The sequence below is a fragment of the Suncus etruscus genome, chromosome 15 (assembly GCF_024139225.1).
Source record: "Suncus etruscus isolate mSunEtr1 chromosome 15, mSunEtr1.pri.cur, whole genome shotgun sequence".
Taxonomy (NCBI): domain Eukaryota; kingdom Metazoa; phylum Chordata; class Mammalia; order Eulipotyphla; family Soricidae; genus Suncus; species Suncus etruscus.
Window position 1 is genome coordinate 32,944,444 of NC_064862.1, and position 271,652 is coordinate 33,216,095.

Here is a 271,652-nt window from a genome sequence, read left to right on the forward strand (position 1 = left end):
TAGCATGGATAAGGTGTTTGCCTAGCATGCAGGTCGGTGATTCGAATCCTGGCATCCCATATGGTCCCCTGAGCCTGGCCAGGAGCAATTTCTGAGCATAGAGCCAGGAGTAACCCCTGAGCGCTGCTGGGTGTGACCCAAAACCAAAAAAAAAAAGGAGGAGGAGGAGGAGGAGGAGGAGGAGGAGGAAGAAGAAGAAGAAGAAGAAGAAGAAGAAGAAGAAGAAGAAGAAGAAGAAGAAGAAGAAGAAGAAGAAGAAGAAGAAGAAGAAGAAGAAGAAGAAAGTGGAAATTACAAATGAGAAAAAAATGTTGGAAATTAAAAATAAAATTTAAAAGATGTTCAGAGTACCAAAAAAAAAACATTAAAAACATTACTGAAAAAATAAAATAAAGATATGAGATAAAGAGGCCAAATAGCCAAAGACAACAGAACTGGAGTTGGTCAACAAAACTGAGCTTACTTGGTTGGAAGTGGGGGTGGGACATGAGGAGTCATTGAGACTTTGGTGGAGGAAAGTGAGCACTGCCATGATGGATGAAGTGTTAGAATCATGTACACATGAAAGTATGATGTATACTGATGTATACTATCTCTAACAGAATTGTAAATAATGCATCTCTACAAAGTCAGGGTGAGGAGAAAAAAGTTAAATAAAAGGGGAAAATTTCATATACATGAATTCAATGTTGTTAAGATACAATAATCCCCAAATTTATTTACCACAATCACAATAATATGAATTCTGACAAATCAATTTGTGAAAACTGTGATAAAGCAAGGGACAGAGTGACTGTAGAGCCAGTAGGGAGCTTACCTTGCATAAGGCCTACCCAGGTTCAGTCCCCAGCACTGTATCTGGTCCCCTGAGTATTCTAGGTGTGTCTCTGAGCACAGAGCCAGGAATAATCTCTGAAGCACAGCAAAGGTGTGACCCAACCAAACCCTCAAAAGAAATTGAAAAGCCAATTAAATATTCATATGGAATTATAAATGACTCAGATCAATTGCAAAAAAGAACAATAAAATAGGAGAACTGGTCTGATTTCAAAACTTACTATTCATCGCTTCTTGGCCTTTTGGCTAAGACCAAGTGTAAAGCTTACTATTAAACAATACAAATTGAGACAATGCAGTGCTCACTTTGGCAGCACATATACTAAAATTGGAATGATACAGAGAAGATTAACATGGCCTCTGAGCAAGGATGACACACAAATTCGTGAAGCATTCCATATTTTTGGTACTGTTTGGTATGAAAGCCTACTAGAAAAAGTCTTGCCTGGGATAAAGCTCAGGTCAAAACCAGGGCACAGAGACTATGTAGCCTATCACTCTTACCCCCAAATGCACCAGCAATATAATTTGGCACCATCCCTTTTGCATAGGCACTCTAAATAAGGGGAAATGTTATGCATAGAAACAAGCTCTTATATACTAGGGATAAGAGCCTTTACATTTTTTAATAGAGGGATACCTCCCTCCCTGAGCATGTGTCATGTGGTCCCAAGACTCCATGTTGGACAGAGACCATCCAACCTAGAACCCCAGACCCCAGTAGCAGAAACAACAAAGATCCCAGCAGCAACATCAGAAAACAAACTCCTCCCTGGGAAATACCTAATACCGCTCTGGCATCAACCTGCACCAGTTTTGATATGGCATCCTGACATGAGGAAATGGCAACAACTTGATATAAGAGAGGGTTACCATATCTCATCACCTAACAGTACGATGAAACCAGAAGGCATGTCAGTCTTTATGCAAAAACCAAAATTGCCAACTACAGAAGACTGGCTTAGACAAACAAGGTCAGCTGCAAGCAAGGCAAGTGCCTTACCTGCTATACCACCTCTCTAGACCCATGTGCACTGTGTTAAGTGAAAGAAGCAAAAGCCTATACAGTGTATAATTAATTTTACAATGATTTTAAGTGTCTTTATTGAGGTATAATTTACAGTGTGCAGTTTATGGTTAGGGAGATGGTTCAGTGGCTATATAGGTACTTGCATGTACCTATCTTGCAGGTGTGAAATCATGAATTCAATTCTTAGTGCTGTTGAATGCATCTACTGTGGTCCTGGCTGTACAATGAGTGTGCAGTTCTTGGTCCACAACAACCAGGTGTATGCAGGCACCACAAATAAAGATGTATGAGCTCCATGGCCAGGATTTTGCAGACGTTTGAACACCACAGTGACCCCAGATGATTGGGGTCATAACTGAGTGAGTGCAAGTAAGCACTACAATTAAAGTGTGCAATTCCTGGGGAAACCATGGCTGATGTACAGTACTGCAGTCAAACATGTATATAACACATCCCCTCCACCATCACAACAAATAGAAAGGACAGGAGAAAAAAATAGAGGTCAGTGGTTCTTAATATGTTTATAATTATGTGAAATCATCATCTGTCTTAGAACATGTTTATCACCTCAGAAAGAATGCTTTAGCTTTCACTACAGATCCTAAGACACTTTCATCTCTTCTCTTTCTCTATGAATTTACCCACTTTGTATATCTCCTATAAAATGAATCATATAGTATTTTTGTCTTTTATAGTTACTTCTTCCACTTAGCATTATGTTTTCAAGGCTCTTCCATGTTGTAATATGAGCTGATTTTATTTCTTTTATTGCTATATAATTATCTACCATATTCATATTCCATGTTTTGTTCCCCCAAGCACCACCAAGTGTAATTCCTACGTATAGAACCAAGAATAACCTCTGAGCATTGCTGGGTGTGACCCAAAAGCTAAAAACAAAAACAAAACCATAATGCATCTGCAATTAATTCATGTTGTATCAGTCAGTTTATTTTTATTGCATTTTACTTTCATTACTTTTTATTATTATTTTTTGGGGGGGCCACACCCGGCAGCACTCAGGGGAATTCCTGGCTCTATGCTCAGAAATCGTTCCTGGCAGGCTCTGGGGACCATAGGGGATGCTGGGATTCGAACCACTATCCTTCTGCATGCCAGGCAAACGCTTTACCTCCATGTTATCTCTCTGGCCCCCTTTTATTACTTTTTGTTACATTTTTATTGCTTTTATTACTATTGCTATTTTGTTTATAAGCCTAACCTAGAGGTGTTTAGGGACTACTACCAGTTCTGTGCTCAGGGGTGTTCCCAGTGGTTCTGGAGATTGAACACAAGCCTCCTGCACACAAAGCATGCTCTCAGCCCATAGAGACATCTCTTTGGGACTGAGACTTATTCTTTTCTCATTTTTGGTTTTTTTATTGTTGTTGTTGTTGTTTTTGTTTGGTTTGGTTTGGTTTTTGAGCCACACCCAACAGAGCTCAGGGGTTACTCCTGGCTCTTGACTCAGAAATTGCTACAGGCAGGCTCAGGGGACCATGTGGGATGCTGGGGATTGAATCTAGGTCCATCCGGGATTGGCTGCATGCAAGGCAAACGCCTTATCTCTGTGCTATTATTCCGGCCCCTTTGTTTTCTTTTTTTTTTTTAACATTTATTCTTTTTTGGTTTGGGGGCATATCCAGCAGTGCTCACGGGTTACTCCTGGCTCTGCACTCAGAAATCGCTACTGGCAGGCTCGGGGGACTGTATGGGATGCCGGGATTTGAATTACCATCCTTCTGCATGCAAGGCAAATGCCTTACCTGCATGCTATCTCTCTGGCCTTTGTTTTTATTTTTTAAAGATGCTCAGGGCTTACTCCTGGCAGAACTCAGGGAACCATAAGTGGTTCTGGGACTGGAATCCAGGTTGGCTATATGCAAGGCAAATTCCTGCCTTAACTATCATACCTATTGCTCTGGGCCCGTTTCTTTTAAGTCTACTCATTCCCCCAACAATTTGGATAGTTTCCAATTTGGAGAAATTATGAATAAAACTACTATAAACATTTGTATACATGTTTTTGTGGAAATAGAGGTTATATCATAGCACCTTAATTGCTTTTAAAAGTCCTGATCAGCCAATTTTATCTTTGTTGACATTTCTGAGCTTGCTTCCTCTGACTAATTTTTCTTGGTTACAGGTTACTTTTCCTGCTGCTTTATGTCAGAAACATTAAATTGGATAAGAATTTTATCTAGTTGAATATTTGAACTTGCTGGTGTTTTTTGTTTGTTTGTTGTTTGTTTTTTGTTTTGTTTTTTTCTTCAAAAAATTATTGAATTTTGTTTGGACAGCAAATAAGCTTGATCTTGTTGAGGCTTATTTATAAAGTTAAATAAAGTTTACAAATCTTCACTAAAGGGTTGGCTTTAATTCTCAGTTGGACTATATCTATTAATACTCAGTTCCTACTCCCAGCATAGTGCTTAGGGTCACTTTCTGACCTTTTGGTGCTTAGGGTACCATACAGTTCTAGGGATTGAACCCAGGTCTCTAGCATGTAAAGCATGGGCATAAACCCTTTGAACTAACTCCCTGTCTACTTAGTTTATTGCCATTATCTAAAGAGCTAGTTTTCTGAATTGTGAGATCCTAATATAAATACTAAAAGGATTCCCCTTGTTAATTGCTAATGTTTTTATTTGCTAAACTCATTTGTTTTACCCAAAGAGTGTCAATTTAGCTTCAAATGAAATCAAAAGCAAATATATTAGAAAGAGTGGCTAATTATCATTCTGAATAATAATTAACATTATCATTACATTTTTCCCAATGTACAACTGACTAATTCTCAAAAAAATTTTATTTAAAAAACACTAGTTTAGGGGGCCAGAGATATAGCATGGAGGTAGGTATTTGCCTTGCATGCAGAAGGACGGTGGTTTAAATCCCAGCATCCCACATGGTCCTCCAAGCCTGCTAGGAGCGATTTCTGAGCATAGAGCCAAGAGTAACCCCTGATGTGACCCAAAAACAAAAATATAAATATATATGTATATATATACATATTTACACTAGTTTAGGACTAGAGAGGTACAGGAGGTAAGGAAGGTCACTTGCATGCAATGACCCCAGATCAAATCTCCAATACTGCATATCACTGCATATGATCACCTGAGCAAAAGCAGGAGTGACCCTGAGCACGGAATTAGGAGTAAGCCTTGATCTGTACTGCATATGGCCCAAAATAAAAATAAAAAACTAAAGAAACTGGTTTAATTATAACATCATACTAGTTTTAGTATAATGACAACATTGTAACATTACAGAATATTACAGACACTTTTATTAAACCAAACAGAACATTCTCAGTCTTATTTCTTTTACTTTTCCTTTGGTTTTTGGCAGTACTTAGGGGATCAGGGCCTAACTCCCAGCTCAGTGCTTTGGGTATATAGGAGCTACTTTGGGCTCAGTGTTCAGAGACTGCTTCCAGCAGTGCTCAGAGACCATGGTCTTAAAACCTGGCATCCTATATACAAAGCACATATTCTAACCTGTTGAGTCATCTCCCCAGTCTAGTCTTATTCCTTTATTTAACACATTTTTCTTTTATTACTAAGATTTAGTAATAGTGGCATTTAAAGTGTTCCTATTTAAGATTACTTACTATTCTACTTCTGCTATATTATGTATTAATACACTCTTTTATCATGTAAATGAAACACACACAGATCATCAGTTTGGCTTTTAACACTTATAATAAGTAAAACATTTCTGATATTTTATGATTCATATTAAAAATAAATGACTTATAAGACTTATCGGAAAATCAACCACCTTTCATTCCTTTCTGTACAGTTAACAGAGGATAACAATTGTATTTTTTTTTTTTGGTTTTTGGGGCCACACCCATTTGACTCTCAGGGGTTACTCCTGGCTAAGCGCTCAGAAATTGCCTCTGGCTGGGGGGGACCATATAGGACACCGGGGGATCGAACCGCGGTCTGTCCTACGCTAGCACTTGCAAGACATCTTACCTCTAGCACCACTTCACCGGCCCCAATAATTGTATTTTTAATACAAAATAGAGAAATTAATTTAATGCTCTTTTGGCTTCAAAATAGAGGAACTAATTGAGTAATCTTAAATACCTTTCTATTTAATAAAAAGGAATTTAGTGAAAGAACTATATCCCCATGATGATGAGAGGATGAAATATGGTTTTAAGGTTAAATATTTTCTGTAAATGATACTCTTCCACAATGATCAATTTTCAATTATCAGTCCCACTTCTAAGTACCTAAGCTATTATTGCCAATACTAAATTGTATCAAACAAGTCAATAAGCTTTATAAGATGTGATGCTAGGAAAACCTTCAGATCATAACTCAAAAATGCAAAGTTTCAATTCAAACTTTAGTGGGACAAGACAGATTCTAAATAAAAAGTCTCTTGGAGATTAGGGACATGAGGACCAATTCATGGTAGTGAAGGAGTGCAGTTAGGACAGAAAATGAACCACTATGGCAATGATGTTGGAAATGATCAGTCTGGACAAAGAACTGAGTGCTGAAAGGAGATAAAGTAATATGCATGATGCTCCTTCGGTAATGAGAATGCAAACCATAGTGTCTTAAAGAGGAAAAAAGTAAGAGAGAGCAAGAGGGAGGGAGGGAGCCAGGGATCCCTGGCTCAGGGATCACTCCTGGCAGGCTCAGAATCCATTTCAGGTGCTGGGGATTGAGCTCAGGTCTGCCATGTGCAAAATCTCTGGCTCCCTAAAATCTAGCTTCCTAAACTATACATTGTCATACCCATATAGGGTCACATAACTTTTTGATATTTGCTTTAAAATATATTTATGATTTATTATCATTTAATATTTTATTTTTACCCCTAGCCTATATCTATTTTATGTTTATATGAATATCTGTTTATGTAAAAATTTCTCAGACCAAAATGGGTCACAAATAAAAAAAGCTTAAGAATCTTTACTTTATTTTTTTAGAAGCTTCACTCTAAAGTATATTTGTGCAACATTAGTCCTTCATCTTTTTATAGTATGTGTTAGTAATAATTAATAGCTCAATTAGTTTGAGTTAAACTATATCAGAAACAAATGCTTTTCCCTCAACATTTAGACTTGCATAAAAGTTATAGGAAAAATTCTACACCTAATTCCAGAATTGTTACCACATATAGCAATGTGTTAATGATTACCATATAGATGAGTTCTTTAAAGAAAGCTGCTCTGTGACCAGAAATGTAACTCAGTGATAGAGCATTTGCCTTGTATGTGCGAGACCCTAGGTTCAATCTCCAGAACAATAATGATGATATAATAGAGAAGCCATATAAAAATTTCTCTTTAGAGTATATGTCTACTGCTAACTGGTTCAATTGACTACAACAGAGAAAACAGGTCCTTTTTCTCAGAGTACTGTAGGCATCAGAGTGTCTAGTAGTCTTACGAGTAAGATCTTAACCAAAACTATGTCTTTTAGAAATGAAGACCTTTTTCAGAGTTAAAACAATTTACAACGACTACATATGTTTTCCAGAGCACCACCAGGAGTGATCCCTGAGCCAGGAGTAAGCCCTGAGTCTTGTTGGTGTGGCCCAAATATCAAACCCTCAGAGTAAAAAAGAATATAAAAAACTAAAATATTTCACACACACAAAAGAAGACCTTCAATTTTGCTGATGAACATGTGAAAAGACTTCATTATTCATCAGGGAAATGAAAATTAAAACCACAAAGACATATCATATTGTACACCCACTATAACAGCTAAAATTTAAAAGGCGAAAAATGCCAGTGGCTGGTGAGGATGTGGAGTAACCGCAACTCTCAGACATTGCTAATGAGTATACAGACTGACACAACCATTTTGGAATATGTTTTGCAGTATTAAAGCTAGATATGCAAATATTCTTTCACCCATAAATTCAGTCCAAGTAACACTAGTTCCTACCAAAAATCTGTACATAGTATTTTTCACAATAATTAGATATAGGGGAGTAAATAAGTATATAAAAATGCTCTCATCACTTATCAGCAGGAAAATGAAAATCATGACAATGAGATATCACCTCATACTAGTGAGACTGGCATACATCACAAAGAACAAAAACAACCAGTATTGGTTGTGGAGGAAAAAGGAAGTCTCATCTACTCAAGACTAAAGTTGCACTCATTCACTCTAAACTAAAACTTTAGTTTCCATATAACCCAGCAATTCCATTTTCAGTTATCTACCCAAAGTGCCTAAAAATTCTGTTCAGAGAAGACATTTGTGCTCCTATGTTTATTGCAGCACTCTCATGATAGCCAAAGTCTAGAAACAAGCCAAGTATCTAAAAACAGATAACTGGGTAAAGAAACTATGATACGTACATACATATATACATACATACATACATACATACACACACACAATGGAATACTTCTCAGATATAAGAAAAATGAAATCATGTAATTTTCCATTATGTAGATGGAATTGAATGTATCATGCTAAACAAAGTTAGACAGAAGAGGGATAGATACATAATGGTCTCTCTCATATGTAAGATACAAAGCATAATAAGAGAATAACAAATGGCCAAAGGCAACATCACCTGAAAATTGGTTTACTTAACTGAGTCTACTGCAGCAAGGAGGGTGGAGGTTAGGAGTGGGTGTGGATCCTGAGTCAATGGTGAAGGGAAGCTGTCACTTTGGTGGAAGGTACCTGGTTGGAAGTCTATGCATGAAACCATATTATTAACAGTATTGTAAGTTATGGTGACTCATGAAATTTTCCTATACATGGATGGACAGTGGAAACTATTATGCTGACCAAAATGATTTTTAAATAGTAAATTTCTCAGATACCCATCAGCAGTTGATTGTATAAATCTATAAACTGTGAAAATGGTTTACAACAATATGCCAAAAGATTATATATCATATATATCTCAAAATAAAGTTGAGCAATATATTTTACATTCTATGATTCCACACCTATAAATTATAACAAGAGAAATTAATCTATGCCTATAAAAGTTAGGATTGAAATATTCTTATTAAGTAGAACATGAACTAAATAGTAATACTGAGCTTTCTGGAGTGTTGGTAGTATTCTGTTTCTTGATATGAGTGCCAATCTCTCTCTCTCTCTCCCTCTCTCTCTCTCTCTCTCTCTCACACACACACACACACACACACATATCTATCACATGCTTGAATTAGAAATGCTCAATAACTAAGTGAGAGTTACAGTACAGTAGATAGGGCACTTGCCTTCCATGCTGCTGACACAGGTTCAATCCCTGGTCCCCTGAGTATGCCAGGAGTGATTCTCAAGTCCAGAACCAAGAATAACCCATGAGCATTGTCAGGTGTGGCCCAAAAACAAACAAAAAAGATTAAGAGATTCTCTTGGGGAGGGAATCTTAAATAAAGATTTTTATTATTATTAAAGGCAATAAACCTGGATAGAAAGTAACATAACTTTAACCAAAAATTATTTGGGAGGGGGCTAGGTATGTAATTTAGTATAGACTTTATGTACATTCAGTCTCTGGCACTTAAAATCAGTTATTAAAGTTTTTAATTTATTTAAGTATTTTTAAATGTATTTAAGATTTTTATAGGGTCTGTTCAGTCTTGAGGACACAGCCAGCGCAATGAGCCTGACAGTTTGATTCACTGTGATTCTGCTGGGACCCTCCAGAGCTAGAGGACAGCATGGTCACACCTGGTAGTTCAGGGGTAGGAATACAATGACTGAGACAGAACTCAGGACTCAGCACATGCCTTATCCAGACCTGATATGTCTGCATATGAATACCAGTTGAAGTGTACTTGAATGGTTATAACAATAAAAAAGACAGTCTAGATAGGATAGAATACTCTACAGAAGTGAAAATGAGGAGCTGGAGTAGTGGTGCTAGAGTTAAGGCGTCTGCCTTGCAAGCGCTAGCCTAGGACAAACCTTGGTTCGATCTCCTGGCGTCTTATATGGTCCCCCAAGCCAGGAGCGATTTCTGAGCACCTAGTCCCTGAGTGGCAAATGGGTGTGCCCCCCACTAGCCCCCCCCCCAAAAAAGAAGTGAAAATGAACAACCATTTGTAAATGGATAAATGTCTTTTAAATTATCAAGTAAATAACATAAGACTATAAAATTTAAAAGTTAGCCAGATATATTCATAGAGCTAAAAAATATAAAGGAAAGAAGGGGATGGGCCAAACAGATAGTATAATGTATAAGACACTTGCCTTGCACTTGGGTTAGATCCCTGGTACCCCATATGCTCCCTGAGACTACCAGGAAGATCTCTGAGTGCAGAGCAGGTGTAAGTCCTGAACACAGCTGATTGTGGCCCAAAAATGAAGAAGAAAAAGGAGAAGGAAGAAGAGAAAAATAATAATGAGGAAGGGGCACATGGTAAATCTGTGGCTGGAACCCACAAGTGTCCTTCCCACTGTACTATTTCTCTTGCCCCAATATATGCATATTTACATTATTCTTTAAACTTTCAACATATTTTATATACTTTTATAGGTGTGATATATAAAATTAATTATTTTAAATAAACAGAATATATACATATAGATACATATTAACATGTCATGAAGAAAAACAACATAATCCTTAGTGAGAAATTGTCAATAAGCATTTCTCTAGACTTAGCAAATTCTGTAATATACTGACCGAGAAAGGAACTTTAATTTACCACATTTACTTCGAAACAGAATCATTCCTAGTGGTGCCTGGGAAATTATATGTGGTGCTAGGAATAGAACATAGGTTGGCCCAATGCAAGACCTTAATTCCTGTGTTATTCTTCAGCTCCCTCATACTTTTGTTTGTTTGTTTGTTTTTTGTTTTGTTTTGTTTTGGGGCCACACCCATTTGATGCTCAGGGGTTACTCCTGGCTATGCACTCAGAAATCGCTCCTGGCTTGGGGGGACCATATGGGATGCCGGGGGATTGAACCGCGGTTCATCCTATGCTAGCGCTTGCAAGGCAGACACCTTACCTCTAGCGCCACCTTCCCGGCCCCTCCCTCATACTTTTTAACTTTAATTTAAAAAAAAAAAAAAAGACAATCTATGTTGGCTATATATTCTTTGAGAGGATGAGAGAAGTTTACAAAAATTTGAAGTCATCATCATGCCTAATATTGTGGAAATACTTAATAAAAATGAAAAAAGTGTTATTTGGTTTTAATATTTACATTAATTTATCAAAATTTCTTTTCAGGCCATTGAACATGACACAAAAAAATGAAAGAACTTTTTTTAAGAAGAAAATTTCAAAATTTATAGCTAACTATGCACATAAATATCTCGATGAGTTGAGTACATGCTTTGCATACAGGAGGATCATACAGGCATGATCCCAAGCACTGTAGAGTATCCTGGAGACAGACAGGAGTGGCCAAAAACACTGAGCCAGGAATACCCCATCAATAATTCTAGGTAAAACTAACTTTGTTTGGTTTGGAAATAAAAATAATATAAAGTTACTATAGTTATTTATCTCTAAGTAGACTAAAAATATCATAAATTATCATCCTAATCTTAAAACTTTTAGATTTTATAGCATTCTTTCCCTAAGCAGTCTGAAAAATCCTTATGCCTAACTAAGAATCAGTTTAAGGGGCCGGAGAGATAGCATGGAGGTAAGACGTTTGCCTTTCATGCAGGAGGTCATTGGTTCGAATCCCGGCGTCCCATATGGTCCCCCCATGCCTGCCAGGAGCAATTTCTGAGCCTGGAGCCAGGAATAACCCCTGAGCACTGCCGGGTGTGACCCAAAAACCAAAAAAAAAAAAAAAAAAAAAGAATCAGTTTAATATCAGGCAGCATAAACTAAAATCATACAACAGCCAGTTAAGGATATAAAACTAGGACACAACAGGGCCATACTAGTACTCAATTCCAAGTCTCCACTAGAGGGAAGTAGCAATATGGGTTGGGTTGGGTTCCAAGTCCACTAGTGCATTTGGTCTTCCCTACGGACCTAGGCCCAAAGGTTGTCTCTTTCTATCTAACCAACAGGTGACTACCATCATTTTGTTTCTACTGATTTACATTTATCTATTTTTTTGGGGGGGGGCCACACCTGGCGGTGCTCAGGGGTTACTTCTGGCCATCTGCTCAGAAATAGCTCCTGGCAGGCACGGGGGACCATATGGGACACTGGGATTCGAACCAACCACCTTTGGTCCTGGATCGGCTGCTTGCAAGGCAAACACCGCTGTGCTATCTCTCCGGGCCCCACATTTATCTATTTTTCTTCCCTAGCTCTTTGTCTGGTTTGGTACCCACATCCAGTAGTGCTCAAGATTTACACTTGAATCTGTGCTCAAGAATCATTCCTGGAGGGGTTGCCAGGTATTGAACCAAGGTTTCCAGCCTGAAACAGAGGTGCCCTCCCTACTCTACTATTTATTATCTCTCTAGACTTACCTAGCATATTTTTTATTTTATTAATCATTTTTATTGTGACCAAAGTGGATTACAAATCTTTCACAAGCCTAGAATTTTTTTTTTTTTTTGGTTTTTGGTTTTTGGTTTTTGGGCCACCCCCAGCAGTGCTCAGGGGTTACTCCTGGCTGTCTGCTCAGAAATAGCTCCTGGCAGGCACAGGGGACCATATGGGACACCGGGATTCAAACCAACCACCTTTGGTCCTGGATCAGCTGCTTGCAAGGCAAACGCCGCTGTGCTATCTCTCCGGGCCCAAGCCTAGAATTTTTCAATCCTTATAATGTTACTTATATTTGAAAGAAAATCCCAAAATGTCTAAATTCACAGATATCTTGCATGAAGAAGAATATTGAAAAGTTTTTTTTTGCTTTTTCTACTTATGCACCATTTCTTCTAATAAAATATGTTTTCTTCTTGAACCTAGTCCTTTTTTTTTTAGAATAAACACTCAAGGTAGGAGCTAGTTAGTGCCACAGTGACGGTACAGTGGGTAGGGCATTTGTCTTGCACATGGCTACCGGAGTTTAAGACCAGGCATCCCATATGATCCCGGGAACCCACCAGAAGTAATTCCTGAATACAGAGCCTGAGCACCTCTGCATGTGGCCCAAAATGAAAACAAACCAGAAAAAAAAAAAGGTAGGAGCTAATTTTGTTTCATTCATTATACCTGTTTTACCTCACTGAGTTTTTACAGTGATATGATTGGTGTAGGAACTAAATAATATCAGCTGAAGTTGAAATTATGAAGACTTAATAAAGATTTTTCTTACATTATTGTTGCATTCCTCTTCTTCCTCATCACATTCTAAACCCTGATGGGCAATCTTTGCAGTGCTGATCTCCTGAAAGCGATGTCTCTTGAAATCACGTACTCTGGTAGCCGTAGTTATGACTTTCACTTTAATGTTATGATAGCCTGTGGAAAACTCTCCCACTTGCAGATGTAAGGGCTGCCCCTCAAATATAAGAATGTGTGAGTTAACCCCTTCTTTAAAACCAGGGGGTTGGTAATCACATGGGGTCACTGCAAAATTAAAAGGAAATTGTGAGTTTTAATAGAACAAGATAGATTACTATTTTATGTATAGCAAGATAACTTTCAGGTGTTTCTAAAACTCTTTTATTTGCATAATATTATTTTAACACTTAAAAGTAATTGGACTAGAAGTCTCTACCTACCTGCATTATAGTAGTGGAGGTTCATGGTAAGTATGACATCATTAGGAAGGGGTCCAAGATTTTGCATCATCATATACAATTTACGGATGAGAAGAATACTGGCTTTCCTAGGACTGTCATTGTGTATTCCACTTTCAAAACTTGTATTACTACTGCAACTTAAAAAATAAAACAACTTATTTTCCATTTATTTATAATTTTGAGAAATTATTCTGAAAGAGCAAGATTTTAAATTTTTTACTATATTGAGTTCAGAGCCATAGTACAGCAGGTAGGACTTTTGTCTTGCACGTGACTGACCTGGGTTTGATCCCTGACATATCATATGGTCCCCTGAGCCCATCAGGAGTGACTCCTGTGGGCAAAGGCAGGAGTTAGCCCCGAGCAATGCTGAGTATGTTCCAAAAAACTAAAAAACATTTTTACTATTATTTTTACAATTGCATCAATATTATTGTTTTATACTCACAGCACTGATACATAATAATTAAAGATATTTTACTATATATTAAATAAAATAAACATCAGAAATTCTTGAGATTAAAATGTAGAGAACTATTTTACAATGTATATACAAAGATTTTAAGTTAAAAGTTCCCTAAAGATTTTATTACTATTATTAATATTATTGTTTGTTTAGGGGCTACACCTGGCAGTGCTCAAGGAGTACCCCTGATTCTTCATTCAGGAATAACTCCTGGTAGACTTGGAGAACCATATAATGTACTGGGGATCGAACGTAGGTCAGCTGCATGCAAGGTAAGTATCTTCCCTGCTGTACTATTTCTCTGGCCCTACCCTTATTGCCTTGATGACCTAAAAATTTTTATCCTTTCTCTTTGTTGTTGAAATGTTTGGTTTACACACTTGTTTATAGTACATGCATATTTGCTGTGGTTCTTCCTCAGGGCTGCACAGTTTAGCTGTGTTTTTGTTTGTTTGTTTGTTTGTTTTGTTTTTTAGCTGTGGTTTTTATGAACACTTTTATTACAAGAATTGCCAGGGATCACACACCTGGTTGCAGTATTTACACACTTGGGCATAGTACTTGCACTACACTTGATTGCAATGTACCAAAGACTGTACAGTCTATTGTCTAAGAAACAAAATGGCAGTGCCACTGGGATTGCATTCATCATATTGGTGTGTCAGAGATTGAACTCATGGCCTTATAACTACAAGGTAGGTACTATACCAACTGAGTTACTCCCAGATCCCCAAGTGAGCTTATATATTTATTGATAACAATATGTTATAATATTGAGAATAATAAATTTGAAATTAGGTTACCTGACATACAATACTGGCTCTGTTACAAATGACCTAAATTAAATTTCATGGATATTCTAGATGATTAAGCTCATTTGTAAAAGAAGCTTACATATATTTCTAAACTTACTAAATCAATTAACACTGAGTCTTTCATTCTTTACTCTTACATGAGTTACACAATGGTTGTCTATCACTATTCCTGCTTTTCTTCTGTTCACACAGAAAACATTTTCCCCTCCACTGTTAAAATAATATTCTTTAGCAATCTCCCCCATTTCATTTTTTTTTATTTTGATCATAATGGCTTACATATCTTTCACAGTAGTATTTTAGGTACATATCAACATTGAATCAGGGGGAATACCCACCACCAAATTTGTCCTCCCCCCATCCCAGTTCCCCTTCTGCAACCCATTTACCCCACCATCACCCCCCAGACTGCTAGAGTAGGTGGTCCCCTCTTTCTCCAGCTCACTATTAGTGATGATATATCTGTTTGGTCCTAGTACCACCCCCCCCGTCTCCCCCTCTATTTAAGAAGCGGAGCTAGATAAATCGAGTTATGTGGCTTTGTTTGAAGGAAAGAAAAGCAATAGATTGGGGTACAAAATAGCTACAGATAGTACAGAGATTCAAACAGTAATCAGAGAGTATTTTGATAAATTCTGTGCTACACAATATGAGAACCTGGAAGAAATGGATAAATTCTTGGACTTTTATAATCTTCCACGGTTGAATTAGGATGATCTAGCATAACTAAAAAGATCCATCACTCTTGAGGAAATTAAAATAGTAATTAAAATTCTTCCTTAAAGCAAAAAACTTCTCAAGAGGAACTACTATTAATTATTTTCAGGCTCTTTCCGGAAATTGAAGAAACAGAAACCTTCCAAATAGTTTTTATGAAGCTAACATCACCCTGATACCAAAACTAGATAGAGATACTGTAAAAAAAGGGGGGGTTGGACACGATATGAAGCTTACCACAAAGAGTGGTGAGTGCAGTTTGAGCATTATTATAATATATTATATATAATAATAATATATAATATATTATATTATATAATATATATTATATATAATATATATTATATAATATAATATATTATATATAATATATATTAATATAATAATTATAAATTATTACAATGGCAGAGAGTGACAGATGTATGCCTGTCTTGAATACAGGCAGGGGTGGGGGAAAATGGTGTTGGAGGACATTGTTGTTGGGAAAGGTTACACTGGTTAAGATTTTTTTTAATAACTGAAACAATTATAAACATGTTTGTAATCATAGTACTTATATAAAGATATTATTTTTTAAAAAAAGATTCAGCCCCCACCAATGGCTCCAGACTGTCTTCAGAAAAGTCATTGGCCATAGATTTCTTATGTCCCCCCTTTCCATTTCCCATTTTCTTTGTGGTCAGTGTCCAGAGATGAGAGGCCAGACAGCTGCTGCCTCCAGACAGTGAGGAACAGGCTCTGGTTAACTGAGATGAGACCTGCTTTTCTTCACTGAACATCAGTTTTGCAGGCATTACATAGATCAGAGGATGAAACAAGAAAAATATTCTGTTTAGTTTTTCTGTGCTAGAAAAGTACATAAAGAAGTTGTGACAATAATGGCCCACATTATTAGCTTTGATTATTCTGCTTCCCCCTGCCCAGCTTTCTGAAATGTCTTTTTTGACCAATTGTTTATTCTGTACGTATACATCAAACTTTCTCTTTTCTTACCCTGTTATTAAGCTCTTTTCCCTGAAATAAAATTTTTGTTTTGTTTTGTTTTTTTGGGCCACACCCGCTGTGCTATCTCTCTGGGCCCCTGAAATAAATTTTTAATCTGCCAAAAAAATAATATTCTTAAGAGGAACATACATTTATGCCTCTTTCTTTCTTTCTTTCTTTCTTTCTTTCTTTCTTTTTCTTTTTCTTTTTCTTTTTCTTTTTCTTTCTTTCTTTCTTTTCTTAAAACCATTACATCTTTCAATCAAATTAGAAAATGATGTATGGCGGAAATAGAGATAGTACAGGGGTTAAGACACGTGCTAAGCAGAGCTGAGTTTAATCTCCAGCACCACAGAATGTCCACTAATCATCACCAGAAGTGATTACTGAATACAGACCCAGGAATCAGGAATTAGCCAAACATATAAAAAATGATGGGTGGGATCTAGAATAAGTATAGGGATGAAGACCTATGCCTTGCATGTAGCCAACCTTAGTTTGGATTCCTGGTAGAACATGCACCCCCACCCCAGTATCCCTGGAAACCTCCAGGTACTCTTGGAATGGCTGTGCAATTTCTAACATCACAAAAGCACCAGATCCTCAGTTCCTCAAACTTAACTGCCCGCATTGTTGGCCACAAATTTCCAGAAAGAGCCCTGAGACCCCGCGTCCTTTTTAGGATCCTCCACTTCAAAAAATAATGCATATATGCCTTCCATGAAAAGCCACAACCTTACATCCATTTTTATCTATAATAACAACCCATTTTCTCCATGCCCGTGTGCATTTTCAAAAGTTGTATTCTTTCTGTTGTGATTTTTCATTATATTTTTATTTGGGTGGGGTAAGGATTGGGCCACATTTTATTGTGCTCAAGGTTTACTTCTGGCTTTGCACTTAGAAATTATTCCTGGTGACGCTTGAGGAACCATCTGTGGTGCTGGGGATTGAACCTGAATCTACTGTGTGCAAGGCAAATGCCTACCAGATAATTTCCAGCTCCTTGGTGAATTTTTATCATATCTTTAGAGATTTTTCTTACAATATTTTACTTAATAATGTAGGCATGTAAGCATTATATATACATAATATTTTCTTTTTAAAATAAAACTTAAACTTTAAACATCATGGCTTACAAAGTGGTTCATTATACAATTGTCTCAGGTATTCAATGTACAACAAAATCTCACCACCAATGTAACCTTCCCTTCACCCATGCCCCACTATTCTATCCATACCTCTGCCTACTCCATTAGCTAGCACAAATTAATGTACTTTATATTGCTTGTTATAACAAATGACAAACGGAATCATTAAAAAAGAGTTCAGTGAAAGAAAACTTGTGAAAATTGTTATATCTCACAATTGTGTTATTAAAATCATTGCCTAGGCTTTATTGAGCTGTTTGGTGCTAATTGAGCCTTCTGTGTTACTGTTTTCATTTATTGACTGAGATTAGTGGTCTTCTATTCAACTTTCCCATCTAATTCTCTGTGATCCTAGTGAGGTCTAAGTATTGTGAAATTTGGTAGCATATATGGTCGTATACTCTAGGGGATATGGAACAGGGATGATTCAATGGCTTGGCATCTTTTTTAATTTTAATTTTAATTTTAATTTATAGTGAGTTCATCAGAATATAGCCCCACTGTAAATCAAGGAGAATCTATATATCATTTATGTAAATTATATTATTATAAAATATATTCAAGACTTCCTATTCTCATTTAAAAGAAACATTAACATTGTTATGTAACAGTCAATAAGGTAATTTTGTACTAATGAGCATTTATTTATTGTTTATCTAGTACTAGGGTCTCACATACATATAAGGTAAGTGTGCTACTGCTGAGCAACATCTCTGGCCTCTGTAAAATGTTTTATTAAAACAAATGCCATTATTAATTCATAGGAATTTACTATTATACATTGTTTTACCTCCTTAGTAACTGAAATATTTTGACATTCTTGTTTTATTACTCAATCTTTTCATGTGTGACATTATAGTAAAAGATCAAGTTAGCTATCAGTAGTACTTCTATTTTAATGAAAATATAAAATGAATGAAAAAATTCATTTTAATGAAAATAAAAGTTTCATATGAGAACAGGTATAAATAATAAGTGAGGAAATCCAGGTTTGATTCCCAGCACCTCATATGATCCCTTGAGCACTTCCAGAAGTAATTCCTGAGTGCAGAGCTAGCCAGAGCCAGAATTAAGCCCTGAGCACATTTGGGTGTGTCCCCAAAACAAAAACAACAACTAAACACAATAAGAACAAAAAGCTCATTTTATGGTAGTTTGGGGAGGACAGAATTAGTAGGACATTTACAAAGCAATGTAAGGCATATCTGTATCTTCAAAAATCTTTTTACAACAGATCCACATTTTTTTTCATAATTATTAAACAAGTAGGTATACCTGCCAAAATCCATAGTGGCTCCTTCTTTCGCATATCTGAATTTGAACTGGTACATCTCCGTTACTTTCTAGAAGCATCAAAGGGAACCGAGAAAGTAATTACTTTAAAAAAGAAATCCAAAGGGCTAGAAAATAGCTCAAAAGGATAGAGGGCATGCTTTGCATGCAGGAGCCTGACATTTTATTCTCAGTTTTACATAATCCCACAAGCACCACAGAAACTGTATCAAATTACTAGGTAAGGAATTTAAGGACTATTTTATTCTTTATTTGATTATTGATTTACAATACTGTATAATATTTAGAAACAAGTTCACATTTTGAACATATATATTATACAATACCTACTACCAAAGTTCTTTCTTTTTTTTAGTTACCAAAGTTCTAATACATTCATTCACTATCAACTTGACTCCTGCTACCCATATTTTCATCTTCCTTCCCCTCATATAGCTACCAATTTTTTCATAGTTTAAGAACTTTCATTGAATACTTGCTATACTTTTACATAACTGTTTGTTTCACAGTATTATATTATTTAGGAGAAATATTTATAGATATAGAGATAATTTCATTTTCTCCTCATGCAACAAAATTAAAAATGAGCTTAAGGATATATTCCTATTCCATTACTAACATTTTTTCTTCACCCTTGCAAGACTGAACTGCAGAATTACATCCCTGTCACTTATATTCTATTTTTAACATTCCAAAAACTGGTGAGACTAAGATATAAAGTCAAGTAAAGTATATTACCTGGGATATATACATATGTACATTCAATGTACACACACCAGGTTCAGCTTCATGCAAGGCAAGCACCTTAATGCCTGTACTATCTTTACAGTCTCTGGACTGGCATAATTAAATGAATGGAAAATATTGTTTCCATTATTGTGAAAACCATTCATGCCACATGCCTTTTGTTTTGCTTTTGCATTTGAGGCCATACCTGGTGATGCTCAGAAGCTACTTTCAGCTCACTGTTCAGGGGTCACTCCAGCCCATGCTCAGAAAACTATGTGGTGCCAGGGATCAAACTTAGACCTATCACATGCAAAACACAAAACTCTAACCCTTTGCACTGTCTTTAGCCTCCACCATATTAAATATCTAATTTGTGTTAGCTACTGAAGCCTAATGCTGACCATGATAAAAAAAAAAGATTGCTGTTTTTCTAAAATATATAACTATTAGAAAAGACAATCGAAAAATAAGTGAACAAGAGAATAATAATAAAAAGAAGAAGAAGAAGAAGAAGAAGAAGAAGAAGAAGAAGAAGAAGAAGAAGAAGAAGAAGAAGAAGAAGAAGAAGAAGAAGAAGAAGAAGAAGAAGAAGAATTCACAAGAGTAAATAAGAAAAATTAAGGTAGTTGGAAGTGTAGTGAACAATATGAAGTAGATGCTGTGACACAGCATAGAAAGGAAGAGGTGCTGGGACCAGAGTGATAGCACAGCAATAAGGTGTTTGCCTTGCATTTGGCTGACCTGAAACGGACCCAGATTTAATCCCTGGCATTTTATATGGTCCCCTCAGCCTGCCAAGAGTGACTTCAGAGCACAGAGCCAGGAGTAACCCCTGAGTGCCACCGGGTGTAGCCAAACAAAAATAAATACATTTCTTCATTAAAAAATAAATAAAATTTTAAAAAGGAAGAAGTGCTAATTTAGTTGGAAGAGTCATTAAGGGCATCTCTAAAGAGGTGATATTTAGGGGGCCAGACGGATAACACAGCAGGTAAGGTATTTGCCAGGTTTGATCCCTGGCTTTCCATATAGTCCCCAAGCTTGCCATAAGAAATTTCTGAGCACAGAAACAGGAGTAACCTCTAAGCACCACTGGGTGTGGCCCAAAACAACAACAAAAAAAGGTGATATTTGATCTGAGTCTCAAAGACAAAAGGTATTTGTCTTGTACAGACTTGGGGAAGGGTGATGAGCCTCAGACAAAGGAAACTGCACTGAAAGATTCTTTTTTTTAAATAATAATTTTTTAATATAATTTTTATTTTGGTCATAGTGGCTTACATATTGTTGTCAATAACATTTTAGGTACACATTTACATAAAATCAGGGGGGATTCCCATCACCAGATTGTCCTCCCTACACCTCTGTATTTGTCCTACCTCCCATTCCCTCTTCCCTCACCCCCAGGCCGGCCATAATATGTGATCCCCTCTGTATCCAACCCTCTACTTAGTAGTCTTGCACCTGTTTGGTCTTGATGCCTCCCGTATCTCCCCCTCTAACTGTAGGCAGGACTATCTAGTTCAAGTTGCGTGGTTTTGCCTGAGAAAGAGAAGATACATAAACTCGGGTAAGAGTCTAATACCCCAAAAATGGGTGGAATCCTTCTAGAGGCTCTCATCATCAATTTGGGAGATGAAGGGGAAAAAGAAGGTGAAACACTCCACCAGTACCAAAAACGGTGTCAAATATCCAGTGAGGACTCCAGCTATATCGATAAGCACCACAAAAAACAGACAAGAAACAAAACAAAACAAACAAAAACAAACAAACAAAAAACACGCCATGTTCTTGCCATGTTTCTTAAATAATAATTTTTTTATTAGCACCATGGTTACAGAAATGTTCATAGTTGGGGTTTAGTTATAGAATGTACACTGCTCTCCCCAATACAACTTTTCCCCAGATCCCTTCCTCCCCCACCCCCAACCCCTGCTTCTTGTCTCTAGGACAGGCATTCTGATTCTCTCTTTCACTATCATTGTCATGGTAGTTGTCAATGCAGTTAGTGCTCTTACTATACTCACCACTCTTTGTGGCAAGCTTCATATCATGGGCTGATCCCCCTGGCCCTCATCTCTATTGTCTCAGGATATTATTACCACACTGTCTCTTTTATATATATATATATATCCCACAAATGAGTGAGAGTATTCTATGTCTATCCCTCTCCCTCAGACTCATTTCGCTCAGCAATAATCTCCTTGTATAGGCAAATCTCATAACTACATTTTCTTAATGGCTGCATAGTGTTCCATTGTGTCCATGTACCACCATTTCTTTAGCCACTCATCTGTTGTCAGGCACCTGAATTGCTTCCAGATTCTGGCGTGTGTGTGTGTGTGTGTGTGTGTGTGTGTGTGTGTTCTAGGGTATATCCGTGTGTGTGTGTGTGTGTGTGTGTGTGTTCTAGGGTATATCCGTGTGTGTGTGTGTGTGTGTGTGTGTGTGTTCTAGGGTATATCCCTGGGAATGGTATTATTAGATCATATGGAGATCAATTTCCAGGGTTTTTGTGTGTGTGTGTGTGTGTGTGTATTTTTTGTTTGTTTGGTTTGGTTTTTGGGGTCACATCCTGTGGTGCTCAGGAGTTACTCCTGGCTCTGTGCTCAGAAATCGCTCCTGGCAGGCTCGGGGGACCAGATGGGATGCTGGGATTCGAACCTGGGACTGTCCCAGGTCGGCTACATATAAGGCAAATGCCTTACCGCTGTGCTATCTCTCCAGCCCCATCCATGCTGTTTTAATATAAAATATAAAGATAATGTCCCAGTGTTGGGTTGAGGCTTTTCTCGGCACAGGGCCTTTACCCCTCCTGCCGGCAGGTCTGGAGAAGGGTAGTAATGACAAAATAATTTCACAGGCAGTCAGTTAAAGTTTCATAGGCATCAGCCACTTTATTTCATGGCCCTAACCACCATGTACATTTCCTCACATGGTTTCTATGCTAAACTTTCAAGCAGCCCCTCTCTGCTGTTTCTCCTTTGGCTATCTGCTGCTTTCACTCAGGAGCTCTCAGTCTCCCTTTCAGTTGCTCTCCATCTTCCTTGTTGCCTCCTTCCTTGCTGCCTCTTCCCTTCCCAGCCAGCATGTCTTATTCTTTATGCTAAACCAGGTGTGGGTGGATCTGACCATCCAGGTGGGAAAAACAGGAAGTTGGAGAGGGGATAATATCCAGAAACTACTTGAAATGTTCTACAACTCTTTTTTATATAGCCAACATCCAAGGAAGATATTTTAATTTTATTTTTATATTATATTATTTGTTATATTATAAAATATTTATATTTATTATATTGTTTTATTATTTATATTATTTTTATCTGGGGGCCACATCAGTAAGTACTGGGACACTATATGGTCAGGAGATGGAATTGAAGTTTTTTGCATGCAAATAAGCACTCCTGCCATTTGATCTGCTAACTTTCCAGTATCTAGAGGCAGATATTATTATCTTGATTATATATGAAGCTATTAAGTAGTAGAACTGGAATTTCACTCTTGTGCCTACTAAATTATGCTATATTCTCTGTCACATGCTGTTGCCTTCCACAATGCAAATGTTGACTCCTTTGACCATTCAATTACAGCTCAATAACTTCTTAGAGAAGTTTACATACTCTCAGGTTACATACCTCTCCAATTGCTGATGTTCCCTATCTGCATCAGTATTCTACAATATACCATTTTTTAAAATTTTCTCTATCATGTTAGGGCTTTATGAAAATAATTTTATAACTTTTGCTTACTTATTATTTATTCGCCCTCATAATAATGTTAGGCATTAAGGAGTCAAAGGCAACAGAACCTGAAATTTGGTCTACAGAATTGAACTTACTATGTAGGGAAATAGGGTAGTGGATGAAGGTTTGAGGGAGGACCATGAAATAATGATGGAAGAAAGTAGACACTCTTCCACTTGAGAGTGTGGTGATGGAACTTTGTATGCATGGATGTGGCCAAATATAACAACAATAAATTTATGGAGTCAGACTTGGTGGTGCTTGCGATACACCAGAATAACACTGGGTGGCTCAGAGAGACATGCAGAACCAGGGATTTAGCATGGAATGTATCACTTGTGTTAGATTTCTAGTTTCTTTTTAGTAGTCATCTTCCTACTCTAAGATTTTTCTGCAGTTAAGCCCAACTCACTTCAAAGTCACTGCTTTCTGACTAGGAGTTTTGTGTGCCTTAAAAAAAGAACCAATAGAGATGATAGCACAATGGGTAGGGCATTTGCCTTGCATGTGGCAGACTCAGGTTCAATTCTCAGTATCCCACATAGTTAGTCTCCCGAGCCTGCAAGGAGTGATTTCTGAGGACAGAGCCAGCAGTAAACCCTCAGCGCCACTAGGTGCGAAGCAAAAAAGAAAAAACAACAACAACAACAACAACAAAAAACTTGATAATTTATTACAAAGATATATCACAGAAGAAAATGAACAAGCAAAAACTTATGGCCCGAGAATAAACTAGATATTAAAAAATAGAACTATAAATAGACAATACTAGATAAAAATCTATGAAAGGGTCAAAGGAAGAGAATTTACTTCTTTTTGTAAGGAAAAAAATCCTTACAATTATACCATATCTTCCAAATCCCAAAATTAGAAATAGGCTCAGAATCAGTTATAATATATAATGTGGGTTTTCTAAGTACCATCAAAAATTCTTAATAAATCTTAACAAATTCTTTTTTTTTTTTTTGGTTTTGGGGTCACACCTGGCAGTGCTCAGGGGTTGCTCCTGGCTCCACGCCCTCGGCAGGCAGGCTCGGGGGACCATATGGGATGCCAGGATTTGAACTACCGTCCTTCTCCATGCAAGGCAAACACCTTACCACTGTGCTATCATCTCCAGCCCTCTTAATTTATTCTTAATTATTATCTAAATGTATTCTTAATATTATGAAATAGGTTAGCTCCACTCAATATTCTTGGTTTTCAGAAGAGATATGGAAAATCTATAATAATTGGTTAAGTTTAGGGAGAGAGATCGATGGCTAAGCTCATACTTTGAGTGCTGGATACCTGAATTAGATATGTGACACTGCATGGTCCCCTGAACACAAAGCCAAGTGTAGAGCCTGGATCCACTGGGTATGGATGGCCCAAAAAAAATCAAACAATGCAATATAAAGATATAGGTCCAGATAAATAAGTACAGGGGTTAAGTTTTTTTGCTTTGGTTATGGCTAGCTGATCCCAGTTCCAACCTTGAAACCACACATGGTTCCCTGAGTACCACCAGCAGTAAACTATAAGTAGTCAGGAGTAACCACTGAACGCTGTCAGTTGTGGTTTAAAATCCAAAACAAACAAGAATTATTAACAATTTAAAATTGTTAATGTTTATAATAAAATATATTGAAAACTGTTTTTCTATTTGTATTAACATAGTATTAAAATATTAACATAATTGATAGCCTCAACTCAGATAAACATATTCAATATTATATATATATATATGCTGCCTATATCTATGTTTCTTACCTCTGCTTCCTTGGGATTGGTGTAAATCTGGTTAGATAAAAATAACATTTAATTTCTGAAGCTTATATATTATTCCTCACAAAATACATTTTCTTTTTTTTTAGAATACATTTTCTATGTGAATAAGTCAGTTTGAATTGTACTGAGCAGTATAAATGCTAGTGTTAACATATTTTTACTTAAAGCTAGCAATAGATAATATTAATTATATACCATAAATATTATCTACATATGTAATTTTTGTTTGTTTTTGTTTTGGGGCCACACCCATTGGTGCTCCGGGGCTACTCCTGGCTACGTGCTCAGAAATTGCTCCTGACTTGGGGGACCACATGGGACACCAGGGGATCGAACTATGGTCCGTCCTAGGCTAGCACTTGCAAGACAGATGCCTTACAGCTTGTGCCACGGCTCTGGCCCCTACATATATAATTTTTAAGCCAGACAGAGAATAATCAGTTATTTTTTTTATCCTGTGAGTTTTGGATATATGAAAATTGATAACTAAGTATTGATCATTACTGTGACTGAGCTACAAAGCTAAATAACTTATGGTTTAAACTTTTTTTATTTATGTGTGGGGGTCACACCATCCAGTTCTCAAGGATTACTCCTGGCTTGCTTTCAGGAATCATTCCTGATGGTGCACAGGGGACCATATGGGATACCAGGTTTCAAACCTGGCTCAGCTATGTACAAGGCAAGCACCATCTTCACTATATTATCTCTATCTCTCCAGCTCTGGTTTAACATTTTAATAAATCATATTTCTAAGAGTCAATGGCATCTTCTCGTCTTCTTTCTATCCTTAACTACATATACTATAAAAGTAGTCAAAAGAAGTTTATATTACTTTTAAAATAAAAATATTTGAGTCTGTAAAGTAATTCAAGAAATTACTTTGTTAATTAATAACCAATTAATTTGGTAAAGTAATTCAAGAAATTAGAGCGGGTTGTGGAGAGATAGCTCAATGAACTGAAGTGTGTGCTTTACATAGAGAAGACGTGGATTGATTCCTGATACCATGTGGTTGAAGGAAGGAAGGAAGGAAGAAGGAAGGAAGGAAGGAAGGAAGGAAGGAAGGAAGGAAGGAAGGAAGGAAGGAAGGAAGGAAGGAAGGAAGGAAGGAAGGAAGGAAGGAAGGAAGGAAGGAAGGAAGGAGGGAAGGAGGGAGGGAGGGAGGGAGGAGGAGGGAGGGAGGGAAGGAGGGAGGGAAGGAAGGAGGGAAGGGAAGGAGGAAAGGGAAGGAGGGAGGGAAGGAAGGAACGAGGGAAGGGAGGGAGGGGAGGACGGAAGGAAGGAAGGAGGGAGGGAGGGAAGGAAGGAGGGAGGGAAGGAAGGAGGGAGGGAAGGAAGAAAGGAGGGAGGGAGGGAAGGAGGGAGGGAAGAAAGGAGGGAGGGAGGGAAGGAAGGAGGGAGGGAAGGAAGGAAGGAGGGAAGGAGGGAGGGAGGGAAGGAAGGAGGGAGGGAAGGAAGGAAGGAGGGAGGGAGGGAGGAAGGAGGGAAGGAGGGAGGGAGGGAAGGAAGGAGGGAGGGAGGGAAGGAAGGAAGGAGGGAGGGAAGGAAGGAAGGAGAGAGGGAAGGAAGGAAGGAGGGAAGGAAGGAAGGAGGGAAGGAAGGAAGGAGGGAGGGAAGTAAGGAAGGAGGGAAGGGAGGGGGGAGGGAGGGAGGAAGGAAGGAAGGGAGGAAGGGAGGGGAGGAGGGAGGGAGGAAGGAAAGGAAGGGAGGAAGGGAGGAAGGGAGGGGAGGAGGGAGGGAGGGAAGAAGGAAGTTCCAGGGTCTGAGAAGAAAACTCAAGGCATGCATAGAAAACTGAGTTCAATACCCATCAATGCATTCCCTCTCTCCCACCCCACCCCACCCCAAATACTGCCAGGTGCAGCCCTTGGCCCCAGAGCAACAAAGATACTGCCCTGGTGCACTCCAGCATCTCTCATCACTAGGCCCAAGGGCTGAATCTTCAAACTCTGTTGGTCAATATTGCCATGTGATGCCCAGGGACCCTGAGCACTACTTAAAGATAGCTCTCCCATATGAAATTATGATAGCTACTTGATTAAATAGAATATTTATATATACTTACCTTTGTGTTGTAGTATATAAAAATCTATAGTTTGTAATCTTTTTTTTTTTTTTGTGGTTTTTGGGTCACACCTGGCAGTGCTCAGGGGTTATTCCTGGCTCCATGCTCAGAAATTGCTCCTGGCAGGCACGGGGGACCATATGGGACGCTGGGATTCGAACAGATGACCTCCTGCATGAAAGGCAAACGCCTTACCTCCATGCTATCTCTCCAGCCCAGTTTGTAATCTTCTAATAAAATCCTTTTTATAGGGGCCAGAGCAATAGTACAACATAGGGTATTTGTCTTGCACACAGCCAGCCTGGGTTTGATCCTTGGCATTCTATATTGTCTCCGAGTAATTCCTGAGCACAGAGCCAGGAGTAACCCCTGAGCACCTCCAGGGATGTCCCCCCAAAAAAGCCTTGATAGATACTATTGCTTTTATCCCCAAAAGTCATAAAGCAAATAAATACAGGGAGGAGATCAAAATATAATCTTTGAACATTTACTTACTTTAAGTACTGCCATGTGTAGCTTCAAGAGAAAAGAAAAACTATTGTTATTATATGCTCATACCAATATATTTTTTCATTGGTAAAATGATTATATAGAGGTTTCAAAGATTTATATAAAAATAGCATTCAGATGGTGAGAAATCATTCATCAGTCTAGTAAGATAACTCAAAGGGTAGATCTACAATGCTTTTGCAGTATACCCCAGGTTCAATCCCCAGGAATGCACTTTCCTCCAAGCAAGGCCAGTTGACACCTGAGCAATAGTAGCTCCTCAGTCACACTAACATAACACAAAACTAAAACCAAAACAAAATTTCATTAACTGAGTGACTATTACATATTCAGACTTAAAATAGGAAAATGTGGGGCATAAAAACAGAAGACAAATAGCCTCTCTCTCTCTCTCTCTCTCTCTCTCTCTCTCTCTCTCTCTCTCTCTCTCTCTCTCTCTCTCTCTCTCTCTCTTTTTAGTGGAGGTGGGGTAGGAGTACATCTGGCAATGTTCAGGGCTTATTCTTGGCTCTGCACTCAGAAATTACTCCTGGAGAACTTGGCTACGTGGGATGCTGGGCCTGGAGTCTGGGTAAGGCAAGAGCCCTACCCTCTGTACTATTGCTCCAGCCCCAAGCCTTATTCTTTAAAAGTTACATTCTGTTTGAGGGACAAACAATACACAAAACAATTCATTAGTAGTAGTAGTAGTAGTCGTAGTAGTAGTAGTAGTAGTAGTAGTAGTAGTAGTAGTAGTAAAAGTTGAATTTCTACATAGCCTCAAAAATTGTCTTTGTAAATTAATCTATTAAAATTAAAAATTTAAGTCTGATATAAGTCAATAACCCCTGCTCTCAATATATATACATATATAAGTACATTATTTTTTATTAAGCAAGTAATTTTATTTATTTATTTATTTATTGGTTTTTGGGTCACACCCGGCAGTGCTCAGGGGTTACTCTGGCTCTATGCTCAGAAATCGCCCCTGGCAGGCACAGGGGACCATATGGGATGCCGAGATTTGAACCACTGTCCTTCTACATGAAAGGCAAATGCCTTACCTCCATGCTATCTCTCTGGCCCTGTAAGTTTATATTTAAGCAAGTTCTATGATATATTTTTAGAAAGAATACGAATAAGAAAATTCTAATTAATTCAATTACTCACCTTTTTCAACTAAAGGAATAAACCTGTAGTGACACTGTGTGGTTATTTTTGTTACTGCATACAATTGATTTTAAGTCTACACAGTGAAACTCAAATTTATAGCTGGTCACCCAGCATTCAAAAATAAAAATGACACCCCCCTCGAGAAAACATACAGACTATCAGGAGAAAGTACTGAATTTTTTTAAATCCCATGTTACAATTGGGTTAATTGTTATGAATAAACAGCATGAGACTATTAACCGCAGGAATAATCTAGGTTGGGGGAGGGGAGATTCAGGGAAAGCCTCACTGAGGAATTAAATATTTGATCTTAGTTCTGAAGAATAAATTGGAGTTATACAGGTAAGGTCACAAATTAGGCCAAAAAAGAATTTTTTCAGGCAAACAATAATAAATACAAAGTTAAAAGGCATTCAGCATATTCTAGAATCCTGTTTTTCTTGACATTGTTAGAGTGATTCCTTTGAAAGGAAACTAGAGACTAGATCAAATAATATATAACTTGAATATGAAGGACTCTGAATTTTATTATTAGTTTTGGGGCCACCCTTCAGAATGTAGCCTATGTTCAGGATTTACACCTGGGTTTGCACTGAGGAAACTTATTCATGTTGTGCTTGGGGGACCATACAGAATATCAGAGAATATCAGGGATCAAACCAGGCTCAGCTGTGTGTAAGGCAAGTGCCTTACCCAGTGTACTATCTTTCCATCCCTGAACTTTATTTTTTAAAGCCAGGGAAGATTTTGGGGGGACTGTGGAGGGCACACCTGGTTGTGTTCAGGGCTTACTCCTGCCTCTATGTTCAAGAATGATTCCTGGCAGGGCTGAAGAAATGTTGAGGATTGAACCTAGGTCAGCTGTATGCATGGCAAACATTCTAAGTGCTGTACCCTTCCCAGGGAAGATTTTTAAGTAAACTAATGACATAATGAAATATAGTCCCTGAAAGAATATGATGTGGTAATGGGTTAGAATTGTTGGAGAATAGGAATGGGGATAAGAAGTCAAATTAGGATGTTATCCATAACATAGTCTTTCTTATAGTGACGATAGATAGATAGATAGATAGATAGATAGATAGATAGATAGATAGATAGATAGATAGATAGATAGATAGATAGATGATTAAAGAATTCAGACAAAATACAAATTACTAAGAATATAGTGTAAAAAACACCCAAAATTTGACAACTAGAATAGAACTATCTTCAATAGAAAATACCATTAAAGGGCCTGGAGAGATAGCACAGCGGCGTTTGCCTTGCAAGCAGCCGATCCAGGACCAAAGGTGGTTGGTTCGAATCCCGGTGTCCCATATGGTCCCCTGTGCCTGCCAGGAGCTATTTCTGAGCAGACAGCCAGGAGTAACCCCTGAGCACCGCCGGGTGTGATCCAAAAACCAAAAAAAAAAAAAAAAAAAAAGAAAGAAAGAAAGAAAGAAAGAAAATACCATTAAAGATCTCTGGATATTTAAACAACTTTCCTCAAATTTTAAAACATTACTATTCCCTACAGAACACCCTCAAAAAAAGTTATATTAAGAACTGAAAACAATATAAATACTATTCAGAATCTAAATCATCAGAGTAAGATATTGTCTTTCAACTTTCTAAAATAGCACATTGATTCAACCATACATATGGTCATTTAAATAACGTAAGTTCATGAAACTCAGTAAATATCCTTTTAATATTGCACTTCTATTTTAGTAATGCAATATTATAATTACTTAAGAATTGACTCTATTAGACCTTCTTGAGTAGCATTCTTTAATAAACTTCAGGTCTTTAGCTTATTTTTATCTAATCTAGTATCCAGACATGTCTGTCAAAAATTAAACATGAAAGAAAGGAAGGCAAGAATGAAAGAGGGAAAGAATGAAAGAGGGAGGGAAAGAAAGAAAGAAAGAAAGAAAGAAAGAAAGAAAGAAAGAAAGAAAGAAAGAAAGAAAGAAAGAAAGAAAGAAAGAAAGAAAGAAAGAAAGAAAGACAGAGAGAGAGAGAGAGAGAGAGAGAGAGAGAAAGAAAGAAGAGAAAGAAAGAAAGAAAGAAAGAAAGAAAGAAAGAAAGAAAGAAATAAAGAAAGAAAGAAAGAAAGAAAGAAAGAAAGAAAGAAAGAAAGAAAGAAAGAAAGAAAGAGAGAGAGAGAAAGAGAAAGAGAGAAAGAGAGAAAGAAAGAAAGAGAAAGAAAGAGAGAGAGAAAGAGAGAGAGAAAGAGAGAAAGAAAGAGAGAAAGAAAGAGAGAAAGAAAGAAAGAGAGAGAAAGAAAGAAAGAAAGAAATAAAGAAAGAAAGAAAGAAAGAAAGAAAGAAAGAAAGAAAGAAAGAAAGAAAGAAAGAAAGAAAGAAAGAAAGAAAGAAAGAAAGAAAGAAAGAAAGAAAGAAAGAAAGAAAGAAAGAAAGAAAGAAGAAAAATTAACACTTAGATAATGCTTATTAAGTACTGGTGTTGTTACAAATGTTTTACATAAATGGTTCTCAAAGTATGGTGCTTAAACAAGAAATCTTTCAACATTACCTGGAATTTGTCCAAAATGTAAATTGTCACATAAAAATTTTAGATGAATGTGTTTTAACAAGTCAGTTCCCCAATTTCTAATACAAATTAATGTTAAAAATCACTGTTTTACATGTTTTTTTTGTTTTTTTTGTTTGTTTTTTAAATATGGAACGCTTCACGAATTTGCGTGTCATCCTTGCGCAGGGGCCATGCTAATCATCTCTGTATCGTTCCAATTTTAGTATATGTGCTGCCGAAGCGAGCACTGTTTTACATGTTAAGCTCATTTAACTCTCAAATAATATATTATTATTGTTATTTCATTTGTAAGAAATCTAAAGTATCAAGAGGAAATTATTTTTGAAAGTTCTTATGGGTATAAAAAGGTAGAACTGGGGGCCTGAGTGATAATACAGCTATCATGGATAGGGCATTTGTTTTGCATGTGGCTGACCTAGGTTTGACCATGGCATCCCAGATTGTCCTCTATGCCCCACCAGAAGTAATTCTCAAGTGCAGAACCATGAGTAACCCTGAGCATCACTGAGTGTGGCCCCAAAACAAAAACAACTGAAAACACACACACACACACACACACACACACACACACTCACACACACACGGTAGAAATGGAATTTACTTTAGTCTGATTCCATAAGTTATGTTTTCAGTAATAAAGTGTCAGTATATTAAAGTGTCCCTCAAAGAGTCAATCATAAAATGTTGGGGACTGGGGATTTAATGCAATGGATTGAAGCACAGGCTTTGCATGCCAGAGGCCTCAATTCAATTCTAGGTACAACTTGGCACCTTTAGGAATGGCCCCAAGAAGTAGGACACAGCTGGCTGTGATCCCAAAATAAAAGTACTAACAATAATAACAACAAATGGATGGAGAATGAGTGGACACAGAATGTTTAGAACACTTTCCCTTTTAATTAGTCTTAAATATTAAGGACCTTTAAAGCTCAAAAGTCAGTTTCTCTCAAACCTTTCCCTCATGCTCCTCACTGTATATAAATTCTTCTTTTCCACATTTTACATTGCATTACTATTTGACATATCAGACTTTAAAATGGATATTTATTTAGACGCTTAGGGGTTACTCCTGGTTATGCACTCAGAAATCACTCCTGGCTTGGGGAACCATATAGGATGCCGGGGATCAAACTGAGGCAAATGCCCTACTGCTGTGCCTTTGCTCCGACCCCACAATAAACTAATTTTTAAGTAATAGTCGAAATACCTTTTTATATATACACCTAACAAAACTGATGCAGTATAGATATTAAGTAGAAATGATGTCAACTTAGTTCTGAAGTAAGTTCGTGAAAGTTTCCCCTGGGCCAATTGTAAATTTAGTTGTTTGATTACAGAGAGGGCTTAGGAAATACCTTGAGACATATTGGTGGCTTGAGATAGAACACTGGGGAGGGATCAATGAAAGTCTCACAGAAGCAGCTATTCATTATCCTATACAGAGAACTTGTTTATTTGGCCATACCTCATAATGCTCAGGGCTTACTCTTAGCACTCAAGGATTACTCCTGGTGAGAATGGGGGACCATATGTAATACCAGGGATCAAAACTGGGTTGGCTATGTGCAAGGCAATCACCCTGCTGCTGTACTATCACTCTGGCCCATTAAAATTTTGACAACAGATACAGCTCATCAGCTAGCATATAAATATCATTTATCTTCTGCCATGGTCTATAAACTCCTTGTGTGCACTATCCCATTTGTTTTCGTTTTGTGTTTTTCAGTTTCCCATTTCAAAATTGCATAAATCATAGGCAAAAACAAGTTTAATGAGAAAAGGAATGTGTGAACACACTAAATAATCTAGTGTGAGACTATGTACCTCAAAATTCCTCTAAGGAATAGAAATTGGGAGAAATTAAAAAAACTTAGATACAAATTATGGGGAAAGCAGTAATAGAAATTTCACTTATATACATCTTGTCTTTTCAATTACAACTAGAATATTTTTCATGTCCTTCATAAATGTCTTGAATAGTTAGAAAGGTCAGAATAAGTTAAAACCTAAATTGCATTTTTTCAATTCCAACTATAACACCAACTATTAGGAAATAAGTCATAGACTAAAAGCAATTTTAAAATAAGATAAAATAAAAACCATCAAGTCCATTTTTCCCCTTCATATCTACAACTTGAATCATAACTATTTTGGAAATGTTCAAAATGCTAAGTGCTTGGTTCTTAGCACTTAGTACATCACATCCTGTGATCTCTTCCAGTGACTTCAGAGGAAATGCTGTGGTCAAAAAGATATGAGTATGTATAAGAAAAATGAAGACTTCATTTCTTACTGATGTAAATGAGACATCAACAAAACAACAAATAAAATAAAAGGATCATGAATACAAACATAGGCCACTAGTAAGTATGCTGATAAAATATAGCAACAAAGATAGAGTTAAACTTTTTTTAAATGGATAAAAGATACTAGTTTAAATTTTAAAACATTCTTACATATTTCTTCTCCAAAGCATCAAAACAGCCTTTAATCCTGTTGAGAATTAAAAGGAAATGTCAATCAATGTTGGACTAAACACAGGCAAAAAAAAAAATTCAAATACAAGACTGATTTACTCTTTTTTATTTGAAAATTGACATTTTCCTTTTAATTATATTTTCTTTTTTGGGGATGCACAATTGCCAGTGCTCAGGATTTACTCCTGGCTCTGCTCTCAGAAATCGCTCCTGGCAGGTTCAGGGAAACATGGGATGCCAGGAATTAAACCCAAGTCCATCCAAGGTCGGTCGCATGCAAAGTAAACGCCTTACTGCTGTGTTATCTCTCCAGCCCATCCTTTAACTATCTCTTTTAAATTCCCAGAATTATTTTGATAGAACTTCAAAGTAATATGATAGCAACTTTTAGATAGCAAAGTATATTTTAGTTTTCTTTCTGGCTTCTCTAGTGCACAGGACATTGTCATGTCTATGAAAAGTATTCAGATTTTCAAGTTGATTGACATGTTTATTTATAAAAGTCTATTTTGCTCTAAATAGAAAACTAAGATCCAGAGAGATAGCTCAATTGGCTGAGAACATGCTTTGCACATAGGAAGTACGGGTTCAATTCTGGGCACTGAATGATCACAGTGAACCTGGGCATAGAGCTGGGAGCAACCCCTGTGTACTTTACAATATGGCCCCAAACAAGAAAATGAAAATATAAATAAAATTTAATGAATACAGGGTATCTTAAAAATAATACAGAATATTTTTTTATAATTCTCTAGGGAAACTGTCCTCTCCTTTTTTAAAGACAATAAGTGTGGAGATGACTTTAAGGAAATAATCATGTCAAAGTGTTAGAAGTAATTTCAATCACGATAAAATAAAGTTTGTTTTTTAGGTCATACCTAGCTGTGCTTAGAGATTACTCTTTGCTCTGTTCAGGGATTACTCCTGGTAGTACTCAGGGGATAGAACCAGATTAGCTGTATACAGGTAAGCACCTTACCTTATGCCACAGTGTACTATCTAGCCAGGCCAGTATTATCCAACTTTGTGAAGTTTCAGTTACTTACCATTTGATAACATATTGGGAACCAGGGCATGTTTGATCTTTTTGCAAGATTTTTATGTTGAAGCCTACAAAAATAAAAACAGCTTAATTTTACTTATACCAAAATTATCCATGCTAGTTAAAAGTATTTCTTTACCTATTTTATTTATATAACTTACTTAGTTATAATATATAAATTACAATCTCTAAGTATTTAAAAATAAATCACATGTTATTAGACTATAATTTTGATTAAAGCATATAGTTTCTTCTTATAATATAGCACAACTATTAAATATAGCAGTCTTATGTAGTAACTTTTATAATATAGCACAACTGATAAATATATATCATTTATTTGTGTCTACTAAATTCTTAGTAATAGAAAGATTACTGAGGTCAATATCAGTTTAAAACAGACACTTCAATCTCAAATTCATTTTCTATTATTTCCCCCTCTCTTTGAAAAAAAGTGAAAACTTTTCCATAAATTTTACAAATATTAATTTCCATATGAGATTTAAGTATCTTGGTATTCTCAGGGAAGAATGTTAAGATTTTTTTATTTAGGCCCGGAGAGATAGCACAGCGGCGTTTGCCTTGCAAGTAGCCGATCCAGGACCAAAGGTGGTTGGTTCGAATCCCGGTGTCCCATATGGTCCCCCGTGCCTGCCAGGAGCTATTTCTGAGCAGACAGCCAGGAGTAACCCCTGAGCCGACGGGTGTGGCCCGAAAACCAAAAAAAAAAAAAAAAAAAAGAAAAGATTTTTTTATTTAGATCAGTATAAAGGTTATCACTAATTGATACATGTATGACTTTGCCAACCTCACTTCATTTTTTCCAATATTGTTTTCCTATCCTAAAATTGATTTCATCTTTCTATCTACTGAATGACAGAAATTATTTTCTATCTTGAGATTACATTTTAACTTTACCAAAAGGGGTGTTAAGCAAATAGGAATATTGAGCTTTTTTGAATAAGAGTAATGAGTACATGACATAGTGATATGAACACTTTATGTACAAATAAATCTAACTACAGAAGTTAAAAGTGTGATTACAAATTAAAGTCAGGATCTGGGATGATAGCTCAAATGGCCAGAGTACATACTTTAAATATATGTGCCTCCAAGTTCAATACTTGTCACTACAGAGTCCCAATTCTGTCACTCTGCCCATTGCCAGGACAGAGCCTGGAGTAGCCCAGAAAACCCAAGTTCTGCTTTGTGTGGTCCTGATGTCCCCCACAGGAGCTACAGAGGTAGACCTAGTGCCCCCTAGCATTGCTGAGCCAAAGCAACATTGCACAGAATAAGGCTCAATCATCTTGTCTCTAGATTGACCCTGTTAAGTGGCAGTGGAACTAGACCTTTGCAGTTATATAAACATAGAGAGAGAGAGAAAGAGAGAGAGAGAGAGAGAGAAAGAGAGAGAGAGAGAAACAACTTCCATTAAAACTGTCACAACAAATGAAGCCAGAGGGGCTGGAGTGATAGCACAGCAGGTAGGGCATTTGTCTTGCATGTAGTCAACCCAGGTTCAATCCCTGGCATCCCATATGGTCCCCTAAGCCTGTCAAATGTGATTTCTGAGCACAGAGCTGGAATAATCCATGAGCACTGCTAGGTGTATCCCACCCCAAAGAAGAAGCTAGAAGAAATATATCTCCTGTGTCTAAGGTAAATATAATGGTACACAAGTGCCATTAAACATATTAAACAGGGCCCGGAGAGATAGCACAGCAGTGTTTGCCTTGCAAGCAGCTAATCCAGGACCAAAGGTGGTTGGTTCGAATCCCGGTGTCCCATATGGTCCCTGTGCCTGCCAGGAGCTATTTCTGAGCAGACAGCCAGGAGTGACCCCTGAGTACTGCCAGGTGTGGCCCCAAAACCAAAACAAAACAACAAAAAAAACATATTAAACATTGGCCACAAGTGCCCTAAATATATCTATTATCTGTTTGTTTTGGAGGGGAGGTCATATATGTGGAGTAATCTTTGTTTAGTCCTGACTCTGATACAGGAGTTACTCCCAGAGATTATGGCTACACTGGCCCACAAAGCACAAAGCTGGACATCTCAGGAGGAGAGGGTGAGCCAATCCCCCACCCTGCCAAAGCCACACTTGCTGCCTCCATCACCCAGAATCAGACCTTCCAGGAGGCCCCGCAGCTGAGTATATGCCCCTAAAATTTGTAGTATCATAGCTTTGAACTTCTGGACAACTTTATTTGTTTGATGCTGTCATTTCTAAAGGAAACACCCAGTTACACTAGCATTCTGGGGAGGTAAAAGGAGGGAGATATGGGATGCATGCCAGGAACAGGGGTGGAGGGAGGACAACACTGGTGGTGGGAATGCCCCTCATTCATTGTTACTATGTACCTTAAATACTACTTTGAAAGATTTGTAATTCATTTTGGCCACAATAAAAATTAAAAAAAAAGATTTGTCCTACTAAAAATAGAAATGTACTATAATAGTTAATGCAACCAGTTAAACTTTACCATCCAAACAGCGTTCCCTATAAGAGCTCTCTGGAAACAATCCCCTTAGATATGTTATACAGGAGATAGATGTAGCAAAAAGTTTCTTCACCATAATCAATGATTCTTGAACATTTGTAATTTGAGATGAAAAAACTGTTTCCTAGCAGGAGAGGGAAAATAAATAAAATTAGAATTCTTTAACATATTTCATCCTCCATATAGTCAGCCTTATTCCACAGATGTGTGAATCGTTTTCAAGACCTAAAATCTAAAATCTTCACAAGCAATCAAAATCAGATAAATGAGTCAACATCTATTCTGATCATCCAGTCTAGAAGCTGAATCATCTATGACTTCTCCCCTCCTTAATATCCCATATTCAATATTTAAATCTACTAATTCTAAAAGAATTCTCAAATATATTTTCCCCATTCTCTTCTCACTCTCACATACCTGACTCAAGAAAAATTCATTTTTTCCTTTGTAACCCTGACTTCATTGCCAAAAGTTCTTTTCATTCAATCTATTCTTTGTATTCATTTTAAAGAATATAAATCCTGGGGCCGGAGAGATAGCATGGAGGTAAGGTGTTTGCCTTGCATGCAGAAGGTCAGTGGTTGGAATCCTGGCATCCCATATGGTCCCCCGAGCCTTCCAGGAGTGATTTCTGAGCCTGGAGCCAGAAGTGACTCCTGAGCACTGCCAGGTGTGACCCCAAAACAAACAAACAAAAAAGAATTACCTACCCATAAAACCCTACCAGTAAGAGTATTGTAATAAATTGCAACTAAAAAATCAAATAAACAAGACATTAAAAATATTGAATCCTGATACTTATATTTTAAATAAAAAAGAATATAAATCCTATTGGGAGAATCCTCACATTATTAGAGTCCTAATAATTTTGTGTGGAATTTGAGGACTGTCAAAATATTATTATCCTTGCTTAGTTCATCTGCCTCATCTCCCACTCTTTCCTCTCTAAATCTAGTTTTATATCCTCTTCTGCATTTTATTTGCTAGGCATGTGGCACTATTGTTCATTTGCTATTTTACTACTATATGCATTTCCACACATTTGTTCTTTACTTTAACTAGAATTATGGGGCCTGGATATATAGTAAAGCAGTTAAGGCACTTACCTGGCCTGTGTCTGACCCTGTCACTACACCTGGCCCTCTGAGCACTTCCTGTGATCCCTAAGTACAGAACAAGGAGGAAGATTAAGCTCTACTCAATATGACCCAAAAACCAACCTCCCCCCAAAAAACACTCAAGCTAGGATTTGACTAATACTAAGGTTTTGTTAGATTATATTAATACTGAGAGTGATTTTCTTCTGAATTTACATATGTGCATATGTATATGATTTCTAAATTAATCTGCCTTGAATGATGTGCTATATGAGAGTGACAGATGTATTAATTTTAATTCATATATTAGAAGTGTCTACTGGAGTCCAAGTGATAATACAACAGATAGAGCACTTGCCTTGCAGGGGCAAACTCTGGGTTTGATCCCCAGCAGCCCATTTGTCCCCTGAGCCCTCTAGTATAATCTCTGAGTACAGAATCAGGAGTAAGTACAAGAGCACTACTGGGTGTGTCCCCTCCCCAAAAGTGTCTACCAAGAATCATTTTACATATAGAATATTTACTAGCCTGGGAGATGGTTCAATGGTTTAAAGTGCATGTTTAACTTGCTAAAGTTCCAATTTTGAGCACCACCAGGTGTGGACCAAAACCAAAATCAAATATAGAATATTTGTTGATGAGTAGTTTAAACTGGGTATCTTGAGTTAGAATTTCAACATATTTGTCATAGCATTCAATGTCTTAATTATATCTGTAAATACGAAGATAATCATCTGGTCATGCTTCCAAAATTAACTACTTTATCAAATTATTTTTGTTTTGTTGCGGGGGGGGGGGGGGCTGGTGATACTCAGGAATTACTCCTGGCATTACTTAGGAAATCAAATGAGAAGTTGGAGAATTGAATTTGGGTTATGGGTGCAAGGAAAGCACCCTACCTGCTATACTATCTCTCTGACCCCAAGATTGCTTTTTTAATGTCTCCATTTTTCTGAGTTTTGGATCACATCCAGTTATGCTCAGGGCTTAATCCTGGCTCTGCACTCCTGGTGGTACTCAGGGTCTATGTGAGATGTCCAGATCACCCTTCTCACTGTATTCTCTCTCCATTCCATTGATGACTTTTTTTAATCCAAGCACAAAATATGTCTCATAAACTCTAGCTGTGTTATGTTGATATATAATACAACTGTTTATTTTCATTTATTTTTGAGCCTTCCAAGAGATAGTAGTTCAATGCTTTGTACCTGAGAATATAATGCTACTTGAGCCCTGTGGTGCCAGAGACTACACAAGTCATAGTGTCAAGTACTCGGAAGCCTTAACAATGGTACCCAAAGGTCTTCAGGGCTTTACCTAGTGATGTTAAGGGGACCATGTGGTGCTGGAGATTAACTGGGGCTGTCTTCATGCTAATTTCTACATTATCTGTCTGGTCCTAATACATTATAATCTTAAGGAATTTTCCAAATATTGCTGAAATTGAGTATTTTAATCTTATTATTCTTTATTAATACACTCTTCAGAACAATGAGAGAACTCAATCATAGAAATAATTTGCAATTCATGTTAATAAAGAACTCATCAGACTGAATAAAGAGTTTGTAAAATTCATGGAGTCAGTAAATGATAGACAACTGAGAAGAAAATGGACAAATGAATTGAAAAGACTTATCCCAACAAGATATCAAAATGTACAAAAAGCAGATGAGAAAGTGCTTGAACTTCAATAAGAAAACACATTAAAACCATAATGTGGAATACTGTATATACATCAACATTGATAACATATTTTATATTATAAAATACCAATGTTGGGTAGAGCAATAGTACAGCAGATAGGATGTTTGCCTTGCACATAACCAAAGTACCCCGTATGGTTTCCTAGAACTGTCAGGAGTAATTCTTAAATGCAGAGCTAGAAGTAATCTCTGAGTACTGTCGGGCACAGCCCCAAAACAAACAAAATACTTATATTGACAGGGATGGAAATCAATCAAAACCCTTAAACACTGAATGGGAATTAAAAATACATATAACAACTTTGAAAAATTACTTCATGTTATTTTTTAAATCAATTATCTGTATAACCCAAGACCCAAATGATACTCTCAAGTATATAGTTAACAGATATATGTAAGTATGTTCATGTATTAACATGTTTCTAGTGGTAATTGTTCATGGAAACTATTCAAATGAATATGAAGAAGGTAATAAAAAACTTAACTATGATATATTCACACAGTAGGATACTACACAACAATGAATATTGTGACTATACTTAACAATATAGTTGGTTCTCATACATAATGCTGAGTGCAAGAAAGTAGGAAAAATGAGTACTGACTGCGGCATTCATTTATGTAAAGTGAAAAATAGGTTAAACTAATCTATGCTGTTAAAAATTGGGACTGTAAGTTTCTGGTTTTCTTACTTATGTTGGTGGTCTTTTTATTGTGCTACACAATTTTAACTGTTGAAGTTTTAAGAACTGTTACTTTAAATTAAGCACTCCCGGGGCCGGGCGGTGGCGCTAGAGGTAAGGTGCCTGCCTTGCCTGCGCTAGCCTTGGACGGACCGTGGTTCGATCCCCCCGTGTCCCATATGGTCCCCCAAGCCAGGAGCAACTTCTGAGCGCATAGCCAGGAGTAACCCCTGAGCGTTACTAGGTGTGGCCCAAAAACCAAAAAAAAAAAAAACAAAAAACAAAAATAAAAATAATAAAAATAAATAAATTAAGCACTCCCCTGTAAACAAGTCTATAGATGAAAAAAAAAAAACTCCCAAACAACTTTCCAATATATGTGTGAACCCCAGGTTTGAATCAAACCTCAGGTTTGATTCTTGGCACCCTGAGAATCAAGCTGGGACTGACCCCCAAACAGAGCCCAGAATAAAGTTAAAGAAATAAAAATCAAAACATAGGGGCATGGAAAAAGAACCAGACTACAGAGGGCTTAAAGTTCTTGCCTGATAGCTTCAAGACTCTGAGTTCAAATCCTGATGCTATTTACATTAGCAAATACTACAACTTTGCTATTTGGAATCCCCGGTGAACAAGATAAATTAAAAAAGAAAAAGAAGTCCATAGAATTTTGTTACTTCTCTATATTCCTGGAGTTTTGTTTTTTCAGCTTAATCTGATTCTTTTAGAGTTACCCTTTATGTTTTTATAAATGTCCAGTTCATACAAATATCATAATATTTAATAGAAAATAATGTAGTAAATTTTTAATAGGATTGCTAATGATAAAAGATTTTTGACAGCTTAACAGTCAAGTTGCATGAACACAGGCAAATTACTTCTGTGATTCAATTTATTCCTTATTATGAAGTATAATAACATAAAGTCTTGGTACAGTGCCAAGTACATAACAAATTTACTTACTTTGCTTCTAATTTATTATCACTGTCTTTTAAAGTATTAAATAGCATTAAATACTTTAAAATGTTAAATGAAAAATCATATAGTCACTTAAGTTTTTCTGGGAGAAGTATCTCATGCAGTCCAACTACAAAGATTTGTTGATATCTAAAGGTCAGTTTGTTCATTCATAGTGATAAAAAGAACCAACAAGTTACTGGCTACCCAGCTCAACATTTCCACTCCCCCTCCCCCCCAGGAAGGAAAAATTTAGGAAACCAAATGAGATCCAGGAGCCTGCTTGGTGAATATATTAAATTCAAGCCAGAAAGATGACTGCTTTCTCTCTGCCCTAATAATTCTCTTTCAACTTTAATCTTTCTGATTTCAGCTACATCTTCATATTCCTAAAACAATTATCTGACTTACTTTCCTGATCAAATTTACTTTCTATTGACTTCATAATAAAGCATAAATTCCTTATCATGACTTTTAAGATCCAAATTAATTTGTTTCTAAAGTTCCTATTTAATTTTATTTCCTACCCTGTCCAACTCCCCAATAGAATAGGCTCTTCACTATTCTCTAAAACATGCCATACTCATTTCTTATTTCATGCCATGGTATATGCTATATTTTTCTCATAAGATTCTCTCTTTTAACCAACTCATTTTCATTATTCAGTGTCCACACTGAATCTCATCTTAATAAGAAATAAACAAATCATTCTAGTTTGCAAAATCTCTAAATTCTTATTTGCATTGTCTAAATTTTGTCACAAGTTTACAATGCATATATTGCTTTGTTTATAACTTAACTACCATAAATCTTATTTATTTTAGACAAACTAACTTATTTGTCTAACTTCTTTACCTTTTAAACTTCTTTTTCTCTCTCAGTTAATAACAAAGCATAATATAGTTATATACTAATATATAATTAAGTTCAATTTATAAAATAGTAATATATTAAACAATGTCATGAACAAGATAAATTTGTCTAGGAGAGTCCAACAAGGTTGGTTGGCCCCATTTTACTCTTCCAGGAGCCCAGCCTCTATGTTTCTCTCAGAGTTCCTTTCTTCAGTTCTGATAATTATATCATGGTGTGCATCAGAAGTTACTTAATTGCTTTTGGAAGTAAACATTCTCATTAAACATCCTTTTCTCTTATTTTCTTCTGTTTTTTTAATTCCAGAAAATACAAGTATAAAATTGTAAAATAAACATGTTTCCAGTAAATTTTCTTGTAGAAATACGCTTTTTTAATTTCCTTTACATACTCAGTCCATTAGATGGTAAAAATGTTGACATACTCTGACAGACCATTATGTACCAATTAACTAATCAAATTGCCTTTTTTTTTTTTTTTAAGAAAGATTAAAGTCGGGGCCGGAGAGATAGCATGGAGGTAAGGCGTTTGCCTTTCATGCAGAAGGTCATCGGTTCGAATCCCGGCGTCCCATATGGTCCCCCGTGCCTGCCAGGAGCAATTTCTGAGCATGGAGCCAGGAGTAACCCCTGAGCACTGCCGGATGTGACCCAAAAGCCAAAAAAAAAAAATCGAAAAGAAAGATTAAAGTCGTTCTCAATACACTAGTCATTGATTTTCTTTTAACTCTTAAGTAAATACCTTAACTGCTTTGGGAATGATAGATTGAGAAAGCTGAGCTATGGCCATTATAGGACTATCAATATTCTTCTAACAAGCCAAACCTGCAAAATAAAAAAAAAAAAGATACAAATTAGACATTGGGCCAGAGAGATAGCATGAAGGTAAGGCGTTTGCCTTGCATGCAGAAGGATGGTGGTTCGAATCCTGGAGTCCGAAATGATCCCCAAGCCTGCTAAAAGCGATTTCTTAGTGTAGAGCCAGGAGTAACCCCTGAGCGCTGCCGGGTGTGACCTAACCCCCCTCCAAAATTAGACATCATGTTTATTATAACATTTTGATATCTCCTATATTATTTTCAAATATTGTATTAAGAAATTCTAAAAAACAAAAAAACTAAAATTAAGTACCAGAAAGATATCACAGAAGGTAAAGCACTTGCTTTCTATGCAGCTGACCCTGATTCAAATCCCTGGTATTACATATGGTCCCCTCTAGTACTGCAGTGTCACTCCTGAGCAGAGAGAGGAATAACCCCTGAGCATTGCCAGGTGTGGTTCAACTACATTTCCCCCCAAAATAACCCCGCAAATTGTCAGTTAAATATAAGCTATTCTCCCGGAGAACAATGATTAGAGTACTGTATTCTCTTTGCATGGCCCTTCAAGCATTAGCTCTGGTGGCACTGTAGCCCCATTACACCCAAATATCACTGCATCACCAATGCTAAGTGCCAATCCCTTGGGCTAGTAATACTAAAAGTGGTCTCAGCCCCTGAGCACCACTATATTCACCAATTATTCTTTAAAGACTAAAAAATGTTTGAGTGTTATGTACAATAGAATATTACTCAATCTCAAGAAAATGAGTGAAATTCTAGTACATGTTCTAACATAAATGAAACTTGAAAACATTATGCTTACATTTAGCTGAGGTAGTGACCCCTAAAGTAGTGAAACTCAAATAGAAAGTAAAATTGAAGATTTCAGGGACTGGAGATTGGGAGACATGGACATTTAATTGAATAAAGAATTTTTTTCAAGAGACACTTTCTAGAAACAGGTAACAATAATAACTGCCCAACACTGAATGTTCTATTGAGTTCTATCCACAAGAATGGTAGAAGTGACAAATTCTGTTTTGTATATTACACTAGAATAATAGCTAATTTAATAAATCTAGGCTTTACTTCTATTGTTTCACTAACATTAAGAAGAAAGTGGGGGGCCGGAGAGATAGCATGGAGGTAAGGCGTTTGCCTTTCATGCAGGAGTTCATCGGTTCAAATCCCGGCGCCCCATATGGTCCCCTGTGCCTGCCAGGAGCAATTTCTGAGCCTGGAGCCAGGAATAACCCCTGAGCACTGCCAGGTGTGACCCAAAAACCAAAAAAAAAAAAAAAGAAGAAGAAGAAAGTGGGGACCGGAGAGATAGCATGGAGGTAAGGCATTTGCCTTGCATACAGAAGGTCATTGGTTCAAATCCCGGCATCCCATATGGTCCCCCATGCCTGCCAGGAGCGATTTCTGAGCTTGGAGCCAGGAGTAACCCCTGAATACTGCTGGGTGTGACCCAAAAACCAAAAATAAAAATAGAAGAAGAAGAAGAAGAAGAAGAAGAAGAAGAAGAAGAAGAAGAAGAAGAAGAAGAAGAAGAAGAAGAAGAAGAAAGTGAATTTACTCTAATTCTCCTTTCACATGGGGCTCCTTTCTTCACTTGGGGTTTTATGTAGTTCTGAAAAAAATATTTGTAAAATACTTTATTAAGAAAAATGCTTTTCTGAATTACCAGAATAACTAGTAACCTGTTTCTGAATATAGATGAATACAAGATTCTGAAATATTTTGCAAATATGACAGCAGAATTATTTGAAGATGTTGCCACAAGGTGGTGATAGAGATTATAAACAGGTAATATTTAATTTCTCTCAAATTACTGCTCAAGAGCAGCACTAGGGGCCACTCTTTTACAATATTTATGAGACTGAAAACCACCTAAAAGTTATTTGGTCTTTAAATATCCCAAGACATTTTACTTAAGAGTATTTGTTTGGGGTTGTTGTTGCCCTTTTTTAGGGGGGCGGTCACATTCAGCATTATTAAGGGACTACTCCCTACTCATTGCTCACTCTTGACAGTTTTCAGAGGATCATGCATGCTGAAGATCAAACTCGAGTTATGATATGTAAAGCATACACCTAGTCTGTCAAGCTATTTCTTTGGCCCAAACTTATTTATGAATATAACCTTCAAATATAACTCAACACATCATCTCTTACAACTTCAAGAAAAAAAAAGGAGCAGGAGCGGTGGCACAAGCGGTAAGGTATCTATCTACCTTGTATGCATAGCCTAGGACAGACCGTGGTGTTCCATATGGTCCCCCAAGCCAGGATGGATTTCTGAGCACTTAGCCAGGAGTGACCCCTAAGCGTCACTGAGTGTGGCCAAAAAAAAACAAAACAAACAAACAAACAAAAAAACAAAAGAAATAAAACAAGAATAATAGATAATTATAAAAATTATCTTTTAATTCTAGGGACCCGGAGTTGTGGCTCATGTGGTAAGGTATCTGCCTTGCACACACTAGCCTAGGACAGACCGCAGTTAGATCCCCCGGCATCCCATATGATTCCCCAAGCCAGGAGTAATTTCTGAGCGCATAGCCAGGAGTAACCCCTGAGCATCATCATGTGTGGCCCCCCCCAAAAAAAGAACAAATAAATAAATAAATAAGAATTATCTTTAATTCTGACTAATTAAGCCATGGTAAACTACCATCTACTGGGGTAGATATTAGTCTTAGAGAGAACAAATAAGAGTAATAATGATTTTTAAATAGTTTTCTATATTGGTGGATGTTTTAAAGGAATAATTTCTTCATTATCATAAAACATTATCTTGGCATTTCTAGGGAATCAAGCACTTAAAATAGTATCAGTCAATTAAAACACAATTTATTACTACATTCATATTTTGGGAATATACAAATGGCCTAAGTTGATATTATCATTGAGATCCTGAAATATTCTTGGCACTTGCTTTTGAGAAACAATTCAAAGTTAGTCATTATTAGCATTGTTAAATATTTGAGGATTTAACCTTTATTAAATAAAATTAAATTTCATACATACATATGTGTATACAGGAAAAAATAACAGCAGTATAATTTAGCATATCTCTCTCCTTGTCTCCCAAATATGCTTCAGAATTATTACACTCTAATTGTTTCAATTATTATTTCTAGTCTAATGATTCTTATATGTATTGCCCCAACCCAACATGTGTAAGATGTTTCCAAATGCAATTTGGAATTTTGCAATTTCCAAAATGCAAATTCTTTCTCTGGGTATGGGACATACCCTGAATTACTCAGGGCTTATTCCTGGCAGACTCAGTGGGGGAAAATTAAACCCTGGGCAAGCCACATGCAAGGCAAGGCAAATGCATTACCCACTGAACTATCTCTCCGACCATTATTTTCCAATAATGAGAATTTTTTAACTTTATTTTGATTGATTGATTGATTGGTTTTGGGGGCACACCCAGAGGTGCTCAGAAGTTACTCCTGACTCTGCACTCAAAAATCGCCCCTGGCAGGCTGGGGGACCATATAAGATGTCAGGAATCGAACCCAGTTCCCTCCCAAGACGGCCACATGCAAGGCAAATGTCATACCGCTGTGCTATCTCTCCAGCCCCAATAATGAGAGTTCTTATCCGCCACTCTAAAAACCACTTTTGTTCCCCAGCTCAGTGAACAGTGCTCAAGCTCAAAATATGACTCAGGCCAGGTCCGTCTGGCCCCTTTAATAGTGATTTTCAATTATCACTAAATAAGTCTTTAAACTCCTTTATCAAGGATTCCTAGATAGTTAAATGTTTTATTTTTTCTAGATAGTTTATTTGTTTTTGTTTTTGTTTTTGGGTCACATCCGGCAGCGCTCAGGGGTTACTCCTGGCTCTACCCTCAGAAATCACTCCTGGCAGGCTCAGGGGACCATATGCCGGGATTCAAACCACCATCCTTCTGCATGAAAGGCAAACGCCTTACCTCCATGCTATCTCTACGGCCCCTAGATAGTTAATTTTTAAAACATAACTGTAGGGGCCGGGCGGTGGCGCTGGAGGTAAGGTGCCTGCCTTGCCTGCGCTAGCCTAGGACGGACCGCGGTTCGATCCCCCGGCGTCCCATATGGTCCCCCAAGAAGCCAGGAGCAACTTCTGAGCGCATAGCCAGGAGTAACCCCTGAGCGTCACAGGGTGTGGCCCAAAAACCAAAAAAAAAAAAAAAAAAAATAAAACATAACTGTAAATGGGAATAAAAATATATCCTTTCTCTTCTGCATCACTGTTTGCATATAAAATGGAACCAATTATTCTGCATTAATTTTGTAGCCTGCTACAGTAAGTGATTTCTTGCCCTGTGTATATCAATGAATTTATCTGGGCTTTAGTTTCTAATTTCTCATTTAGAATATCAGATGTTTGGATCAGACATTTGAAGTTCCTTCTACCCCTGAAATTTTGTAATTCTTTTCTAGAACAGAGCTTCTTAAACTTTTTTTTTTATTTAGGAGGGCTGGAGAGATTACAGTACAGAGGTTAAGGAACATGCATCATTTGATCCCTGTTTGATCCATAGCACCAAAAGCACCACTGATGTGACCTCTGAACACTGTGCCAGAAGTAGCAGCCACTGAGCACTACTGGGTGTGACCCAAAGCTGCTACCCATACCGACCAAAAAGAAAGAAAAAAAAAAACTTTTCCACCTGAAATCCCTTTTTGCCTAAATAAAAATAAAAATGTAACCTAAGTGAACACTGTTAGAAACTCTTTTAATTTAATATGCTATTGAATTAACCTTTAGTCTTTGCACACTCAGAAACCTTTTACTACCAAACATTTTTATAACACCCCCATTCAGTCGATTCACAACCTCCAATTTAAGAAGCTATGCTCTAGACTCTTACTTTTTCCTTATTCCTATCATGTTTCTCTGTTGACTCTGCAAACATTTATTGAACACTTTCCTTGTTCCTACTTGTAATGATGCTGACAAAGAATAGGCTAACCCAAACCAAAAAGTCATATATAAGGTAATTAAAGGTCATAACATTATTATTATATGTTACATATAATAATGTAAAGCATTTGATATATCCAGAATAGACCAATTCATGGAGTTAACAAGTAAATTACTGAGTGAAAGGAGTTGGGGGGAATAATGAATGGAAAGTAATAGCTAACGCGGGTTTTCTTGATGGGATAACAACAATTTCTGAAATTAGATAATAGTGATGATTGCAAAACTGTTTGAAGTAGAACCAGAGTGATAGTATAGTGGGTAAGGTGCTTGCCTTGCCTGTGGCCAACCTAGGTTTGATCCCTTGTATACCACTTTGTCCCCCAAGCACCTCCAGAGTCAGGAGTAACCTCTTGGTATCATCAGATGTGGCCCAAAAACAAAATAAAAATAAAGAGGTCAATGAGATAGTACAGTGGATAAGGACATAGAAAAATTACTGCTAACATTTAGATGGAACCATAAAACTCCCAGAATAATTAAAACAAGGGCCAGAGCAGTGGTGAAGTGGTAAGGTGTTTGCCTTGCACATGTCTGACCTAGGATGGACCACAGTTCAATCCCCCGGCATCCCATATGGCCCCCCTACCCGGGAGCAATTTCTGAGCACATAGCCAGGAGTAACCCCTGAGCATCACCAGGTGTGGCCCAAAAATAAAAAAAATCAAAACAATGCTTATTTTTATAATATTACTATAAACTAATTTATAAAGACATAATAATAAAAAAATATGTGGTACTTAAATAAATGCAAACTCTCATACCAATATAATGGACTTGAGAGCCCAGAGGAAAGCCTATAGATATACCCATAGTTAATTTACAACAAAAGAGTTAGTTGCTGAAAGAGGAACAAAGAAAGGCTTTCAACAGAGTATTGCATCAAGAAAGATAACAGACTAAGGACATACTTTACATGTAGGTCACCTGAGTTTGATCTGTGGGATCATGGTTCCCCAGGAATCACTGAGAGCTTGGGAGTAGCTCACCAAGCACCACAGGTGTGGCCCAAAGACAAAGCAAAAGAGTGGTGTTATGAAAATTGATTAGATATATGCCAAAAAATAACAAAACTGGACCCTATCTCATACTGTACACAAAAGTTAATTCAAATGGATTAAAGACCTCAATATCAGATCCAAATGAATTTCATCAAGGAAAACAGGCAGAGCTTTCTATGATATTTACCTCACAGAAATCTTTAATGATTCCATCCCCTTGGCAAAGAAAACAAAGGCAAAAATAGAGGAATGAAAATATATTAAACTAAAATATTTCTATATTGAAAGAAACAATGGCTGGATTTTAAAGATACTCTAATTACTAAATGGAAGGAAAGTATTCACACATCATACAGTAACAAACATTTTTTAAAATGGGGAAAGAAACTGAATACGTATTTTTGTTTGTCTTTGGGTCACACTGGGCAGCGCTAAGGGGTTACTCCTGACTGCACTCAGGAATCACTCCTGGCAGGTTCAGGGGACCATATTGGGATGCCGGGGAATGAATCTTGGTTGGTCACATGCAAGGCAAACCCACTGTACTATTGCTCTGGCACTGAACACACAATTTTGCAAAGAAGCAATGTGGTCAGCTAGTATCCAAAAAAAAGTGTTCATCATCTCTGAGTTTCAGAAAATGCAATAAAAATGACAATACGATATCACCTCATGCCCATGAGAATTACCTATATCCAAAAGTGAAAAGAAAAAAAAAAAGCTGTAAAGGCTATGGTGAAAAAGGAACTTTCATTTTGTGTTGATGGAACTATAGTCTGTCTCAGCCTCTAAGGAAAAGTCTGAAGATGTCTCCAAAATTAAAATTAGAACTTCCATTTGACCCAGTGATTCCATTCCTTGGCTTCTATTCCAAGACTACAAAAACTATAATTGATATGTACACCTATATTTATTATAGCACCGTTTACAATAAATAGCCACAATCTAGAAACAAACCAAGTGTCCAACAACAGATGAATGTATAGAAAAAGTTGTAATGGTGTATGTAATGAAAACTTACTCACTTATAAGAAAAGATAATATCTTGCACTTTATTATAACTTGGATGGAACTAAAGTGTGTCATGCTAGGAGAAAGACAATTAGAGAATCATCTCATTCATATACAGAGTATAAAGAAATAAAGCATAGGAATAGATAATGGTGAAGGAAAAACCCTGAGATATTAGCAACAAAATTGAGTCTGCCAATTGGGAATAAGGGGGCAAAAATTAATCTGGGGAGAGTGGTAGAAAGATACTGATACTTTAAGGGTGGGTGTTAAATAGTATTAAAAAAAACATTCAAATTAATATTATAAATAATAATACCTAAAATTGTTTTCATTAAAAAATAAAATCAACCAGAGATATAATTAAAATAATATATAATTAAAATAAAAACTCAAGAAATTTTGATCTACAATTGAGGGGTTTTTTGGTTTGTTTTTGGGCCACACCCGGTGACATTCAGGTGTTACTCCTGGCTATATGCTCAGAAATTGCTCCTGACTTGGGGAACCATATGGGATACTGGGGGATCGAACCGTGGTTCATCCTAGGCTAGTGCAGGCAAAGCAGACGCCTTACCTCTTGTGCCACCACTCCAGCCCTGAGATTTTTCTATAATGACTATCCAAAATAAAATTCCCCTTTGCTTTTATTTCAACTAAAACTATGTACTGTAAGCACCATCCTAATCGTTGGGGTTATGTAATTTTTCTCCCTTTTTTTTGATTTATTTTGTTTTGTTGGTTTTTTTATTAGGGAGGGTAGACATCTCCCTGCACTTTGCTAGGTTGCTTCCTGTTAGGGAATATTTGGTAAAGGAGAAATAAAACTGGCCTTCTCCAGTAAATGTAATGCATTTTATTGGTATTTCAGATAGATCTTGTGCTTCCAGAAAGCAAAAAATATTTAAATAATTTTTTTAAATAACCAGTTTTCTTTCAAGCTCTAACTGTTCTACTGCTATTGTTGTTTTCATGTTGAGCAGGTAATTTGTGGAGGTCCTATTCAAGTACAAATCCTGCTTAATTTTGAAAGCTCAGAAACTGACAGCCCCAGGAGGTCTGACTCTAAAGATCATGTACTCTCAGAAAATAGCTCTGATGGCTTTTTGTCACCTTCATTATCAAAAACTTAGGAGAAATTTCATAACCAGGAGATTTTAAAAACAACTCTAACTTTCAAATGTCTTTCACATATATTTGCTTGCAAAAGGCATTCACAAGCATCTAAAACTTTACAGAGCATCAACACCACTTCCACTTATGCTTGCTATACGCAGCTACACGCAGCCGACCTAGGACTGACAGTGGTTCGACTCCTGGCACCCCATAAGGTCCCCTGAGCATGCCAGGAATGATTTCTGAGCGCAGAGACAAGAGTTAACACCTGAGCGCCAGGTGTGACCTTCCCCTCCCCCCAAAAGAAAAAGGTCTATTGTCTATTTTCTCAGTATGCTTTGTGCATACCTCTACTTAATACCTTTTTCTTTTTCCTTTTTTTTTTGGTTTTTTGGGCCACACCAGTTTGATGCTAAGGGGTTACTCCTGGCTAAGATTTCCCCCACCACCACCCCTGGGGATCAAACCGCGGTCCTTCCTTGGCTAGCACTTGCAAGGCAGACACCTTACCTCTAGCGCCACCTCACTGGCCCCTAATATCTTTTTTCTAATTGCTTTATTTAAGCACTGTGATTACAAAATTCTTCATTGGGTTTCAATCATACAATGTACATCATCCTTCACCAGTGCATCCTTCCCATCACCATTGTCTCATGTTTCATTCCCTCTCCCCTCTCTGCTCTATGGTAGGCAAAATGTCTCTCTCTCCATATTTCTCTCTCTCTCCCACTCCTTTTTGACACTGTGGTTTGCACTATTGTTAATGGAGGGGTGCCTTGTATGTTAGTTTCTCCACTTTCAGTGCTAAGTTTTTGTTCAGAGTGATCAGTTCCATCTATCATTGTCCTAGAAACCCTTCTCTAACTACACTCACAGCTCTTTATGGCAAACTTCCTACCCTATGTTAGCCTTCCTGTCCCATGCCTCTATTGTCTCAGGATATTATTACCATACTATCTCTTGTTTGATCAATATCTTTTTTTTTTTTTGGTTTTTCGGGCCACACCTGTTTGATGCTCAGGGGTTACTCCTGGCTAAGCGCTCAGAAATAATTGCCCCTGGCTTGGGGGGACCATATGGGACGCTGGGGGATCGAACTGCTGTCCTTCCTAGGCTAGTGCTTGCAAGGCAGACACCTTACCTCTAGCGCCACCTCACTGGCCCCTTGATCAATATCTTAACTACCCTATTTAAAATGTTGGCACCTCGGAGAGATAGCACAGCAGCCTTACAAGCAGCCGATCCAGGACCAAAGGTGGTTGGTTCGAATCCCGGTGTCCCATATGGTCCCCCGTGCCTGCCAGGAGCTATTTCTGAGCAGACAGCCAGGAGTAACTCTTGAGCACCGCCGGGTGTGACCCAAAAAAAAAAATGTTGGCACCTAATTCTCATTCACCACTGGTGAGAATGCTGTGTAGCCCAGCCTTTTTGGAAAACAACATGGAAATTCCTCACAAAAACTGGAAGTTAAACTCCCACAAGATCCAGCTATACTACTCCTAGGAATGTACCCTAGGAACACAAAAACACAGTACAAAAATGCCTTATGCACACCTATATTCATAGTAGTGCTACAATAGCCAGAATTTGGAAACAACCCAGATGCCCAACAACGGATGAGTAGCTAAAGAAACTGTGGCACATATACACAATGAAATAGTATGAAGCTGTCAGGAAAAATGAAGTCATGAAATTTTCTTATACATGGATGGACATGGAAATTATTATGCTGAATTAAGCCAGAAAAAGAGAGAGAGAGTCACAGAATAGTCTCACTTATCTGTGAGATTTAAGAAAAATAAAGGACAGAATGTTAATAATACCCAGAGACCATAGAGATAAGGGCTGAATGGACTGGCCTACGATACGAAGCTTACCACAAAGAGTGGTGAGTGCATTTAGATAAATAACTACACTAACAACTATTATGACAATGGTAGTGAGAGAAATAGATTGCTTGTCTCGAATACAGGCAGGGGTGGGGGAGGAGGGAGATGGGGGCCATTGGTGGTGGGAAGGTTGAGCTGGCGGAGGGGGGTGTTCTTTTTTTATAACTGAAACCCAACTACAAACATGTTTGTAATCATTGTACTTAAAGATATTATTTTTTTAAATGTTGGCACCCATTGTCTGAAAGCTGGCTCAAAGTGCTGAGAACTTGCTTTGCTTGTGGAGACACCCTGGTTCCAGTGCAGGTGCTATAAAGCCCCAAACACCTCTAGGAGTGATTTTTGAGCAGTGAGCCTGAATAGCCCCAAGTACTACCCCGCATGGAAACTCCTTCCCCAACAAATAAAATGGTGGCAAATTACTTAGTATTTTGCCCTCTTATGTGTGAATCTTCTAGTCAATTAAAGATTAACCAACCAGCTGTTGCATCCTTAAAATCAAAGTCACATTTTCCTTTTAGCCATTCAGAGAGAAGCAAAAATCATTTTGTTACATTTTCCCAAAGATGATAATAGTTGGTTTCCTAATGTTCTCAACCCATTTTCCCCAATCTTACAAATTCAATCTTTGCAAGATAAAAAAAAAAAATCCTTCTTTTATCAAATCAATATCTAGTAGTTGGATTCTGAAGTGCAACTAGATTACCTTCCTTACAAATGCATAATGAGATTCCATTTGCTTTACTCAAAAAGAGTACATGTAAACAGGCATGGGTTCAACAGACCAATAGAGCTGGAAAGGAGAAGAGCTATTCCAATTCTACAGCTATTCCAATTCCTTAAGGAAAAGGAAAATCAATTCAGTGCAGGAAGGATAGTCTTTTCAACCAAGTGTGCTGGAATAACAATAGCACATCCATAGAGCAAAAGAAAAGGGAAGAAGGTTGGGAGGCCTTGTCAGAGATATAGCTCAGTGGTAGAGTATGTCTTAGATGCCTATAACTCAGGACTCTGGACACCCTCCCACCCCACCCCACCTACACTTTTTTTTTTCTAAACAGGGATTTTTTTTTTAAAGAATTGAACCTGGGGGCCTGAGTGATAGCACAGCCGTAGAGTGTTTGCCAAGCTTGCGCCTGACCCAGGATGGACCTGGGATTCGATCCTGGGCATCCCATATAGTCCCCTGAGCCTGCCAGGAGTGATTTATGAATGCAGAGCCAGGAGTAACCTATGAACGCCACCAAATGTGGCCCCAAAACAAAAACAAAAACAAAAAATTATTGAAGCTTTTATACTCAAGGTGAAAAGGAAAATTATGTAACAAGGTGGAGACCATTTTTAAGAATTCAGTCTCAGGACAGTTTAAGGAAAACTAAATAACTTGACATCAGATCTAATTTACAAAAAAAAAAAAAAAAAACCCTCTTTCTTAGTGAAAACCTGGAGGAAATGACTTTCCTAACTGTATAGGGCCACAACAGCAGCATTTGGAAAAAAGGTTATGGTCAGTTTTTTTTAATGCTTTTTTTTTTTTTTTTTCTGGGCCACACCCAGCGGTGCTCAGGGGTTACTCCTGGCTGTGTGCTCAGAAATAGCTCCTGGCAGGCACGGGGACCAGATGGGACACTGGGATTCGAACCAACCACCTTTGGTCCTGGATTGGCTGCTTGCAAGGCAAATGCCACTGTGCTATCTCTCTGGGAATGCTCCATCTTTTTACAAGAAATTTTTTTTTTTGCCTTTTTTGGGAGAGCCACACTCATTGACACTCAGGGGTCACTTCTGGCTATGCACTCAGAAATAGCTCCTGGTTTGGGGGACCATATGGGACACTAGGGGATCAAACTGCAGTCCATCCTAGGCTAGCGCGTGCAAGGCAAACACCCTACTGCTTGTGCCACCGCTCTGTCCCCTTTACAAGAAATCTTAAATCTTGCACCATCTATCAGCAATCGTGCAAACAGATAATGAATTTAAATATGAAAAGGGAAGTGAGAACCAGAGAGAAAACAGGGTTAGCCAAAAGCTGCCCTATTACTGGAGCTATCATGGAATTTGCTTCCATGAATTATTCACCATTTTAGTAAATTCCCTTTGGCCCTGATAATTCCCCTACTCCATGCTCAGTGGAAGCAAATGGTTTCTACTTTATTAACTGTGTATTTGTTCATGCTTATTTGATTTTTGAAGATCTTTTCCCTGCTACTTAAATGATCCATTCCTTCACGGTTTATGAAGAGCTCCAATGTGGGAGTTCACATATAGGGAGCTCCAATATACCAGGCATCATGTAGGATTAGAAAGACAGAAAATTCTCTTCAGGACACTTCCTGTCCAATGGGGGAAGAAATGAGATTTCATACTAATTAGATTAAAGGCTCCTTTAGGGACGAGGATCGTCTTTTAGATTTTCACCAGCTGAACTCAAACTGTGTCTCAGGGCACATTTCGGAAGTTGCCTCCTGTTGAGTTATCAGACCCACCTGTCTGTCCTCCTCTCCCCACACACTTTGGTCTCGGGTGGGGACAGCAAATTTTGGACACATTGAAAGAGGTGTTGGGGGGGGATCATGTTGTGGGGATGCTCCCAGACCTTCGCTTCACCTTGTGTGAATGAAATAATACATAATTTGACACTTCTTTTTGTACTGGTGGAGTGTTTCACCTTCTTTTTCTCCTTAGTCTCTCAAACCGATGATGAGAGCCTCTAGAAGGATTCCACCCATTTTCGGCGTATTAGACTTTTACCCCAGTTTATTACTTTTCTCTTCTTCAAACAAACCACGTAACTTGAACTAGCTAGTCCTGCCTCCCAGTTAGAGGGGGAAATAAAGGAGGCACCAAGACTAAGTAGTAGGCTAGGTACAGAGGGGACCACATATTCTAGCAGCCCTGGGGGTGAGGGAAGAGAATATGGGAGGTAGGACAAAAACGGAGGTGTAGGGAGGATAAATTGGCAATGGGAATCCCCCCTGATTTTATGTAAATATGTACCTAAAATATTATTGTCAACAATATGTAAGCCACTATGATCAAAATAAAAATTATATTAAAAAATTTATAAAACAACATTGGACCATTAAAATCGATAACTCTGTTTGTTTTGCATGCGACCAACCCGGGTTCGATCCCATTTGGCCCCCCAGCCTGCCAGGAGTTATTTCTGAGAGCAGAGCCAGGAGTGACCCCCCCTTGAGTGCTCTGGGTGTGACCCCCCAAAAATTGGTATTGTGATAGTATTATTTTAATAATAAATAATAATAGTGATAGTATTGTTTAAAGATATGGGTCTGGCACAATACTTAGGATGGAGAATAGCTGACATAGGGAAGCCAGAGCCTCAATGCTACCCCACGACATCTCCCGCCTGCCCCCCAAACGTTGTCTGCTAGACTCCTTATAATTCTCCTCGCAACAAATCCCCTCCCCTCCAAAATCTGATTTTAAATTGGGCCTAAAAAAAAATCAGGATACTCTGCTCCCCCACCCCAAATGGGTGACAAAACTCATCCAACAATACACGGACAAATGGTAGCCACTCGCTCTCCTCAGTCTCCCCTTTCTCTTGTCCCCCCTTTCTCGTCTCCCTTTTCTCTTGTTCCCTTTCTCTTCACCCCCTTTCTCTAGCCCCCTTTTATCTTGCCCCCTTTCTCTTGTCCCTCTTTTCTCTTGTCCCACTTTCTCTTGTCCCCCTTTTCTCTTGTCCCCCTTTTCTCTTGTCCCTCCTTTCTCTTGTCCCCCTTTCTCTTGTCCCCCTTTTCTCTTGTCTCCCTTTTCTCTTGTTCCCTTTCTCTTCACCCCCTTTCTCTAGCCCCCTTTTATCTTGCCCCCTTTCTCTTGTCCCTCTTTTCTCTTGTCCCACTTTCTCTTGTCCCCCTTCTCTTGCCCCCTTTCTCTTGCCCCCTTTCTCTTGTCCCCCTTTTCTCTTGTCCCTCCTTTCTCTTGTTCCCCCTTTCTCTTGTCCCCCTTTTCTCTTGTCTCCCTTTTCTCTTGTCCCCCTTTCTCTTGTCCCCCTTTTCTCTTGCCCCCCTTTCTCTTGCCCCCCTTTTCTCTTGTTCCTCCTTTCTCTTGTCCCCCTTTTCTCTTGTCCCCCTTTTCTCTTGTCTCCCTTTTCTCTTGCCCCCCATTCTCTTGTCCCCTTTTTCTCTGGTCCCTCAGCTCTTCCCTCTAGGGCTTCTCCTCTGCCCTTAGGGTCTCAGAAACAAATCAGTCAAACAAAGATAAAATTGGAGAATTAAAAGAGCAGAGAACGAAAGGGCTCTCTCGAGGGGCCCCCTCTGGCCGAACCCTGAACCGTCGTGTCACCTCAGGGCCGCCCTCACCTCAGCGCTTCCTTCAAGCGCAGCCTCAGCCTGAGGCCTAGAGACTTTTCAACGGCTGTTTTCCAGCCTAACCCCACATCCGGGCCTTATGAATAATCAAGGTGCCCGCCCGAGGGCGGGGCGATAGTTTTTTAATGAATAATTCATGACATCCCCACCCCTTCGTAGCCCTCGCCATGGTGCCTCCCTCGGCCTCATGAATATGTAAATAAACCAGGGGGCAAGACCCAGCCCACTAGGCTCCACCTCGCCCTTTTTTCCCTCACCTCGAAGAAACCACCTTTTCCCGCCTTTCTGTGATGGATCCCTGGCACTGCTTTGTTCCCCCGCATCCGGGCCCTTGGCATGGCGGGAGTGGGAGGAACTCGCCCACGCACGTTCCCCGCACTCCATGGGGGAACTGACTCGCGCGCCCCACAAATGCTCCCCTAGAATCCTGACAGAAACGCCAACCCGCGAGCCTGTCTTGTCTCCCTGAGGGGATGGATGTCTTTCCCTCAGAGTAAGATGGCAGACCAGGATGACTCCTCTGGCCCTGAAAGCCCTGAAAAAATCCCACATGGTGTCCCCCAACACCCCGTGCTTGCCAGGAGCGACTTCTGAGCTCAAGAGTCCTGAGCTGCTGTTGGGTGTGACCCCAAAATAAAAAAAAAAATTAGAACAATGTGAATGAATGAGGGAAGTAGAAAGCCTATCTAGAGTGCAGGCCAAGGTGGGATGGAGAGGATGGAGATTTGGGACATTGGTGATGGGAATGTTGCACTGGTGAAGGGGGGTGTCCTTTACATGACTGAACCCCAACTACAATCATGTTTGTAATCAAGGTGTTTAAATAAAGATATTAATAAAAAAAAAAGAAGAAGAAAAAGAAAACCAAGAATTATTTGTGTTTATATTAACCTATGGTGGCCTAGTTGGTCTTCAGCCAGTCACTGTAGGTTTGGGATTAAAAATATCCTAGGTCTTGGAACAAAATATTCTTTTCTATTAAGATTATTTTTATTGGAGAAAAAAATTAGAAAAAGAATCGTATTCCCTTGGCGGATCCTGGTTGTGGGGGGCTAAGGAGGACTGGAGGTCCCAGAAGGGCCAAGAGTCGGGGTTCCTGACTCACTTGATGCCGCCCTGAGGGGGAGCAAAGGCGAGGGCCTGGGAAGTGCCAGGGCCCTTGAGGGCTCTGCTGCTCTGTTGAGCTGGAAGTTTCTGTCCTTGAGGCCATCTCGGCCGCTTTCTGTGAAAGGACTCGGCTTGGCATCATTTCTGAGGGTCCATTGTCCAGATTTCTATTCTTTCTGCGAGGTGGTCTGGGCTCTGGGCCTACCCTTCACTTTCCCATTGACATACCAACTCCTGCAAGAAAAATGGAAACTATCTATCCATCGCATATTATTAAGTCTATTGAAGAAATTCAAAGAGTTAAGTGAAATGATCTGTAATTTAAGGAACAACATTAGGCATTTACTTTGTTGTTGTTGCTGCTGTTGTTTTGGGGTCACGCCGGTTACTCAGAAATCCCTCCTGGTAGGCTCGGGGGACCACAAGGGATGCCTAGATTCGAACCACCGACTGTCCTGGTTCAACTGCGTTCAAGGCAAACGCCCCACCACTGTGCTATCTCTCTAGGCCCCCATTTATTTATTTTTAAATAACATTTGACATTTAAAATCGATAGTGTTCGTTGGAAATCTTCCAAGTCTATTTCATACTTTTCAGATGAGAGTTGAAGTGAATCTACTCAAGTAAATCTACCTTATACTAAATACCTGGTCCTAAAATACCAGGTATTTTTAGTTCCTGGTGAGGCCTTCCTGAGGTACTCTCAGCTCCCTCAAACTTCTGCGACGTGATCACCTAAGTGCCTGGATGGAAATCCTGAGATCTGTTTGTATTTCTGCAGTCAAGAGGGAGAAAGGTGCAAGGTATGGGGGAATGATATGAAAGCATGACTGAACCCCCACTTGGATTAGAATATTGCTGCGTTCTCGAACTCTGCAATATCCCCCTATCACCTCAACTGTGACCACCCCAAATATCTCCAACATTGCCAACTAACTTGCTTCCTGGTGTGAACTTGAGAAGTTTTAGGCTTGAGAACAGCCAAAAGGAAACAGAAACGTGGCTTGGTTAGATATAAAAAGTCCAAAAGGCAGAGAAGTGATGCATGTAAACAGTTGTGTCTGCAACACCCTAACTCACCATTTAGACTCTCTCTTGGATATAAGCCCAATCACCTACCACCATCTCTATTAAGTCTTCTCCCTCTGCCCCATGCAAATCAACATTCTACATACACACAGATGTATATGTACATACATTCAGTTATGTTTTCCTCTTGTTAATATTCCTTCATCAAATGTACCCAATTGGATGACATCACCTAGAATGTATGTTATCTTCATTAAGATCTGATCTGTCTAGATTTCCCTCGGGTTTTCGACGTACAATGCGTGGTACACAGTGATTGCTCAATCACCATTGGTGGACTAAATGACTCTTTTTTTGTTTTGTTTTGTTTGTTTTTGTTTTGGGGCCACACCCGGTGGTGCTCAGGGGTTACTCCTGGCTGTCTGCTCAGAAATAGCTCCTGGCAGGCACGGGGGACCATATGGGACACTGGGATTCGAACCAAGCACCTTTGGTCCTGGATCGGCTGCTTGCAAGGCAAACGCCGCCGCTGTGCTATCTCTCCAGGCCCCTAAATGACTCTTAAAAATTTGAAGTTTCTCCTTTTTTCACTCTTTATTTCCTCTAGGCTCTGTGACTTGTTTGTTTTGTTTTGAGGCCACATCCAGCAGTGCTCAGGGGTTATTCCTGACTCTGTGCTCAGAAATTACTCCTGGCAAGCTGAGAGACTATATGGGATGCCTGGTTCGAACCCGGGTCGGTTGTGTGCAAGACAAATGCCCTACATGCTGCACTATCGTTCCAACCCCAGTTCTGTGACTTTTGTTTATAATTTGAATGAGTTAATAAAATTGAATGACTTACAAAAGGAGTTACTATGTTCAAAGTTATGGGTAAAGTCTTCATTTTCCCATTGTGTTATCAATTCCTTAAAAGTGGAAACTATCACTTATTATTAAGTTTGTTGAAGAGATTCAAATAGTTGAATGAAATCATCCATAACTTGTGAAACAACATTAGACAATTAAAAATTGATAGTGTTACAGGAGAGTTCAGAAATCTTCCAAGTCTGTTTCATCACTTTTCAGATGAGAGTTGAAACAATTTACTCAAGGTCCCCAAAGCTATATAACAGATCAAGTCACAGGTGCAACCTTTGGTCTCACACCTCTTATTTCAAGGCTTTTATCTCCAGCTAATCGAGTTTCTGATTACTTTTCTGTGAATATGACTTGCAACTCAAACACAGAAATCCCAAGTCAAAGACTTGCTTTTTGTCAACTAAAAGCTTTTGAATTTGTTATTTTTCATCTTTTAATTAAATTCTGCCTGGAGATAATGGCTAAATAAACTTAAAAGTCCTATATGACAGTCAAACAATTTCCCACCTTGTTTTATACTTTTCAGAGGTCAGAAATTATTCCTGTTAAAATGTGTTGTTTGTTTTGGAAGAAAAAAATTCTGGTGGAAATTAGTCATTGTTTAGATTAATTTTCCATATAACCAGCTCAAGTTTTTCCAAATCCTGTATTTAGTAGGAAACTAACACATGACTTATAAAAATTGGGGAGATCTTATTTGACATGTCTTTCATTGTCTAAAGTTAATTTTTTTTCTTTTAGACACATATTTTATTTTATCTGGTAACTGAAATAATTGTCACCACTCATTAATCAGTCACTATTCAGATCCCTATTCTCTCCAGACCCTAAGGCCAATTTTCTGTTGAAAGAAGTTTGGGGCTTTTATTTTTTGTTAATTCCCCCCCCTTTTATTTTATCATGTTATATAGGCAACATCTGATTAGTGGAGTCCTTTTGCATCATGCTCTCAGTTTTTAGAATATTGGACACTCTTTGGTGGCTCTGATAGTGCAGTCCTACACAAGTAGTAGAGATAACTTTTATCTGACTTTTTTTAACTTTTCCCCATCAGGTTCAGTATAACCTTGAAAATCTGTGAAAGATAAGGGTTAAAGGTCATTAAAATAGTTAAGGCTTTATCAAAATTGAATATAATATTATTTTCAAAGAAATTTCTAGATGCTTCTCTCTTTAATATACACAGCAAGATGCCAAATACAGACAAAAAGATATTAGGGTGGAGGGAGCAGCTAATTAAGAAAGATGATTTCTTTTTTTTTGTCCCCCAATTCACAACAGACCAGGCAAAGGGCCTGGGTTGAGATGTATATGGGGTGCATTTACTGTACCTCCTCTTTCATTACAGTCAGTGTAAAGAACACAGCCTGTGGTAAGAATTGGGAGGCCTTATCTTTTCTTTTTTTTTTGATTTATATATATATATATATATATATATAATCCTTCACCAGTGCAACATTCCCATGACCAATATCCCAAGTGTCCTTCCTCCCCACCCCACACCGACCTGTACTCTAGACAGAAAGATGATTTCTTTATTTTATTTTCAACTTTTATTAAATTTCTAAAATCATTATTTTTAGTCATCATGAACCTAGAATAAGTTTATTTATTTATCAAGTATTTATATGCACCTGCTGTGTATAAAACACTCTAATATGGAAAGTTACAATTTAGTAAGAGGAAGAGTTATAAAAACATCACTGTGTAAAAATAGATTATTTTTTATAGAGAGAATAAAACATGGATATCGTGATGAAGGGATGCTAACACTGGTATGCTTCTGGAGTTGAAACAGTATGTTTGAAGCTCTGTTTTCATCAGCTTTGTACATTGTGGTGCCATCTTCATCATCATTATCTTAATGATAACTGGCCAGGAGATAGTTTAAGAGTTGGATTGCATGCTTTGCATGGGGAGGCTTGTATTTAACTCCCCAGCTCCATCAAATGGTTTTCTAAACAGCCAGGAGTCATCCCCAAACACTGAACCAGGTGAAGCCCCTCATCACTACTGGGTGTGGTCTAAGAAGAATTTTAAAATATTAATGGAAACAGAAATTATATAATATAACATAGAGAAGGAAGCAATACAATATGAATAAAGAATCAAGGCAGTTTCATAGAAGAAATGGCATTTTAGGCGAGAGAATAGTTTCTTTTCCTCATCCTTTAGCAAAGGTTAGACTACTTCAAACCTCAAAACAGAAAAATAGGCATTTTGCTCACTGTTTTAGAACTAGAAAAGGATATGTAAAATTCTTTCTACTCCTGGCAGTAATAAGCTTCTGAAAGCTAAATGTCTTTGCAATCCCAAATGCCTCCCTCATGGTTAAGGTGTAAATTGAATAATCTTTCATTTCTGTCTCCTTCTTCATTAAGATTAATTCAAATGCATCTCTATAAACCAACTACATTATTTCAAGCCCTCCTGTTTATACATTATGGTGTTATTTTATCCTAGTCTCTATGTGATATTCAGTAACTATGTGATTTTATTATGGAGGTGGTGGTCAGTGGTGTTTAAATATGTGTTTCTGAGGCTGGAGAAATAATGGTACAGACATGTGCTTTGCTCATGGTCAACCCAAGTTCAATCCTTGGCATCCCATATGTTTCCCCCAAGTACCCCAGGAGTGACTCCTGAGCAAGAAATAACCCCTGAGCATCACAGATATAACCTAAATACTAAACAAATGTTAACATGTGTTTTAAATGTAACTTTGGAATGTAATAATGTTAAATATCATTGAAAAGAAAAGGGAAGCAAAATGAGTAGAGACCTAAAGTTTTAAATCAAGTCTCTAGTTACATTGCATGATAAAGTGGTTATATTGCCTAGTCTATTTAGGGAATGGGGTTGGGGAATGGTTATGCGGTCAGGAGTGACCAGTAGCTGTGCTCAGGGTATTGTATATGGTAGGGGATTTGAACCTGGGTCATTTAAGTGTAAGGTAAGTGCGATTACCCCTATTCACATTTTTCCAACCCAGTGTTTGTGTTTTATTTGTTTTTAAGAGAGAATGAAAGGTAAAAGATTGCCAACTTGATAGCTTATGAATCCTGTCGACTCTGGCAGCCAAAGAAAGTCCATATGACATCAGTCCCAAATATAAGGTATAAACATAAGCTTCTCCTGCTTTTGTCCACACACTGCCAATCTACAAAATATAATTTCATGTGTAGGTAGCAATTTATTATGGCCTTCATGCCCACTCAGAATTGCATACCAATTTTTGCATCTTTGGAATTGATATTTTCTGAGTGGCAGAAGAATCTCTATGTGGACTCTATGTTGCTGGGGAAACCCTAACAGTTTAATGAGTTGGAACAGGAAATGACAGGGGCTGTAAGTGACAAACTGCTTGCCCGCTTGAGTACCCCAAGTAAGAAATAATGTCAAGGAAGTTATTAAATTCTCAAAACCATAGAAATATTTTATATGAAGACTTGGATCTGTTTTCTGCTGACTTTGAGGTTTTGGTGATATGAAAAAAGATATTATTCCTTTTAATCTTTATTATTTAATAGAAAATATTGTCACAAGAAATACATTCGAAACTGGCTTCCCCTAATTGTTTCTTGTATGTCTACACAAAGAAAATAAAGCAATGTTCAGAATTTACCACATTTTTGAAAGCTGATATTTTGAGTCCTTTACTTTCTGCACTTTCAGTACAAGATTCAGTCCTATTCAGTCCTATTCAGGATTATCCAGATCCAGAACTATACAGAACTATTTATTATTATTCAGATAGTTCAAGGTTCAGTACTATTGAACATTTTAGGTTTCTACTAAGGCTCTTTGAATGTATCTTCATGGATATGGGGGCTTACTATAACATACAGTATCTGAGCTATTTAATGTTTCTCCTTATTTAAATAAATGGAATAAAGTTTCTCCCTGCCAGTAAAATAATGAAATAACCAAGTAAAGCCTGGTAATAAACTTGCATAACTTTAAAATTGGAAAGGAGAAAAAATATGAGAGGACATTCTTTATATTGGCTATATAATATACCAAAATTAACTCTCAGAAAGCCAGATATCTGAAAGCCATATTTTATATTTGCCAAGACATATGTTAACCTCAGTTCACATCAATTTGCAACTTAAAAATATATGCTATAGTATTTAGCACTGGGAGAATTCCAAGAATTGCTCAGCAAGCCAATTTGAAGAAAGCTGAAGTGTGTGCGATCAGCAAGGGTGGCTGTTGGAAGTAATCAGAGAGTTTGGACTTAAAAAGTGTCAGTTTGAACAGTGATGGAACAGAACTACTAGAACCGTAAAGAAAGACTCCATTCTAGGCTCCATCCTTTGACCTGTGCAAATACCAAGATCTCTAGCTACAGAGGCCTGATTTAATCATCCACGATGGAGCAAAGTTTCCAGACACCACAAAAGGACCTAGGGAAGAGAGCAAAAGAACATGTACTGAGCCTGTAGTTATTACCATGACAGTATACTTCAAAGGTAGAGAAACACTGTTTCTCTTAGGCCAAGAGACTTCCCTTTCTAATCTCCCCAATATTTACTGTGCCTATGCAAAAAAGCACAAATTAATTTTTTGTTTTGTTGTTGTTGTTTCTTTTTCTTTTGTGTGTGTGCTTTGTTTTGTTTTTATTTCAGGACTGTGATTATTGTGTGGTCATTGTCTTTATTGCTGTGGTGCTTTTTGGGTATTTTGTTTGATATTTTTGTATTGTTGTTATGTTTTTCTTCTTTCCCTTTCTTCTCTTAAATTTATATGTGTGTGTGTGTGTGTGTGTGTGTGTGTGTGTGTATTGGTTTTTGGGTCACACCTGGCAGCACTCAGGGGTTAGAGCCAGGAGTAACCCCTGAGTGCTGCTGGGTGTGACCCAAAAACCAAAAATAAAAATCACTCCTGACAGGCTCGAGGGACCATATGGGATGCCAGGATTCGAACCAATGACCTCTGCAAGAAAGGCAAACACCTTACCTTCATGCTATCTCTCCGGCCCCAAATTGATATTTATAGCCTCTAGGAGGACTCCTCCCATTTTTTGTTTGTTTGCTTTTTGCCCCATTTTATTTTTTTTTCTCTCCTTCAAATAGAACAATATAACTTGAACCATCTTGTTTTGCCTCACAAATTGAAGGGGAAATAATGGAGGGTACCAAGACCAAACAGTCGTATGAACATTGAGTAGAAATAAAAAATGATCAGACTTAAACACCAAAGCCAAAGCCAATGACAACAGAATCGATACCCAATCTACAACAAGCTAGGCACAGAGGGGACCACTTATACTAGCAACGCAAGGGGGGGGTAAAGAAGGGGGTTATGGGATGCATGCTGGGACCAGGAGTGGAGGGAGGACATTGGTGGTGGGAATGCCCTTCATTCAATGTCGCTATGTACCTAAAATATTACTGTGAAAGATTTGTAATCCACATTGGTCAAAATAAAAATTATTATTAAAATAAGCGTCAGTTTGATTTTGAGATACTTGAACCCAACCACAGCAGCCTGTTGGGTGTGGGTGGAGAGTGAGTCTAAAAAGTGCCAGTTTGAATCAAGTTGAGGTGTGTGAGATTAGCTGGAGCACAGCCCTCTGCTTCACTCCAAGGCTGCACATTATTTTCAGTCAAGGAGCTGCAACGCAATATATAATAACAGTACCACAAAATAAAAGTTGCAATGAGAAAACTATGCAGCACCCCACACACCTTTTGAGTAAAGATGCTACTTCTGAAGACCCAACCATGTTGCCTGCCATCTACATAAGCTCTTTGATAAGGATTTTGGAAGGAAATTTAAAGATGTTCAAATAACTTAAAGAAACCATGGAACAGACAGCCCATTAGACTTGAGAGTAGAAATGAGAAAACTTCAAACCGAAATATCAGGTCTGAAAACATGGTAGGTGAATGAAAACCTTACTGGAAAGCCTCATCAATAGAATAACAGCCACTGAGGACTGAATCAGCAAACTAGAAGATAAGCTACATTAACACTTTCAAACAACAGAAGAGGCTGGAAAAAAATCCCAATGAAAGTGAACTCTGGGATAAACTTGATAGAAACAACGTAAGAATCATTGGGGTTTCAGAGATCCAGGAAGAAATCCCCATGTAGAATCAACAATCAAGGTCATCATTGCTGAGAAATTCCCAGAACTAAACTTAAATCAAGTACCTTGGAGATAACTAAAGAGGTGAAAGGCCTATACAAAGAAAACTATAAAACACTGCTTCAAAAAATAAAAGAGGACACAAGGAAATGGAAACAGATACCCTGCTCATGAATTGGGAGGATTAACATAACTAAAATGGCAATACTTACCAAAGTATTGTACAGATTTAATGCAATCCCTCTAAAGATACCCATGACATTTTTCAAAGAAGTTGATAAAACACTCCTGAAATTCATTTGGAACAACAAATGCCCAAGAATAGCTAAAGCAATCCTAGGAAAAATAAGATAGGAGGCATCATGTTCCATAACTTTAAATTGTTCTATAAAACAATAGTTATTAAAATAGCATGGTATTAGAAGAAAGACAGACCCTCAGATTAATTAAATAGATTTGAGCATTCTGAGATTGACCCCCAGATATACAACCAATTAATATTTTATAAAGATGCAAGAAATACAAAGTGGAGCAAGGAAAGTCTCTTCAATAAGTGGGGTTGGGACAACTGGTCAACTACATGTAAAAATTGAACTCAGAACTCTCTTTAACACCATGTACAAAGGTCAAATCAAAATGGATTAAAGACCTTGATATCAGAACTGAAACAATAAGGTACATAGATGAAAACATAGGTAAAACAATCCATGACATTGAGCCAAAAAGCATCTTTAAGAAGAAGATGCTGTCCAAGCATCTTCCAAGCACTTGGAAGATGGACACTTCCAAGTGTCCAAGCACTCACTGTCCAAGCAAGTAGAAACAAAGATAAACAAATGGGACTACATTAAACTGAGAAGCTTCTACACTTCAAAGGAAACAGTGACTAGGATACAAAGGCTATCCATGGAATGGGAGAAACAATTCACCCAATACTCATCTGATAAAGGTTAATATCTAAGATAAATAAGGCGCAGGCAGAACTCAATAAGAAAAAAAAATCTATCCCATCAAAAATGGGGAGAAAAAATGAACAGACATTTTTTCAAAGAAAAATTAAAGATTGGGCCGGCGAGGTGGCGCTAGAGGTAAGGTGTCTGCCTTGCAAGCGCTAGCCAAGGAAGGACTAAGGTTCGATCCCCCGGCATCCCATATGGTCCCCCCAAGCCAGGGGCAATTTCTGAGCGCATAGCCAGGAGTAACCCCTGAGCATCAAACGGGTGTGGCTCGAAAAAAAGGGGGGGGCCGGAGAGATAGCACAGCGGTGTTTGCCTTGCAAGCAGCCAATCCAGGACCTAAGGTGGTTGGTTCCAATCCCGGTGTCCCATATGGTCCCCCGTGCCTGCCAGGAGCTATTTCTGAGCAGACAGCCAGGAGTAACCCCTGAGCAACACCAGGTGTGGCCAAAAACCAAAAAAAAAAAGAAAAAGAAAAGAAAAATTAAAGATGGCCAAAAGACACATGAAAAAAGGCTCCCCATCACTAATCATCAGTGAGGTGCAAATCAAAACATCATCTCACATCACAGAGATTAACACACATCACAAAGAAAAAGAACAATCAGTGTTGGCAGAGATGTGGAGAGAAAGGAACTTACATTCACTGCTGGTGAGAATGCCAGCTAGTCCAGCCTTTCTGGAAAACAATATGGATAATCTTCAAAAAACTGGAAATTGGAGAAGGGTGCAGAAGCCATCTTGGGCCACGAGATTTCCAGATGCTGGAGACTGGATTTCATCAGTGTTCCTGCCAGTGATCCTGCTTACTTCAGAGCTGCCTGAGACTGGATTTCATCAGTGTTCCTGCTGGTGATCCTGCCTGCTTCAGAGCTGCTTGAGACTGGATTTCATCTGCGTTCCTGCCGGCAATCCTGCCTCCTTCAGACAATGAACCAGATCTTTCTCAGTGGTCACCAAGGATCCATACCACAAGGATCTGCTGCAATCGAGTAAGGAATGGCTGGCTGTGGAGGTTGCCAGGTGGAGTGCTGATTGCTCTACCTGCCGTCGGACATCATCAAAGAGATACTCCTAGAGTTAAAGACTTCATGCAATCAAATCCTGCATGCCCGAAGAGTACCCAAAGAAAAACACCCCAAGACACATCCTCATTACAATGACAAATCCCACAGATAGAGTTAGAATACTGAAAGCAGCAAGATCAAAAAGGTAAATTACATTCAAAGGAGCATCCCTAAGACTTACAGCAGACATGTCACCAAAAATTTTCAAGGCCAGTAGACAGTGGTGAGATATTGTGACAAGACTGAATGAAATGAACGCCTCACCGAGAATACTGCACCCAGCCCGACTCACGTTCAGGTTTGAAGGAAGAATACATAGCTTCATGGATAAACAACAGCTCAGAAACTTCACAGATGAAAAACCAGCCTTAAAGAAAAACTGGCAGGTCTACTTTAAGACAAGAGAGATCAACAAACACAGCAAACTTATCTACAAAGATGACATTAAATCCTATGACAATCATCTCCCTCAATGTCAATGGACTAAATTCACCAATTAAAAGACACAGAGTGGCAAAATGGGTCAAAAAGATGAATCCAACCTTCTGCTGCCTACAAGAAACACATCTAAAAAAATGTAAAGGGCCCAGAGAGACAGCACAGCGGTGTTTGCCTTGCAAGCAGCCGATCCAAGACCTAAGGTGGTTGGTTCGAATTCCAATGTCCCATATGGTCTCCTGTGCCTGCCAGAAGCTATTTCTGAGCAGACAGCCAGGGGTAATCCCACTGCCGGGTATGGCTCAAAAACCAAAAAAAAAAAAGAAACACATCTGAATAGTTAGAACAAACATAGACTCAAAATCAAAGGCTGTAGGAAAATCATCCAAGCAAACAACACCCTCAAAAAAGCTGGGGTGGCCATATTAATATCTGATGATACCAACTTTATACTCAGAAAAGTGGTAAGGGACAAAGATGGACACTATGTACTAATCAAGGGATATGTGCAACAGGAAGAAATCAGACTATTAAACATATATGCACCCAATGAGAGACCAGCAAACTATCTAAAACAATTACTGACGAATCTGAAAGAAGAAATCAATAATAACACAATAATTGTGAGAGACCTCAACACGGCCCTATCAACACTTGACATGTCAACCAGACTGAAACCCCACAAAAACCTACTAGCCCTGAAAAGAGTAATGGAAGAAAGAGGACTAGTAGATATATGTAGGACACTCCATCTCAAAAAACCTGGATACACATTCTTCTCCAATGTACATGGGTCATTCTCCAGGATAGACTACATGCTGACACATAAAACATACCTCCATAAAATCAAGAGGATAGAAATCTTGCAGGCTACCTTTGCTGATCACAAGGCTCTGAAATTAGATGTGAACTACAAAGCCACACAGAAGAAAAACTTTAACAATTGGAAATTAAACACCCTGCTACTGAACAACCAGTGGGTCCGAGATGAAATCACAAAGGAAATCAAAACTTTCCTGGAAACAAATAATAATGAAGACACAAACTGCCAGAATCTATGGGACACAGTAAAAGCGGTCCTGAGAGGAAAATTTATAGCTCTACAAGCACACATCAGGAAGGAAGAAGGGGCATACCTGACTAACTTAATGATGCAGCTCAAAAACTTAGAAAATGACCAACAGTGGCGCTAAAGGTAAGGTGCCTGCTTTGCCTGCGCTAGCCTTGGACGGACCACGGTTTGATCCCCCGGTGTCCCATATGGTCCCCCAAGCCAGGAGCAACTTCTGAGCACATAGCCAGGAGTAACCCCTGAGCATTACCGGGTGTGGCCCAAAAACCAAAAACCAAAAAAAAAAAAAGAAAAGAAAATGACCAACAAAAGGAACCAAAAATAGGTAGACAGAAGGAAATAACAAAGCTGAAAGCAGAACTCAATGAAGTGGAAAACCGAAAAACAATCCGAAAGATCAACGAAAGCAGAAGTTGGTTCTTTGAAAAAATAAACAAGATTGATAGACCATTGGCAAAACTCATAAAGAAAGAGAGAGAGAGAAATCTGATAACCTGTATTAGAAATGAAAAGGGGGAGATCACGACAAATATTGCAGAGATCCAAAAGGTAATCAGAGACTACTTTGAGAAACTTTATGCTACTAAACATGAGAACCTAGAAGAAATGAAAAAATTCTTGGACTCTTATAACCTTCCACATTTAAGTAAGGATGATACAGCATATCTAAACACTCCCATCACTACTGAAGAAATTGAAACTGTAATCAAACATCTGCCCAAAAAGAAAAGCCCAGGCCCAGATGGATTTCCTAATGAATTTTTTCTTTTTCTTTTTTTTTTTTTTTGTGGTTTTTGGGTCACACCCGGCAGTGCTCAGGGGTTACTCCTGGCTCCATGCTCAGAAATTGCTCCTGGCAGGCACAGGGGACCATATGGGACGCTGGGATTCGAACCGATGACCTCCTGCATGAAAGGCAAACGCCTTACCTCCATGCTATCTCTCCAGCCCCCTAATGAATTTTTTCAAATCTTTCAAGAGGAGCTACTACCAATCCTATCCAGGCTCTTTCATGAAATTGAAAAAACAGGAACACTCCCAAACAGCTTTTATGAAGCCAACATCACCTTGATACCAAAATCAGACAGAGATGCTGCCAAAAAAGAAAATTACAGAACAATATCGCTGATGAATACTGATGCAAAGATCTTCAACAAAATTCTGGCAAATAGGATCCAATGCATCATCAAGAAGATCATACACTACGACCAAGTAGGTTTCATCCCAGGAATGCAAGGATGGTTTAACATCTGTAAATCTAGCAACATCATACACAACATCAGCAAGAAGAAAAATAAAAATCACGTGATCATATCAATAGACACAGAGAAAGCATTTGATAATGTCCAACACCCATTCTTGAGCAAAACTCTCAGCAAGATGGGAATGGAAGGAACCTTTCTCAATCTAGTTGAAGCCATCTACCACAAGCCAATGGCAAATATTATCCTCAATGGAGAAAAACTAAAAGCCTTTCCTCTAAATTCTGGTACAAGACAAGGCTGTCCACTCTCACCACTCCTCTTCAACATAGTACTGAAAGTTCTTGCTATAGCGATCAGGCAAGAAAAAGATATCAAGGGAATTCAGATAGGAAAGGAAGAAGTCAAGCTCTCATTGTTTGCAGACGACATGGTACTCTATTTAGAAAACCCTAAAGACTCTACCAAAAAGCTTTTAGAAACAATAGACTCATATAGCAAGGTGGCAAACTACAAAATTAACACACAGAAATTAATGGCCTTTTTATACACCAATAATGATAGGGAAGAGATGGACGTCAAGAAGGCAATCCCATTCACATTAGTGCCACACAAACTCAAATACCTTGGAGTCAACTTGACCAAAGACGTGAAGGACCTATACAAAGAAAACTACAAAGCCCTGCTCCAAGAAATAAGAGAGGACACACAGAAATGGAAGCACATACCCTGCTCATGGATTGGCAGGATTAATATCATTAAAATGGCAATACTCCCCAAAGCATTATACAGATTTAATGCGATCCCCTTAAAAATTCCCATGACATTCTTCAAAGAAGTGGATCAAACACTTATGAAGTTCATCTGGAACAATAAACACCCTCGAATAGCTAAAGCACTCCTAGGGAAAAGGAAAATGGGAGGTATTATTTTCCCCAACTTTAAACTGTACTACAAAGCAATAGTTTTCAAAACAGCATGGTATTGGAATAAAAACAGACCCTCAGATCAGTGGAATAGGCCTGAGTTCTCAGACATTGTCCCCCAGACATACAATTACCTAATTTTTGACAAAAGAGCAAGAAATCCTAAGTGGAGCAAGGAAAACCTCTTCAACAAGTGGTGCTGGCAGAACTGGTTAGCCACTTGCAAAAAAGCTAACATAGACCCCCAGTTAACATCATGTACAAAGGTAAAATCCAAATGGATTAAAGACCTTGATATCAGACCTGATACCATAAGGTATATAGAACAACACGTCGGTAAAATACTCCATGACATTGAGACTAAAGGCATCTTCAAGGAGGAAACTGCACTTTACAAACAAGTGGAATCAGAGATCAACAGAAGGGAATACATTAATCTGAGAAGCTTCTGCACCTCAAAAGAAATAGTGCCCAGGGTACAAGAGTCACCCACCGAGTGGGAGAAACTATTCACCAAACACCCATCAGATAAGGGGCTAATATCCAAAATATACAGGGCACTGACAGAACTTTACAAGAAAAAACATCTAATCCCATCAAAAAATGGGGAGAAGAAATGAACAGACACTTTGATAAAAAAGAAATACAAATGGCCAAGAGGCACATGAAAAAATGCTCCACATCACTAATCATCAGGGAGATGCAAATCAAAATAACGATGAGATACCACCTCACACTACAGAGATTGGCGCACATCAGAAACAATAAGAACAATCAGTGCTGGTGGGGATGTGGAGAGAAAGGAACTCTTATCCACTGCTGGTGGGAATGCTGTCTAGTCCAACCTCTATGGAAAGCGATATCGAGATTCCTCCAAAATCTGGAAATTGAGCTCCCATTCGACCCAGCTATTCCACTCCTAGGGATATACCCTAAGAACACAAGAACACAATACAAAAACCCCTTCCTCACACCTATATTTATTGCAGCACTATTCACAATAGTCAGGCTCTGGAAACAACCAAGATGCCCTTCAACAGACGAATGGCTAAAGAAACTGTGGTACATATACACAATGGAATATTATACAGCCATCAGGAGAGATGAAGTCATGACATTTTCCTATATATAGATGTACATGGAATCTATTATGCTGAGTGAAATAAGTCAGAGGGATAAAGATGCAGAATAGTCTCACTCATGTATGTGTTTTAAGAAAAATAAAAGTCATTTTTGCAACAATCCTCAGAGACAATGAGAAGAGGGCTGAAACTTCCAGCTCACTTCATGAAGCTCACCACAAAGAGTGGTGAGTGCAGTTATAGAAATAACTACACAGAGAACTACCATAATCATGTGAATGAATGAGGGAACTGGAAAGCCTGTCTAGAGTGGGGGTGGGGTGGGATGGAGGGAGATTTAGGACATTGGTGGTGGGAATGTTGCACTGGTGAAGGGGGTGTTCTTTACATGAGTGAAACCTAATCACAATCATATATGCAATCAAGATGTTTAAATAAAAAGATAAAAAGAAAAAAAGAAAAACAAAAACAAAAAAACCCTGTAAATTGAGTTTTCTTATGATTCAGCAATAACACTTCTGGTATATACTCTAGGAACACAAAAACACAATACAAAAATCCCCTCTGCACTCCTACTTCATCACAGCATTATTTACAATAGCCAAAATCTGGAAGTAACCCAGGTGTCCAACAACAAATCAGTAGCTAAAGAAATGGTGGTACATCTATATAATGGAATACTATGCAGCAATTAGGAAAATATATTCATGAATTTGCTTATATGTGGATGGACTTGGAGATTATTATGCCAAGTGAAATGAGTCAGAGGAAGAGGGATAAACATCAAATAATCTCACTTATCTTTGGGATATAAGGAAAATAAAAGACAATGTGGGGATGATATCCAGAGACAATAGAGATGAATATTAGGAGGACCAGTCCATGGTAGGAAGCTTACCAGAAAGAGTGGAGAGTGCATTTAGAGTAAAGAAGGATCTACTTTGAAAGTGATAGTTGAAACTGATCATTCTGGACAAAACTGGATGCTGAAAAGTGATAAAGTGACATGCATGGCACCCCTTCTTTAAAGGTAGGGCAAACCGCAGTGTCAAAAAGAAAAGAGAGAGAGATGAAAGAGGGCATCAGGAAGGGTGAGAGAAGAAACTGGGGACATTGGTGGTGGAAAATGTGCACTGGTGAAGGTTGTTATACATTGTATGACTGTAACTCAATCATGAACAACTTTATCTGTGAGGAAAAAGTGTATTAGAACAGCCTTGTATCCACAGTGTTAAATTAAAAAAAAATTTTTTTTAAGACTTGCTCATCAAATCTTCCCCCTCCTTTTTTTTGAAGAGTGCTGAGATATGAGTTATGATTCATATCTTAGCTTAAAACCATTACCTTTTGTGCTAACATTTTGTTCAAGTCTAATATATGCACAGAAAAGTTTTAAAAATTTATTTCTATTTGCATATACATAAAATCCACTCCTTTATAGTGTGCAAATCAGGGATCCTGGAGAAAATTCAATGGGCTCAGCACAAGCTTTGCATGCAGACATATAGGAGTCCCGAGTTCAATCTCCAGCATGCAGCGCCAGGAATGATCCCTGAATACTGAGCCTCAAGTAGCCTGAAGCAGCACTGGGTGTGACCCAAAAAGAAAAGATAAACATATATAGTGTACAAAAAGTGGTTTTAAATATATTTATTCATAAAGTAATTTCAGAACATTTTTATTAACACAAAAAAAACCCCAATACTTAGTAACTATCATTCTCTTTTCTCCCTCCCCAGGCCTCTCAGCAATGAATCTTTATTGTCTATGGATTTTATTATAGATGTTTTATATAAATAGAATCACAGAACAGATGGCTTTTTTTTTTTTTTTACATAAAACCTTTTTAAACAAAATTGGTTTCTAGGTCAAATTCAGCATTGAGCATTCTTCACTCTTTATTAGGCCTTACTACAAGGTATACTTTCCATTTGCATTATTAATGATTTTAATTATCCCTAAAGCTTATTTTAATGTTTGAAATTTGAGTATAGTTTTATGAATTTTGACAAATATTTCCCACCTTGTCAAAATTACATGCAAATATTTTCATCACCCTGAAAAGTCTTCAAAATCCTTCAGGGTCACATCTTTTTTTCTTTACTCTCCACATCCCAATATCCTAGCAACCACCAATCTATGTTACATCCTTATAAATTCTTTTTTTTTTTTTAATTATGAGAACAAGGGTGCAAAGAAAGAGGACAAGGTAAAGTTACAGTGGAAGGACAATCACCCATAACATAATTCTCAGAAGTCCCCTTGCTGATATCTTAACTTTGAAATTTCAGCCAAAGAACATTAAGATAAATAAGACAGAATCCATGTACAATTACTTTGTCCCTCAAGTCCCCAGATTGTAACACATTATAATATTTCTTAACAGTACACAAAGCAATCTAAAGCCATAAAACTTACGTAACTCCTTAAACATTACAGGCATAGTATTTTCTTACATTTCCATATACATGCATATTAGCTTACGTTAACCTCAAATTTTAAGTGAGTTCTTTTTAAGGATTAGAGTCAAAGGAGCACAGTAAAAATGGTGTTAGAGTGGCAATCGTTGTTTGCATAGGCCCACCAAAATATGAGGGACATGGAAAGAAATAACCTTGGCCTAAGTACAAAGAGACCCGACCCCTGAAGTTTCCTGGCACAAGACCAAGTCTAGGCTTCAGGCAAGCTAGATCGTCCAATCCAATACATTGTCTGTAGTGCCAACACACTTTTATTTTTCACACAGTCTCTGTTGTTGGTATCATGTTTCTGTATTAAAGATCCTGGAATCTGCATATCTTACATTGAAGTCAGGATGTGGAGCATCCTCTCCTTTCACCTCACAATCAAAGGGCAATGCAGGGAGCCCTGTCCTGTAAGCAGGTCGTTGTTATTAAGTCTTCTCAGTGTTAAGGGAAGTCTCTTTTGAGCAGGTCAAAGTCTGAGCAGTGTAGGTCTTCCGTGGTAGAGGATTGCTTCCAGGTGATGTTATAGACCAGCCTGGATGTTTCGTGGATGGCTTCCCTGGTTCAGGGGAGAATGGATTATGCCCTTTCTTCTGAGGTCTGTGCCAGGTCATTATGTCAATGTTCAGGGTGTAAGGTCCCTCTGCACTACAAGATTTGTGTGTTCCAATCTCTATTAAATAGGATCTTATTTGTATGTATAGCATTTTCCCATTTTAATGTGCCTATGCAAATAAGAAGCAATGCCACGTGGTATTATTGGCGCATATTCCAATGATTCCCATGACATGGTTCAATCATAAGCATTAAACTGGGGACTCTTCCACCAAAATTCCTTGTTAAACAGCTCAAAAAGAGAAGATAAAAAGTGGTTAGAATCATCACTGTATAAGACAAAATTTAGTAAGAATTATAGCTGTCCGAAAAAAAACACAAAATATTCTAAAGAAATACGTGTCCATTTTATGTATCTTGAAACAGTTTGGGGTTGTCACACACAATGCTCAGCTTTGGACTGTGATTAGGATTGTACACTACTGAAGTTAAAAAGAGTAATGTAGGTTAGTGATGTTTGAAAGGGGGTTAGAGAGTTAAGGAGTAAAAAAGAGATAAATTCTGCACTTTTTAGAATGTCATACAAGTGGAATTATATGGTATATATTTTCTTTTGTGTCTGATTTTTGAGCGAAGGGGTTGGGCCACACTCCATAGAATTTAGGACTTACTCTTGACTCCATTCTTAGGTGTCACTTCTGGAGGTGCTCAGAGGACAACAATGGAGCCAGGTACCATGCCAGGGTTGGCTGCAGGTAAGGAAGTACCACCAATCACTTCCATCTTATTTGCTTTTTCAAAAACTCCAATTAAAGTAATTTATCTACATTATTGCCTATTCAGCGGTTTGTTTTATTACTGAGTTATATTTTATTTTGAGGATGTATCACTCTTTCTCTGTTTACTTAACACTGTTGGGGCTGGAGCCATAGCACTGCATATAGGGCATTTGCTTTGCACTGACCAACCTACTTTGGCATTTCATACAGTCCTCCAAGCCTGCCAGGAGCAATTTCTAAGCACAGAGTCTAACTTGGATGGGCATGTGCAAGGCAAGTGCCCTACCAACTATACTGTTCTTTCAGCTTTCAATGATTAGTTTTCCCTTCCCTTTGTTGTTATGGTAGTGATGGTGGTAGTCTCCAGGAGTTGCATACTTGATTCAATACACTTGATTCAATATAAGTATAGAGTCCTATACTTGGTAGATTGCAAATTTTACAGATTACTAATAAAGTTGCTTTAAAATATCCCTATGCAGGTTTTTGTGCAGACATACATTTTCAATTTATCTGGGTGAACTACAGATACATTTTATTTGACCCTGTAAACAGGGTCAGAGAAATAGCTCAGAAGGCTGAATACATGCTTTGCACTCTGGAGGCTTAAATTCGATTCTTTTGTTTTGGAGCCACATCTGGCAATGCTCATGGCTTACTCCTTACTTATGTTCAGAGATCAATCCTGGTGGTGCTCAGGTTACTATGTAAAGTGCCAGGGATTAAGGCTGGCTGACCACATGAAAGGCAAGAACCCTATCTACTGTACTATCTCTCTGAACCCTAAGTTTGATTCTTAGCACTTATAGGAGCAGCACCAGAGCAACAAAGCACTAGCATTCTCTGAACAGTACGAGGCCCTTTCGACACCATGGGGAGTGACCCCTGAGCACTGGAATGGGAGTGTATCCCTTGAATATCACTGAGTGTATCCCAAAACAACAAGAAGGAAAAAAAAAAAGGTATGCCCCCAGCATCAACACAGCTGAAAGATGTATAAATACCATGACCAAAAAGTGTTCTGCCTGGTGAAAAGTAATTGGTGAATACCACAGAAACCTCTGGTGAAAACTACAATCAATGTAACGAGAACCAGTGTCTAGCGAGTATCTCAGTTGAATGGCAAACATAGCAACCCTTTGTGCGATTCCCAGTGAGCAGCACAAGTAAAATGTGCAAACACCAAAACCATGCGTGTGTGCAACCCTCAGTCATCACTATGACATCAACAATGAAGGGAAGATGAAACTAAAATTAATACATGCATGATTGCACACACAACTGAAGTATTTACATGCCAACATTTTGGAATGAATTATACTTATGTATGCAAGTTACTTTGCAATTTGTCAAAAATAATATGACTATGAATGGATAGAAAAGTGGATAGGCAGGTAGATAGTGTGATAACTATATTAAAAATAAATGGTAAATTATGGGTGGATTATTACATATTTCTTTTGATCTTTCTATCCTTGCAGGATATGTAAGGAATAGATTTAAGGATATAGAATAAAGACAATAAGACATTATAGTACCTTTTTATTTATAGAAGCTGTCATTTCTCCTAGGTTCACAAGGAGTAAACTCTGAGCACAGAGCTGGGAGTAGTTCTCTTAGAAAAGCTAGCAGATCTGACTGAAGGTGTTATTTTCTTTTTTGAGGGTTTGGCCCCCTCAAAAAAAAAACCCCAAAATTCAGTGAAATAAAGAAAAACGATACATAACAAGATGAGAGTTTTAAAGAAGAAAGAAAACTCATTTTTTAAAAATTAAAAGAATCAAAGTTCTAGACTAAAAAATATAATGAATGAAGTAAAAACTGTAACAATATCTATCATAAAAAGAATCAAATCAAGAATAGGCCTGAAACAAAAATCAGAGACTTTTTAAGTTATATAGTCAGAAGAGAATAAAGTAAAAAGAGCGATGAAAACTTCAGTATGGTTTATGAGATGCCATCTTAAAATTTAAGAGAGGGAGAGGAGGGGATAAAACTCTAAAATTATTAAGAACTTCCCAAATCAGGAGAGAAATCTAGATACCTAAATTCACAAAGCTTATATATGACCAAATAAAATCAATTTTAAAGAGACCATCTCTAAAATAAATGTAATGAAACTGCCAAAACTTAAAGAGAGAGGACCAGACATGTGGTTCTGTAACAGAGCACAAACATATGCTTCACAATATGAGGCCCTGAAATTGCAGAAACAAAAACGAAACTAAGGATTCTTAAAAGCAAGATAAAAGAAACTTGTCACTGATGAGAAAACCCCCATATATAAATTTCTCAGCAGGAACTTCGAAAGAACAGCAAAACATTTAATTATTTATATGTTTAAAAAATTTAGGGGCCAGAGACATAGCGCAGCAGTAGGGCTTTTGTCTTGCATGTGGCTGACCCAGGACGGACCGTGGTTTGATCCTCTGGTATCCTATATGGTCCCCCAAGAAAGGAGCAATGATTTCTGAGCGCATAGCTGGGAGTAACCCCTAAGCGTCACTGGGTGTGGCCCAAAAACCAAACCCCCCAAAAAAATATATATATCAATGGCCTGACCTCATTAATCAAAAGGCATATTACAGACTCTGAAAACAACCAAGATGCTCTTCAAATATGAATGGCTAAAGAAACTGTGGTGCACAATGGAATATTATGCAGCCGTCAGGAGAGATGATGTCATGAAATTTTTCTATACATAGATGTACGTGGAATCTATCATGCTGAGTGAGAGAGAGGGAGAGAGATAGACGCAGAATAGTCTCACTCATCTATGGGTTTTAAGAAAAATAAAAGATACTTTTGTGTAGTATCAAATAATTAATGATGGTGCTGGATGGAAGTGGATGCCATCCCAGGCCACGTGGCTCTGCAACCCCCATTCAGCCGGCAGGTCCCAGGTTTAGGTGAACGGCGGAATCAGACTCATCCAGAGACAGCTTTATTTGTGCCCTATTCACCACATGTGTGTGGCCTATCTCATAACCTTTCAAGCATTCAGTCATTCTTAGCTAGCCCTGCGTCTTAACTCCTTTCAGCCATCTCCCTTTGACCTCCATGCTGGTCAAAGACCAAAAGAGGCAAAGGCCCAAAAGCCCGAGAGCCCAGCAGGGCAGACGCCCTAATCCCCTGGCTCAAAGGCTTATCTACCTCTTCCAAGACCCCTCCCAGGAATGGGCGGGGTCTTGCAGGTAAGGTCACACATAATATCTGGTTCCCAAGACCCCTCGAGTACAGGCGGGGGTGGGGTGGGGAGGAGGGAGATTTGGGACATTGGTGGTGGGAATGTTGCATTGGTGAAGGGGGATGTTCTTTACATGACCGAAATCATATAACTACAATCATGTTTGTAATCATGGTTTTTAAATAAAGATATAAAAGGCATATTAAAATAGTGAGGATAAACATCGTCTCAAAGACAAAGATTGGAAAGCAGTTTCATAAGTAAACAGTTTTCTTTAAAATGTGGCATTATTATATCAGACAACATAGACTTAAAATTTAAAAAGGTGGTAAGATCATGGTCATTTTTTAATAATCGAGTATTTGTATCATGAAAAAGTCACACTGCTACACATCTAATGATGGACCTGCAAAATATTTAAAAGAAGTCCTAACAGACCTGAAGGAAGATATTGGCAGCAATAAATAGTAAACAAAGACTTTAACACCACTTTATTGTCTATATAGAGATCAACTAGATTATTTTTTTGATTTTAGGGTCACACTCGGTGGCACTCAGGGGTTACTCCTGGCTCTATGCTCAAAAATCGCTCCTGGCAGGCTCGGGGACCATATGGGATGCTGGGATTCAAATCACTGTCCTTCTGCATGCAAGGCATACACCCTACCTCCATGTTATCTCTCTGGCCCCGAAATAAACTAGATTTAAATTCAACAAGGAAACCATGATTTTGGAGTGAGAAATGGAAGAGATGGGCTTAGCAGACACATATAGTCCTTTTCATTTCTAAAATATTGAAAACAATCTCATCTCCAGTATACATAGGTATTCTCCAAATTCAGCCAGATGTTGTTACAAAACTTACTTCATTAAAATTAAAAAAAAATAGTTGTTTCAACTATCCTTTCAGACAATGATATATTGAAATGTATCACAACAAAAATGAAAAAAAAAATCTAAACACCTGGAAATTAACTCACTACTGTTGAGCAACCAATGGGTAAAAGGAAATCAGCAAAGAAATAAAAAGATTTCTGAAAACAAAGAAGAATGACCAGATGAGCTACCAAAACATACTGGACACAGCAAAAGCAATATTAAGATATTCATTGCAGCACTATTCACAATAGCCAGACTCTGGAAACAACCAAGATTCTCTTCTACAGATGAATGGCTAAAGAAACTGTGGTACATATACACAATGGAATATTATGCAGCCGTCAGGAGAGATGAAGTCATGAAATTTTCCTATACATGGATGGACATGGAATCTATCATGCTGAGTGAAAGAGGGAGAGAGAGATAGACGCAGAATAGTTTCACTCATGTACGGGTTTTAAGAAATAAAAGTCATTTTTGCAACAATCCTCAGAGACAATGAGAGTTAAGGGCTGGAACTTCCAGCTCACTTCATGAAGCTCACCACAAAGAGTGGTGAGTGCAGTTATAGAAATAACTACACAGAGAACTACCATAATCATGTGAATGAATAAGGGAACTGGAAAGCCTGTCTAGACTACAGGTGGGGGTGGGGAGGAGGGAGATTTGAGACATTGGTGGTGGGAATATTGCACTGGTGAAGGGGGGTGTTCTTTACATGACTGAAATCTAACCACAATCATGTTTGTAATTAAGGTGTTTAAATAAAGATATTATTTAAAAAAAATGGGCCCGGAGAGATAGCACAGCGGCATTTGCCTTGCAAGCAGCTGATCCAGGACCAAAGGTGGTTGGTTCAAATCCTGGTGTCCCATATGGTTCCCCCATGCCTGCCAGGAGCTATTTCTGAGCAGACAGTCAGGAGTAACCCCTGAGCACCGCCGGGTGTGGCCCAAAAAACAAAAAAAAAAAAAGAGAAGAAAGGAAGGAAGGAAGGAAGGAAGGAAGGAAGGAAGGAAGGAAGGAAGGAAGGAAGGAAGGAAGGAAGGAAGGAAGGAAGGAAGGAAGGAAGGAAGGAAGGAGGAAGGAAGGAAGGAAGGAAGGAAGGAAAGAAAGAAGGAAGAAAAGAAGGAAAGAAGGAAGAAAAGAAAGAAAGATATTATTAAAAATAAATAAAATAAATAAAAATGGGTGAAAAAAAGAAATCCATACCAATGCCAAGCATTCATTAGGAAGCAAGAGTCCACTTAGACCATCTAACTGTACAGTTTAAGCACCTAGAAAAGAAACTCAAAGCATGCAGGAGGAAAAAAAAAATAAAACTTGAAGCAGAAATTAATGGAATAAAATATAAAAAATCCAAAAGATCAATGAACGAGTTCTTTTGAAAATTAAAGATTGATACTTGTATCAAGACTCACAAAGCGTGAAAACTCTATCAAAATTGTCTTCAAAAGAAAGCTCTATTCTAGTGATAGACTAATGGGTTTTGTTTTTTGTTTTTGTTTGTTTGTTTGTTTGTTTTTGGGTCACACCCAGCAGCCCTCAGGGATTTCTTCTGGCTCTATGCTCAGAAATTGCTCCTGGCAGGCTCGGGGGACCATATGGGATGCTGGGATTCAAACTACCGTTCTTCTGCATGCAAGGCAAACGCCTCACCTCCACACTATCTTTCTGGCCTCAGACTAATTGTTTTTAGTTAAAAAAATTAATATTAACATTAATCTCAGGACTGGATAGATAGGATAGGGATTAAGGTGCTTTTACCTCATGCATTCAGCTCTGGTTCAGCATTGCATGAGGTATGAGGTTCCCCCAAACAAACAAACAAAAATAAGAATAATTCTAATAATACTAATTTTTTGTTTTTTGGGCCACACCAGTGATACTTGGAGTTTACTCCTGGCTATGCGCTCAGAAATTGCTCTTGGCTTGGGGAACCATATGGGATGCCGGGAGATCAAACTGTGGTCCATCCTAGCCTAGTGCATGCAAGCCAGATGCCTTACTGTTTACACCACCACTCCGGCCCTAATACTAATCTTTTTTTTTTTTAAGGCTAGTCAAGTGAAGCAGTGTGAGTGGAAAAGGAACAAAGAAATTTGTAATTGGCTGTGATCAATTAATTGTAAACACCACTGCACTCGGACCAGCCCCCAATACTAATTTTGAACCAAAGAGATAGCATAGGAGGTAATACCAGAATTAAGGTATTTGCCTTACATGCTGGAGACTCTGGTGCTGGGGACCCCAATACCACATAGGGTCATCATTATGGGTCATTCTTGAACAAAGAGCTTATGAGTTATATAAGTAGAAAAGTAAAAATGTTATTCTCACACAACTTTTTTCAGAGAATGGAAAATTAGATGGCATTTTGGGAACTCATTTAATGATGATGATCATTTACATTTTGTCTTAAAATGTATCTCAAAAATCCCATAACTATTTAGAGAACTAGTTAGGGAACTAAAATTTTAAAAAAAATATGTACAATATCATGGGACTATTAAAAGAGACAGTTGTGGGGCTGGAGAGATAGCATGGAGGTAAGGCATTTGCCTTGCATACAGAAGTTCAGTGGTTCGATTCCCGGCATCCCATGTGATCCCCTGAGCCTGCCAGGAGCGATTTCTGAGCATAGAGCCAGAAGTAACCTCTAAGTGTGCTGGGTGTGACCCAAAAACAAACAAACAAAATGATCTATTAGTGTAGAAGCCTACCAGTACTCAAGCATGTAAATAAATGCAAAGTATTGTTACCCAAAGTGTAAATTGTCCACATATCAATATTTATATTAATCAGTGGCATAAGTAGGGTAAAATATAATCTTCCTTTTCAGAAAAATCCACATAATTTATCTTTTGCTCTTATTGAGGTAGAACAGAGCAGGACTTCTGCTCTGTTGCCATGAAAAGTATGGAAATGTAAGTTTGCAGTGCAGAAACCAACAATCATGCAATTTGCAGCAACATAGATGGAACTAGCAGGTATTCTATTAAATGAAGCCAGAGGAAGGATACATACAGTATATCATTCATATGTGTTATTTAGAATAACTGCACAAAGAACAAATGGCAGGTGTCACGAATACTGTAGGCTCTGTAGTATAGCGAGAAGGAAACACACGGGATGAAAGAGAAATACAAAAGCCTATATTCTCCTCTATACTTCAGAGACCTATACCAACAGATACAGCTGTTGTTCATCAACTGCTCTTTATAGAGGTCTATAATAATATTCTAATGCGTTTTTGTTTGGGGGCCACTCCCAGCAGCACTCAGGGTTTACTCATGGCTTTGAGCTCAGAAATTGCTACTGGCAGGCTTGTCGTCCGTGTGCGAGGCAAACACCCTACTGCTGTGCTATTGCTCCAGTCTCAATTCTGCTTTATTCACAGAAACAGATGCAGAAAGCATTTGGAAGCCATGAAAGCTACCAATGTTTTAATGTCTTAAATTTTTTTTCGGTCACACCCGTTTGATGCTCAGGGGTTACTCCTGGCTAAGCGCTCAGAAATTGCCCCTGGCTTGGGGGGACCATATGGGACGCCGGGGGAGCCGGGGGATCGAATCATGGTCCTTCCTTGGCTAGCGCTTGCAAGGCAGACACCTTACCTCTAGTGCCACCTCGCCAGCCCCTTAATGTCTTAAATTTAATATATCTATAATAGCTCTTTAACATTTTGTTTACATTGGTTCTTGGAGATACGGGTTGGTTGTCCTAGTTTTGCATTACAATGCTATATCAGACTGCCAATAGTGCCCATTATGGTAATGTCTTGACAAAATAATCTATTCATCTTCCACCTGATTACGCTTGCTAATGTGATCCAATGTTTATGTCTACAGATATCATTGGAATAGGTAACTGCACACCATAGACAGTGATCATTCATTGAGTATGTTTTTGCATATTTTTTCTCAATTCAAGCTAGTTTACTATTGTATCACAATGCCCATGTTTTCAGTTTCCCTTCAGGAAAGGAACCAGGATGCTTGAGACCTGGTAAATGATACTTCATGGGGTAGACTCCTACAGTGCTCATTACCATACTGCATACTACTTGATGTGAAAATTATGATTGTTCTAAGAAAACTCCATGCACAATCTAACCCTAGAAGTCTTTCTTCAGCAAAGTTTACCCTCAACAATGATTTGCCTAGAAACTGGAAAACCTTTTCCCCCTGATCTGCCAGGCATTCCACATGGGTCAGTTCTTCAACTGTAACCTCTGGATCGACCTTCAGTATTAATGTACTTTTGTGTGTGTGTACATCTGTCTAATCTGTATTGTACACAGTGAATGTCTATGTTGTATATAGTCCTGGTTATATATAACCCTTCCTTTCCCCCTCCTCTGCCTACTTTACAGATCCTCTTCTGCTGGGGACGTGCTGCGTCCCTAAGCAAGACCTTAGTGGGGTCCATAAATCCTCACTGGGAGAAGCGGGTACACGAAGTGAACAAATATGAAATATGAAATACTGAGACCACACGCAGTATGTGTGGGGTCAACACATTTCTGGCAAGAGTGCGACAAATTTAATCTTCAGGCAAGGAGGTATATAAAGGGAAAAAGAGGCAGTCATAACATGAAAGGAATGCAATGTACATTGTTTGATTTCAGAACAAATACACATAGCTTTAGGTGGTTTGTAACCTTAGAATAGGTTTCAGTTAGGAGTTGTAGGATAAAAGACTAAATTCTTACATATCAAAGAAGTTCCTGGCCCTAAGTGTCATTACTGATGTAAACTAAGGGACAGCAGGAATCTTGGTTTACTCCTGATAACAAATATTAACCTGAGGGAAATAGTATTCTAGCTACGGGCTAAGACCCACTTCCTATGATCTGGTAATAGAAAGAGAATAACACTTAAGAAAGGGGTACAGAATTATACCTAGTAATATAGCCTAATTCTACACTGACCAAACCTATTTGTAAGCAGGTATTCAAAGTGACAGGGAAAGTCCTTGGGCCAGAACTCATTCTGCTGTTGTGCTCACAGGCAGGGAGAGAAGACCATTGTCTTGAAGACGCTATGTTTTGACTTGGCCTTCGGAAGTAAAAAGGCTGACAGAGTGGTAGCTGGCTGGACTTTGAGTTGCAAATATACTAAGCCAGCAGGGAACTTCTAGCAGCTTGCTTTGGTATTGAAATTCTTTTAATGACTGCAGGATAGCCAAGGCCGAATTTCTGTAGTATAGCAGAAATGAATTAAAGGGAAAATGATAAGTCACTACCATGTAAGAAGTATGACAGAAATATCGCCAGTGATCCACACAAGGGGCAATGATTGAGTTCTCCAAACGGGTCTCCTGACAGGTATTTCTTGGGAGGAAAATAAGGCACTGCACCAGGAAAGCTAAAAGTCACATCTGGTGCGTGCTTCCTTAATAAATGGAGACATACCATTGCGGGTAGTGACACTCTTCTATCCTCTCACCCTCGCACCCCTGATCAGTTACTTCTCCCTATCTAACCCTTTTTGTCCTCAGTTCTTACTCCTCAGGATCCAGAGCCTTCCCCCGCCACAGCCAGCTGCCAGCCAGCTCCCAAAGTGAAAGGACAGCCTCCAAGCCTTCCTAGCCTTGTCCACCCCACGAAGACGCACCAACACTGCTCCTGTTGATTTACATTCTGTGGCCCCTTTTCTCCCACCTCCTTTCACTGGGAACTGTTGCTTGCTACTGGATTTAGCTTTTGAGAGATCCTCAACTCAAGCAACATTACCTGATCCTGACTTCTGTGAACCATTTTTTTGACTCCATAAGACCGCGTCAGGTTGAAACTGTGCTTTAGATTTTACCCTCCCTCCCTCCCTCCACTATTTCAAAAGACTTAAAGGGGATATGTATGTTTCCTTGGTATATTTCTTTAGATGTAGTTCCTTAATAATTATAATTCTTAGAGTGTATTTCCATATGTAGAGGTAGCTTCGCCCATTCCTCTTTTGGATATGCTTAGGAGGAAACCTAGTAGATAAGTTTATCTTGAGATCTGAGTTCAGGTTAGAGCCAGGCTATAGTGGAGTCAGTGATAGCACAGCAGTAGGGCATTTGCCTTCCATGTGACTTAGCCGAAACAGACCTGGGTTTTCTCCCAAATGGTCCCGAGACTGCCAGGAGCAATTTCTGAGCACAGAGCCAGGAGTACCTGAGCACCACCGAGTGTGGCCCAAAAACCAAAGACCAGAGATAGCATGGAGATAGGACGTTTGCCCTTGCATGCAGGACGGTGGTTCGAATCCTGGCATCCCATATGGTCCCCGAGCCTGCCAGGAGCGATTTCTGAGCATACAGCCAGGAGGAATCCCTGAGCACTGCCAGATATGACCCAAAAACAAAAAACAAAAAACCAGGTTATAGGGATTGCTGAGCTTGTTATATGCTCATATTACACCAGTAGTATCATGTGTGGCATTTTCCTTTCTGCACAGGCACATAAAAAATGGGGAAATCTTAAGTATAGGAAGTTCTTATCTATTAAGGATAGGAACTCAAATTTTATAGTACAGGGCCACCCTAAACACTTGTCATAGTGACTTGACTTAGGCCCCAGCTGATCAAACACTGTCCAACCCCAAAGCTTGGATCTCATCTTAGGAACCGGCAATTTTCTGCACCAGTACCAGGAATCAAACTCTGATCTGGGAGGCCCTAATGTCCCCCCCCTCCCTTTTTACTGACTTGCTCCAGGGTGGGTTCATATGACATCCTGCAACTAGGAAACTACTTGCTTTCAGGGCAGGTTTCCCTGCCTCACCACCTGTGAGACGAAATCAGAAGACACTTCACAGAACCTCAGCTTCTACATAGAATCTGTGCAAATACCAAGATCTCTTAGAGAAGCCTGATTGTGACAACCGCAATCGAGAAAAACTTTTCCTGGGAACACAAACAAAGACCTTAGGGGTTGGACTATGAGTATGCCCAGAGCCTGTAGTTGGTTTTATGACAGGATGCTTCATGGGTAGACACCTTGGGGGGGGGGGGGCAGGTGTATTTCTTTTCTAATTTCCCCAACATTTGCTGTGCTTATGCCAAAAAATAAATCCACTAAAATAACCTGGCACATGCCCTTTTTTAAATTTTAATTTGTATCTTCTAGTGGCACCAGCCTTTCTCATAGAAACTTAGGACATAAATCACTTTGTTTTACCTCACATTTCTGTATTTTTCTAAAAAAATTGAGAGAAAGAGGATGAGGCCAGAGGCCAAGTGATCTCAGGTGCATTGGTGGCGATAAAAGAGGACAGAATAGGGGCCGGGCAGTGGCGCTAAAGGTAAGGTGTGCCTGCCTTGCCTGCGCTAGCCTTGGACGGACCGCGGTTCAATCCCCCGGTGTCCCATATAGTCCCCCAAGCCAGGAGCAACTTCTGAGCGCATAGCCAGGAGTAACCCCTGAGCGTTATCGGGTGTGGCCCAAAAACCAAAAAAAAAAAAAAAAAAAAAAAAAAAAAGAGGACAGAATACCCAAGACAAAGTAAAAAAATAATATAACAAAGAGATCCAAACTGTAACAAACTATACTTAAAATGGGCCTGTTACACTGCTAGGTCAGGGAGCTAAGGATGGAGGTATAAAATGCATGCTGGAAACTATGGTGGAGGGAGGTCAACAATGGTGGTGGGTGGCTCTAGTTCACTGTCACTGTATGCCTGAAACCCAACTTTGAAGAACTTACAATTTCTGAGCGCATGTGGCCCCCCAAAAAAAAATCAGTGGGGAGGGAAGCACGGCCTAAACACCCTCTTTTCATTCCCTCCATCTTCATGAGAAAAGCTCTCCTGTTCCTCACCCACCAAAGAGCAGCTCTGATGACACTAAGAATTTCAGATTCCAACCCTGATCTGTAAGCTCAAGAAATCCAGGGACTTTTCTTCAAACAAACAAAACCAACCAACAAAACCCTATAAAACCTAGTGAATCAAAATTGCTTGTTTTTATACTACTTCCAGCAGTGCTCAGGAATCACTCAGCAGTGATTGGGGGACCATACATAATTTCAGGGTTGGCTGCATGCAAGACAAGCATCTTAATCCATTTACTATCTCTCTTGCCTCTCAAATTCGCTTTTATGGCAGTGGCTCAAGAGTTCTTTGTATACACTGATTTCAAATGTCACTTAAAATTAAAGACCATCTTTAACATGTACATTAAGTATAAAAAGCCTAAGGCAATTTGCAATCTCACAGTGAAGATCTTCAATGCACAGGGTTTGGTATTCGAAGGGCACGAGATCAATGTTGATCACCAACTTCAGCAGGAACATTCAGCTAGCGGCTCTTACCACAGAATAATTTGAGTGCGGGCTATGACTTTAATGTTACTTACCTGGTAAGTGAAGGATTGAAAGGTGGAGTCTTTTAATTCTGTCCCACTCCAAGTTTATCAGTAATAATCAGTGATTTTAGGTGAATCTGATTACCATTTGGAACCACTTATTAACATAGGATCCAAATTCCCCCCCACCCCAATACTCCAGAAACAAGAGAATCAGGCTCCCACCTCTTTCATAGAACCTTGGGACATTAATTACTGCTCTGCCTTATATTCCGGGATTTTTCTACAAATTGAGAAGAAAGAAGATGGGGTGGGGCCAGAGAGGTGGCACAAGCGGTAAACGGACCGAGGTTTGATCCCTGGAGCATCACCGGGTGTGGCCCAAAAGCCACACACACACACACACACACACACGCACGCACGCGAGTGGAGACAAGACACACATGCACGCGCGAATGGAGCCAAGTAGTCTCACAGATCTGGGGCAGGAGTGATAGCTCCAGTGTGTTTTAGGAAGTTAAGGTGAGGGATGGGACATAACTGAGCAGATCATTCTTTATATCCACATGCGGGGCTCTGTTGTAATGTTGTAAAGCTGATGATCCCTGGATAGAGTGGAGAGGCCAGGGCACAACTGGAATACCAAAGCAGCAGTAAAAAGCCCAGAGGTAGTTTTAATGACTACTGATACTCAATTCTTCCGAAAAGGAAGACCTGCTAATTTTTTCAATGACTGCTTTTTGTTTTTCAGCCTGAAGATGTCAGGGGTAATATCATCAAGAAAATGTTATTAGTGTGTTTACCAGTTGGGCAGCTCCTTAACAAGGTCCCGAGTTTGAAAGAAATCTGTAGTTTTCCCTTTAATTTCCAACAGAACTTCAAACTGCTTCATTTAAGAGGCGAAAGGGATGAAGACAGAGAAATCATAAGGAAAAGAATTAAAACATGTTAGCAAATGCTACCATGCGGAACACTAAACTTTATTCATTTTATTTATATATTTAACAGTTCTAAAGTATTTACTTCTTGCTTTTGACAAAAAATGAAAAATATAGGAGTACTGACGGACTCCTCTTTAGGAGAAAAGGGTTATATATACAGCTACAGAGAGTTATGGTTCCTCCTTTACATACAAAGAAAATATTAATAAAAAAGTGCTTCATTGATCAAAAAGGGCTAAAAGCTGCAAGCATTTATTCACACTGTACATCAGACCCAAGAAACCCGTATCATAACCTCTTGGCACCTGTCACTAGAACTGCACAATCTTCCATTGGACTGACTTCTCCAGACCTGTATGGCCAAACCACACAGAGTGTGGAGAACTACATACACCCTGTTTCATTAAATTCAAATTCTAAGCAACTTGCTACCACTGGGAAGTCAGAGAAGCACTCTCATGCTCTGGCTTTCTGGACTGACAGCTCCAGGGAAGGTTTCTAGGTCACATCTTAGCCACTTGTAGGCATGCACACACAGAAGCCATGTTCCTGAGTCACAACTAGTTCTTGGCCAGGAAACTACTTCCAGAAAACCAGAGTTCCCTGGCCTTACTCCAGCTCTTACCACCATCTGCCCTGTTACCAGTTAGCAGCTTTTAGCAGAGCCAAGCATGGCCCATTCCCCAAGAGGGAGGGCAGGCATAAAACATGGATGTCAAGATTAGAAACAACAAACCTAAACTTCTCTCCATTCTTCCCCATATCCACCATGACCATAAATATTCTTGATTTAAGGCTCTTTTTTGGACCACACCAAAGCTTACTGAGGAAAGGTGCCTCGAATCTCCTAAAGGCTGTGTCATTTCTCTAAGGAACCCTGCAAAGTCACTGTGGCCCCTCACTGCTGACCCTCAGCCAGACATGTCCTCACTGAGGCAGCATGAAAGCAGGGCATGGGGTGCGGGGGGGTGCTGCACCATAGCTGCTGCCCCAAGAAGGGAAGGAGAAGGCTGATTGTAAGGGGACATGTTCCCTTTTCCAGAGGCTTATACTCCAGAAAGTTGATTCGACCCCTTCAGTGTGTGATCCATGATTGGTTTGGTTTGGGAATAGGGAATTTTTGGAACCCTGAGTCTGGATTTCCTGTGCTGGCCTAGAACAGAAATTAGGAGACCAAGCAAGACCTGGAAGAAGCTTCCAGATAAGACTGGGCTCAGGACAGGCTTTGGCCTTGGTCCCAGGAACAGAACACGTGCTCAGCATTCCAAGCTCATGCCCTGAGGGTGAGAAGCACTACACAGCATGGCCAAAGGGGCAGACTACTGACAGTGAAGGCAGCCCTAATTTAGCTGGGCTGGGACAGGAACTGGTTGGCTACCCATGCCCAAATTCTCACTTGGTCAGGAGCCCACACTTTCCTTGCCTAACAGGTGGTTGCTGAGGACGCCTAAGAATAACACTAACCATGTGCCCTTGCCATCAAATGCTAATTCCTTTTACCTGTCTGAAATAGGCCCGACCAAGCCCTTCTCAAGTATAGGGTACTGTGGTATTAGGGAAGATACTTCTACCTTCCCCTTCAAGCCTGCCAACTAACTCCTCTGTGGCGGTGGAAACAGCCAAACATTAGCACTGGTTTTCTCTCACTTTCACTATCACAGTCCTTCACTCTAGATTTGACCAACTTTCTCCTATCCAGAGGAACCAGCCAACCCTCAGCATTGCCTGACAGCTTGGCATTATAAGAGTCTGGCCATCTCTGGTCTCCCATATAATAATTTTTCTAAAAAAGATAACTGGGTGCTTTTCTCATTTTTTAGAAACAGAGTACTGAAGTATGGAAATGAGGGTGGGGATGGAGGGGATACTCCAGGGGGCAATGAAACAGGAAAGAAAAACCAATCTACAATCCAGTGGTACGCCCCAAATTTCTGTCACTCTGCCCAGGTGGTTTCTTGCCCCATTCCAAAGTGCACGGGCCTCTTAGTCTGCCCAGGCTGTGTGAGCCTGTCAGAGGAACAGCAACTTGGCTTCTGCCCACCCCAGGTCACTGAGCTTCAGTTTGAAGTGGCAGCAATGGGTTTATCCAGTTCAAGGTCAATGCTGGAGCTTGCGGGATGTAGGCTACTATAGCAAGACTTGCACACTCGACTGGGTTCAAAGAGCTGCTGGCTAGGAACTGGAACCTTCTGGTTACAGCAACTGGAGCAGAATACATTCCCACAGTTCCTTGAGATAAGAGAAAGAAAGAAAACAGGTTAGATTCAGTAATGCCCAGAGTGGATAACCCAACTTTAAGAGACAGAACTTGACTGCATGAAATTCAGATGTGCTGGAGACTCCTCTAAAATGTTTCCATGTGTGTAGCCTAGGAACTAGTCAGGCATGGAGGAATCCTTGCCTAGCAGAGCTGTATATCATTCTCACTCAGGGTCAGCACACTTGCCTGTTCTTCCATTAAAGCAGGTGTCAGGAAGACATTGACCAAGAGAAATCTATGAGAACAAAGAGTCAAGGCAGAAGCAGCTTACAGCTCAATGGACAATCAAGTGACCATACCCACCAGGGAAGTAGACTCTGTAGCTTGTGACCAGAGTCCACAGTTAAAAAAAACTGTTCTCCAGCCCTTCAGGTCAGAGAGACAACTAGGGAGCTGAGCTGAGCTGGGGTGTGAAGAGCCTCTTCCAAGAGGTGTGGAGGGAGCAGCACAAACAGACTGCTGCCATCCAGAAATGCTCTGCTGACAGCATGCACAGCCAGGAGACAGGCAACCAGTGACACATGCTCAAGGTGAAAGGACAAGGACACAGATGAAATCACGTGCACACACCCCCTGATTAGACAGGTGTCAGTTAATTATGGCTCACTTCCTATCCAACCCTCCATGCTTCTCCAGAGAATACTAGGTCTATTTGAAGGACTGACAGCATCCAGGTCTCCCTTTACCTCATTTGAAAGCTTAGCCTGAGGTGTCTGTGCAGCACAGGCCCATATACTCCAAACAAATACCCTTCACAGCTAACACAAAACAAAAGCAAGTGGCAGACGATGGATTCTGCCTGTGTTAGAATCTCACTGCTGTCAGGTTGTATAGTACAAAATCAATCCCAAGAGTAAGAGTCCAAGGAAGCTGAAAAAGCCATCAGACTAGAGGAAAGCCTAGGAACTGAAACCTTAAAGAGAAAGCCTCCTTAGCCTGCATCACTCATTATCTTTTCGATTCCACTCCTCCTAACTGGAACCCACTGCTACAACAATATCACCTAGGCACGAGAAGAGAATGGAAGATTACCACATATCACAAAAGGAAAAGGTTAGACATAGGTGATGAAAAAATGTCAGAAGAATCTGTGTTCACACAGAAAAATTACCTACTCCCAAATGTCTACAATTACTTCATACCTGATGGGAAGGTTCAATGCAAGTTTTACAAAATTGTGATCAGCTAAATTTTTCCTTACAACATTTTCCAGGGATCCTGCTTTCCTTTCAGAGTCCTTTAGAATCTTCCAGGCCCAAACTGGTCTTTGGAAAGAACACCCTCTTAACAATAACAGAAAAATAACTTGGAAATCACTGGCAACATCCTGCCATATCAATGAATGGCTAATCCTAAAGAAACAGTTGTGAAATCTTGCTGGCTACTCAGTCCCTTGCAGATGCACCAAGACCCAACCAAGATGGCTAAGCTGACCTGATATCAGGAAGGGGTACAGAGGTACAGACTGACTCAATTCCACTGTTTTCTGTTTTGGTTTCCCCACAAGTCCACCTAACTGCCTTTATGTCCTGCTTCAAGCTTTATCCCACTGACTGCAGAGAGGGAGATGGCAGCATTAGTGTGGAGAAGTTATTGCAAATGTGCAGACACCACAGACAGGCTGTTGCAAATGCTCACCACGTTTGATCAACACGGTCAGTGTCCCTGCAAGGAGGGGAGAAAAAGCTCAGAGGAGACGCCAACCAAAGACACTGGGCTGGGGTACACGGTGGGAGATATAAACAGTCCTACAAGTATCAATACTAGACACAGTTATTTCCATTTTCAACCCAGGTGTACTCCTGTGGGCGAGCTGTCACAATTCAAACTTCCTGTTCCAAGAACACTGAACATCTTCCAGACTGACACAGCATCAGCTGGAGCCAAGCATCTCTAGCAATTCACAACCCAAGAGATGGAAGGAAAGTCAGGATCCTTAGGACTGAAGACTCTGCCCTCAAATGTTGCTGGTACACACACCAGCTGCATTTGTTCAGCACTGGAACAAGGAAAATAAGTTTGGAGACAGAGCAGGGTAAGGTACAAAAAAATGGTGCCCCCTGCCCATAACTGAAAGTTTGATTTTGCTCATAAAAGCCGTATTGAATAGAAATAAATTTTATTTTTGTAATTATAAATAGTGGTTTGGGTGATAACTGTTCCATCAGGTATGGGAAGCAAAAATTAAAAAAAAAAAAAAACATACGTTGAACATTTCAAAATCTAGTCAGGATCACTGAATGGGCAGAAAAAGACCAAATGTAGTTCAGCAAACACCAATTTTAGAGGCAAAAAAGATGAGCTGGGATCCCAAGGATCCCCATCATCTGCCCCAGAACACTGCCAATCCAATCTTTTCATCCTTCCAATTTGTAGACTCTAGGGGGCCAAGTCTCAGCATTCACATCCCAGTGGACCCCACCACACCCTGAATTGCACCTGCAGTGGTGTTTCCTGCTGGCGAGCCAGAAGGCGCTGTCACAAGCATAACAGTGGGCAGCCAGATGATCAGGAAGCCAACGGGTCATCTGTAAAACAGATGGAACCAGATTAGTGGTGGGAGAGGCACATCTAGCTGGAGCAACAGAGCCTTGATGGGGTAGGGGATGGGGCAGCAAATCACAAGGACTGCTCTGGCTTCAATGGCACTAGCCCAGCAGGTCTGAAGTCAGCAGTACAAGAAAGGTGTCCAAATCGTTTCCTTGGAAGGGACTCAAGGTTCCTGTGAGATAAAGTGGCAGACGGCAGCATCCTGGATTGCTATGAGAGCTAAAGGCCAATTTACTGAGACTCCCTGGCTCAGAAAGTCTGGGTTTGGTGGGTTTTCACAGGCAAGGAGATTCACAGGCTCAAGGCTAGGTGAATTACAAGGTCATTCCTTGGCCAGGGGCGTGGGAAGGGACAGGGGGGCCAAGAACTGCCAGAGTTGCATGATGGCACTAAGAACAGGGGCTGAGCCTGTACCTCTGTGTCCTGTTTATCCACCTGCTCCCAGCTGGCTTCAGAGAAAATCTCTGTGCTGCAGCGAGACAAACAGTTCTGATCCAGATTGCTTTCCAAGTCAGGGATTGAAGTCTGTTGGCAAACAAACACAGCTGAACAAAATGAACCTGGTCTCCTCTCAGAAGAAAAAAAAGTAGAAATAGAACAAAGGACTTGGTTTGTTCCACTGGGTGGACCTATAGGATGCTGAATCTGTAGGTGCATTAGCTGAATTTTAGGTGTATTAACCTTGGAGAAGGCAAGTCTCTCCAAGAACAGAGAAAGAGTCAGGCTCAGCTGGAAGAGAGATAGATACACAGGGCTAAGGCTGTGTACAATGACTCTGACATGAAACACAGAATTTTAAATTTCAGGAACGAAATGAGGCAAAGTGATTGGGAAGAAGTGAGAACTGCCTGTCCATCCAATCCAAATCTAGAAAAATTTAACATGGAGTTCTTTGGACATCCCTACTTTTCTTTTAAGGACTCTTTGGGAAAGTGAGAAACCATCATTAGTAGGAAAGAAAAAGGAGAAGTTAGTGTGAAAGTCATTGGATGAAGTCACCTTTAATGTATGCTGACTACTTCAGAGACCAGGCTTGTGCTTGTACTTTTACTTAAGTACCTTAGAATCACCCAGTAAGGAAAGTATGTTACATCTAGCCAACCTTCCCTCAGGTACCCCCATTTCTGGCCTTAGGATCTGAAAGGTTAAATTAACAATACTAGAAACCAATCTCACCCTTCCTCCATAATTTCTACTGCCATCACTTGCTACAGAGTGAGAAGAATCATCTATTTACAAATATCAAAACCTTTAATATATAGTCTCTGTTTGGGGACACTAATGGTGTACTAGCCACTATCTATAGGCATCATAATTTGACAGGAATAATGGACACTACCCTGTTAATGTCATTCTGCTTAGGAGGAGTTCAGTGTAAGACACTGAATCCTCTTCGGATTAGATCAACTCTGTAGCTAGTACTCCTTTCCTTATTCAAACGGTCTGAAGACTGTTTGTCTCAGGACACCTGAGAAAGGTAAGCAAGGCAGAGAAGACACCTGCCAGCAACACAACTGAGACTGACCTTCGTCCCTCTCAACAGTGTATCTTAACCTTTCCGTTCTTTTCAGAAACCTGCGCCAATCACCACTGGGCTCAATGGAAACCCAGCCTCAGTGTGCCTTGTCTTGTTGGCAATAAGGAGGCAGCATGGTGCACTCACCACTTCATCCCCAAAGTCCCCGTTGAAACGTAAGGAGCTGGTCAGGTATTGGCTCTCCAAGCGACTCCTCAGTTCCTGGACTTGTTTCTTCAAGGTCTCAACCTCCTGCTGGTGGCCCGACTCAATCTGACGCAGGCGCTGTTGGATGGTGTCTGTATACACAGGCATGCCATCATCATCCAGGTGGCTGCGGGAAGGTTGGTCAGGGCTGCCAGCTGCAGATGGCCTCCCCGAGTGGCTATGTAGCCACTTGTGGTGCAAGTTCCTCGAATGTAAGTGAGTAGAGCTGCAGCTTGTGCCAGACAGCTGGCGGCTAAGCAAGTCCTTGCTCCTCTCTGTATCCCCATTGGCACAGTGTCCATTGGGGGTTGGGTATTTCTGAAGGGTGCTAAGCCCTGGGGGCAGTTCTGAGGCCTTATTTTCCATTTCTGGGGCACCATTGCATACAAGCTCCTCTTTACATTCAGCTAAAGGCAAGGCACAAGGAAAATGTGTCGGGCTCTGGATGCCACTAGGGGAAGTCCTATGTACCACAGATCCTAGTTGGGGCCTTTCAGCCAGGTTCCTCTCTGAAGGCTTGGGGTCCATGGTTTCGGGAAGCATATCCTTGCTACTGAGCCTGCTACTATTCATCAGGCAAGGTCCATGATGGCCCTGGAGCCCACTTTCTGACTTTATCTTGTCTTCCAATAACATTTCCATAGAACTGTCTGCATTTGGTCCTCTGGTCTCAAGTGGGACTTGGAAGGGCACCAGAGAACTTGACGATGAGCTACTATAGCCAACTTTTGTATCTACCAGCACTGGAACAACTGCTTCCTCTCTGTCTTCTGGGATGGCTCCTACTCGAGACTGCTCCTCAGGGACTTCCTGGACATTTTCTCCCCAGTGGGGCTTCTGGAAAGAATTGGAAAGCATACAGTGCCCACCCTGCTGCTCAGGAATAACCTGTGAGAATGGAGGCAGACTAGTGCCTGGATGGCTCCTAAGAGCAGCATCGTCCAGTTCCATTCCTTGATGCAAGCTAATAGTTGGCCCCTCAGAGCTCTTCCCCTTGCTTTCCTTTTCAAAGTGAGTCTCCACTTTGCCCTCCTGGGCCTCAACATTCCCCTTCAGAGTTGAATCCTCTATCGCACTCTCCTCTTTGGTGGCCTCTTGCAAAATGTTCTCCATCTGCCCCTCGGCCACTCCAGCTGCAACGGACAGCTCAGCACCACTCAGCACCTTGGTTGGCTTTCCTAGAGTGTCAGGATCGAAAGGTTCTTCCCCAGAACAAGCCAAACTACTCAATTCTAGAGAGCGCCGGTGCTCCTGCCATTTCTCATTTAGGCTTGGGTCACTGCTGCGCCGGCTGGTTAGAGGCACCGTGTTGTCGCAGACTGTGGTCAGATTGTCAAATGATCTAGTCTTTGGTAGCCTATAAGAAAGGAGTTTGGGTGAAAAGGAGAATAATTGAGGCTATTAAGAGGCAAGGAGGAGAAAGCAGGTTTTACTAGATGTTTTGTAATTGGGCCCCTATTGGCTACTTAAAAGCCATAGCATCTCTAGAGTCTAGCTCAGGTTGACAGAAAGGAAGGCGAGTTCTTCAAAACTCTGAAGCTCTAACCCTTGCTCCTGAATCACTCTGCCCCATACTCAATACACATGAAACAAGCTAATAGCAAACGGGTCATTTGGGTAGGACAGGGGAGACAAGCCTGGCAGTGCTGAGAGCTTACTCTTGCCTCTGTGCTCAGGGATCACTCCTGGTAAGGTTCAAGAAACTATGATCAACTCCTTCAGTTGCATTCAAGGCAAGTAGTGCTTTACTAGCTCTCCAGCCCCACAGATCATATTTTTAAAAAGATGTTCTTCGTGATAGTGCTATTTCTCAACCAGCAGCAAAAGAAATGTAACAATGCTGATTTTTCTTATATTAAAATGTTTTAAATGTATTACCTTTATGAACTTAATACAGATAATTCACAAGTGGCAAAGTTAAACTTTATCATCTGATAGAATTTGTTTTTAAGATCAAAATGACAAATCATGACAAAGGTAGCACAGAGCAATGGCTGAACCCTAAGCTAGACTACAAAGTACTCTGAGGATTTGTTTGTTCTCTGAGAAAATGGTTTGGTGCATGCGCAGAGCCATTTATCAGTGAGGACCTTCATTTCTTGACCACTTCAAAAACTGAGGCACATATACAACCCAAAGACCCTTTTACCTTCCCTGAGAAACATAAGACTGATGTGATTGCTGGTCACCCCTGAGCAGCTCCCAGCATGGTAATATTCCTGGAGGACTTGAGGCATTGGCATCAACCATGGACTCACCGGCTGAGGGGTGGGTCATCAGAGCTGCTGCCAGGGGCTGGGTATGGTGCACAGCTGTCATCCACAGGAGTAGATGGGGATGGGCAGGGCAGGTACACTGCACTCCATAGCATCAGGTTACGCACATGGCATACAGGGTATAGCACCTGATAAGAGAGAGGACATAAATTCCCAACAAGTCCCAACAAGTATTTTAGAAAAGCTAATAAATGAATGGAAAATAAGTACCAAATAAGAGAGATAGATTGAAAAGTTAGAGAGCATGCTTTGCAAGCACAAGTACTCTGGGTTGACCCTTGGTACTGGCTGGCCCTCTGGGCAACATCAAGTAGCTTTTTAGCACCAAACAACCAGGTTCATATAATGAGAGTCTTCTATTAAGGGGAATAGGAGTTGGGGGATAGGTGAGAAACAAATACTATGAACACAACTGGTTAAGTGTGCATTACAAAGGAAGTTATCACTGAATACAAACATATCTCTCCAAAGAGGGCCAATTTACAGGATGGGTGAGTTTTGTATGGCAACAATTTTTACCTAAGAGCCTCTCTGTAGGAATTAAAATCTGGGATTTTTAAAAATTCAGGCCTAATTATTTCTTAGACCACATTTACTGAATGAATGAGTTTCATAAGCTTAATTTTTTTTTTTTTTTTGCTTTTGCTGCATTATGAAAGTGAGTCATTCATCTAGATCCTGGCTTCTTAAAACTGTGGGGGTTAGAAAATGAGGGTTATGAAAAATCTGCAACAGTGGAAGCTTTCTTATATACAACCAAAAAGCAATTCAAAATTGACCCTTTCACAAATTCAAAGGTATTTCTGGCATCACTTGTCCATGTTCCCCTTGAGTGAAGGGTTTGTGAGTGGAAAAAGTTAATGTTCTGATCTAAGGCCAGAGACAGTTCAATGAGTATAGCATATACTCATATAGCAGACCCAGTTTTAACTGAGGATACTAGGAGGGATCCCTGAGTACAGAGCCAGGTGTAAACTCTAAGCACAGTTGGGGTCCAAAAGAAAAAAGATATTTTTGTCTAAAGACAGAATTGTTCTTTGATATAAAAACTAGGCAAAGTCAAATTTGTTTCATAATTAATCATGTGAAAATAATTTTTCCATGTATTATTTCTCTAGTTGGCAAAGCAGAGAGAAAGAAGCAGTTAAATTCACTCTTCCCTTAGATTACTTCCTTGTAGTTAAGAAGCATATGAATAGTCCAGCAAAGCAATACAACCATTCTCAGGCAGCCTTTTGACATCATTAGAATTTAAGATACATTCTGACAAAAGGAGCATTAGCACAAATTAACACACAGATTTTAAGTGCTTCCTTCTCTCTGCTTAACAGGTGTTCCTCTGAGAAAGTCTTGAGGGGCCCACCAGTTCTCTGTGTGAGAAGAATCACACAGAGACAAGTGCTAATGCCACACATTTTTTTTCTGTCTTTGAAATAGAATCTACAGTGGATGTCATTTCCTTGACATTAGAAGGGTGCTGGGTCCCTGGTGGCAGCTCCTTCTGAAACAGTTTAAGTGCTTCTGCAATTCATCAAGTAGAACAAGGTAGGAATAAATTAAGCTCTGGAAGAAGTACCAGAAAAAGAGGTGGTCTAAAGCAGCAAAACAGAGAAGATCAATAAACCAAACCATGTTGAACAGAGAGACCTAAGCATTACCAGGAAACAAGCCTTCCTTAGGACAGAGAAGGAAGGAAAAAATAAAACCAGTTCTGAGAAAAAAATAAATAAAAGCTCTGAGAAAATAGTAATTCCTCCAAAATGTACCCATGTTACCATCCCAATTTTTTTTTTATTGACCAGAATAGAAAGGCTGAAGGATACATACGGCTTCTGATTGAGAGGAATACAGTAGGTTTTTGAAGGCCTTATTCCCTGCCCGAAGCAGTGACCACACAGAACATGTCCGTTCCTGAGTATGCTTTTCGCCTCTCTCCTTGGCATTGTTGCACAGGAATGTTCCAAAGAGGCAGGAATAAGTATGTTGCACCAGTTTCACCTATGGGAATCCAATAAAGCAAAATCAAACAACAGGTAGATATTAAGGAAAAATGAGACAAGTCGTCTTACTCCACTTCCCTCAAAGATCTTTATCTACTCAGAAGGATGGGGAAGCCAAAAAACATGGGTCAGCAGTCTCATTGCAACACCAATTCCAGAGCACTAATCTCAACCCATGAACCCGAGTCAAGGGTAAAGACAGAACCTTGGCACCCCACTCCTATTGGCTTCCTAAATACCCTGAGTCAATTAAGAGCTAACTTCATGAAAAAGAACATATATGACTTAGTTCGTGAAGAAGTCAATATGCAATTCAAGTCTGAGCCAAGAACACATTTCTACTTTTCATTCAACAAATATTAAGGAGCATCTAATATGTCCCAGATATCTTTCTGAGTACTGAATTTGCACCATTATCAGAGAGCTATCCTGCCCTGATAAGAGTTTTGGGCTAGTCACAAGAGAAGGGGTGATGAGCATGTAAACAATAATGCAGGAAAAAGAGGGACAAGGAACACATGGGGTAGTATGGGAAGTAGGTAACAGAAGTTGAAAGCAAGTCATGTGAGAATGAGGATAGGTTGGGGTGGGCAGAAGAAATGCTGAAGCAAGTCTTATGGTCAAAGCATATTTACAATTTCTGAAAAATACACTGCAACAGGACTAAAGAACATTTTACAAGGAGAATGGCAGAAAATAAGGCTTGTAGGGGACACCCGGGAGATCTCAGAAAGCCATTTTAAGAGCTGTAGTTTTTGGGTGCAGATAGTTCAGTGTGCATGGTGCCCTAAACACCACAAGGAGTGATATCTGAGCCAGAGGTAAGCCCCAAGCAGTCCAGGTCTGTGGAGTCGGTAGAGAAATTCTCCAACTCCTCAGTTTTGTACTTCTGACTCCAACAATACAGGTACCTAAAATTTCCTCTGACTACAACTCAGCAGCCCTGCCAAGCACTGCTAGATGCAGCCCAAAACTTTAAAAAAAAAAAAAAAAAAAAAAGGCTGCTGTGGATTTGTATGAAGTTAAAATTTTATAGTTTTGGTGGTCTTGAGAGGTTTGAAGAGAAGGGCATGCTGTCTCCCTGGGGCCACGCAGTGATGGAAGGTAAGCATAAAGCCTCAAAGAATATGTACAAAGACTATACAACCTCCTTAGCCTTTCTTTGAAGGTTTTTGTTTAGCAAAAAGTGATATGGTCTGGGTTATTTTAAAGAAGATTCCTCTGGGCAATAAACTACCTGAAATGCACACAACCTTTTTTTTTTTTTTTTTGGTCACACCCAGGGGTTACTGGCTCTGCGTTCAGAATTCCCTCCTGGCGAGGTGTAGAGGACTGTAAGGGATGCTAGGGAAGTGAACCAGGGTCAGCAGTGCACAAGACAAGCACCCCACCCACTGTACTATTGCTCCAACCCTGATGCACACTTTCTTACTCTACAGCACATTTCCCTATTCTAGGGAAATAGCCTGCATAGTTTGCTTAGGATGTGTCCTCTGGCTTGAAACAACCATGTTCTCTCTTGAAATCTCTATAAGATCCTTCTTTGGGAGGCCAGAGCGATAGCACAGCAGATAGGACATTTGCCTTGCACACAGCCACCCCAGGTTCGATTCCTGACATCCCATATAGTCCCCGAAATTGACAGGAGGAATTTCTCAGTGCAGTGCCAAGAGTAACCAACCCCTGAACACTGCTGGGTGTAGCCCCAAAACAGACCAAAATAATGATTTTGTCTCTACCCACTCCTTCTTTCTCTTCCCTTCCCTCCTAAACTTGTTTACTTAAAAAAAAAATAAAAACAATGAATTGAGGCTTTGAAACTAGGTAAAAGCAATGGTGCATATCTGTATGGCAATAAAAGAGATAGCAGTAAGTAATCCTATCTTTTATTTTTTGTTTTGGGTTCACACCTGGTGGTGCTCAGGGCTTACAACTGGCTCTACACTCTAAGATCACTCCTGGAGGACTGGGGGACCATATGAGACACCCAGGATCAAACCTGTTTCAGCAGCATTCAAGGCAAGTGCTCTATCCACTGTGCTATTGCTCGAGTCCTAATCTTATATATCTATATATAATTATTAATTTTAAAGTAATAAGAAATTCAATGTACTCTAAAAGCCAAGAGGCAGAATCTTCTGACTTAATGAGTAGGAGGAAGAAAACTAAGGAGGCTCCCCCCTCACCCTAGCCTGGCCTTGAGGATGACATGTAAGCTTTTGCCCTAAATAAACCTAAGAATTAAGTCGATAATTTAATGAGATGGGAATTTCTGAAAGATCAAATTTTGGGGTTGAGGAAAGGAAGAATCAACAATAAAATTTGATGGGGCCAAAGAGATACTACAGTGGGTGAAGCACAAGCCTTGCATGCCGCCAAGCCTAGTTCAATTTCCAACATCCCATATGGCCTCCCCCTAAGTAATAATAGGAGGTGATGCCTGAGTGCAGTCAAGAATAACCCCTAAGCACTGCTGGGTATGACACATACACACAACTGAAAGAACTAAAATTTGATCATGTTGTTTGAAATACCTCAAATACCTCTGAGTGAAGACACTCAGTAGTCACAATTGTCTATGTGTGTATGAAGATACATGAAAAAGACTAACTGATGATATATGAATGTGGAAGTCTTAGATAACAATTCAAAAACACTGAACTAGAGATCCCTAGAAAGAAAATATAGTCAGTAAATTGAATCCTGAATCGTACATAAACTGTTATGGTATTCCACTATAGAGATGAGGAAACCAGTGAGGAAGACAGGAATGTTCAGCTGTTGAAGTAAAGCAGAGTAGGCGTGGTACATACTAGATGCTAGAAAAACTATAAAAAATTGAAAGATGAATCAGAGAACAAAATTGAGAGCTCGGGGCCAGAGCAGTGCCACAAGGGGTAAGGCATCGCCTTACCCAGCTAGCCTAGGACAGACCGTGGTTCGATCCCCCGGTGTCCTACATGGTCCCCCCCAAGCTAGGATCGATTTCTAAGGCATAGCCAGGGGTAACTCCTGAGCAACACAGGGTGTGGGCCAAAAACAAAAACAAAAAAACAAAAAAACCTGAGAGGTCATAATTTCATTAGCAACAAGAAGGTCACCAGTCACCTTAACCAAAGTGGTTGTGGCAAGAGGAGTGAATAATACCGACTGAAGTAGATTTAAAATAGAATGGGGAGAGGAATTTGAGTTAGTAAATGCATAAAACTTGAAGCTGCTATGAAGGGAAACTGAGAAATGAGGTAACAAAAGCAGGCTGTACATGAGAAATGGTTTTAATGAGATAGGAGGCACTATATTTCTGACTACATACATTCATATTTGTACACTGACAGTTGTAAAGAAGAAAATGTCAACATAAAAAGGCAGAAGATAAATACCGAAGCCATGGCATAAAGTAGCAAAGCAGTAGGTGCATAAGTAGAGGGAGGAGCTAGCAGAGGGCAACAATACAACATCCTTCATCAAAGGAGAGAAGCAGAGGAACTTGAACAGATGCAGTATTAATGGGTGAAATGGATGGAAGTGAAGACATTCTAGTCTATCTCTGCAGGTTAGCATTTGTATCATGTCTTTTAAAAACTAACTCTAAAACAACTACAAGACTTTATGTTAAATTAGTATACCTGGTTTCACTTGACAGTTCATGGGGCTGAGTGCATGTTTTGCATATAGAAGGCCTGAGTTTGATCCCCAGCAACAAATATGATCCCACAGAAAAATCACCAAGAGCAGCTCCTAAATAGAGAGCTGCAAGTGCATCACTAGGTATGGTCCAAAACAAAAGAGGGAAAAAAAACATATGTTCAGGGCCGGAGAGATAGTATAGAGGTAAGGCGTTTGCCTTTCATGCAGAAGAACGGTGGTTCAAATCCCAGCATCCCAGATGGTCCCCTGTGCCTGCCAGGGATGATTTCTGAGCATAGAGCTAGTAGTGACCCCTGAGAGCTGCTGGGTATGAACCAAACACCAAAAAAACAAAAACATATATTCACTGTTTTTAAATTTAAAAAAGGGGAGAACAATTCCTAACTAACAAACATGGGGGGGGGGGTGTTGGGCCAGACTGAGAGGTGCTCAGGGAGCCATTCGGGATGCTGAGGTTTGAACCCAGGTAGGCTGCGTGCAAAGTAAGCACCTTACTATTTCCCCACCTCCAAACTCTTAAAAGATTATAATTTTATGTGAAAAATGACTCAGCAAAAGAAACTGACACTCTTAGGAATCTGCAAGATTCCCCCCAAACGAAGAATCGTAAGCCCAGACTCACAAGGAATGCTTCATTGAATTCAAAAGAGCAAGGAAACTGCCTCTGAAGCTGATGAACACAGTCAAGCCACTGCAGGAACACTGGACAACGCTCGTTGAGATCGTCTGAGTTCTCTCCATGACCACAGCGGTCAGCAAACTTGTGGCCAAAGTCTAGCCACTCCATCTCTACGAGGACTTGGAAACCCTGTGGGAATGTACACTTATTTCTAATTTTTTTCTCACTTTTTTTTATAATTAACTTCAATGTTATAGTTTCACATTTATAAAACTCTTATTTGCAAAATCATCCCAGACTCATGTATATTTTAGAATACACTGATGGTTTCTCATACATCATTTACCAAGCAGGAAATTACTTTAAAGTAGGGCTCTTTCCCACAGAACATTCTAAGGTAACAGCTTGGTCAGGGGTGGCAAACACACGGCTCTAGAGTCACATGCAGCTTCCAGCCAAAATGAATGCGGCTCTTTGCTTTTTATCATTATTTTGTATACTGTGGCTCTTTGCTAAGTTTGGATTTTGTTCTGCTGCTTCTGAGGAGGGACCTCTCAGGAGGGATCTCCGAGCGTGGAGTCCTGCCCCCAGGCTGCGTCAATCCATCTCCCATCCCTCGAAAACAACTGCACAGGCCAGTGAGCGGAGGACCCGTGTGTCACATGTTGTGTCACATCTGTCCGCTAGTTCTTAGTGTGGAGGACGCAACACAGCCTCACCATCACTGCAGGATTTTGACCCTCACTCAAAATGTCAAAATGCAGTATGTGTTTAATATATTATTGTTAAAATTATATGCTTTTGTGTGAGTGTCTGTTTTGGCAGGTCACTGCGTGGTGTGGCTCTCTGGCTCTCACAGTTTAAAATTTTGGCTCTTTGTGTCAAACTTGTTCGCCACCCCTGAGCTAGGTCATTTCCCTAATAAACATGCCAAAATCCCATTATCCAAGCTTCATTTTCCTGAAATTGTCAAAATTCTTCCAAACAGACTGCAAAGGAAAACCTATCAGTATTCTCAATATTCTGAAGGAAAAAAAAAAGAAAAGAAAAACAACCAACAAGAATTGTGGTACTTATCTTCTTCCCCCAACCCTCCAAATTAAGCTTAAGGTAAACATACAATCACTTTAGAACATAGTTCACCTCCTATAGTCTTAATCATCAGAAATAAAACTGATAGTTAAAACTCTCTGAAGTTTTCTCTCCTCATCTTCTCACCTCTATCGTTCGGTAATAAGGGTCCAGCAAGAGTTTAGCCAATGCCACAATCTGAGGGGTGCGGTCCCAGCCATCTGAGCAGTGTGCTAGAACTGGTCGCTGGTCACGATCCACCGCATGTACTACCAAAAGGGCTGATTTCAGAAGTACAGAGAGATGATGAAGCCATTTTGTACTTTCAAGAGCTGAGAGCCAACTATAAAAAGAAAAACATAATTAGTAAGAAAATATGAATTTTTCTTATAGTTTATTGTATCATGCCAAACACCTGTCAAATTAAGAAAGCAATTCCCAAAGGTTTCTCCTCCCAAGTAAATACTGCCAAAACAGAAAAATTCTGTCTTTATAAATCAGGTGCTAGGATAAGATGCAAGTTTTACTATGCAATAAAGGAGTTTTAAGAAACAGGATCCTAATAGGATCTCCCTGAGGCAAAAGCCTTATGACTAATATCTCAGAGATAATTCCTATTTAATAGTTTTCATTCCACATAGGTATGTAACCAGTTTAAGTAGCTCTTAAAAAAAAAGGTAGCTCTTTCTGGACTCTTCTCCTGCAGGAAATGCTGCCGTTTCTGATATGTAAAAACAGAAGTTATATATGTTTAATGATGTGCAACTTTGTCCAAACTTTTCTGCCTTTTTTTTTGGGGGGGGTCACTACCAGAGGTACTCAGAGGTTACTCCTACCTCTGCACTCCTAGTAGGTTTGGGGGACCATATGAATGATAGGATAGAACCCATGTTGGCTACATGAAAGGAAAGCACCTCACTTACTGAACTACTGCTCTGGCCCCACTCCAAAAACATTTAACTACACTCATAAATACAATGGTAACAAGATACCACAAGCAAAAGGTGCACACAAAATGACCTCTTGCCCACCACCATCACTGCTCCAATCTTAAATATCTATTGACTAAATTGACTAATTAGGATCATATAAATTAGTACATCAACAGTCACACAGTATTATAGGGTATTATTAGTATTATCAGGGTACACTAATGGTTTCTCATACATCATTTACAAAGCTGGAAATTACTTAAAAGTAGGGCTCTTGGGCCCGGAGAGATAGCACAGCGGCGTTTGCCTTGCAAGCAGCCGATCCAGGACCAAAGGTGGTTGGTTCGAATCCCGGTGTCCCATCTGGTCCCCCGTGCCTGCCAGGAGCTATTTCTGAGCAGACAGCCAGGAGTGACCCCTGAGCACCACTGGGTGTGACCCAAAAACCAAAAAAAAAAAAAAAAGTAGATATGGGGCCAGAGAGATAGCATGGAGGCAAGATGCTTGCTGGCAGAAGGACGGTGGTTCTAATCCCTGTATCCCATATGGTCCCCCGAGCTTGCCAGGAGCTATTTCTGAGCAGACAGCCAGGAGTAACCCCTGAGCAACGCCGGGTGTGGCCCAAAAACAAAAAAAAAGAAAAAAAGAAAAAAGAAAAAAGTAGGGCTCTTTCCCACAGAACATTCTAAAGTAACTAGCTAGGTCATTTCCCTAATAAGCATGCCAAAATTAATAGACCATTAATAGAGGCTGGATTCAGCAAGGATCTAGAAAAAAACAATTATGTTCATTTTAGAAGTCTTTCAGGAGGTGCTAGATCCCATCTTACCTCTCAGACACAATCAAAAGCTAATCAAACTTTTCTTTTTTTAAACTTTGTGGACATTTAGTTTCTTGAGCATGCTCACAGATTTCATTCCTCAGCCCCCACAAAGAGCTACTTTCTCCAAAAATTCATCAGGTGTGTAATTAAGACCATCACCTACTCTTTCAAATTGAGTCAAAGACGGAAATAAATATTTTTTAAGGTTCTGAGATGTTGTTCAGAAGACAAGTCTAATTATTATAGATCTATTAATCTTTGAAGACGAGTGTGCACTTTGGAATAGTCTAAGGTTTTTCCAGGAAGGTAGACAACAAAATGCAATACATGAGCACTGATTTTATAAGGATTATCTCAAAACAAATTCTCTTTAACAGATTCTCTCTGAACAGATTCTCAAAGGACAAACACTGTTCTCAGGTACATCTAAAGCATCAGCACAGGGCCAGAGCAATAGTACAGCAGGTAGGCATTTGCTTTTGATGCAGCTGGCCCAAGTTCAATCCTTGGCATCCCCTGAACCCACCAAGAGTGAATTCTGAGTGCAGAGCCAGGAGTTATCCCTGAGCAGAGCTGGGTGTGGCCCAAAAGTTTCAAAAAGAGCAAAAAGAGAGAAATCTATTCATACATACATTCACTGCAGTGCTCAGTACAATGGTAATGAAACATGAAAACAACTCAAATGTCCAAGAACAGATAAAGAAATGGTGGTATATATACACAATGGAATACTACACTACTGTAAGAAATCTTAAAGTTTATTACAATTTGAAAGGAATTAGTAGGCATTATATTATGGGAACTGGTTAAGTGAATGAGTCAAAGAGAAGGACATATATACATATATACTGTAGTATATACAGGCAACAAGAAAGAAAACAGTGTCAAGTGATGACAAACCTTTGGCCATAGATGACAAAACTGAAATTGCCAAGTAAAGGGGGAAAGAAAGAAGTGGACTTGAAGTGATATAAGAATGGTAGAAGATCTTGAGAAATTCTGCAGTGGTGAAAGTGCAATAACTTTGTACATTAAAACCATGATCATCAATACTATTGTAACCATATTACCTGAAGTACAATAAAGAATTAAATGTGAAAGACAAATTTTTCTAGTGGTCAGTTTATGAGCTGTTGCTAATATTACTGTAAATGGAACTATTCAAATTTTAATATCCAAGTGTTTGCTGTCAAATTTTGAGAGAAGGAGCTTTGGCCCATACCAGAGGCACTCAGAGGTTGCCCCGGCAAAACCATATAGGATGTCAAGGATTGAACCCGGGTCAGCCACATGCAAGGCAAACACCCTACCTGCTGTGCTATTATTCTCATCCCCAAATTTTTATCTCAGTGAATATTTCATATCAACCTGTTGTCTCATGTCTTTGTTAAACCCACTTCCTAGTATTAGCTGCTTTATACATTCCATAGGATTTTCTACAAGACAATTATTTCATTTGAAAATATCAATTTTGAGCCGGAGTGCATTTGCCTTGTCCACGACTGACCTAGGACGAACGCTGGTTGATTCCCCCAGTGTCCCAAATGCCCCCCCCCCCTAAGTGAGGAGTGATTTCTGAGCGTTGAGCCAGGAGTAACCCCTAAGCGTCACCGGGTGTGGCCCAAAAACCAAAAGAAAAAAAATGTCAATTTTATACCTCCTAATTTGTGGGGTTTCTTTGGGGGAATCACACCTGGCTGTGCTCAAGGTTTACTCCTCTCTGATCAGGAATCACTCCTAGTAGGTTCGAGGGGATCCTATGGAATGCCAGGGACCCAGGGTCAGATGTGTGCAAGGGGAGTGAAAGACAAAAGAATAGACTCTAGTTAAGGTTCTCTTAAGGCTGCCTGAACTATTCTTACCTATTAACTGGCCATCCATTGAAGAGGCCACCCACTACAGAAGTTGCAGTGAAATATCTGTTAGGCAAAATGAAGGTGGGAAACTCCCAGTTTACCTGTATTTTTCTCAAACTGGTGCAGAAATTCACCACTGTCCTAAGCCTCCACAGCCTTGAACAAGAGATTTGAGGTTTACTTATAGCTGGTTCCATTACTGTCATAGTTGCTTTTTATCTTAAGGGAGGGCTCAGTACTGCATTATGACTTGCTGCCAAATATGAGTAATGTATTACTTCTTTACATGTACAGATACTCATTTGGGCCAAGAGAGAACTAATTACATTTTTTGGAGTTTTTATTAAAAATACCTTATGGAAATATTTTTAATAAATTGAAGATATTAGAGATCAGGTAGTTTCTCCCACTTTTTATTTTATTGACATAACATCAAATCCATAGTAATTAGGCCAACTGATTAAAGTCACAATGACATAAACATGAGATCTACCAGTAATTATGTTACTTTAGCCAAATGACTTATTCTCCTAACCCTCATCTAAACTTTTTATGCCCCACATCTATAGAAAAGAAGAGTGCTATTCACAGAGTTCTGGAAATGTGTAGCCATGCATGTAGTTAATTCCCCAAAGCAAAAACATTTCTCAAAAAGACAATAGCTTCTGCCTCTGAGCTGATTTCCAATTTGATAAATTAAAAAATTTGTTATCAGGAGTTAATAGAAGTGGTTTAGGCAGCCATCTGATTTAGCAAATCAAAGGAAAAACATTAAAATCATGAGATCTGTTCCTTATGGACTCTTGCACATCAACCAGAAAAGAGAATTGTCTTCTTTAGCATTATTTCTGGCTTCCTAAAGTTATAAAATGGGAGCTTCCCCTCCCTTCAGTTTTTGGGACACTCCTGGCAGCACACAGGGGTACTCCTGGCTCTATGCTCAGAAATTGTCCCCTGCAGGCTTGGGGGACCATATGGGATGCCGGGATTCGAACCACCATCCTTCTGCATGCAAGACAAACGCCCTACCTACCTATGTTATCTCTCCAGCTCCAAATGGGAGCTTTTGTTGTTGTTTTCTTGTTTTTCAGCCACACCGGTGACTCTCAGGGGTTACTCCTGGCTATGTGCTCAGAACTCACTCCTGGCTTGGGGGACCATATGGGACATCGGGAGATCGAACCGTGGTCCGTCCTGGGCTGGCATGCTTGCACAATCACTCTGGCCCCAAAATGGGAGTTTTTAAGCTTATAAATTTTTGCCTGCCTGTATTTGACTGTGCTTCCCTCTTAATTTACCTTGTAAATTACCAGGGGAATGGTATGATGTGTGGTCGGTGTGTGTGTGTGTGTGTGGGGCGTGTGTTTTTCAGATGTACAATGTTCAAGCACCCATCCCATCACAGTGTCTACTTCTTTCCACCAATGTTCGCATTTCCTCCAGCATACCTCCATGGTACACTTTTCTTTTTTCTTTTTAGACACTATATTTTGCAATACTGTTAATAAAAGGGTATCATGAATATTCCTTCATCTCCTTTCAGTACCCCGTTCTTGTCCTGCTTGACCCCTTCTCTGACCTAACACCCTCCTCTCTTTTGGGACAAGCTTTTCCAATAAAGACCAATCCTCCTGGTCTTCATTTATATTGTCTTTGAGTATTCTCCTGCAAACAAGTGTAACAATTCTATGTCTGTTTCTACCCCTGACTCATTTCACACAGCATGACATTCTCTGCAACTATCCACATATCAGCATTTCATGACTTCATTTTTTTCTAATAGCTGTGTTGTATTCCATTGTGTAAATGTACCATAGCATCTTTATTTTCTCTTTTGTTCTTGGGCACTTGGGATGTTCCCAGATTCTGGCTACTGTGAACAGTACTATAATGAACATATTGAGTGCAGATGCCTTTACTGCACTATTTTTTGCAGCCCTTTCATATTCCCAAGAGCAGTATTGCTGGGTAGCTATTCATTTTTAATAAGCAATAAAGATCATACCAATGTTCTTAGTAAATCAGAGGGGTCAGTTAAAAATCAGAGGAAAAGGGAACTGACTTAATAGTAAATTTAAAGAACATTTTTAAAACACGACAAATAAATATTGACTGTTCATAGTAAAACATCCTAGTTCTAGCAGACAAGTATCACTATAGGACATTAAAAAAACAAAGAATTATATTGCTATGCATTTTATTTTGAGGATAAAAGGAGGGCTGTTTCCAACAATGTTGAGGAATCCAACCCAGAATCTCACATATGTCAGACAAGTGTTCTACCATGAAGCTACTGCTCTGGCACCAAAGAATTAAATTACTTTAGACGAAAAACAATATAAAAGAGAAGGGAGAAGTCTCAGGAAATAAACGAAAAGACAGTGCTTCTCAGGGTTCAGAACTGCTCTATGCTACAAATTTTTTAATTTTCAGAAGGTAAATGGGAGATTTTTCTCCCAATGTCCAGTTTCTACTGCCAGGCTCCTAATGCAGAAAGGATAATACAGAGACTAAAAGCAAATCTGAAAATTAAAAAGAAATAAAATAAAAGACACTGCTCTAACATTTTGGGGTGAATTATTTTTTAAGCAGTGCAAATTAAATCAAGGCCATTGGTCTTACTTTCCCGGATCTGGCATCTGTGTGCACAATAATCGCAGAGATTGGAAACTCCTTCGAATTGAATGAATATTTGCCATCCCCATAAATACGACTTCACAGTTCGGGTAATACTCTAGAGAGAACAACAATAAAAAGAACACAAGTATGTTGAATTTAAAGCCCACTTGGTCAAATTTTTAAAAAGGCAAACTGGCTATAAAACAAGCCCAATGCAGCTACCGACTAATGAAACTATAATGTTGGCCTATTATCCCATTCCTTTATTCTAAGAGAAAAACAATACTTGAAATTAAGCTGCTTTCAAAAAGGTCATATTTGTGACGAAGATACTGACATAAAATATAAACTACTACTTTAAGATCATACTATACATTCCATCTTATTCCAGGTTTACTTCTTGGGTCTTACCTAACTTGCATCACTGTTATGCTTTTTGAAAGAACCTGGCAAAACAATGCACTTATTAATTCATTCAAATTTCACATTACTACCATTGCTTTTAAATTTCCAAATTGCATCTGAATAAGAAGTTTTTATAGTGTCTCTGGCTGGCTCACCAGCACACAACAGGCACCAAAAGGTTCCTAGTTCCTCTTCGGGAGAGAGTGAACATTCAAATAATTGGGGTGTTATTGGTCATAACAGAAATGTTTAACTAGAGTTTTGTATTCACTACTTCAATTTTTCTTAACACTAATGTAGCTTAATTCCCAACCTGAATATTTGAAATTATTAAAAAAAAAAAAAAAAAAAAAAAAAAAAAAACAAAACTATCTCTTGTTTTGAGCCATGCCCAGGTGCTCAGGGCTCACTTCTGGCAGTGCTCAGGTGACCAAATGCAGTGCCAGAGATCAATCCGGGGTTAGTCACATAAAAGGTAAGAGCTTTATACCGGTATTTCAGCTCACCTCAGTGATTTTGACTAGAAACCTTCTGTTTCTTTATGAAGCAAGTGATGAGATAATCAATAAATGGCATTTAGAAGGTTAAGAAATTGAGTTACTAAGGCAGACATTTTCAAACAAGAACAGGCCTTCTGGCATTTACTTTCAGAATAGACTAGGGAAGAAATAGTACAGATTTCACTGTACCTCCTCCTCCTTTTCTCCCCTGAAAATAACATTCTGTGTTAATTTGCAAAGAAAAGCTCTGATTCTCGCAAGATGCCTTGAAGAACATAATTTGCCCTTCATTTCTAATTGAGAATTTAGTCCCAGTGAGCCTGTGCTGGATTCAGGAGGCTCACAAGGACAGAATGTTGAGTCACAAAACACTGTAGCACCTCACCTGGGCATTCACAGCCCCCTCCTTTGGCTCGATTTGCCACAGCTGCTGCATAGGAACGTGCATCCAAGATCAAAAGCTTCTGTGGTTGGATGCTTAAAGTCTCTGTTCCTGAAGCATTTGACAGAGAAGAATCTAGGGACATCAGAAAGTTATTTATGGTTGAGTTTTAGCATATGTTAAATATTTCAGCACCAATCCCATCACCAGTATCCACTTCCCTCTACCAATGTGTCCCCCCAGTTTCCCTCACAGGGAGGAAATTTTTTAAATAAACCCGCCTCTACAAGAATTGTGCAAAATAAGCACCATAAACATATTACACTTAAAACATAAAACTTTAGGGCCGGAGAGATAGCATGGAGGTAAGGCGTTTGCCTTTCATGCAGAAGGTCATCAGTTCAAATCCCGGAGTCCCATATGGTCCCCCGGGCCTGCCAGGAGCAATTTCTGAGCATGGAGCCAGGAGTTTCCCCTGAGCACTGCTGGGTGTGGCCCAAAAACCACAAAAAAAAAAAAAAAAAAAAAAAAAAACCATAAAACTTTAAAGCAAGCAAACAACAAAAATTCTTATGGAAGCAAAAAGTGACATTCACTTCACTATAGCTTTTGCTCATAGGATTTCTCTGTTCAGTTTATAGTTAGCCCCCATTTAGAAAATTGATTAAAAATTTTTTTCCAGGGGCCAGAGCACAGCGGTAGGGCTGACCCAGGAAGGAACCTTAGTTCGATCCCCGGCGTCCCATATGGTCCCCCCAAACAGGAGTGATTTCTGAGTGCATAGACAGGAGTAACCCCTGAGCATCACCAGGTGTGGCCCACCCAAAAAAAACCCCCCCAAAAAATCTTTTTTCAAAACCAACTCCCAGAGCATATACAAGCAGTTATTGCCCATTTTTGATACCTCATATTCTGTTAACTGTTTTTTCTCTTATTGGAGGGCCATACCCTGCTGTGCTTAGGACTCTGTACTTGAGGAATCATTCCTGATGGTACTCGGGGCCATAGCACAGTGCTGTGGACTAAACCCAGGTCAGCCACCTTATTCACTGCACTTTCTCTCTACCCCCTGCCCATAATGAAGCCTGATATTTTCCCCATACTAGATATCATGTCCTGTATCACATCATGTCCTGTATCACATATATCACAAATTTTATCATTACAATAAAGGCAACACTCTGAATTCTCTTAAAACATGTTTAAAACAAGACTTTGCTAAGAAGACCCATGACTCCTAAAACAATCCCATCCACTACAGCTTTGTTCTCTCTCTTAGAACAAATTGTTTTATAAAGAAAAGATCATTTCAAGATTCTCAGAAGCTATTCAATATCTACAAGTAAGAAGAACACCTTACCAAACTCCACATCAGAAAGGTCTCCTGAATTGGGAAAGTTTCGAGAACTGTTCCTAGTTGAGGGCTTGTTACCACATGATCTGGAGTCAGAGGCACAAGCTTTGGCTACTGACTGTACCAGGTGTTCATCGTCGGCATTTCGCCAACCCCACCAGCTGACTTCTGGTTGTCCACAGCGAGCAATGACAGCGCCATTGCTCTGGTGCCTATGTGGGTAACAAAAAAACTGTACTCTTAGAGAAAATAAATAAACATGAAGTAATTAAAGTACATTTTTAAATTTTGGGGAAATTTGTGAAAATCAACAAATACAATTTTGCTATTTACTAATGACGTGTAAGGCTCCTTTTGATACAACTGAATAGCCTGTAATAGCAGATGCTGAAAACCAGAAAACCTGTTTCCTCACTGACTTCTGAGAGTCCAGTACAACAACTACCCATATGACCCTTGTGACTTGGGGGCTTTTTTTCAAAACAAGACTTTTACTTTTGGGCTAGAAATCCTTATCTGGGGCCCGGAGATATAGCACGGTGGCGTTTGCCTTGCAAGCAGCCGATCCAGGACCAAAAGTCGTTGGTTCGAATCCCGGCGTCCCATATGGTCCCCCGTGCCTGCTAGGAGCTATTTCTGAGCAGACAGCCAGGAGTAACCCCTGAGCACCACTGGGTGTGGCCCAAAAAAAAGAAAGAAAAAAAAGAAAAAAAGAAAAACCACTTTGCTTATACCATCTACTTAACTACCATCACTGACAGAGTGAACTACTGGAAAGTACTTGCATAATACCAAAACAGCATTCAATTGGCTCTCTTCTGAATAAAAATAAACTAGAAAAAAAAAAATAGCTGTTTCTGCCAGAAATTAACAGTAGATGGCACTCTTTAGCCTAGTCTTGGATTTTAGGGCAGATGGAATCTTTTTTTTTTTTTTTTGGTTTTCGGGCCACACCCGGTAACGCTCAGGGGTTACTCCTGGCTATGCGCTCAGAAGTTGCTCCTGGCTTGGGGGACCATATGGGACGCCGGGGGATCGAACCGCGGTCCGTCCAAGGCTAGCGCAGGCAAGGCAGGCACCTTACCTCTAGCGCCACCGCCCAGCCCCAAGATGGAATCTTAAGATTCCAACAAAGCAGTTAAATTATCAAGTCTTCCTTTAAATGCTATACACTATATAAAAGAAAATCAAACACCATAGCTATAAGGTATCTATCATGCTTTTAATAAACAAAGAAAAAAATGAAACAATTAAAACATACAATGAAAGAGTCCTCCCCTACTAAAAATACCAAGTGATTCATTTTTATGGAGACACAGTCCTCCAAACTACCTAAGTTAGCATTAGGCAAGTTCCATAAATACTAGAAATACTAAAAGCACTCAACACACAAAGGGAGGAACTGTGAACTGCACTACAGATGGGCACCCTTGGCACCATCTTGTTGTATTAAACCAGTATATGTCTTCAATAACAAATCCAATTAAGCATACTCTCACCACAGTAGGAAAAAGCATTAATCAAGCACTGATTCAGCATGGTGCTATCAAATAACTGCTGCTCACTGCCTCAAGATCAAAAAAAACTTGCCAACTGCCCTGGCAAAACAGAAAATCCAAAAACATCGTGTATTGCCTAGAAAGGCAGGGGTACTCAGGAACCATGTGATGCTGGGGATCATACGCAAGGCTCCTGCATGCAAAGCATAAGCTTCATCCCTTTGAGCATCTTCCCAAGCCCCAATCAGAAAACATTTCCATGCTCCTTACAAAGTTCTTAAATTACATGCCAACAGTTCGGAACTCAGATGTAAGACCAATGCTCTGGATCAGAGGTCAATTTCTAGGGGTCTTTCTCATTTAATGTGGACTACATGAAGAATTTTCATTTGTAATAGAGGCAGGTCCTATGAAAACTTTGAATTAAAAATTTATTTACATTTTTTCTATGATCTCAAAGAAAGAGACTTGAAAATTTCTATTAATTCATGCCCCAGAATAATTTTCAGAAGGAAAATAATTTTCATATTTTAAGAAAGTTTTAACATGCATTTTGAGGCTTCTCTACCAACAGGGAAAATACATCTAGAGCCCTTTATTTGAAAATGACGTCGTAAGACAGTGAACCCTACAAATGTCTTCATTTGCATGATTTCAGTCAGCAAATCCTGAAAAATGCTGTGGCTATTGATCTAATACAGCTGCTGACCAGAGGCAGCAGCTAGCTGCTGTACTGTTGAGTTGGCCCAGTCATTGATAAGATTCATAAATCCTTTCAGTTTTCACTGCTTTCTAATTTCTATGCTATCTTTATGCTAAATCTGGTGACCTACTTTTTCAAGGAAGTCTGAAACAATAGTGATGAAAACTTAAGACTGGAAACTGGGTTCTACTGGGTCAAAAGCAAATACTTTTCGATCTCTATTCAGGGTGGACTCTGGCATTTGCCTTTAGTGCACTAAGTGAATAAGATGATGACTTCAGTGAGAATTCTACAACTCTCAATATTTCCATGAATATATTTATGGCATAAGTTTCTAACTAAACTACAGACTTGTATCAAATTCAAGTCGAGAGAGTCCTTACAGTCTACAAACTGAAGGGAAACTGGAGAATGTGATTACAAGGAGAACACATTTGAAACTGTTCCAGAATAAATGGAACTATTTGGGGGGCTGACAGATGACTCAAAGGGCAGAAATACAAATTTTGCATTAGGGAAACCCAGGTACAATACCAGAACCACAGTGTTCCTCCCCCAAGCACCCTTGGGTATAATTGTCCCCCTCAAATAAAAAGTATTATGATACAGTGAGAAGTGAACTATTTTCTGAATTATAAAAAAATAGGAAATAAAATCAATTCTAGATATTGCTAAAGAAAATCAAGTATTTATAAATTTATATTTAGATGCCACAGCATACCTGCAAGTAAGAACATCATTCCCATTTTACTAATAACAAACAGACTAACATTTATTAAAAAGCTTAGTGCAGAGTGGGGTGTTAGAAAAAATAAACTTCAAAATCTGTCCTTACCTGGGTTCAATTGACAGCATCAACAAAACCAAAACCAAAAATCATGTTCCTCACCATATCATAATCTTTTAGAATGTGCCTTCCTTGGCTCTCCTGCCTTTGACTTCTGAGACTTTCTACTCAGTAAGCTTCTTCTCTATCTGCCTCCTCAAAGGAGAACTCTTCCAAATGTCAAAGTTTCAATCACAAAGACAATATATGACTCAACTCTGTACTGAAAATTCTCACTTTCTAAAACTTGTCTTTCTTAATCCAAAGGTCAACATCTGAAGCTAAGTGCAATAAAACACATTTTTTTCCTACAAAATGTCAGAATATTCTTAAAATATCAAGACTTTTCTATTAAATTTTTCTAATCAGTGTCAATCAACTAGCATTCTACATGCAATAAATACTTGTGACTGAAGCACATGTTTTGCATCTATGAATCAATATGCAAACACAAGCTGGCAGTAGCCCATGAGCACCATCAAGTATATCCCAATTAAACAATACGTATTTCTATTTGTTCAGGAAACATGGAGGAGGAGGCGCCCACACCTGGCAGTGTTTGGGGTAACTCATGGCTCTGCACTCAGGAATCACTCCTGTTGGTGCTCGGGGAACCATATGGGATAGCAGGTATCAAATACGGGTTGGCCAGGTGCAAGGCAAGCACTGTACTGTCACTCCAGCCCCCAGAGAACTTTTATTAGAAAAGCTCCCTGAATGATCCTTTCACTTCCCAGTAGCATCATTGGGGCAGCAGACCACAATGGATGGCAAACCAAAATGGGTGTGGCAAACCAAGTAGAGTCTGGCCAAATTTACTTACCTATAGACAACAGCAGGGATCCGCTTCCAAGATCTGAAGCTTGCTACACTTTCTAGCTCTTTGTCGGTGATCCAGGCAGGCACTATGAGCTCCTGTGGATAGCTACCACATAGTCTAGCAACATTAAAAGGCAAGAGAGAGCAAAAAAAGAGAAGAGACAGACATAAGATGAGCCAGCATAAGGATGTTGGATCAAGTTACTTCCAATCTGGTTAAAAGGCAATAAGAGCTTACTTGTCTCTTAGCCTGCTAAACAGAACAGGTTGCCTAAAGAATATTTACATATATGTCAAGTGGTATTTTTTCAGGATTCCAAATTGATGCTGACTTTGGGGAATCTGGCAGTATTGACTCCTAATGAAATAGGGAGAGTTGAAAGGCACATTCCCTAGTTTCAACTAGAATATGTAGTGACTTCTAACTATGCAAATGCACAGATCACATACTGTGTCACATTTACCAAACCTTTCAGTCTACTTAAGGGGAATAGGGGAGCAATGTGAAGAAGGCATAGAATACACAATCTCAAGACTCCCATAGAATATAACTCTTGTACTTTTTTGTACCAAAAAAATTATATATATAATATATATATATATAGTTATAGGTAATAAGTATAGCCCATGGGTATGTAGACAAGCCTGCCCAACTGCCCACATAATTATATTGGGCTAAGCTAGCAATGTGAGTAAGTATTAATTGTATTTTCTATAAAACAAACTATAGAACTAATTATACACAGAAAAAGCAAGGTTGTTTCCACAGAAAAAATGCTAACAGGCGTGTTCTAGTCAAACTAATGTCTTAGCAGTGTTTTGGACATGTTTTTATATAGAGGACAATGTTCTCAATGAATAATCCAATATTCCTTTTAAATAGTAAAGGCAATAACTCAAATCCTAAGACACACAAACACCCAAGCATCCTATGAATTAGGGCAGTGTGTCCCAAAGTAGGAGCATCCTGTGTGTTCACTAATAGAAAGTACATTTCTGGGAACACCAAGTGAAGTCAATTAATTTTAGGAACCTTTGCACTGGGGGAAGAAGCAATAAAAACAAAGTGGCTTGTGCTGGGAGTTTCTCTCTCATTTTCAATTTCCTTAAGAATGTCAGTAATTTAACAGATACAGAACCAGAGAATGGCTATTAACAAGATACCACTACATGCTTCCTAACATCTACTCACAAACTCCTAAAATTAACTTAAGACATAGTGATCATAGTTAATATTCTAACAAAGCCAGGCTCGTTCCTCTTATCATTTCTAAACTTGAAAAGTTATTTGGTGTTCATTCTTCCTCAGTAGTTAAGAAAAAAGTTTTCCAAATCCCAAAGACTTGGTCTCAAGGTAGGAATAGTAGGCTCAAAGAAAATAGTTTATAAAATACTTTATTACAGAGTTTTGAAAAACGAATGGTCCTTATAAATTCTTTCTTCCAGCAAGGCTAGCTAAATTCATTATTTGGTTTTGCTTCTGTTTAATCGATTTTCTGATCATTTTATTTGTTGTCCTATAAACTTAAGAGTCTAGTAGTCAACTCCGTACTAAGTACTAGCTGTACACTAGTAGATAAGCAGTTTTCACGATAGGAAAAGTGGCTTTCCCATGAATAAAGACAATGGTGGTTTCAGGTTCTCTAATGCCCTTCTTCCAATTCTCTGTACCTCCATTCTGACTTGTCATTGAGAATAAACAGAAGTATGATAAATCTAAAGTTTTTGATTCTTCATAACCTGGATACTGAAATTCTTGGCCAACAGCCATGTTACGAGTTGTGTAATTAGCTATAGTCTTTCCAGTGAAAAATAAAATGCTTTGATGGTTAGCCGAAAATAGACCAGGTAAACAGTTATCATTTAAGGCAGCTCAAAGGACAACAGAATGATTAGTGATTCATGTACTTCCAGCTGCTAGAGGGAAACTTAAAAAGGAGGCAGGTATATTAATTTAAATCTTCTAGAAATCTTGTAGAATTTTATAGAAACTTGGATCCCCAAAATTCCACAAGCTAACTGCCCACCCAGTATCTTGTCTAGGGGGAGGCTCTTAGAGGTTGTGGGGGTAGGGGGGCACTCATGGCAATTCTCAGCCAACTGGGCTGGCAGTTCAATGTTTAGGTCCAAGAATGGTGTGCTGCTTGGGCCCTGCAGTATCACCAGTTCCATGCCCAGAGATCCTTCAGAAGCCATGTAGTGCCTGAATCAGAGTTGGGTGCATGCAAGATACTTGCCCTAAGCCCTGTACTATCTTCCTTTCCCTAAATTATTTATCTTCTAAGGAAATAGGTAATGATAAGTAAGGGTGACATTCTTTTAGGTGGGGCGAGGAAAGAGTAGGATCAAAAAGGATCAGGGAAGAGTAGTGCTCACAGGATAATTCTAACTCTGTGCTCAGAGAACCATATATAGTACTAGGGATCAATCTGAGTGACAACTGCATGCAAAATCTTACCTCTTATACTATCTCTCTGGCCCAGTATTTGGATGGTTCAGGGGTAGGACAACACTTGAATACACCCAGCAGTGCTTAAGGGCTATTCCTGGCTCTGTGCTCAGCAGTGGCCCCTGGAAGTGCTCAAAAACTATTTGTGGTGTTCAAGTCAAATCAGGATTAGCGGAGACAAGACAACTGCCTTATTCCCTGTATTATCTTTCCACATCCCTATCCTATCCCAATACTGAAGAGGAGTTACACTTTTAATGGTTAAATGATCACAACCATAAATTTATTTTTGTTACTGTTATCATTATTATTTTGTAGGCCATACCAGGCAGTGCTCAGGGTTATTCCCTGGCTCTGAGCTCAGTAATCACTCCTGTTAGGGCTTGGGAGATTATCCTGAATGCCAGGTTCAAGCCCAGATTAGCAGCTTGCAAGGCAAACACTTTATCTGCTATAATATCACTCTGGCTCCACAAAGTTGGTTTTAGATCAATATATTATATAAAACAGTTATACCTATTTTATAAGACTTAAAATGAAAGTCATAAATAAACATAAACAGTAATAATTATTCCCTAAGTTTTTTTTATCAAAGCTTATGAGGTCACTCCTATCTTAGAGTTGATGTGAAATGATGAGAACAAAGGAGACTGCTTACAAGTGAACAAAATTTATTTAAACACGCATGTGCTAGGAAGAGAGACCTGGACAGGCTAGAAAGGAAGTCTCAGGAGCCTATTAAATAAAGATCACTTTCCACTCAAGTGAGAACAAATAGAACAAACAGTACTCTGAAGACTGTACATGCACTTAGATTTAATAAATAAAACTCCATTTGAAAGGAAATGTCTAAGTTCAAATGGTCCACCACATGAGAATTGGGGTTTCTGCAACTGGGTTTTTTGCAAAGTGCAACACAGTCCACAGGGACCCATACAACTCACTTGTATTTCTCATTGATGTTGGAAATTCTCCAAGCGTTGTTCATATCAAAACCCATTCGCTCCACTTCATTTTTGAACCTTGATGTTACATGCTCCCCTAAAGGCCAAAGACAGCAGAAGAAAGAAATATGTATCACTCTAAGAAGAGGTGAAATGATATCATCATTGTCCTGGTTCATTTTTTTAAGGTGATACATTAAATGCACAATAAAACATATTTCATTTTAGTTAAAAATAATCCTGTCAGATTAAAACTATAGAAAGGAATGTGGAAATTAATTTTAATCAAGAATTATGTTGTCTCACTTAAGTGCTATTATTAATTCAAGGGAAGTTTCACTGTGCTCATATTGCGAAGACTACAAAAAATTGCGGCCCTGACCCAGGTTTAATCCTGGGTACCCCATATACTAATCACTATCTACTAGCACAGAAACAGGAGTAAGCTCTAAGCACTGCTGGAATGGCTTTAAAACAAAAAAAAAAAAAAAAAAACTCCTAAGAATTAAGGCAGGTCTGCCTACTCCAAAAATTTATATTTATACAGACCACTTTTGTATTTCCACACTTTGGCCAATAATTATTTATGAATTAAAATTGGCTCTTAAGACTTGACCTGAGAACCATCTCCTCCTCAAACAAGTGGGGCACAGTATTCAAACATGTGGTTCTGTCCTGCTCCCACTCATGTTTCCAAGCAGATCCCCCCACAAGATATAGGAAACTGCCTCCTTCTCACCTCCCTACCCCTACCAGGGCACACATGCTTATAGAACTGTGCACCAATAAGGGTACTCATCCTCTATCAGGATGCTCAGGGAGTTAGGGATCAAAAAAGGAGTGGCAATGGGGAGAACGAGCAAGAAGGGACACCAAGGTAAGGAGAAACATTTAGGGGCCGGAGAGATAGCATGGAGGTAAGGCGCTTGCCTTGCATGCAGAAGGACAGTGGTTCAAATCCCGGCATCTCATCCCGAGCCTGCCAGGATCGCCAGGAGTAACCCCTGAGCGCTGCCGGGTGTTAACCAAAAATATCAAAAACAAACAAACAAAAAAAACATTTAAATCAAGATATCAAGGGGCCGGAGTGATAGCACAGTGGTAGGCATTTCCCTTGCATACGGCTGGCCCAGACAGTCCTGGGTTGGATCCCCAGCATCTCATATGGTCCCTCAGGCCAGGAGTGACCCCTGAGTGTCAGCAGGTATAGCCAAAAATAGAAAAGGGGAGGAAAGGGAGTGGGGGGGGGGGAGAAGGAAGAGAAAGGGAAGAAGGATGAGGAGGAGGAGGAGGAGAGGAGGAGGTCGAAGAGGGGAGGAGGGGGAAGCGGAGGAAGGAGTGGGAGAGGGAAGAAGGGGGAGAGGAGGGGAAGAGGAGGGGGAGGAGGGAGAGAGAAGGAGGGGCGGAAGAGAGGGAGGTGGAAGGGGGAGGAAGAGGGGAGGGGTCGGGGTCAGGCAGAGGTGGGGAGGGGTGGAGAAGGAGGAGGAAAAGAAAAATACCTGAACCATAGCCCATATTTTGTACTACTTCCTGCTGGACATTGTCATCCTCTAAATACCTGTAGACCAGCTTCTTCCAAGTCTCAAGACAGGTGCCAGTTCATTAGCTGGAGAGTGAAAACCTCTATCTCCACAAATTTAAAAAAAATAATGAGGGGGCCAAGAGATAGCACAGCGGTGAGGCATTTTGCACGTGGCTGATCCAGGACAGACCTCCTATCAATATCCAGCGTCCCATATGGTCCCCCAAGCCAGGAACGATTTCTGAGCGTATAGCCAGGAGTAACCTTAAAGCACCACTGGGTGTGGCACAAAAAATGATATCAATACTAATATCCACCTAGAACTTTTGAGGGAGAGGATGTGTAATACCTGGCAGGGCTCAGGGCTTATTACTCCCTGCTCTCTAATTCAGGAATCACCCCTAGGGTGCTTAGGCATCCTTTTGGGATGCCAGCAGTAGAACTCAGGCCAGTAATATGCAAAGCAAGTGTCCTCTCTACTGTGCTATTACTCTGGTGTCTCAATCTAGAATTCTTTATTTCTATACAGAAATGCATGAATAATTCACACTAAATAAAGCCACAAACAATTTCATGTCAATCTGAACAAGGTGATAAAACAATAAGAAAAACATTTCAATTATGAGACTTACAGATTTCAGAATAAACACCATAACTTTAAATAAAGTGGCGAGTATCTGAGAACGCCAACTCAAGCACTACAAACTGCCTACATTTGGCCTAATGAATTTGGGTTTTTCTTCTCTACCTTAATAAAGCAACAAAAGATGAATAACCTACCATAAATATAAATCTTCCTTGGAAAGATAGTCCTAGGACAATAACATTATACAAAACAAAAAGTGGGATGGAGACACAGTACAATGGACAGGGCAGTGCCTTGCAACCAGGAGTCCAATCCTCATGTGGTTCTGTAGGAATAACTCCCTGAGCTCATAGCCAGCTACCACCCAACCCTGCTCTTACCTGTAAAAAAATTAAATAGTAACTCTAATATAGAAGTTAAAAAAATAAACACTGTGGGGGACCATGGAAATCCATAATAACAAATGAAAACAGAAAATAAACTACTATTGTGATCCAAGTATTAAAAGTATTGCAGTCCCTTGGAGAAGAACTTCAGAACAGGAAACAGTAATTACTTGGAGAACAACTTTATAAAACTACTTTCCATTTAAACTCCTTTTCTTGAGCTTAAACTAGGTATTATGATTCTTGAAAAAGCTATAAAAAAGATGAGCTTCGGGGGCCGGGTAGGTGGCGCTGGAGGTAAGGTGTCTGCCTTGCAAGCGATAGCCAAGGATCAGGACCGCGGTTCGATCCCCCCGGCGTCCCATATGGTCCCCCCAAGCCAGGGGCGATTTCTGAGCACATAGCCAGGAGTAACCCCTGAGCGTCAAACGGGTGTGGCCCAAAAACCAAAAAAAAAAAAAAAAAAAAAGATGAGCTTCAGAAAAGCAGGAAAAATAATCAACCTGGGTCTATCCTGTTTTGGAAAAATTGTAGAAATGATAAAGACTTTCAAACAGGAAATGGGCTCTCTTAATTGGGGTGCCATCTGTTAATAAAATGCAAAGATTAGTGACCATAAGAAATGTTAAACAGTTGGTAAGGTGTTTGCCTTGAATATGCATCACAGAGGGAGAACCCTGAACACTACTGGGTCTGGTTCCAGGAGGGAAAATAGCCTACTTCCCTTTCCCCACTCCCTGAAAAATGTAACCCCCTTGCTGATTCTAAATAGAGAAGTTCAAAATCACACCAGTTTAAAGTTCTGGGATAGAAAAGATCCAGACAATTACTGAGGATGAGAGGAAGAACAACATTATCAGAGTAAGAGAAGGGAAAACTAATCTTCCCAGACTTTCAAATATGGAGGGAGGCACCTCATCCTTTTCTATAAACAGAGATTTAGTTAGTACTAGATGTGGATTTAGTGAGCTATAAGCAACTGCAGAAAACAGATTCTATTAGCAAAGGCTTTTAATTTATATTAAACATCTGCACAGAACAGATAACCAGAATCCCATGTTTGAGGTAAAAGGATGTGTTTAATAGGCATTTCACAGTAGAGTTCAGAGAGTTGGCACTAATGCTAAAACTCTTTCTGAATTACCCAATAATCTGTCAGGACTCCAAAATAATTACTCAAGTGGCAAAGTGATAATACAGTAGGTAGAGTGCTTGCCTTGCACGCAGCTGACCCAGCATTCTATATGGTTCCCAAGCCCACCAGAAATAATTCCTGGGTACAGAGCCAGAAGTAACCCCTAACCATCACCAAGTGCAGCAAAACAAAATAAAAACAGAGTAATTATTCAAATATGGAATATACCACAAATGGAGCTATAACAAAACAAAGTTGAGGACTGCAAGCAAATATCAGTTTTTAATTCATTTTTAAGAGATTGGTCTCCTGGATGAGAAAATGTAATTATTTAAGGGGGGATGTCTAAATATTTATTGACCCAGAGTATAGGAAGAAAAGAAATTTGGGGTAGAAGGTTGGGGGAGATAGATGAGAAGACAAGGGTCAAGGGATTCAGATACATCATTGGTGTTAAAGAATTAGAGAGCTAAATATTCAAACCACAGAATCAACAACACTGAAATCATTAAACCCAAATTTTAACAATAAAGGTGTCTGTCGAGATAACAATTTAGGGGTGGGAGGGTAGGAGAAAGGGAACCTGGAAACACTGGTGGAGGGAAATTGTCACTATGGAAAGACTGATACTGGAGCACTGAAAATCTAAACCCCAACGATGAATAACTTTATAAATCATGGTGATTTGATAAAAAAAAAATTTTTAGAGTTTAGTCCCTCTGTAACCCCTTATCAAATTGTCCAAGGCTTTTCTGAGTTGCAAAGACAAGGCTTCTTTCAAAGCACATTAAGACCTTGCCCTGTGGTTACAGTGCTGCTGGCTTAAGTATGACAGGTTCAATCATCAGAAATTATATGAAATGCTTAATACTTCTCTTTTGCCACACCTTTGTCACATTCTACACTTAATAAGGTAGGCAGAGAGGAATGCATAAAAGGATCCATTAACTGCTGAAATATTAGTTTCCACCCTTCAGAGTCCGCATTCGTGATTACATGTGTTGAGGTAGATAATTCAAAGCATCACTTTGTTTTTCGGGCCATACTGGCAATGCTCAGAGTAGGCCTGGGTCTGCACTCAGGAATTACTCCTGCAGTGCTCACGGGACTATACGGGAAGCTGGGGACCAAACCCAGGTCAGCTGCATGCAAAGCAAATGCCCTAGCTTCTATACTATCTTGCCGAACCCATCAAGACATCACTTTTGAAATATCTGATGCTGGATAACCCTAAAGATGACTTTCAAGAATATGGTTTCTGTGATGCTAATATATGCTGAGTAATGCCTCAGCCATCACCAACACTCACTATTATTGGATGGATACAGAAAAATAAGGTTGACTGGCTTTAATTATGTCACTATTTTGCCCATAATAGAATTAACTGTAGATATATTCAGTTCAAACCAAGACCTTAAGTACAAAGGTCAAGAGTGAGGGCAGGTGCAGTCTACATCATTATAGAGAAATGGTAAAATGTACTATTACAGATGAAGTTGCAACCAACCAAATATGAAGGCATTACTTATCCCATACATAATTCCCAAAAGATTTTACTTATTTGAGTACACACTGTTGTATACAAATTGAACTCTCCAACATTAACTGATTTGATTTTCTGAAAATCTAGGTTAACTTCAGCAAGAATAACAGTTTGATAACAAAGAAAATTGACTGGGGCAGGATTTTCAGCCGTCACGGGCTGGCTCCTGGCAGACCTCCGTATGTGCCAGGGGCCATTTGGCCCGGCCTAGGGTAGGGGGGCCCGGACCTGGGTCACCCGACCCCCCTCTCCCCCTTTCCTCCGGATCTCCAGGTGGGTTTCTGGGTGGACCTGATGGGGCACCCTGGGTTTTCCCCACCCCCAGGCCAGCTGCGGAGATTGGCCTAGGGTAGGGCTTGAGCTCCTGTGATTGGCTTGGGGGGTGGTGTTTGATCTGTGGGGTGGCAGATAACTGGTCAGTTATACTCAGGCTGTCACTGGCAATTTCATACTAGTCTACATGATGCAAACCGCGCGGGGGCGCTAGTTTAGAACGTATACTCCTCCCAACCATCAGTACCCCCGATTTACCCTTCTTAACTTCAATAATACACATTTCTAATCTCAGACCAAAGACATACATTGGATCTAACAATCCCAGAACTATTTAGAAGGACATAAATTGAACACATATATCTTTTGAATATTTTATGTATATTTTCTTTAACGGCTGTAACTCTCTCTATATTCTTCTACCATGATGTTTCTATCCACTTTTCATCTAGTCTTTTCTTTGTAAGCTGTTCAATAAGGATTGTTGGTGGAACTGTCCCTCAGTTTAATGCCTATGATTGAACTATGTCATGGAAATTGCTGGTCTTTTCCTATTGCCTCCAGATGCACCAATAACGCTTCATGGCATTGATCCTTCTTTGCATAGACACATTAAAATAGGAAAACACTATACCTACAGATAAGTTCTTATCTAATAAATCTCAGTACAATGTACCTTACACCCTGAACATTGATATAATGACCTGGCACAGGCCTCAGAAGAATGGGCATCCTCCATTCACGCCAGAACCAGGCAAGCTATCTACGAAACATCCAAGGTCTTTTATAGCAACAGCTGGAAGCAGTCCTCTACCAGGAAAGACACTACCAAGGGTCTGACATCGACCTCCTAAAAAGAGACTTCCGTTTACACTGAGAAGACTTGACAACAACAATGACCTGCTCTACAGGACATGGTTCTCTCTAGTGCCCCTTAAGTGTGAGGTGAAACGAGAGGATGCTCTGCACCATCCTGACTGCAATATGGGATATGCAGACTCCAGGACCTTTAATACAGAAGCATGATACCAACAACAGAGACTATGTGAGGAATGGAGGTGTACTGCCACTACAGACGATGACTTGAATTGGACAAACTAGTTTGCCTGGAGCCTAGAGTCAGTCCTGTGCCAGGAAACTTCAGGGGTAGGGTCTCCGTGTATTTAGACCATAATTTTTCTTTCCAAGTCCCTTATATTTTGGTGGGCCTATGCAAACAAATGCCACTCTAACACCATTTTTTACTATTTTCCCTTGACTCCAAACCTTAAGAAAAACAACCCACTAAAACTTTTGAGGTTAACTTAAACTAGTAAGCATGTGCATGGAACTAGATAAATGTACTTTGCCCTCAATGTTTAAGGAGTTACATAAGTCTAATCTCTTTGGATTATATTGTGTGCTGCTAAGAAATAGTATGTAATACAACTGGGGATTTGAGGGACAAATTAATTGTATTGTACATGGGTTCAGTTTTGTTTTTCTTAATTTTCTTTGGTTGAAAGATCAAGGCTGGGATATCATCGATGGGTCTACCGAGAATTCTGCTTATGGGTGATTGGGCTTCCACTTTAACTTTACCCTGTCCTCTTTCTTAAATAAAAGTAATTAAAAAAAAAAACCAAAAAAAAAAAAAAAACCACCACCAACAGTGAACCCTAAGCACAGAGCCAGAAGTGGCCCCAAAGCCTGAAAACAAGCAAATAAAAAACAAATAAATAAAAAAAAAAAAAAGAAAAAAAGAAAGAAGAAAGAAAATTGAAACATGGAGAGAATATATAGCTTACCCAGTAATTTTTTAAAATAGGTTTGAATTCACGTTTTATAGTTTCTAAATCAGTACTCTTTCCTCCTATGAATGTTTCCATTCATTATAAACCTATGAAAAAGCACTAGATAGGGCGGAGAGATAGTACAATAGGTAAGATGCTTGCACAGTTCAGTCCCCAGCACTGCTTTGTCCCTTGAGCATCTCAGAAGTGATTTCTCTCCTATCAGGAGAGGCCCCTGGATCTCTTGAGCTTTGCTTGAAAAGATGATAATGATGACAATGATGTTAAAACAGGAGACTTGTATATTTTGTTCTTTGTAAACTTACCTTTCAGAAAAAACTGACTGGGGTGTGTCAGAAAGGGAGGGAGGGAGAGAGGGAGAGTGGGAAGGATAGATGGATGATACCCTTACATGTGAAAGACCTGGGGATCTAATTTTGGCACTACCAAAAGAAAAGAAAGCTCAAAAAGCTGGATCATCGAACACCTGGCATACTTCAGTACCGCAGGCTTATGCCATATAAGTCATGGGTTCCCATACACTGCTGAGGTGGCCCTGGTAACTCCCAGCAAGGGAATGCTAGCCCATGAGACCATATGGGATGCCAAGATATGAACCACTGTTGTTCTGCATTCAAGGCAAGTGTCCTACCTCCATGCTATCTCTCCAACCCAAGAGAAAAATATTTTAAGCGAAATAAAAAATATTACTTCTTAACAACCAAAAAAGAGCTACCCTAGTTATGGGACTGAAGTAAGAGATTGCTAGTTAAAAGCAATCTCTCATAATATTCCGAAGTTATCTCATGGACAACTCTGGGTTATGAGCCTGAGAAGATGGTGAGAAGCTTAGATTCCTAAGGCTCTACAAGGAGAAGTGGGTTTGTTTTCCAGCTCTGTATATAAAGAACTACACAATCAGCTTTAAATAGCTGAGACCAGGTTTAAGCTCTAGTTATATCACTACCTAGCATTGAGACTTGACAACAGACTTTTATATATACATCAGTACTTCTTTTGATGCCTAAAACAAACTCTTTGCTCCCCAAAAATAGCTCACTATGAGAGAACTAGACTAATCCAGAGGAGTAGCAAAAGCCTTGGGTGAAAATAATAGATTACGGCCCCTGCTATGAGTTTAGTAACTGGGAGAGACTGAGGGGACCTGTCGCCTTTGTGTGTTTCTCCTCTTCTCTTCTGTCTCCTGAAACTCTCCTGAGAGGGCCAAGAAAGGCGCAGCAAGAATTGTCTCCTAGAGGTGCCCAAGCTGAACAGCCAAGAAAGACAAGAGTGAAAACCGGCTACCAGAGCATCCAAGCAGCAGAAAGGTAACTCCTTTGTCTGTGAAGGCAGGTAGGTGGGAAGGGTCTGCCCTTGCTGTGAGCTTAGTAACTGGGAGAGACTGAAGGGACCTGTCGCCTTTGCATGTTGTTCTTCTCATGGTCACGTGCTCTTTTTAACTAATGAACCCCACCATAACACGCAGAAAAAAAAAATCACACTTATAAGTGTGACAATGGGGAAACCTCGCTGGCAAACACCATGCACAGACAATGAAGAGATGATAGCTCTGATGACCCAAAAAAAATATAACCATCTGATTAATCTCTCAGATAAGGAGTTTAGAATATAAATATGGAGGATCCTCATAGAAATCAAAGAAAACATAGCTCTAGCTGAACAGAACACAAAGATAGAAATCAGAAAACTCCAAACTGAAATAACAGATCTGAAAAACATGGTAGCAGAACAGAAAACCTAAATGAAAAGCCTCTCCAACAGGGTAACAGCAGCCAAGGACAGAATCAGCAAACTGGAAGATGAAATGCAGAACAACTCCATACAGAAGAGATTGGAAAAGAACCTTAAGCCAAAGGATCAAACAATGAAAAAAGTACTCAAAGAATGTGAACAGATGAAAATAGAAATCTTTGATAAACTCAACAGAAACAACATAAGAATCATTGGAGTCCCAGAGGCTCAGGAAGGGAATCCCCAGGAAGAATCAACAGTCAAAGACATCATCACAGAGAAACTCCCAGAGCTAAAGACTGCATGCACTCAAATCCTGCATGCCCGAAGAGTATCAGCTAAAAGAGACCGGAAGAAAAACACCCCAAGATACATTCTAATCACAATGACAAATCCCACAGATAGAGATAGAATACTGAAAGTAGCAAGACCAAAAATGGAAATTACATTCAAAAGAGCATCCTTAAGATTTACAGGGGCCTGAGAGATAGCATGGAGGTAAGGCATTTGTCTTGCATGCAGAAGGATGGTGATTCAAACCCCAGCATCCCATATGGTCTCCTGAGCCTGCCAGGAGCGATTTCTGAGCATAGAGCCAGGAGTAATCCATGAGCACTGCCGAGTGTGACACCCCCCCCCAAAAAAAAAGATTTACAGCAGACATGTCACAAGAAACTCTCAAGGACAGAAGACAGTGATGGGATATTGTGACAAGACTGAATGAAAGGGGCCGGAGAGATAGCATGGAGGTAAGGCATTTGTCTTGCATCCAGAAGGACAGTGGTTTGAATCCTGGCATCCCATGTGGTCCCCCGTGGCTGCCAGGGGCGATTTCTGAGTGTAGAGCCAGGAGTGACCCCTGAGCACTGCTGGGTGTGACCCAAAAATAAAAAAAATAATAAAAAAGACTGAATGAAATGGATGCTTCACCTAGAATACTGCACCCAGCCCAACTCACATTCAGGTTTAAAGGAAGGATACATAGCTTCACGGATAAGCAACAGCTCAGAAACTTTACAGATGCAAAACTAGCCTTAAAGGAAGAACTGAAAGGTCTACTTTAAGACAAGACAGAACACAGACACACCAAACATAGAGACAAAGATGACATTAAATCCCATGACAATCATCTCCCTCAATGTCAATGGACTAAATGCACCAATTAGACACAGAGTGGCAAAATGGATAACAAGATGAACCTAACCTTCTGCTGATTACAATAAACACACTTGAATAGTTAGAACAAACAGACTCAAAATCAAAGGCTGGAGGAAAATCATCCAAGCAAACACCACCCTTAAAAAAGCTGGGGTGGCCATATTATTATCAGACGACAAAAACTTTAGACTCAGAAAAGTTGTAAGGGACAAAGATGAACACTTAGTACTAATCAAGGGATATGGGCAACAGGAAGATATCGCAATAATAGGGCCGGAGAGATAGCGTGGAGGTAAGGCGTTTGCCTTGCGTGCAGAAGGACAGTGATTCGAATCCTGGCATCTCATATGGTCCCCCGAGCCTGCCAGGGGCGATTTCTGAGTATAGAGCCAGGAGTAACCCCTGAACGCTGCCGGTATGAACCAAAAACCAAAACCAAAACAAAACAAAACAAAAAATCGCACTACTAAACCCAAAAAAATCGCATACTAAACCCAATGAGAGATCAGCAAAATATCTAATATAATTATTGACAAATTTGAAAGAGATCTCAATAATAACACAATAATTGTGGGAGAGCTCAACACTGCCTTATCAACACTTGATAGGTCAACTAGACTGAAACCAAACAGAAATATACTAGAAAGAGACCTAGCAGACATATATAGGACATTCCATCCACAGAAACCTGGATACACATTCTTCTCCAATTGTACATGAGTCATTCTCCAGGATAGACCATATGCTGGCACATAAAACATACCTCCATAAAATCAAGAGGATAGAAATTTTGCAGGCTACCTTCACTGACCACAAGGCTCTGAAATTAGATGTGGACTACAAAGGGACACAGAAAAAACCTTCAACAACTGGAAAAAGCCTACTACTGAACAACCAGTGAGTTCGAAATCAAAGAGGAAATCAAAAATTTCCTGTAAACAAATGACAATGAAGACACAAACTATCAGAATCTATGGGACACAGCAAAAGAGGAAAATTTATAGCTTTGCAAGTACACATCAGAAGGAAGAAGGGGCATACCTGAATAGCTTTATAACACAGCTTATAAAATTAGAAAATGATCAAAAAAAAAAAAAGGAACCAAAAATAGGGAGACAGAAGGAAATAACAAAGCTTAGAGCAGAAATCAATGAAATGGAAACCCAAAAAACAATACGAGAGATCAGCAAAAGCAGAAGTTGGTTCCTTGAAAAAATAAACAAGATTGAAAGACCATTGGCAAAACTCAAAAAGAAAAAGAAACTTGATAACCCATATCAGAAATGAGAAAGGGGAGATTACTACAGATATTGCAGAGATTCAAAGGATAATCAGAGTCTACTTTGAGAAACTCTATGCCACTAAACATGAGAACCTGGAAGAAATGGATAAATTCTTAAGACACTTAAAACCTTCCACGGATGAATACAGAAGATGTAGCATATCTAAACACCTCCATAACTATTGAGGAAATTAAAACAGTAATAAAATGTCTGCCCAAAAACAAAAACCAAGGCCCATATAGATTCACTAATGAATTCTTTCAAACCTTTCAAGAAGAACTATTACCAATCCTAGCCAGGCTCTTTCATGAAATTGAAAAAAAACGGGAACACTTCCAAATAGCTTTTATGAAGCCAACATCACCTTGATACCAAAACCAGATAGAGATACTGTCAAAAAAGAAAATTACAGATCAATATCCCTGATGAACACAGATGCTAAGATCCTCAACAAAATCCTGGCAAATAGGATCCAATGCCTCATCAAAAAGATTATTCACCACGATCACGTAGGTTTCAACCCAGGAATGCAAGGATGATTTAACATCCATAAATCTATCAACATAATACACAACATCAACAACAAGAAAAATAAAAATCACATGATCATATCAATAGACTCAAGAGAAAGCATTTGATAAGGTCCAACACCCATTCTTAAAAAAAAAAACTCTCAGCAAGATGGGAATGAAAGAAACCTTTCTCAATATAGGTTAGGCCATCTACCACAAGCCAATGGCAAATATTATCCTCAATGGAGAAAAACTAAAAGCCTTCCCTCTAAATTCTGGTACAAGACAAGGCTGTCCTCTCACCACTCCTATTTAACATAGTACTAGAAGTACTTGCTATAGCAATTAGGCAAGAAAAAGATATCAAGGGAATCCACATAGGAAAGAAAGAAGTCAAGCTCTCACTGTTTGCAGACGACATGATACTCTACTTAGAAAACCCTAAGACTCTACCAAAAAGCTTCTAGAAACAATAGATTCATATAGCAATGTGGCAGGCTACAAAATTAACACACTAAAATCAATGGCCTTTTTATACACCAATAATGATAGGGAAGATATGGATTAAGAAAACAACCCGCTTCACATTAGTGTCACACAACTCAAATATCTTGAGAGTCAACTTGACTAAAGACGTGAAGGACCTATACAAAGAAAACTATAAAACCCTGCTTCAAGAAATAAGAGGACACGTGAAAATGGAAACACATACCCTGCTCATAAATTGGCAGGATTAACATCATTAAGATGGCAATACTCTCCATAGCATTGTACAGATTTAATGCAATCCCTCTACAGATACCCATGACATTCTTCAAAGAAGTGGATCAAACTCTTCTGAAATTCATTTGGAACAAAAAATACACCCTAAAATAGCTAAATCAATCCTTGGGGAAAGGAATATGGGAGGCATTACTTTCCCCAATTTTAAACTGTATTACAAAGCAATAGTTATTAAATCAGCCTGATATTGGAATAAAGACAGACCCTCAGATCAGTGAAATAGGCTTGAGTACTCAGAGAAAGTTCCCCAGGCAAACAATCACCTAATTTTTGATAAAGGCACAAGAAATGCAAAATGGAGCAAGAAAAGCCTTTTCAACAAGTGGTGTAGGCACAACTGGATGGCCACTTGCAAAAAAGTGAACTCAGACCCCCAGTTAACACCATGTACGAAGATAAAAATCTAAATGGCTAAAAAACCTTGATATCAGACCTGAAACCATAAGGTATATAGAACAACATGTAGGTAAAACACTCCATGACATTGAGACTAAAGGTATCTTTAAGGAGGAAACAGCACTCTCCAAACAAGTGGAAGCAGAGATAAACAGATGGGAATATATTAAGATGAGAAGCTTCTGCACCTCAAAAGAAATAGTGCCCAGGATACTAACCACTGAGTGGGAGAAATTATTCACCAAAACCCATCAGATAAGGGGCTAATATCCAAAATATACAAGGCACAGACAGAACTTTACAAGAAAAAAATCTAATTCCATCAAAACATGTGGGAAAAAAATGAACAGACACTTTGTCAAAGAAGAAATACAAATGGCCAAAAGATACACGAAAAAAATGCTCCACATCACTAATCATCAGGGAGCTGCAAATCAAAACAACTCTGAGGTGCCATCTCACGCCAGAGATTGACATCACAAAGAATGAGAACAAGCAGTACTGGAGGGGATGTGGAGAGAAAGGAACTCTTATTCACTGCTGGTGGGAATGCCATCTAGTCCAACCTTTATGGAAAGCGATGTGGAGATTCCTCCAAAACCTGGAAATTGAGCTCCTATATAATCAGCTATACCACTCCTAGGGATATGCCCTAGGAACACAAAAATACAATATAAAAATCCCTTCCTCACACCTATATTCATTGTGGCGCTATTTACAATAGCCAGACTCTGGAAACAACCTAGATGCCCTTCAACAGATGAATGGCTAAAGAAATTGTGGTACAGATACACAATGAAATATTATGCAGCCATCAGGAGAGATGAAGTCATGAAATTTTCCTATACATGGATATGCATGCAATCTATTATGCTGTATGAATAAGTGAGAGGGAGAGAGATAGATGCAGAAAAATCTCACTCATCTATGGGTTTTAAGAAAAATAAGACATTTTCGCAATAATTTTCTGAGACAATGGAGATGAGGGCTGGAAGGTCCAGCTCACGACATGAAGCTCACCACAAAGAGTGGTGAGTAAAGTCAGAGAAATAACTACACTGACAACTATCATAACAATATGAGTGAATGAGGGAAGTAGAAAGCCTGTCTCAAGTACAAGTGGAGGGGGGGTAGGGAGGAGGAAGATTTGGGACATTGGTGATGGGAATGTTGCACTGGTGAAGGGGGGTGTTCTTTACATGGCTGAAGCCCAACTACAACTATATTTGTAATAAATAGTGTTTAAATAAAGATATTAATTTATAAAAAGAAAATAAGGGATTACTTTCCACTTGTTGGCATAAAGATAGTATATCCAGTGAGAGGAAACTCATAGATTTTAAGGACTTACAACTTAGGGAGCTGGGGTCATAGTAGAGTAGGAGTCTCAAACTCACGGTCTGCAAACCGTCTGCAGCCCTCTGTACAACATTTTGTGGCCCACAGCTGGCCTTCAAATATCACAGTATTTGCGATTAAAAATCGCATTAGTAAGAAAAAAATCGCATTAAACATTTTCATACCCTGAGCATTTCCGTTCAGGGTATGCAAATGTTTAATGTGAATTTTTGCGATTTTTTTTCTTACTAACGTAATTTTTTATTGCCATTATTCAGTAAGCAAAATCCCTTATGCTGCCCTGCCTCACCCCGACTTTGCCTCCTGAGGCCCCCAGGTAAATTGAGTTTGAGACCCCTGTAAAGGTTCTCAGGTTCTGTGGCATTTTGAGGTTCTCAGGTTCTGTGGCATTTTGCCATTTGTTACTCCCTCACTGTGTCTCTTTCGATCCCATATGAGAGATAGCATTCTGTATCTACCCTTCTCTTTCTGACTGGCTCCAAAATAACTAGTATATACATTCTAGTTCCATGTCCTTAAGGGAGACACTTGGCCTCTGTTTCATAATCTATGAAATAAAGGGTTACAATATATAGGACACTTTGAAGGAAGAATAAGGCCACTTTACCACTCTCTTTTGCACCTCTGTACCTTTTTGTTAAGGAAATTGACTCTGTCCAAAGTTTTATTCCCATTCTCTAATCAATGAACTCTTGGGCGTTACAATATTCATTTCTTCCTTTGAACTTCCTTTAACATGCATCAAACCTTTATACTAGATTTTAAAATCAAACAGATTATGCTAGTTTTTAAACTAAGCAAATTATGATAATACTAGATTACTACTGAAAGGCAAGAAATAAATGCTACTTATTAGACTTAGAGACAAAGACATAGGTGGCTGATAGACAACAAGTTAGGTACTCCATAAAAATACATGAATTGAATACATGAATGCTTTGTTGCTTCACTTCATTTTAAGGATACATCAAGCAGTAGTTCAGTAAGATTCTTATGTGCACATTTTACTTAGAAAGGCCTACCTGGTCTACACAGATCTCCATGTTGCTCTTTCTCGCTGGCATAGACCTCCATACACCAAGCATGGTATGCAAATGAGAAGAGATCTTCTATTTTAGCAGGTGGTCGGATTGCATTGTTCAATCTCTTAAGCCACTCTTGACATTGCTCAAAGGTTGAAAACTGACACCTTAGTAAAATCAGACCAGTATGAATTTAATCAGAAGACAATTGACAAAGAAAACTAAGAAAATCAACCATTTAATGCGTGTCTATCCACAGTGAGATTCAACTACAGTCAAGAAAGCATTTGAGGGTCCCAAGAGATAGCACAGCGGCGTTTGCCTTGCAAGCAGCCGATCCAGGATCAAAGGTGGTTGGTTCGAATCCCGTTGTCCCATATGGTCCCCCGTGCCTGCCAGGAGCTATTTCTGAGCAGACAGCCAGGAGTAACCCCTGAGCACTGCCGGGTGTGGCACAAAAAAAAAAAAAAAAAAAAAAAAAAAAAAAAAGCCAAAAAAAAAAAAAGAAAGCATTTGAGATGAGTCTTCAAACATGTATAAGAAATACATGTCTAAAAAGTCTTAACTAATAGTGCAAATAATTTTTTAAAAAACAAATATATAGAAAAAAGTGGGCTGGAGAGATAGCACAGTGGTAGGGCATTTGCCTGGCAAGCAGATATCCAAGAAATGACAGTGGTTTGAATCCAGGCATCCCATATGGTCCCCATGCCTGCCAGGAGCTATTTCTGAGTGCAGAGACAGGAGTAACCTGAGTGTGACTGGGTGTAACCCCAAAACAAACAAATATATATATATATATATATACATATAAAGTTTAGACTAAAGAAATCTTAAATTCTTGTCTATATAGTTTCATTCTACTACCAAAGTTTTATTGTTGTCTTTCTAAAAAATCAGATTTAAATTATATTAAACCATATTAACTTAGTCATTTTTAAAGATTAAAATATTTTAAATATATAGAATTGTGTTTTGTTTTTGTTATGATGTACTACATTAAGCAAAAATAAAGTCTAATTTTTTGACCAGTTATGAAATAATTTAAAAATATGTCTACTTATTAGAATAAAATTTTTTTTGTTTTGTTTTGTTTTGGTTTTGGTTTTGGTTTTGGTTTTTGGTTTCTGGGTCATACCTGGCAGCGCTCAGGGGTTACTCCTGGCTCTACGCTCAGAAATCGCTCCTGGCAGACTTAGGGGACCATATGGGATGCCAGGATTCGAACCACCGTCCTTCTGCATGCAACAAATGCCTTGCCTCCATGCTATCTCTCCAGCCCCAAGAATAAATTCTTAACTTTAGATTCAACGTAAGATGTTTGGAGAATGAGAATGTATCTGAGTGGCAGAATACATGCTTTGAACGTATAAAACCCTGGGTTCAATACCTAAAACCACCCGTACCCAAATTTCTTGGCATATCACATATTCACATGTACAATCATTTCAAGGAAATGCCACCTATGATCAAGTAGAACATCAATCTGCTCTATAATTTTGAGTTAAAATGATTAGTAAAAAACAAAAAAAAAACCTTTCAATTGCAATGTCTACAACTGAGTAATTAATAACAATAAGCTTTTAAAACTCTAATATATTGCCATTATATATCAAAAGTAAGCCAAATCTCAACAGCTAAGAATCAACTTTTTGCCTTAAAACAAAAGAGGTGACTTAAACCTCTTTCCTGTCCCCAATCAATGTGCTTATCAAATATCAACACAGGGGCCAGAGAGATAGCATGGAGGTAGGGTGTTTGCCTTGCACGCAGAAAGATAGTGGTTCGACTCCAGTATCCCATTTGGTCCCCCGAGCCTACCAGGAGTGATTTCTGAGAGTAGAGCCAGGAGTAACCCCTAAACACTGCTGGGTGTGACCCAAAAACAAACAAACAAAAAATATCAACACAGAAGGCTGTTTATTGGCATTTCAGAATAGATCAGAGGTGAAATAAAAATAAAGGTGGGGAACTTACAATTTGTAAAACTGCGAGCTTTAAACATACATAGTTCACAAACATTAAAATAGAAATTATATCAGAAAATTTACCTTGCCTGTGCCCAACACAGGTTAGATCCCCTGACATCCCATATAGTACTCCAGACCCTGCCAGGAGTGAATTGTGAGTGCAGAGGCAGAAGTAACCCCTGAGCATTGGCAAGTGTGGTCCAAAACCAATTTAAAAAAAAAAAAAACAAAACAAAACAGAAATAATGTGGTATCTTGATAAGAATGATAAATTTATATGATCAATTAGAGAGTTTCTCCTAAGAATAGCCTAAAGGGAATTTAATTTCATATACAGCTGATAATGCATGATTTCAGTTTAGTCATATATGGTCAGGAGAATATCACCAGACACAACCCCTGAAAAGAGTCAGGAGTAAACCAGAGCCTGAGCACCACCAGATACAGCCCAAAAACAACAATGCCCCCCCCCAACAATCACCCCTCCCCTGCCAAAATGTTCTAGATCTAAAGAGAGCCAGAGAATTATCACAACTGTATGAATTGTTTTAAAAAGTTTTTGTTGTTTTATTTTGGAGTCACAGCTGGCAGTGCTCAGGGCTTATTCCTGACGCTGCACTCAGGAATCACTACTAAAAGGACTTGAGGTGCCAGATGGGATGCCAGGAACTCAAACTAAGTCAATTTCATGTAAAGTAACTGTCCTACCTGCTGTACTATCATTCCAACCCCTATATGAAATATTTTGCTTTTAAGATCTTATTCTAAATAACCGGTAAGTGGATTGTTATGGTCATTTTATCAGGATAAGAACCATGCTTGTGTAATTTAACTTCAATTGTTCTATTACCAAGCCATATTCATTCTTTAAAAATACTTTGCATGTTAAATAGCATCAAAAACATGCCACGTACCTGATAACTTTACAATCTTTGCAAGTCAGATGAAGCTGGAATATATCTCGGCATTCAACACTTTCTATAAGCTGCAATGGAACCTGCAATTTAAAAGATGAAGTCTTTTCATCAAAGCAGCAATGACCCTGCAGTTCCTCAATGTGTCCCACAAAAGCTATCAGTTGCTCTATAGGGGAAGAAGTACCAAGAGCCAGAGATTTACCTGGCTGAATCGATCATTCTCAAATAATTAACCTAATTAGTTTCCCTTTATCAATCTTTAAATCAATGGCTAAAGTCAAGTCATGGCAAAAAAAAAAAAAAAAAAAAACAAGAGGGAGTAACACCTCTGAAAGAATAGAAAAATTTATTATATTTTAAATCTATTATCTATTATTAAACTCACAAGTTCTGTGCATTTCAAGTGTATAGTTGTGATTTGCAATGACAGACTGAGGGAATCAGGATAGCAATCTATTCTTAAAGAAAATTGTTACTAGTCAAATTATTTGTTGTTTGCCCCAAATTATAGAGGGTGTGTGGCTTTGTGTCAGCACCAGAGCATCCTATAAATGGCTGAAAGGTTGCACAAAAAAGACTATAGGTTAATTGCTGCAGATCAGGCTCTCTTTGGTCAATATAAGAATTGAGGACAACACAAACTACACATGTAGCCAAAGATTTTTAAACTAGCTATGTTTGATATATTTCAAAATAGTTGGGGAGCTATGACAGTCAAGTGGGGTTTGCAGTATGGGCAAGCTTGACTGAATCACTCTGTCATTCTGGTAAATAACTGTGTGTAGGGATCAGAGAAAAGAATGAGATAGGAAGAAAAACATCCAAATTCTCGATTTGACATGAGAATCCTCACATCCCTAAATTTGTCCTGACTCATCGCAGTTTCAAGAAGCATTTTCTAAAACTTCCAAATAATAGTGGGTAGTCTCACTCCTCTCAGAAGTGACAGACTAATGTCTCTATGGCACATCTTACCCAGGCAAAATGTTACTCTACTGTGAATTTAAGTAGCATTCCAGCAATTCAAAGTTGGCGTGAGAGAGGGGAGGCGTGGGAGAGCCTCCCAAAAAGTAACAAGAGTGCTATATGCACAGTATGGCCCTCGTTTTAGCTAAGCTAGCTGCAGAAAAGTCTTTCTACAAACCTTGTGACAGACTGAAGACAATCTCAAAACAAGGACATGAGGATCAAAAAGAAATCCAATAGTGGATGTTTAGAACAGGGGGGAAAAAAAGATACTGGAACAGTAAGAGAAGAAAGCAAATGATTACGCAGATAAATTTCTCAAAGTTTCTGCAGGAAACTAAACTCTTACTGGTTTCATATCTATAATCACAAAATCATCTTACAGTTGTCACTGGACTGAGAATAAAAGAAAGACTAAGTCCTGCTTGTGTGCTATGAAGGAGGGAGGGCAATATGAAATAGAAAGGAGTTTTTGCTCTCATTTTTAAGTTATTAAACCTAAGGTGCTGAAAGAAATTGCAACTGATGCAGCTAAAATTTCCCTAAAACCTATACCTCTAAGAAGGAAAAAAAAAATCATAGGATCAGGGGACTAATTTAAGGGAAGGAATAGAAGATTAAAATAAAAAAAAACATACCTTCTAAAATTAAACCTCCTGTGACTTTTTATTTTGTTTTTGGGCCACAACTGGCAGCATGGGGTGCTGGAAATTGAACCCAGGTCTTCAGTGTGCAAAGCAAGCAACCTACCCATTTGTACTATCTATCTCTCTGTGACAGATTTAACAGATTCTCTTATTATTGTTTTTATTTTTTCATTTACCTTTCCCACCTCTCACCTTACTCAACACCACCACCCTCTGAACCCCCAAACTAACAAGAGGCCTGATTTTTAACTCAAAATCTCAGAGAGGGTAGGAACCTTAGTATATTTGCCTTGCACATGGCTGAGCCGAATTCTATCCCTAACATCCTATGGTCCTCAGGGCACTGCCAAAATTAATTCCTCAGTGCAGGTCCAGTAGCAACCCCTGAGCATTGCTGGTTAATACCAAAAACAAAAATAAGAAGATAGAAAATCTCAGAAATTAAAAAAAAAAAACAAAAAACAAAACACCTCCATTTCTAAAATCCTGGTTTCTGCCCTCTCTGGATAAACTTTCAATTTTCCTAGATATTACTGCCAGTCTCTGCTTTCTGAGCCTTCAATCATTTCAATTTAGCCAGTTATAATAGGAGAGTCAAAAATTCAGGGAATGGAAAGAATCTGCAGGAGAGTGGAGTGAGAGCGAGTTTTATAAATCTACATTAAAAACTCTCGGCAGTATCTGTATCCCAGGTCTCCTTGAATTACAATTCCTTACAACTAGAAAACTAGGGAGCGTCTGTGTGTGCTACTTTGTTGTTTAAAAGAAATAAAAAGGTTAAATTTTACATCCTTATTATTGGATCAAGAGTATGTGTCAACACTTTCAGAAGAATAATGAAACATCTCAGAGCACACAAAAACTGTTTTTGTGAATTTTAACATGGCAAATTTAAGAATTTAAATGCTGGTTCCAAGTAATCAAATAACCAAAGCTACCATTTATACTCTTAATATATAATAATATATAGTAAAAGCTAAATTTATTGTAATTAAAATATACAATTACTATATTGTAAGAACAAAAGACTTTAATATACTTGTAGATTGCAACATGCAGACAAGTTTAAAATCCAGCAAGAACTAGGGCATAGATATAATTACTTTATATCAATGGAACACCTATCTCCCTTTTTTCTTCATTTCTCCCCTTATATTTCCTAAAAAGCAGAACTATGGGCTATAGAGACAGTACAACCAGTAAGGCAATTGCCTTGTACATGCCCAGCCTGAGTTCAAACTCCAGCACCACATTGGGGGCCCCACGTCCCACCAAGAGTGTTCCTGACCATAGTCAGGAATAAGTCCTGAGCACTGTTGGGTGTGGCCCCAAAGCACAAAAACTTTTTTTTTTTTTTTTTTTTTTTACTTTTTGGGTCACACCCAGCAGTGCTCAGGGGTTACTACTGGCTGTCTGCTCAGAAATAACTCCTGGCAGGCACGAGGGACCATATGGGACACCGGGATTCGAACCAACCACCTTTGGTCCTGGATGGGCTGCTTGCAAGGCAAACACCGCTGTGCCATCTCTCCGGGCCCATGCACAAAAACTTTTTAATAATTAAGGAAATATATAAAACAAAATGGGGTGGGCCAATGACATTACACAAAAAGTTATAGTTGATTATTTTAAAAGTGATGGCCCAGGTTTTATAGTAACACTGCATGGTCTCCCAAACACCACCAAGAGCACAAGAGTGATAGTATAGTGGTAGATATAGTGGTAGGGTGCTTGCCTTGAATGCAGCCAACCTGGTTCTATCCCTGGCATCCCAAGGATGCCATTGCTGGTTCCCCAAGCAATGCCAGGAGTAATTCTTGAGTGCAGAGCCAGGACTAACCCTTGAACATAGCCATTGTGTGTAATCCAAAAGTCACACACAGAAAAATGTCCCAAAGTACTCCAAGCACTCCCAGAAACAAACATAAAGAACAGAGAACTAACCTCTTCCTTATCATACACCCAACCAAATGAAAGTTTCTCCAAGGCAGTGTTCTTCAGCCTTTCAATACTAGCAGGCTGGCACCTGTCCTGCATAATGGTCTACAACCCAATCAACAGTTATAGCCAAAGAAACAGTTCAGGTATAAAACAGTTTGTTTTTGTTTTTTTTTTGTTTGTTTATTTTTTTGGTTTTTCGGGCCACACCCGTTTGATGCTCAGGGGTTACTCCTGGCTAAGTGCTCAAAAATCACCCCTGGCTAGGGGGGACCATATGGGACGCTGGGGGATCAAACCGAGGTCCTTCCTTGGCTAGCATTTGCAAGGCAGACACACCTTACCTCTAGCGCCACCTCACCGGCCCCATAAAAGTTTTTATACCTGTGGACTGGCACTTGTTAAAGAATGATGCTCTAAGATCCACACCATTATTTTAGACTTCTCAACTACCCTCACATATAAAGGGGATCTCTACAAATAAACATATCCAATATTTAACCCTATTAGCAAATAATTGTTTATCGATTTATAGGCTCGCAAGCAAAATCATTTTATAGTCCATGAAGGTTAAGTCATAGACAAATTAGAAGCAGAATCCATGTCTGCCCAACCACTTTCTATGGTGTGGCTTTCTCTTTAATCCTAAGAGTGCCCTTCTGTATGAAGAATACTTTAGTTTTTCATTCAAAATTAAGAGGCCTCACCACCATGATCTTAAAAGAAAACAGAGTATCTCCCAAGAACACAAAAACAATCTTTCAAAAGGACACACTATTTTATTCACTGCAGCACAATAACTTAGCACAATAACCAGGATATGAAATTAATCCAGGTGTTCAAGGACATCTCCGTTAAGAAGATGGCACACGGGCCCGGAGAGATAGCACAGCGGTGTTTGCCTTGCAAGCAGCCGATCCAGGACCAAAGGTGGTTGGTTCGAATCCTGGTGTCCCATATGGTCCCTCGTGCCTGCCAGGAGCTATTTCTGAGCAGACAGCCAGGAGTAACCCCTGAGCATCGACGGGTGTGGCCCAAAAACCAAAAAAAAAAAAGAAGAAGAAGATGGCACACGCGTGCACGCACACACAATGGGATACTATGTAATTGCAAGAAATAATAAAACTCATGTAATTCACTTCAACTTGAAGAGGGGACATTATGTTAAATAAATGAAAAGAGGGCCAGAGAGATAGCATGGAGGTTAAGTGTTTGCCTTTTGACCCAAAAAACCAAAAAAATAAAAAATATATGAAAAGGAAGACAAACACTAGATAATCTCACTTATCTGTGTGCAAAATAATAAGACAAGGGAATGCAATGCAAGGGAATCAATGGGTGGAATATCTTGACCCTAGATGAGAGAAATGACAAAAAAAAAAATGGGGGGCGGGGTGAAGGAGAGAGAGGGAGGAAGGGGAGAAAGACAGAGACTGACAGGAGGCAAAGGGCAAAAGTTAGGGGCCTCGGCACACTGGTGGTGTAAATGTATGGTAAAGGTAGATATCTAGGGCCCAGAGAGATAGCACAGTAGCATTTGCCTTGCAAGCAAGCAGCCGATCCAGGATCAAAGGTCGTTGGTTCGAATCCCGGTGTCTCTTATGGTCCCCCGTACCTGCCAGGAGCTATTTCTGAGCAGACAGCCAGGAGTAACCCCTGAGCACCGCCGGGTGTGGCCCCCCCAAAAAAAAAAAAAAGTAGATATCTAAACCACAGAACCAACAACACTGCAAGCATGAGACCCAAACTACAACAGTCAAACTTAAAAATGTATCTATGAGGAAAGAAGGTTAGGGGTTGTGAGAAAATCAGGGGACATTGGTGGAGGGAAGGTGACAACTGGGGGTGGGGTGGGAGAAAGCCTGATGTTAGAACATTATGTTCTAAAAACTTTACTATAAATAACTATGGAAATTATGGGCCTCAATTAAAAAAAAGAAAATAGAGTTTAATTCCTTAAAGACATTTCTTTTTCTTTTTTTTTTTTTTTTTTTGGTTTTTGGGCCACACCCGTTTGATGCTCAGGGGTTACTCCTGGCTATGTGCTCAGAAATCGCCCCTGGCTTGGGGGGACCATATGGGACGCCGGGGGATCGAACCGAGGTCCTTCCTTGGCTAGCGCTTGCAAGGCAGACACCTTACCTCCAGCGCCACCTACCCGGCCCTTAAAGACATTTCAATCCATGGAAGAATAGTAAGAAATCTAAAATAACATTCAAATCCTTTTAAATCTACTAATTCTATTTTGTAAAACTCATTCTCTGTTTGCTGGTTTCTCCAATACCTTATCCTGCTAGGTAAATTTCCTTTCTTTACCACCCCAAAGACATGCTAGAAGCCATTCATCAAAAACACACAAGTGCGGTTAATCAATTTTTCAAAAGACCAGAAGTTACACCACAGGCAGCAAAACACTTTCAGAGGGCAATCCAAAAGGGCAGAGTATCAGTGAAACAACTTAATACACATGCAGAGGTCCTAAGATATTTAGGATCAGGTACTGAGATCCACAGCTCTAATGTATTCCAAAGAATTTTATAACTTCGCATCTTATTATAGTTATTCAGAATAAATGTACATGTGTGCATGGAACATGTATTCCTTTTAAGGGAAAATATTTAAAGTGGGATTTCTGTCTCTGAAAAAAAAAATGCCTTTTTATAGCCTAAATGGAAATTCTTAAGAATTTTATACACATTGAAAATCAAAATGATAAAAACAGGCCAGAGCGACAGTACAGTGGGTAAGGCACTTGCCTTGTACATGCTGACTCAGATCCAATCACCATCCCATATATAGTTCCCAAGCCCTGCCAGAAGAAATCCCTGAGGGCAGAGCCAGAAGACCTAAGCATCACCAAGTGTGGCACGCCCCCCCCCAAAAAAAAGAGCAATAATAGTGAAATTAAACAAGTAATGAATTTAAATCTAAAATCTGTAACAAACGATAGAATATGTGTACACTAAATAATAACACTTAAAAAAGGTCAGAAGATTGGGCTGGAGAGAGACAGTAGTGAAGGGACACTTCTCGCACCTACTGTATGGACAACATGACTTGATACGATCACAGATATATGGTGTTCTGACTACTGCCAGGAGTGACCCTTCAGTACAGTAACTAGTTAGAAGTAGCCACCAAGCACTGGCAATTGTAGTCCCAAAAATCCTACCACCTTCCCCTAAAAAGTGAGGAGGAACCCAAGAGAGCTCAGTGGTAGAACTTATACCTTGCAAACATGAGGTTGCAAAGTTAATCACCAGCACCACCACATATGCCATGTTCCAGTAGCCATTTTTTTAGGGATGCACAGCCAAGTGTGTGCAACTAAAATATGACTTGTTTTTGTTTTGGGGTCTTACCCAGTAGCGCTCAGGGGTTACTCCTGGCTCTACACTCACAAATCGCTCCTGGCAGGGTTGGGTGACCATAGGGGATGCCAGGATTTGAATCACTGTCCTTCTGCATGCAAGGCAAAACACCCTGCCTCCATGCTATCTCTCCAGCCCCAAATATGACTTTTTTTTTTTTTTTTTGGTTTTTGGTTTTTGGGTCACACTCGGCAGCACTCAGGGATTACTCCTGGCTCTATGCTCAGAAATCACTCCTGGCAGGCTCAGGGTACCATATGGTATACCGGAATTCGAACCACCAACCTTCTGCATGTGAGGCAAACGCCTTACCTCCATGCTATCTCCCCGGCCCCAAATATGACTTCTTAACCAAAGTTAAGAACACAAATGTCTGGGCCCGGAGAAATAGCACAGCGGCGTTTGCCTTGCAAGCAGCCGATCCAGGACCAAAGGTGGTTGGTTCGAATCCCAGTGTCCCATATGGTCCCCCGTGCCTGCCAGGAGCTATTTCTGAGCAGACAGCCAGGAGTAACCCGAGCACTGCCGGGTGTGGCCCAACCACCCCCCAAAAAAAATTATGGGTCAAAAGTAACAGTAGAGCTGGTAAGGCATTTGCCTTATATGCAGCTGACTGGGACTCAATCCCTGGCACCCTATATGGCACCCTAAACCCTGCCAGGAGTGAGCCCTGAAATAATCCCTGAGTAACACCAGGTGTAACTCCAACAAAAACTAACACCTTAAACAATTCTGCATGAAATTCTATCACTAAATGTATTTAAATCATGGCGCCTCAAATCAAATTATAAAAATGTTAATAAAAATTAAAATTATGGTGCTCGCTTCAGCAGCACATATACTAAAAGTGGAACGATACAGAGATTAGTATGGCCCCTGCACACGGATGACACGCAAATCCGTGAAGCGTTCCATATTTTAAAAAAAATTAAAATTGGGGCCCGAAGAGATAGCACAGCGGTGTTTGCCTTGCAAGCAGCCGATCCAAGACCAAAGGTGGTTGGTTCGAATCCCGGTGTCCCATATGGTCCCCCGTGCCTGCCAGGAGCTATTTCTGAGCAGACAGCCAGGAGTAACCCCTGAGCACTGCCGGGTGTGGCCCAAAAACCACAAAAAAAAAAAGAAAGTGGCAAGAACAAAAAGAAATTACATACAAAGCAGCATCCTTAAGATTTACAGTAGGGGGCCGGAGAGATAGCACAGCAGCATTTGCCTTGCAAATGGTCGATCCAGGACCAAAGGTGGTTGGTTCGAATCCCGGTGTCCCATATGGTCCCCCGTGCCTGCCAGGAGCTATTTCTGAGCAGACAGCCAGGAGTAACCCCTGAGCACCGCTGGGTGTGGCCCAAAAACCAAAAAAAAAAAAAATTAGAATTATGGTGTATACATATATAAAATATTGTATTTCATTATTACTCCATTTTGGAATTAAAATTTGTTTCATTATCCCACACACCTCCGTTCAGTGTTGCAGTTGCAGGGGTCACAACACTTGGCAGTGGTACGCACTAGGAGCCATGCACCTGGCAGGAGTACTAATACTCATTTGGCTGTGGTACACCAGAGATTTCAAATTTGGTTGCAGCATCAAGGGTATCACATTCTGTATCAGGCAGTGCCAAGGATCATACAGACTACTCTTCCAGCTCTGGTTTCTGAGGCCTCCAGTACAGGAATGCCAATAAGGCCAAGTTTCTTTAGTGTTTTATTAATCTCCTTGTGATGCTAGGGAATAATTTGCAGATAGATTATGAGGTGAAAAAATTCTAAGAAAGGTATTTTCACCAATGGAAGTTAATTCCTTCATTAATTCTAATATTAAAGGCCAGGTGCATGCCTTGCATACACAAAAACCGCTAGTTTAATCCCAGCTCTGCATGCCCTCTCCCACCAAGCACTACAGGATGTAGCCATGGTGACAACAAGCACCATTGGGCATGGTCTTGATGGTTTCTGATACTACTAGATTCAAGCCCAGCATCACTTGAACCTTCTGGCCCACTTGGCAGAATATCACCAGAAATGGCCATCAAATCTTTAAGGGCTGCTTGGGAGGCCCACAAAAGAAAAGGGGAAGGGCCAGAACAATTGTACAGCAGATAGGACAATTGTTTTGCACATAGTGACATGGGTTCGATTCCCAGTGTCCCAACTGGTCTCCTGAGCCTGCCATGAGTGACTCCAGAGTACAGAGCCAGGAATAATACCCAGTAGCCCAAATAAACAGAAAAGGGGGCCCACAAAAAATCCCCATTCATTTTTTAAGTAAGTTTCTGGTTAAAATTCAGTTTATATTTTCTAAAGGTCACAATTTCATCTGGTAACATATAATTATAATTCTAGCCACGTGAATTATTCTCATTATAGAGTATCACTAGAAATTGTCTAATAAAAGAAAAGGAAATTCATGCAGAGGACATATTTTGCTTATTTACAGTAAGTATTTGATATTCAGAACCAATTTATTCCAAGCACAGGTGCAGCAACCACCTAAGAATTTCATGCTACTTACTGGGATTTCAGAAGCAGCAGACTGAGAAGAAGTCTATTGAATTACACAACAAAAATATTTTTAAGTTCTCATGCATTCAACTTGAACACATTTATAAATTGCCTAAGAAACATCAAAGAAACATACCTGGATAGAGTAAAAGTATAATTTGAAAAGAGCACAGAACAAAAGCAACTTAAATCTTAAATTCAACTAATCAACTACTACAGAGGTTCATTACCCCCAGGAACTGGAAAAAATATATCTATTGAATATGTGTAGATTAAAATAATAATGGTTATAGTATCTAAATATGCTACATTTTACTCAATTTTACTCAATGTGCTGTGAAATTAAAAGTGAATACATGGCATCAGGTAGTTATTTAAAACTTGATGGTAAATCTTTCCCTAACATGCTTACATGATGATTTGAAAGCAGGTAAGATGATGCAAACTGGGGCATGTCTCAAAATATACTAGCACAAATTGTCTTTAAAGTACATTTGATTTAGATACAAAAATAACCTTTAAAGGATGCTTCTTTTTTTTTTTTTTTTTTTTTTTTTTTTTTTTTTTTTTTTTTTTTTGGTTTTTGGGTCACACCAGGCAGTGCTCAGGGGTTATTCCTGGCTCCAGGCTCAGAAATTGCTCCTGGCAGGCACAGGGGACCATATGGGACGCCGGGATTCGAACCGATGACCTCCTGCATGAAAGGCAAACGCTTTACCTCCATGCTATCTCTCCGGCCCCTAAAGGATGCTTCTTGTAATTTCTTGCAATATTTATTTGCTGTAGGAGGGGGAAAAGGGGGCAGGAAAAATGAAGGGGCAAATCAGTGACTCTGGTCTCCCCCCTACAAAACCTTGTGAAGGAAGAGCCATTATTTCTTACAATAACCACAGATTTTCGGAACTTAAGTACAGAGGTACAATTTATTTATATGGAGAAATCCCAATCTCTCTCAATCTGAAATGTTTGTAAAGTCATTACAATGTCAAAATACTTTCACACCATCATTTTTCTGTGCAAAACCTTTACCTTTTTTTTTTTTTTTTTTTTTTTTGGTTTTTGGGCCACACCCATTTGACGCTCAGGAGTTACTCCTGACTATGCGCTCAGAAATCGCCCCTGGCTTGGGGGGACCATATGGGACGCCAGGGGATCGATCCATCCTACACTAGGCTAGCACTTGCAAGGCAGACATCTTCATTCAAATTCTGTGCCTTAGGGGATTACAATGCAGAGAAACACTTTTAGGCAAGAACATGAATTCAAAATAAGGATGGAGATTAAAGTGTTCAGAAACACCACATCTTAATCACCATGGCTAACCAACTGTTACTGGAAACATACTTAGAAACCATGACCAAAGGCCTTTTCACGTAAAAATTATTTTAAAATAAATATTATAACCAAAAGTAAAAATAGTCTAAATTAAATCCAATTCACTTCATATTTACTAATGACCATGGTACCAGAAGATTGTCTAGATTATGAGCATACAGTGGGGGAAAAAATTACAACATATTTACTAAATGTAAAAGTGTTCAAGATAGAGAAGCCTGGACCAGAACTATAGTGCAGCAGTAAGGTGTATTCCTTGCACGCAAATGACCCAGGATGGACCCTGGTTCAAACCATCCCTGGTATCCCAATGGTCCCCCAAGCCTGCCAGGAGTGACTTCTGAGCACAACGCCAGGAGTAACCTCTGAGCGCTGCCAGCTGTGGCCCCAAAACAAAACAAAAAGACATAGAAGCCAAAGAAAAGTTTAATAAACTACTATTAAAGGAAAAAACTGGGACAACCCCCCACAAAAAAAAGAGCTTCACAGAAGTTATTCATTTAGATGAGGAGAAATTCCCTGAGAAAGAGAAACGAAAAATAACCCAGAAGTAAGACAATATGACTGTACAGTCCAAGGAAGGTAGATTAACTAATACTATGGTGAAAAGGGAAAAGGAGGAAAAACAGGCAGAAATTCTGGCAGAAACCAAAGATCACACAAGTTAGCCTGTTATTAATCTAAGTAATTAATTTCATCTTAAAAGTAGAAAAGAGGGCCGGAGCGGTGGTGCAAGCGGTAGGGCATTTGCCTTGCAAGCTGCTGACCTAGGATACCATGGCTCGATCCCCTAGTGTCCCATATGGTCCCCCAAGCCAGGAGCGATTTGTGAGTGCATAGCCAGGAGTAAGCCCTGAGCGTCACAAGGTGTGGCCCAAAATCCAATAAAATTTAAAAAATTAAAAAATATTAAAAGTAGAAAAGAAATGCTGAAGGGCTTTGGTGAAAGTATGATCAAATTCAAGCCCTTTCCAATAGGCTTTATTTTCAAACAGACCTAAAAGATAAGTTTATGAAACACTTGGCCACAGATCAGTAAACTCAGAAGAGAGAAGTATAAGGAAAATACAATGATTTAAGAAGCTTTATTACACTTACATGATTTAATTACAATTCTGATTCTAATTAGACTTTTGTTTTTGGGTCACACACAATTACGCTCAGAAATCACTCCTGGCAGGCTTGGGGGACCATATGGAATCAAACAAATCAGAGATCAAACCTAGATCAGCCGTATGCAAGGCAAACAAACGCCCTACCCACAGTGCTATCACTCTGGCTCCTAAATACAATTTTTAACTGGGAATTTCTAATTATTAGTTATTTATTTCATAGCAACTGGTGGAGAATTTATAAAATTTTTATAAGAGGTTTCAACCTGTAATCTATCCAATTACAAAGAGGATCTTCTGAAAAGTTATGTATAATATAAAAATATAGCATGCCACTTTCCTTGATGGGTTCTGGTATTTTTTCCTGATTTTTTTTTTATTGATGGATATAAAACAAAGTTATGTTTGTTGGGCAAATCTAACACCTAGATAAAAATCTAAATAGGGGCCAGAGATAGCACAGCGGTAAGGCGTTTTGCCTTGCACACAGCTGACCCAGGGCAACCTGGGTTCTATTCCCAGCATTCCATATGGTCCCCCAAGCCTGCCAGGAGTGATTTCTGAGCGTGGAGCCAGGAGTAACCCCTGATGCCACTGGGTGTGCCACCCCCAAATCTAAATTAGGCATAAAGAAAATGGCAGCCATCTTTTGACAAAGAACAGAATGTTCTTCAGTAACTTTGGACTACTAAGTAAAATGAACTTGACAGATTTCAAAGAACTCTAAAATGAATCCAAAAATGTAAAATCTGGTGCTAGACAGAAATAACAGAGGAACTAAGGGGTTTGCCTGACATGAAGCCAGCCCTGCTTCAATCCCCAGCACCAAATAATCTATACAACACTAACAGGGTTAGGCTCCAAGAATGTCCAGTTATGGTCCAAACCTGATCCTTCCCAAATGTAACATGAAATTTGAAAGGCTAGTTATTTTACATGATCTCTTAAAAATATCATTAATAGGGCCCGGAGAGATAGCACAGCGGCATTTGCCTTGCAAGCAGCCGATCCAGGACCAAAGGTGGTTGGTTCAAATCCCGGTGTCCCATATGGTCCCCCATGCCTGCCAGGAGCTATTTCTGAGCAGACAGCCAGGAGTAACCCCTGAGCACCGCTGGGTGTGGCCCAAAAACCAAAAAAAAAAAAAAAAAAACATTAATGCACTTCTACATGGTAGAACCAATGTGCAAAAAAAAGTCACAATAATGACAAGTGTAAAAGGCATTTATTAGGTGAAGTACATGAACTTTTGAGCTTTTGTCATTTCAATAAAAATTATCAACAGTAGCTATGCATTGAAGAAACCCATACTGAGAGAACCTTCATAATTGAAAGGATATATGAACCTTTTAGAACTAAAGAGCCTTTCTTTTCTTCAGTAATATATACTCCATTATGTAAATAAATATTGCACTTAACATCTATACTTAAAAATGAAAAGTCTCCACTGAGTTCAAAGAAAATTCATGATTTGAAATTATGGTTCTGGGGGCCAGAGAGATATAAAGGAGGCAAGGCATTTGCCTTTCATGTAGAAGGTCATCGGTTCGCCCCCGTGCCTGCCAGGAGCAATTTCTGAGCATGAAGCCAGGAGTAACCCCTGAGCACTGCCGGGTGTGACCCAAAAACCACAAAAAAAAAAAAAAAAAATTATGGTTCTGGAAATTATTTCAAGGAAGGTAGCTGATAATGACTAAAAGATTGAGGAATAAAAATACACAAAACTGGGCCCGAAGAGATAGCACGGTGGTGTTTGCCTTGCAAGCAGCTGATCCAGGACCAAAGGTAGTTGGTTCAAATCCCGGTGTCCCATATGGTCCCCAGTGCCTGCCAAGAGCTATTTCTGAGTAGACAACCAGGAGTAACCCCTGAGCACCGCCGGATGTGGCCCAAAAACCAAAAAACAAAACAAAACAAAACAAAAAAAACACACAAAACCTTGGGGCCGGAGAGATAGCATGGAGGTAAGGTGTTTGCCTTTCATGCAGAAGGTCCGTGGTTCAAATCCCGGCGTCCCATATGGTCCCCCGTGCCTGCCAGGAGCGATTTCTGAGCATAGAGCCAGGAGTAACCCCTGAGCACTGCCGGGTGTGACCCAAAAAAAAACAAAAAAAAAAAAAAAAAAAAACACACACAAAACCTCTACACCCTTAAATCTTAACGATACAACTTTACCTAGAGCAAATCAATGTTACTAAAAGACACTTCCACTGACAACTACATGTTATCACTTTAAATCAGGCATAAGAGGTATTGCCTAGCCTAGTATCTTCTGCATGTTAAATTAAGAAGTGTGTACAATATTTTCACTCAACTCTGTATAATATCCCTTTACTCAGAAACATTAACAAGCTTTTCAACTACCTCTCTCAATTCACTTACATTAACAAGAGACTCCTTGAACTTGATGTGAAGTCTGTAATTAGAAAGGGCAATGATGGCATCCTCAGCACGGCCCACATACTCTGTGCTTTCTCCATGGAGCTCAGGGAAAGGAACCTTCAAAATGGAAGAAGAAACCCTTTAGAGCTCTAAAGCAGTTAAACAAAATCTTCATATGCTTCTAATTCAAGTAAAACATCATACATAAATGGATAACAGACCTAACGAAGAAGGATTCAAAATATCTACTTATTCTATACTATTTTAGTGCCGACAAAAATATGATAATATGAAACAGTCTGACTTCAGTACATAAATCTTTATAAAAGAAGAGATTTTCCATCTTGCACTCCCAATAAGCATATGGTTTGAAATCCATTAGCTCTACTACACTGTCATTCTGAAGTCAAATATTGATTTTATATTCAAAACTGGCTTGTAATTACCTGAAGATTATCATCCTCTCGAATCAGCTGCTTTCTGGGAAAGATCTGATTAGCCTGAATGCATTCCAGGCTGTGTCGAGTCTCTTCATCCTGGAAAAACCCAAAAACTTAAAATAATTTCAAAAACTTCAAGTCATTTTTAACTGACTTTTACACCATGTCTAGCAGAATAACCAGAATGAGGTTCTAAATATCAAAGTGAATAAACAGAAAATAAAAAATCATATGGTTGTGGGCCAGTACTCAGAGGACTATGTATCAGCAGGAATTAAACCTGGGTCTGCCATAGGCAAAGCACAGACACTAATCCTGTGAGCTATCTCACTCACTGCTCCCATAAAATACTGACTCCCCAAGGTGTTTTTCTGCTTAGAATCCAAATGATTAGGCCTCTCTAGTCAAGTAACATACAGATTGGTCCTCATTCACTAAAAAGCACTAATAAAAGTATTAGTGAATTACTTGCAAGAAAAAAAACTTATAGTAGTGTTTTTGTCTTTAATTTATCATATTAATTTTTTATGAATAATTACTTAGGAATGAAATGAAATTCTAATTGAAATTTGTTTCAAAAGTGGATTTTAAAAGTGTTTCAAAAGTGTACAGTGGTTGGGGCCAGAGAGATAAGCAAAGCGGTATGGTGTTTGTCTTAGACATAGAAGGACAGTGGTTCGAATCCCGGCGTCCCATATGGTCCCCCGAGCCCGCCAGGAGCAATTTCTGAGCATAGAGCCAGGAGTAACCCCTGAGCGCTGCTGGGTGTGACCCAAAAACCAAAACAAAACAAACCAAAACAAAAAAAAATAGTGTACAATGGTTAAGGTGCTTGCTTACAATGTAACCAACTCTAGTTCCATCCCTGGAGTCACATGGTCTCCCAAACACCACTGTACACGAAGTACAAAGCTTAGAGAAGCCCTGATCACCACCAACTGTGACTCCAAAACAAAAATATATTCAGGGCCATAGTAATAATACACCAGGTAGGGCACTTGCCTTGCATGATCCCCCGTATACCAAATAGTCCTGAGTCCCACCTGGAGTGATCCCAGCACAGAGCCAGGAGTAAGCCCTGAGCACTACTGACTATAGCCCCAAAACTATATTTTTAATTGAAATTCTCAAAGTGACATGTGAGCCACAATCACTGGTTTATTCTACATCATATGACAAAATATTTACTATCAAAGCACTCAAAAGCAGCAGCAACCACCTGAGGATATAGTTCAACAATAGTGCCAAGCATGTGTGAGACCCAAGATCTGATCCTGAGCACTAGGAAAAAAATAATAAAAAAAGAGGAAGAGGAGGAAGAGGGGTTAAAAGTAAAGTACAGGGGCCGGAGAGATAGCATGGAGGTAAGGCGTTTGCCTTTCATGCAGGAGGTGATCGGTTCGGATCCCGGCGCCCCATATGGTCCCCCGTGCCTGCCAGGAGCAATTTCTGAGTCTGGAGCCAGGAATAACCCCTGAGCACTGCCGGGTGTGACCCACAAAAAAAAAAAAAGAGAGAAAAAGTAAAGTACAATAGTTAAGCCACATGCAATTTACTGAACCAGCCACTTTTATTCATTGAGCACTTATTTTTTTCTTCACTGAAAGAACAAAGGACAAATTATGACAATTCAGGTGAATTTCCCTCTAAATGACATCAGTTGCCAAAAAGAAGGCTTTTATGTAAAATTAGAATTTTTTTGAAAACCTACGTTCAACATAGACTTCACAACTCCCAGGTATTAATACACCCATGATGAGATCAGTGGTCATACTACCAAATGTAATCTCTTTTCCAGCGGTGAATTTTTGGGCCACATCTGGCAGTGTCCAGTGAACCATATATGATTCTGGAATAGTACTAGGTTCAGCTACATGCACGGTAAACATCATAACATCTGCACATCACAGGCAAGCATAACATCTCTCCAACACCTCTAAGTACAAATTGTAAAAGACATTAGTAAAAAGGTTGGAAAAATAGTTTAATGGGAAAGACACTTGCGTTGTACACTGTCAACCTGGGTATGATCCAAGAACTGTCAGCAATGATCTCAGAGCATAGCCCAAAAACAAAAAGAGAAAAGGGATCGGACTGATAGCATGTGGGTAAGACACTTGTAAGAGGCTGACCCAAGTTCAATTCGTGGCATCCCATATGGTCCTCCCTCAATCTGACCAGGAGTGGTCCTGAGCCAAGAATAACCCCTGAGCATTGCTGAGTATGGCACAAGTCCTCCCCCCATCAAAAGGAAGGAAAAAGAAACAATTTAGTAAGGTATGCCAGTATTTGGAATATCGGCATTACTGAAATAACCACTATTTGTGACTAATGCTGTGATGTTTAAAAAAAAAAAAAAAGCATACACAGTTAAAAGAGCCATATAAAATGTAGATCTATGCTTTAGTTTTGGAGTCATGATTGGTGATGCTTCAAATTTACTCCTGAATCTCATCAGAAACCACTCACTCCTGGCGGGCTCTCAGGATTATAGTATTGGGGATTGAACCCAGCCTGAAAATTTGCAAGGAAATGTCCTACCCACTGTACTATCTCTGACCCCCAGACCAATGGTGTTTAATAATCCCAAGAGTCCACTGATAAGGTTTTTAAATCCACATTGCAACTAAATCTCGGGGAAGGCGATAATTCCCAGTGTTTTTTGGTCAACCTAGCTGGTGGTTTAGTGCAATAATCCAAAAATGCTTTGCAGCAATCCAAAGAGGCTTTGCAGCTCGAGTGCTACAGTGTGGAAGGCCATCAGGGCCACCTGGTGGTGCTAGAGAGCCTCGAAGGCTACACCTGGCTTATGCTCACATGGTGGCAGGAAATCAAACCTGGGTGAAGCACATGCACCCTAACTCCTGGACTATCTCCCAGCCCTTGCAATTAATCTTTAAAAAAAAAAATTACGGTACTAAATTATTGAGTTTTAGTTTAGTATAAAGGAAGACTAGAATTGTCTTTAAAATATATATGTATATATATTAATTATAATACTCTTCCCTGGGCCTGCTCAGTATTAAAGGTCTTATATGTGTGAGGCTCTAGGTTTGATCTATGTCAGTACATTAATAATAAAATAAAGCCTATTTTAATATTAATAATAAAGTATGTGTCTTGCATGTAGTCAAGGATTCAATCCACAGTATTTTAAAAAAATCAATAAATGTTTAACATCTATGTACATACATATAAAATCTTCAACATAAATTTCCTATAAAACTTCAGAGATGGGGCCAAAGTGGTGGTGCGAAGCTAAGGTGTTTGCCTTGCAGCACTAGCCTAGGATAGACTGTGGTTTGCTCTCCCGGCATCCCGTATGGTCCCCCAAGCCAGGAACCATTTCTGAGCACATAGCCAGGAGTAACCCGAGCATCACCAGGTATGAACACACCCCCCCCAAATAAAATAAAAAAAAAAACTTCAGAGAGGTTTTTCTCACAAGTTCTGGCATTTAAGGGCAGAAGCAATAAGTTAAAGCAACTAAGGCACTTGCCTTATATTTGACTGACTCAGGTTTATCTTCAGCATACCACCATATGAACACAGACAAAAGTGATCACTGAGCAGTAATGAGTAAACCATGAGTACCATTAGGTATGGCCCAAGAAACAAAAAATTAAAAGCACCAAAACAAAACATATGATCGCATTTAATCCCTGAGGGTCCTAAGACAAACTGCTCATTACATTCTAGCAAAATGACGAATTAAAAATATTATTACTACTACAAAATGAAGGTAACTATAAAATATTACAGATTCTAACTAAGTATTACATTATGTATTAGGTACAAAAAGAAACCAATGTTGAGATGGCTATAGGAGTTAGAAGGAAACAAAAAGGAAAGGACAAATACATAGATGTCTTAGCCTGCTGAGTTTTGTAAACAAATTTCTCTGAAGCTATAAGCAGTTTATTACTACAAACATTATGGAATTTGGTGTTTCTTTACCTCCATCAGTTCAAAGTCGGTGCAGTTAGCTATAAAATCTTGAAAAGGAATCAGTCACCAAAGTTCTACACTAGTTTCTGACACTGGTTAAACTATTCAACTGAGAGAGGTGAGTTTATACCAGAGGGAAAATCAACACCAGGGATAAATATTTAAAGACCACATGGAAGTTAACAGACAGCTCCCCAGTCAAAATATTTATTAACTAAATTCATGTAGAGTGCTCCAGGATGAAAAAAAAAAAAAAGAAAAAACCTGGCCGGCGAGGTGGCACTAGAGGTAATGTGTCTGCCTTGCAATCGTTAGCCAAGGAAGGACCAAGGTTTGATCCCCTGGCGTCCCATATGGTCCCCCCAAGCCAGGGGCAATTTCTGAGCCTTAGCCAGGAGTAACCCCTGAGCATCAAATGGATGTGGCCCAAAAAAACGAAAAAAAAAAAAAGAAAAAAAAAGAAAAAAACCTGATCAACTACTAATTGTAAATAGTGTGTAAAAACAGTTTGCAAAATTAAACAATAAAAGTAACACTCCCACAATCAATTCTAAAAAAAAATCTCATTCTGAAGACTGAAAACTTCAAAAATACAATTCCACTTGGTATATAATTGGGATCTGTTTCTAAAACATGTTAAAAGAGGAGGGTGAGGAAATCAGAAATAAGAGTGGCCATAAATTATTGCTGCAGCTAAGTGATACATATAAGAGGGTTCATTACATATGTATTTGGGTGGGTAGATGTTAGGCCACAGCCAGCAGTGTTCAGGGATCACTCCTTGAAGGGTTCAGGAGACTCTGGAGTGCTGGGGATCAAATCCAGGTAAGCCTATGGCAAGACAAGCATTTAAATCCACTGTACTATCTCTCTGGCCCTATATAATTCTTTTTTGAGACTCCATATGGAAATAGTTTCCCAATTTTTGACCTTCCAAAAATGACAATTTTCAATCTCATGTACAATCCTATAGGTTTACAATACATAGAAGTTTGGGCTCGGGAGAGATAGCACAGCGGTGTTTGCCTTGCAAGCAGCCAATCCAGGACCAAAGGTGGTTGGTTCAAATCCCGGTGTCCCATATGGTCCCCCATGCCTGCCAGGAGCTATTTCTGAGCAGACAGCCAGGAGTTACCCCTGAGCAATGCCGGGTGTGGCCCAAAAACCAAAAAAAAAAAAAAAAAAAGAAGTTTACAATACAGGGGCCGGAGAGATAGTACAGCGATAGGGTGTTTGCCTTAGATACAGAAGAACGGTGGTTCGAATCCCGGCATCCCATATGGTCCCCCGAGGCTGCGTAGAGCCAGGAGGAACCCTCGCTGCCGGGTGTGACCCTCACCCCCCAAAAAAGTTTACAAAACATAAAATCCTATAGATTACCAATACATAAAAGTACTCCAATTAGAGTACATACATTGAAAAAAATATATAAAACATAGATATAAAATGGAAAGAAATACAGTAATGAATTTTGGTGGTGGAAATAAATATTGGTAAAAACATATTTAGGCTTCCCTATAAAAAATAAAAAAGCATGATTTCTGCTTCCCAACAACTGCATACAGAAGCATCGGGAGTGTACAAGGATTTTGGAGATCTCCCAGTCATACTAGAAGAGGGCCATGTTATTGCTATGTGGTATACCAGTGGTATACCAGTGGTCGGCAACCTTTTTTTTTTTTTTCAACTGAGCCAAATCTCGCCAAAACTACGATTGAAATTTATTTTGAGAGCCACACAAGGCGCGCACTGACAGAGGCTAGGAGCAGAGTCCTGACTCCTGGAGCGGCTGCCCGGCACACAGAAGAGCCAAATTAAAAGTGTAAAGAGCTGCATGTGGCTCAAGAGCCACGGCTTGCCAACCACTGCTTAGAACAAAACATGTGCTCCAGTTTACTGAACCATCTCAAAGGCCCCTGAAAATACTTTTTCATTCATTAAAACTCTGTGAGAAAACCAAAATATAGATTCTACAAATAATATTAAAATTTCACTAGTGCATGGATACATCAGAGAGCTGTAGCGTCCAAACAAAAATTGGCCCAGCTTTAAAATATAAGCGTTACCTTTCTACTACTTTTCAATATCATGTTTCTGCACAAGTAGCTTTCCTGTTTTGTTTAACTTTACTTTTATAATGAATTTTCCACCCATGTTCTTAATGAAGCTTGAAATTAACATGGCCTTTTCAATACCTTCTTCAAGCACCAGCATAAAATAGTCTAAATCAAAAAAAAAAAAAAAAAAAATTAAAAGGGGCCGGCGAGGTGGCGCTAGAGGTAAGGTGTCTGCCTTGCAAGTGCTAGCCAAGGGAGGACTGGGGCGTCCCATAAGGTCCCAAGCCAGAGGCGATTTCTGAGCGCTTAGCCAGGAGTAACCCTTGAGCATCAAATGGGTGTGGCCCGAAAAACCAATAATAATAATAATAATAATAATAATAATAATAATAATAATAATAATAAAATAGGGGCCGGAGAGGTGGCGCTAAAGGTAAGGTGCCTGCCTTGCAAGGCTAGCATAGGACAGACCGAGCTTCGATCCCCCGGCGTTCCATATGGTTCCCCCCAAGCCAGGAGCGATTCCTGAGTGCATAGCCAGGAGTAACCAACCCCTGAGCATCAAATGGGTGTGGCCCAAAAACCAAAAAATTAAATAAATAAATAAATAAATAAATAAATAAAATAAATAAATAAATAAATAGTCTGATTCTAAGAAACATCACAAGGAAAAGCAGGACAATTATCACAGGGGACCATTTATTTTTTAAGTCTTCAACAAGCACTATTTACATACTCTCAGGAATTTTCCCTACCTAAATTAGACCCCAAAAGGCTCACTGGTCACTTAAATGTCTTTTTGTCAAAATGTAAATTTAAGGCTGCCTTCCCTTCATTTGGACAGAAATACTGCCTAAAAGAAAATGAGGACAACAGATTGTGCTTCTATTAAGAAAAGTAATTCATAAATGTGAAGAGAGACAGAAGAGAGTAAGATAAATAAAAGATAGAAAAAAATAATAAATAGGGGCCGGAGAGATAGCATGGAGTTATGAAGTTAGGACATTTGCCTTGCATGCAGAAGGTGGTTCGAATCCCAGCATCCCATATGGTCCCCTGAGCCTGCCAGGAGCGATTTCTGAGCATAGTGCCAGCAGTGCTGGGTGTGACACACACCCCCCCAAAAGAAATAAGGATCCTGGGGCCGGAGTGGTGCACAAGTGGCAGGGCGTTTGCCTTGCACGCACTGACCTAGGACAGACTGCGTGAGGTTCGATCCCCTGGCATCCCATATGGTCCCCCAAGCCAGGAGCTATTTCTGAGCGCAGGTGTAACCTCTAAGCATCACTGAGTGTGGCCCAAAAACCAAAAAAGAACAAAACAAAACAAAACAAAAAAGAAAACAATAATAAGGATCCAAAATCATTGTTTTGAATCTTGATTCCATTTACTATATCTCTAAAAAAAATTAGAAACAGCTAACATAAGGTTAAAGCTAACAGAAAGCAAATATGCTATTATTACAAGGCCAATAGAAAGATAAAATTTCAGAAAAAAAAATTATTTCTTTAAAAAAGACACTGTATTCACTAAAGTTCATGTAACTGTAATTTTCATGTAAATTTCATGTGATTTTCAAAACAAAATTTTCTTGTAACATCCTATACTTACCATGACAGAGGCCCAGATTCGGAGGAAAGATCCCCGTTCCTTCTTCAGTGTCTAGCAAAATTTTTCTTTGATGCCTGGATCTTTTAAGAGAAAAAAAGGGGGAAGGAAAATGGGAGATTACTAACAATAGTAGCAATCGTGTTCCCTCTATTTGGCCATACACTTATTGAAGAAAAAGCATACACATGAACTTGAAGACCTGACCAATGTTAGTTTAAAACTCTCACTCTCTTCTCTTCTCTTGTCTTCTCTTCTCTCTCTCCACTCTCTCCCTTCTCTTTCCTCTCTCCCTTCTCTCTTTCCTCTATCCCTTCTCTCCCCTCTCTCCTCTCCCTTCTCTCTTTCTTCTATCTCCCTTCTTTGTTCTCTTTCTCTCTCTCTCTCTCCTTCCTTCCCTTCCTCCCTCCCTCCCCATAAAGTCCTGAGTTTAATTCTGCAATCCCAAGTGGTTATCCTCCTTCCACTATACAATGTAATGTTTTGGGATAGACAGACAAAGATGTGTTAATTTAGATGAGGTGGCAAGATTCAGTAAATGGCTATTAGAATTTAAAAAAGAATAAAGGAGGGCTTAGAGACAGCATATAGGTAGGGTCTTTGCCTTGCATGCAGAAGAAGATGGTTCGAATCCAGGCATCCCATATGGTCCCACGAGCCTGCCAGGAGGAATTTCTGAGCTTAGAGCCAGGAATAACCCCTGAGCGCTGCCGGGTATGACCCAAAAACCAAAAATCAAAAAAAAAAAGGAGGAGGAAGAGGAGGAGGAGGGGCTGGATCAATAGTGGTAGGATGTTTGCCTTGAATGCGGCTGACTCAGAACAGACCACGGTTCAATCCCCGTTTCTCATATGCAAAATGTAAAGAAATTATTCTAAATAATATAAACTTACTAGAAGGAGTATTTTTAAGATAATTTTTAAAATTAATTATCTACTGGGTGAATGTTTTCTTATTCTGTGCTAATATTCAGAGAAAAGTATGTTTTAGAGTTAAATTTCTAATAACATTATCATAGGTAACTCAAAATACAGTCTCTTAAAGATTATTTAATCTTTAGAAAACATCAAAATGGCAAATCATAATGCAATTCCAATGATGAGACTAATAATTTTTTAAAAATGCAGGTGGTAGGCCAGAGAGATAGCACAGAGGTAGAGTGTTTGCCTGAACGCAGCCGATCCGGTACATACAGTGGTTCAAATCCCAGCATCCCATATGGTCCCCCATGGCTGCCAGGAGCAATTTCTGAGCACAGCCAGGAGTAACCCAATCGCTGCTGGATGTGACCGCCCCTCCAAATGTAGGTGGTAGGGCCAGAGAGATGGTTCAAAATGCTGGAGTTCGTGTTTTGCTTGGGAAACCCTAGGTTCAATCCCAGCACCATATGGTCTGCCAAGTACCAATGAAATCCCCCAACCACTCAAGCACTACACCAAGAGCAGCCCAAATACCACACATATGGGCCCAATTTTTTTAAAATAAATTAGAATGCAAATAGAATGTGAGAAATTTGAAGCTCATACATAGCAAGGATATAAAATAAGTATGATCTGTGTAGAAAAAATTAATAGTTGGTCAAATGGAATCGCCATACAAGTTAGTAATTCCACACTCCAAAATATACTCAATGCACAAAAACTGAAAATATGTTAACACAAAAATTTACACACAAATATTCAATGAAACTACAATGACAGGGCCGGAGAGATAGCATGGAGGTAAGGCGTTTGCCTTGCGTGCAGAAGGTTGGTGGTTCAAATCCCGGCATCCCATATGTCCCCCAAGCCAACTAGGAGCGATTTCTGATAGAGCCAGGAGGAACTCCTGAGTGCTGCCAAGGGTGACCCAAAAACTATAAAAAAAAAAAAAGACTACAATGACTCCTGAACACATAGCCAGGAGTAAGCCTTGAATGCTGCCAAGTCAGGTATGCACACCTTGGTCCCCACACCACCAAATATTTTTTAAATGATTAAAAACTGACTCAGAGAGGGCTGGGAAGGTGGCGCTAGGTAAGGTGTCTGCCTTGCAAGCACTAGCGTAGGACGGACCTCGGTTCGATCCCCTGGTGTCCCATATGGTCCCCCCAAGCCAGGGGCGATTTCTGAGTGCATAGCCAGGAGTAACCCCTGAGTGTCAAACGGGTGTGGCCCAAAAACCAAAACCAAAACCAAAAACAAAAAAACTGACTCAGAGATGAAGTCATGAAATTTTCCTGCACATGGGTGTACATGGAATCTATTATGCTGAGTGAAATAAGTGAGAGAGAGAGAGAGAGAGAGAGAGAGAGAGAGAGAGAGAGAGAGAGAGAGAGAGAGAGAGAGAGAGATGCAGAATGGTCTCACTCATCTATGGGTTTCAAGAAAAATAAAAGACATTCTTGTAATAATTTTCAGACACAAAAGAGAGGAGGGCTAGAAGTTACAGCCCACTTCATGACCCTCACAACAAAGAGTGATGAGTTTAGTTAGAGAAATAACTACATTGCAAACTATCCTAACAATGAGAATGTATGAGGGAAATAGAAAGCCTGTCTAGAGTACAGGTGGGGGCAGGGTGGGGAGGATAGATATTTGGGACATTGGTGGTGGGAATGTTGCACTGGTGATGAGGGGTGTCCTCTTCTATGACTGAAACCCAACCACAATCATGTTTGTAACCAAGGTGTTTAAATAAAATATTATTTAAAAAATGAAGACTGACTCAAAAAAACAGTTCTGGTTATCTACATACAAAAAAAGAAAAAGAATCCGAACCTTTCCTAACACCATGCACAAACATCAAAGTGGATTAAAGGTCTTGATATCAGACTTGAATCCATAAGGTATATAGAAGAAAACACAGGAGGAACTCTTCATGATATGAAGCTAAAGGAATCCTCAAGGATAAAATACCACTGAGCAAGCATGTGGAAGCAAAGATAAGTAGATAGGGCTACAGTGAAATTAAAAACTTCTGCACCTCAAAGAAAACAATGACCAAAATACCAAGACTATACAAAGAAAGGGAGTTTATTTACCCAACATCCATCTGACATGGTGTTAATATCCAAGATATACAAGGCACTGGTAGAACTTAAAAAAAAATAACATCCAATCCTCATTTAAATATTGGTAAGAGATGAACAGAAATTTCCTCAAAGCAGAAATACAAATGAGCAGAAGGAACATGAAAAATGCTCCACTAAAGTGTGTTTGTCATAGAGACAGGCAGGGGATGAGGAATTGGACAGTAACTTGGGAATTTAGTGGCAGGAAATGAACATTGATGAAGGGAAGACTGCTAGAACATTGTTATGACTGAAGTTCAACCATCAACAACTTTGTAACTGTGTATCTCACAGCAATTCAATTTTTTTCTCATGGTGGTGCCCTTAGTTCATCTACAGATAAGTCACAACCAGTTAAATATTTGATCCAGGGGCTGGAGATAATACAGAGTACAGGACGCTTTTTTTTTGCACAATGCAGATGTGGGTTCAATCCCCAGCATCCCATATGGTCCTCTGAACGCTGCCAGGAGTGATTCCTAAGTATATGTATAGCCATGAGTAATTCTAAACATGGCTGTGGCCCAAGCAACAAAAATTAAAAAAACAAATATTTTACCCAGGTAATTCTTTACATAGTTTTAGACAGATAATACATACAGCGATACATATAACCTATACAGATACAACCCCACCCTTAACCCACCTTAAAAAAAAAAAGTAGTCGATTTAGACTGTGCTGTCCTGAAACCTTTTTCTTCTATCAGGATATCACCAGTGTACTTTCATATATTCCATCTCAGGCCAAAGAGACATATCATATAGACAGTTACAGCAGCTGACCCCAGCAACAGGTCTCCTGAGCACAGCCAGAGGTCACTCTTGAGCAGAGACAAGACCAGTCCCTGAGCACTAGTGGTGTGGCCTAAAAAACCCCATAGGAAAAGATACTTCATCTCCAAATTCTACTATACGCTAAAATGACCTTAATTTAACCTTTCATAAATTATGCTGAGATATTTAGGCTATCTGCCATGTTCCAACTAAAACTAAATATATGTATTATATATTTAATGTGTATTACATACACACATACACACACACACACACACACACACACACACACACACACACCATCCCTGCCTCTATCTCTACACAAGCTACAATTTTTACAGTCCTTGTTCTCAAAAATGAATATGCTAGTTAAAGTCTTTTGTGGGACTGGAGCAGTAATACAACATGTAAGGTGCTTGCCTTGTACGGCAGAGGCATATCTAATCTTTGGTATTCCTGGAAAGAAATAGGAGTAAACCCTGAGTGCAGCCAGATTGTGGCCCAAACCACCACAACCTCAAAATAAAAATAAATAAATAAATAAATAAATAAATAAATAAATAAATAAATAAATAAATAAATTGTAGGGGAGAAAGAAGGATCATTTTTACTAAAGTCTATACAGAATTTTACTCTTATGTCTACAAAATTCACTAACAGTTACCAAGTTGATACAAATTTTAATACACATTTTAAATGTTTATTGTATAACTGAACTCAATTACCAACAACTTTTTCTTTTTTTTTTTTTTTTTTTTTGGTTTTTGGTTTTTGGATCATACCTGGCAGTGCTTAGGGGTTACTGGTTACTCCTGGCTCTATGCTCAGATATCGCTCCTGGCAGGCTAGGGGGACCACATGGGATGCTGGGATTCGAACCACTGTCCTTCTGCATGCAAGGCAAACACCCTACCTTCAAGCTATCTCTCCGGCCCCTACCAACAACTTTTTAACTCTATCTCATGGTGATTTAATTAAAAAATAAATTAAATATTAATAAGCGTTCTTGGGAGACACACATGATGATGCAAGCTTTGCGCATAGCTTACTCAGGTTAGATCTCTGGCATCCTCTGTGGTCCCCCAAGCACCACCAGGAGTGAATACTGAGTGTAGAGCCAGGAGTAACCTCTTGAGCATCACCATTTGTGGCCCAAACCCTCCTCCCAAAAAAATTACTTGTAAAATAATTATTAGAATTAATTTTAAAATATGCTTTTATGTTAACAATGTTTACCCACTAAGAAAGTGAGACTGGAAACCTTTAGAATTATTTTGTATTTGTAATTCAGAAAATAAACTCTTCTACCAAAAAAGTTTTGTAAGGAATCTCAAAACATTCCAAAGACGTTTTCAACTATATGACATAATATAAAACATTTCTCTCACGTCTAAGAATCTGAGCACAAATCCCAGCACAAAGAATAATAAAATAAATCATTTTAAGTTTTCAAATTAAGAGTGTAAAAGATGGGCCAAAAGATAGCACAGCGGCGTTTGCCTTGCAAGCAGCCGATCCAGGACCAAAGGTTGTTAGTTTGAATCCTGGTGTCCCATATGGTCCCCCGTGCCTGCCAGGAGCTATTTCTGAGCAGACAGCCAGGAGTAACCCCTGAGCACCACTGGGTGTGGCCCAAAAACCAAAAAAAAAAAAAAAAAAGAGTGTAAAAGATAATGAACTCAAAAAAATTTTGACTGCATATGAGCAATGTATCTCAGGACAGTTACAAATTCGCTACTATACTACATTCTAAATTCATAATACCTTCCTGAGTTTCTTCATCTATAAAATTTGTATAGTTACAAAAAAAGGGTAAATGCTACATGAAAGACTAAAAAGATACAGAGTGTATATAGTCACTCCATAAACACTTTCATTTTCTTCAGTGGTACTGGGGATCATACCTACATCTCAAAACAAAGCATGCAAGATTGTCACTGAACTATATCATTGTCCAAATACTTTTTAAATCATTAAAATAATTCATTACAAATAATTGGGGGGGCTGGGCCATTTCCGGTGACACTCAGGGCTCAGAAATCGCTCCTGGCTTATAGGGACCATATGGGACACCAGGGGATCAAATCACGGTCCGTCCTAGGTTGGGCGTGCAAGGAAAACACCCTACGGCTGCGCTACCGCTCTGGCCCACAAATAATTTTTATAAGGCAACTCAAATCACTGCCCTCCTTTTAATTTATATATATGGAGACTACACTTAGTTTTTCTTTTTTGTTTGTTTGTTTTGGAGCCACATGCGTTGATGCTTAGGGGTTACTCCTGGCTATGCGCTAGAAATTGCTCCTGACTTGGGGGACCATATGGGATGCTGGGGGGGTCGAACTGCAATTGTCCTAGGTTAGCTGTGTGCCAAGCAAATGACCTACAGCTAAGCCACCACTCCGGCCCCTACACTTATTTTTTTCTAGATGAACTGAGAAAGTACTATGTACATCATGCCTTTTTACTTATTATTAAACTATTTTATTCATATGTTTCAAAAAGACAAAAATAATTTTTCATATAACCAATCACTAGTTCCCAATTCAGGGATTTGACCTTCTATATCCAATTTGTTTGAATCAATTAGAACCTTTAGAGCAATTTCTCTGCTTTATAAATAATTCATTGTAGGTCACATATTAACTCTATACAGCATCCCATAACAGTCCCAGTCTTCCAGGAGTAATTTCTTAGAGTAGAATCAAGAGTAACCCCTGAGCGGTAGGTGAGGCAGGGGAGGGGAAGGGAATGTAGGGTATGGAACACGTCCCGTTTGTGGGTTGGGTGAACAAATTCAATGTAGTCCTCATGAAAATTTCCCTAGTACTTTTTAAAAGACATGGAATAAACACCATTAAAATGTATATGAAGTACAGAGCTAGAGTGTAATTAAGCAGGTAGTGCATCTGCCTTGCATGCAGTCAAACCAGGTTCTATCCCTAGCACCCCATATGATTCCCTAAATATGCTAGGAGTGATCACTGAGCCTTGAGCACTGTCAAATGTGGCCCAAAACAAAAATGTATACAAAAAATAAAACTCACCAAAGAGACCAAACAATGGGGGGGGGGGGGTAGTGGTAGGTTGTTTTCCCCCAACTATACAATGTAACAGTATTCAATACTGTTACTGGAATAAAAGCTCTAAAACAAATGAATAGGATTGAGAGCCTAGAGACAGACCTTCATCTAAACCAGGGGTCTCAAACTCAATTTACCTGGGGGCCGCAGGAGGCAAAGTCGGGGTGATCCTTGAGTGCAAAGTCAGTAGTAAGCCTTGAACATTGGGGGGTGTGACCCAAACAACTAAAACAAAACAAAAAAAGATTCCTTTAGGGCAGGGTTACAAAATGTTGTATGAAGGGCCACAAACGGCCCATAGGCCGGGAGTTTGAGACCCCTGATAAACGACAGCTAATCTTTGACAAAGAATCTAAATGTATGAAAGGAATCAACGAAAGCCTCTTTAACGTATAGTGATGGGAAAACTGGCTAGCCACATGCAAAAAAATACATAACTTGGATCTATATCTCACATCCTACACAAAAGAAAATTCAAAATGGATTAGATATCATTACTACATCTAAAGCCTTAAGTTACAGAGAGGAAAAATTATGCAGAATTCTAAAACCATACACATACTATATCAAAAATTGGGAGATGGGGTCAGCGCATTAGTACAGCAGGTAGGGTGTTTGCTTTATATGTAGGTCAATCCAGGACACTTATATAGTCCACCAAGCACCGCCAAGGAGTGATTCTGAACACAGAGCCATGAGTAAGCCCTAAACAACACCTGGTGTGCCCCCCCCCAAAATAAGAACAAAAGCTAGAGAGACAGCTCAATGGGTTAGAGTCCTGGGTTCAATTCCCAGCAAAGCATGGTACCAAACATGATCCCAACCACCATTGCGCAACCTCTGAGCACTGAGCCATGAGTAACCCTGAAACACCAGGGATAGCCCCAAAACAAAATAAAATTCAGACATAAATATATAGAACAGAATAGATAACCCAAAAGCAAACCTATATATATACATATATATATTCACAGATAGAATTTCTAACTGACTGTATGAGAGAATATATGATAAGGAAAAGACCATCTCTTCAACAAATGGTGCTCACTGCAAGCTGTTCACCCACCAGCCAGTCACTCCACCACATGGAACCACAGCATAGATGGCAGCTCCCAGAGCTAAGGCCTCTAGACTAACATTCAATGTGATTTAAAAAAAAAAGCCCCAACCCCAAGATGAGGAGAAAAAGCAATGGAGAAAAAAGACCAACGGAAACCCATTAAGATACATACGAGGACTAATTCAAAGGCAACCAATTGAGATACAAATAAGGACTAATTCAAAGGCCTCTATTTACATGATACCATATACAAAAATCAAATGAAATCGATTTTTTTAATGTAAATTTAAACTACAAAACTAGAAGAGTCGACACAACAAAAGAAGCTAACAAAATCTACCATAGGGGAGAAAATATTTGTATATGATAAGGAATATAAATATACAAAATATATGACAGACTCATACAATTCAGAGCCAGGAATATGGTTCAATGGTGGACCACATACCTTATATATGTGAGAGGTCCTAGATTCAATCCCTGGCACAGCAAAACATCAAGGAAAAAATAAACACTAACAGAGGCTGGGAAAATAGTTCAAAGGGCTAGAATTCATGCTTTAAATGCATAGGCCTGACGTTTGATCTCTGGTGTTCCAACCCTGTTTAGAGCCGTTCTGAGTTAAGGGAGTATTCCTCGAACATCACAGTACATGGTCCCAAAATGACAAAAGAAGCAAACTAGGGGCCCATTAATAAATGGAGCCAAGCATACATTGCAAGAGATGGAGCATAGGCCTAACATATCGAAGTTCCTGGCACCACCTGGCCCTTCAACAGTCACAAGTTGTGGAATCCATAATAGTGACTATGCCTACATCTATATGTAAAAATATAAATGATGCGAGATACTCAGAGCAATATGAATAAGGAAAATGGGGGAGGCTGTATATGTATTTAGCCACAAAAAAAAATGTCTTGCCTTTTGCAATAACACAAATATTAAGTGACATGAGACAAAGACAAATAGCAAATAATCTCACTTATTAGTAGAATCTAAAGAAAAGTAAAATGGGTGCCAGAGGAGCCGGAGCAGTGGTGCAACTGGTAAGATGTCTGCCTTGCTGGGGCTAGCCTAGGACGAACCATGGTTCGAGAACCCCGGCACCCCATATGGTCCCGCCAAGCCAGGAGTGATTTCTGAGCACATAACCAGGAGTAACCCCTGAGCATCACCGGATATGACCCAAAAACAAACAAAAAAAAAAAGGTGCCAGAGTGATAGCACAATGAGAAGGCATTTGCCTTGCACGTGGCCACCACTTTCGATTCCTAGCATTCCATACAGGATGAGCCTAACAGAATTAATTCCTGAGCACAAAGCTAGGAATAATCTCTGAAACCCTCAGGTTGTGTCCTTAAAAAAAAAAAAAAAAAGGCAACAAAAAAAGAATAGGTAGGGCAAATAAAGCACTTACCAAATGAAGTCTGTCTTCAAAACTTTCTACAACACAGGTTTCACAAGAAAATCTGCAAAAGAAAAATCCAGCTGTTTTATAATGACAAATACCCAATTAAACTTATATTACCCCATAAGACTTTTTCTCTACAAAGTTTAATGCCATGACCATTCACTATTTAAAAGTTTCTCTCAGTAAAGCACCATTTCTGAAAGCTTCTTTGTTAAACCTGTCACGAAAGGAAAATGTAGTGATCTTTTTAAGATGATCACAGACTAGGAGGTTAATATAGCAGGTAAAATGCTTGCCTTGCACACAGCCCACCAGTTTTCAATTCCCCGTATCCAGAGCACTTGTAGGAGTAATTCCTGAGTGCAGTCAGTAACCCCTGAATATCATGGGAGTGCAGCCAAAAACAAAAAAGAAGCAAAAAAGAAGGGGCAGAGCAATAGTTCAGCTGTAGGTTATTTGTCTTGCACAGTCAACTCAATCTCCATTCTCAGTATCCATATTGTTCCCTGACAATCACCAGTGTAATCCCTTAATGATGATCCAGTATTAACCTCAGAATTCCACTAAAGTGTCCCAATAAACAACTGTTTTTATTAAAAATAATAAACAGGGCCGGAGAGATAGCATGGAGGTAAGACATTTATTTGCGGCCGGAGAGATAGCATGGAGGTAAGACATTTATTTGCCTTTCATGCAGAAGGTCGGTGGTTCGAATCCCGGCATCCCATATGGTCCCCCGAGCCTGCCAGGAATGATTTCTGAGCATAGAGCCAGGAGTAACCCCTGAGCGCCACCGGATGTGACCCAAAAAAACAAAAATAAATAAACAAAAAAAGGCAAAGCAACACAAAGAACCATTTATATACCAATAGAATCCAGAAATATAAAAACTAATTTGACAGACCAATTCATGAGGAAAAACAGACTTGAAGAGACCTGGTCCCCTAAAATGTTTAAGTCCTAAAGCAGCATTATTTTTTGTTTGTTTTGGGGTCATACCCGGTGAAGCTCAGAAGTCACTCCTGGCTTGGGAGACCATCTGGGACACCAGGGGATCGAACCGTGGTCTGTCCTAGGCTAGCGCTGGCAAGGTAGACATCTTACCTCTAGCGCCACCGCACCGGCCCCAGCATTTTTTTTTTTACTTCAAAACAGCAATGGATTGGGGAAGGAGTTGTCAAAGGTATTTTTTTAACTTAAAAATAAAAATTTACGGGCCCGAAGAGATAGCACAGTGGTGTTTGCCTTGCAAGCAGCCAATCCAGGACCAAAGGTGGTTGGTTCGAATCCCGGTGTCCCATATGGTCCCCCGTACCTGCCAGGAGCTATTTCTGAGCAGACAGCCAGGAGTAACCCCTGAGCACCGCCAGGTGTGGCCCAAAAACCAAAAAAAATAATAATAATAATAATAAAATACAAATAAAAATAAAAATTTAAAAATAAAAACTTAACTGTTTGAGTTTTTTAATTAACTTCAAGTAGAATTTTGTCTTGTGGCAAGGAGGATATATTCATATACACTTCATATTGAGAAAAATTCCTGACAAGCAGCAGCAGCTGCTTAGAGGCATAGATCCCCAGTCCAGAACCCCATGAACATCCAGATCCCTGTGGAACATTTAGCTTCACCCTGCCCACAAGCAGATAGAGGTCACACCCAAGTGTGTGGCCTCCCAAGCAGGTAGCCACTTAGGTAGCCACAGAATAATCACTTGCTCACATAAACTCCAAGAAAGCTTCTTGGCAGTGGGTAAACTGACAGTGACTTATTAAAGAAGCACCCTGGGGTCGTAGCAGCAGTGCAGTGGTACAGTGTTTGCCTTGCACACAGCTAGTACAAACTGGACGAACCTAGGTTCAATCTCCCAGCATCCCATATGGTCGGTCCCCCATGCCAGGAGCAATTTCTGAAGGCATAGCCAGGAATAACTCCTGAGCATCACCAGGTGTGACCCAAAAACAAAAAGAAAAAAGAAAGAAGCACCTTGAGGTTACAAAAAGAACCATGATAAAGCAACATAAAACTCCACCATACCCAGTCAGTGAAAACTGAAATGAGTTCAAAGTGGAACTGCTTAAGACATTCAATGATTTCAAAGGAACAACAGAATAGACCTCCAATTAAACACAGGAAGATATGAGAGCAGAAATGAGAGAAGTACAAGTAGAAATGTCACAACTAAAACGTTTGGGAAGCAAAATGAAAAATTCATTGGAAGGCCTCACCAGTAATGTAATAGCTGCTGAGGAAAGAATCAGTGGGTTCAAAAATGAAGTGTAGAAAACCTGTAGACAACAAGGCAGATGGGGAAAAAACCTCAAAACAAACAGAAGATGGAAAAAAAAAAAACTTCAGAGTCAAAGAACAGATGACAACCGAACTTTGGAATAATGTCAACAGAAGTAATTTAAGAAACACTGGGGTCCTAGAGTGTCAGGAAGAAAACTCCTATAAAGAAGCAATAATCAAAGATATCTGCTGAGAAGTTCCCAGAGCTGGAGAATGAATGTACCCACATCTTTGGTACCCAAAAAAATGTGAGCTAAAAGAGACCCAAAGAACAATAACCAAGGCATATTCCTAGTCACAGTGATGAAAATCATAGAGAGGGGATAGTGAAAGCAGCAAGAGAAAAAAGAAAATTACATGCCTTGACAAAATACTCTAATTTATCCATATTCCATTTGATTGTTTATATCCACAGAGACCACTGAAATAGGCAACTGCACACCAGACTTTTGTTAAAAGTCCCATTCATTGAGTATGTTTTTGCAATTCATTTTTTCAATATAATCTACTATTATATCATAATGCCACATTATCAGTTTGTTTTCAGTAAAGAAACCTGGACGCTCAAGACATGGTCTACTATACTCCATGGGGTAGACTCCTCTTACAGTGCTCACTACCATAGTGCCTATTATTCTAGATGTGAAAATTATGTTTGTTCTAAGAATACTTCAGGTACAATCTAACCCAGAAGCTTTTATATAGCAAAGTTTATCTTCATCATTGATAATTTGCCTAGAAACTAAAAAACTTTTGCCCCTGATGTTGTGCCGGAATCCTTTTTAAAGTGCTCTGACCAATTTCATAAGAATTAGTTCTTCTTCTGAGACAGACAGGGTCATTTCCTAATAATCAAAGGATACGTATATTAAGAAGAAATTACGGGGGCTGGAGATAGCATGGAGATAGGGTCCCGGCATCCCTTATGGTCCCTTGAGCCTGCCAGAAGCGATTTCTGAGTGTAGAGCCAGGAGTAACCCCTGAGCACAATGGGTGTGACCGGAAAAAAAAGAAATTATGTGTACCCAACAAAGGGCCAGCAAAATATTTATAATTGCTAAAAAAACTTAAAGCAAGACATAAATAGTAAACAATAGTAGATGAGAGACTTCAATACTGCTGTCATCTCCTGAAAGATCAACCAGGCTAAACCTTAACAGATTAAGGATATAGTGGCTTTGAAGAAAGAGGGAATTAATCGATATATTTAGGGCTTTTCAACCCCAAAAACGCAAACAGCATTCTGCTCCACTGTGCATGGGACATTCTCCAAGAGACCACATGCTGGGCCACAAAACATCCCTCCAGGGGTTGGAGAGATAGCACAGTGGCAGGGTGTTTGCCTGGCACGAAGCTGATCCAGGAAAGACAGTGATTTGATTCCCAGAATCCCATATGGTCCCCCCTCCAAGCCTGTCAGGGGCGATTTTTGACTGCAGGATCAGAAATAACCCCTGAGCGCTGCTGGATCTAACCCATAAAACAAAAACAAAAACAAAACCTCTCCATAAAATCCAGACGATAGAAATTGTATCAACTATCTTCTCAAACCTTGATGGATTGAGTTATAGATAGAAATGGAGAAACCTTAACACTTAGAAATTAAACAGCTCACTACTACAACCAGTGGGTCAGAGAGGATAACAAGATTCCTGGACACAGAAATGGGGATACAAACTATAAGAATGTATGGGACACAGCAAAAGTGGTATGAAGGGGCCGGAGGGGTAACGCAGAAGTAGGGTGTTTGCCTTGCACACAGCTGACCCAATACAGACCAGGGTTTGATCTCCAGTGTCCCATATGGTCCCCCAAGCCAGGAGCGATTTCTGAGAACACAGCCAGGAGTAACTTCTGGGCATCACCAGGTGTGGCCCAAAATAAACAAACAAAAAGTGGTATGAAGAAAATGTATAGCTATACAAGCATTCATCAGGAAGGAAGATAGGGCTTACATTAATAACTTAACCTCACAGCTTAAGAAATTGAAAAACAGGCTAGAGAGATGGCACAATAGTAGGGCATTTGCCTTGCATGTGGCTGACCCAGAATGGACCAGATTCAATTCCCAGCATCCCAGATGGTTCCCCAGCCTGCCAGGGTTGATTTCTGAGTGCAAAGTCAGGAGTAACCCCTGAGCACTGCTGGGTGTGGCCCAAATACTAATAAATCAATAAATATAAATTTTTTTTTTAATTTTTAAAAAAGAAATTGGGAAATGAGCAAAATATGAGCTGAAAACAGGCAGAGGAAAGGAAATAATAAAACAGAGCAAAAATTAATGAACTAGAAACCCAAAAAACAATCCAAAAGATCAATAAATGCAAGAATTGGTTCTTGGGGGGGGGGGGGAATCCATGATCAATAAACCAACAGCAAGACTCACAAAGAGAAAGGGAACCCTTATAAACCAAATCAGAAATTAGGAGTTGGAGAGATAGCATGGAAGTAAGGTGTTTGTTTGCCTTTCATGCAGAAGGTCATTGGTTCGAATCCCGGCATCCCATATCGTCCCCGAGCCTGCCAGGAGCAATATCTGAGCGTGAAGCCAGGAGTAACCCCTGAGCGTTGCCAGGTGTGACCCAAAACCAACAAAAAGAAAAAAAAAAAAAAGAGGGCCGGGAAGGTGGCGCTAGAGATAAGGTGTCTGCCTTGTAAGCGCTAGCCAAGGAACGGACCGTGGTTTGATCCCCCGGCGTCCCATATGGTTCCCCCAAGCCAGGGGCAATTTCTGAGCGCTTAGCCAGGAGTATCCCCTGAGCGTCAAACGGGTGTGGCCCAAAAACCAAAAAAAAAAGAAATTAAAGGGGGGATGCCATAACAGACACTACAGAAATTCAAAGGGTAATCAGAGATTACTTTGAGAAAAAGCCTAGAAAATATAAAATCTTGGATTCCTATAGCCTCCTATGGTTGAACAAGGATGGTTTGCAATGCCTACACAGGCCTACACAATTTAGGAAATTGAAAGTGTAGTCAAAAGGTTTTCCCAAAAACAAAACCCAGGCCCAAATGAATTAATTCACTAGTGAATTCCCCTTGATTGGTCAATGGTGCCTCAAGGGCCAGGAGGACTGGACCATGGTAGGAAGCTTACCACAAAGAACATAGGAGTGCAGTTAGAGAAGAGACCACCAACTACTATAATGAGAGTTGAAAATGAACATTCTGAACAAGAACTGAATGCTGATAGGAGGTAAAGTAATATACATGATACCCCATCGGTAACAATAAAGAAATGTCCACTATAAAGGTATAAAGGTAGGCGGGAAACTCAGGACATTGGCACTGGAATGTACACTGGTGAAGGGATGGGTGTTGGACATTGTATGACTTAAACTCAACATGACTTACGCTTGGGGAGAAGAAATGAACATTTCCCTCAAAGAAAAAATGCAGATGGTCAAAAGGCACATGAAAAAATGTTCCACATCACTAATCAGGGAGATGCAAACCAAAACAACAATGAGGTACCATCTCACATCACAGAGACTGGCACACATCGCAAAGAACAAAAGCAACATGCAGGGAAAAAAGGAACTTTCGTTCACTGCTGGCAGGAATGCAGTCTAATCCAACCTTTCTGGAAAACAATATGGAGATTCCTCAAAAACTGGAAATTGGGGCCAGAGAAAGAGCACAGCGGTAGGGTGTTTGCCTTAGATTCAGAAGGAAGGTGGTTCGAATCCCGGCCATCCCATATGGTCCCCCAAGCTGCCAGGAGCGATTTCTGAGTGTGGAGCCAGAAGTAACCCCGGAGCGCTGCTGGGTGTGACCAAAAAAAAAAAAACTAGAAATTGAGTTCCCATATGATCCAGCTATGCCACTCCTAGGGGTATACCCAAGGAACACAAAAAACACAATATAAAAATGCCCTCTGCACTCCTGTTTATTGCAGCACTATTTACAATAGCTAGAATATGGAAACAGCCCAGGTGCTCAACAACAGATGAGTAGCTAAAGAAACTGTGGTACATTTACACAATGGAATACTGTGTAGCCATTAGGAAAAATTAAGTTATAAAATGTGCCGATAATCGATGAACATGGAGATTATTATGCTGAGTGAAATGAGCCAGAGGGAGAGGAATAGACATAAAATAGTCTCATTCATCTGCAGGATATAAGAAAAATAGTATGGCAATAGTATTACTTTATATTGAACAATTGAGCTGAAAGTCAGGAGGACCAGCTCAATACATGAAGCTTGCCACAAAGAGTGGTAAGTGCAGCTAGAGCACTAACCACAAAGCTAACTACCATGACAATGATAGTGAGGGAGAGAAGCAGAATACCTGCTTAAGAGACAAGTAGGAGATTGGGTTGGGGAAGTTAACAGAGGGACATTGGTGGTGGAACGATCAAACTGGTGTAGTATGGTGTACATTTCATGACGGAAACCCCAGTACAAAAAATTTTTGTGGGGCCGGAGAGAGCATGGAGGTAGAGTGTATGCCTTGCATACAGAAGGACGGTGGTTCGAATCCTGGCATCCCATATAGTCCCCCGAGCCTGTCAGGAGCGATTTCTGAATGTAGAGTCAGGAGGAATCCCTGAGCACAGCCGGGTGTAACCCAAAAACAAAAAGACAAAAAAAGAAAGAAAAATTTTGTAAACATGATGATTAAATTTAAAAAAAAATGACTTAGACTTAACTATTTCAGAAATTCAATTTTAAAAATTTGTTTAAAAAAAGAAAAAAATGGGGGCTGGAGAGATAGCATGGAGGTAAGGTGTTTGCCTTTCATGCAGAAGGACGGTGGTTCAAATCCCGGCATCCCATATGGTCCCCTGTGCCTGCCAGGGACGATTTCTGAGCATAGAGCCAGGAGTAACCCCTGAGCACTGCCGGGGGAGACCCAAAACCAAAAAAAGTAAAGAAAAAAAAATGGATTAAAAAACTTCCCAGTGAGACTTGAATGATAATAGAGTGCATTGGGCACTTGCCTTGCATAAAAAACAACCTGGGTTCCAGACTCCTCATATGGACCCCAGCCCACCAGAAGTGATCATAGAGTTCAGAGTCAAGAGTACGCCTTGAGCACTGCCAAGAATGGCCCCAAAAAGAATAAAGACAATTGAGTGTAATGACAAAATAAAGTAATTCAAGCACTAGATATTAAGAAGGGACTTTAATTATCACTAGTCTGGGTTAGTTGGTTGGGGTTTTTGTTTTGTTAGTTTTTTTTTTTTTTTCCAGCTTCTTAATGGTTCTTCATTCAAACAACTTCTCAGGACTCAAATGGATGGGTATGATCTTCCCAAACTAGAATTCTGTGTGGCAATTTATGTAAGATTATCTCAATGTGGGAAGATGATTTAATCACAAGAACTAATAGAAATCCAAAATTTATTGAGTAAAGCTGATGTGACTTGGTTTTTATACCATGAACAGAAGTCCAAACCTTAGCTTTTCTAAAACCTGTTTCTGAAGTCAACTGTAAATCATGAAACTACATACAAGAGTTTCTAAAATATTATTGTATTTAGGGGTTGGAACAATAGCACAGCAGGTAGGACATTTTACCTGGCACACAGCCGACCCAGGTTCGATTCCCAGCATCCTATGTGGTCCCCTGAGCCTGCCAAAAGTGATTTCTGAGCGCAGAGCCAGGAGTAACTCCCTGGTGCCAGCAGGTGTGGCCCAAAAACAAATACAAAGAATTGTTAGGTTTATCTTTAATAAATACATGGTGAGGGAGACTTATTTGTTAAACTTTGGGATTTTCAGTTCTGTTCTAGCTACTAGAGATGAGGCATAAATCTTCCTTTATAAAGCTGAAATTTGAGTGTAAACTGTCATATTCTAACAGGGCTAATCATCCTCAGTTTAAATTTTTTTTCCTTACTTATTAGGATCATGCTGTAAAAAGGATAAAAAGAAACAGTAAATATAAACTTGAATCAGTGTTTTAGCTTAATATGATTTCCAAACCAAAAAGAAATAAAATAATGTTAGATGTCTACCTATTCTGTAAGCACTAAGTATACAAGTTCTAGGAGACCTAAACACAAATTCATGATCAAAAGTACTGTCTTGCTCTGCCAGCTGCAAGACATAGATAAGGAACTAAAATTTTATCATTTCTTAAGCAAAACCTATCTTCTCCTTGAAAAACAAAATTTCAGCACGTTGTCAGAGAGCATTAGCTAAACTTCCATGTTGTGTACCAAAGTGCCTTTCACTAGTCTCTAGAACCAACAGGATAATGCTCACTAAAACAAGCAAAAGCTGTTTCAGTAGATAATGAGAAACAGACCCACATAATTTTAACATTTCTTTAAATGGTACCTTCTTTGATACACACACAGTTGAAAAGTGGGGAAATGGGAGAGGTATGTGAGGCAGGAGAGAAACCGAGTGTGTGCCCAGTGTTCATTTGCTCAGTATAGTCCCCAGGACTGCTACTTGAGGCTGGCAGCTATACTGTCTGTAATCCACCAAACCACAAACCATTTCTGTTCCCAGTGCAGCTAGGTGTGTGTGAATACACAAAAAAGGATATTATCCCTGGTGAGCAACACAACTAAAAAGGTATTACCACTATACCAGGAAATAAGCCTCCAGCAAGCACATATGTGAGCACAGCGGCAAGCACACTCAACTAAGAGGGGAGCTATGGCGAGCACATGTACAAACACAAATCTCAGAGAGAGAGAGGGTGTGTGTGTGGGTGTGTGTGGGTGTCCGGGGTGTGAGGGTGTGTGTGAGGGTGTGTGTGTGTGTGTGTGTGTGTGTGTGTAGTGTGAGGGGTGTGTGTGTGTGTGTAGTGTGTCTGGGGTGTGTGAGGGTGTGTGTGTGTGTGGTGTGTCTGGGGTGTGTGAGAGGGTGTGTGTGTGTGTGCGTATGTGTGTCCAGGGTGTGTGGGGGGGGTTGTGTTCGGGGTGTGTGTGTGTGTCCCTCCCCCCAAAAAATCTGGCCTAGCTCACCAGAATAGGCAGATCAACTCACTTCTGGGAGGGAACTATGGTTGCTAATAAAGGGGGTTGCCTCAGGGGTAAAAAGAGAGATTCAGGGAAATTCAGCAGGGAGCCTCAGGAGAAAGAGGGAGGATGGAGGGATCAGAGATGGATGCAGAGAGGCTGTTTAGCTTAGAAGCCACACATGATGTCTAGGGCATTTAATAAAGCTGCTTGTCTCTTGACTTCTACTGACTGCTTGTGGGTCATTTTCTCGCTGCTACCCTGAACACTCAGACCCACCAGCTGGAAGGGGATGCAGGCGCCTGGCCCGGCCAAGAAAGGATCCACCATCATTCATCACCATCAAGGACTCATTAATTTAATTCTACATATGTGACCTAATGTGCGATACCTGGTTTGAATAATACTTGCAACATTTACTAAAACTTATCCCTCAGTTATAGAGTTGCTATGACACTGTCTTTCCCGAGCTATTTTTTTTAGTCTCTTTACTTTTTCTATCTGAAGTGGTTCAAAGGCAGGTCAGTCTGACCAGGGCCACATTCAATGGTATTCAATACTTTCCTCACACAAAAGATAAATCTCTCTTTTCAAGGTTGTAGTAACTCTAAAGACTACCCAATTCTAACTTACTTTTGCTAGCCCAGACTATACAAAGTGCCAGCTCTCTGTGTACCAATGCAGCACCTCCTATACACCCCAGACAGACTATCATCAGCCTACTCCCCTACCCTACCTCCAATGTATCTTCTTTCTTAACATTATACTGTAAACTCCAGAAGACTGAGGTCTCCAAAGCTAAAATAACCACTTGACTCTACCAATTATAAAAACAGACACAAATCTCCAAGTTTCTTCAAAATGTTCAGTTTCCATCTTTCTATTCTAGATATTACCACTATTTAGTCTAATAGATTGGTTCTCAAACATTTGTTGTTTTTAACTTGTTCAAAACTTAGTATATAAGAGAATTACAAAGTGAACTTAAAATCTATTTATGAGACCCTAAATTTGATCCATGTCATGACGGGTGGAGGAGAGGAATATTTCTGGTCGATTCCTTTATCTCCATCCCCTGCAATATCATTGTTTCACTGCGATGATGTTCCTGAAATGTTCCTTGAAATGATGTTCCTTGAAAATGTATATACAACAGTCACATCCATATTGAGATGTCTTTTAAATTTTCATATATGAGCTTCTGTCACTATTATTATTACCTTTGCCTACTTTCTCTTACCATTTGGATGGACCTCCTATAGCCTTTTAATGTAGGGGTATTTTTTGTTTAGTTTTGTTGGTTTTGGTTTTGGAGTCACACCCAGCAGTGCCAAGGGGTTACTCCTGGCTCTCTCAGAAATCGCTCCTGGCAGGCAAAGGGGATCATCTGGGATGCTGGGATTCAAACCACCATTGTTCCTGGGTCAGCAAGGCAAATGCCCTACAGCTGTGCTCTCTCCGGCCCCTTAATGTAGGTTTAAAAACATTTTACTACAAAAGTTTCTCTACAGAATTCATTGCGCACTTTTATTATAGCTCTGCTTCATTATGTATGTGCTATTATACTTACATTTCTTTTGTTTGTTTTTGGGTCACACCCAGCAGCGCTCAGGGGTTCCTCCTGGCTCTATGCTCAAAAATGGCTCCTTGCAGGCTCGGCGGACCATGTGGGATGCCGAAATTTGAACCACTGTCCTTCTGCATGCAAGGCAAATGCCCTCCCTCTGGCCCCTATCTTACATTCTATCTACCCTACCTCCCCTATAAATGCTATCTCTCCAGCCCCTATACTTACATTCCTATCTACCCATTAGACTCATCATTTCCTATATAGTTATTTTTCTATTTAATATCTGGATCCAAGTGCCTTAAAATATCTGTTAGGGAAACATTACAATACAGCTTACTAGGAGAGACCACAGTTCTGCAATGACTGTTTTGGATATAATTTGTGGATCCAAAAAACTTACTTTTAACACTTTGAGAAGTTAACACTCATCTTAAAAATGGAGATATCAGAACATAACATTAATTCACTGATTATATACACAAATCAACATTCACTAGTTCAATAAGCTAATGAAAATAAGGAATATGCTAAGTAGTTACTGAGAAAGAAAAATTAGAAACAAAATAAATCAGGGCCTTCTATTACCTATTCACTGAATAAGTGTTTTAGCACATCCATGTACATTTAAAATCTCAAATTCCTAGTTATCATAAATACAACATTTCTACCTGTCTTTCTTCATATTGAATAAATCTTTAGAGATGAAAAGTTTGTAACTTTCTAGTATTCACTTTAAATTTTCAAAATCCACAATAAAAAAATTATTTTGATCAAACAAAAAGTTTAGCCACAAATACTTGAAACTAAAAGAATCAATTATTTAACTAGTAGCCAAGCAACATTAACCATTATTAGCTTATTTTCAAGGTACCATCATAGTGCTTGTCAAGATGAAGTACATCCATAATACTCTTCCCTTTAAGACATTCTATCTTCTACATTCCATCGTACAACTGTGTATGTTATTTTCTATAACTAAATTGGCCCTTTCTCTACTAGCCAGATCCCCAGAGTTCTTCTGGCATTCCAAGTATTCTAAATACCGCAATTTTTGTTTCCTTTGGTGGGAAGGGTTTCACACGCAGCAGTACTCAGAGCTTGTTTCTGGTCCTCAGGCCCCAATACACCACTGGGACAAAAATAAAAAAAAAAAGACACCAAGGAGAGAGGGGTGGGGGTAGAGAGGGTCAAATCACTGCCTGTCTCTGTTCCAAAGACCTGTTAGCACATCTTAAGAGCCAGGAGTAACCCCTGAGCACTGTCGGGTATGACCCCAAAACCAAAAAGAAACAAACAAAAAAGCAAAACAAAAAAAATTCTATGATTCAGAGAGGTTACTAACCACATATTCCCTCAATGCTTTAATTCACTACCATAAATAAAGTGAACCACTGATTGCAGAAGTTAGCTTTTATTATCATAGAAAGCAGCAATTTCAACAGAAGCTCATTCACTGCAACTGATAACTGAAATTAAATTCTGTAAGATATACAAATAAACATTCCCAAATAATAAATATACCAATTGAAAACTGGCAATTACAATTTTTATGTTTAGCAATAGTTTCTAAACACCTATAAATAAAACAACAAAGAAAAGTTGGGGCTAGAACGATAACACAGTAGATAGGGCATTTGCCTTGCACACAGCTAACCTAGATTCAACCACCCGGCATCCCATATAGTCCCCAGAGCACCACCAGTAATGACCCCAAAGCACAAAGCCAGGAGAACCAGCAGATGGGGGTGGGGAGACGAAATGGGAGAGGGGAGGGGAAGGGGGACAGGGGGCCAGAGAGACAGCACAGCAGTAGGGCTTTTGCCTTGCATGAAGCCACCAGAACATACCCTAGTTCAGTGCTTCTCAGATAGTGGGGCGCGCCCCTCAGTGGGGGCTTGAGGCTCCGTAAGGGGGGTGCGTTTGACCTTGGCAAAAACTGTTATAATAAGCTAAGTCCCATGTTTATGTCTCTGTCTCTTTGAAGCTGTGTCCTGCTTCAAACCCCACTTCGAAAAGCTATGCATTGCAAAACATGCTCATTGTAGCCATTCATCCAGACATCACATCTGATGAAAAATCAAATTATTTTATATATTTTTGTTTTGCAGGTTATAGTTTTTTTTAATAAAGATACTATTTACAGTCACATGGGGGGGTGCGAGAAATGTTTTCTTCTTCCTAGGGGACATGACAGAAAATAATTGAGAAGCACTGTCCTAGTTCAATCCCCAGCATCCCACATGGTCCCCCGAGCCTACCAGAAGTGATTTCTGAGCACAGAGCCAGGAGTAACCCCTGAGCACCACCAGGTATGGCCCAAATTTAAAATAAAATAAAAAGTAATTAAAGAGTTGTCTAATAAACAATTTAAGTACTAATCAAGTATGCTTTCAGTCACATCAGATACAAATTCAAATAAACTTTATACATCACTGTATGTCACTTCACTACTTCCTAAAAAAAAAAAGTACAATCTTGTTTCTCTAGATATTCATATTCATTTTCATCTATGGTGTTACTTTCTCTTTTATATATAAAAATCTGAATTTGGGGGACCAGAGTGGTGGCGCAAGCAGTAGGGTGTTTGCCTTGCACGTGCTAAACTGCTATGGACCTCGGTTTGATCCCCCAGCGTCCCATTTGGTCCCCCAAGCCTGGAGCGATTTCTGAGCACATCGCCAGGAGGTAACCCCTGAGTATCACTGGGTGTAGCCCAAAAACAAACAAAATTGAATTTGGGGCTGGAGACATAATACAAAAGGCAGAGCACTTGCCTTGCACACTGCCCACCCATGTTCAATTTCCAGCATTCCATATGGTGGCCCCAATATGGCCACTAGTCATTCCTGAGAGCAGAGCCAGGAGTAAATCCTGTTTTTGATCCAAAAGCCAAAAATAAAGTAAATAGAAATCTGGTATAACACCATAATATGTCATTGAATTTTAAAGCCCAATCTTTTTTTTAATATAATTTTTATTTTGACCATATTAGCTTACATATCTTTCACAGTAATATTTTAGGTACATACTGACATTGAATCAGGGGAATTCCCATCACCAAATATGTCCTCTCTACATCCCCGTTCCCATCTTGCATTCCATATCCCCCACTCTCACCCCCTGAAGCCCAATCTTTTTATGTAATTTACTGAGTTGCCCACTAGGAGTGATCTGAGTACAGAGCCAGGAATAAGCCCGGAACACAGCTGGGTGTAGGCCCAAAACAAGAATCAAAATCAAAATAAAAGACAAGTAACACTGATAAATTGTTGGAGAGAATAATCAAGAAGTACCAATAAAAAGACTTAACTACCAATTCTGTAGAAAGCAAAAGGAAACTTATATTTGACAATACATTTTAATATCTGAGCTAATTAAAAAACCTAAACAATGAATTTAAGTTCAAATATAAGAGTCCTACAGCCTTTCTCTAAAAGTGATTCAGTGATCAAGTTTTCACAGCTCATGCCAACCCTACCTCCAGAACCAACTATCTTTTCAGATATGTTTTACCAATTAGTCAAAATAGATATATGGAACTTTTTTAAACAAAAAAAAATACATCTCATTTTAAGAGTAGAGCATTACTTTGATATCAGAATAAAGGATTCACTAGAAAAATAACAGTTTTGGTGCTAGAGAGACAGTACATTGACTAAGGTACTGGCTGGCCTTGCATGTGGCCAGCTCGGGTTTGATCCCTGGCATTGGGTATGGTTCCACAAGCCCTGCTATAATCACACCTGGGCACAGAGCTAGGAATAAACTTTGAGCATGGTCCAGTGTGGACAGAAAGCATAAGGAGAGAGAAGGGAGGACATATGAGGGAAGGAGAGAGGACAGGTGAGGAGAGGGGAGGGGAGGAAAGAAGAGTATAGAGAGGAAAGGGGAAGGACGAGAAGAGATGGTAAGGACCTTTGCCTTGCACACAGAAACCCAGATTCAGTCCCCAGCATCCTATATGGCCCCCTTGCACACTGCCAGGAGTGATTCCTGAACCCTAACCCTGAGCATCATCAGTGTGACTAAAAAACAGAAACAAAATTTATAAAAAAAAAAAAATTTTAATTTATTACAAAAAAAATTTATTACAAAAATTGTAAAGAAAGCTGTTAAAAATAAATAAATAAAAAGGCAAGTTGAGAGCCAGAGAGATAGATAATACACCAAGTTGGACATTTGCCTTGCATGCAGACAGCCCAGGTTCAATCCCTGGTACATTATGGTTCCCTGAATTCCACCAGTTGATCCCTGAGCACAGAGCCCCAAATAAGCCCTCAGCATAGTCAGGCATGAACAAAAATAAAAGGGAGGTGGAGACAAGTTGAGTGGAATATAAAAAAAACAGATAATTTCACCAGGCAAATGAAAGTTTAATATGTTGAAAATTAACATCACTACTGTTCTACTACTAATGGAGACATTAAAGCCAATATTTTGAGGTATTAAAAGTTTCAGAACTGAACATTTATATCTTCAACAGAATATTACTTTCTCTTTTTTTTTAAACAAACCTTCAATTTCAGGGGCCAGAGCAATACTGCAGCAGGTAGAGCATTTACCTTGCATGTGCCAACCTGAGCTTAAACCCCATCACCCCAGATGGTCTCCCATACCCACCAGAAATAAGCCCTGAGCATCTCTCTAGGTATGGCCTAAAAACTTTTAAAAAAAATTTAAGCCTCATAATTTCAGTACTGAAATAATATAATCAACATGGAGAAAGTCAGGAAATCAGACTTTCCATTAAACTCCCAGGCTCAACATTCTCAAAGCTGGCACCTATTATAGAAAGAAAGATCCAGGCAGGAAGGAAATCTACTCGTCCTGCATTACTGGGCTCTAAGTCTGTGTTGTTATGGGCACCAGTACAATCAAACAAATGTAAGTTCAAGGAGGCAAAAGGCTGACTGGCTAAGACAATCTGGTCTATCTGATCAGTATATTAATGAGAAAAGTGACTACAACTACCTAGAAGTTCCCAAGAATAGTCAAATAATTTGATTTTTTTTTTGGGGGGGTCCACACCAGTGATGCTCAGGGGTTACTCCTGGCTATGCACTCAGAAGTTGCTCCTGGCTTGGTGGACTATATGGGACACCGGGGTATTAAACCACGGTCCGTCCTAGGCTAGCACTGGCAAGGCAGACACCTTACCTCTAACGCCACCGCGCCGGCCCCAAATAATTTGATTTTCAAAAAGATCTGTGTGATTGGGATCACAAAAGTAGCAAAAAGGTTTTTTTTTTAATTCTTAACTATAATCTTCATTCAAATAAATTATAAAAAAATACAACAGACAACAACAACTTGGTTCAACTTATATAACAGAAAGAGATGGTATACAATAAAGGATTTCAGAATGAACAAGTTTGTCTCCAATTTCTCAGCTTTTCTTCAGGATTACTAAAGAATAAACTAATAGCCTTTTTTTTTTTTTTTGGTTTTTGGTTTTTGGTTTTTGGGCCACACTGATGATGCTCAGGGGTTACTCCTGGCTATGCGATTAGAAATCACTCCTGGTTTGGGGGACCATATGGGATGTCAGGGATCAAACCCAGTCCATCCTGGGTAAGCTGCACACAAGGCAAATGCCTCAACATTGTGCTATTGCTCCGGCCCTAACTTAAACATTCTAAAGTTCTTTCTTAGGGCAGGAGACAGAAAACAAAGTAGGGTATTTGCCTTATATGCGGCAGACCAAAATTGAATTCTCAGCAACCTAGACAGCACCTTCCAAGGAACGCCAGGAATGATCTCTGAGTGCAGATGTAAGCCCTAAGAACTGTCAGGTATGAAACCAATACAAAAACAAAAAAAAAGACTATTTCTCAGTTCACAAAAAACTTATGATTTAAATAATGCATCTAGAGTTCTGAATACTATAATACAGACTTAATAAAACATGATCAATGGACTATGTAAAGCCTTATTAAACAAAGACTACTAAATACCATTATTTTAATGGGGTTTTTTTGGGGGGTGGGTTCACTATTCTTGTGAATAGCAGTAATTGCTCTTGTTCTCCACCAAAGCCACAATCACAAGTGTTGAAGTTAGCAGAAAGAGGCATGGGGCACAAAGGATTGAAATCCAGGGCATATGCTATAACCATTTGAACAATATCCCAATATATTTTCTTACTTAAAAGCTAGTATTTCCCTACTTTTCATGCATTATCTCATTAAATCCTCAAAGGATTACTGAGATAGGTACTACAGATTCCCATTTCAAAAGTGAGGAATTCATCCCAAAGCACCATATATAAAAATAAAAGGAAAAGTAATAATAAAATTGCAGAATTCACACAGAGCGAAAATTACAGAATAACTAGACAAGTGTGAGGAAGTCCAACACTGCTTTTAAGTTACTCCAATATAGTTAGTAAATGCTCACTTGGTTAGATAACACAATTAGTTCTCTAAATTTACTTTTCCACAGCAAATGTTTTTGTTGTTGCTATTGTTGTTTTAAAAAATAAAAATTTTTTTTGGTTTTTGGGTCACACCTGGCAGTGCTCAGGGGTTCCTCCTGGCTCTATGCTCAAAAATCGCTCCTAGCAGGCTCAGGGGACCATATGGGATGCCGGGATTCGAACCACCACGATCCTTCTGTGTCTAAGGCAAACGCCTTACCGCTGTGCTATCTCTCCGGCCCCATGTTGTTTAAATTTTAAAAAATCTTTTCACTGTAAGATACGCAGTTACAAAGTGGTCAATGACCGACTGTCAGTCATACAATATTTCTACATCCTTCCCTCCACCAGTGTCCACTTCCTGCCACCAGTGTCCTCAGTTTCCCCCATCCTCTTCTGTGTCCAGAAATGGCCTCCCCAGTTTGGTTTAGGCCCAATTACAAACCCCTTTCACAGCAAGGATGTGTGACGAACAAGTATCAGAGCAGAACAGCAGCAATTTCTGCCATTTATTGACCAACTCCTCACAGCAGGGGGACCCCTTGCTCAGTTCTCATGGCTGGAATTCAATCCCCCAGATCCCCCAGTCTGGTCTCCTTCCCAGTAGGCCTCTTGCAGGGGGCCATTCCCCCAAAACAATCCTGTTCAACTTTTTTTTTTCTTTTCTTTCTTTTTTTTTTGGTTTTTCGGCCACACCAGGTGACACTCAGGGGTTACTCCTGGCTATGCGCTTAGAAATCGTTCCTGGCTTGGAGGACCATATGGGACGCCAGGGAATCAAACCAAGGTTTGTCCTAGGTTAGCACGTGCAAGGCAGACGCCTTACGGCCTGCGCCACCACTCCCAGCCCCCTATTCCTCTTTTCTTAGGACCTTGCACTCTGGGGATGATGCTTGGGAGTGTTGAGGCATTTGGGCTAAGTGGGACCCTACTATGCAGAATCAAATCTCAGTTTCTACAGGCTGTGTTCAATTATGAGGCTTCTCCAAGTATAGGGCGGGCCATGTTCATTCTGTATTTTGGACCTGAGTTCCCCCAAATGCAAGCCAAGGAGCACCATTCTGCATCCCCAGACCTGTTTCTATCAGTCCTTTGGAATCTCCAAACTTTGCTGTTCTAGAGCAAGCAAGGCGCAGTCGCAAGTGATCCCTGAATCTAACTACATAAGGAGCCAGTAAGCTCAGAGCAGAAAGAGAAAGAATCCCTAAGCAAGTCTGTGTCAGGGATCAAAAAGGAAAAACACCTAAGAATCAAGTCATTACTAAATGTTTCACTTTCATAGATATAGATATAGATATATACATAGATAGATAGATAGATAGATGATAGATAGATAGATAGATAGATAGATAGATAGATAGATAGATAGATAGATAGATAGATAGATAGATATAGATATTGGTTTTTGGGTCACACCCGGCAGCATTCAAGGCTTACTCCTGGCTCTACGCTCAGAAATCACCCCTGGTGGGCACAGGGGACCATATGGGACGCCAGGATTTGAACCACTGTCCTCCTGCATAAAAGGCAAATGCCTTACATCCATGCTATTTCTCTGCCGCACATAGATATATTTTATTCACAAAATGCCCCCATAAATGTATCCTATTACAGGGAAAACAGCAGTAAAATCAATAACTTAGTTACTTAGGGGCCAGAACAATAATAGTTCAGTGAGTAGAGCATTTGCCTAACATGCAGCCGGTCCAGGTTTGATCTCTGACATCCCATATAGTTCCCCAAGCCCACTAGGAGTGATCCCTAAGCAAAAGAACCAGGCGTAAGCCCTGAGCACCACTTGGTATGGTCCCCCCCCCCAAAAAAAAAAAACCCACAAATATAAGAGATTACAGAAACACTCCTGAACAGCTTCTAGGAAGTAAATCCTGATACCAAAAACAGGCAGAGACATCTACAAAAAAGAGAATTACAAGCCTGTATCCTTGATGAACACAGATGCAAAGACTCTCAGCACAGAGTGTAGAGCCCAACACCTCATCAAAAAGATCTTACACCATAACCAGGGACATAAGGATGCTTTAACATATGCAAATTAATACAGCATTCCATTAAAGAAAAATAAAAATCATATGATCATACCAATAGATGCAGAGAAAGCATGACAAGATCCAGCAACCATTCGTGATAAAAATTCTCAACAAAATGGAAACTAAACTTCCCTCAGTCATAAGAAAATATAAAATAAAAAAAAAAGAAAATATAAAATTTGGGGCCACAGAGACAATACAGTGGGTGAGGAACTTGCCTTGCACGTGGTCGACCAGGATTTGATCCTTGACACCCCATATGATCCCCCAAGCTCATGAGAAATGATTCCTGAGCAGAGTCAAGTGTAACCCCTGGGCAAGACTGAGAATGGCCCAAAAACAAACAAACAAACAAAAAAAAATCAATTTTCTGCTACAAGGATAGATCTGGATAAAAACCATGAGTGAAGTCAGTCAGAAAGACAAACACAATATCACCTCGCTCATATGAGAACTATAAAGAAACATAATAGTGGAATAACAAACATCAAAAACAAAGGAAACAACATGAGAACTGGTATTCAGGTCAGAGCAGTAGTATGGTACGTAGAGTGCTTGCTTGCCTTTCATGTGGCTGACCTCAGTTCAATCCCTAGTACCACATATAGCCCACAGAGCACTCTAGAAATGATCCCTGGGCAATGAGCCAAGAATAAGCCCTGTACAGGGATTATACAGATCAAAAACCAAAGAGCTAAAAGGCTTGATGCACAGTCTGGGTTTCGATCCAAAGTACCGAGCCGGCAGTAGCTTTGGATGTGGTCCAAAAATAATAAAGAAAGAAAACTAATTTTTAAGAAGTTTTGGCAACTTCCTAACTCTAGCAAACTGCATTATTTAGGATGCTGCTCTTAATTCAAAACAATGTCAGCATATACAAGACAATATAAATCAATATAATTGCATGTAATGGTAAACAGCACCATGAAATTAACATTTAAGAGGCAAGTATGGAAACAGATAGGAGTAGATCAGCTACTGCTATCTTCCTTCCACTGGGTTGTATCTCATTTCAGAGATTGAAGTACTGTTAACCTTCTTGTGTCAGTATTTCCACTGCAGAATTTAAAACATTTTTTAATTACACTTAAGTACATCTGCCAAGTTGTACTTTTGTACAAATCACAAACCACTTTGAACTCTTAAGAAAATTCAGGATTTTTTAGCCAAGTATTGTTTTTTGTTTTTTTTTTTTGTTTGTTTTTTTTGGTTTTTGGGCCACACCCGTTTGACGCTCAGGGGTTACTCCTGGCTATGTGCTCAGAAATCGCCCCTGGCTTAGGGGGACCATATGGGACGCCGGGGGATCGAACCACAGTCCGTTCCTTGGTAGCGCTTACAAGGCAGACACCTTATCTCCAGCGCCACCTTCCCGGCCCCATTTTTTGTTTTTTTTAGCCAAGTATTGTAAGGTAATCATTTTTTTCCATTTACTTTATAAATAACAAACTAAATAACATTACTATCTCATAAATCCACATAGAATATCTGAAAAACAATCATTTATATTAAATTTTACAATAAGCAAAATTCATCTGTAGTTAAAATCAGGTTTGCAGGGGAGAACAAGCAAGCAAGCAAGCATGTCTTTAAAGGAGGATTAGGGAGTGTCTGACCATGCATAAGGCTTAGAACTTGAATCCCACCTCACACACATACAGTGTACAGTTCTGACAGTACTGCAATTTGTTTGGAACCCAGTTCAACAACAAAGTGTGTGGGAACCAGAGTGCTTCCCCACAACCAAGCACCACAACTAAACAAGACAACAAAACCAAAGATGTTTTGAGTAAACTTAACTAAGCTTCTAAGATAAAAATTACAAACACAAATTAATCACAAAAGGGGCAACACTGGCAACCTTTATTCCATAAATTGATGGGGTTATAATTTTTTTTTGGGCCACACCCGGTGACGCTCAGGGGTTACTCCTAGCTATGCGCTCAGAAGTCGCTCCTGGCTTGGGGGACCATATGGGACGCCGGGGGATCGAACCGCGGTCCGTCTCCTAGGCTAGTGCAGGTAAGGCAGGCACCTTACCTCCAGCGCCACCGCCCGGCCCCGGGGGTTATAATTTTTTTTTTTTTTTTTTGGTTTTTGGGCCACACCCGTTTGACGCTCAGGGGTTACTCCTGGCTATGTGCTCAGAAATCGCCCCTGGCTTGGGAGGACCATATGGGACGCCGGGGGATCGAACCGCGGTCCGTTCCTTGGTAGCGCTTGCAAGGCAGACACCTTATCTCCAGCGCCACCTTCCCGGCCCCGGGGGTTATAATTTTTAAACAGAGATATATATCTGTCAAATTACACAACATGGAAAAATGCACTAGAATTGTTAAGTATTTTTTTTCCTTTTTGGGCCACAGGTGGTGGTGCTGAGGACAATAATCCTGGCTCTGACTTCAGGGATCATTTCTTTTTTTTTTTTTTTTTTTGGTTTTTTTTTTTTTTTTGGTTTTTGGGCCACATCCGGTGACGCTCAGGGGTTACTCCTGGCTATGCGCTCAGAAGTCGCTCCTGGCTTGGGGGACCATATGGGACGCCGGGGGATCGAACCGCGGTCCGTCCGAGGCTAGCGCAGTCAAGGCAGGCACCTTACCTTTAGCGCCACCGCCCGGCCCCAGGGATCATTTCTGGCAAGTTCAGAAAACCATATGGGGTGTTGTGGTTTGACCTAGTCAGCTACACAGCAAATATTCTACTGGCTATACTATCACTCCAACCCCACAAATTTTATCTTGACTTTAAAAATACACATTTGGGGCCAGAGAGATAGCATGGAGGTAGGGCATTTGCCTTGAATGCAGAAGGATGGTGGCTCGAATTCCGGCATCCCATATGGTCCCCCGATCCTACCAGGAGCGACTTCTGAACGTAGAACCAGAGTGTCCCCTGAGTGTTGTCGGGTATGACCCAAAAACAAAAAACTAAAATAAATATACACATTTTAGGCTTTGGAAAGTTACTGGGAATCCACAGTAAAACAAAACAAAACAAAAAAAAAAAAAAAAAGAAAAGTTGATGTATCACCACGCACACATCCCCTCAAGATGTGGACCTTCATATTTGAACTATAGGACATATACCAGACTTCTCTCCACTTTTGGAGATGCCTTTCTCTTAAGCGCATTACTCTTTTATCCTCTCCCTCCCTTTCCTCAGTATCTTCAAATAAAATCTGGTTTTACTTCAAAAAAAAAAAAAAAAAAAGAAAGCAATTAAAAGGCTATTTATATGAAGCCTATCTAGGCACCTATCTATCAGAGTCACTTAGTCCTTGCTCTACATACCAATACCACCTTTAAACACTTACAATGAAAACATTTTCATCAAAATAAAGATCTTTCTGGGCCAGAGTTGGTAAAAGTGGGTAAGGTGCTTACCTGGCATATGCCCAACGTGGGTTCTCCTCAGTACTATATTTATTCTCCCAAGCCCCATAGAGTGGCCCTTCAGAACAAAACCAGAAGGAAATTCTGAGCACAGCCAGGTATAGCACAAAGAAAAGAAAAATAAAAAATAAAAAAATACAATAAAAGTAAAGACCCGGGGCTGTCGAGGTGGCGCTAGAGGTAAGGTGTCTGTCTTGCAAGAGCTAGCCAAGGAAGGACCATGGTTCGATCCCCTGATGTCCCATATGGTCCCCCCCAAGCCAGGGGCAATTTCTGAGCGTTTAGCCAGGAGTAACCCCTGAGCATCAAATGGGTGTGGCAAAAAAAAAAAAAAGTAAAAATCCTCCCTTTTAAGTAGAAGTACCTTAAAGAGGAAAGGCTCAGGGGCCGAAGTGATGGCGCAGAGGTAGGGCGTTTGCCTTTCAAGTGGCTGACCTAGGATGGACCACAGTTCAATCCCCCTGCAACCCATATGGTTCCCCAAGTCAGGAGCAATTTCTGAGTGCATAGCCTGCAGTAACCCCGAGTGTCATGGTTGGGGCCCAATGAATGAATGAATGAATGATAAAAAAAAAGGGAAGGCTGAGTGAGGCCAGTGAGATAGCTCAAAGGGCTATCTTTATAAGACTGGCAAAAAATATAGCACTTCGACCAGGAAATCACTCGATTGACTAAAGCACATGCTTTTTATGCAGAGGCACAAGTTCAGGGGTGGCGAACAAGTTCGACACAAAGAGCCAAAATTTTAAACTGTGAGTCAGAGAGCCACACCACACAGTGACATGCCAAAGCAGACAAACACTCACACAATAGCATCTAATTTTAACAATAATATATTAAACACATATTGCATTTTGCCATTTTGAGTGAGGGTAAAAATCCTGTTCACCACCCCCTGCACAAGTTCAACCCCTACCATGTGCCACAAAAGCACTACCAAGAGAAGCTCAAAAGGAGGAAGTAACTCACACATACAAAACATATAATTATATGTATAAATATATAATTTTACAACAGGTAATTTTACAATACATAATTAAGAATAAAATATTGAAAAATGGAGCCAGAGAGATAGCATGGAGGTAAGGTGTTTTTTTGCCTTGCATGTAGAAGGATGGTGGTTTGAATCCCAGCATCCCATATGGTCCCCCATGCCTGCCAGGAGCGATTTCTGAGCATAGAGCCAGGAGTAAACCCTGAGCGCTACCAGGTGTGACCAAAAACCAAAATAAAAAAAGGGAAATTGTATATCAACAGAGGAAAAACTAAATTAATGAAAACAATACTTAGGCCCTCAGTGTTAAGAGCTTGCCTTGCCTAACCCCCATTTCAATTCCGGTCACAATATACTGTGTCCCCTGAGGATGACCAATGTGTGATCTTTGAGCACAGAGCCTAGAGTAACCATGAGCATTGCTGGGAGTGACTCAAAAACAAAAACAAAACTATAACAATAAATGAAATCTATGAGTCAAAGAAAAAATATGAGATATTTTACCAAATAATGTGTATTTTGTGCTTCAAAGTACATAATCAAGAAAGAAAACAATCTCTAAGGTTTTACCCAATAATAATTTTTAAAATAGTAACATTCTAAGGGCCGGAGTGATGGTGCAGCAGAGGGCAATTGCCTTGCACAAGGCTCACCCAGGACGGACCGTGGTTCAATCCCTAGCGTCCCAGGTGGTCCTCCAAGCCAGAAGTGATTTCTAAGTGCAGAGTCAGGAGTAACCCCTGAGCGTCACCGGGAGTGGCCCAAAATCCAAAGAAATTAATAAGAACAACAACATTCTAATGAACAAAGATAAAAAGATTTAAAGAGGTGGAGTAAAAGGTTTAACTTACTGGTATACAAACTGTCCAAAAGAAGTTCATAACCATTAACTATTAGGAAATGTAAGTCAAAACCAAAATAGACCACTTTAAATCCATCTAGGATGGCTAGAAATCAAAAAGATTGAAAATAATAAGTATTGTTGAGGGTATTGGGAAAGTAAAAACATTATAGTCCTGCTGAGGATATGAAACAATAGGGAGATTTTATCTCTGGCATGGCAAAAAGTAATACTAATAACTGTGTTTTTGTTTTTGAGCTACACCCAGTGGTGCTCAGGCCTTACTCCTGGCTGTGCTCAAGGATCTTTCTTGGTGGGCTTGGGGTACCATATCAGTGCTAGAGAAAGAGCCAAGGATGATCTCATGCAAGGCAAGCACACTATAGCTGTTAAATCACCCCATGAATCTCCAATACTAATTTTTTGGGGGGAGAACCACACCCAGTTAATATTTACTCCTGGCTCTGCACTCAAGAATTACTCCCGGCAGTGCTCAGGGATCCAGATGGGTTGCTGGAAATCAAACCCGGGTAGACCGACCCCATTTTAGAGCTTGGGAAATAGGTCAAAGAATTGGAACCTATGCCTTGCATGTTCGAAGTCCCAGATTCAATCATCAGCCACCACTTGGCCCTAAAGCACTGCCAGCTGTAGCCCTGGTAACCCCTAAGTGCTCCTAGAATGGCCCAGGCACATCCAGCACTGCTGTAACACTGAACTTCCTGGCATGACTGGGCAAATATCAGTTCATTAAATAGTGCCAGAGGATGGCCCCTGGCCTTCCCTGAACAATGCTTGGGACAACCCCCCACCCCAATGCATTCATCTGAAAAAATTCACTTAGTATTGATTCAAAAACTTTTTTTCAAAGGAAAAAAAATTAGAAGCAAACTCACAAGGTTTAGCTCTTATATTATTAGGTCAGCACAATCTTCAGGCCAAGTGAGATTCAAAACATGAACAATTTCTACTCTGAAGAATTATTTATACATAAGGTTTTTAAAAAGCTTTATCCATAACAAGTATGTGGCACTGGACTTAAGATTTCATTTGTCTCTAAGATTATTTTCCTATCATTCTAAAAATTTAAACATCAACCATATCTTTTGTATATAAATTAAATAATTTAATTTAAATAAATATAACACAATATTCAAGTATGCTAATAAACAGCAGTAGGCACCAAAACTACACACACACAAATTTAGCACAATTTGTTTAAACCAAACAAAGAGTTTGGTATAAAGGGCCTTTAGGGGCCAGAGAGATAGCATGAAGGTAAGGTGTTTGCCTTGTATGCAGAAGGATGGTGGTTTGAATCCCGGCATCCCATATGGTCCCCCGTGCCTGGCAGGGGCGATTTCTGAGCATAGAGCCAGGAGGAACCCCTGAGCGCTGCCGGGTGGGACCCAAAAATTAAAAAACAATAAAATAAAATAAAAAAAAGAATAACTAAGGAGCTCATAAATTAAAATTACCTGACTACAATTTTAAAATCACTGATAATGTATACATAGAATCATGAATTAGTACCATAAAAAATTAGATACACAAAATAAATGTTATATAATTACAAGTAAATGAGCAAAATCTAGAGAAATATTTTCCAGATTAAAACCAAGATAGAGAGGTCAGAGTGACAGCACAGTGGGGCGGGAGGGGAGGGGATTGCTTGTCTTGAACATGGCTGACAGAGTTTGCCAGGCAACCCTTAAGGTCCTAGCACCACCACCTAGCTTGAGATAGCTCGAGAGGAAGCCCTAAGCATAACTGGTGTGGCACAAAATAAAAAATAAATAATAATAAGGATAAAGGGGGCTGGAGAGATAGCATGGAGATAGGGCGTTTGCCTTTCATGCAGAAGGTCGGTGGTTTGAATCCTGGCATGCCATAAGGTCTCTAGAGCCTGCCAGGAGTGCTGCCCTGAGTGCTGCTGGGTGTGACCCAAAAAATAAATAAATAAAAAATAAAATAAAGATAGAGTATGCAGGGTAGGGCACTTGCCTTGCATGTAGCTAAACCATGTTCAATCCCCAACACCCCAGTTGGTCCTCAGAGTCCCACCAGGAGTGATCACTGAGCACAGAGCCAGGAATAAGCCCTGAAGCACCACCTGGTGTGGTATGTATGTATGTATGTATGTATGTATGTATGTATGTATGTATGTATCATGTATACATGTCAAAAAGAATCAGGGCTAGAACTGTGGCGCAGTGGTAGGGCGTATGCCTTGCACATGGCTGACCTAGGACAGACCACGGTTCGATCCCCCTATGTCCCATATGGTCCCCCAAGCCAGGAGCAATTTCTGAGCTCATAGCCAGGAGAACCCCTGAGCAATCCCAGCTGTGGCCCAAAAACTCAAAAGAAAAAAAAAAGTAAAATAGTCAAGAAATGTCTTACTAGGGTTTACAATTTAACTTTTTATACTGTTTATGACAATTTTACTAATATCTTAATAAGAATATCTTTCCCAGCTAGCTTTTGTTTATAATGCATATAAAATTGGCCAGTTTAATTAAACCTTAACTTCTTAAAAGTATGAGTTGCAACCTTGTAACTGAATGTGGGAGTCAATGGGATATCATCGAAAAATTCTTTTAAAAAATGTTTTGCACGCGTGGGGGCACCGCGTGGTTTTTGAAATGGAGGCCAAGGAGAAAAAATTTCCAGTGACTGTCCCAACATAAACCAGTGCTGCATGCAAGGCAAATGCTCTACCTCCATGCTATTTCTCTGGCCCTTCTATGGATTCTTTTTTTTTTTTTTTTTTTTTTTTTTTGGTTTTTTTTGGGCCACACCCTGTGACGCTCAGGGGTTACTCCTGGCTATGTGCTCAGAAGTTGCTCCTGGCTTCTTGGGGGACCATATGGGACGCCGGGGGATCGAACCGCGGTCCGTCCTAGGCTAGCGCATCTATGGATTCTTAAAGGCAAATAATATTGCATGTGTCTATGCTAAAATCCATAATCAGTATCCCCCTTTATTTTTGCTCAGGGGCTACTCCTGAGTCCATGTTCGTTCCTGGTGTTGCTCTGGGATCAGGTGGTACAAGGGATCAAACCAGAACCTCCTGAATACAAAGCATACCCTGCAGTCCACTGAGCTATCTCTCCAGAGATTGTTATAAACTGAGTTTACTAAGGCGTATTAACTGTTTAGTCTTAAAGTCCAAACTATTTAACTTAATAAATCATCATAAAAGTAGTATTAGGCTAATATTAGATATATGTCAGAATTCAATTATAAAATGAAAGACACCCAGTCAAGCTACTTAAATCAGAACTAAATGGCTCACAGAACATTGAGGTAGTACACAAAAGAAAGAATGAACTTCAGGCAGTAGGTTCAAAGGCTTGATGCCACCAGATCTATCTGATGCTTGTCTGTACCAATGTGACCTCATTCACTCACTGCAGACAGACTTCCCACTATAAAAGAAGTAATAGCTTCACACATAAAGTACCTCTGCTAAAAAGTCACATAGAAAATTGACAGGTTGCGGCTGTTATCTGTAGTAGAACAATGTCTACTAATCCTCTGTGTCAAAGATCATTCAGTACAAGTGAGCTATTTATACAACTGGTCAGGGCTAGTACATATATTATATATATTCAATTCTTGGGCCACCAAAAAGTGAGGAATAAGAACTGAGGAGAATGGGGCCGGAGAGACAGCATGGAGGTAGGGTGTTTGCCTTCCATGCAGAAGATCAGTGGTTCAAATCCCGGCATCCCATATGGTCCCTTGAGCCTGCCAGGAGAGATTTCTGAGCATAGAACCAGGAGTAACCCCTGAGTGCTGCCAGGTGTGACCAAAAAATAACAAACAAACAAACAAACAAAAAAGAATGCTTGCTGAGATAGGGCCGGCCGTAGAGACAGCACAGCCAGTAGGGCATTTGCCTTGCACGCAGCTGACACAGGACAAATGGTGGTTTGAATCCCAGCACTCCATATGGTCCCCTGAGCCTGCCAGGAGTGATTTCTGAGCACAGAGCCAGGAGTAACCCCTGAGCGCTGCCAAGTGTCACCCAAAAACCAAAGGGAAAAAAAAAAAAAAAGAAAGCTTGCTGAGGGGTGAAAGAGACAGTACTGTGGTTAAGGTCAATCCTGATTCAATCCCAAGCATCCCATAGTTCCCCATGCACCACAGGAGTGACCCGAGCACAGATCCAGAGTTGTCCCAGAGTAAGTATCACCAGGTCTCTCTCCCCCCCTTTCTCTCTCCCCTCTCTTCTCTCTCTTGGCCTCTCTTCCCTCTCTCCTCTCCCCGCCTCCCTCCACTTTCTCTCCCCCACCTTTATCACACACATACCACCTAATATCTTGCTTTAAAAATCATTTAACAGGCTGAAGAGATGGCACAGTGATAGGGCATTTACCTTAGACACAGGACGGCGGTTCAAATCCCGGCATCCCATATGGTTCCCCAAGCCTGCCAGGAGCAACTTCTGAGCATAGAGCCAGGAGTAAACCCTGAGTGGTGCCCAATATGACCCAAAAACCAAAAATAATGATAATAATAATAATAAATAAAATAAAAATTATTTATCACCCAACACATCAAAAAAGGGGTCACAAAGGATTACCTCGCAAAACCTAAAAACCCCATAAAAAGGAGAAAAGGAGAAAAGTAATGAACAGTTATCTCTCTGAGGAAGACCAACAGATGGCCAACAGATATATAAAAAATGTCGTCATCACTTACCACTTGGGAAACCCAAATAAAGATGACAATAAGGTATCATCTTATACCAGTGAGGATGGCACATATCAAAAAATACTGGGAATAGGGACCAGAATGATAGATAACACAGTGCTAAGGGTGTTTGCTTTGCATGCAGCTAACCTGGGTTAGATCCCCAGCATTCCACATGGCACCCCAAATCTGCCAGGAGTAATATCTCAGCTCAGAGCCAAGAGTAAGGTATGGTTCAAAAACTGGATGGATGGATGGATGGATGGATGGATGGATGGATGGATGGATGGATGGATGGATGGATGGATGAATGGATGGATGGATGGATGGATGGATGGATGGACGGACGGACGGACGGACGGACGGACGGACGGACGGACGGACGGACGGACGGACGGACGGACGGACGGACAGACGGACAAGACACACAGATAGACAAATGGAATAATTTGTGTTGGTGGGCATGTGATGAAAAAGGAACTCTCACTCACTACTGGCGGGAATGCTGTCTGGTTCAACCCCAGTGGAAAAAACAGTGCAGAGGGTTCTCAGTAAACTCAGAATCAGCTGCCAGATGACCCAGTAATCCCACTTTTAGGTATCTATCCCCAGAACAGAAAAACTTTCATCCAAAAGGACATATGCACACCGCATAAGAGCCACAGAGATAGTACAGAGGGTAGAGTACATGCTTTGCATACAGTTGACCTGGGTTCAATCTTGGCACCCAACATGGTCCCTCAAATCTGTCAGAGATAAGCCCAAGCACAGCCAGGTGTGACCCCAACAACCACGAGGGGAATAAAAAACAATATTCTCCAGAAGTGAAAAATAAAGGAAATTTAATCCCTGGCAAACAATCAACAACCTGTAAGTAATAAAATGTCCTATTATAGAAAAATAAGGATAAGGTTATTTATCCTTATAAATAAGGGGTTTATAAGGATAAATATGTGGTTGAAGCCACACCTGGTGGCACTCGGGTTACTCCTGGCTCTGCCCTCAGAAATTTCTCCTGGCAGGCTCAGGAGGACCATATAGGATGCTGGGGATCAAACTTGTGTAGGCCAGGTACAGGCAAACACCCTACCCACTGTGCTATAGCTCCTGCTCTAGATAAAGTCAACTTAATGAATTTGTATACTTATATGATAATTGAGCAAAAAGCAAACTCATTTCAAAAATTTACTTTAGGTGGCACAAATCTAAAAACTAAAACATATCATGAGATTCATAATGTTGATGATCATATAATCACTACGGCAATGGCAAAACTTCATACAACCTTTAGAGAACTAAATAGCTGAAAAAATACTCCCTTCCATAAAAGACTATTTTTTTGGGGGGGATGACCCGGCAGCACTCTGGGATTGCTCCTGGCAGGCTCGGGGAACCATATGGGATGCCAGGAATCAAACCAGAGTCTGTCTGGGCTGGCCGCATGCAAAGCAAATGCCCTACCACTATGCTATCGCTCTGGCCCCAAAAGATATTTTTCAAGTGGAAATGAATCTGAAATATCCTAGCATATATGTCTTAAATTACTGTTTCGGGGCTAATCATTTTAAAGCAACTGAATTTATAAATAAAACCAAGCAACCCCAAATTCTTTTTTTGATCCATCACTCAATTTAACAGTTGCTACAATGCAACTAACCAGATTTTCTCTTTCAGTACTTCTAGTTCCACACAAAATAATTCTTCCATGACTGTATAGAGAACACTCAACATTCAATTCCAACAATAATCTACATTTTGTGACACCTGGATTACCTATAAGACCTAAAAAAAAAAAAAAGGTTCACTTGTAATAACAGACCTGCATGGCCTCGCCAATGGACTTTTCACTCTCAATAGCACAACCAGCTGATCCTCCACAGTTGCAGGGCCACTATGCCAATCTTTCCTAGTCCAGAAGTCCTCCCACTCCCTCAAGGCCAAATTACATCAAACTACTACAGCAAACCACACACACACACATACACATATACACACACACACATACTCACACTTCACTTTCTACATGTGTATCATCTTTCAAGTTTAAACCGAAGGAATAATCATAGTTTTTAACAAAGAATTAAATATATGATGTTTATTACTCCTAAATACAAAGTTTTGTTAATTGAGGCACATTTTTTTTTTAATAGTGAGGGGAAGGTCTGAGGAGATGGCTCCTCAAACTACACTCACAGGTAGCCTCTCGGGCCCCACTGGATGTTTGTGCAGTCACTGCCAGTCCAGTCCAGCTTTAGCAGCCCAGCAGACTCCTCCTGTCCTGCAGTGCGCATGTGTAGGATGTGTGCAGCACTTTGTGTGACTCCCTCCTTCCAAGTCTCTGGGCTCCTCCTCCCAGTCTGGGGCAGGGATTCTCAACTACAGCCCGCCAAAACCAGTTCCCATTGAAACACTGGTAAGTTTCTTGACTTAACTTTACTTGTTCTTCATTTTATTTTTTTCCTTTATTTTTTTTTGGGGGGGGGCCACACCTGGTGACTCTCAAGGGTTACTCCTAGCTATGCGCTCAAAAATAGCTCCTGACTTGGGGGACCATCTGGGACGCCAGAGGATTGAACCACAGTTCTAGGTCAGTGTATAGAAGGCAAACACCCTACCACTTGCACCACATCTCCCCAGCCCCTTGTTCTTCATTTTAAAATATTGTATTTATTCCCGTTTATTTTTGTTTCTTGTTTTTTTACTTCAAAATAAGATATGTGCTGTGTGCATAGGAATTTTTTTAAAAAGACTGTTGTCACTCCAACCATCTGAGGGACAGTGTTTAGTTAGTCTGAGGACCCCTGGACTAGAGCACATTGTGTTGCATGCAGGAGTCCCGAGGTATGCCCACACTACACACTGCCAAATAAAAAATTACAAAGTTTTACCCAGAGAAATAGCCAGTGGTGTCAAATGCCTGCTTTAAATGTTTAAGGCCCCAAGTTCTGCTCTGGCACATTCATCATGCTGACCCTGGCAAGTCTGCTGTCTTATGATCCCAGTTCCATAAGCAATTTCTTACTGTGCCACAGCAAAGTATGTACAAATACCCCCATGGCAGCCCTCAATCAATATCACAAATAAAAGATGTGTGAGCAACATGGCCAGGAAGTAAAACTCCAAACACCTGAGTACCATCCAGAAATCATCTAGCAAACACAATGGAAGAGAGTGATCTCTGACAAGCACATGTAAAACAATCTGAATGTGTGTGACCTCTGGCAAGCACAAAAGCTGTGATGAGCACAGCAGTCAGGTGTACAACCCTTGGTCATCACAACAGCAGCAAAAATAATGAAGGGAAGGAAAATAATTTAATTTTTAACTACAGAAAATGAAGATCTTCTTACATTAGAGGGGAAAAGTCAGTAACCAACATGTCTACAGCACTGTTGTAAATGATTCATCATTATCTCTCTTCACAAGGGGAATACTAAGGGCACAAAGAAATATAACTTGTCCAAATCAAACTAAATAATATACAACCTACAGATATAAATGCAAATCATTAGGAAATTGGTCCTGGGGGCCGACGAGATAGCATGAAGGTAAGGCATTTATTTGCCTTGCATGCAGAAGGACGGTGGTTCAAATCCCAGCATCCCATATGGTCCAAAAGAGCTCCTGCCAGGGACGATTTCTGAGCGCAGAGCCAGGAGAACCCCTGAGTACGGCCGGGTATGACCCAAAAACCAAAAACCAAAAAAAAAAAAAAAAATGGCTCTGGAACAACACAGGTTTAGTCTAAGCAGGTCCAAATGCTCATACTAGAGCATGTTTTATTTCTCAATAAAAATTGTTCATCGAGGAGCCTGCGAGGTGGTGCTAGAGGTAAGGTGTCTGCCTTGCAAGCGCTAGCCAAGGAACAGACCATGGTTCGATCCCCCGGCATCCCATATGGTCCCCCCAAGCCCAGGGCAATTTCTGAGTGCGTAGCCAGGAATAACCCCTGAGCATCAAACGGGTGTGGCCCAAAAAAAAAATGGTTCATCGTGATAGAACTTTCCTATCAAGTATTATGAAGACTTAGCTGTTTGCCATGTCTTTTCAAGGCTGTTATTAGGAGTAAAGATTTTCCTTTTTTCTTTGTGGACTTGGGGAGAAAGAAGACAGGAGGAAGAAACCACACCTGGCAGTGATCAGGACCTGGACCTGTGTTCAGGGATCACTCCTGATAAGGCTTGAGGAAAGGAATGATGCAAGGGATCAAAACTGGATTAGCTGCAGAATTCCCACCCACTGTAGTATCACTTGGGCCCATAAAAGAATTTTTTGGCTTTGGTTTTTTTTTTTTTTTTGGTTGTTTTTTTTTTTTTTGGGGGGGGGGGAACCACACCTGAGGATGTTCAGAGGTTACTCCTGGATCTGTACCCAGGAATATGCCTGTGATGCTCAGGGGACCATATGGGATGCCAGAGATTGAATCCAGGTTGGGCATACGCAAGGCAATCACTCTACCCACTGTACTATCTCTCCAATCCCTATGAAGGACTTGTTTTCTTGGATTTTTTTTTTTGGGGGGGGGTTGGGCCACAAGAGAAGACGCTCAGGGGTTACCCTGGCTCTGCACTCAGAAATTAACCCTGGCAGGGTCGGGGGGACCATATGGGATGCAGGGAATCGAACCTGGGTCCATCCTGGGTTGACCTTGTGCAAGGCAAACACCCTATAACTGTGCTATCACTCCAACCCATATAAATTACTTTTTTTTTTCAGGCCACACCCGTTTGATGCTCAGGGGTTACTCCTGGCTAAGCGCTCAGAAATTGTATCTAGCTGGGGGGACCATACGGGACACCGGGGGAATCGAACCGCGATCCTTCCTTGGCTAGTGCTTGCAAGGCAGACACCTTACCTCTAGAGCCACATCACCAGCCCCATAAATTACTTTTTTAATGCTGCATTTAATATGTGTTCAATACACTTTCTTTTTTTTTGGGGGGGGGGGTTGGTTTTTGGGTCACACCCAACAGCGCTCAGAGGTTACTCCTGGCTCTATGCTCAGAAATCGCTCCTGGCAGACCCGGGGAACTATGGGATGCCAGGATTTGATCCACCGTCCTGCATGCAAGGTAAACACCCTACCTCCATGCTATCTCTCCGGCCCCAGAATACATTTCTAAAAGGTAAAAGTGCCTATGGGGAGGGGGGGTCACAGCCAACAATCTCAGGCATTAAACCTGGCTCTGCACTCAAGGGATCAATCATATAGAATGCCAGAGATCGAAACTGGGTCAGCAACGTGCACAATAACTGCCTTACCCACTGTATATCACTCTGGCCCCTAAGATCATTTTAATAAATATTTTGCTTAATTCTGCATAATTTGAGATTATATTTCCCCCAGCTGATCTTAGTTTTACGACACCGAGATGAAAAAAAAGTGAGAAAAGACTTTCAGGAAAAAAAGACCTTCAGAAAAGGCCCAAGGACTGAATCTCTGACATTCCAAACTTGAGAGATTAAGAAGCAAAAGAGCCTACAAAGCAAATTGATCCATTTACTCTAGACACTCCTGACTCTATGAGTGATCATATAAATTCTGTTAGAAAGGAATCTGAGCTATATTTGGCACATCATCTTTAAGAGTTGTAAATGCATTTTTAAGTACTATTGCTTCCATCAATGGGTTTCCATTTTAATTTCTTTTGCTTTCTTGAGATAGAGTACTTTGTTTGACACTGACACTTAAAATGTTTAGATCTTTCTGATTCATTTTTATTTATGTATTTTTGTTTGTAATCATGAACTTATTTAGGAGCCGGGCCACATCCAGTCTCACTCAGTCTGTTCCTGGCTCTGGACTCAGGAATGACACTTGGTAATGCTTAGGAGACCATATACCATCCCAGAGATGGAACTGGGGTCATCCACAATGAGTAAAGCAAACACCGTAATTAAGGTATTATATCTTGAGCCTGATACTTTTTTTTTTGGTTTTGGTTTTTGTTTTTTGGGCCACACTTGGAAGTGCTCAGGGTTACTCCTGGCAGACTCAAGGGGCCATATGGGATGCCAAGTCAGCTGCATGCAAGACAAACGCCTTACTTGTTGTACTATCGCTCAGGTTATGCCTGATACTTTTTTGTTGCTCTAGTTTTTGGGCCACATCCTGCAGTGCTCCGGGGTTACTCCTGGCTCTGGGCTAAGGAATCATGCCTGGCAGGTACAGGAGACCACATATGAATGACAAGGATTGAACCCAGGTCAGCCGGATGCAAGACAGACACCCTACCTGCTGAGGTGACCCTGAACAGTTGACCTTTGAATAATGCAGAGGTGGACATACTGATTCACTGCAGAGTCAAGTCGGCTATCGGTTGCTCACTATGCAGGTTCACATGCAGCCATTCCAAATTGGTTGACTCCTTGAATGTGGAACCTGCAGGGAACTGCCATGCATGAGGAGCACAAAACCAGCTGTAGTCCCTAAACACCAGAGTGTAGCCCAAAAACCAAAATAAATAAACCACATACTTGCATGCAGACACTTGGGTTTGATCCCTGGCATAGTATACATACAATAGTAAAAAAAAAAATCAATGTGGCATATTCACTAAGCTTTATGTCTGAAAAGTATTTCTAGATTATTTAGCTGTTTTGTCTCTCAGACAACCTTCAACACCATGAAAATGCATACAATTTGTCACAAAGGTACAATGTTAAGTGGTCTTTGGTAATGATGCCATCTAGAAGAGCTTAATGTTACAAAATTGTTTTTAGAAAGCACACAAACAGTAATTATTTCTTAGTTCTGAAAAATTCACCTTCATATTACTTTTACTCTCCAAAGAGGCGATGCTATTAGGCAAGGGGTCTGTACCTTGGCAAGAACTGATTCTGGTCTTGCTTGGTTTCTTCTGTTCTGCTCATGTAGGAAACAGTAGCTACAGTGTCTGACAAGAACATGATACTTTGGCTTACTACTGAGCTAAGTATACTCCCGGAGCTCTAGAAAACTGATACTGTCTTTGCTTCTTGAGTTAACCCTTCATCACTACAAGACTATTCTCATACAGGCCCAGAAAAGGAAATGTCATTGCAAACATCATCATTCCTACCTCAACAGCTAACCCAGCCCTGAATTTTAAATGATTATTAAGAAAAAAATCTACTTGCATCCGACTGTGAAGACCTTCCTACCATTATTCACAGGAGTATAAGCAAGATCTCATCTTGATTTCTTGGCTGCCATTCATTGATGTAATCATAGCATGTGGCTTTGAAATATAACCTTGGGATAGGCCAGCTATTCCCTTCAAAAGTGTCTATCATTACTCCTTAGTGAGTCAGCTTCTGAACTGCTGCCAGTGTGCTTCTTTTTGAGTTTATCATAAAACCGTATTTCTGTAGATAAAATGGTGGCTGGAACACAGCTTCAGAGAAGTCTCCCTAGAAGTGTTTAATCAAAGAAATGACACAGATACACAAACAAGAAAGGCACTCACATCTTTTAGGAAAAGAAACACAAGGGGCCTGCTGCTATACTAAAAGGTTCGCTCAGGCTGGAGCAATAGCACAGAGGGTAAGACATTTGCCTTGCATGCAGCTGAGGCCAACCTGGGTTTGATCTCTGGCATTCCATATGGGCCCCCAAGCACCACCAGAAATGACCCCTGAGCACAGAACCAGGAGTAACCACTAAGAACTGTAAGGTGTAGGTTCTCTGATGTGAAAATTTCCCAAAATGTCCTGTAAAATGTTCTGATAAAGTTTAAGTACATTTTAAACAAATGGCTACTTTAGATGTATGTCCTTGAGAAAATAAAACTTCTTTTAGAGAACCACTAGGAAGAAAAAAATCTTTTACAGAAAAGTTAAATGAACTGAAGAATTCTGAGGTTGATAAAGAGTTTTGATACCCAAGGGGCCAGAGCAATAGCACAGCAGGAAGGGCATTTGTCTTGCACATGGCTAACTTAGGTTTGATCCCTGGTATCCACTTGCTCCACCAAGCCTGCTGAGAGGAATGATTCCTGAACACAGAGCCAGGAGTAATGCCTGAGTGCACTTAGGTGTGCCAAAAAAAAAAGTTTGAGATGTACAAAAAATCTTTAAGTTTACTAAGTATCTGAAAAAAGATCTATTCTACCACACCTTTTCAAAAAAATTGACTAAAGAAGCTGGACCAGTGGCAGAGCAGTAGGGCATTTGCCTTGCACATGCTGATCTAGGGCAGACAGCAGTTCAATCCCCTGGTGTCCCATATGGTCTCCCAAGCCAGGAGTAATTTCTAAGTACATAGCCAGGAGTAATCCCTGAGCATCACACCAGGTGTGGCCCAAAAACACCAAAAAAAAAAAAAAAAAAAAAGAAAAGAAGATAAGAAAAACTGACTAAAAGTTTCCTTTTAGTTCTGACAAGAACTAAAACACTATTGGAAATCGAGGGAAGGGTGAGGTGTTCTGCAACTGAAGTCATTTTAATGAGTAAGAAAAGGAAATACCTCCTAGCACTGAATAAATTAACAGGCAAGAAATACTGTGTTCAAATATATAAAGTATGAAAAGTATTCATGTATAGTACTGGTCTCTTTAGACTATAAACTCTTTAGAAAATACCTATAAGCCTTTCCTATAAACTTTAAAACTTATTAGAGAAAATGTTCAGGATAAAAGAGGATTTTGAATGGTCTGTTATAGTTTTGTTAGAAAAGGATATATCTTTGAGAAAAGAAACAAACTGATACGAAGGCCAAAGAAATATTTCAATAGGTAGGCTGGCAACTGGTTCAACCCCAGTACCTCATAAATCCCCCAAGCACCTCCAGTAGTGATCCCTAAGTGGAGAGTCAGGAGTAAGCCCAGAGTACCACTTGGCAAAAAAAAAAATATATAGAATGAGAAACAACTTAAAATATGCTTATACAGGTGCTGGAGAGATAATACAGTTGGTTGAACACTTGCCTTGCAGACAGCCCACCTAGAATTCAATCTTCAGCATCAAAAGCTCCCCATGAGTATTTCCTGAATGCAAAGCCAGAAGTAACCCCTAAGCATTGCTGGACTGGTGAAAATGTTTAATTCAGTCTTTATGGAAAGCAATAGAGATCTTTCATAAAATAGGAATATGGGCCAGAGCAAGATAGCACAGTGAATAGGACATTTGCCTTGCACACGGCTGACCCAGGTTCAATCCTCAGCATCCCATATGGTCCTCCAAGCCTGCCAGGAGCAATTTTTGAGCACAGAACCAGGAATAACTCTGAGCACTGCCGGGTGTGACCCAAAAACAAAAATAAAAAAAATTACAGTTATACAACTTTTTTTTTGGGGGGGGGGGGTCATATCCGACAGGATTCAGGTTACTGCTGGCTCTATGCTCAGAAATCGCTCCTGGCAGGCTCAGGGACCATATGGGATGCCAGGATTCGAACCACCATCCTTCTGCATGCAAGGCAAACGCTCTACCTTCTATGCTATCTCTCTGGCCCCATAGGCAATTTCTTGATATCTTTCCCAAAGATAAACAAAATAAATGTAAAAGTATATATGCACATCTTGGTTAGTTTTCACACTTAATATAACAGCTAAATATGAAATCATCCAATATCCGACTCTGGGTGAATGGATCAAGAATTTGCTGGGCCCGGAGAGATAGCACAGCGGTGTTTGCCTTGCAAGCAGCCGATCCAGAACCTAAGGTGGTTGGTTCGAATCCTGGTGTCCCATATGGTCCCCTGTGCCTGCCAGGAGCTATTTCTGAGCAGACAGCCAGGAGGAACCCCTGAGCACCGGCGGGTGTGACCCAAAAACCAAAAAAAAAAAAAGAATCTGCAGTGGGCAGCAGTAAGGCATTTGCCTTAGACGCAAAAGGACGGTGGTTCGAATCCCAGCATCCCATATGGTCCCCCATGCCTGCCAGGAGTGATTTCTGAGCGTCGATCCAGGAGTAACCCCTGAGCGCTGCCGGGTGTGACCCAAAAACCAAAAACCAAAAACCAAAAAAAAAAAAAAAAAAGAATTTGCAGTGGGACCAGAACGGTGGCATGGTTCGATCCCCAGCGTCCCAGGTAGTCCCCCCAAACCAGAAGCAATATCTGAGCTCATAGCCAGGAGTAACCTGAGTGTCACCAGGTGTGGCCCAAATAATTAAAAAAAAAAAAATTGAGAGAGACAGTGTGTGAGTGTGTGTGTGTGTGTGTGTGCGCGCACGCGCGCACGCATGAACGCAATAGAATACTATGCAGCTCTAAAACAGAAGAAAATAGTGCAATTTACAGCAACATAAATGCAACAGAATATCACGCTGAGTGAAGCCAAAGGAAAAAGAGACATATACAGAATGATCACTCTCATATGTGGGACTTAAAGATACACAGCAAGGTAGCAACAAAGGGACAAAGGCAACATATAATGGGGGCAGGAACAACAGTAAAACTGATGAGAACCGGAACCTTTGAAATTGAGCCAGAACAGTAACACAGTGGATAGAGCGTTTGCCTTGCACTCAGTCACACAGATTTGGACCCTGGTACCTATTATGATCCACCAGTAGGGAGAGATCCCACAGCACATAACCAAGGGTAAACCCTGTGCACTGCCAGGTGTGACCCAAAAAAAACCAAAACAAAGGCAATATAGTGGGAGAACTGATCCATGAAACTGAATTGGGGCAGGGAAGGAAGGACACAAAGTTGAGAGGGAAAGGTGTTGGGGTCCTTGGTAGAGGTAGGCAGATACACTGGTGATGGGTTGAAATTGTGTGCATGAAATCTGGGCCCGGAGAGATAGCACAGCGGCGTTTGCCTTGCAAACAGCCGATCCAGGACCAAAGGTGGTTGGTTCGAATCCCCGTGTCCCATATGGTCCCCCGTGCCTGCCAGGAGCTATTTCTGAGCAGTAAGGAGTAACCCCTGAGCACCGCCGGGTGTGGCCCAAAAACCAAAAAAAAAAAAAAAAAAAAGAAATTGTTTGCATGAAAAAACATTATTCTATTTTTTATTGTATTTAGTCACAGTGGATTATAAAGTTATTCATGGCTTGGTTCCAGGCATATAATGGTCCAACACCAATCCCTTTGCCAGTGTCCACTTCCCTCCACCAATATCCCCAGGAGAAACCATTAGTAGCATTGGAAACCATAGAATCTCAATCAGAAAAATAAAAAAATAGATATGTATATATATGTATATATGTGTATATGTATATATACATATATGTGTATAAGTATACATATATATAGGGCTGGAGAGCACAGCGGTAGGGCGTTTGCCTTGCACACAGTGTACATTGACGAACCTGGGTTCAATCCCCGGCATCCCGTATGGTTCCCTGAGCTTGCCAGGAGCGATTTCTAAATGCAGAGCCAGAAGTAAACCGTGTGCTGCCGGGTGTGCCCAAAAACCAAAAACAAACAAAAAAACCAACACAATGTGCTTTAATATACAAAAAAAGGAAAATAGTAAATAATGTAACAAATTCAGAAACACTAGTGTGAAAACTGTACATAGTAATTAACAAATACAGGCAATATATACCCTAATGAATAAATTCAAACAACTTGAATTAAGTTTAGAGTAATTGAAGTCAGGGATAAAGAGTATCTTGTTCTCATGTTTGTTTCGTTTGGGGGCTACACTCAATGATACACAGGGGCTACTCCTGGCTCTACTCTCAGGAATCACTCCTAGAGGCCCATGAGGTCCTCGAGATCCAACCTGGTTTAGTCACATGCAAGACAAAACTACCAGCTGTTCTATCATTCTAGATCCAATGAAGCATATCTTGCATGTACAAGGCCCAATGTTCAATCCCCAGTGCCACAGGCCCTCCAAGTACTGCCAAGTACAACCCTGAAGATTCCTGAGCACTACTGGGTATGACCCCAGAGGCCCCCAACAACAATGGGTTCAAGCAATATCACAGGTCCCAGTATTAAAACATCTAGTCCAATGAAAGAAGATTACTAGGAATGACCCCAAGCACTGGTTAGGTGCCCCCACCAAGGTAATTTAATTAGAATTTTTTTTGTTGTTGGTTTTTGGGTCACACCTGGAAGTGCTCAGGGGTTACTCCTGTCTCTACACTCAGAAATCACTCCTGGCAGGCTCAGGGGACCATATGGGATGCTGGGATTCAAGCCACCATCCTTCTGCATGCAAGGCAAATGACCTACCTCCATGCTATCTCTCCGGCCCTAATTAGAATATTTTAAAGAACATTTACCCTATGTCATATAATCAATTTATCCAAAGAACTCAAGCATACGTAATAGGATGACCAACTCCCTAACCTTTAATAGTTATATACATGGTAAAAAAAAAAAAAGTATTGGTATAGAAATTTTGTCTACAGAACTGAATTTACAGTGAGGTGGTGAGGCTCTAGGTTTGGAGATAGACTTTTTATTGCAATAATATCTGAATGAAAAGTATAATTAACACATCCTAAATCCTAGCACCTCAAAAAAAAATTTAAAAATAAGGATGACTAGGGCCCGGAGAGATAGCGCAGCGGAGTTTGCCTTGCAATCAGCCAATCCAGGACCTAAGGTGGTTGGTTCGAATCCCAGTGTCCCATATGGTCCCCCGTGCCTGCCAGGAGCTATTTCTGAGCAGACAGCCAGGAGGAACCCCTGAGCACCACTGGGTGTGGCCCAAAAAAAAAAAAAAGATGACTAAACTATGAAATAACAGATAGCTTTCTTTTTTGTTTTGTTTATCAGCCATACCCATCAATGCTCAGATGTTTCTTCTAGCTTTGTTTTCAGAGCTTTGTTGCTTTTTTCTTTTTTTGGAATCAGGAGAGTACATCTAATGTGACTGGTGAACTATATGAGATGCTGGGAGGATCCAATCAGGGTCAGTAGCAGGCAAGGGAAGTGCTCTATCTGCTGTATCTCTAGCCCCAGACAACTCTTCCTTTTATATTCGAATGCGTATACACTCTGTATAACCACTATATGGATATGTTTGAACTTACTACTATTTTATGTAATAAAAAATATCTAAGAAAAAAATGAAAAAAAAAAAATCTAAGAAACATGTTAGAAGGAACAACTTGGGGGCCAGAAAGATGACTCAATATGCTAAGGGCTTTGCTTGCCGGGTACCCAAGTCAATTCTCAGTACTGCATGGTTTCCTGCTAGGAAGCAGCACCCTAGCACTGCCAAGTAGGGCACAAAGAAAGAACAAAATGGGGGCAGAAGACAGTACAACAGGTACAGTACCTGTCTTGCATACAGTTGGCCTAGATTCTAACCTGAACTACATAAGGAACTACATAAGGTCCCAAGTACCATGAGAAGCAAACATTGAGCACAGAGCTAGGAATAAACCATTAGCGTTGCTGGGTATGGCATAAAAACAATAAAAATAATTAAATTAAATTAAATTAAATTAAATTAAAAAGGTAATGACTTGTACTATTTCAAATCATGGTACAAAGTAAATTCCCCATATCTGTAATTAAAAATTAACCTCCAGTGGGCCAAAGCATTAGTACAGTAAGTAGGGTATTCGTCTTGCAAGCAGCCAACCTGGGTTCAATCCCTGGCATCCCATTTGGTTCCCCAAGCCTGTCAAGAGTGATTCCTAAGTGCAGAGTTAAGAGTAATCTCTAGGCCCGGAGAGCACAGCGGCATTTGCCTTCCAAGCATGGACCAATGGTGGTTGTTTCGAATCCCGGTGTCCCATATGGTCCCCTGTGCCTGCCAGGAGCTATTTCTGAGCAGACAGCCAGGAGTAACCCCTGAGCACCGCCGGGTGTGACCCAAAAAAAAAAAAGAGTAATCTCTAAGCAATGCTAAGTGTGGGCCCAGTCCAAAAAGAAAGTTTACCTCCAAAACTGGTCCTCTTCAGCAGTGTGACATTCCAATTGCAGAATATATTTTATATTTAAGTATCCAACTGATTTTATGTTTAAAAGGCTCAAAGCTAAGAATATAGCTCAAATGCTATATAGCTCAAATGACTTGAATCTGCAGAAGCTCACAGCTCCCAATCACTACCAGATGTGATCCTGGTGGCCCCAGATCCAACTATTATTGGGAGCTGTTGCCAACAATTTTTTTTTAAATAAAAGCAACTCAAAATCAACTTCCATACTACATATATATTCTCATAATCATATAATCTTTGAATATTTGTATGTTTACCTTTTTTTTTTTTTTTCAGTTCTTAGTAGTCACCCTACCCACCCACCCACCCAGCAAGGCTCACATCAGGGTCACATCCAGAAGTGGTAGGTCAAGGAGAGGGCATGTGGAACTATGTATACCCAGGACATCATTCATATGCTCTCTCCTGTTTGAACTATTTCCCCAGCCTATTTACCTTCTTTCAGAACAACAATTCCTGGATAGTACAGGGATTATGGCACTTGCCTTGCATGCAGCTAACTCCAATCGGATCCTCAATACTGCATATGCTCCCCCACTAGATGAGATGAGAAAAATCCCTGAGCCTGTGGTAAGAGACAATGCGTTACACTGTGCTCACCACTGTAGTAACAGTTCTAACAACCACAACTAGCACGTTTGGACTTCTTATTACTACTTTACAAGTACTTACTGATGCCTGACCACCCCCCAAATCACAATGATAACACTATTCCCCATCTTAAAACTGAGAAATCTAATACATAGGGAAGTGATGGGGCTTGTCTGGCCATCACAAAGGAATACAGATGATGGAGCCATGATTCAAACCCAAAACCAAAGCTCTTATTCACTTTAAGCTACAATAGCAGACTTTCCGGTCCCAAGAAATAGCACAGCGGTAGGGCATTTGCATTGCATGCAGATGATTCTCAAGCAGGCAGTGGTTAAAATCCCAGCATCCCATATAGTAGTCCCCTATGCCTGCCAGGAGCGACTTCTGAGTACAGAACCAGGAGTAACCCTGAGCGCCACCAGGTGTGGACCTCCCCCACCCCCCCAAAAAAAAAGGCTACAATAGCAAACTTTCCAATCTGATGTCAAAAGATCTGGGTTCATACTATTAACCACTAGCAGTCAGCTTCATGTTCTTATGAAACACATTTTATTCACTTTTGTGTGTGTGTGTGTGTGTGGTTTTTGGGTCACACCAGGCAGTGCTCAGGGGTTACTCCTGGCTCCTTGCTCAGAAATTGCTCCTGGGGTCCAAAGAGATAGCACAGGGTGGTGTTTGCCTTGCAAGTAGCCGATCCAGGACCAAAGGTGGTTGGTTCGAATCCCAGTGTCCCATATGGTTCCCCCATGCCTGCCAGGAGCTATTTCTGAGCAGACAGCCAGGAGTAACCCCTGAGCAACGTCGGGTGTGGCCAAGAAAGAAAGAAAGAAAAGAAAGAAAGAAAAGAAAGAAAAGAAAGAAAGAGAGAAAGAGAGAAAGAGAGAAAGAGAGAAAGAGGGAGGGAGGGAGGGAGGGAGGGAGGGAGGGAGGGAGGGGAGGGGAGGGGAGGGGAGGGGAGGGAGGGAGGGAGGGAGGGAGGGAGGGAAGGAAGGAAGGAAGGAAGGAAGGAAGGAAGGAAGGAAGGAAGGAAGGAAGGAAGGAAGGAAGGAAGGAAGGAAGGAAGGAAGGAAGGAAAGAAGGAAAGAAAGAAAGAAAGAAAGAAAGGAAGGAAGGAAGGAAGGAAGGAAGGAAGGAAGGAAGGAAGGAAGGAAGGAAGGAAGGAAGGAAGGAAGGAAGGAAGGAAGGAAGGAAGGAAGGAAGGAAGGAAGGAAGGAAGGAAGGAAGGAAGGAAGGAAGGAAGGAAGGAAGGAAGGAAGGAAAGAAAGAAAGAAAGAAAGAAAGAAAGAAAGAAAGAAAGAAAGAAAGAAAGAAAGAAAGAAAGAAAGAAAGAAAGAAAGAAAGAAAGAAAGAAAGAAAGAAAGAAAGAAAGAAAGAAAGAAAGAAAGAAAGAAAGAAAGAAAGAAAGAAAGAAAGAAATTGCTCCTGGCAGGCACAGGGAACCATATGGGCCTCCAGGATTTGAACCGATGACCTTCTGCATGAAAGGCAAACACCTTACCTCCATGCTATCTCTCTGGCCCCTTTATTCACCTTTTATAAAGTAAAACTAATATTATAGACGGCCAGCCCTGCTTATTTTACAAAATGAAAATTAATGTTTTATTAAATTAAAGCAGCGAAAATTAATTATCAAACTAACAATAGAAATGTTATTTAAATACAAGTGCCATAATTATAATTTCCATATCCTCATTTTTTTCTTTTTTTTTTCTTTTCTTTTTTCTCATTTTTTGGAAACTTTATCCTATAAATTCTAAACTTGTATCACCAACACACAATATCATTTCTGGGAAAATAAAAGTATCTACAACGTTCTTTGTTTTGGTTTGGTTTTGGCTGGTTTCTGTCCACACCCAGTGGTGCTCAGTTGCTACTCTTGAAACTGCTCATAGAGTACTGGGAAAACAATGCAACGCTGAAGATCAAACCCAGGTCTTCCACATGGAAAGTACAGACATTATTTGTTTGAGTTATCTCCCTGGTTCAAAAGCTTAAGCCTTAACTATATCAAGTAAGCAATCCCTAATGCTGTTAAAATGAGGCATCTTCAGGTAGATACTTCCATGTAACAAGATAACAGAGACAAGATAGTTTAAAAGTGAGATCCAATTACCAAATGATAACATTTGAAGTGAAAATCATTTGGTTTTAAATGGAATACTGCTTTCTAAATATTTAACACAGAAGAAATGTATATTGTTGGGAGCTCTGTAGCTCTGGACAGCAGAGCTCTATATCATGTACATTTAAATCTGAAGAGCTTCAGAAAAATTCTATACTAAGCAAAAGAAAAATGTGTACGTGCTATTCCCAAACTGTCAAACCAAATATATTCTCATGTTCATCTTTTGTTCAGAATTGAACTTCAAAACACTAACTTTCAAAAAATTGCTTGCAATCTTTTTTCTAAGACAAAAAGATCCCATGCTCTTAGGTCCTGTACATATTGTTCAGCAATAGTTTATACACTGCATATATGTGTGTTCTTGGCTTTGATCTCCAATACCCATACACAAATATTAAGTCCCATCTCTTTCCTGGCCTCATCTTGCTAGGAAAAAAAATAAATTCACTATTATCAGAATGAGAAGATAATTTATTCAAGAAGCTATTAAACCACAAAACACAAGTTTTATGTCTTGTTCATATGAAACTCTAATTATCACCATTTATATATCCAGTCATCTTGAGTGGGGAAAAGATGAAATTCGAGAGCCAAAAATTTAGAGCAAATTATATAATCATTCTACAATTTTTAAGGAATAAAAGTATTTAAGTCAAGCTACTAACATATGAAAGATTTTTGTAACTGAATTTATCCATTGTGGGGATCAGGTCTGACTTTCAGTAACAGAATACCTGCTTACACATGTGACTGAGGGCCACATTGGTAAGTGTGGGCCCTGACACACAACAGCAAAACTACTAAAAAATGTAAAAAATGTAAGTACAGGGCCAAAGAGATAGCACAGCAGCAGGCATTTGCCTTGCATGCAGCCGATCCAGGATGGACAAATGGTGGTTCGAATCCTGGCATCCCGTATGGTCCCCCATGCCTGAGCGATTTCTGAGTGCAGAGCCAGGAGTAACCCCTAAGCGCCACAAGGTACTACTCAAAAACCAAAATATATATAGACCCACCAAGAATAATCCCTCAGCACAGAGCTAGAAATCCCTAATCACTTCCAGGATTCGCCCAAAAGATAAGTGAACTCAAAAAATATACTGTTAATTAAAATAAGCCAATCTCAAAATGCTACAGTCTGCATTATTTATATGAAATTCTAAAAAGGACAGAGTTATATATATCCATTACTAGAAACTAGAAATGAGGAAAGTTCTGTCTACAAAGGGCCAGTACAAAGTATTTTAGGTGGGGCCAGAGAGAGAGCACAGCCGGTAGGGTGTTTGCCTTGCAAGCGGCAGACCCAGGACCAAGGACCAATGGTGGTTGGAATCCCGGCATCCCATAAGGTTGCTCGTGCCTGCCAGGAGCAATTTCTGAGCAGAGTAACCCCTGAATGTCGCCGGGTGTGGGCCTCCCCCCACAGAAAGTATTTGAGGTGACAACTATTCTGTATCTTAATTACATTGATGATTGTGTGTTTCTGAAACTCACAAAACTCAAAACGGCTGAGCTTAAACTTTGTTAATTATATGTTAGTTTAAAAAAAATCGTTAATCCATGGTTATGGCAGATCTTAATTACTGCTCTGAATAAAAGAACCGCATGCTGCTTAAACAAAAGGAGGATAGGGTCAGAGAGATAGTACAATGGGTAAGGTACTGGCCTTGCACATGGCCAAACCAGGTTCAATCCCCAGCATCGGAAATGGTTCCCAGAGCCTGCCAAAAGTAATTCCTTAGTGCAGAGCCAGGAGTAACCCCTGAGCATCTTGGGGAGTAGCCCAAAAGCAAAAGATTATATTAAAAAAATAATTTTTAAGTTTTAAACAGGAAATATATTAAATTATCTTCAAGTTGGAAACTCCTGAGCTAGAGATGGATAAGGAGCTTGCACAAGGCCTACCTGGGTTTGATCCCTGGTACCATACAAACCCAAGCTTACTAAGAGTGATCCCTGAGTACAGACAGGAGGAGTAAGGCCTGAGCACTGCCAGGTGTGCCCAGCTCCACCCCAAAAAAAGCCAAGTAAGTTTGGAAAATCCCCTTCTATTAGCATTCAGCCTAGAAATCTAAATAATTGTAGTTATAAACTACCTTCTTTCAGAACTATCTGTATTTCTAAGAGTCTATTTTCTAAAAGAAAACTAATGTTTACAGCCTAATAAATTTAGAAAAAAAAATAAGCTTAGAACTAAAAAAATAAAGCCCAAGCAAGAAATGTTTTTTTAGAATAATGGTTACAACAAATGGGGTTCCTAGCCAACTCTAGTTTAAAATATCAATAAACCTCTGAGGGATCATTTTAAGATCTAAATATTTGTCTAAAAATCTCTTAAATGTAAGTGCTGTCACTTAACTAGTGAGTATAATTAAGAGTTCAGGGTCAAACATTCAAGCACTCGAGTAAATTATTTAACCTCATTTTACTTCAACTTCATTAGTAAAATTGAAATAATTCTATCTACCTCTGGGAATAATTTGAGACAAGTAAATTAATGCATATAAATCACTTAAAATTAAGTGTCTGGCATATATAAATAAGCCTGAGACAGTTTTAAACGCATATAATGAATATTAATAATTACCCGCTGTGCTGAACTAAACAATCATCTCACCTTTGTATATTGTAATTCTGCTCAGTTAGGCAAGTAACCTAAATTGAATGACCCAACAGTCTATTATTATTATTAATTATTATTAATATATTATTATTATAATTATTATTAATATATAATTATTAATTATTATTAATATATATTACTATTATAACAGTAATATTATTCTGTATTCCTTTACCTAAATTATATCAAATCACACTACATAAAGAAAGGGTAAGTGTTATCCCATTGTACAGAAAAAAATCTGAGGTCCAATGTCCAAGTTAAATTAAATGTCTTGCCCAAAGAGGCAGTGAAATGAAAGCAGAGCCAAAAAAAAAAAAACAACTTGATATCCCTAAAATTCACTAAAATGTATTCTCAAAAACTGTAAACCCTTCATTAACTCATTCCTTCTGACAGACAACCCAAAGAAAACCTAAGTGGAAGAACACAGACCTTACCTATGTGAAGTCACAGGCTTAATCTTGACACTGCAATGGCCCCCAAAAAACCAATGAGCTTCAAGCAACCCCAAGCCCAGTAATTTGGGAAGGGATCCTAATTCAGTGGTGTGTTAACTCAACAACTGGAAAAAAGTAAAGAACCAAAGGAAAACTCTATTCACTTTAAAAGTTAAGCACCAGAACCTGAGAGATAATACAAGAGTAAGGTGCATGCCTTGCATGCGATCACCCAGTCTGATTGACAAGACAGGAGAGACCCCTACACAGAGCCAAGAATAGTTCCTGAAAACCACTAGTTGTGGCCAAAAAACTCAGCACCCTGCTAGAAATAAACCTTATTTTAAGTGAATCAACAAAAAATGGCCCAATTACCACCCACCACCACCACTACACACACACTCCACCCAGTGTTAAGATTGCACCATCGATAGTACACACATCCTGCCCTACCAACCCCCAACCCCAGCCCCAAGGAATGGTATCATCAACTCAGGGAAACAACTTAAGCCAAAATCTACCAACTTCAAATATTTATTTGCCCCTCACCTTCTCCCATTCAGTTCACAATTTTTGCATACTGCATTGAAGGTACCGAATAGCGACCTTCTCTAACCATCTTAAGTTAAGGTCCTTAATACCCAATTCTGAGTACAGTAAGGTCTGCACTGTTTACCAACCTATACCTAATCCCAGGTATGCTCACTGCCACCAGCACCTTTCTCAAATTGCCTCTGACTTCAAGAATGAGAGTAAAAATAAAAATCCCTTCATTTTTTTTGTTTGTTTTTGGGTCACACCCAAGATGCTCAGAAATCGCCTGTCATGCTCAAGGGACCATATGGGATGCCAGGAATCGAACCACCATCCATCCTGGGTTGGCTTTGTGCAAGGCAAGCCCCCTATTGCTGTTCTATCTCTCCAGCCCAATCCCTTCATTTTTCATTTCAATAATTCATAGCAAAAAAAAAAAAACGGAATTGTTTTGGTGCCTTTACCATCTACTCTCTGCTAAAACTATTCTACAAAGACAGCCTTATATGACATATATAAAGCTAGGACTCCTACTTTCTAATGTGTAAATTTAATGCTTTAGATGTATATAATGAAAATATCCAACTTAGCACCTCCTACATATCACTCATTTAAATAGACCTAACTAACAAGATCATGAATAAGAAAGTTAGAAACATACTAGCAGTTTAGTTTTAAAAACATCACTATTTATTGCATGCAATTCTATTCCCCAGGATTTTATTTATTTTGGATTTGGGGCCATATCTGGCAATGCTAAGTCTTACTTTTGGCTCTATGCTGAGGGATCACTCTTGGTGGATCTCAGGAGACCACATATGGACTCAAACCTTGGTCAGCCATGTGCAAAACAAGTGCCTTCCTGATATGCTCTCTCCCATCCCTACTGAACAATATTTTTGTTTTCTTTTTGTTTTTGTCCCTCAGAGGACAATCTAAGGTACCTTGAATAGAAATGGGGATCAAACACAAGTAAAGCTAGGACTCTGACCCCTGTACTTTCCTAAAATTTATTTGGCAAAATTATTTCTGCAAAAATAACCCTCCAATTGTTTGAAAATATAAAGTGCAGAATATCAAGTCATGGAGGGAGCTCACTGTCAAAGCATCAGCATCAAATATCATACACTGGGGCCAGAGTGATAATATAGCGATAGAGCGTTTGCCTTGCATTCGGCCAACCCGGAACAGACCTGGGTTTGATTCCCGGCATCCATATGGTCCCTCGACCAGGCAGGAGCAATTTCTGAGCACAGAACCAGGAGTAACTCCCTGAGCACAGCAGGTGTGGCCCAAAAACAAACAAAAAAAAAAAATAAAATTATCATACATTATCTTCTTGTGTGAAGCAAAATATGGTGTTTATGTGAGTGTGAGAGTGTGTGTTTGGCCCACACCCAACTGTACTCAAGACTTAATTTTGGTTTTTCAGTCAGGAATCACTCCTAGCAAGCTCAGAGGACTACATGGGTGCCAAGGATAGAACCTGGGCCAGCCATGTGGAAGGTAAGCACCCTATCCCACTGTACTCTGGCCCATCAAGCATGTTTTCATTGAACAAAAATTACTTATAAAGACATGAGGGGAGAGAAAGAGAAGAATACATGTTCAAATCATGTTCAAAAAGAGCAAGACCTTCTGGAAAAAAGCAGAAAGAGATAGACAGATATGTGTTCAACAGAAAACACGTGCTTGAGAGAGCAATCCAACACAGCTTTTTGATAGAAACAAAAGATATTCCAGGCCAAAAGAGTACAGGGATTTAGGACCTTGCACATAGGGATCCCAGTTTAATCTCCTGGCAAGGCATATGGTTCCCTCAGCACCACAAGGGGTGATCTCTGGGCACGGAGCCAAAAATTAGCCCTAAACACTGCCAGGTGTGGACAAAACAAGAAAATAAGAAAAAAACTATTCTCAAAAAAAAAAAAAAACACTCTACATGTCCCATCAATAAGAGGCTAGACAACTCTAGTGTCTTAAATTGCAATATTCAAAATTAGTAAATCTGGAGCCAGAGTGATAGCACATCAAGTAGGGAGTTTGCCTTGCACGGGTGACCCATGTTCCCTGTCATCCCATATGGTCCCCCAAGCCTGACAATAGTGATTTCGGAAGGCAGAGACAGAAGTAATCCCTTAGCACCACCAAGTGTGACCCAAAAGCAAAAACAAGTAAACAAAAAAAGCAGTAAATCAACATTTTATGATAAGGTAAAAAAAAAAAAAAAAAAAGTCTGTTATCAGGGGCCAGAATATAATAGAGTAAGGTTCATCTTGCATGCATGCAGTCAACCCCAATACCACATATGGTGTCCCCCCCCCCAGAGTGACTCCTGAGTATAGAGCCAGAAGTAACCTGAACATTGCCAGGTATGGCCCAAAAACAAATTATTGATCATCTCTGTATACGGCACTTAATTGCACAATAAGCTAAAAGCTTGAAGTTGACAAGTTATATCTAATCATTTAGCTCTAAAAGATATACTATACAGCTGTTCCTAAAGTGTCACCAGATTTTAATATAAAGTGGTGTCTCAATCTTTAGCCGTAAATTAACACCAAAACTGGAAATGAGACTGTACTGACACAACAAAAGCCATTTATCGAAATATCTTCCAGTTCACATTACACTACAAAATCCTCATCACATCTGAATTGTTATAATCCCAATTGGTAATTAAGATATATATACACAAAATGACAAACTTGCTGAGATCTACATGGCAAGTTAGCAGAAAAAAGAGGGAATTCAGATTAAATCCTATATACAAAGGCTATATATCTATATTGGTTTTTGGGCCACACCCGGTGACGCTCGGAGGTTACTCCTGACTATGCGCTCAGAAGTCACTCCTGGCTTGAGGGACCATATGGGATGCCGGGGGACTGAACCGCAGTCCGTCCTAAGCTAGTGCTGGCAAGGCAGACACACCTTACCTCTAGCGCCAACCCACCAGCCCCAATCCTATATTTAGAACTCTACAGAATCTGTATCTTTTCAAGACACCGTCATATTAACTCATTAGGAGAAAAAGACTAGATGGAGGTGTCTTGTGTTCTGTTGTGATCAAAGCCCAAACCATCTAAAATAGATAAGTGTACAATGAGAAAGTTCAAAACAACTCACCTGTGACATTCCTTCCATCCCACTTACAGCTGCCACTCTACTAAAGCCAGTTAACCAACTACCTCACTGGTGGCTTTGACTTAAACAATGAAAACCAAAGTCATGACATTTTACCTTTTGTCCTTAGGTAACATATAGCAATGTTCAAGGACTAGTCTGTGTCAGGGATTGAACGTAGGAATTTGTTTTTGTTTTAGGGTCATACCCAGCAGCGCTCAGGGGTTACTCCTGGCTCTACACTCAGTAAAAGGAACACTTTAGGGCCCGGAGAGATAGCACAGCGGCGTTTGCCTTGCAAGCAGCCAACCCAGGACCAAAGGTGGTTGGTTCGAATCCCGGTGTTCCCTATGGTCCCCCGTGCCTGCCAGGAGCTATTTCTGAGCAGACAGCCAGGAGTAACACCTGAGCAACACCGGGTGTGGCCCAAAAACCAAAAACCCAAAAAAAAAAAAAAAAAAAAAAAGGAACACTATAACCACAAAAAATGCTCGTCACTTTAACACGTGTAAATAAATATGTAAACAACTACAGAGTCCATAAGTATTGATAGTTTATTCTGTACAGGCATTTACTAGATATGGAAAATGAAAGAATATTATTAACATTCACTATTTAGACATGTCAAACAGGAGGCATGTGGCCTCAAAGGAGTTCCATCTCTGCTCTCAAATAGCTCTTAGGAATCTAAGATGTATGAAAAGCACCTTCAGAATCAATGCTACCAAAGGCCTCTTTTCCAAAGCACTGCAAACAGTAATTATTTACATTACAAATTTCATTACAAATTCTCATATACTTTTTTGTTTTTGTTTTTCGGGCCACACCCATTTGATGCTCAGGGGTTACTCCTGGCTAAGCACTCAGAAATTGCCCCTGGCTTGGGGGGACCATGTGGGACTCCAGGGGATCGAACCAGTCCTTCCTTGGCTAGCACTTGCAAGGCAAACACCTTACCTCTAGCGCCTCCTCGCCGGCCCCAAATTCTCATATACTTAACAGTCAAAAATAATTCTTTGGTGGGGCTGGAGAGATAGCATAGAGACAGGGCATTTGCCTTGCATCCCATATGGTCCCCCGAGCCTGCCAGGAGCAATTTCTGAGCCTACACAGAGCAAGGAGTACCCCTGAACACTGCCAGGTATGACCCAAAAACCAAAAAAATAATAATAATAATTCCTTGGGGCCATGACAATATCTGGGTGTTTATTTTGTATAAGGCTGACCCTGGGGGCCAGAGAGATAGCATGGAGGTAAGGTGTTTGCCTTTCATGCAGGATGTCATCGTTTCGAATCCCGGCGTCCCATATGGTCCCCTGTGCCTGCCAGGAGCAATTTCTGAGCCTGGAGCCAGGAATAACCCCTGAGCACTGCCGGGTGTGACCCAAAAAAAAAAAAAAAAAAAAAAAAGGCTGACCCTGGTTCAATCACTGGCACTCTATATGGTGTCCTCCCAACCATCAGGAGTAAGTCCTGAGTGCAGAGCCAGGAGTAACTCCTGAGCACTTCTGAGTGTGACCTAAAAACAAAAATAGTTACTTGAATTGGTCTTTTCATAAATTCAGTACTTCAATATTATCTTTCTGACAATGGTACATGTGAAATAACTGACACTAAGTTCCCCATGATGAAAACAAGAAATACAAAACCGTTTCCTGATTTCTTAACTTTATTGGGGGGAGGGGAGTCAAAGCAACTTAAGAAAAATTTTACTTATTAATCCAAGATTTAGAATGAAAAGTTTGAAATGAATAAAGGTTTCTTTTTTTTTTTTTTTGGTTTTTGGGCCACACCCTGTGATGCTCAGGGGTTACTCCTGGCTATGCGCTCAGAAGTTGCTCCTGGCTTCTTGGGGGACCATATGGGACGCCGGGGGATCGAACCGTGGTCCGTCCTAGGCTAGCGCAGGCACCTTACCTCCAGCGCCACCGCCCGGCCCTCTTTTAATGTTAACAATTCAGGCTCTTAGTCTAAATGGAATTAAAGTGACAGGTTAATTGTGGTACTTTACAAGTAAAGGAAAACAAGTAGCAATTACTCACCCTTCAGTCTCTGAAATCTAAGCTCTTAGAAAATAGGAATAAGTTATAACTAAAGTGTTTTCCATAAATCATAGGTTTTATTTAAATACCCTACATAATATCAGTTCTTCAAATCTAAGAAGTAGACTATTTAGACAGTTTCCTATACTATGAACTGACCTTTTTCAAATACAGTCATCTCAACAATGACAAAAAGCATCAAACTAATAATATTAACAAGAGCTATGTCTATTTTTCTTGCAAACATGATTCTCAAGAACATAAAACTATGAAATGTCTCAAAGTAATCATCCATAAAAGCAGAACATTAGAAGCCGGAGCGATAGTGCAGCAGTAGGGCATTTGCCTTGCATGCAGCTGACCCAGGACGGACCTGGGTTTGATCCCCGGCATCCCATATGGTCCCCTGAGCCAGGAGCGATTTCTGAGCACATAGCCTACACATAACCCAAGTGTCACTGGGTGTGACCCAAAACAACAACAACAAAAAAAAAAAAAAAAAAAAAAGAACAAACACACACAAAAAAGAAATGGGTATTAAGAGCCACTGAAAAAGGAGGAGGAGGAAGAGAAGGAGGGAGGAAAAGGCAGCAGTGGCGGCAGGGACAGAGAAAATTTAACCATAGCCTATATTTTGTACTACTTCATGATGGACATTGTGAACCTTCTAAACACCTGTAGACAGGAATAACCCCTGAGCGCCGCCTGGTGTGGTCCAAAAACCAAAAACCAAAAAAAAAAAAAGCGCAACATTAAATCTTAAGAGTTCAAATGTGCTTTCCTCCCTTCCTGTGGCAGGATTTTCAGCCAGCACGGGCTGGCTCCTGGCAGACCTCCGTATGTGCCAGGGGCCTCTTGGCCCGGCCTAGGGTAGGGGGGCCCGGACTTGGGTCACCCGACCCCCCTCTCCCCCTTTCCTCCGGATCTCCAGGTGGGTTTCTGGGAGGACCTGATGGGGCACCCTGGGTTTTCCCCACCCCCAGGCCAGCTGCGGAGATTGGCCTAGGGTGGGTCTTGAGCTCTGGTCCTTTGGGCCTGGGAGGGCTTTCCTCCCTTCCTGGGGCAGGATTTTCAGCCGGCACGGGCTGGCTCCTGGCAGACCTCCGTATGTGCCAGGGGCCTCTTGGCCCGGCCTAGGGTAGGGGGGCCTGGACTTGGGTCACCCGACCCCCCTCTCCCCCTTTCCTCCGGATCTCCAGGTGGGTTTCTGGGAGGACCTGATGGGGCACCCTGGGTTTTCCCCACCCCCAGGCCAGCTGCGGAGATTGGCCTAGGGTTGCGCTTGAGCTCGTGAGATTGGCTTGGGGGGTGGTGTTTGATCTGTGGGGTGGCAGATAGTTTGTCAGTTATACTCATGCTGTCACTGGCAATTTCATACCAGTCTACATGATGCAAACCGCGCGGGGGCTAGCGCCCCCGCGCGAACGTATACTCCTCCCAACCATCACTACCCCCGATTTACCCCTCTTAAGTTCTATAATACACAGTTTTAATCTCAGACCAAAGACATACAGTGGATCTAACAATCCCAGAACTATTTAGAAGGATATAAATTAAACACATATATCTTTTGAATATTTCATGTATATTTTCTTTAATGGTGTAACTCTCTCTATATTCTTCTACCATGATGTTTCTATCCACTTTCATCTTGTCTTTTCTTTGTAAGCTGTTCAATAAGGATTGTTGGTGGAACTGTCCCTCAGTTTGATGCCTATGATTGAACTATGTCATGGAAATTGCTGGTCTTGTTCCTATGGCCTCCAGATGCACCAATAACGCTTCATGGCATTGATCCTTCTTTGCATAGACACATTAAAATAGGAATACACTATACCTACAGATAAGTTCTTATCTAATAAATCTCAGTACAATGTACCTTACACCCTGAACATTGATAGAATGACCTGGCACAGGCCTCAGAGGAATGGGCATCCTCCATTCACGCCAGAACCAGGCAAGCTATCTACGAAACATCCAAGGTCTTTTATAGCAACAGCTGGAAGCAGTCCTCTACCAGGAAAGACACTACCAAGGGTCTGACATCGACCTCCTAAAAAGAGACTTCCGATTACACTGAGAAGACTTGACAACAACAATGACCTGCTCTACAGGACATGGTTCTCTCTAGTGCCCCTTAAGTGTGAGATGAAACGAGAGGATGCTCTGCACCATCCTGACTGCAATATGGGATATGCAGACTCCAGGACCTTTAATACAGAAGCATGATACCAACAACAGAGACTATGTGAGGAATGAAGGTGTATTGCCACTACAGACGATGACTTGAATTGGACAAATTAGTTTGCCTGGAGCCTAGAGTCAGTCCTGTGCCAGGAAACTTCAGGGGTAGGGTCTCCTTGTATTTAGACCATAATTTTTCTTTCCATGTCTCTTATATTTTGGTGGGCCTATGCAAACAAATGCCACTCTAACACCATTTATTACTACTTTCCCTTGACTCCAATCCTTAAGAAAAACAACCCACTAAAACTTTTGAGGTTAACTTAAACTAGTAAGCATGTGCATGGAACAAGATAAATGTACTTTGCCCTCAATGTTTAAGGAGTTACATAAGTCTAATCTCTTTGGATTATATTGTGTGCTGCTAAGAAATAGTATGTAATACAACTGGGGATTTGAGGGACAAATTAATTGTATTGTACATGGGTTCAGTTTTGTTTTTCTTAATTTTCTTTGGTTGAAAGATCAAGGCTGGGATATCATCGATGGGACTACCGAGAATTCTGCTTATGGGTGATTGGGCTTCCACTGTAACTTTACCCTGTCCTCTCTCTTTGCATCTTTGTTGTCATAATTAATAAAAAAAGAGAAAGAAAAAATTTAAAAAAAAAAAAAGAAAAAAAAAAAGAAAAAAAGAGTTCAAATGTGATCTTCAAAGTAAAGTCTATTAGAGGCTGAACAGAGTATAGCAAGTAGTACACCTTGCATACAGTCAAGCAGAATATGAATATCCAGTACCCCATATGGTGCCCCAGCCCATCCAGAAGTAAGCTCTGAACATTGCTGTGTGGTCAAAAAAAAAATTAAAGCATAATATATTTTGACTGAGTACAAGATCCTCTACTAAGATAAAGGAGAAAACATCTGAAATATTATATTTACACACACATGGGGCATATCAAACCCAGGAGCTCAAAGCATGTGGGTGCCACTGAGTCTTATCTCTGGCTTTCTGGTCCTTGGACTTTGGGTAGTGGAGGTTGGGCCACAGAAAGTGGTGCTCAGGGCTTACTACTAATCTGGTTCTGCACACAAGATCACTCTAGAGAGGGCTGAAGGGTATATGGCAGGGGTCTCAAACTCAATTTATCTGGGGGCCGCAGGAGGCAAAGTCGGGGTGAGGCAGGGCCACATAAGAGATTTCACACACACAAAAAAAAAAGTCCTCAAACGTCATTATTAATAGTTTTAATTATTTCTTCTGAACATGAATAGAACATTGAGTGAAAATCATGAACAGTTCCTTCTGATCATGGCATCTTTTGCCTATTCCTTGCTGCCAGAGACTTGACAGCGCTTCTTCTCATAAATCTGAATCACATTTGGCTTTAGAGAGGAAACAGTTGAGACCCTCAGTATGGCTTGAAGATGATCATCATTAAGTCTAGACCTGTACTTTGATTTATTGAAGTTCAATGTGGAGAATAACTTTTCACACAAATAATGTGCTCCCAAAAAGGAACATTGTGCGCTTGAACGTTCAGGAAAGCTCAGGGAAGCTGGGGGGCAATTCTCTCAAAAATTGCCCATGCATGTCCGCTTTTCCTAATCTCCCTGAACTTGGCTTTGAGATCAGAGTTGCACTGCAGGTCAATGAGCTCCATTTGAAGCACAGGAGGGACATCTTGCACATCAAAGGAAAAGGGGTCCACAAAAATTTGGAAAGTGGCTCTGTGCTTTTTGAAGTCTGCAAATTTGTGATCAAATTCCTTCTCTAGCTTAAAAATAGCATCAACATATTTCTCAACACTGAATGTGGTATGCCTGCATCCACAAGTTCCTTGCATGCTGGGAAATGGCAAAGGTTTGTCTAAGAGAGCTGGGATTTCCATGACACAAGTTTTGTGGAGAATGCTCTCACACTGTCATAGGCAGCACTGATAAGCTGCCCCAGGCCTTGTAACATCTTGTTTAGTACATTCAGCTTATGTGTGCTGTCAACAAGAAAAGCTAAGTCCACGAGCCATTTGTGATCACTCAACTCAGAAACAGCATTCCCATCCTTCTCCATGAAGGCTTTCACTTCTTCTCTCAACTCAAAAAATCTTTTCTGGACATTTCCGCTGCTGAGCCAATGTACCTCGGTGAAATAGAGCACATCTCCACATTCTGACTCCATTTCCTCCAAAAAAGCACGGAACCTCCTGTGCTTTAAGCCCCTGAATCTGATTTGGTTGATGCATTTCACAACAGACATCACATTGTCACATGGCAGGCATTTACTGCAAAGGGCCTGCCGATGGATAATGCAGTGAAGAGCAATGGCCTTCTCTATACCCTCCTCTTCAAGTTTTTTTTTTGAACAAGTGCCACCAGTCCATTTTCCCTCCCTGTCATCGATGGCGCTCCATCGGTTATTATTCGAACAAACCTCTTCCATGGCAAACCTGCATTCTCAATGGCATCACACAGATGCCAAAATATCTCATTAGCGGTGGTCTGGCCATGCATTGAAATTATTGTGAGCAGCTCCTCAACACCACGGACATTGCAATCAACACCACGGACATAAATTGTGAACTGGGCAGTGTCTGTTATATCTGTGCCCTCGTCAAGAGCAACTGAGTATGCATCAAAACATTTGGCTTTCTCACAGTTGATGATAAACATCACTAGACATGTCAGAAATGCGCTCTGCCACAGTGTTGGCAGAAAGGCTGATTTTGCTAAACTGACCTTTCTTTTCCAGACAGATAATACTTGCAGCCTGTAACATGCATTTTTTAACAAACTCTCCTTCTGTGAATGGTTTCCCTGCCTTAGCAATCATCTCACTAACCATATAACTAGCTTCGACTGATGCAACATTGTCTTTGGTTGCTTTCTTGAAGAAATTTTGTTGCCTCGTTAGACATGCTTTAAGACTGACAACCCACTTGGCTCTCTCATTTCCTTGATATTTTGCACATTCCTCAGCCTGTTTAGTTGAATAATGGTGTTTCAAGTTGTATTCCTTGTGCACTGCAACTTTCTCTGAGCAAGTAAGATATGTGAGGATGCCCCTGTGCTCAACAAAAAAATACTGCGTCTCCCACTTTTTCTGAAATTGTCCCTGCTCGTCATCAATCTTTCTCTTCACTGCAGAATTTGAAGTCATGATGAAGGTATGACAAAATCTAATTCTGTAATAAACTTCTCTCCCTTAGGCCTCCGATAATGCAAGGGACAGCGAGCAGGAGCAGCAGAAATAATGCCTGCGCTAGGCGCAAAGTATTCGCTATTATTCGCTTACCAAATATTTGCAATAAAAAATTGCATTAGTAAGGAAAAAAAATCACAAAAAATCGCATTAAACATTTGCATACCACAAGCGGAACTGCTCGGGGTTTAATACGATTTATTTCTTAATAATGCGATTTTTATTGCAATTATTCAACTGTGATATTTGAAGGCCGGCAGCGGGCCACAAAATGTACGGAGGGGTCCCGGAGAGAGAGCACAGCGGTGTTTGCCTTGCAAGCAGCGGATCCAGGACCCAAGGTGGTTGGTTGGAATCCCGGTGTCCCATATGGTCCCCCGTGCCTGCCAGAAGCTATTTCTGAGCAGACAGCCAGGAGTCACCCCTGAGCACCGCCGGGTGTGGCCCAAAAAAAAAAAAAAAATGTACGGAGGGTCGGAAACGGCCGCAAGTTTGAGACCCCTGGTATATGGGGTTCTGGGGATAGAACCCAGGTTGGCCAAACACTAGACAAGCACCCTACCTGCCACTCTATGGCTCTAGACCACCTTTTTTTTTTTTCTTAATTGGGGCAAGACAGTACTGAGGATAAGACACTTGCCTTGATACAGCTGAACCCAATTCCATCCTCATGGTCCCTTGTACCACCAGAAACAACAGAAACAACCACTGAGGAGAGAATAGCCCTAAGCATCTGGTGAGGCGTGACCCAAAATACAAAATGTAAAGCCACACTGATTAAACTGCCCAGTAATACTGTCACCTGTTACTTAGAAAACACAGCCCCAAACCTGGGCTAAATTCCTTGGCCAGCCGTCACCTTCCATCACCACTCCAACATAACAAAATGGATGAAATCTAATAAATCCATTCTAAGTACAAATCTTGGCATACATAAGATATCCCAGATCCCTAAGTCATAATACTATGACAATTCCTATTGACAGAGGGGATGAAAGTGATAAAAGTTTCCTTTATGCAGAGTTCAGAAACAAATCACCTTTGTTGTCAAATCCATGACTCTGGTAACTTATTCAACTTATTCTAAGTTGGCCGAAGTGATAGCAGTCAGTAGGGTCTTTGCCTTGCACATGGGCTGAACTGGTTTCAATCCCCGGCATCCCATATGGTCTCCCGAGTCTACGAGGAATGATTTCTGATAGCAAAGCCAGGAGTAACCCCTGAGTTCTGCGGGGTATAGCCCAAAAACCAAAAATAAAATAAAAAATAAAAACTATGTTTATAACTGACTGCTTCAGAAGTCAACTAACTTCCAAGGAAATACAGTAGGAATCTAATTCAATAAAATTCTAGTGTTATTCCCTTACATTTTTACATTCCCTCTGGTCCTCCCTGACAAAATATGAGACAGAGAAGCTGTTCTTCTGATTAATAAGGAAACTCAAGTTTAGAGGAGCTGGTTTTGTGGCTTCAAAAAACATGGCTAATGAAGAACATAACCCAAGTTTGAACCTACATCTTTGAGGTCTAGCCAGTAACTTTCATTTTGAAAATGTTACAAAGATGAACGCAAATATATTTTAAATTTTTAGATACAAGTGAAAGTGATTAATATTAAAAATCACAGTGCACTGTTAGGGTTGGTTGGAGAAAGACAGTAAAATGAGTAGAACATTTTTCTTGCATGCAGCTAATCTAGGTTGGATTCCTAGCATCCCATAAAATCCCCAAGTTCTTCCAGGAGTATGGCTCCAAAACCAAAATATAAAAAAAGTTTATAAGTGGGCCAGAGCTGGTAGGGCATTTGCCTTACACATGGCCAACCCAAGTTCAATCTCCAGCACCCCATAATGGTCCCAAGTCCACCATGAGTGATTCCTGAAAGCAAAGCCAGGAGTAAAACTCTGAGCACCGGTTGGGTATAGTCCAAAATCCCAAAAATGTAATAAGATTAAAATTAAAATTATGGGGCCAGAGCCAACCAGTAGGGTGTTTGCCCTGCACGTGTTAAACTAGGACGAACCTTGGTTCGATTCCCTAGCATCCCTTATGGTCCCCCAAGCCAAGGCCAATTTCTGAGCGCATAGCCAGGAGTAACCCCTGAGCGTCACCGAGTGTGGCCCAAAAACCAAAAAAAAGGGTGGGGGATTAAAATTGTAAATATTGTAAGTTTTAATATAAGTTAGACCAAAGAGACAGCTCAAGAGGCTGAAATGTATGTTTTGCATGCAGGAGTCCCAGGTTTGATGCCTGGAACTTTCTGGACCTCTAAAATCTTCAAAGAGCGATTCCCTAGAACAGAACTGAGAGTTCTGGGTATTTCCATTAAAAAAAATTTATTTTAAATAAAGGTTTTGTAAGTCTCTCAAATTACTGGCAATCTTATTTCAATATGGATTTGATTTCATATTTAGTTTTAACATTTCAGGCACCATAAAATTACATAAATTTACCAGGAGTCCTGGGTAATGCTTTTCTCAGTGGCAAAGCATTTAAGAGCTCAAATATGGCCGTCAGTGCACAAATTTAAACTTTAAGAGGAAACTTTAAAAAGTGTGAGGCTTTGGGCCAGAGTGATAGTACAGTGGGGTAGGGCATTTGCCTTGCACATGGCTGACCTGAGTTTGATCCATGACATCCCCTAAGATTCCTAGAGCCTGCCAGAAGTAATTTCTGAGCACAGTCAGGAGTAACCCTAACCTCTGAGCACGGCCAGGTGTGGCCTTAAAACAAACAAAAAAAAAAAGTGTGAAGCCAAGTAGCCATCCAATTCCTCAGGAACTGAAAGCATGATCCTGACAGTACTATCATTTGGGATCCCTGGTGCCACAACAATGTATTACTGCAAATGCACAACTAAAGTGTGGGACCCTAATGAACAATGCAACCAAAATGTAGGTAAGCATCCACACTAAAGAATACAACACTAGCAAAATGCTGTGCCTGTCACAAGGCCCTGCATTTCAGCTAAGTTTTCTGCCTTTATAAGGGCTCCCAGCACAACACCCAGAAAATACATGTGCAAATGCCACAACCAAATGTGTAACCTCTAAATGCACCACAGCCAAACATGTGACAGCTCTAGTCCCTTAAAAAAAAAAAATGTGAGCCAGAACAGCCAGCGGATAGGGTGTTTGCCTTACACGGGGCCGACTGGGTTGGGTCCCTGGCATCCCGTATGATCCCCCAAGCATCACCAGGAGTAATTCCTGAGCACAGAGTCAGGAGTAAACCAGAGCACCAAGGGTGTGGCCCAAAAAACAAAAAACCATTAAAAAAATGAAGGGCTGGGGCCGGAGAGATAGTATGGAGGTAAGGCGTTTGCCTTTCATGCAGGAGGTCATCGGTTCGAATCCCGGCGTCCCATATGGTCCCCCTTGCCTGCCAGGAGCAATTTCTGAGCATGGAGCCAGGAATAACCCCTGAGCACCACCGGGTGTGACCCAAAAACCACCAAAAAAAAAAAAAAAAAAATGAAGGGCTGTGAGATAGTACAGTAGGGCGCTTGCCTTGCAGTCATCCAATCCCTAGCACTGCATATGATCCTTCAGGCCCCACCGGTAGTGATGTCTAAGTACAGAGCCAGGAATAAACTCTGGACACTGGTGGGTAAGCCCCAAAGCAAAAACAGAAACAAAAGAAAAGGAAAATAAATATAAATACATAAGCCACAGAAAATTACAGAATTGGGTGGTCTGTTAAGATACAAATGACCTCATAAATTGCACAAACTTTTTCAAACCATTCTTAATCCTGTGGCTTCACACTATATTAAGAAGTTCCCTATGTGAAATCGTTTTGATTTCAACACTAAGTGAATTACAACAGCATAAGCATGTTATTTCTGCATAATATTTGCAACATGTACTCAATTCCCAGAGCAGTTTCGAACAATGTCTAAATTCTTAAACTGGAAGTGGGAGATAGTACAGGGATTAAGGCACATGCCTTACATGACTGAACCCTGCTTCAATCACCAGCACCACATGGACCCCAAACTATTACCAGATGCGGTTCTGGAGGTCCTCTTCCCCCAACCCCCCACCAAGCACTGCCAGGCTGGTCTGGGTAATTCCCCGGTACTACAGGGCCAGAGCAGTATCACTTCCTTGGGTCTTCTCATTAAACAATTAGTACTGAAGTCCAAATCAAGAGTATGGAATACAGGGTGTCTACCTTGCATATGGCTGATGCAGATTAAAATCTGGCAACTTTTATGGTCCCCCAAACATCACCAGGCATAATTTCTGGGTGCAGAGCCTGGAGTAACATCTAAGTATTACTGACTGTGTTCCAAAAACCAAAGAAAAAATCAAGGAAATAATAATAAATTCAAAAGCTAAAAAGCCGGAGACAGAGCATAAAGGTAGAGCATTTGCCTTGCAGGCAGAAGGTTAGTGGTTCAAATCCCGGCATCCCATATGGTCCCCCGAGCCTACCAGGAGCGATTCCTGAGCATAGAGCCAGGAGTAACCTCTGAGCGCTGCTGGGTGTGACACAAAAATAAAAAAATAAAATCCTAAACAGAAATTTGGGGTTTTTTTCTTTAGAAATAGGTTAATTTGGGGCCGGAGAGATGGCATGGAGGTAAGGCATTTGTCTTGCATGCAGAAGGTAGGTGGTTCAAATTCCGGCATCCCATATGGTCCCCCAAGCCTGCCAGAAGCAATTTCTGAGCATAGAACCAGGAGTAACCCCTGAGCGCTGCCAGGTATTTTGCAAAAACCAAAATAAAAAATAGGTTAATTTGGGCCAGAGCAATAGCACAGCAGTAGGATGATTGCTTTGTACACAGCAGACCCGGGAACCACCTGGGCTAGAACCCCCGGCATCCCATATGGTCCTGAGTCTGACAGGTTCGATTCCTGAGTGAAGAGCCACGAGTAACCCCTGAGCGCTGCCAGATGTGGCTCAAAAACTCCAAAAAAAAAAAAAAAGTTAATTTATATATATATATATATATGCATACCCAATAATTATGAATTATTTAAAACTTGGAGGAACAGGCTAAAGAACTATGGCCCAGAGTGACAGCAATCACATAATGACTCTACCAAATCTAAAGTTTTCAACTACTCTAAATGTCTCTCTACATTTAATAATAGATTCCTAATAAGACCACTAATATCAGGGCAGACAGATAGCACAGCAACAGGGCGTTTGCCTTGCATGTGGCCAACCCAGGAGGGACCCAGTTCCATTCCTGGCATCCCACATGGTCCCCCAGCCTGCCAGGGCGATTTCTGGGTGCAAAGCCAGGAGTAACCCCTGAGTGCTGCTGGGTGTGGCCCAGAAACAAATCAATCAATAAATAAATTAAATTAAAAAAAAAAAGACTACTAATATCAAACCACAATTGTACCTCAGCAGTGGAGAATATACCTAGCAAGTCTAACACTGAAAGAAGACACTAGATAGCTAAAATAATTAAGATACATTTAAGAGATAGCACAGCGGCATTTGCCTTGCAAGCAGCTGATCCAGGACCAAAGGTGGTTGGTCCCATATGGTCCCCCGTGCCTGCCAGGAGCTATTTCTGAGCAGACAGCCAGGAGTAACCCCTGAGCAATGCCGGGCGTGGCCCAAAAACAAACAAAAACAAAAAAAAAAAAGATACATTTAAAAGGGACCTGCACAATAGCACAGTGGGCAGGATATTGCCTTGCAGGCAGCAGACCCAGATTCATCCCTGGCATCTCAGATGATCCTCAGAACCTACTTGAAGTAATTTCTAAGCAGAGAGCCCAGAGCAACCCGAGCACAGCACCCGGTGTAGCCCAAAAACCAAATAAAAAAGGACACATTTAAGACCTCAAAACTAGTTGTAAGTACATAATGTCAGTCTTTAGAAAACAATCTCCTGAATGCATGAGAGAGGTTACTTAGTTCGCTTCCCAGCTATCCATATTGTCTATCCAACCCCCAGCACAGCTAGGAGTGATCCCTGAGCAGAGAGCCAGTAATCCCTGAACATTGGGGAGAGGGAGAAAAGAGGGGGTTGAGGGGAGGGAGAAAAGAAGGAAGAAATAGTCTCCTGAAGTAATCCTTGAGCTCCATTTCACAGAGACTAAAAACTGGCTCCTTAATATAATTCAAGACACCAAATTGCAGGGACCTGGTAACTGATAAGAGTGCATATTATACATGTGTGAGACCCTGGGCTCAATGCCCTACACCACAAATAAAACAGCTTTTAATAACTAACATTATCCATTTTTTCTATCTCAAAACTATTCATTTTTTCAACAAGTATCTGAAGGAACAGTATATAAGGAAAACTAGTCTAGGTAATGAGACATCAGGCCAGCAAGATAGCTCAACAAGCGAGAACACCTGGTTTTGCAAGGGGGAGGCATAGGTTTAATATTTATACCAGAGTCAAGAGACCTCAGAGTACAGGAGTAGAGAGTACTGTTAACCTGTACCTCCTCCAAAAAGAAAGAGAAAAAAAAAAAAGATATGGTCACAGTCTGTTATAGCGAACAACTGAGTCGACTTTTCTAAAAATACTACTCTGTGATTAGACAGATATTTACCAAACTCCTTAACTACCCTATACAACTAGAACAACATTTTCTTCCAACTTAAACCACCACACCTCCTCTGCAGTAAGAATACTTCCTTTAGTAAGTAACACAGCATTACACTTGACCACAGAAGTTAGTAACCAGAACTATAGCAGATTTTAATACTGACTTTACCACTCCCTGTGGCCTGGGGCAAATTTCAGGAACCTTTTTATAATACACAGTAAACCTTCCTGGTTCACAGCCCTTGTCTCCTGTACAGGCTCTGCCTTCCACTTTACTAGAAACCTGAGTCAGAAGGCTGAGCAGCAATTTCTCTGTTGGGAGGCTCCTTCAGTGGACCCCAAGTGAACCAGGAGGAGACAAACTGCTTCTCCCCTCTGCTTCCTTGCTGGGTTCCTGGTCTCATCCATCTCCAGGCAGAACATGACGCTCCTGATCATGTGTTTTTGAATTTTGAAGACTTTGCACAATTCTTTTAGTAATACGCATGTTTCCCCTATATAAATCCACTATATTTTTTAAGATGTTCGATTTTCCATTCTAAGTTTCTCAGAACATCCTTTCTTCCCAATTCTTCCAGATATATCTCAGAAGTCATCACTAACAGGAATCTCTTGAATCCTAAAACTGGCCTACAGCAGCAGTTTACAAATCTGGCTGACCAGAATCAGTTTTTAAAAACTATTTTAAAAACTAATCAGTTTTGGGGCCGGCGCGGTGGAGCTAGAGGTAAGGTTTGTCTGCCTTGCCAGCGCTAGCCTAGGACGGACGGACCGCGGGGTTCGATCCCCCCAGTGCCCCATATGGTCCCCCAAGCCAGGAGCGACTTCTGAGCGCAAAGCCAGGAGTAACCTCTGAGCGTCACAGGGTGTGGCCCAAAAAAAAAAAAAAAAAAAAACCTAATCAGTTTTAAAAACTACTCTGTTTTTTTAAGGAGATTCCTTAATTGTATCCAAAATTTTTATTTAGTCCACGAAGCTCTGCGTAAGATTCAGGAATCCACATTTCAGGGAGTCCTTATTATTTCTGATGACCTTTAACCGCTGACCTAAAGAATCTGACTTAGAAGCTGAAAAATTCGGGGGGGGGGGGGTCTCCCATTCGCTTTCCATTAACTAACTGCCAAGGGGACCTTGATTAGTTGGAGTACTCTGGGTCACTGGAAAACGCAATAATTGCGTTGAAAGAAGCCTTGTCATACAGCAGCTACTCCAAAATTTTACAATCCCCTAAACTTAGTTTAGGACACATACTGATCTGTGTGTACTCCAAGCCCTGCCCTTCTTTTAAAAGCACAACTGCCCACCCGAGGATCACAGGCCGGACAGAGAATGGGAAACTTGCCGCTTGCCATCGACATACACCGGTCCCCAAACAGAAAGGTGGATCAGGTCTCTGCAAGGGAAAAGTCCCTGTCACCTCGACAGAGCCCAGGAAAATTATCCTGTGGGATGCAGGAGGCCGCGAGAAGGGGGGACGAAGAGCAAGGGCCGGCCTCCCAAGCAAGCAAGCAAGCAATGCTCCAAAGATCCTAGTTTAGACCAACCACCACGGGCCGCCCCAATAGTGCTTGGATGGGGTACCAGGGTGGGACACAGGGTCAAAGCATGCCTAAAGCCAAGACGAAGCGCTGCAACTTTTCCAGCCAGCTCCTAGACACCCCCGCCCCCAAAATAAAACAAAATAAAATAAAATACTTTTCTGTAGCTGTTATTTAATCCTCTGTGTAATTCAACCCGGGCTTCCCATGGCATCCCCTTAGGAGAAACTCAGTCGGGCCTCAAGCAGAAGAGCCCAAAAAAGAGGCACTTGAGGAATTTAAGGCCGGGGGACTGTGAGGAGAGAAAAAAAAGGGGGGGTCCCCCCGAAGGAGAGAGAGAGAGCCGGACCCTGTTCTAAAGCAGCAGCGAACGGTGGAAAGACTTGGGGCGCAGCGAGCAGCTCGGACCCTGGAGTGGAGTTGCACGGACTTGCAAGTGGCCGTAGAAATAGAAATAAAATAAAATAAAATAAAAAAGAGATCAATGCTTCCCTCCCTCAGTTTGCAAGCGAGCAAAGGGCCCCCCAAAACACACACCCACCCCTCAGTTTGCAAGCGAGCAAAGGGCCCCCCAAAAAACACACACCCATATCTCTGTTTGCAAGCGAGCAAAGGGCCCCCCAAAACACACCCACACCCCTCAGTTTGCAAGGGAGCTTAAGGGCCCCCCAAAACCCATACCCCTCGTTTTGCAAGCGAGCAAAGGGGCCCCCCAAAACACACCCACACGCTTGGGGCGCGGGGGGCTGCTGGGGGCTGCTGGTTGAGTCCTTCTGCCCCCGAACCCCGACACCCAGACTTTGGAGCCGGGTCGGGGCTCCGCTCTCGAACCCGGGGCCGGGGTGGCCTCGACCCCGACCCCGACCCCGCCCCCTCAGGCCGATCGAGGCAGGGCCCGGGGCTCCCTCGGGCGGGCGGCCGAGCCCCGCGGAGCTGACAGCGGCCCCTCCTCTCCCTCCGTCGTCACCCCGGGCCGGAGGGCAGGACGGCGGGCGGCCGGGCGGCGGCGGCGGCGCTTACCGGGCGGCGGGACATGGCGAGGCCCGACGCGGCTCGGCTCGACTCAACTAGGCCCTGCTCCGCCGCCCCGCGACGGAAGCTCCCTCCCAGCCAGGCGAGGCGGGCGGGCGGGCGGGCGGGCGGGCGGGCGCGGGGGCAGCGCCTGGGCCGCTGTGGCTGGAGCTGCTTCTCCTCCGGCGCCGCCGCCGCCGCCGCCGCCGCCTTCTCACCACCACCACAACAACATGGCGGCAGCGGCCACACAGCGCGCGCGCCCGACGCCCGGGCCGAGGCGGAGGCTGAGACGAAGCGCGGCGAGCCGAGCGGGGAGACTCCAGGTGCGCGCGCACGCTCGGTGGCGTGGCCGGCGCGGTGGGCGCGGCTTCTGCCGGTGGGCACGCCCCCGCTCGCGGAGTGGGCGCGGTCGCAGAGCGGCTGCCGGCTCGGCCCCGCCCCAGGGGGGGGAGAGAGAAAGACAAGACACAGAGAGGAAAATAGCAGGTGGGAAGTTGGCCACCTTATAACCAAGGTGTTTTGGGAGAGCTGTTGTCGCTTTTTTTCTTTTTTTTGCTTTTTGGTTTTTGAGTCAGACCCGGCAGCGCTCAAGTAGGGGTTCCTCCTGGCTCTCCGCTCAGGAATCGCTCCTGGCAGGCTCAAGCTGGGGGACCAATACGGGATGCTGGGATTCGAACCACTGTCCTTCCACAAGCCAAGGCAAACGCCCTACCTCCATGCTGTCTCTCCGGCCCTTTTTTTTTTTTTTTTTTTACTTCACCAGTTAAATAAAATAAAATAAAATAAAATAAAATAAAATAAAATAAAATAAAATAAAAAACAAGCACAGCAGTAAGGCACTTCAGCCGAGCCAGGACAGAATCCCAGCACCCCAGATGGTCTCTGCTCCCACCCCCCACCAAGCCTGCCAGGAGCCATCTCTGAGCACAGAGCCAGGAGTATAACCCGAGTGCCACCAGGTGTGACCCAAAAACCAAAAAGGAAGGGAAGGGAAGGGAAGGGAAGGGAAGGGAAGGGAAGGGAAGGGAGGGGAGGGGAGGGGAGGGGAGGGGAGGGGAGGGAGGAAGGAAGGAAGGAAGGAAGGAAGGAAGGAAGGAAGGAAGGAAGGAAGGAAGGAAGGAAGGAAGGAAGGAAGGAAGGAAGGATACCCAAAGACAATAGAGATGAAGGCTGGAAGGACTGGCCCACAATAGGAAGGAAGGAAGGAAGGAAGGAAGGAAGGAAGGAAGGAAGGAAGGAAGGAAGGAAGGAAGGAAGGAAGGAAGGAAGGAAGGAAGGAAGGATCTTTCACCTGTACTATGAAGACTGATTTTTGGAGGCGATGTTCAGGGCTAACTCAGGATGCAGCTCAGAGGTCATCAGTCCTAGCTGGCTAGGGGGGACCCCAGGGTTTGAATGTCCAACCCAGGTGGGACTCGTGCACCGGCAAACACCCTCTCTCTATCCGCTCCAGGATAAAACTTAGTTTTGAGCAGGAGAGAGAAATCAAAGGGCTACAGCATATACTTTGCAGGTGGGAAGCCTGGTACCTCGTAATCCCCCACATCAGGGAGAGAGTGTGTGACTCCTGAGCACTGCCAGGTGGCTCCTCAAAAAAGCTAATTTGAACAAGGACTTTCAGGAGCCCCCACCCCAGAAGGACCAACCACCACTCCCAGAAATTCTCACTCAACCTCAGAAATTGCTCCTGGCTTGGGGGACCATATGGGACGCCTGGGATCGAATCAAGGTCTGTCCTTGGTTTGCAAGCATAAGGCAAACGCCCTACCACTGCGCTATCACTCAAGATTAAATTCTGAATATAACTTCAACTTTAAACTAAAACTGCAGGGAAAAGTTAGTATTTGAATGAATCAAAATTTGTAATGACTCATTCATGAGAATTCTGTGAATCACGACTGTATCACCATAGGCCCTCACAGGTGTGTCTCAACAGAATAGCATTTTCACTTTATAACCTTCGCTTCTTTTGGAAAATAACTGAGAACTAGTCAAATGAAACCCACCTTTGCATGTGTGGAAGTGTTTTCTCCACAGCATTCTGCAATTTCTCACCAGTGTTCCATACTTATTGTCTCTCCCATTTGAACAGAAAAAGCTACTTGAAGATAAGGATCTTGTTTTCTTCTCTGTACCTCAGTTTCTAGAACTGTGTGTTTTTTGGTTTTGGGGTCACACCCGGCAGCACTCAGGGGTTACTCCTGGCTCTATGCTCAGAAATCGCTCCTGGCAGGCTAGGAGGATTATATGGGATGCCGGGATTCGAACCACCATCCTTCTGCATGCAAAGCAAATGCCTTGCCTCCATGCCATCTCTCCTGCCCTTCGAATTTCTTTTTTTTTTTTTTTTTTGGTTTTTCGGGCCACACCCGTTTGATGCTCAGGGGTTACTCCTGGCTATGAGCTCAGAAATTGCCCCTGGCTTGGGGGGGACCATATGGGACGCCGGGGGATCAAACCGCAGTTTCCTTGGCTAGTGCTTGCAAGGCAGACACCTTACCTTTAGCGCCACCTCGCCGGCCCCTGAATTTCTTGATTAACTCATAGCTAATATTTATATGACTCATTTAATTGAATGTTTACAACTTTAATGGATATTACTCTTTCCATTTTACAGATAAATAAACCATATCATAATTAGCTACACTAAAACCAAATTCAAAGCCAAAACCTAGGGCCATAACACTAGTACATGGGTAGAGAATTTGCCTTGCACATGGCCATCCTGGATTCAATCCCGGCACCCTATATGGTAGAGTCAGGAGTAAGCCCTGAGCACTGCTAAGTACTGAAAAAAAAAAAAATACCACCCCCAAAATAGCCCAAGGAGATAAGTACAGAATGTAGAATATAAAGAAATACAGTAAGGAAATAAATGGTCAAAGACAATAATGCCTAAAAACTGGTTTACAGACATGAGCTTACCATGGTGAAAGACTTGGGGATAGGAGAGGTGAGGAGGGAGTAGAAAGATGATGGGAAATTGTAGGCTGATGAAGGACTCTCTGTGCTCTGCAGGCTCTGAAGACCATAAGGAATGCCAGAGATCAAATCATGTGCAAAGTAATGCCCTACCCACTGAACTATTTCTCCAACCCCTAAAAAAAAAAAAATGTTAATGCAAAAAAAAACACAAAACCTATTATTTTCACTCTCACTTACTAAGCTATCTGTCGATCTCATGATATTGTGTCCTAAAATATAATTCCAAATAAGCAATTAGAGTATAATTTACAAAGTTAAGAAAGGATTTCATGCCTCTTTCACCTTCATTTCCAGAAAGCCCATGACTTTCAAGTTCAATGGTGGCCTAGTGTGTCCTTGTTTGGTATGGTTTGGTTAGGAGTGTAGGAGGGTGGAACCATACCCTGCAGTGCTCAGGAGCTATTTCTGTCACCTCTGAAATCACTCACTGAAATGCTTCAGGGACCATGCTGGGACTCAAACTCAGTGCTTCATACATGCATTGTAAGTGCTCTACCATTGAGCCATATCTCTGACTTTTATTAACGTTTTGCTGTCCTGATTTCCCACTTTCTTTTATATGACTATAGCCTTGAGAGAATGAGAGAAAATAGTAGATACAATAGATTAATTAATAAAAACAAAAACAGGTTTGCCCACATGTATACTCCTAGTGCTGGATAAAACAAGATTTGCACCAGATTCCAGGCCCTCTCTGGGAAAGTTCTGCCACCTAGGACCCTGCTCTAGAAAAAGCAGGTGTTCCAGACTTGGACAGCCTCTGATTGGTTGGAAGCTACTACCTGACTCCAACACAGTTCACTACAGGCTGGCTAGCTTTCAATGAGCTGATTCATGGCCAAGATTTCAGCCAACTGAGAGGAAAAGAACAGACACAGAATGATGTCTCCATATGCTGGATATAAGGAAAAATAGTAGGGAGATAACAAATACCCAAAGACAAATTAAACTGAGAAATGTCTTCTATAGGATGCAAATGTTCACAGTGAAGGGATAGGGAGGCCAGTGGACAGGGATAATGGTGATGGATGGAAGTGGATGAACTCTCTGGTGGAAGGTATGGTGCTAGAATGTGTTATGCATAAAATACTATCACTAACAATATTTCAAATTATGGCACCTAAAGTAAAATGTAAATATATATACATACACATATACATGTATTTATGTATATACACACATATTTTTCAGTCTATAGGCTGTCTGGTTTTGCTCAGTCTGGGCCAGGAATTGGCAGATCACTTTGACTTCTTTTCAGAATATTACTGTATTTACCTTTGACCTAGGCTGAGTAATTTTTGTTGTTGCTGGGTTTTGGTTTTTGGTTTTTGGGTCACACCCAGCAGCGCTCAGGAGTTACTCCTGGCTCTACACTCAGAAGTCGGTCCTGGCAGACTCGAGGGACCATATAGGATGCCGGGATTCGAACCACTGTCCTTCTGTGTCTAAGGTAACTCCTTACCTCCATGCTATCTCTCCGGCCCCTGTTGTTGCTGTTTTTTTGGGGGGATCACACCCAGCGATGCTTAGGTTCCTTGCTTGACACTAAGGAATCATCCTGGAGGGTTTGGGGGACCAGATGGGATGCCAGGGAATGAACCGAGGTAGGTCTCTTGCAAGCAACTTACCTTCTGTGCTATCATTCTGCCCCCTAGGCCAAGGAATTTTAAACTGAAACCTTAGATAAGAAGCTTGCAGTATATCAAACACTATTTTTCTCATAACAGCTGATATGAATTGCCTATACTACGTGAACATTTTCACTTGTATATCTAATGTAATTTCAATTTACTCTTACGCTTAAGATAAAACCTTAAGGATTTTGTTTTGTTTTGTTTTGTTTGGGGTCACAACCGGCAGTGCTCAGGGGTTACTCCTGGCTCTATGCTCAGAAATCACTCCTGGCAGACTCGGGGGACCATATGGGATGCCATGATTCAAACCACTGACCTTCTGCATGGAAGGCAAATGCCTTACCTCCATGCTATCTCTCCAGCCCTTAAGGTTTTTTTTTTTAATTTTGTTTTTGTTTTTTTGTGTGTATGTTTTGTTGTGCTTTTTTGGGCCACACCCAGTGATGCTCAGGGGTTGCTCCTAGCTTGAGGCACCATATGGGACACTGGAGGATCAAACCACGGTCCATCCTAGGTCACCGCATGCAAGGCAAACACCCTACCACTTGTGTCACCACTCTGGCTCCTTAAAACAAAGAGGTCGGAATTTAAATCTAATCGATTTGATTCCAAGACCAAACCTTTTCTTTTCTTTTCTTTTTTTGGGGTGAGGGGTGATGGTGGTTGTCTGAGCATGCAAGCCTTCTCTGTTCTACCACTCAAATCCCCAACATTTCATATGTTTCCACAAGAAACTGCCAGAAGTAATTCCTGAGCTTCACCAGGTATGACAAAAAAGAAAAAGGGGGAGGAAAGAGAAGGAAAAAGCAAGCCAGGCTCAGTGAAAGCTTCTTAATTCTCTGTTTATCATATGAGGGGGCCCTTGCACCCTCCTGACCTTCTTTCTCTTCTCCTGCATCCCTTTCAGCCTCCCTCCCACCTCATCTTCAAAGCTGAAAATATTCTTTTCAGCTGCTCAAGGACTCTTTGAAGTAGTCGTAAACAGATGGAAAGGTTGATTAATGGAGGCTTCCCAAGTTCAGGCAGGGCACCTATAAGGCAAGAGTTCTTCAAGCCCCAAAACGTGGCCTTTCTAACACTAAGTCCAGCTGCTGCAAATACTTTATGTACCCTTCAGTGAACACTTTGTAATGGATCATCATCAAACATGTATGACACTTCAGCACCTTCTTGACCTCAACATCCAGCTAGCATATAGCAGTAAATGCAGTTCTTAGAGTTTATAGAACTATTTGCTCAGCATCAGATAGAAACTAGAATTACATTTAAATTTATAAGATTCAAAACTCCCAGGGCCGGAGAGATAGCACAGTGGTAGGGCGTTTGCCTTGCATGCGAACGACCTAGGATAGAGCTAGTTCTGACCCAGTTCTGTTCCTGGCATCCCAGATGGTCCCCCGAGCCTGCCAGGAGCGATTTCTGAGCGTAGAGCCAGGAGTAGCCCCTGAGCACTGCCGGGTGTGACCCAAAAACCAACCAACCAACCAAACAAACAAACAAAAAAACCAAAAGCAGTGATGGTAAAATTGCAGGCATAAATTAAAGCAGTGATAATGTTCACACTAATAACTCTCATATTCTTCACTAATGTGCACAGGCAGTAAATAAAATGTCAATTTCATAAAGCAGTTTAAAAATTAATTTTACTGGGGGCTGGAGTGATTGCACAGCAGGTAGAGCACTTGTCTTGCACACCGCCAACCCAGGCTCAATCCCTGGCATCCCATATGTCCCATGAGGACTGCCAGGAATGATCCCTGAGCACCACCAGGTGTGGCCCCCCAAAAATAATAATTTTATTAAGTTTGAGCCTTCAAATGCTTATCTTTTTAATATTTTCCATGATAACATAGAAATAATGCATGAAACAAAATTTCTATTTCATCACAGATAATATTAAAAATTTTACGGAAGTGAATTTTACATAATGAAAAATAACCACTTTATGAGATGAGGAGAGTTCATAGTACAACAGATAGGATACTTACACACAGCTTCAACCAATCTGGGTTAAATGCTCAGCACTTCATATTGGTGCCCTGAGCACCACCAGGAATGATCCTTTAATAAGCACAGAGCCAGGAGTAAGTCCTGAGAACACCCAGGTGCAGCCCCCACCAAACAAAACAAACCTTTACCAACCACTATAAAGGTAAACAGTTGGACAAGAAATGAGAATTGAAAGGAAGCAATATGTATGATACGCCTCAGTAACAGTATTTCAAACTACAGCATCTAAAGGGAAAAAAGGAAAAAGAAAGTGGTTGGGGAGGGAGGGAGGGAGAGAGAGAGAGGGAGAGAGAGAGAGAGAGAGAGAGAGACAGAGAGAGACAGAGAGAGACAGAGAGAGACAGAGAGAGACAGAGACAGAGAGACAGAGAGAGACAGAGAGAGAGACAGAGAGAGACAGAGAGACAGAGAGAACCCACCTTAGAGGCAGACTGGGGATCGGAGAGAATTAAGAGAGCAACTGGGAAAATTGGTGGCAGGAAATGAACACTGGTGAAGAAATGGGTGTTGGAACATTGTATGACCGAAATTCAACTGTCAACAACATTTTTTTTTAATTCTGTATCCCACGGTGATTTAATAAAAACAAAATTAAAAGAAAATAGAAACCCTTACCATTTCTGAGGGACGAATTATGGCATTTAGTATATTTATAAATTGTGCAATTACCACCTCTATCCAGCTCCAAATACTTTCATCACTCTAAAAACAAAATTCATTCACATTAAATAGATACTCTGTGCAGAAAACACTTTTGTTGTGTACAGAAGTTAGTTGAGTGTCTCCCAGGAAAAGCATCTGTGCATTTGTCTGGGTTGCAAACTGATCTAGCCTCTCTTTTTTAAGACTTTATAGTCCATTGTAATTTATAGCAAGTAAAATGTCAATTTGTCAATCTACATAAACAAAATCTTATTACAGTCAAATATATATATACATATATATATATTGTTGCTTTTTGGGTCACACCCTGTGATGCTCAGAAGTTACTACTGGTTATGCGCTCAGAAATTGCTTTTGGCTCAGGGGCCCATATAGGATGCTGGGGATTGAACCCAGGTCCATCCTGGATCGGCCACATGCAAGGCAATCACCCTACCGCTATGCTATCGCTCCTGCCCCATGTCTATAATATTTTTGTGTTTGTTCAGTTTTTTGGTGATATGATAAATATCATCTAATCTACACTAGGGATTACTCCTGGCAGGACTCAAAAGATCACATGGGGTGCTGGAATATCGAACCCCATGTTCAACACATGAAAGATAAGTGACTTCCTTATTTGTTGTACTATCGCTCTGGCCCCAATTAAAAAATTTTAAAGACTATTTTTACTTTACTTAAAACAATGATCAGCATTCAAAGTTTTTCAAACTTGGATATTTGGCATTTTCTCAAAAATGTATGAAATGAGAATGTCACTTCAAGTAAAACAACTCTGAGTATTTGTGGTCAATGATAAATCGAGATTAATTAGAATTTTGGAAAACTTGAATGTTCCATCACAAACTTGACAATTTCCTAAAACCTAATTTCTTTCTGTTTAGGTAGGTAATATTAATGAGTGAGATTTTGATTTTGTAAAATTAGTGTGCAACATTTGGGAGAGCTGCATAACCCAGTAAACCAATATTTTCCAAATGACCAATTCATAGTGAAGCCAAATCAGGATGTTAATGTAACTAAGTACAAAAAGCTCATTCACACTTCATACAATCACACTTCAAGAACTCAGAACTTGAACAGTTTTGGTGTAAGTATCAAAATAGAATATTCACAAAATTATTCTGATTAAGGCCGATAATTGTCATCAATTTTGTTTGTTTTGTTTCTTGGCCACACTCACTGGGTGCTTAGGGGTTACTCCTAGCTCTGCACTCAGGAATCACTTCCAGAGGTAAAGTTGGGGGACCATATGGGATGTGAGACTCAAACCCCGGTCAACTATGTGCAAGGCAAGGCCTTACCCACTGTACCATCTCTCCACTTTCCCTCTCATCAATTTTTTTTTTTTGGAAGAACACAACCTGCAGTGCTTGGAGATCACTTTTGGCCATCCTAAGGGGACTGTATGGGGTGCGAGAGATTAAACCTGGGTAGGCCATGTAAAAGGCAAGTGCCCAACCTGCTGTAGTATCTCTCAAACCCCTATTACTTTTATTATATATGTAATATATTATACCATTTTAAAATAACATTTTATAGGTTGATTTTTGTTTGTTTGTTTTTGAGCCACACCCGGCAGTGCTCAGGGGTTACTCCTCGCTATCTGCTCAGAAATAGCTTCTGGCAGGCAGGGGGGACCATATGGGACGCCGGGATTTGAACCAACCACCTTAGGTCCTGGATCGACTACTTGCAAGGCAAACGCCACTGTGCTATCTCTCCAGCCCCAGGTTAATATTTTTTAAATTCTTCTTCTTTAAGCACCATGATTACATACATGATTGCAGTTGGGTATAGGTTAATACTTAATAAAAAGAAGGTTGGATGGGGCCGGGCGGTGGCGCTGGAGGTAAGGTGCCTGCCTTGCCTGCGCTAGCCTAGGACGGACCGCGGTTCGATCCCCCGGCGTCCCATATGGTCCCCCAAGAAGCCAGGAGCAACTTCTGAGCGCATAGCCAGGAGTAACCCCTGAGCCTCACAGGGTGTGGCCCAAAAACCAAAAAAAAAAAAAAAGAAGGTTGGGGAGTAATGTTAGTTTTGTTTGGAGGCCACCCCTAATAGTGCTCGGGACCCACACATTGGACCATGTGGTACTGGGGAGGGAGGAGAAATAAGAGGGTAATGAGAGTCCTCTCACATACGAAACATGTACTCCAGCCCTTTATACTAGTTTTACCTGCTGATATAGTCAGTTTTAATTTATAGCAAATTAAATGTCAATTGGCATTTAACCTACATGAACAAAGACTCTTTATAGTCTTCTATAATTTTTTGTTTGTTTTGGTTTTGGGTCACATCCAGCAGTGCTCAATGTTTATTTCTGGCTTTGTGCTCATGAACTCTTGGCAAGTGTCAGGGGAGAATATGTGGTGCCAGGGATTGAACCTGGGTCAGCGATGTACAAGGCAAGTGTCCAGCCTGCTGTACTACTTCTCCAGTTCCATGTCTTCTGTAATTTTAAAGGAAAATCAACAAGTTGGCGAGTCATTTATACAGAACAGCCATTGGTATCTCTCAACTACAATGTCATTTTTCAGCTAGTACTTGAATTATTGTTTAAATATTTATGTTTAATATCGCTTTGGAACAATAGATAAATTCAATATCACAAATAGCTTTGCTTAGGGTGAAGCTAAATTTATTTATGCAAAATGATGAGTTGATTTAATAAAAAGCAAATGAAGTAAATTGTAGGCCAGAGTTGATTATGGGAAAAATTCATGAAGCTAAAATCTAAACTACTAGACTCTGGAGGACAAAGAGTGACTGAGTTTTTGAATGGGCGAATCTGCCACCACCCCCTCTTTTTCATTATTTGTTTGTTATTTTCTTTTGGGGCCACACCCAGCAGCACTTAGAATTTACTCCTGGGCGTCGTGCTCAGAAGTGATTGATTCCTGGCAGGCTCAGGGTATCATGTGGATGCAAGGGATCAAAACCAGGTCCACCATGTGCAAGGTAAATGCTCTGCTGTGCTATTGCTCTGGTCCTGACCACTTCTTATTATATAGGTTGCTTCATCTGGAAGTGTGGATTATTGTGGTGCTAATTGAATTAACACAAGCACAGCAGAACTCTGGAGGTATACTTCCGGTTCTCCTCCCAGGTAGTCCAGAGACAGGAAAGGCCTGCATCATGGGAGGTAGGAGGCCTGGATTCCTGGCCTAGCTGAGTCATTCACCCACTGCTTGATCTGACCCCACCCTCAGGCCTCAGTTTTCTCATCCAGAAAATCACAGGGCAGGACATCATCCTCTCTGGATCCTCCCCATTCTACCAACCTCCTCAGATTAATGGATCCAGCCTCGCCTTGTTGGGTTCTTGTGACAGAAGCTGCAGAATTGCAGCTTGGAAAGATCTCAAAGCTCTAAACGGGTCTCCCTGGCATAGTCCCTCCCTCATCCTAATTTTATAAATGAGACAGATCCAGAGGAGATATAGAAGAAAACAAACTGCTTGGTGAAAGAGAGGTCAGGGGCGGAGATAGGGAGGTTTAAATTCGATTGGGAAATAAGAATGCTCTATAATTTGATAAGTGATGGAGGTGTTTGGTGGTTTAGCCACTTCACACATTTTAACAAATACCCTGTAATTCCGCAGCGGATTCAATTTCCCACTCATGCTGAGAAAATTGATGTTTTTAGTCAGGAATACTGTGTTAACAGGATTGATGGAACACTTTGAATCACTAACTAAATTCACCTTTGGTAAAGGTCAGGTGTCCTTTGGGACAAGAGATTACTTTAGATAAGATGCTTGCCTTACACACAATAGATTCTGGTTCAATACCTTGCATATCATATGATTGTTCATCAGCCATCCTGAGCCTCCCATGCCAGCACTGTCAGGAGTGATTGATTCCTAAGAGCAGAGCCAGGAAGAAGCCCTGAGCGCTGCAGAGTGTGCCCCCCCCCCAAAAAAAAATTAGGTGCCCCCTCTAAATTCTCTCAGGAAAGTCATAGGAGATAAAATTGGCAAGAAAGGGGTGGAAGAAGGAGAAACCATGAGAGCAGAGGGGTCTGTTCCTCCTCTGCACTTCCCTTCCCTGTCTCCACCCTCTCACAGAAGATAACCTCCCCTCTCAGCACTCAGTTCACTCTTCATTGCAGACAGGGCCAACTAGCAGCCACAAATAGAACCAGAATCTTCTAAAATTAGCTCCGTTCTCTTCTGCCCAAAGTTTCCAAGTACTTACAGGGGCACCCTGCCCCCACTGCGCTGGTCCCAAGAAGGGAACTCAGGTAGAGAGACACCATCTGAGATCTCTCCTATAAGCCCCACTACTGACAGGTTCTTGCCAAGTGCAGACAACATTCCCGTACCACAGGAACCCTGGCTCCCAAATACCCAGACTTTTTCCCAAAGGGAGTGATACTATTCCTAGAGGAAGGAGGAGTCTATAGAAACTAGATGCAATATGTGCAGGGCAGGAGGTGTTTCCTTTGTTTGCTCAAAGAAGGTAAGTTTCCATGGGTGCACTGAATAATTTTTTTTTTCTGGAAAGGAAATGATAGACCAAATAACCATGGGAACCTCTGTTCTAGGTGATTAAGCCCATTATCCAAGCTCTGAGATGTAAAGAATTTACTAGCCATAGCTTAGGAGGGCTGAGCTGGAGTTCTAAGCTACCTCAGCAAGGTTCCTGCACAGACCAGTTACTGGGCCCTGAGCTGGGGAGAGGTCAAATCTTACAGACCTTCCAGAGATATCTGGGGCATCAGAGACACAGAGTTGAAAGCCTTGCCCAAAACATTCAGTAAAATAAAAGTAAGCCAAGCTCCCAGGTATTTTCATTCAGAGGCCAGTGGTTTTGCAGAAGTTGAAGCAAAAAGGGACTTCCTTTTTTTTGTTGTTGTTATTGTTGTTGTTGTTTTGGGGTCATACCCAGCAGTGCTCAGGGGTTACTGCTGGCTGTGCACTCAAAAATTGCTCCTGGCAGGCTCAGGGAACCATATGGGATGCTGGGGATTGAACCCTGGTCAGTTGTTTGCAAGGCAAACACCACACCTGCTGTGCTATCACTCCAGCCCTTCCTTTTTCTTTTTTAATGTAGAAATCCAGTGGTTCCTTTCTTCCTCCTTCCCTCCCTTCCTTCTCTCTTTCCTTCCTTCCTTCCCTTTTTCTCATTTCAGTCTCCCCCCTTCTATTTTGCTTTCTTTTTTCTCTCTTTCCTTTCTTCCCTTCTTCTCCTTTTAGTCTCCCATTTCCCACCAAAACAGAGCTCTTGTCCCAGACACCAGTCTGGCAGCCAAGCATCCTGAGATTACCTCTTCTTCCCCCTCTGTTCAGGGTGTTTAATGTTCTAGGGGAAGAGAGCAAACAGCAGGGCATAAATCATGGATGACACAGTCTGGCTTTCTCCTTTGCTGAATATGAAGCAGACGGGACCCAGCAAGGGGAAAAGAATTGGCAGAGATTTGCTGGCTCATTTAAATCCAAGGACCAAAGGCACACATTTCTCCTACCCCTGAGAGTTAGATAAATTTTCCTCTACCTCAAGATGTCATTTGCTATGAAATAATTCTCCCAAACAGTCTTAACCTCGGCGGTGATGACAAGAGAGATTAGAATAAAGTTGTGGAAGCTCAGCTGGGGAGAAATTAAATTAAGAAGAGATAGAGAGGCATAAAACAGAGTCGCACACCTGTGTCAGTGGATCTCAATGCCATTCCCAGTCCTGCCATGACACTATGAAGGCTGCCAGGCTGTCTGTTTTCCCGATATGTCTGAGAACCAAGGGTTCAAGGAACATATACATAGGGGCCAGAGAGATCGTGCAATGGGTAGAGCCTTTGTCATGCACATAGCTGACGTGGGATCAATCCCCAGCACCCTAGAGGTCTCCTGAACCCTCCAGGAATAACATCCCTGAGTGCAAAACTGGGAGCGATCCCTAAGCGCCACTGGGTGTGGTTAAAAAAAATCATGCACACCTAATCCATCTCTCTGTTGCAAATGCTTATTCAACATCCCTTCCTTTTTTTCCAGCACACCAAGTTCTACATTGCAACAATGAGCAAGATAAAAAATAGTCCTTGTCCTCTAGTGACTTACTGTCTACTTGACAAGACAAAAACAACAGAAGCAGGGGCCAGAGTCATAGTACAGCCAGCAGGGCATTTGCTTTGTCCAAGGCCAAGCTGGGTCCAATTCCAGGCAGTCTATATGGCCTCCCGTCCCACCAATAGTAATTCCTAAGCGCAGAGCCAGGAATAACCCCTGAGCATCATTGGGTGTGGTAAAAAAAACTAATCAAACAGCAAGAAACTACAATAGAGGGTTCAGGGGCTGGAGAGATAGCACAGTGGTAGGGCGTTTGCCTTGCATGAAGATGATGGTTCGAATCCTGACATCCCATATGGTCCCCCATGCCTACCAGGAGCAATTTCTGAGTGCAGAGCCAGGAGTAAGCCCTGAGTGCCGCCAGGTGTAACCCCAAAACAAAAACAAAAACAAAAACATGGCAACTACAATAGAGGGTTCTCTGATGTAAGTAAGTGTTCTGAATAAAGTACAGGGTTAAATATATTGGCTTTAGGAGCAGAGCAGTGGCTCAGTGGTAGGGTATTTGCCTTGCACAGCGGCTGACCCAGCATGGACTGCGGTTCGATTCCCAGCATCCCATATGGTCCCCCAAGCCAGGAGAGATTTCTGAGCGCAGAGCCAGGAGTAACCCTGAGCATCATCGGGGGTGCCCCCCCCCCCAAAAAAAAAAACCAAGATAGTGGCTTTATAGAAAAATCTACACTAAACTTATAGAAGACTAATAACATTGATGGAATATCTGGGAGCAAAGGTAGAAAATAGTCATATCAGGAAGATAGATCTATGGGTTGAATATAAACTTTGTCTGCAAGAAATCCAAGTTGGATCCCAGGCACCACCTGATCCCTGAACACTAACAGGAGCAACCTGGGCAAAGAGTCAGGAGCAGCCCTTGAGCATCTTTGGGTATGGCCTCCAAGAACAAAACAAGCAAACAAACAAACAAAAAAAGGAAATTAGGCAAAATAAATAGAAAGGGAGACCTGGGAGAGACAAGAGAATATACAAAAACTCTGAGGCCTAAGAAAAACAATCCTACAAATTGAGCAATAATGCGTCAATTTGGGCACCTTTCTATGAGGCAGGCTTACTTACCATTCTAAGACTAGAAACATGATGAAATTCTATGATTTAGTGCTGTGTTAATCATGGAATGCAAGCTGGATTCCATAAAGGTTACATTCTTTTAATATTAAGAATTCCTTCATGGGCACCTCTAGGAAATAACGAACCTGTTCCAACAAGTCTCTGGATGTTCGCAAGTCCTTTTATTGGCTGTATTCCATCTGCCCGACTGAGTTCTACATTCCTGACTTTTTAAGGTTGGGTCTTTTAGAAACTGACCCATTCTATCCGCTATCATCAGGGTATACAAGATATAAAAAAAAGTGATTGGTGAATTTGGTCTTTCTGGAAAATAATAGAATATACACAACTAAAGAGAAAAAAAATAAAATTTCCTAGTATTCTTTACTGCTAGTCTGATATGAAAGTTTGCCAGCAAACACCTCTGTGGAAAATGAGCCTCCAAAGGCAGTAACAGGGAGTCCAAGGTACAGTTAGAAATGAACCTTTACCTTCTACTCATGAGGTTCAGAGAGAATGAGTGTATTACTCAGGGTTCTACAGCAAAGAAGTGATAAGGTCTGAGCATTCGAACACAGGAGATTGGCCTACCATTAGGGATTGCCAGCTTTGGAGGCCAGAGCAATAGCACAATGGTAGGGTGTTTGCCTTGCACACGGCCAACTTGGGACAGACCCGGGTTCAATCCTCAGCATCCCTTATGGTTCTCAGAGCCTGCCAAGAGCAATTTCTGAATGCAGAGACAGAAGTAACCCCAGGGTAACCCCTGAGCACCACCAGGTATGGCCTCAAAACAAACAACAACAACAACAAAATAATTGCCAGATTGTGGGGCTGGACACACACCTGGCAGTGCTCAGAGGTTACTCTTGATTTTGTGTTTAGGGATCACTCCTACCAGGGCTCAGAGAACCATGTGGGAAGCCAGAGAAATAACCCTGGTTAGTTGGGTGCAAGGCAAGCACCCTACCTGCTCTACCATCACTCCAACCCTGAGCTTCATCTTTTTTTTTTTTTTGGGGGGGGGTCACATCCGACAGTGCTCAGGGGTACTCCTGAACTCAGAAATTGCTCCTAGCTCCTGGCTTGGGGGCCCATATGAGGTGCCGGGGATCGAACCCAGGTCCGTCCCAGGTCAGCTACATGAAGGCAAATGCCCTGTCACTGTGCTATCTCTCCAGCTCTGAGCTTCAACTTTTATCTTCTGCCAGAAGCCAGCAGACATTTTTCAGTGAAGGGCCAGCTAGAAACTCTTAGTCATTGAGAATAACATACATCCCTATCTCTCTTTTATTATTATTATTATTATTATTATTATTATTATTATTATTATTTTGGTTTTTGAGCCACCCCTGGTGGTGCTCAGAGCTTACTCCTGGCTCTGTGCTCAGAAATTGCACCTGGCTGGGGGGACCATATGGGATGCTGGGGATCAAACCCTGTTTTCCCAGATCGGCCGCATGCAAGGCAAAGGCCCTACCACTGTGCTGTCTCTCCAGCTCCATATTTTTTGGGGGGGGGATCTCTATCTTTTTTAAAACATAATAACCTGGGGCCCGAGAGATGGCATAGAGATGGGGTGATTGCCTTGCAGGCAGAAGGACGATGGTTGGAATCCTGGCATCCCATGTGGTCCCCCGAGCCTGCCAGGAGCGATTTCTGAGGGTAGAGCCAGGAGTAACCCCTGAGTGCTGCCGGGTGTGACCCAAAAACAAAACAAATAAATAAAATAAAATAAATAAATAACAACCATTCTTTTCTTTTTTCTATTTTTCTGTCTTTATTTTAAACAACAAACATTCTTTGCTCTCACTCAGGCCATACAAAAATAGAAGACAGAAGCTAGAGGCGGAGCTATAATTTAAGCCTGTGCCTTGCTCAACAGTCTTACCACCTGTAAGATATGAGGAAATCCACTGGGCATCCTGCATTTCTTTTTTTGTTGTTCCTCCTAAGACATTTTGGAAGTGGACACCAAGTTTTTTTTCCCATTTTAAGGAAAGGCTGATGTTCAGAGAAAGAAAATGATAAGTTCAGGCTGTATAATAGACATGCTCAGTGATAAAGTGCTTGCCTTACATGTGTGAAATCCTAGGCTCAATCCCTAGCAACACACACACACACACACACACACACACACACACACACACACACACACACACAGAGTTTAGAGAAATAGCTCCAAAGATTGAGTACATGCTTTCCATTCAGGAGGCCCTGGGGTTCATCTCATAATATGCTAGCAGAGAATTTAGGGTAAACTCTGAGTGTGGATCAGAAACAAAAAGAAAAACGAGAGAGTGAACAAGAGAGATGATAAACCTCATTTGCAAGGAGAGTCAGGGGCCAGATAAGGGTGAAACATTGATCCTTAACTGCCCATCCTGAAAATAAACCCACTATATTCTGATGCTTGGGAGAAAAGATGTTCCAATTGCCCACAAGAAAGGAGTTTAGGGGCACAGCGGCATTTGCCTTGCAAGCAGCCGATCCAGGACCTAAGGTGGTTGGTTCGAATCCCGGGTCCCATATAGTCCCCTTGCCTGCCAGGAGTAACCCCTGAGCACCGCCGAGTGTGGCCCAAAAACCAAAAAAAAAAAAAAAAAAAAAAAAAAAAAAAAAAAAACAAGAAAGGAGTTTAGAGCAGTACTTTGATTGAAAAAAGAAATAGGAGATTTGTCTCAAAGATTGGTAAGACTTTTGTTAAATGTCTTTTTACTTAGTATTTACAATTTTTACTTCAAGTGGAGGTCTGTTTTGAGCTGGGAAGGAAACTCTTAGAGATTATGGAATTAAAAACCCCTTAAACTATCATCAGATCAGTCTCTGCTGTGACAAAGTTCAATGTTAGCTATTTGAAGGTTCCAGTCTGATTGGTTCACAAACTAATCCCCTTGAGGCGTGTTATATGATCTCCCCTGACATCCTAGTTAATTCACTTACCTGTGCCACACCTCTGAAATAATAAATGATAGAAACGCAGGCCAATTGAAGACCCCAAAATCAGGGCCTCCTCGGTTTTTTGTTTATTTTGTTTTGTTTTGTTTTTTTATTTTAAGACCACACCTACCAGTGATCAGTGCTTACTCCTGGCTCTCCACTCAGGGATCACTACTGGTGGTGTTCAGGGGACCATATTGTGATGCCAAAGATCAAATGAGGGTCTGCCTTGGATGAGGCAAGCACCCTACCCACTGAGCTATCATCCTGGTCTCTCAGAACCTGTTTTAAATATAGCACTTCACAGGGCTGCTTTTTATTTATTAAAATATTTATTATTTTAATAATTAATTATTATTCATTTAAATATTTATTAAATAAATAAAATTTATTTATTTTCTTCCAAGAAATCGTAGATTCCTTCCCTGTTTCTACAATGACAGAAAGGCGGGGATGTTGATAAACAAAACACTGATGTAGTTTATCAACATACATACATTCACATACTTTTTAGAGTCACAATCTATGTTGCTGAGGAGCCATGCAGTGACAGGGTTTGAACTCAGGGTCTCACAACATGCTAGGAATATGTTCTATCACTCGAACTATTCTCCTGAAACTGAAAACAACAACATGTCTTTGGTGGGCGAGTGTAAAATAAACTAAGTACATCCATAGATGCCATTTGTGGGATATTAAAAATAATAGGATGGTAATAATATCCAAAGACAATAGAAATTAGGGCTAGGCAAATTAGGCCATGGAAAGAAGCTTGCCACAAATATCGGGGGAATGCAGTTAGGGCAGAGAAAGGACCATGATAGTAGGAAAAAAAAATCACAAGACAAGAACTGGGTGCTGAAAGGAGATAAAGTGAAATGCATGACACCCCTTCAGTAATAATATTGCAAACCACATTATCTAAAAGAAAAAATTTCAAGGAAAAGAGAGAGAGGGAGAGAGGGAGAGAGAGAGAGAGAGAGAGAGAGAGAGAGAGAGAGAGAGAGAGAGAGAGAGAGAGAGAGAGAGAGAGAGAGAGAAGAAAAATGTATGCCACAGAAGGCTGGAGGGGGGAGGACAGGGAGGAGGACAGAAGGTAAACTTGACACATTGGTGGCTGGAGGGGCCAAAGAGATAGCATGGAGGTAAGGTATTTGCCTTGCATGCAGAAGGACAATGGTTGGAATCCTGGCATCCCATATGGTTCCCCGAGTCTGCCAGGAGCGATTTCTGAGTGTAGAGCCAGGAGTAACCCCTGAGTGCTGCCGGTGTGACCCCAAAACAAAAAACAAACAAACAAAAAATGATGGCTGGAAATGTGCTCTAGTGAAGGGATGGGTGTTGGATATGGTCTGACTGAAATTCAATCATGAATAACTTTGTAACTATCTCATGTGATTCAATTAAAGAATTTATTTATTTAAAAAAAATGGAGAGGCCGAAGCAATAACACAGCAGTAGAGCGTTTATCTTGCACACAGCTGACCCAGGATGGACCTGGGTTCGATCCTTGGCATCCCATATGGGCCCCCAAGCCAGAAGTGATTTCTAAGCACATAGCCAGGAGTAACCCCTGAGCATCACCAGGTGTAGTCCAAAAGCCAAAAAGAAAATAAAATACTGTAAGATGCTACTGAATAATAAAATAAAAGGAACTATTATTGGTGCCTATCACAACTTTGTGAGAACTCAAGGGAATTATGCTGAGTGAGGAGAAAAGCAAATCTCAAAAAGGCTATACATGCATACAAGTTCTTGAAATGACAAACTTATGGAGAATGGAGATGGAGAATATATTAATGGTTGCCAGGAGTTTGAGAAAAGAGAAAGAAATCAAAGGGGTGGGCCCAGAGAGATAGCAAAGTGGCGTTTGCCTTACAAGCAGCTGATCCAGGACCAAAGGTGGTTGGTTCGAATCCCGGTGTCCCATATGGTCCCCCGTGCCTGCCAGGAGGAGCTATTTCTGAGCAGACAGCCAGGAGTAACCCCTGAGCACAGCCGGGTGTGGCCCCCCCCAAAAAAAAATCAAAGGGGTTATATAAGGGATCCTGGAAAAAGAATTGTTCTTTATCTTGACCATAATTGTGATTGAACAAATATACTTGTTATCACACACAACCACAAACAAGTGAGTACAAACAAAATCAGTAAAATCTGAATGAGGGTCATAGATTGTTTTTTGTTTGTTTTATTTTGTTTGTTCTGGGGCCACACCCAGTGATGTTCAGGGTCTACTCCTGGCTATGAGCTCAGAAATCACTCCTGGCTTGGGGGGCCATATGGGATGCCGAGGATCAAACTAAGGTCTGTCCTGGATCAGCCGCATGCAAGGCAAACACCCTACTGCTGAGCTATCACTCTGGTCGAGGGGTGGGGGTTGTAGATTGTATCAACATCAGTTTCTTGGTTATGATCTTGTATTATATGGGAAGTTACTATCAGAAAAATGAATGGATATAAGGGATCTCCTAGTATTAGTTCTTATCTTTAAAAAAACAAATTATTGAGGCCAGAGAGACAGCATGGAGGTATTAACTTGCATGTAGAAGGACTGTGGTTCGAGTCCCAGGGTCCCATATGGTCCCCTGAGCCTGCCAGGGGCGATTTCTGAGTGTAGAGCCAGGAGTAACCCCCTGAGCACTGCCGGTTGTGACCCAAAAACCAAAAACCAAAACAAACAAACAAAAAAAAAACAAATTATTATTGTCTCTTGGCACACACTCAACATTCATTCTGAAGTAGACTGCATACAAGACAAACACCCTTACCTTCTGAAATCTCTCTAGCCCCTATTATTTCTTACACTTTCACATAAATCCATGTTTATCTAAAAAGTTTTAAATTAAAAGCTATTTTGAGGGGCCGGAGAGATAGTATGGAGATAAGGTGTTTGCCTTTCATGCAGGAGGTCATCGGTTCGAATCCCGACGTCCCATATGGTCCCCCGTGCCTGCCAGGAGCAATTTCTGAGCCTGGAGCCAGGAATAACCCCTGAGCACTGTCGGGTGTGACCCAAAAACCACACACACACAAAAAAAAGTTATTTTGAGGGGCCGGATAGATAGTATGGAGGCAAGGCATTTGCCTTGCATGCAGAAGGATGGTGGTTTGAATCCTGGCATCCCATGTGGACCCCCCCCCCCGAGCCTGCCAGGAGCAATTTCTGGGCATAGAGCCAGGAGTAACCCTGAGTGCTGCCGGGAGTGACCCCCCCCCAAAACAAAAGCTGTTTTGGGGGCTAGAGATATAGCATAGTGGTAGGGTGTTTGCCTTGCATGTAACCAACCCAGGACAGATGGTGGTTTGAATCCTAGCATCCCATTTGGTCCTCTGAGCCTATCAGGAGTGATTTCTGAGCACAGAGCCAGGAGTAACAAAACAAAACATAAAGTGTTTTGGGCCAGAGCAATAGCACAGCAGGTAAGGTGTTTGCCTTGTGCGTGGCCAACCTGGGTTCAATCCCCAGTATTCCAAGCACCCCATACTACACTCAGACATCCCAAGCACCACCAGGAATGACCCCTGAGCACAGAGCCAGGAGTAACCTCTGAGCACCACCAGGTGTGGTCCAAAAACAAACAAATGAAAAGCTGTTTTGCTTTTTTAATCCTTAGAGTTATTGGTTCTTTAGATCTTGGCCAAAGATGGTTCCGTTCCTCTCAGTGATAAAGGTGCATCACCATTCATTTTTTGGTCAAGGTTTTCATCTTCTAACCTTTAGGTAAAGTCTTTATGTATAAGACATAGAAGTAGGTACTCTTCATGGATCATCTCTTACTAGAACTCAGTAAGGAAGGAATGTTGTTATTATTTCTCCCTGTAATAGTTGAGGAAAGAGGCTCAGCAATGTAAAGCAATTTACCCCAATCCACATAGTGATTAACAGCCAGTAACTAAAGCAGAACCTCTGAGTTTAAATCTAACACCCTTGGGGCCAGAGAGATAGCATGGAGATGCAGGAGGTTGGTGGTTTGAATCCCGGCATCCCATGTGATCCCCCAAACCTGCCAGGAACGATTTCTGAGCATAGAGCCAGGAGGAACCCCTGAGCGCTGCCGGATGTGACCCAAAAACAAAACAAACAAACAAAAAAACTGACACCCTTAACCTCTACATTCCTCCTCCTCCTCCTCCTTCTTCTCCCTATTTAAATGTCATGTGGCATTGGTATTTGGCCTAGGCAGGCCTTGAACCTGGAAGAAAAGTTAGGTCTTTCAGTAGCTACCAGGCATAGCAGTAAAGTGGAAAGAAAGAACAACTAGATTCCCTGACAATTCTGAATCCCAAACTAACATAAATCTCAACATCACCATTGCAGCAGTGTTTCCCAAAATGGCAGGTTCTACCTTATTGAGGTTGGTAATGCTGGAGCAATAGTAAGGGTGGTAATAGCCTAGTTGCTACTGGGAGGTGCTTTGGTTGCTTAAAGAAGGTAGGTTTCAAGAGAGGTGCTGAATTTTTATTTTTCTCATTTTCTGAAAAGGGAATGACAAGCCAGCTAAGTTTGGGAACCTCTGATTTAGAGACTGCCTGATCTTAGAAGAGTCACTTCTGTCTGAGTTTCCTCACCCTCAAATCAGAGCTTGTAATTCCAGCATTGTCAGTGGATCAAATGAAGTCATGCATTTCAAAGGGCTCTGGGCACTCCAAAGGGGGCAGTTATTATTAATAACAGGGCACCATGAAATAAATTCTAAATATAGGTCACTCACTCCTATTTATCTTCTGGCTTGATGGTTAAGCTTTGAGAGCTGAGTTTTAGCCTTTTATTTGATTGTGACTGACCTCCCTTTATAAAGTGCTCCCCCAAATAGGTTTCTGAAAGTCCTTGTTAGCTGTTACATTGGAAAGAAATGAGACCAGAATGCAAAAGAAAAAGCTAAGTATTGATGGTAAAAAATAAAAAACCTAGTGCTCTAACTAGGTGAGGAGAACTGAAAAGGCTCTCAGAAATTAGTCCCTGAATTTCCTCTCTTCTAAGCCTAGGTAAATCTTTGTTTTCAGTTTGGGGAAGCTGGATTCATTCTTTTCAGGGGCATGGAAGAATGTAAAATTTGCAGTTTTTGAGGTACAACATGTCCTCGCTATTTATACCAACCAGGACCTGTGGCTGTCTTTTGGGCAAGGTTTTTCCACATAAAATCAACCTTTCCCCCGCTCTTTTCCCAGTTATGACAACCTCGCACACTCACAAACAAATTCCTCAGCTTTATTACTAATGCCAATAACATGAACTTTTAAAGCTGCCTTTCATCTGACATCTTAAGCAATGTTGCAAATAGTAATTAGAGTTCAACACCCTGACGAGGGAGGCATCTATTATTCAACCCATTTTCCAAACAGGTAAACCCAGACTTACAAATTAGAGGCCTGGTCATAGGTCAGCATGAGGTAGGCACAGGGAGGAGGAGAGTGAAATGAAGACTTTTTGGTTTCTCTACACCTGGTGTGGGTTATAGAGATCCTCTAGAGACAGCCTCTCAGAGCAAGCTTTTACTGTAGGGGCATGGAGGGCACCCTGAGTGGTGTGTGAAAGAGTGACAGATCAAATTCAGTGAGGCTCAGGAAGAAAACTGGAGGAGGCTGGAACAATAGCACAGAAAGTAAGGCCTTTGCATGTACCCTGCCATCCTGGGTTTGATCCTCGGTATCCCATATAGTCACCAGACCCTGTCAGGAATGATTTCTGAGTGAAGAGCCAGGAATAACCCCTAAGTGCCCCTGAGTGTGGCAAGAAAAGAAGAAGAAGAAGGAGGAGGAGGAGGAGGAGGAGGAGGAGGAGGAGGAGGAGGAGAAGAGGAGGAGGAGGAGGAGGAAGAAAGAAGAAAAAAAGAAAGAAGTAAAGAAAAAATGAAGGAAGGAAGGAGGAAGCCACTGAAACTACTTAGAAAAGGAAAATAAATACTATGTGAGCCATACATCTAGTGAGATAAAGGAGGAGAGTAATTGCAAGAGCAATGTGTTTAAACTGTGTGATTTTATAATAAAGAGTAAAGAGCATATGATTTTCTGAACTTCATATTTTGGCATGATTATAGATTTACAAGAAGCTGAAAAAGTGTCAAGGAGCTTCTGTGTACCTATCATGCAGCTTCCGCAATGGTCACATGTCATATGTGCATTATCCAAACTATGAGATTACTTGAAATCATACAATGAACAAGACCAGAAACCTGACTTAGATATTACCAGTTTGGGGGAGCAAAATATATTTAAATTTTAAATCTATTTAAGTTTTTTGGTTTCACACATGAAACATGATTCTGAAGTATATAACCTGATGAAATTGTATGTAAGTAAACACATAAGACCTTTATGAAGAAAAAAAGAATGTAGGAGCTGGTACAAGCAGTGCTGATTTGTGGGGTATTTCCTTGTAGGTAGCTTACCTGGATTCTGTCCTCAGAATCCCCAAGCATCATCAGGAGTGATTCCTGAGTGCAGAGCCAGGAAAAACCCCTGAACATCTCTGGGTGTGGCCTCAAAATAAACAAAAACAAAAACAAACCCCAAAATTCCCTTACTCCTTCACAATATTTCTCTTTTATAGCTGGAATTTTTTTTTTTAATATCTGGTGATGTCAAGAACTGTTCCTGGCTCTGTGTTCTGGGGTTGTTGCCTGTGATGCTCAGAGGACATGTAGTGCAGGCTATAAAACCCAAACTTTTGGGGCCGGAGAGATAGCATGAAGGTAAGGCCTTTGCCTTGCATGCAGAAGGTCAGTGGTTCAAATTCTGGCATCCCATATGGTCCCCAGAGCCTACCACGAGCGATTTCTGAGCATAGAGCCAGGAGTAACCCCTGAGTGCTGCCGAGTGTGACCCAAAAACCAAAACCAAAAAAATAAATTCTTGCAAGCAAAGCATGTGATCAGCCCATTTGTCTATCTATTTGGCCTCTATATCTGCCACTTTTCATTTAACATTAAGTTCCTGAGATTAGGGGCCAGAGAGATAGCATGGAGGTTAGGCATTTGCCTTTCATGCAGAAGGTCGGTGGTTCAAATCCTGGCATCCCATATGGTCCCCTGAGCCTGCCAGGAGCGATTTCTGAGCGTAGAGCCAGGAGTAACCTCTGATCGATGCCAGGTGTGACCCAAAAACAAACAAACAAACAAACAAAAGTTTCTGAGATTAAACAGTGTTTTGACAGATGGTAGAGATTTGTTGTTGTTTTTTTGTTATTTTATAATATTTTATTGAATAAATGGCACAATTATTTCCCTATTCAATTGTAGTTACAGATGGATTATGTAATTAAAGACAACTGCAAATCAGCTACTCTAAAAATATTCTTGTGGAGGCTGGTGAAATGGTACAGCGAGTAAGCAAGTAAGCAATTTACCATGCATGCACCTGACCTGGGTTCAGTGCGTTGCACCCTGTATGGTATTTTGAGCACCATCAGGAGTGATCCCTAAGTGCAGAGCCAGGAGGAAGTCCTGAGTACTGCCTGGCTTTGCACTCAGAAGTTGCTCCTGGCAGGCTCGAGGGACCATTTGGAATACTGGGATTCGAACTGGGGTCTGACCTGTGTTGGTCTAGTGCAAGGCAAAAATGCCTTACCGCTGCGCTATCGCTCCAGCCCCAAGTTGCTGCAATGTTAACTGAAAGGCTAGAAATGGCACACAGACCAAACAATGGTACCAAGACCAAATAGTTGTATGAACATTGAGTAGAAATAAAAAATGATCAGACTTAAACATCAGATCCAAAGCCAACGACAACAGAATCAATACCCAATCTACAACAAGCTAGACACAGAGGGGACCACTTATACTAGCAGCCTGAGGACAAAGGAAGAGGATATGGGATGCATGATGGGAACAGGGATGGAGGGAGGACAACATTGGTTTTGGGAATGCCCCTGATTCAATGTCACTACGTACCTAAAATATTACTGTGAAGGGGCCGGGAAGGTGGCGCTAGAGGTAAGGTGTCTGCCTTGCAAGCGCTAGCGTAGGATGGACCGCGGTTCGATCCCCCGGTATCCCATATGGTCTCCCAAGCCAGGGGTGATTTCTGAGCGCATAGCCAGGAGTAACCCCTGAGTGTCAAACGGGTGTGGCCCAAAAACAAAAAAAAAAAATATTACTGTGAAAGATTTGTAATTCACTTAGGTAAAAATAAAAATTATTTTTAAAAAAAGAGAGAAAAAAAAGAAGAAATGGCAGACAGAGTAACTGAGGACGGCATGCCTGTTCAAAGGGGAGGACTAGAAGGAACTAGTGCTTATGTTCTTAGTTTGTTACACATTTCTCTCTTTCTTTCTCTCTCTCTATTGATTTTTGGGTCACACCCGACGGTGTTCAAGGGTTACTCCTGGCTCTGCGCTCAAAAATCACTCCTAGCAGGCACAAGGGACCATATGGGATGCCGAGATTCAAACCACCATCCATTGGCTGCATGCAAGGCAAACACCCTACTGCTGTGCTATCTCTCTGCCCCCTCTCTTTTTATTTGTATTTTATTTATTTTGGTTTTTGAGTCACACCCAGCAGTGCTCAGGGGTTACTCCTGGCTCTATGCTCAGAAATCGTTCCTGGCCAGCTCTGGGGACCATATGGGATGCAGGATTCAAACCACCGTCCTTCTGCATGCAAGGCAAACGCCCTACCTTCATGCTATCTCTCTGGCCCATCTCTTTTTATCTTTAATAGAAATCTTCCTTCCTTCCTTTTTAATTTTTTTTTCAATTTTGGGGCCAACAGCTGTGTTGAATGAAGCCTTATTCCTGGTTCTGCACTCAAGGATAACTCTTAGCAAGGCATTCACAATCCTAGCATGTGGGATGTTAGGAATCAAACCTAGGTCAGCTACATGCAAGGTAAGCACCTACCCACTGTATGATCTCTTCAGAATCTCCTTTCTGTTTGGGAACCTCACCTAAAAGTACTCAGGGTCTACTCCTGACTCAATGCTTAGAGGCCACTGTCAATAGTGCTTGGAGGACCTTGAGGCGATGAGGCTAACACTCAGGCCTCCTGCATACAGAGCATGTATTCAACCAATTGAGCTATCTCTCAGGCCTAAGAGTTTTTTCAATTGAGATTGTCTGAGTTTAAGACCATTTGGGGAGCCAGAGATTGAACCCAGGTAGGCTGCATTCAAGAAAAATACCTTACCCACTGTAATATTGCTCCAGTCCCTCTAATATTTATTACAAATAACAAATACTTACTAAGCATCCTCTCTATGTCAGGCACAGAGCTAAAGGAAATTTGAATGAACTAAAGAAGACTCCCAAATGTCTAGGATACATTATCTGTTGCAGAAGAAAAACCCATAATTAGACATGTACAAGGCAATGCACTGAGATTTTTTTTTTTTCAGGAAACTTGGGGACTTATAGAATGAGCCTCAGTTCATTCATAAAAGCAAGGAAGTCTTTTTAGAGGAGGTAACATTTAACTGAGACCCAAAAGGTATCCAAAGTAAGCCAGGAGACGAGAAACAGGAGTGGGTAGCACAATCCTGTGCCATGGGGTCAGCTTGGGCAAAAGCCTAAGAGCACAAGAGAACATGGGCTACTCATGGACCTACCCAAGTTCAGTGATGAGACTAGATGACACAAAGTTGAAGCGCCACAGTGATTCTATTAACAAAAAATTAAAATACCGCTGCCAGCGAGGTGGCGCTAGAGGTAAGGTGTCTGCCTTGCAAGGGCTAGCCAAGGAAGAACCGCGGTTCGATCCCCCGGCGTCCCATATGGTCCCCCAAGCCAGGGGCAATTTCTGAGTGCTTAGCCAGGAGTAACCCCTGAGCATCAAATGGGTGTGGCTCGAAAAAATAGACAAAAAAAAACCCAAAAAATTTAAAAACCAACAAAGTTGATGCACCTTGAATGTCCCTTCCGGTCCCTACCACCATGGGACTTTGATCTACCATGGGGAGTCACAGAGAGAACTAACAGAGTCCGATGGAGCTAACTGGTAGCAATTCAGTTCTTCCTCCAATACCCTTGTCCTATCAAATTATAACCTAAGATATTGCCCAAATGTCTAAAATTCAATGCTCTTGGTACTCCATTTTATACGTTGTTTTGTTTTAGTAGGGCTAGTGATCAGGAAACACATGATGCTGGGAACTGAACTCTGGCCTCCCTTATCCAAAGCATGCACTCCAGCCCTTTAAACCATCTCCCCTCACCCCCAACTCTCTAATTCTGGAGTTGTCCAAGTCATAGCTCCTGTGGCATAATTTCTTTATAGGACATTTCCCCCATTTGCCATATTTCCTTAGTAAAATAATTTACATCACTAGAATTAGTAATAATTTTAGGAGAGCTACTACAGGGAGTAAGGCACTTGCCTTGTATGTGGCCAACTGGTGTTCAATACCAGAAATGTATATGATTCCCTCTAGCACCACCAGGAGTAATCTCTGAGCATAATCATATATGCCCAAAATCCAAAAAAGGGTAAGGCACCTGCCTTGTGAGTACCTGACCTGAATTCTATCCCCAACACCACATATGGTCTCCAAAGCCCTGGAGGAGTTATCTTTTAGTGCAAAACCAATAGTGAGCCCTGAGTACTGCCGGATATGATCTTCACCCACCAAAAATAACCCCAAAACTATAATAAAATAAAATGACCTCAAAAAAAAATAAAATGACCTCTCTAAGAGATACAGTGAGTAGGACACTTGCTTTAAATGCCACTAAAGTGGGTTTGATCCCTGGCACAACATATGATCCCCTGAGCAACACCAGGAGTGATCTCTATGTAGATAGCCAGGAGAAAGCCCTGAGAATCACTGGCTGTAGTCCAAAAACCAATAAAATAAAATAAAATAGACTGGATGCCTTTGTATGTGGCTGGTATTGTATGAGCTAGAGGAGAATCAGAAGGCTAATATGTTAGACCTGCTGGCTTCATTGGCAGCAAGAAGTGAGATTTGAGTCTAGTAAAGGTGGCCAAGCATCCCACCAGGCAAAGGGCAAGGACACTGTAGGTATATGGGCAAGGGCCAGAGGGTTTGAGAAAATGAGGTATTCATCTGAGCAGTGTCAGGGATAGTCAGCAGGAAGAATAGTAGAGAAGACCAAGGACCGAAGGTCAGTACACAGACACTTACCGTGACATTTGTCTATAGCCAGTGGGGAAGGAGAAAGCAGACATTAGAAAGAAGAGGACAGGGCCCGAAGAGATAGCACAGCGGCGTTTGCCTTGCAAGCAGCCGATCCAGGACCAAAGGTGGTTGGTTCGAATCCCTGTGTCCCACATGCTCCCCCATGCCTGCCAGGAGCTATTTCTGAGCAGACAGCCAGGAGTAACCCCTGAGCACCGCCGGGTGTGGAAGGAAGGAAGGAAGGAAGGAAGGAAGGGAGGGAGGGAGGGGGGAGGGAGGGAGGGAGGGAGGGAGGGAGGGAGGGAGGGAGGGAGGGAGGGAGGAAAGAAAGAAAGAAAGAGAAAGAAAAAGAAAGAAAGAAAAGAGAAAGAAGAAGAAAGAAAGAAAGAAAGAAAGAAAGAAAGAAAGAAAGAAAGAAAGAAAGAAAAGAAAGAAAAAAGAAAGAAAGAAAGAAAGAAAGAAAAGAAAAGAAAGAAAGAAGAGGACAGCCTTTGCTTTTAGACCCTTCTCACAATTTCTGCATTGTGCCTTGTCATTGTCAGGCCATTCAATGCACGAATGGATCTGGGGATGTGTTGGTACCCTGAAAAATTAGCCAGAATTACAGGGCCTCATGGAAGGCCGAGAAGACTTCCCGCCTGGATGGTGCCAGCTTGATCAAGTGCTGCCGGTGCGCAGTCAGCCCCTGACAGCTTCTCGAGGCAGAGGTTCATCTTGGGACGCTTCTGCTGTCTCATGCCCACCCAGGGCACAGCAACTGGCAGGCTGCTGCCTCCTGACAGAAAAGGCCTTGAGACTCACTGAGTTTCAAGAGTCTTGACTTTCAGAGCCTAAATGCAGTGTCCTCTGTGCATGGCCTTCTGTCATAGGCAGGTGGCCAATTTAAAGGCATAAAGCTCACTTTCAGTGATTTTTTTTTCTTTTTCAGTCTGGCAAAAAAAGTGTGAAGACATCCAAATCCCAGATGAACTAACATGGATTGAACTTGCGTTCCCCTCAAAACAGAGCTAGAAATAAAGGCATCTGTGTGATTAGTTTGTTTAGGAAGTGGCCTCAGGGAGCAGGAG

The 271,652-nt window shown here is 40.5% G+C and overlaps 2 protein-coding genes and 4 non-coding genes across 8 annotated transcripts; 2 read left to right on the forward strand and 4 right to left on the reverse strand.

Moving 5' to 3' along the window:
• The first annotated feature begins 1,135 nt into the window (after positions 1-1,135).
• Positions 1,136-1,242, forward strand: LOC126031644 (U6 spliceosomal RNA). The gene has a single exon (XR_007503477.1). It is a non-coding gene; the product is annotated as a U6 spliceosomal RNA (small nuclear RNA).
• Positions 1,243-13,041: 11,799 nt separating this feature from the next.
• HORMAD2 (HORMA domain containing 2) lies at positions 13,042-43,568 on the reverse strand. The gene is made up of 9 exons (XM_049788085.1): positions 43,521-43,568; positions 37,449-37,590; positions 34,964-35,027; positions 33,897-33,933; positions 27,733-27,753; positions 25,152-25,178; positions 18,910-18,977; positions 13,481-13,632; positions 13,042-13,325 (listed from the first exon to the last, which is right to left on the reverse strand). Exons 1-9 carry the CDS (start codon positions 43,566-43,568, stop codon positions 13,042-13,044), a joined length of 843 nt encoding a protein of 280 aa, XP_049644042.1.
• On the reverse strand, positions 31,561-31,667 carry LOC126031579 (U6 spliceosomal RNA). Its single transcript, XR_007503412.1, has one exon. It is a non-coding gene; the product is annotated as a U6 spliceosomal RNA (small nuclear RNA).
• Positions 43,569-62,189: 18,621 nt separating the features above from the next.
• Positions 62,190-62,320, reverse strand: LOC126031943 (small nucleolar RNA SNORA51). Its single transcript, XR_007503749.1, has one exon. It is a non-coding gene; the product is annotated as a small nucleolar RNA SNORA51 (small nucleolar RNA).
• A 28,564-nt stretch (positions 62,321-90,884) lies between these two features.
• On the reverse strand, positions 90,885-242,183 carry MTMR3 (myotubularin related protein 3). 3 transcript variants are annotated; one of them, XM_049788766.1, is made up of 21 exons: positions 242,153-242,183; positions 173,186-173,237; positions 163,803-163,882; positions 156,193-156,282; positions 155,747-155,863; positions 141,491-141,573; positions 138,607-138,773; positions 123,125-123,221; positions 119,736-119,849; positions 115,891-116,096; positions 114,534-114,665; positions 113,247-113,358; positions 107,161-107,356; positions 105,946-106,131; positions 101,503-101,673; positions 99,658-99,803; positions 97,340-98,756; positions 96,091-96,201; positions 95,566-95,654; positions 94,765-94,791; positions 90,885-93,095 (listed from the first exon to the last, which is right to left on the reverse strand). In XM_049788766.1, the coding sequence occupies exons 3-21, from the start codon at positions 163,803-163,805 to the stop codon at positions 92,924-92,926; spliced, it is 3,636 nt and encodes a 1,211-aa protein (XP_049644723.1). In that variant the 5' UTR covers positions 163,806-163,882; positions 173,186-173,237; positions 242,153-242,183; the 3' UTR covers positions 90,885-92,923. The 3 variants fall into 3 exon arrangements, with proteins under 3 accessions (XP_049644723.1, XP_049644721.1, XP_049644722.1); XM_049788764.1 differs by lacking the exons at positions 94,765-94,791; positions 96,091-96,201; positions 242,153-242,183; XM_049788765.1 differs by lacking the exons at positions 94,765-94,791; positions 95,566-95,654; positions 96,091-96,201; positions 242,153-242,183.
• Positions 149,233-149,336, forward strand: LOC126031771 (U6 spliceosomal RNA). The gene has a single exon (XR_007503600.1). It is a non-coding gene; the product is annotated as a U6 spliceosomal RNA (small nuclear RNA).
• Positions 242,184-271,652: the final 29,469 nt, after the last annotated feature.

What these genes read in the sequence shown, in the direction of transcription:
- MTMR3 (XM_049788766.1), bottom strand. An exon ending in ATCCCTGCTGTTGTCTATAG is followed by an intron (nt 116,097 to 119,735) that starts GTAAGTAAATTT and finishes TTACCCACATAG; the next exon opens with GCACCAGAGCAATGGCGCTG. An exon ending in CTTATTACCGAACGATAGAG is followed by an intron (nt 106,132 to 107,160) that starts GTGAGAAGATGA and finishes ACATTCCCACAG; the next exon opens with GGTTTCCAAGTCCTCGTAGA.
- HORMAD2 (XM_049788085.1), bottom strand. Translation starts at nt 43,568, where the DNA reads ATGGCCATAGCTCAGCTTTCTCAATCTATCATTCCCAAAGCAGTTAAG. An exon ending in TCATTCCCAAAGCAGTTAAG is followed by an intron (nt 37,591 to 43,520) that starts GTATTTACTTAA and finishes CTCTCCTGCTAG; the next exon opens with GAAACAGTTTTTTCATCTCA. An exon ending in TACACATGGCAGTACTTAAA is followed by an intron (nt 25,179 to 27,732) that starts GTAAGTAAATGT and finishes TTATCTAACCAG; the next exon opens with ATTTACACCAATCCCAAGGA.